Here is a 288,358-nt window from a genome sequence, read left to right on the forward strand (position 1 = left end):
TGTTCTGGCTTACAGCCATGGTGTCAGCTGCAACAGCTGCAACATTCCTCTTCACATCCTTATCTCTTCATTCTTCCCCTAGAAGCATGGATGTTAACCCTCAGCCCCTAGTGACCACTGGATTTAATCTCTATCTCTATCCCTCACACTGGGAGTTTAGGATCTCCCTGAGTATTTTGGTAAAGGGAATATCAGGGAGAGACAGTATCATGCAATGGAGGTTTATTATTTCACTCTTTAAAATAACAGATCTCTTTAACCACAAGGGACAGGTGATCATTCTGTTGATCTAAACTAGTGTAGGAACCCAAATGTTGAATATGAATTTTTTATGTGGGCAGCAAGACATCAAAGCACAAGACAGTTATTCATGAGCTTCTCTAACTTCCTTCCTTTCTCACTTTCAGGCTGAAAGAAGTACAGGCCCGGAAGAGAAGAATTAATAGTCTAAGCATTCAAAATCTAATCTATTTTAGTAGTTCCATAAACTATAAACATACCAAAAGACAACCCTATGCCAGTTTCCTTGGTAGGAATAAAATCTGACTTAGAAAAAACAGGAACAATTAGAAAAAGTATGCATTCCATAGGTGGAGTGATAAACATAGGGGTTTGGTTCATAAGTAGCACTACAGCATTACTGTTGAAGTCATTGGCTCAGGAACAAGATGCCTAGATTTAAATTTTTATCCCACATTTCAAAAATGGTATGACTTTAGGTAATTAACTTCTCTGTGCCTTAGCAACTCATCCATAAAAGGGAGATTATAATATGACCTGCCCAAGAGTAGTTGTGAGAATTAAGTTATTGGATGAGAAGTACTAGGAATACCTGATACAAAGCAGGCATATGTAGTATTAGCTATTATCTTGATGACAATAAGGGGGTTGATGATGTTCTAAAGCAGGAATTGTAAATGTAAAGGCATTCAACTTCAAATGCTTTTAAAACACAGTGGAGGCAAACCAAACACCTCTGTGGACTTGTATTAGTCAATGTTTATGACCTGACTAGTTTATGACTTCCATTAAGCATAGACATACACAATTAATGTAGAGCCATTATAGAGGATGATTGTTCAATTAAAGTAAAATAAGACAAAGCAAACAAATATAGGAGTAATGGCACCCTTAAAATAGCATGTCTATGAATCAATAGATATTTATTGAGTATTTAACATGTACCTATTATTTATTTGAGTTAATTATTCATAGAGCTAATGAAACAAAAATGGTCAATTCAGTTGCTCATGTGAGTTACTTCATTCCTTTTTGGGGTCCCAAACTGGTCACAACCACATGCTACTTGGAGGGTTTGTCCATGGTTCTTACCATAAGTTGGGGAAATAGAAGTAGAAACAAATTCTTTTCCCAACCCAGAATCCTCTCCATAAAGATAGAAGAGAAAGAAGACACTTTCATGATTGAACAAGCACTAAAGCAGAATGTGATGCACATCACAGGCAAAAGATTGCAAAGGCAGAAAAAAAACTTCACTCTTTTATATAGTCAAGTAAATACAACCTGTTACATATGTGTTTTAAAGATAAACAATAACTTATTCTAAAGTAGGAGGACTTGAAAGCATCATTTTTTTATACATAGTTCATCCTCAGTTTACCTGGTAATTGGGGTGACCACCTGTGTTAGCTAATTAATTGACTTTACCCAGGGGAAAAACAAACTTCCCATCTCTTTATGGCAGAAGGTAGTTTTGCAACTGGAGCAAGGAACTAACAATAGTTAAGCTCTTACCCTCCCACAGAAATGGGAAGATAGGGGTGCTATCTTTTGATGTTTACATTTCAAAGAGATATCTCCAAGGTCCTTGAAAAGACATTCCTTGGTTATAGAACTGACAAATGGCCTATCTAGTTTTTATAGGATTTTTATGCATTTCCAAGAGAGGAGAAAGTAATTACAATTACAAATGTGAATTAAATGCTCAGAGAAAAAGGAGGGAAGGAAAATCTCCTTTTTTTGAAATACGAAGACTTAATTTTCTTATTTTTAGTTTGTATTTGTTCTTACACATACACCTGACATGGATCACCTGAACATGGTTAATCTCCATTTCACGGATGAGTTTCTGAGGCACAGATAAGTAAATTACCTAATCAACAGTTGATGGTTCAAATTAAGGTTTTATACATTTTTAAAGTTGGCAATTCATGGTGTATCTCAGAAAAGAAATGAGTATACTCCAGATAACCTTTCATATTAGTTAGCATTCTTTCCTTATTACAAGAACCTTGGGGAGAAACTCTTGACTGCTTTAATTTAAAAAGAATTGCTTATTAATTTTTTCAATATGCAGACCATTTACTATGTTAAATCAGCCTGATGTTAGAAATGTTTAATTGTTAACCACAATGGGATTGGTAGTATGTCATTCTAGTAGGAAGTTTTTCAAATATTCTCACCAAATGTGAATTTTAGATCAACTAAATAATCTGGAGGAAAATAAAAAGGAAAAGAAAAAGGCAGAGGAAGTAGATCTTGTGATAAATTCTCTTTATGTGCTTGATAGGAGCCTGAGGCTGCAGATGAGGAATAAAGGATTTCGATACTGGTAGCAATGATGGTGGTAGGAAGTGAGTGGTGGTGATGAGGAGGATTTCTGGGGGACTTAACACTTGACATTCTTTTTGCCCTTATTTCGTATTTTCAGTTCTGAGAGATTATCTGCTTTTAGTTTCTGCTAAGACGCAATGAGGTTGTTGAGTTCAGTTGACTGATTTATGGAATCAAAGTTCAAATAAAGCTCCCTGATTACTCTCTTTTTTTAGTCTGACATTTTATTACATGGGCAGTAACCTTGCTCTGTGTGCTGTTTTAATTCATGGCCTTATCTCACAGAAACCTTTGCTGTGGACAAAGTGAAAACATTTATTTGGAATAAACAGTTTTCTCTTCTGCTCCAGTTTTTTTTAAAATATATATATAGCTTTTATGACATTTTAAAGGCATTATTCTTTACAGACATCAGGCAGTTCAATTCAAAAGTGGCCTTAGTGACTCACAGACATGCTTTGCATCATTGCTGAGCTTCGGGTAGTGCAGCCTCCTGGCTTAGCAGATGTTCTTGCATCTTGAATAGGTCTGGTCAGAGAATTGGGAACTCCGGATCTATTTTTATAGCTTAAAACATTTGATGACCTTCTGAGGAGTATCCTTCTGCAAAAAATGTAAAGATTAGTGATTCCAAAGTGTAAAACTGAAAACTTGAATTAAACGTTATTTAATTTAGATTAGAAGTGTGTTAGAGAACATAATTATTTATCTTGTGGCCAAGTGAGAGAGAAAGAAGAGCAGCAGCAGCTTTTTTAGTTTTGAAGTTGGAATGGAGCATGCAGCTTGGATCCAAAGACACAATATGATGCCTCCTACTTTTTCCCTTGTTTCTAAGTCTAGGTCTTGTGACCCTCTTCCTTGGAAAGCTAGGTTTATTCCATGTGGAAAAACAAATGAGGAGTTGGAGTTGAAATTGTTTACTTTGACTTTGTTTCTTTTAGGGGGAGTTATGGAGGTGGAGGGGAAGACTCTTGAGAAGCCTAAGGAGTGAGAAGACAAGTGCCTTTCTTACTATAAAAATAATTAAAAGCAGAACACTTGTAGAGGAAACTGAACACACAATCGAAAACGCTTGAGACTTGCAGGGTTTGTATGACATACTACCTTTCTCGTTGAAAGATATTCCATCAAATTTAGGTTGAATAAAAATTGGTTAGGATTTGAGTTAATAAGTTTACCTGTTCTTTGGTCATTTCTTATTTCTGTCACCATTATTAATTGTCCTTCAATAGCCACAATGTCAAAGGCACGCCTCTGTTTCTTGCTGACCTCCGTGCAAAGAATGGCAAATTTACTTATATGTCTTACTCCTTATGTGCAGAATTTATTTGAAGAATTGTATATTTCAAAGAGAAAAGTGGCACTAAATATGTACCTTGGTTTTTATGGTTGACAAATGTAAAAAACAGTATTTGTAATCCTTTGAGAATCAGCAGTGGTCAAGCTATGATGCAAGGCAGTATAAATTAGTTTTTCAGCCCTATGGCAGACATGAAAACAGTGCTCCTTGTTACTGTCTTTTTCTTCTGATTTTTTTAAAATTATACTTTAAGTTCTAGGGTACGTGTGCACAACGTGCAGGTTTGTTACATATGTACACATATGCCATGTTGCTGTGCTGCATCCATTAACTCATCATTTACATTAAGTGTATCTCCTAATGGTATCCCTCCCCACTCCCCCCACCCCATGACAGGCCCCGGTGTGTGACGTTCCCCTTCCTGTGTCCGTGTGTCCTCATTGTTCAATTCCCACCTATGAGTGAGAACATGTGGTGTTTGGTTTTTTGTCCTTGAGATAGTTTGCTGAGAATGATGGTTTCCAGCTTTATCCATGTCCCTACAAAGGACATGAACTCATCCTTTTTTATGGCTGCATAGTATTCCATGGGGGTATATGTGCCATATTTTCTTAATCCAATCTATCATTAATGGACATTTGGGTTGGTTCCAAGTCTTTGCTATTGTGAATAGTGCCACAATAAACATACGTGTGCATGTGTCTTTATAGCAGCAGGATTTATAATCCTTTGGGTATATAACCAGTAATGGGACAGCTGGGTCAAATGGTATTTCTAGTTCTAGATCCTTGAGGAATTGCCACACTGTCCTCCACAATGGTTGGACTAGTTTACAGTCCCACCAACAGTGTAAAAGTGTTCCTATTTCTCCACATACTCTCCAGCACCTGTTGTTTCCTGACTTTTTAATGATTGCCATTCTAACTGGTATGAGATGGTATATCATTATAGTTTTGATTTGCGTTTCTCTGATGGCCAGTGATGATGAGCATTTTTTCATGTGTCTGTTGGCCGCATAAATGTCTTCTTTTGAGAAGTGTCTGTTCATATCCTTTGCCCACTTTTTGATGGGGGTTGTTTGTTTTTTCTTGTAAATTTGTTTGAGTTCTTTGTAGATTCTGGATATTAGCTGTTTGTCAGATAAGTAGATTGCAAACATTTTCTCCCATTCTGTAGGTTGCCTGTTCACTCAGATGGTAGTTTCTTTTGCTATGCAGAAGCTCTTTAGTTTAATTAGATCCCATTTGTCAATTTTGGCTTTTGTTGCCATTGGTGTTTTAGACATGAAGTCCTTGCCCATGCCTATGTCCTGAATGGTATTGCCTAGGTTTTCTTCTAGGGTTTTTATGGTCTTAGGTCTAACACTTAAGTCTTTAATCCATCTTGAATTAATTTTTATATAAGGTGTAAGGAAGGGACCCAGTTTCAGCTTTCTATATATGGCTAGCCAGATTTCCCAGCACCATTTATTAAATAGGGAATCCTTTCCCCATTTCTTGTTTTTGTCAGGTTTGTCAAAGATCAGATGGTTGTAGATGTGTGGTATTATTTCTGAGGGCTCTATTCTGTTCCATTGGTCTATATCTCTGTTTGGGTACTGTTTTTTTTTTAAACAAAAACAAAAACAAAACACACACATCCCAATGTCCAATTCTGGGTCATGTTGATGACTTCAAGATTGGAGACTGGGGATATGGGGAAAAGTAGCCAGATCAAAGAAGATAGGAAGCTGGCTAATCCAAAATGAACACCTAGTTATGTGCAAATTTATTTTTCCATTTCCAGAAAATAATAGTCCATTCACCCGCTTAGTCGTATTTTTATTCCCTAAATATTAAATCACACATAGACAGTTGTAGAAATAATAGATGAATCAGCTAGCCACCTAACTAGTGTAAACTCAAGGATTTGACAACATTTCTCCTGCCTAGAATACTGGAACAACCTAAGGCTAATATTGAGTTTTTTTTCCTAAGAGTTTCCTGTTGCAAAAATGCAAATGCACTTCAGACACGCAATTTCCTTGGAGCATCACAAATTTAGAACTTGTTCTAAATAAATTTATTAGGCAATGCCCTGGAAAACTCATTTTGATGGAATGGAGACAGAAACAATTTGAGGCCACCGTGGGTATCTAGAACAGAGGCTGACGGGTATCTAGAACAGATGGCTAAGTTTGTAGGACTGTAACCATCCAATGGATTCACTTTGCTCACTGCCTAGACAGAGCTGATTTATCAAGACAGGGGAATTGCAATAGAGAAAGAGTAATTCACACAGAACCTGCTGTGTGGGAGATCAGAGTTTTATTATTACTCAAATCAGTCTCTCTGAACATTCAGGGATCAGTGTTTTTAAGGACAACTTGGTGGGTGGGTGGAAGCCAGTGAGCTAGAAGTGCTGATTGGTTAGGTAGAAGATGAAATCATAAAAACTTGAAGCTCTCGTGCTGAATCAGTTCCTGGGTGGGGCAACAAGATCAGATGAGCCATTTTATCGGTCTGGTCAGTGCCAGCTCATCCATCAAGTGCAGAGTCTGCAAAATATCTCAAGCACTGAATTTAGGAGCAGTTTAGGGAGGATCAGAATCTTGTGGCCTCCAGCTGCATGACTCCTAAACCATAGTTTCTAACTTGTGGTTAATTTCTTGTCCTACAAAGGCAGCCTAGTCTCCAAGCAAGAAGGAGGTTTGTTTTGGAAAAGGGCTGTTATGGTCTTTGTTTTAAACTATAAACTATAAACTAAATTCCTCCCAAAGTTAGTTCAGCCTACACCCGGGAATAAACAAGGACAGCTTGGAGGTTAGAAGCAAGATGGAGTCAGTTAGGTTGGATCTCTTTCACTGTCTCAGTCATAATTTTGCAAAGGTGATTTCAGGACAGAAATGACTGGAGATATAACTGACCTTTTCCACTATTTTATAAAGGACTACTTTTGTCCTCACAACTTTAACATATGCCAAATATTTAGCCATGCCAACATGAGTTTTCATGCTGATATTTGTTACTTTGGCACATCAAAGCAATGTGGTAATGTTATATAGATAGGGAAAGAAAAGTTCTTATTAGTTTAGCCTGTTATACAGGTTAGCAAAGAAATGATTGGCAAGGGGGAGCTTTTGTATACTATCTGTCCCATAATCCTGTGGAGTGCTACATTGAAAAAAATTGATTCATATTTCCTTCTACAAAATAATAAATAAAAAGTACTAGGTGAGGAGTGGGATGTACGCCTCATATTTTATTTAGTACTTAGATAGCATTTTTGATGTGTTCTGCAGTGAGCAGGTCTATACAAACCTACTCCTGAAGGCGGAGGAAACTGAGAGGCTGAAGAAAGAAGCTGACCAATTCAGTTTCTCAGAAATAAACATTTAATAGGATTTTATGAGCAGAAGCCACTTCTTGGCAGCCATGGGACAAGATGCTGGATCCGCATGCAGTTACCCCCACCCCCACCAAACCTAGGGCTTATATGCCATAGGAAATTTGCCTAAGGGTGGGATTTATGGTAATTATGTGTTTATGATATCATCAAGGTTGTTTTGACCCAAGGGGCGTATTTACAGTATGTATGTGAAAGTAGAAGTCTTAGAGGCATTCCCAGAACAGGGGTTAATCAGAAGTCAACATGGTGGATTAGAATCCAAGATGAAGTCGCTTTTGCCCCTGCAATATGCAATTCAAACAAATTAATGGATAAATATTTTAAGTGAGCTCATAAAACAAGAAAACATTTTAATGAGTATTTAAATCCAATAAGTCCCAAACTTTTGATGTCATGACACACACAGAAAATTATAATATTTGGGGTAACTGGAGTAAAGGGAATAGACATTTAGGGGTCAAACTGAGTTGATAAACGTCTCAGCCCCTAAAACCCATTTCAGTGTCAGCTGCAGAAACTCTGCCTCAACAGTTGAGTAGAATAATATTGCTATATTTCAATCACACAATTTATAATGGTTTCCAATATTGTATCAAGTGACAATGATGCTTAGAAATTAAATAATAAATCTATTTCCATAAGATCAGAACTGTGAAACTAGAACAAAGCTAATATATTGTTTAGTTTATAAACTTTACCTTTAAAATTGTGCTTAAACAGGTTATCAGAATGAATGATTACCTTCTTTATGTACAAACAAATGTCCTAATCCCTTCTGTATGGCTAGTGAGTAAAACGATCTCTTTCAGACTATTGCATTACTACCTGGAAATAGGTGCCTCAAACTTAATATGTCTAAAATTGAACTCCATCATCTCTGCCAATCCTGCGACTCCTGTGTTTTCAGTTTCTGTAAATAGCTCCACAATCTTTCCATTTAACCTAGTCACTCATCTGGCTACATGCTTTTAGTTTTTGCACCCCTATATAGAATTTGTAATATAACAGGTCCTATTGATATTCTACTTATTAAATTACAAAAACAAATACTTTAAAAAATAATAAATTTAAACTTTTCAGAGTGCGTAAAGTAAAAAAGGGAAAGTTTCTGGCTTGTCCCTTTGTTCCCTGTAAGATTGTGAGGGGCCATATGAAATGTGTCTCAGAACTGCATGCCGCACGGAAGGGAGCTTAGGTGTACCCAGTATGGGCTGAAGTGAGGCATGTTCACCTTGCACCTGGGCAAGGCTGGTCAAAGTCTACGGAACTGGCCAAGGCAGCAGTGTTTGTAAGAAGTGGGGATGAGGCCACTGAAGGTAGCAAAAGAGGTGTCTGATAATATATCCTTATATAATTTTATCTGCATTCTGTACATATACAATCATGCACTTCTTTTAAACAAAATACTGAATTACATCTTTGTTCTACATCTTAAAAAATAACAAAAATATGGCTGGCAACTTTTCATGTCAATATTTATAGAATTATCTCATTCTTTTAAAGTTTTTTTTGGAGGGGATCTATTGCATTGATGTATAACAATGTTGAAACTGCCTTTTCAAAAATCATAACTGAGAAAAGTATTACAATGAAAGAGAGCTGACTTAACCTACTCCATCTTGCTTCTAACCTCCAAGCTGTCCTTGTTCATGTCTGGATGTAGACTGAACTAACTTTGGGAGGAATTTAGTTTATACTTTAACTTTGAAACAAAGATGATAACAATCCTTTTCAAAAACAAACCCCCTTCCTGCCTGGGGACTATACTGCCTTTGTAGAACTAATAAATTAGTCACAAGATTAGAAATTATGGTTTAGGAGTCATGCAGCTGGAGGCTGTAAGATTCTGACCCTCTCCAATAGCTCCTGGGAATAGCATCAGTATTGTAAAACCTAAGATCAGTGCTTGAGACAACCAATCAGCAAACGTGACTCACTGGCACCTACCCACCAAATTATGCTTAAAAACCCCTGATCCCTGAGTTTTCAGGGAGACTGATTTGAGTAATAATAAAACTCCGGTCTCCCATACAGGTGGCTCTGTGTGAATTACTCTTTCTCCACTGCAATCCCCTGTCTTGATAAATTGGCTCTGTCTGGGCAGTGGGCAAGGTGAACCCAATATGGTAAAATAGAATTTTTCTGCTGATGGAAACTGGTTTCCAATTTATTTTATTTTATTTTTTTGTTATTGCAAACATCAATACAATAAACATCCTTAAACATATATTTTTGCTTTTGTGTTATTTATTAGATTTCTAAAATATCTGTCAGTACATTTTTATATTTTTTTATATAGTCTTGTATATCGTCTTACAAATAAACCAACAAAATGAGGACCTGATATGAGAACACTCACTATGGATACTGTAGAAAATCAAATGCCTCCAATGACTGTTTTTGGTAAAAGAGCCCAGCAGTCTCTAGGTCTTCAAATTTGCCCTCTAAAGTCTCTTGTGGGTGTATCTGGTAAAAGCTAGTCATAAGTTTGTATACTAGGAGAAAGGATGCTGGGAAATATAAATTTTGGATTCAACCTGGAAAAAGTGGTAAAACTATCAAAATGGAGAATGTCCAAAAGTCTTTGGATAACCACAAATGACAGATTTCCATCACACCCAGTCTGCCATTTTGTGTAAAGCTTCATTTTTTTCTTTAAAAATTTCAAATATTCTGATATTTGTGTATTCATTCATTCAGTACACATTTATTGAGAGTCTATTATGTGCCAATCACTGTGGTTTTTAGTGGAAATACAATGGTGGTCCTGACTTCCTGGAGTTTTAGTTTAGTAGAGGAGACAGACATTAATTACCACAGAAATAAATTTAGCATCACAAATGTGATCATTGTGAAAAAGGGGAGGAAGTAGTGTGCTGAGAGGATATATCAGGGATAATTGATCCACTAAGAAAGGTCATCTAAGAATTTGCTCATGAAGTGGTGCTTGAATTGAGATTTGGAGGATGATTAAGCATTGATTCAATTCAGGCATTGAGGGAAGAGTGTTACAGGCAGCGCAGATAACATTTTCAAAGTCTGGGAGCAGGAGTGCACCTGCTAAATATAAGGATTTGAAAAAACATTATGGTGATTGAAGTATACAGAGCGAGAGAAAATGTAGTTCTGAATGCTCCTGGAAAGTTAGGTAGAGGCCAGACCATGAAAGGCCTGTGGCTAAGATTAGCATTTTGGTCTTTGGCAAGTCTCAGCCTCAGGATTTAGTGTGGAAAATAGCTTGGAAGATTTGAGTTACCTTGGATGTACAAATTTGGAGGCGATCACAGTTATTCAGAGAGGAAATACCCAGTGCTCAACCCAAAGAAATGTTTGACATATGTTGGCTGAATAAATGAAGGAACTAAATGACAAAGGCAATACTGTACATTTTCTAAGCAATAGTAAAGAAAAGATAAAGGTAGCTGGAGGGAATTCTGTGAAATTTGATGAACAAATCCAATATAGAGTGGAGAATAAAGAAGCTATTTGATACAGATTAGCCAGGCATGAGATTTCTACTAACTGAAAATACCAAGTTATAACACAGAGAACATCTAGGCTGCATATAATTATTGTGTTTAGTTCAGGTTATTCATTTTGAGAATTTAACATTTTCATTGTCTGGCTGATGAGATTTCCTAGTAATAACATGTAAACAGCTCAGTAGAAATCTATTAATTTAGATCTTCAGGTTGTGTAGAAGCTTCCTTAAGAAACACTCAGAGCCTACCAAATGTACTGTTAACTATGCTGGTTAACAAAGTCGTTTGTAGAAAGGAAATAATCTGTCATGCCTTGAGTTTACATGTTAATGGCCACTGAGGAGTCAGAAAGGAATTTAGTAGTGTAACCTGTAAATGTTTTTGTATGTCCCCAAAATCTCAAAATGCTATGAATGTCAGTATAAATAATAACCTTGAATCAAAAGCTACCATAACAGCTACCAGCACGTAAATGCAACATTTATAAACATAGCAAAGAAAATATCTCTCACAAACTCCAAGTTCTCTTCATCAGCCACACAAACAAATTCAACACAAACCAAATGTTGTTACCTAATTTATTTGTAATTCTTCCTTGAAATACTATGCAGGGAGCCTTATGCTAGAGCCTAGAGGCAATTGACAAGATACAGCAAGTCTTATAGCTGAAAAAAATTCTGTTCTATAAATTCTTGTTCATTTTCTCTTTTTTCGTTTTTTAGTAAACTTTAATCCTTTTGCCCTTAAATTTTTCTTGTCAAAAGTAACATCATCCTCCATTTTAACATCCCATTTTGTCCTTGTTTACTTACAAAAAAATGACTCTTAAGTCATAGTTTCTCATTCCCGTTGAGTGGGCTAGATCCTCCTTGACGGAAAGAAAGGGTTAAGTCAGCACTCAAAGCAACAAACTCCCTTGGTTTTCAGCAAGTCATGTCAGAATGAGTTCCTTTAAGTTAGTGATAGAGAGGAGAAGTCACATGGGTTTAGGATTTATCTGCATTTGATCACAGACATATTTGTGAAAGAGCATATATCTTCATTACTCAAAATTCCCCTAACTTACTGGGTTCTGCAACCCAGCCTGTTTCCTAGGCCCTCCACCACAATTTAGCTAAACCTCATATTTTCCCACTTATTTCTATTTACCTCATTTGCATGATAATATAATTAATGGAAGAGAGTAGTCTGTAAGCGGAACAGTAGGGAATAGGCTTGTTTATAAGCTTTACTCATATTCATTAATATGTCTTTCTCCTGTCCTTCCAGTCACCTTGGAAATCTCCCACCTCATCTTCCTTAAAGTTGGGCAAATTAATTACCACAAATAGGTTGTGACTGGAGGTGATTTGAGCTGCTTTTGGGCCAAGGCATTGAATTTTCCAAGCAAGAGACTTCAGCTGTCTTTTTCCCTGCCACGTTAATCATGAAGACACAAGATCAAAGCAGCCTAATTGCTGAGCTGCCAGAGGGATGACACAGCCTTGAAAGTCACAGGGATTGATGGAACACTTTCTGTGGGACATAAACATTTACTATATTATATCACTGAGATTGTGTGGAATTATTCATTCCTGCAGCATAACCTTATCCATCCTCACCATTACACTGAAACATCTAACCTAATTAAACACGACATTCTTGACTCACCTAGTTCTTTTAATTTACTTATTTTTAAAAATTTTGTGGTCACATAGTAAGTGTATATATTTATAGGGTACATGATATGTTTTGATACAGGTGTGTAATTTGAAATAAACACATCACAGAAAATGAAATGTCCATCCCCTCAAGCATTTATCCTTTGAGTTACAAACAATCCGATTACATTGTTATTTTAAAATATACAATTAAATTATTATTGACTATAGTCACCCTATTGTGCTATGAAATAATAAGTCTTATTCATTATTTGTATTTTTTTGGTATCCATTAACCATCCTCACTTTCCCCCATCCATCCCCATACCATTCCCAGCCTCCAACCATTCTTCTACTCTCTATGTCCATGAGTTCAATTGATTTGCATTTTAGATCCCACAAATAAGTGAGAACATTAGATGTTTTTACTTTTGTGTCTGGCTTATTTCACTTAAAATAATGATCTCCAGTTCCATTCATGTTGTTGAAAATGACTGGATCTCATTCTTTTTATGGCTGAATAGTACTCCATTTTATATGTGTACCACATTTTCTTTATCCACTCATCTGTTGATGGACACTTAGGTTGCTTTCAAATCTTAACTATTGTAAACAGTGCTGCAACAAACAGGAGTGCAGAGATCTCTTCAATATACCGATTTCTGTTCTTTTGGGTATATGCCCACCAGTGGGATTGCTAAATCATATTATAGCTCCATTTTTAGCTTTTGGAGGAACCTCCAAACTGTTCTCCATAGTGGTTGTACTAATTTACATTCCCACCAAGTGTTCAAGGGTTCTTTTTTCCCCACATCCTCAACAGCTTTTGTTATTACCTGTCTTTTGGATATAAGCCATTTTAACTAGGGTGAGATGATATTTCATTGTAGTTTTGATTTGCATTTCTCTGATGATCAATGATGTTGAGGTCTGATGAGTTTTGGCGCTGGTCCCCACCAAAATCTCATCTCGAATTGTAATCCCCACGTGTTGGGGGAGGGGCCTGGTGGAAGGTGATTGAATCATGGAAGCTGACTTCTCCCTTGCTGTTCTTGTGAGAGTGAGTGAGTTCTCATGCGAGCTGTTGTTTGAAAGTGTGTGGCACGTCCCCCTTCACTCTCTCTCCTGCTCTGCCATGGTAAAGACAAGGTTACTTCCTCTTCACCTTCCACCGTGATTGTAAGTTTGCTGAAGCCTCCCAGCCATGCTTACTGTATAACCTGCAGAACTGTGAGTCAATTAAAGCGCTTTTCTTCATAAATTACTCAGTCTCACGTAGTTCTTTATAGCAGAGTGAGAACAGACTAATACAAGTTACCTTTCATATGTCTGTTTGCCATTTTTATGTCTACTTTTGAGAAATGTCTACTTGAGTCTTTTGCCCATTTGCTAATTGGATTATGAGACTATTTCCTGTGGAGTTGTTTGAGCTCCTTAAATATTCTGGTTATTAATACGTTGTCAAAGGAATAGTTTGCAAATACTATCTCCCATTCTGTGGGTGTTTTCACTTTGTTTCTTATATCTTTTGCTGTGCAGGAGCTTTTAAACTTGATGTGATCTTATTTGTCCATGTTTGCTTTGGTTGCCTGTGCTTGTGAGGTATTGCCCAAGAAATCTTTGTTCAGATTAATGTCTTGGAGAGTTTCCCCAATGTTTTATTGCAGTCATTTAATAATTTGAAGTCTTAGATGTAAGTCTGTAGTCAATTTTGATTTGATTTTTGTATATATAGAGAGATAGGGGTTGTTTTGATCTGATTTATTTATTTACTTATTTATTATTATTATTATTTTTTAAGATGGAGTCTTGCTCTGTCACCCAGACTGGAGTGCAGTGGCATGTTCTTGGCTCACTGCAACCTCTGCCTCCTGGGTTCAAGTGATTCTCCTGCCTCAGCCTCCCAAGTAGCTGGGATTACAAACGTGTGCCAACACGCCTGGCTAATTTGTGTATTTTTGCTAGAGATGGGTTTCATTATGTTGGCCAGGCTGATCTCGAACTCCCAACCTCAGGTGATCTGCCTGCCTCGGCCTCCCAAAGTGCTGGAATTACAGGCAGGAGCTACTGCACCTGGCCCTAGTTTCATTCTTTTGCATATGGATATCCACTTTCCCCAAGATCATTTATTGATGAAACTGTCTTTCCCCTAGAATATGTTCTTGGCATCTTTGTCAAAAATGAGTTCACTATAGATGTGTGGATTTGTTTCTGCGTTCTCTATTTTGTTCCATTGGTCTATGTGTCTCTTTTTATACCAGTACCATGCTGTTTTCATTACTATATCTCTGGGTTCTGTAACCCAGCCTGTTTCCTAGGCCTTCAAATATAATTTGAAGTGAGGTAATGTGTCCTTTCATTTTGTTCTTTTTGCTTAGGATAGCTTTAGCTATACCAGGTCTTTTGTGGTTCCATATAAATTTTATAATTTCTTCTATTTCTGTGAAACATGTCATTGGTATTTTAATAAGGATTGCATTGAATTTGTAGATTGCTTTGGATAGTATGGACATTGTAACAATATTGATTTTGCCAATCCATGAACATAAATTAATTTTTCAATTTTTTTTGTTGTTCTCTTCAATTTATAGTTTTCATTATGAAAACTTTCACTTCTTTGGTTAGTTCCTAGGTATTTAACTTTATGTGTGGCTATTGTAAATGAGATTTTTAAAAATTTCTTTTTCACATTGTTCACTCTTGGTGTACAGAAATGCTCCTGATTTTTGTATGTTGATCTTGTATCCTGCAACTTTAGTGAATGTTTATCAGTTCTAATAGTTTTCTTGAGCAATCTTTAGGTTTTTCCAAAGATAAGATCATATCATCAGCAAACAAAAATAATTTGACATATTCTTTTCCAATTTGGATGACTTTTTTTTGTTTGTTTTTTGTCTGATTGCTCTAACTAGGACTTCCAGTAATATGTTGAATAATGGTGGTGACAGTAGGCATCCTTATCATGTCCGAGATCTTACAAAAAAGGCTGTCAGTTTTTCCCCATTCCATATGATGCTAGATGTGGGTCTGTCATATATGGCTTTTATTATGATGAGCTATGTTCCTTCTATACAGTTTTTTGAGAGTTTTTATTATGAAGGGGCGTTGAATTTTATCAAATGCTTTTTCAGCATCAATTGAAATGATCATATAATTTTGTCTTTCATTCTATTGATATGATGTGTCATGTTGATTGGTTTGCATATGTTGAACCATTCTTGCATCTCCTTTGTTGAGAATTTTTGCATGAATATTCATCAAAGATATTGGCCTGTAGTTTCCATTTCTTTTTCTTTCTTTCTTTCTTCTTCTTTTTTTTGATGTATCTTTGTCAAGGTTTGGTATCAGGGTAAAACTGGCCTCACAGAATGAGTTTGGAAGTATTCTTTACTCCTTTATTTTTTGGAATAGTTTAAATAGGACTGATATTAGTTATTTAAGTGTTTGGTAGAATTTAGCAGTGAAGTCATCAGGTCCTGGGCTTTTCTTTACTGGGATAGTTTTTATTATGGCTTTGATCTGGTTACTTGTTATTGGTCTGTTCAGGCTTTGGATTTCTTCCTGCTTCAATCTTGGTAGGTGGTGTATATCTAGAAACTTGTCCATTTCTTCTAGATTTTCCAATTTATTGGCATATAGCTGCTTATAGTAGCCATTAACAATTCTTTGAATTGCTGCAGTACCAGTTATCATATTTCCTGTTTCATTTCTAATTTTATTTATTTTGATTCTCTTAGTCTGGCTAAAGATTTGTCAATTTTGTTTTTTTTAAAAAAACTTTTTGCTTCATTAATCTTTTGTATTGTATTTTTATTTCAATTTTATTTATTTCTGCTCTTATTTTTATTATTTATTTTCTTCTACTAATTTTGGGTTTGGTTTGCTTTTATTTGAAATATTTCTTCTTTTTTGATGTAGGCACTTGTAACTGGATACTTCCCTCTGAGCACTGCTTTTGCCGTATCCCACAGGTTTTGGGATGTGTTTGCATTATCACTTGTTTCAATACAATTTTTCAATTTCCTTCTTAATTTGTTCATTGACACACTGGTGATTCAGGAGCATATTGTTTAATGGTCATGTATTTGTATGGTTTCCAAAATTCTTCTTATTATTGAATTCTGGTTTTATTCCATTGTGGTCAGAGAAGATGCTTGATATTATTATTTTTTTGAATGTTGTTAAGACTTGTTTCATGACCTTACATATGGTCTATTCTTGAGAATGATTCATGTGCTGAGGAAAAGAATGTGTATTCTGTAGCCCTTGGATGAAATGTTGTGCAAATATCTATTAGATCCATTTGTTCTGTAGTGTAGATTAAGTCTGATGTTTCTTTGTTGATTTCTGTCTATAAGACCTGTCCAATGCTGAAAGTGAGGTGTTAAAGTCTCCAGTTATTATTGTATTGGGGCCCATCTCTCTCTTTAACTCTAATAATATTTCCTTTATATATCTGGATGCTCCAGTGTTGAGTGATATATGTTGAAAATTGTTATATCGTCTTCCTGAATTGACCCCTTTATCATTATATAGTGACCTTCTTTGTCTCTTCTTATAGCTTTTGTCTTGAAATCTATGTCTAAGTATAGCAACTCCTGCTCTTTTTGGGTTTTCATTCGCATGGATTATCTTTTTCCATCCTTTTCTTTTCAGTCTATGTGCATCTTCATAGGTGAAGTGTGTTTCTTGTAGGCAACAGATGAATGGGTCTTGTTTTTTTTTTTTAAATCTATTCAGCCAGGCTATGTCTTTTGATAGTAGATTTTAGTTCATTTACATTAAATGTTATTATTGATAAGTAAGGACTTAACTCCTGTTATTTTCTTATTTGTTTTCTGCTGTTTTGTGGTCTCTCTTTCTTTCCTGTCTGTCTTCCTCTAGTGAAGATGATTTTCTCTTGCGATATGATTTAACTTCTTGTTTCTTATTTTTTTCTGTATCCATTGTATGTTTTTTGATTTGAGTTTACCATGAGGCTTGCAAATGCTATCTTGCAACCCAGTATTTTTATTATTATTATTTTTTTGAGACGGAGTCTCGCTGTCGCCCAGGCTGGAGTGCAGGGACGCAATCTCTGCTCACTGCAGGCTCCACCCCCCAGAGTTTACACCATTCTCCTGCCTCAGCCTCCCGAGTAGCTGGGACTACAGGCGCCCACCACCTCGCCTGGCTAATTTTTTATACTTTTAGTAGAGACGGGGTTTCACCGTGTTAGTCAGGATGGTCTCGATCTCCTGACCTCGTGATCCGCTGCCTCGGCCTCCCAAAGTGCTGGGATTACAGGCGTGAGCCACCGCACCCAGCCACAACCCAGTATTTTAACCTTATAACAGCTTAACAGTATTTGCATAAACTAATACAAATTCGCTTTAACTTTGTTCTCCAGCTTTTAAAATTTTTGTTTTTTCTATTTATATCTTATTGTACTGGCTATGTCTTGAAAAGCTGTTGTAGTTCTTATATTTGATTGGTTCATCATTTAGTCTTTCTACTTAAGATAAGAGTAGTTTGTACACCACATTCACAGTGTTTTGATATTCTGTGTAGTTACTATTACCAGTGAGTTTTGTACCTTCAAATGATTTCTTCTTGCTCATTAACATCCTTTCTTTTTCACTGAAGTACCCTCTTTAGCATTTCTTGTAGGACAGGTCTGGTGTTGATAAAATCCTTCAGCTTTTGTTTGTCTAGAAAAGTCTTTCTTTATTCTTATGTTTAAAGAATGTTTTCATGGGATATACTATTCTAGCGTAAACTTTTTTTTCCTTCAGCACTTTAAATACGTCATGCCACTCTCTCCTGGCCTGTAAGGTTTCCACTGAAAAGTCTGGTGTCAGATGTATTGGAGCTCCATTGTATGTTATTTGTTTCTTTTCTCCTGCTGCTTTTAGGATCTTCTCTTTATTCTTGACCTTTGGGAGTTTGATTATTAAATGCCTTGAGATAGTCTTCTTCAGATTAAATATGCTTGGTGTCCTATAACCTTTTTGTACTTGGATATTGATATCTTTAGATTTGAGAAGTACTCTGTTACTATTCCTTTGAATAAACTTTCTATCCCTGTCTCTTTTTCTACCTCCTTTTTAAGGCCCATAACTCTCAGTTTTGCCCTTTTGAGGCTATTTTCTATTTCCTCTACGTGTGCTTCATTGTCTTTTTAAATTCCTTTTTTTAATCTCTTCTGGCTGTGTATTTGCAAGTAGCTTGTCTTCAAGCTCACCTATTCTTTCTTCTGCTTGATCTACTCTGCTATTAAAGGACTCTGATGTATTCTTTAGTGTGCCAATGGAATTTTTCAGCTCCAGAATTTCTGCTTGATTCATTGTAATTATTCAATCTCTTTGTTAAATTTATCCAATAGAATTCTAAATTCCTTCTCTGTGTTATTTTGAATTTCTTTGAGTTTACTCAACACAATTATTTTGCGTTCTCTGCCTGAAAAGTTACATATCTCTGTTTCTCCAGGATTGGTCCCTGGTGCCTTATTTAGTTTAGTCGGTGAAGTCATGGTTTCCTGTATGGTGCTGGTACTAGTAGATGTTCTTTGGTGTCTGGGCATTGAAGAATTAGGTATTTATTGTAGTCTTCACTGCCTTGGCTTATTTGTAGCTGTCCTTCTTGGGAAGGCTTTGCAGATATTTGAAAGGACTTGCGTGTTGTGATCTAAACTGTTTCTGCTTTAGGGGGCACCCTAAGCCCAGTAACACTGTTGTTCTTGCAGACTCCTAGATATACAAGGTGTTCTTGCATAACACCTTGATGGTCTTGGGCAAGATCTGGGAGAATTCTCTAGACTACCAGGCAGAGACTCTTGTTCTCTTCCCTCACTTTCTACAAAACATATAGGGTCTCTTTCTCTGTTCTGAGCTACCAAAAGCTGGGGGTGAGATGACACGAACATCCCTGTGTTTACCACCACTACAACTGGGCTGCGTTAGACCTGAAGCCAGCATAGTGCTGGGTCTCACCCAAGGCCTGTTGTACCCACTCCCTAGTTAATGCCTGTGTTCGCTTAAGGCCCTGGGGCTCTGCAATCAGTAGGTGGTAAAGCCATTCAGGTCTCTGTCCTTCCCTTCAGGGAAGTGAGGTCTGCCAGGCCCCAGGTGGGTCCAGAAGTGTCATCCGGGAGTCAGGGACTAGAGTACAAAATCTTAGAAGTATACCTGGTATTCTATTGTATTGCAGCTCAGCTGGCACTTAAACTACATGGTGCAGTTCTTCCCACTGTTTCCTCTCCTTTCCAAAAAAGAGAGGAGTATCACCCTATAGCCCCTGCCAACCCTGGCCACAAGGAGAACTCCCAGACTACCACTGATGTTCCCTTAAGGCCCAAGGTCTCTTAAGTTAGCTTGTAGTGAATGCTGCCTGGCTTGGGACTCACCCTTCAGGGCAATGGGCTCTCCTCTGACTTAGGGCAGGTCCAGAACTGCTGTCCAAGAGTCAAACCCTGGAACCGGGGACCCCAAGAGTCTGCTTAGTGCTCTACTGTGGTGGTGTTGGTACCTAAGGTGCAAGATGTCTCCTTTGCTTTTCCCTCTGCTTTTCTCAAGCAGGAGGAGTTTTGCCCCGTAGCCACCATACCCTATAATGTGCTGGGTCTCACCTGAAGCCAGCAAGTCTCAGAGGCTCACCAACGCCCTCGATCTAGTACTTGGGATGTTGCTGTTGGTTATTCAGGGCCCAAGGGCTCTTCAGTTAGCAGGTGATGCATACTGGCAGGAATGGGTTCTTTCCTTCGAGGTAGCTGGTTCCCTTCTGGCCCAAGATGTGTCTAGAAATGTCATCTGGGAGTTAGGGCCTCAAATGGGAGCCTCCTGACTCTGACTGATGCCCTATACTGCTGTAGCTGAGCTGGTATCCAAGATGCAGGACAAAGTCCTCCCTACTCTTGCCTTTTCTCTCTTTGAGTGGAGGGAAGGGTCTCTTTTGGAGCTGTGAACTGTGCAGCCCGGGGTTAGGGGATGGCACTTTGGCTCTCTGTGGCAATGTTTGCACACAGTGAAGTTCAGACCACTGGGATTGGTGATTCCGCTCTGGGTAGGGGTGGTTTAAAGGCTCCCTTTGTGGGTGGGCATTAACTGAGTTTGGTCCAGTTTTCCTTTCTGCTCTAACAAGAAAGCACTGAGTTCAATGCCTTATAATTGCTGTGTTCTCCCTCTCCTAGTGCCCAGAGATGCTCTCTGCACCTTGCCTCCACTGCTGGGGGTGGGGAGGGATGGCATGAGTGATTCAAGGCTATTTTTGCTATCTCTTCAGTGTCTCTTTCAGCGATATGAAGTTAAAACCAGGTACCATGAGTGCTCACCTAATTTTTGGTTCTTATGAAGGTATTTTGTGTGTGTGTGTAGATAGTTGTTGACTTGGTGTTTTTGCCCCAGGGGATAATTGGTGGAGTTTTCTCTTCTGACATCTTGCTGGAGCAAGATGAAAATGTTGACTCAATTAGTTCTTAAGGTCACAGGAGTATAAACCCTCTGCATGGAACTTGTTTCACTATCTGGTTTGTGTTCCCAATGTCCTGCCAAATGGCACATGTTTTCTAAAAATAGACAACACATTTTATTGCTGCTAAATAGACATAAACCCAAAAGTTAACAGTTACAAAATTTCTTCTACAAAATCTATTATCAAATACATGTTAAAAACTTGTTTCCCAATCTCATGTATTTTTTTCTATGCAATAGATTTTTTCTTTTAATCAAAACTGCCTACCAGTCATTAAAATTCTAAAACCTTTAAGGATACATAGAAATGTTTTGTCAACTATAAAGTTTCTATGCTACAGTGATAAATTAGTTATATTATTCATGTTTGTTTATAATTTTCATAGTACCCTGCAGATATGAGTGGCAAGTTATAGGAAAGATTTACATCTAATACCTCAGAATTTCCTAATAGAAGTTGATTGGTTAATCTGGCAGTATTAAGTAGCTGCCATGATCTCCTTCAGCTTCTTGTCCTCCCCAGCTCCATTTGACTAGGCTCCCAGCAGGGATAGAAGCACAGTGGTCATCGAGTAGGGATAGCAGTCACAGCAGTCTCCCTACCTTTCTCAGGGAGAAGGAATCTGCTCCTGGAGGATAATTATCAGAACTGATATTTGCATGGCTTTTGGCAAGTGTAAAGTATATATCCCACATTATCTTTAGAATAAACATAGCAGGTAAGTTGGGATGGTTGTTATTTTTGTCCTTGCTGATGCTAGTATTATTATTATTCTTTATTACTTCTGATAGAGATAGAAATTGAGATACAGACAAAAAAGAAAACTATTTTAGAAAACTTACATGGGTTGCCCAGTGTCCCATACATAGTAAGTGGCAAAGCATAGACTTGAATCTTGATCCTTGAACTCTAAACCCTTTTTTCTTTTCTATTGGCAAACCTGAATGCCCACTTAAGGCTAGGCATTAGACTAGTCCCCTTACCATAACTAACTGATAATTGTGAATTTGTGACATATTTCCACTTTTTCAGAGTTAAAGCATGTTGAGTATCTTCCTATTCTTGATGCTTGAATAATAGCTTCGGTTGTAGCACAATCCACAGTACAATTTTATACTGCATATCTCCAGGTTTCTTTTTTCTTTCTTGGCTTTTATTCATCCTGATGGGCAAATTCCTATGTTAATCTTTCTCTCTTAGTGTTCTTTGTTGAGAAGTATTTTCACTGTGGGACATCCTCTCTCACTACTTTATAGGCAGCTTCTTTTTTCTCAGTAGTGAACACACTGTGCTAAGCGATGTGTCAAGTTTGTTTTATCTTCTTCAGGCGTTTGAAGTTCTAGTAAAAAGACTGACTACCCAAGGGCATCACCCTTTCTGGTAGGGTTCTGTGTTGCTAGCTTAGATGTATGAGGCCCATTTAAAACCATCTTTACGGGGCTTCTCATGAAACGACTCTTACAATATTAAAGGTTTTAAAATTTTATTTTAAAACTCTCTTTTTGAAATCATTAAAGTTTTATTTTTATCAGAGAAATATATGTCTATATTACAAAGTAAGAAAGACAGAATAGTTTTAAATACATAATGAGTTTTTTTTGTCCTCACTCCATCCTATTCTCACACCTACTTACCACGGGCAACCTATTATTTTAATTGTATCTGTTTCTAGTTATTCTAGTCATTACCTTTATCACTGTAAATACTATGATAATTCCTTTATTTTTTGATTTATGATCACTAGAGAAGAGCTGCTGACATTACCTGCATTCCTAAGGAATGCATTTGTCTCCCTTGCATAATTTCCACCACTTTGCCCCATTTTCCTTCTTTCCATTTCTTCTAATTTGTAAAATTTCCTATTGGTTCCCATTCTAACTTGCAGTAATATCCATATATATTTATTATTTGACATTCACTTTATTTTATTTTATTTTTTGAGACAGGGTCTTGCTCTGTCACCTAGGCTGGAGTATAGTGGTGTGGTCACAGCCTCGACTTCCTTGACTCAGGTGATTCTCTCACCTCAGCCTCTTGAGTAGATGGGACTAAATGTGCACGCCACCATGCCTGGCTATTTTTTTTTTTTTTTGTATTTTTGCAGAGATGGGGTCTCTCCATGTTGTCCAGGCTAGTCTTGAACTCTTAGGCTCAAACGATCCTCCTGCCTTGGCCTCCCAAAGTGCTGGGATTATAGGCGTGAGCCACTGTGCCTGGCCAATTTTACATCCACTTTCAATATTCTCCTTTGAATCCCTGATATGTAAGATGGATGTTTTAGAGTCACTAACTTTTCCACACAACTGTCTTTCCATCACTCAACTTCTAGCAGTTATAACTCTACATTTGTCAAATTGAAAACATTTGCAATTTATTTTGTAATCATAATTAATCTTGTGCATTTCTATAGGCTAATTCTTAAATCTGAAAATTAATAAAAAGTGTTTACATCATTATATCAAAATTGTAATAAGTTACAAACTTATTACATCATAATAAGTTTTTATTTCTGTCTCCTCGGGGAAGAGTGTGGCATCAAGGCCAAATGAAGCATTTTTTCTTACACTTCAACATTTTCTCATAATCTTGCACATTTTAGTTAGCAACATTTTAGAGTCATGACTCTTCTGCATAGTTTTCATTTTCCTGGGTTTTTTTGGTTGCTTTTTCTTTCTTCAAGATTTTCTCCTTGTCTTTGATTTTCTGCATTTGAATATGACATGTTTATTGTCAAATTTTTAGTATTCATTCTGCTTGATGTTCTTTGCACTTTGTAGATTTGTGGTTTGGTGTCTGTCATTAATTCTGGAAAATTCTCAGCCATTATAACTTCAAATATTTCTTCCTTTTCTCTCTCTCTTTTCCTTCTGCAATTCTCATTATGCAATTTACACCTCTTGTAATTGGACCACAGTTCTTGGACATTTGATTTCATCTATTTTTCTTTTTTCTTTTAAGTTTGGACTCTTTTACTGGCGTATCTTTAAGCTCACTGATTCTTTCTTCAGTCATATTCAGTCTACTGATGATCTCATAGAAGGCAGTCTTTATTTCTGTTACAGTGTTTTTATTTCTAGCATTTCCTTTTGATTCTTTCTTAGTTTCCATCTCTTTGCTTATGTTACCCATCTGTTCTTGCATGTTGTCCCCTTTTTCCCATTAGAACTCTTAGCAAGTTAATCATAGTTATTTTAAATCCCTAGTCTGATAATTCTAAAATCTCTGCCATATCTAAATCTGGTTCTAATGTTTGCTCTGTTTCTTCAAGCTGTGATTTTTTTTTTTTTCATTTTAGCATGCTTTGTAATTTTTTTTTGTTGAAAGCCAGACATGATGTATTGGGTAAAAGTAACTGAGGTAAGTTTTATGTTTATCTGGCTAGGAGTTAGGCTGTGAGTAGAAAAAAAAAACTTTAACATTTCTTGCATGTATAAAAATGCCATCTTACCATTCCCTTCCCTGATGGATAATTTGGGTATTCTAAGTTTAAAATAATTTTCAGTGTGGCTGATGAAGTCTGAGGCCAATATGATTATAATGTCTTTAGAGACGTAACTTTTTAAGCTATGATGAATTTTTGGAACTTTCATTTTTACTATGGGTATTCTGAAATTTTACAAATAAGTCTTTAGGTGTGGGCTTTTCATTCATTTGCTCAGGGACCAAGGAGATCTTCCAATCTGAAAATCGTTTATCTCCAACTCTAGTAAGTTTTTATTCTTTCTTTGATAACTTCAAATCCTTTACTTTTCTGAAACTTGATTATTTTTTCATGATTAAGAATAAAGGGCACAGTTTGATTAAGCTAGTAGTCAATGTACATTTTCTTCTACTGTTGTGTCAGCAGAAGTGTTTTTTCTATGTTTCTCATCTAAATGAGAAGTCTGTGTTTGTGGGCAGAACTTGTTGACGGGCAGCTTTCTTTTCAGACTATGTAAGCAGAGGTGAGCAAGGGATTTTTTTTTTTTTTTTTTTTTTTGAGACAGAGTCTTACTCTGTCGCCCAGGCTGGAGTGCAGTGGCAATCTTGGCTCACTGCAATCTTTGCCTTCCGGGTTCAAGCAATTCTCCTGCCTCAGCCTCCCAAGTAGCTGTGACTACAGGCGTGCACCACCATACCTGGCTGATTTTTGTATTTTTAGTAGAGATGGGGTTTCACCAGGTTGGCCAGGATGGTCTCGATCTCTTGATCTTGTGATCCACCCACCTTGGCCTCCCAAACAAAGTGCTGGGATTACAGGCGTGAGCCACCGCACCGAGCCCCAAGGGGATCCTTAAGTGCCTAAATAAGTGCTTTCATCTGGGAGTACCAACCTGTACCCTGGAAGCTTATGTGCAGTTAATTGGATTGCCTTAGAGATGACCTCTGCCCTTGCTCTGCACGAAGTATTTTACCTGTGAATAGACACCCAGAAGAAAGCTGTGTGGTTGAGACAGGAACCGGATACAGTAACCAGCAGAGGTTGCTGCACAGTTAAACCGCTTGTGTTCTGTCCTGTTCCCACTGCTAGCCTCAGTGTGTGCTCACTTTCAGCTTCCGGTCTCTGAAGTTCAGTCACTGGGCTCAACTTTCAGCTTCACTACATCCAGCATTTCCCCTAGTTTTATCCATCGACTTGCTTGAATCCACTGTTTCCTAGAAATTCATTGAAATCCTTTGCGAGCTGATGACTATGCCTCGTTCTTTGCATTGTTATAGTTCTATTCATTTTGTATGTTTATTGTGTTGTTTCAACAGGCTGGTGAAAAAGAGAGATAAATGTGGATGCTTAGTCCATCTCTTTGAACCCAGAGTCTTCTAATTTAAAATTTGTCTTAGTTATCTAAATAATATATGAAAAATTGTTACCGTAAAATTCTAAGAACACAATTATACAGAATAAAAAGTTAAAATCTGCCTTTATCTCTGTCCCACTTTCCCTCCAGCTGCTCATCATCAGTTGACCTTTGCCATATGCAAGCCCCACTTACCCACCTACTTACTTCCTCACATATAACTACTGTTGGTAGTTTGGTATATAACTCAGTAGACTTTTCTCAATGTATTTTGAATCAAATATAATTATAAAGGTTTGTTCCCTGTTATAATAAGTACATTTATACTCCATGTATCATTTATGTAGCTTGCCATTATTATAGAATGACTACATTTCTTCCTCAAATTAGCTGAAATAAACTTGGATTGAATCCTTTCCCTTAAGATAGCTATTTTGGATATCGAAAGTTTGATATTAAGTCATAATTATCTGATAATCATTTTGTAATTTAGATTTTATTTATTTTTAATTAAATTATTCCTGTTAAGCATTTTTCCCTTTTACTATAAATTATGCAAAAAATAGAAGTTCTAGGCTACTTATAATAAAAGCATTTTGGCTTTTATTAACATCGTTTTTTAAAAGAAGAAATTGCAGTTCAGAAATACTGTGATTTTCACAAGGTCACATGGATAATGATCAGAGGACAAGAGTTTCCTGACTCCTATCACAGTGTTCTCCAGCCAGACAATGTTTCCTTCTAACTGAAAACTCTGCTTCTCCCAGGAGAAAAATAAAACTACTAACAAATATGAGTGAACCTTTCAACTAGAATAAAACAAAGACTCTATAAAAAAATATGTAAGGGGGCATTTATGTGAGAAATATATCCAGTAGCTCTTGGCACATGCACAGTTAAAAATTATCATATAATAAGCAAAGATAATCTGGAGAGTGTGTGTAAATCTTTTCTGACAATTTTCCTGACAACCTGCCCCATCCTGCCCAGCCCAGATAGTTAAACAGTTAATCTCTCCCTTTTCTAAACTTTATTATCCTTTTGACTCTGAATTATGACTTGTTTCATGTCCATATCCTCTCTTAGTAGCAAACTCCTTGATTACAGGGACTTTGTCTTATTCATACCTGAACCCTAGCACCTGGGGCAATACATGGAATGTGCAAGGTGCTCACTAAATGTTTCTTGAATGAATAGACACCTTGAATTACTATGCCAAATTCTTTAAATTTGACCCCTAAGGATAACTAACTGTGGGCTGTGACAAATATTAATTCTATGAATAATCTTATAGGAAGGAGATTCTAAGTATTTTTTATGATAGTTATGAGATAAGACAGTGTAATAGCCTCATAATTTAAAGCAAACTAGGAAAGAAGTTTGTATCTATTTTTTTCACTCTGAATTTGTAGACAGAAAACATTACAGTTTTAGAACTTGCACAAAAATAAGCATATCACCCAATAAAAACATTCAACTATGTTTTGGGCTGACTATATTTTAAAATCTCCCTTGCTAATCAGCACCCCTCACCTATTGCTTAAAGTATGGGCTAAAGTATCTAGCTGAAATTTAATAATGTTTTGCTTTCATTGTTTTTTATTTAATTGCAATAACCTGCCATTTATGGTTAATGACAGCTTTTTATTCATAGTATTGGCATTAAATTTCCCTTTAATGATAAACTAATTTATATTTTAAAGTGGGCCAATTCAAAGAATGACAGTAAGGAAAGGATAGTACAGGGAGTGCCACATGATATTAATTGTGGCAGTTGCATATGAATGGCTAAAGCTTGGGCATACTAGGTTATAGTGTAAGGCCAGAGCTGGTGTCTAATTCCAGTAACAGCTCAACCAAAGCCACATTTGTACAGCTAGAGAGTCTGACTCAGTAGCTTTAGTGTGACTCCTAAATGGGTTGTGGATGGAGAACTAGGATTTCTGGCCTAATGTGAATGAATGTGGAGTCTTGCCGAAGTCCTGTGAAGCTTTAGAAGACCAGGGCTGTGAAGGGCAGGCCTAGCTAGAGTCCTGAAGGCCACTTACAGTGGACTTTTTTCTCAATTTCTTCATCTCCCATTCACCTTTTTATGCAGTCCTGTCTGGCATCCACCTATCTCACATTACTCTACCAATACAGCTCTCACATAGTCAGTAATCACCTTCCCAGGGCATTTATCAATCCCCATCTTTCTTAACCTTTCTCTAGCTTTTAATATGTATTTTCTTTCCACCATTCCTTACACATTTCTTTTCCTTGGCTTCACGACACCTCATTCTCCTGGTTGATTTTTAATCATATGGTTTCAGGAAGGCAACCAAAGGGATAGAGGTTAGCTTTGCAAACTCATTCTCACTTGTTAAGCCACTCAGTGTGGGTTTCCTCAAAGCTGGAGCCTAGGCTCTCTTTTTTCCCCTCTGGACTCTTGCTCTGGACATGGAATCCACATTAACATTGAATTCTTACCCGTATGTAAAAGACTCACAAATAAATACGTCCAGCCAGATCTTATCTCTAGGACCTAGACCCATCTACCTAATTGCTATGCTGACAACTTTACGTTGATGAGGTGTGAAAATTCTGTCCAAATCAGCTCTGGGATTGCCCTCCTTCTTTCTGCCTGTCTCCATTATCAAACCTAGTCCTTGTCTCCTGTCTTCTATCTCAGTAAACATTGTCTTATTCCAGACATTACCAAAGCCAGAAACCTAGAGTCACCCTAATACCTCCTGGAACCTTACATTCTATATCCAAGCCATACCCAAGTTTTGGAAGCTTCACAACTTAAATATCTCTCCCTGTTTTCTCTCTCTGCCTCTAGATTATTATTACTGCCATTTCCCGTTCAAGCTGCCATCTTCTCTCCTGCATGACTACAATGGCTTCTATGTCCCCCTCTCTATTTTTTGTTTTTCATTTTCTTGCTACTTCCCTTCCACATTCTCTATGCTGTGCATTCTCTTCCTTCTTCCTGAGATGCTTCATCTGTTCTCCAACCTTCACATCACACAAATTCAAATGTCCACCAAGGATCACTCTGTCAGAGAAACCTCAGCTCTTCTCCCTGACTACAACAAATCCTCCCATGATAAACTAACATGACACTGTATGCCTTCCCTTCATGACACTTAATCATGGTAATGGTTTTACCTCTACTGTGTGTTTTTGTTAGTTTATGTCTATCTTCTCTGCTAAATCATGTTAGCTTTTGTTCACTTGAGTATTTACTTTTTTTTTTTTTTTTTTGAGATAGAGTCTCGCTCTGTCACCCAGGCTGGAGTGCAGCGGCGCGATCTCGGCTCACTGCAAGCTCCGCCTCCCGGGTTCACGCTCTTCTTCTGGCTTAGCTTCCCGGGTAGCTGGGACTACAGGCGCCCGCCATCACGCCCGGCTAATTTTTTTGTGTTTTTAGTAGAGACGGGGTTTCACCTGTGTTAGCCAGGATGGTCTCGATCTCCTGACCTCATGATCCACCCGCCTCGGCCTCCCAAAGTGCTGGGATTACAGGTATGAGACACCGCGCCCGGCAGAGTATTTACTTTTTAGGAAAATTTCTGGTACATACTAGATACTTAATAAATAGGTATAGAATAAATGAAGAACCAAGTAAGGCCATGAAGTTGGTGTTGGAAGAGCGCAAAGGTAATGAGATTTGAGCACGCCAAGGGCAAATGGTCTTTTCACTATTTAGCTATGGTGAGAGTGAGTGGCTTTTCTGGCTACTGAATTGGAACTAGAGATACCAGAGAGAGTGAGATTAAGAGTAACTGGCGATATTGCTTCTTTGAATGTTTCTATTCTCTAATTTGCACTTCTCCTCATGGGCTAGGTTTTTGGTGTGAGAGTACATTTATAGGAAATGGTTAATTGTGGGATTTGGAATATAGCAGCTTTGCTGGATTAAAAGTATTTTCAATGGCTGGGAAGATTTTCCTAGGGTGAAAATACTTACTCAAAGGTCGTTTCTATATTCAAATAAATGGTTTTCTGATGGCATAAACTAGATATTTTGTAAGGTACTTGCAAAAAAAATAAATCTTTGTTCATTTAAAAATCATACATTTGTGTGCAAGTAAAACTGCCTGTCATGATTTGAAAGGATTATTTATGGTTTCTAAACATTCGTCTCTCCCAACTTGGCTCATATATTGCCTTTACAAAGTGGAAACTGAATTCCATTAGAATGTTCTATTTTTCAATATATACACCTTGTTATATTGTATTGTAATATGATTACTTTCAGTTTCCCTACTTGCTATATTAGAAACTGCCAAAACACATTAAATAATGTTTAAGTTTTTACTATAAATGTACTGATGACTGTGACTAATACTCTTGGTGATCATTTCAAAGGTAATCTTTAGTAACAGTAATGTTTTGCATTGACCCAAGAAGAAAATAGTTCATAGTAATGTAGAAAATAATAATTATGAAAAATGGTTATACAATATACTCTCCAAGACCTTACAAGGTGGAAAGCAGAAGTGTAGCATTTACTTTATGTATTTTACTTTTTTGAGACAGGGTTTCACTCTGTCACCCATGCTGGAGTGCGGTGGCGCAATCAGGACTCGCTGCACCTTCAAACTCCTGGGCTCAAGCGAGTCTCCTGGTTCAGTTTCACAAAGTGCTGGGATTACAGGCATGAGACACCATGCCTGGCCAGAAGTGTAGAGTTTAAATGACATTTCTCCGAATTTGAATTTTAGAAATGATTTCTTTGGCTTACATTGAATTGCATTGTTTGATATTAAACAGGTATCATGTAAATAGAACATTGTATTAATATGATTTTTTGTGACTATAAAGTTCTGGAATTCTTGAACTCTTAAATTATGTTTCTCTGTCTATGAGATGGTGTTGCTTAGGGGTGAGGAACAGACTGAGATCTGACAAAAGAGTCTCAATGATGCCACGTCCCTAAGAAATTATGATAAAGAGAGGCAATCAGACTGAAGAGTACCCATCAGACTTTGGAAATTGTCTCTGTTGTTCTGTTTTGGCCAAATGCTTGCTTCATAGGAGGAGACACCATCTGCTTTAGGCATTATTCACACTGAGGGGGGCATGAGCAGTAATTAAGAGGAGATAGTGCATAGGCTGTTAACCACAGAGGAAGACTTCAGAGGAATTTGGTACTGTGCACAAACATATAATTAGGAAGGACACTCATAGTTAAAAATTTGAAGAGAAATGCACACATTTGGTACTGAAAATGAACTTATTTTTAAAGACCAGTTTGCACTTTTTAGACAAGAGCAGTCTGTATGATTTGAAATATCTATGTCTTCCCATCTTTTTGTTCTCTTCCTCTACTGAATTTGAGGATAATTACTTTAGTATGTTGGTATGTTCTTTGACCATACTTTCAAATTAGAATATGTATGGTGGTTCTCCGTAGCTACTTCTCAGTGCATGAGCAGGTGCATTGGATGGGGGCTGTATTGTGTCCTGAGCATACACACTCATAAGGGGCTTATAGAGGTCATCAGCTTTACCTGGAATGAAGTCACTGATTGAAACTGTAAGTTTTGATCCAAGATTTCCATTGAATTGTGACAGCCACACCGTGGAACTAATGTACTGTCATATTCTCTTTGTTTTTGTTGGTAGCTTCAAGAAAAATAATCTCTGCTGTCAGAGAAAAAAGCTTTATTTCCAGGTAAAAGGCACAACCATGGCAAGTGTCGGGATTATTATAAAACTTGTCAAATCATGGCAGGCTTTATTATGATATTATGGTAATTTATCTTAACTCTCAGGAGATTTTGACAATTATTTCCCAATTTTAGTGACAGAGGAGATGTATAGTGATCAAAAACCTCAAAAGCATTGTTTGGCCTCCTGAGAAACTCAGTGTGGTCTGTATATATGCTTAGGAGATTTATTTTTGTAATAAAATGAAAGAGTTTTATAATCTTTCTTACTCCCTTTTTCTCCTAAACCATAGGGACAATTGGTATTAATGCTTGTATAGTTTTATTTTTGAAAACAGCCTGTGTGTTATGGGAAAGCAATTTATAATTTTAGCTGTTTGATGAACTATACTTACTCAAGGAAATCAATCATAAATTTATCTTGGGTCATATTTTTTTTTCTAAGAACTAGTCTGTAACCTCAATGACGGCAGGAACCATGACTGTTTCATTCATCTACATAGCCTGGGACATACTGTGTGCTCAGTAAATATATATTGTTTGGATGGTTAAATGAATAAGAAATAATGGCAGATTGCTGACTAGTATTATTTAGTAGATGGCATATGCAATGAAGACAATTATGGTTTTTCTCTGCATGCTAAGCATCATGTAGTGTGTCATGCAGATTTAAAATACAGGGTCCTGCTGACCATGTTAGACAGGAGAGGGAAGAAAAAAGGTACAATAATGTAACTTATCCATAATGATTGAACTGAAGGAAAATTCATTTCTATTGATGTCAAGTAAAAACTGATGAAAAGATTCTCCAGATGGTTTGCATACAAGTACTTTGCTTTGTGAAATAGATATATTTATGAAAAGTTGTGTTAGTTGATAACATATTTAATGCTGAAGGAGAAATTACTACATAAAACAATTCTTATTGAAGAATTCCTTGTAAATCTTTTGAAATGATGGAATTTATTCTTCATGTGAGTTAAGATTTCATCCTTTGGAAAAGCATAAAATGCAGAACAGTAGTACAAAGGACACACTGTTATTTATAATAAAACTAAAGATTCTTTTTATGCTTCCATACAATGCCTTCCATAAAAGAATTCTTGTAGAGTGCTATCAGAATCACACCTTGCTTTACAAGCAGAATGCAAAGTTTGCAACATGAGGCAAAACAGACAAAAATAAGCCTAATGTCATCAGTTTTCTGTAAAATGACTTCTTTGTTTTTTCCATAAGAATCCTGATCTAAAGTCAAGTTGGGTCTACCCATCTACATATAAATATTTATATCTGAAATCTATATTTTACTCTATACCTACATCTACCTATGTATCTACGTATGTATTTATGTATCTTTCTATCTATCTATTGGCTCATTTATCTATATATCTCTCTATAAAAATCCCTAGAGGTTTTTAAGAGAGTGACTGAGCAATAATGAGAACTCTGCTCAATTTCTTATAGACATATGCAAACACTTATTAAAACCATCAATAATCTACCCTCCAAATACCAGGGGTCCTTTTGTGTATCCTACTCTGGCTTACCCACAGGGTCTACACTATGATGCCCACACTGTGATGTCCATACTGTGATGCTTTGGGCCCTTATTACTTAAGTGAGCTAATATGTATAAAGTTTTAAAAAGAGTACCTAGTACATTTCCTAGGTACTATTAAATAAAACAATAAAGAAAAGAATAACTCACTAAAAAAGATAAAATCCCTATGTCAAAATAGGTTTTGGGAGCAGATAGAAAAAAATCACTGTTGATTCAGCTGAAGGGCACTAGAAAGCAAGATATTAGTAAGTGTACATATACAGGATGGAACATAAATAAAATAAAATAAAATGAAAACCTTTGAAGGCAACTGCAAACCCTCTTACCAGGAAGATTGAGTTCAGAAAGTGATTTGTCAGCATCCATAAAACTGTAGCAGGCTGACTGGTAGCCCAAAGGTAAAGTAAAATCTCAGTCTCTTCACAGTTCTAGGCAGTCATCTCTTTATTTAGTTTATATTCCACAATCTTGATTTTCACTTACTAATATCTTGCTTTCTAGTGCCCTTCAGCTGAATCATCAGTGATTTTTTTCTATCTGCTCCCAAAACCTATTTTGACATAGAGACTTTATCTTTTTTAGTAAGTTGTTCTCTTCTTTATTGTTTTATTTAATAGTACCTAGGAAATGTTTACATAGATAAACATGTGTCATGGTGGTTTGCTGCACCTACCAACCCATCACCTAGGTATTAAGTCTGACATGCATTAGCTATTTATCCTGATGCTCTCCTCCCACCTCTCTACCCTCTCCCGACAGGCCCCAGTGTGTGTTGTTCCCCTATCTGTGTTCATGTGTTCTCATTGTTCAGCTCCTACTTATAATTGAGAGCATGCAGTGTTTGGTTTTCTGTTCTTGTATTAGTTTGCTGAGGATAACAGCTTCCAGCTTCATCCATGTCCCTGCAAAAGACGTGATCTCATTCATTTTTATGGCTGCATAGTATTCCATGGTGTATATGTACCACACTTTCTTTATCCAGTCTATCATTGAAGGGCATTTGGGTTGATTCCATGTCTTTGCTATTGTGAATAGTGCTGCAATGAACATACATGCACATGTATCATTATAATAGAATAATTTATATTCTCGATTCCATTCTGAACCAAATTCTTCAGTTGCCAGCTGAAAAGCCTGTGAGAGATTCAGTTCAGGTGCACTACGGCTGTAGCACAGCAGAACTATGGCTTCTGGTAACATTTGGTAGCCACCCCCCCTCCTATTTTTTCATAGTCCTCTCTCACAACTGGTTGGAGATTAGAGCTAGAGATTCAGCACCTTAGTTTTATGTGAAGGATTTTTAAATTTCCTCTTGCTCTCAGCATCTATTGCTTGCTTCACAATTTCTGGAACAGATAATCTGCTTTGACTCCTGTTTACCATTGGCTTTTGTTCCCTGTCAAGTTGGTAGAGATGTCTATCATGTATTTAAACCCATGCCATTTTTCTTTTTATATTTTATCCATCTCTTTGGAGTAGAAAGGATTAATTACTTGCCAAGTCACTGTACCATCTTGAGCAGTTCACACCCTGAGCTGATTTTAGAGCTGTGATTTTAGGCCACGGTCATCTACTCTTATTCTGTTTTGTAATGCCCATCAACAGTTCCATTTCCTAATTTGAGGTGATGGTCTTGTGATTGTTGGATCAGCTGTAAGTCCTAGTCATAAGACAGTGCATTGAAACAGTCATTTTCTGTTAACATCCAGCTGTAGTGGATTAGGCATGCATGTGCTTTTATAAAAATAATTTAAATAAAAAATACATTCTTACTATACTTCCTCCCACAATTGGAAAGTTTGGTTGTTTTTTATTTTCCATGACTCCAAAATAAAATACCAACCACATATATTAGATTAAATACTAGGTTATCACATGAGAACACTCCTTAGGAAATAATCTAGAAAATGTTTGTCAATCCCACCCTGTGGCAGAAGGGACTAAGTAATTTTTTGATGTGTCTCACAGTCTTGATCTGTTAAATATGAGACAAAGGCAGAATGTTAACTGTATTTACCACACAAAGTAGATGTTATTTTCTCTGTTCACTTATTACTTTTCAAGGAGATGTTTACCAATGAAAGTTCAGCACCTGGTACAGTACACAGCTCAATAATGAATTCTTGCCTCAGTGAATCACAAGTTCAGTTTAAGACAATTATGGAAAAGGTTGAGAACTACATCAATTACACTTAGTGCACCTGTGGCATTAGTACATATGTTTATTCTAGAAACTATTATTTCATCTAGTTTCCAAACGTTCATTTTGGTGAATTTCATTTTCTTAAATAAACAATATTTAATACAGCTTTAATAGTATGTTGATGACCTACACTTGGTTGTATGATTATAATGACATGTTTAACTACACATGGCATGTTCATATTTTCTATTTTTAAAATAGACATCAATCATTTACCACAGCCTCAACGAGACATTCTTAGGAACAATGTTGTCAAGGAAACATACTGAAACTGTTACATAAAAGAATGTCTCTGTGAGGAAAATCTTTCAAAATAGTATTTCTATTTTTTCCCAAATTATGTAAAATTATAATTTACAAGCAATTCAATTTAAGTAAATAATTTATAAGCAGTTTATGTAATGGTGCAGCTGTGGGAATCTGTCAGGTAAAGATATTTTTTAATTTGAAGGTTAAGTGATTAGATGCCACTAACATAATACAAAGACCTAATCGGGAGGAGATTTTTAAAAGTGGTATGATGCTTGATTCCCATGTTAATTTAAGCATATAAAATTTCAGAGACATCTTTAAGATACAAATGACATAGTTCTTAATAGAATTAATAGATTAAAAAATGTTCCTCTATTTCCATGTTGATAGAGTGAGGGAGAGAAAAAAAAGAATGATTACCTTTGAAGGCATAAATGTCAAAGTCCATGGGAACTTACTAGGAAGTATCATTAAACAGCAAGTATATGTTATTTGTGTGTTCAGGCAACTATGTTAGAAAATAGTAGCTGGAGACTAGGCTGGTCTCAGACTTCAATCATTAGCACTTGCTTGTTATCTATTTTACATTTATCATTTAGCATTGAAGGATATAAGCTTGAATGAAAAATTTGTAGGAAGATTTCCTGGAATATATATCACATATGTTTTGTTAAAAAGTATAGATTGTCCTACATGACATCATAGAATATTTGAATTTGAAAGAACTAAAGAGATTTTTCGAGAGATGAGAAAATGTGCAAAGAAAGGCTATGAAAACTACCTAAAGTTACTTAGGAACAAAGCCAGAAATAGAACCTGGTTTCCTGATTCCTAGTTCAGTGCTATTTCCATGATATTGTTAACTTAAAGAACTCGGGGTACCACTCTTTTCCTGTGATTCTTTCCCAATCGTTAACACTACTGATTTTCAACTGAAATGTCAACTACATATAGCATTTTGTATGCTATTTAAATTATTCCTTGTGGGATAGAGGAAAGAATATAAAAAGTAAAAAAAATGTTTCCTTAAACATATAGGAATTCTCAATGGCCTTGATGATATATTAAGAGATAAAAGGCTATCCAGTAAGTGTCAAGGAACTGTAATCATTTAAATACATTTTCATAATCAAAATCTAAAAAAAGAATAAGCTTTTGCTGGAGTCAAAGTAAAAAAAGATGTAAGCAGGAAGTTAAAGATTATGCTTTCTCCTTTCATTTATTTTTCATTCATTCTTCTACATTCATACTATAAAATATTACACAGACAAACTCTGTCTAAGATGATATTCTTACCTGGCTTGTCTCTGAGAGCACCAACATCTTGACTGACATTGTCAAGTAGACTCATCCGGTAGATATCTACAACTGACAGAATGGCATTTATACTGCCGTTTTCAAGGCAGCAAAATGATCATTGAGTGCTAATTATCAGTGATCAATTTTGGTTAATAATCCTATCCATTTGAAAAAGCATGTACTCGTTTTTCCTCCGGCTGTTTTATTATGTGTTAATTAAAAATTTTAAAAATCAAATAAATGTTCTCTTTGCTTTTGGTTTTCAGAGATTTACTAGTATATGTCTACATGCAATTTTCTTTGCAATTATCCCTCTTATTCTGTTCATAGCACTTTTTGAATCTGTGACTTAATATATTTTATCAGTTTTGGACACTTCTCAGCCAGTAGCTCTTCAAATACTGTTTCTGCTTCATTTTTTCTTTCTCCTTCTGGGTCTTCAAATACATGTATGTAATACCTTTAAACCATATGCCATTTGTTATTTCTACACTTGTTTCTGTATCTTCCATCCTTTTTTTTCCAGACTGTAGCTTGAATATTCTGTTTTAGATATTTCTTTTTTCTATGTCACTCATTCTGTCTATAGGCATATTTAGTACTATTGATACCAGCATACTGTTTCTAGAATTCCCATTTGGTTTATTTTTGTAATAATTTTGGTTAATTGCTCAATTCTATTTACTCAGTTCTATTAGGCATATTTATTTTAATGCTCTTGTTTCTGAATCCCTGGTGTGACTGTTTTTTATTACTTGTTTCTCTTGGGAGTTTAGATGAACTATCTTGTCTCCTATGTGGCCTAACTATTTTTGATCAAGTGCTAGATATCACTCATCGAAAATTATGGATATAATTTCAGGATCATGATACTGTTATCTTCTATAAGAGAAAATTTTTATTTGTTTCTGGCACAGTTAGGGACACTAACAATTTCAGGCCAAAATTTTCAGTCCATATGAAAATAGTTTTATTTCTAATTCCTACTTGTCCCCAGGATGTCAGTCTTTGTAATCTCAGCCCTGTCTTAGTGGTTGACCCAAGCACCTTCCCTATCTCTGCCCTTGATTCATCCTTGATTTATCTTTTATTTTCAATCTTGTCCTCTTAGCCTCCTGAGTGTAATGAAGGCTTTCTTCAGCTTCTTTTTGGGCTTTTCTAGTGAAACGGGCAAAGCAGCTCTCAAATTCCAGGTTATAAATCTGTTTTTTTTTTTCTTTTCTTAGATCTTATCACAATAAATCTTCACTGCCTTAGTAGTTCTTCAGTGCCATTACACAGATTTTGTTTTATTTTGTCCAAACTTTCTATTTTCTTTCAGCAGGAAGATAGTTCCAAAATATCTAGTTTTCTATTACTGGAAGCGAACATCTCAAATTTTATCTTTGAAATTTGTCTCATTTTTATATACTTGTGAAGTTTTAATTTTTCTACCAACAAGATTTTTTTGCGAGGGAGGGAGCTGCTGTGCATTTCTTTTTCTTTTTACTAGTGATACAAGGCTATAACATAGCTAAGAAAAAATTTAACTTAGTATTTTTACTATGCTCCTTTTAAGGTTTGCAGGTACAAATACAGTAGAATTGATTGGGAGTGGAGGAAATGTAGCATGCTATATCTTCTTAGTCACTCATTTAATACCAACGTTGTTTCCGCTGATAACATATGTTTATTCCAGAAGTTCAAGAGATATTATTTTTATTTCCTGATTGAATGTTTGTATTGTGGAATATAATTAGCAAGTATAGAGTTTTCTTTTATTGATGTACTATTGAACATTCTATAATGTTAAGGAAAAAGTTATTAAGAATCAATTTTTATGTAATTAAAACATCTCATTTCCAGTTTTCAGAACATTACAAATGAAAGCAAAAGTTGTCTGCTATTGTAAATAATTTTTTTTGCATACGAACATTATGTATACGTATATATATATCTTTTACTGTACTCTAGGTACACAGAATTGAATTGCTCAGAATATATGATGCATTGTCCACTTTTATTATTGATATATCATGGTCCTCTTTTATTTGTTTCATTATTTACTTATTTTTAATGAATTAACCTCCATAAAACCACCACGTGATCAGAAAACTAGACCCGAAAACATTAACAAAAACTTCCATCTGCCTATTTGTTTTCTCCATTCCGTTTTTCTTTCTTCTTTCTGTCCTGATGTAACCACTTTCTGGGACTTGTGCTCAGTGCCTAAACAATATATTGCTTAATTTTAGTTGTTTTAAAATTTTTGTTTAGAGTCTTGACCTTTTGAAAGTATCAAAATCTTCCTAAGTGTTTATTGCTAAGCTAGCCGAATAGAAGGCTAATGCTCTAGGCATCTCAGTTCTATTGCTGATTCCTGTCCAAGAAAAAGAGAACTTTTACTTCTTGTTAAGGCTCACATCAAAATAGAGCTTAAGCATACATGCTTAATAAGCATTCGTGAGTGGGATAATTGTGCTGCTTTTATTGTATTTTTTTAAGCCAGGTTTATAGATGGTTTGTAAAGACAGCTAAGTCCATGTGGGCTACAAAAAACTAGTATGAATTTTATGCCTGGCATACAAATGCAGTGCTTCATCGGTTGCCCCAAATTCCATTCCTATTTATGTTATTCTCAACTACATTCAGCAACAAGGGAGGGAACTGCGGGGGAGCTAACTGCTTAGAATCTCATGAATTGTGCACTCTTCCATCCAACTTCATGGACTCACATGGGTTCTGAAAATAATAATTATGTTAACTCTGACAGTGGTTTTTTTATTTCAGAGACTCAGATTCTGGTTTTACCCATAGAAGTTGGAAGAACAAATAAAAAAGAATAGATGCTCTTAGTACATAGTGGATAGTGCAAAACGTCAACAAAATTATTGTGAATCCAAAGCTTAAAATGGCAATTAAAATAGATTGTGCCTCCTACACTCTGTTTCTGGAATAGTTTTATTTGGAATTTAAGAGGAATGTCTTGATTTAAAAATATGCTTTGGTTTTATTATTAGAATAAGAATTTTGGGAAGAATGAAAGAAAAATAAAGTAACAGACAAATTCCAATGGAGTAAGAAAGACTTTTTCTTAGGAGAAATGTTAAAATCTTAGAGGTTTGACTAGCTAGATATGACAAATTAAAGAAAATAAGCCCCAGTTTATCTACTTTTTAAAGTGGGACTGTAAAAGAGGGGATTGTTTTAGTTCTTCTAAAATTAGGGAGGGTAAATGGAGCATAGAAAAACATGGTTATAGCATAGTAGCAGGGTCAAAGAGAGTGTAGTGTAATTGTTATGTTGAGCAATCCCAGATCTAACAAGTTTTTTTTTTTTTTTTAAAAAGAACTTTTGAGTAACCTTTATTCTAAACCTAATAATGAGAAGTTTTAGGGACAGACTGACAATGTCAGGCTTTGTTTTGTTCTGTTTTCTCTTTCTATTATGTGGATCTAGAAGAAAAATAAAAGCCATTGATATAACTGACTCTACTTGAGGCTAATCCACTTTTCAATTTCATTGTAAAAGAGAAAGATTTTTAGAAACTTTACTTAGTCTATAAATATACTTGTCTATAGACACCATTATTATAGACACAGTTATAGACAGATGTTTCATATTTTGGTAGAATTTGTTTTTTTAGAGTCACCTATGAAATTGTGGGCTTAACAGACTCTTGAAAATGTTCCTCTTAAAGTTGTAGATAAGGAGTCTTTAATGAGAACTAACCACACGGCTATAGAATATCTGGACAGATGTGAAAGAGAATGATTGAAATAGCAACCTACATTAAAAGAAGTACTGATGCAAGGTGATACACCTGTTGTAAGTGGGTGGGAAGATATTGTCTCTCTCTCAAGGAGAAGAAATATAAAATAAGGGCTTTAAGGGAAGTGATAGGAGCTACTATATATTGAAAAAGAAAGAAAATAATACATCTAATTCAGCCTGTCTCTGACGAGACAGTGATTGAGATGATTCAACCCAGGAGGTGAAGGTTGAAAATATTTTTTTAAACAGTGGATGTTTTGGGCAGCACCAGAACTCACTCACTATAATGATCTCAAGATAGGGTACCCTACCAGACAAAACCTGGAGAAAATTATGTCATTGAAAACAGACAACTGAGCTTAAAAACAACGAGAAAGAGAAAGAGAAGCAGCTACTCAGGTCTTACGGATAGTTATTCCTAAGGTAGAGAAGGAAAGTAATCCATTTAAGAAGCAAGGTAAACTATTGTGAACCTACTTTGAATAAGAGAATAGCAGACAGAAATAAAGCATTAGAGACCTTTCCTGTTGCAGAAAACTATTAAGCAAAAAGAGATGTTGCTCAAAGCCTAGAACATTAGAAAGCTGAGGAAAAGAAGGGCCTGCAGAGGGTGATTCTCCAGCAGAGACCAAGACTGGGGAGAGGGGAATCTTCCCTAGCAGGCAAGTCTCATGCTCTAAGACATTCCAGAGCAAGCAGCAATAGTCCCTGTGAAACAGGCCTGCATCCTGGACAGATCTCACCCTCAACTGCTATCCTGGAATGGGGGCAGAAAATTAGGCTCAAAGGGAAAATGAAATTAACAAGTTTTAAGTATGCTGCATAGGAAAGAAAGAAACTTCAATAAGACCCGCTGACTTGGGGCCATGACTACTGCAAATTTCAAAACTTTGTCAGGAGTTTTTCCCACTCTCTGATTGAAGAGAGAGAATGCAAAAATGAACTCCTTTCCCCTTGATATTTGTTAAGCATAATTAATCTTATGGCTGACTTCACAATTCACTGATTTTGGACCCTGAACAAGTGACACTGACCAACTGGGAGTCTAGAGTAGCAGAAATTGTTTCTCTGAATTGACTCTCCTTTCATTAGATAACATTGAGCCTTTTATGGTCTTTGGGGGCAGTACATATTGGTTCCTAGTTTCTGGAGATCCTTTTCTAAAAAAATTGGAGATATTCACTTTGGAGCTGCAATTAAGTTGTTTTAAAACTAGGATTCTAATAATTTTCTGTGTTGTGTTAACTCTTTGGACTTTCTTAGTAGAGGAGCCCATGGGGAAAAGAATTTAATTTCTGATGTCTTGTACTATATATATATATATATATATATATATATATATATATATATATATATATATTTCTGAATTTAAAGCCAGGTGTCTTAACATAGAGGCTTTAATTTCTTCCTGAGAGCTTCATAAGGGAGTATATTTATATTCCCATTTGGTAATTTTTATGTTGTTGATGCTATTATTGGAGAATAATTATGCCTCTATTTGACTTCATCGTGTAACCTCTGGTGAATTATGATGGAGAGTGAGGCTGGGCACAAATTAGAATGAGAAACAGAATAGGGAGTAAAAATAGAACTTCGTATGAGGGTAGAAGTAGAACTTTGGAATAAGTTTACTTAACGTATGATTCTTTGGACACAGTGGAGCATTGGTTGGTATTTGCAGAGAAGCCTTCATAAACAGGGTTGTTCTGAAGCTCATCTCTGTCCCTGGGGATGAACTGAACCCATCATTAGCCATTTGCTTAGCTGTTAAACCAAATATGTGAAGAGAATGGAAACCAGAGGAATATGTGTACATGTGTGGGAATCTTATTTACTACTCCTCATATTTCCACAAGTAGAAAATAATATATATTCAATCTCCAAGAAGGAAAATGGGCTAAAATCCTTCTAGACTTCTCTCTACTGACTTTACTCCTAGATAAAATTCAAATGATGACTTTTGGGATTGATACATTGGGGAAAAGGTACTGAGCATGAATGGTTTTGATCTTTCTGGGTTTCCCTTTCTTTGGAGTCAACTTGACTGAAGCACACACTAGAGGGAAGCTTACCAGGGCAGATTCTGTCTCTGCAGCAGAGCAGTCAGCAGTCTTGGACGGGGTTAAATTCAGATCAAAGTGAAATGTATTAGGAGACCCATTTGGCCACTGATCCAAGCCATATTCTTCAGTTTAATGTTATCACTAATACAGTTGAATTTTTATGTTCATTTCCCTGACTTCCTATTCTGTATTTTTACTCTGGGAGGCTATAGGCACAAGAGTGATTATCACTCCTAAAACCCCAGGAGATTTAGAGAAGTACCAACTAATGAAGGAGGCACAGTGAGTGCAGGAGCAGTCAGTGAGCTGGGAGAGCCCGTCACGGGGCACCATGTATTCAAACTTAAGAGGAAGATTTGGGTCATCAAAAGCGGAATAAAAACGATGACTTGTGACTATGACCACTTTTTATTTTTTTATTTATTTTTATTTTTTGAGACGGAGTCTCACTTTGTTGCCCAGACTGGAGTGCAGTGGCGCGATCTTGGCTGACTGCAAGCTCCGCCTCCCAGGTTCACACCATTCTCCTGCCTCAGCCTCCCGGGTAGCTGGGACTACAGGTGCCCGCCACCACGCCCGGCTAATTTTTTTGTATTTTCAGTAGAGACGGGGTTTCACCATGTTAGCCAGGATGGTCTCGATCTCCTGACCTCATGATCTGCCTGCCTCGGCCTCCGAAAGTGCTGGGATTACAGGCATGAGCCACCACACCCGGTCAACTATGACCACTTTTTTTTCTGAAGCAATGGTTAAGATTTCACATGTCTACAAGGTGAAATGAAAAGTAACAAAGGGCTGGACTTATGTGTTTTTTGTGTGAGCAGAGGTGATGACTGGCGGGCAGATGTCTCCTCCAGAGTAGAAGTTCTTGTGTGTGTTAGCAGCCTGTAGCTATGGGGGAATTGTTGGGTCTTCTTATTTTAAAGAAAATGCCGATATAAGTATTTTTATAAGAAATTCCCTAAGTTTTAAATGTTGGCTTAAATTTATAGGAAAAAATTCTTGGCCAATTAAAACAGGTCTATAGACTTGAAGTGGTTTCGGGACTGTTGTAATAGAAATGATATTTCTTTCAGCATGTTGGGGACCTGCTCCCTAATGCACTTAGATTTGAGTTTCTTTCTTACGAGTTTATTTTATTCCAATTGGCTAAGGCAGTTCAGTTTCCTGTCTGTTTGCTGTATTTAAACTTCTGCTCTACCTTTTTTATTACCACTGATTTAAGAATTTATCATATACTGCCCTAGACCAAATGTAAAGTTTATGAGTCCAGTGTTCATGGGACTTGACTGGATCCAAGAAAGCACATATAGGGAAATGTGCCATCTCAACGTTTTGTCAATTATGCCAGTGTACTTGTGCCAGGGAAAGTGATTTCTCTCTCCTAAAGACATATGAGCCGGAAAGAAGTTCTTTGATTTCTTGTTTTATGTGACGTTCTGTCTGCAATTAGCAGACTTCCAGATGTTCATGCATTTTATATTCAACTTACACAGTCATTTATGTTTCCCACCAGAAAGCAGAGTGGTTTATGTTCCAGAAACTCAATCGAAAAACATTTCTAGTAACTTGAACTTGAAATGACTAAATATTTCATGGTGTAACTTCTAATTATAAATGTTCTGTGAGATTAGAGGACTCTTATTTTTATCTGGCTAAGTTTGAATTTTATCTACATCCATTGAACAAACATTTGAAAATATTTCCTTCAGTTTGGAGCTGTTTACATCTTTCATTTTTTTCATTGATCGGATCTCTTCTGATAAACCACTAAGACTTTGTAACTTTTAATCTTATTTTAAAAAATCATAGTTGTTCTGTGTTATAATTGTATATTCTATTTTTCGTTAGGCTGTGAAGGCCTAGAGAGGCCCTTGCAACACTTCATACAGGACTTTCTTATACTAGGTGCTCAAGAAATTTACTTCATTTGTACTAATTCACTTTCCCTAAGAATTCGGAGAAAAGGTATTTGTAGATCAGTGATTTAACTAAGGGTGGAGCCTTCATCAAGTTGGTCCCCTTTGCCAACCCATGTGGGATATGTGGTATGAACAAGAAATGGACTTTGTTAAGCATTATTTCAGGTCTGTTACTACAACATAAGCTAGTCTATTCTGACTAGTAGACTGAAGAAGAAAGGTTAACAGACACTGGCCAGGCAGCTACCTGGATCTGCCACATTCTTCCACAGAGCCTGTTTCCACTGAATCCTGCAAAACAGTGGTGGTCTTCACTTCCCTTCTAACTTAATTTTATAGTGGGCAAATTTTAAATAGATACAAAACCAGAGAAAGTGATATAATAACCCAGTATACCCATCAACATATGACCAATCTTGTCCATTTGTACTCCTCCCATCTTCTCTCCACTCTGATTATATCAATCAAATCCTAGGCATCACATAATTTTACGTGTAAATATTTATGTATATGTCTCTAAAATAAAGAACATTTATAATTTAATCATAATATTATTTTCACAGCTAAAAATTAACAATGTCCATAATATCATCAAATAGTGTTCACATTTCACCAATTGTCTTATAGAGGATTTTTTTTTACAGTTTATTTGTTCCAATTGAGATCCAAATAAAGTTTGTAATTGTGATTGTCTAACACATCTTTGAATTCTCTGTTAGTCTAAAGATTAGTTTAGTTATTTCCCTAGTTCTAAAAATCCTGTCATTTTTTTCCTGCAGAGTTTTCTGCAGTCTAGATGTTGCTGTGTGTTCCCATGGCGTCTGTTAAACAGATTCCTCCATTTGTTTTATTTTCTGATTGGATCTAGATCCAACTGGTCTTTAGATCTAGACAATTGATCAGATTGCATTTTTTTCATAGAGTGGTATCATGTCCTTTCATCAGGAGACACATGCCTGCTTGTCTCTACCACTCTTCCTCTTGTCCTCTTTTTTAGTGCCTTGAACACCTTAGAGATATCTTCTGTTTCTGTTAATGGTGATGCATGAAGCTTTCAATAGGACCCTTATTGTACTGGCAGGGCCATCTTCTCATTTTCAGCAAAATTGAGTGTTCTCTCACTTTTTGTTTAAAATCAACTTTCTTGGGGTATAATTTACATAAATAAAAAACATCCATTTTAATTAAATAGTTTCATAAGTTTTGACAAATGTACATATTAATGTACCACCCACCCCCCCATTAAGGTATAGGACAATTCTGTTATCCCCAAATCCTTTGTCTCCTTCCTGAACAATTCCCTCTCCCTGTCTCCAAGCAACCAGTGATAAACTTTTTATCACAATAGATTAGAATTTCATATAGACAATCCAAAGTTTCATGAAAATGAAATTACACAGCATGTACTCTGGTGACTGACGTTTTGCTCAGAAAAATATATGTAAGTTTCATCCATATTGTTGTGTGTATAAGCAACTTGTTCCTTTTTATATCTGAATACAACTCTATTGTATGGATATGCCAATATTTGTGTATTCATTCACAAGTCAATTGACATTTAGATTGTTTTTGGGTTTTGGCTAAGATAAAGTTGCTATGAAAATTTCTGTAAAAGTCTTTGAATATTTGTATGTTTTCATCCTCTAGGGTAAAACCTAGAAGTGAAATGACTGGGTTACAGGATAGGCATATATATAGGTTTGTAAGAAAATGCCAATTTTCCAAAGTTACAATTGGAAATGTTATATATTCATCAGAATGTATGATAGTTTTATTACTTTACACTCTTGTCAACATTTGGTATTGTCAGCCTTTTTAATTTAGCCAATCAAATGGGTGTGTAGTGGTATCTTTTTTTTAATATTTATTTCTCTGATTACTAATGATATTGATCATTTTTTCGAGTGCGTATCTGTCAACTTTTTATTTTCTCTCTTATCTATCTATCTATCATCTATCTCTATCATGTGTCTAATCTATCTATCATCTATCCTATTTATCTATCTATCATCTATCTATCATCATCATCTATTTATTTGTATTGAGAAATAGAGACAGTCTGACCCATTTGTGTTTTTCCTTGATGTCCCAGATGATTCCCAAATGCTCTGCCCTCTGGAGGATTGGAATTTGAGTGTTTCTCTTTTGTTTGAGCTCTGGGAATTGTTCATCTTAAGACTCCTTGATTATTATTTTCCCTGCCTCTTTTACATGCACAGATTAGCACTCAGTTCATTTTTAAAGGAACTTGTGCAGTTTTTTTGATAACTTCCTCTTCCTCCTCCTTTTTCTTTTGTAGCTTCCTTCTCTGTTTCATAACTTCTAGCCGCCTGATTGTTCTGAAGCCCTAATCTCTGTCTTCTCACATTCTATAATTTTTTGTGCTCTGCGTGGAGTTCTCTACCCCAGCTTCATGATCCAGAATATTGGATGACATAGAAGCCAAAATGATTGTGAGGCTCACTCATTTGTTTTTTTTTTTATTCTCAGGATCATATGTTTGCACTATTTGTTGTGCAATGTCTGAAAACAATTGTCTGATATATTTTTTTCAATTTCTTATTTTGGTATGGGGCTAAATACGTTTGCTGTTACTCCAAATGGTCAATGGCAAAAATCCTATGACTTCTTTTTTATGTATTCTCGAACCCCTTACACTCAGCTGAACCCTCAAAGGTTGGCTTATCAAAATTCACTGACTTTAAATTTGTTGAATCCTTTAAATTTGTTCAATTTCCCTCTGCCTACAGTGGGTGTTCCTAATCTTTACTGTTCTCCCTATGCTCCATCTAATCTTTTCTAGATTTGTTTTTGCAGATTTCTAGAGTTTTTCTTCTCTGTAGAAATAGAAAGGATCAATCATAACCTCCCTCAATTTCACTCCAGCATCCCTCCAATGTCTGGTGAGGTATCCTGCTCCTTGCTTTAAAGTGCAGTGCCCAATCAATATTAATAAATTTCACTTTCATATAATTATATTTTCTTTACTCTTTCATTCTCCAAATTGACCTGTACATCAACATTTCTCTCCATCTATTGTTTTATCTTTATCTTGCCGCTTAAAATTAATGCATGATCTTCATTCTTAGATTTCTCTCTTGCTATGAGTTGTCAGTTTTCTTCTTTGAGTTAGCACATTTATGAAAAACCCTCAGTGTAACAGTTATTAAGGCTTGATCCAGTTGCCAAGTCTCTTTTCTTATACATTTTTATCACTTAATTTCTTTGAGTACTCCTACAAAAGGGGCTTCTCAGCCTCAGCCTTACTGTCATTTTGATCTAGCTTAGTTGAGGGGGAAGTTTTTCTGTGCATGGCAGGATGTTTAGCAGCATCTGTGACCTCCACCAAGATGCCAATAATGTCCATCCCTCCACCCAAGTTGTGACAAAATGTCTCCAGACATTGCCTGGGCAAAATCATCCCCAGTTAAGAACTCCTGACTTAGAACAATTTTCTCTGACCTAGAGATTTCCCTCAACTGTAAAATGAAGATAATGAAACCTATTTGCCAGGGCTATTTTGGGGACTCAACGATGATGTTCAGGAATTTTTAGCATAGCGCCTGTTCAAAAATTGTTTGCTATTATTACAATTATTATTAACTTTTCTGTGAATATACTGACTCCCCACTTGCCTTACTTCCTAAATCTAATGTATTATGTGTATGTCTATAGTGTGTCTTATTTATTTATTTATTTTTCCAAGATGGAGTCTTGCTCTGTTGCCCCGGCTAGAGTGCAGTGGTGCGATCTTGCCTCACTGCAACCTCTGCCTCCTGGGTTCAAGCAGTTCTCCTGCCTCAGCTTCCTGAGTAGTTGGGATTACAGGTGCCCACCACCATGTCTGGCTAATTTTTGTATTTTTAGTACAGATGGAGTTTCACCATATTGGCCAGACTAGTCTTGAACTCCTGACCTTGTGATCTGCCCACCTTGGCTTCCCAAAGTGCTGGGATTACAGGCGTGAGCCACTGTGCCTGGTCTCACTTATTTATTATAATATTAATTATCATTTTTTCTGTTTCCTCTTTTTTATTTTATGTTATTAGAAATTTTTATTTTTAATTTTTGTGGGTACATATTGGTGTATATATTTATGGGGTACATGAGATATTTTGATACAGGCATACAAGGCATAATAATCACATCAGTGTAAATGGGATGTTCATCATTTCAAGCATTTATTCTTTCTTTGTGTTACAAACAGACCAATTTTACTCTTTTAGTTATTTTAAAATGTACAATAATTATTATTGACTGTAGTCACTCTGTTGTGCTATCACATACTAGATTATATTCATTCTAACTACATTTTTGTTCCCATTAACCATCCTTACTCCCCCCCGATCGCCACCATCCTTCCCAGCTTCTGCTAACCATCATTCTACTCTATCTCCATAAGTTCAATTGTTTTAGTTTTTAGCTTCCACAAATAAGTGAGAACATGTGAAGTTTGTCTTTCTGTGCCTGGTTTATTTCACTTAAAATAGTAACATCGATGTTGTTGGAAAAATGAAAGGATCTTATTCTTTTTTATGGCTGAATAGTACTCCATTGTTTATATGTACCACATTTTCTTCATCTATTCATCTGTTGATGGACAATTAGGTTACATCCAAATATTGGCTACTGTGAATGGTGCTGCAGTGAGCCTCGGAGTGCAGCTATCTCTTTGATATACTGATTTCCTTTCTTTTGGGTATACACCTAGCAGTGGGACTGCTAGATCATATAGTAGTCTATTTTTACTTCTTTACTGTTCAGCCATAAAAAAGAATAAGATAAAATACAAAACATAAGACATTTTGAGAAACCTCCAAATTTTTCTCCATGGTGGTTGTACTAATTTACATTCCCACAAACAGCATACAAGGGTTTCCTTTTCTCCACATCCTCTCCAGCATTTGTTATTGCCTGTCTTTTAGATAAAAGCCATTTTTATTGGGGTGCAATGATTTCTCATTGTAGTTTTGATTTGCATTTCTCTGATGATCAGTGATGTTGAGCGTCTTTTGACATGCCTGTTTGCCATTTGTATGTCTTCTTTTGAGTATTCTTTATTCAGCTCTTTTGCCCATTTTAAAAATTGGATTAATTTTTTTCCTATATTGTTGTTCATTATTTCTTTTTTATTCTCATTTATTATGGCATATGCATCAAATTTTGCATTTCTTACACTGATAACTTCTCTTTTCCTAAAAAGGTATGGAAGGTATGATTTCATACCTTCCTTAGACAGTTGTCTTTTCTTCTTCTTTTTAGATTAACTTTTAAAACAGTGAACCTGCATTCATTGTTATAAATTCTATTTATATCCTAGTATCTGGCCTCTATCCCAGTCACCTTACTGAAATTGCTCACACAAAGATCAACCATATCTTTTTGTTTAACATTTTGTAGATAGAAATTAAGTATGCAGATAGTTTAGGCAGTTTTCTCAAGGCTTGTAAAGAAACAAAAAACGAAAACAAAAGTTGCCATCCCTTCACCCTTCATCTGGCTTCACCTATCTTTGCTGCCCAGAAATCAAGCATTCTGTATTCATTTAGATGATTATTCAAGTATTTATCTTCATATTTTTCAGTAACAGGCTGTGATGGCTAATTTTATGTGTCAAATCAACTAGGTCATGGGGTGCCTGAATATTTGGTTAAACATTAATTCTGGGTGGGCTTGTGAAAGTGTTTTGGGAAGAGATTAGCATTTCAGCCCATAGATGTAAAGCAGATTGCCCTCCCCAATGTGGGTGAGCATCATCCAATGCATTGAGGGTTTAAATAGACCAAAATGTGAAAGAAGGGGGAATTATCTCTCTCTCTCTGCCTAATGCTTGAGCTGGCACATTAGGCTTCTTCTGCCCTCAGACTGAGACTTAGAACGCCAGCTGTCTTGGGTCTCCAGCTCACAGACAGCAGGTTGTGGATCTTTTCAGCTTCCATAATCATGAGAGCCAATGCCTTATAAGAAATCTCTCTCTATATAAAATATAAAACATAGATAAACATACACAAAATTATAAACATATGTATATATACATATGTCTTATTGCTTCTGTTTCTGTGGAGAATCCTGACTACTACACATGCTTATACTGTACTGACAAAATTTCTTTTTTTTGGATTTAGATATTATCTATTGACTTCTTACCCTAGAAAATTGATGTTTACTTTTCTTATTCCCCCATGTGCTGGCATGTGAACACACTCCTTCTTTCTATCCATTCTTGTTACTTACATTATTATTTTTAATGTTTGCATTATGACCACCTAAGCTGAACTGACTAGAGTCTTTTATTGGAAGATTCTGAATTATCAATATTTCAATATTTTTACTTTTATATTGGTCTATTTCCTCCTGGGGGAACCCTCTAATTTCCTGGGAAGATATACACTTTGCTGTATTTCCTTTTTTTTTTGGCTGTATTTCCTCTTGGGGCTAAGTGAAGAAAAAAAGAACAAGTGTTTCATCATTCATTGCACAAGAGTTTCACCTTATCCTCTTATTTTCAGTATGATGCACTCATCATCAGCTGGGCCTGTTTGTTCTTGAGTCTACATCCCCTGTTTCACTTCTCCAAAGGAATAAACCATTCAGCTTCTATTGTATGGAGCAGGAGCAGTTGCCTTTCAGTGTGGAATAAGGGGTAGGAATCTGAGAATTGAAGTGATTCTTGTAATCTCCAGCACAAACTACACCACCAGTTTTTAGGAATAGTAGTTCTTTTGATTCCTGAGGTGTTCTGAGATTCTGTGTCATGAATACATTTGCTTCTTGGGTTTTCCTACTTCTAGCTTAGGCTTTGGCTTTACTTGTTTTGCTGATAGTTACTAATCAACTGTCTGCTTTCTAGGTAGGTTCTTAATTTTGTTGCTGTCACTTCCTTTCATGTTACCTTAATCCTAGCATATTTATCCATTTTATCTATCTATTTCTTTCTTTCTTTTTTTTTTTTTTTTTGAGATGGAGTCTTACTCTGTCACCTAGGCTGGAGTGCAGCGGCATGATCTTGGCTCACTGCAACCGCTGCTGCCTGGGTTCAAGCGATTCTCCTGCCTCAGCCTCCTGAGTAGCTGGGATTACAGGTGGCTGCCACTGCGCCTGGCTAATTTTTGTATTTTTAGTAGAGACAGGGTTTCACCATCTTGGTCAGGCTGGTCTTGAACTCCTGACCTCGTGATCCACGCACCTTGGCCTCCCAAAGTCCTGGGATTACAGGTGTGAGCCACTGCACCCTGCCTTATCTATCTATTTCTTAGTTTTCCCCCTAATCTTATTTTAGTGAAGGTTTGAAGAAGAGCAGTTGCAAACCAAAATGTTCAATCCACCACATTTAACCTGAAGTCCACAGTGATGGCCCCTTTTAATCTTCATTCCTCTTGACGTATTTATAGAATTGATTAGTATTAGCCCTTTTTTGGTAAACTTTCTATTCTCCTGGCTTCTTTGATATTACTTTTATGCAGCAACAAATATTTCTTAGAAAACTACTGTGTGCTAGGCATTCTATTATATGATGGGACGCAAAGATGAATAAAACATAGCCTTTGCAATGTGTGTGACTGATGTGAAAAGAGGTGTTATTGTGTTCAAAGTGTTATAACAGGATGAAAGTGATTTAATCAAGTTTGAGGAGTTGGAGATAAGTACAAATTCATCAGTTGAAATTATTGAGGAAAATAATCAATAATAACACAAATAACAATGGTTACAAGTATTTAAACTTATCATATGCCAGGAATTGGAGGGATCCAAAGCCTGGGTTTTAAACGACTGAACTATCCTGCCCTGTGTAGAGGGATAGTTTATTTAAAACAGTGACTCATGAAGGTGGTTGGCTGTCAGGACGGTGGTGAGCAGACAGTGGAGCCTCCATATTCATTGTTCCATTATCTATTGAGAAGGTAGTGTTTGTTAGGCATTGTTCTAGGTGCTAGGAAAACAACACTTTAATTTCACAGTCACTGGCCTCAAGTGGTTTAATCTGGGAAGGAGTATTGTAAGATTACCTGAAGAAGAAAGTGCTGCAGATGATGTGGACATGAACTAGAGCAGGTAAGGACTAGTGATAGAGGGATCAGGTAGGAGGGTCAATATAAATTTCTGTGGGAGATGCTGAAGGGTTAAATTGAGGCAATAAAAATGAATATGAAGAGAAGACATTAGATTCCAGAGACTCTTCTGAGATGTAAGTACAATAATTGATGGGGACTAAAATAAGTCAAGAAAAACTGAAATTTCCAGTGGGAGAATAGATTGATAGTGATACCATTTACAGCGGCAGAGAGGCAATTTCTGAGCAGCTATTAGAGAATATGTTATGTTTGGAATGCTCATGGATAACAAGGTATACTTGGGAACAGAAATCTGTAGCTCGAGAGGAGACCATCCAGAGAGAAGAAAAAGATCTGGGACTAAGCAGATAAGATGCAGAATTACTTAGAGACTGATGTAGGATTAGTCTAGCATGACAAATGAAAAGAAGACTTAGAATAAAGGAGTAGAGAATTAGGAGAATTAGGAATGTGAGGTACCCAGTGAGCTAAGAGAGAAAAGAATTTAGATAGAGTGGTTACTTTGTCACTTGGTTGAGGGCTGAAGATAACATTTTGATTTTTTTTTTTTTTTTTTTTTTTTTGGAGACGGAGTCTCTCTGTGTCACCCAGGCTGGAGTGCAGTGGCGCTGTCTCAGCTCACTGCCAGCTCCACCTCCTGAGTTCACGCCATTCTCCTGCCTCAGCCTCCCGAGTAGCTGGGACTATAGGCATCTGCCACCATGCCCGGCTAATTTTTTGTATTTTTTATTAGAGACGGGGTTTCACCGTGTTAGCCAGGATGGTCTCGATCTCCTAACCTCGTGATCTGCCTGCCTCGGCCTCCCAAAGTGCTGGGACTACAGGTGTGAGCCACCACACCCAGCCAACATTTTGATTTTTTGGTTAGGAGTCTTTGATGGTCTCAGCAACAGTAGTTTTAGAAATGGGTTTTGCCAGTGTTCAATCTGTAATATTAATTGTATATTCCACTAGTCTTCAAATGTTCTCTAAAACAATTATATGACAATATCTTCACATTCTTGCAACATCTTGGCAGTATAATTGATCTGTGTTAGGGACTTGAACTATATACTCTTTTAATGAAGACAACAAGTGATCATGTTTGTACACAGTTTTCAATTTCACAGCACTGAGTTTCTGGAAGATATAAGTTATGTATATCATGTAGTCACAATGAACTGGGTAAATAAACAAGGCAAAGTGGTAACAATGCAAGCTCTTTATGATACCTTCCAGAAAAGCAAGCACTGACAGTAGGACAGCAAGGTATTTAGACTGGAAAGTTTATTTGCATTAGGTGTGAGCTCTAAAGGAATGGTGGGCAGGTACCATGCCCAAGAAGAACTCAAGCTCAAAGCAATTTACTTTGATCAATAACTCATATCTTCATTTATCTGATCTCAGATCTCAGTCATCCTCTGCACAAACCACTCCCCGTTCATCCGTCCTTCTTGTAGTGATAAGAATGTCAGCACTATATAGTTTTCTTATTATCAGGACTTAGTCTTCAATTATGATTGAGGCATTTTTGTTGATTAATTTATGCTATTCTTATTTGTTTTTATTTTTGTTAGCATAACACACCATATATTTCCAAATATATATTCAAAGTCCCTTTTCCAATGAAAGACATATCCTTCTGAGTTGGTCTAATAACCTCTTCTACTAAATTTAATAGATCTTCTTTTGGTCATTAATGATTCATACTCAACACTTCTTGCATTCACATACTGAATCGCACATCCTGGCCTTTGAGCTTCAATTACTTCAGTGTCTTGTTTGTTCTTCCATTTGCAGTTTTGAAGACTGATTCTTTGATAGAGAGGACAAAAGAAAAATAGGACTTGAGAAGTTCTGTGATTTTTATTGCCATCTGTTAACATTATGCCATCTGCTTTAAATACTGATTTAACCCTCTTTTTCTGTGCTTTTAAAATGAATCTGTTTCTTTTTCTCCCTTGTGTTGTTTGTGATTGTGTTGTCAGAATCTTCCTCCTGCCAGCCTCCCTCCCTCCCTCTCTTCCTCTCTCTTTCTTTTTCTCCTTCCCTCACTCCTTTCCTCCTTTCATTCCTTCCTCCTTCCCTTCCTGAGAAGCTCATTTTCTTGGACTACTGTCTAGTATCTTAGACCAAGTGATTATACCTATTTTTCATATAAAATGCTTGAAGGTATTTATTTAAAGTCTAGGATACCTGATTGTTATGCTCAGGGTTCTTTTCCTAAACTCCATGTATGCATGCATATGTGTGTGCTTGCTGGTATGGTGAGGTGGGACGGAGAAGGACTGGGCTGGCAGGAAGGCAGAAACCTGATCATCTCTGATTTGTGTTCTAAGTTACATAGCCTTGACTCATGACACCACCATCAGCCTAATGTCTCCAAACAAGAAATTCTCATGCCATCCTAGGCTCTTCCTATTTCTTATTTCTTGCATTCAATTAGTTCCATGTGCCTATTGATTCTACCCAGGGATAGCGTTTCAAATAGACTGCTACCTTTTACTTCACTGCCACCTCACTCCCTTAGTTTTAGGCTCTTCTAACCTGATCAGTTTCACAGCTTCAGGCTGTACAGTCCCCATTTCTCCATCTTCCTTCTCATGCTCTCTAGTCACCTGCCTCATCCCATATTCTCATTAACCTCATGATGACTCGTCATCACTGTTGGAAACTTCGACATCCACCTAGAGGATCTAGCCAGCACAAGGTCTCTCATTTCATTAAACTCCTAAATTTTAATTTTTGTTTTCTGCATCTTCTTAAACCAACCACTGCCATAATAATCACCAATAACTATCCTGCCTCTATATTTTTGATTTCAAACATTTCATTCTCTTATTATCCCTTCTTAGCTTTTCATCTTTCTTGGTCTAATATTCTCATTTGAATAATTCCCCAAACTTTATGAAGACTTCCATCTATTGACCTTACCTTTTCTTCACTAGACTTAATTTTTCAACTTTTATTTTTATTTCTGTATTATTATGTTCAGAGATAATTTTTCTAGTTTTATAATTGGAGACAGTAGACAATTTATTTCTTTAGAGTGTGTCTTTACCTACAATCTCAGACTCCCAGATTGCAAAGTTTGGGCAAGTTTTAATATTGCTGTTCCTTTTTGTGAGTCCTGGTGGAGCTGAAAAAAAAATGATTTTAAGTCAAGAAAAGAATCTAAATATTACAATTCACTACACCAGCAGGCAAGACTTGGGCCATACTGACTGAAAGAGGCTGAATGGTTATTCTAAAAACGTTTAGGAAGCAGGTGCAATAACAGCAACATGGACCGAGTGTATATGTTTTAGCCTTAAGCTAGATGGTCATTCATACAGACCTCCCTTTCATGAGGTCAGCTGATTTCTGTGTCTTCCTGTTTCAGACAAGTAAGGGTTGTGACTCCCTTGGCAAAATTAATCCACCAAACCTTTTTCAGATATAGTTAAATTTCAGTTATATGCTTAAACTTCAAATGTATTAGTGGCTTCTAACTTCAAACAACTTTAGTACTATAGATGTTTATCTGCTAGCTTTATTAACCAAAGTCTACAAGCTTTAACTACATTAATAGATAATCTGGTGATCAAAGAAAGTTTCCCTGCATTATAGTATTTGCTTGAGGGGCCACTTACCAAGATGGGTCATCATCTTACTTGACTTGCAAGCATCATTTGACAGAAGTGACCCCTCTCTCCTTCTCAGAACACTTGCTTTTTTGTGCTTCTGTAATATTACACTCACTGCATTCCTTGATACCTCACCAGTCACTTCTTTTAGTCATATTTTCTAACTTACCCTTCTCCACCATATACTGAAGCACCCCTTGACTGTCTTTGTCTTTTTTTCTGCTACCTAATGGGTTCACTAAATGATAACTTCCATAGCCATGACTTTAAATATTATCTATAGGTTGAGGTTCATCCAATTTATATGGTCAATCTTTACCTCTCCCCTGAATCCTAGACTTTTACATCTACTGCCTTATTGGCATCTCTGTTTCAATTTCTGATAGACAATTCAAACCCAGCATGGCCAACTTAGAATGTAGATCTACCTCCCACCCTATTTTTTCCCTTCAAATTTCCCTCATCGCAGAATAGCAGTACTGTTCACCCAGTAGTCTAGGCCAAAATTTTAGGAAACATCCTTGATTTATCTTCTTTCCTCATATCCCCAAACTCGTTCATAAATAAGTCTTGTTGGTTTGAATTATGGAAAACAGCATGGAGATTCCTTAAAGAATGAAAAGTAGAACTACTATTTGATCCAGCAATCTCACTACTGGGTATCTATCCAGGGGAAAAGAAGTCATTATATGAAAATGATACTTGCCCACACATGTTTATAGCAGCACAGTTTTTGCAAAATCATGGAACCAACCCAAATGCCCATCAATCAACGAGTGGGTAAAGAAACTGTGATATATATATATAATCTCCACACACAATGGAATACCACTCAGCCATAAAAAGGAATAAATTAATGGCATTCAAAGCAACCTGGATGGGATTGGAGACTATTATTCTAAGTGAAGTAATTATATGTTCTCACTCATAAGTGGGAGCTAAGCTATGAGGATGCAAAGGCAGAAGAATAATACAATAGACTTTGGGGCCTGTCGGGGGAAAGGGTGGGAAGGGGGTGAGAGAAGGCTACAAATTTGGTTTAGTGTATACTGCTTGGGTGATAGGCGCACCAAACTCTCACAAATCACCGCTAAAGAACTTACTCATGTAACCAAATGCCACCTGTTCCCCAAAACCTATGGAAATAAAATAAATATTATCTTGAAACTGAATACTTCTTATTACCTTCACCCAAAATATCCTAATTGTAAACCTCTATCATTTCTCAGCTATAATATTTTAATACCCATCTAATTAATCTCTTTGCTTTACTTTTGCCTCTCCAAAAATATCATAAGACATATCATGGCACAAATATTCTTTCCATGTATAAGTTGGATTATGGCATTCTTTCTGTTTGAAAATCCTCCAGTGGCTTCCATTGCAACCTGAATAAAATGCAAATAAACTTCTTACCCTGATCTGTATTTTCTGGCCTTCTGACTACCTTTATGACTTAATTAATCTGCATTCTTCTTATTCAGTACACTCTGGCCACAATGCCTAGAAAAGTGCCAAGTTTATCTTTTTTTTTCTTTTTCTTTTTTAACCCTAACCCTAACAAGTATTTTCTTGGCTTGGAAATAGTTTATTTTTTTTTCTTGAGTGTCTCTATTTCACAACTTAGATATTATTTCACAGATCATGTCCTCCAAGAGAACATCCCTGACTACTGTAATTATAGCAGGCCTCATCATTTTCTTATGGTTATAGGACTGAGGTTTCCATTTTCCTACTAGCTATTGGCTAGTAACTGCATTCAACTCCTAGCTGTTGACATATCTCCTATAGTTTACAATATGGATGTTTGCTTTCTTCCAGACTAGTCATATTGTGCCTGCCTCTATGCCTTTCTCTTCTGTGACAAGCTAAAGAAAACTTTTTTTTTATTATACTTTAAGTTTTAGGGTACATATGCACAACGTGCAGGTTAGTTACATATGTATACATGTGCCATGTTGGTGTGCTGCACCCAGTAACTCGTCATTTAACATTAGGTATATCTCCAAATGCTATCCCTCTCCCCTCCCCTCACCCCACAACAGGCCCCGGTGTGTGATGTTCCCCTTCCTGTGTCCATGTGTTCTCATTGTTCAATTCCCACCTATGAGTGAGAACATGTGGTGTTTGGATTTTTGTCCTTGAGATAGTTTGCTGAGAATGATGGTTTCCAGCTTCATCCATGTCTCTACAAAGGACATGAACTCATCATTTTTTATGGCTGCATAGTATTCCATGGTGTATATGTGCCACATTTTCTTAATCCAGTCTATCATTGTTGGACATTTGGCTTGGTTCCAAGTCTTTGCTATCGTGAATAGTGCCGCAATAAACATACATGTGCATGTGTCTTTATAGCAGCATGATTTATAATCCTTTGGGTATATACCCAGTAATGGGATGGCTGGGTCAAATGGTATTTCTAGTTCTAGATCCCTGAGGAATCGCCACACTGTCTTCCACAATGGTTGAACTAGTTTACAGTCCCACCAACAGTGTAAAAGTGTTCCTATTTCTCCACATCCTCTCCAGCACCTGTTGTTTCCTGACATTTTAATGATTGCCATTCTAACTGGTGTGAGATGGTATCTCATTGTGGTTTTGATTTGCATTTCTCTGATGGCCAGTGATGATGAGTATTGAAAACTTTGGTTTTAAATAACTTACCAAATTACTTTTGGTCCATTCAGGATAAACACCATTTTGTCATATCATGTGATATAATCACATGAATGATATTTCATCATATGCACAGGTTCAACTCATGCTCAAGGGCATTATATACAGCATTTACACCAGGGAAAGAAATTTTGGAGATCATATTAGGATTTTGTCTGCCATAGTTCTGTATTAAAGGAAATGAATTCAGTGTTAATAAACTTCCAGCAACGAAAACTTCAGGCCTAGTTTATTTCACTGGAAAATTCAACCAAACATTTAATGAAGAATGAATTCAAATCCTACATAAACTTCACCAGTAGAAGAAGATGAAAGTTGTTTACCAACTTATTTTATGAGTACAGCATTACCTTGATACTAAAACCAAAGATATTACAAGAAAATTACAGACCAGTATCCTCATAACCATATTTTCAAAAATCCTTAAGAAATATTATCAAATTAAACCCAACTATATATTAAAATGATAATACATCATGATCAAATGGGATTTATTGCAGGAATTTGTCTTGTTTAACTTAAATCAAAACATATTTTCAAAAATCCTTAAGAAATATTATCAAATTAAACCCAGCTACATATCAAAATGATAATACATCATGATCAAGTGGGATTTATTGCAGGAATTTAGTCTTGTTTAACTTAAATCAATCTATAAAATTTACCATATCAATAGATGAAAGGTCACATAATCATCTCAATAGATACAGAAAAGTATTTGAAAAAAATCAGCATCCACTCACACTGACAGAGACAAAACAGCACAAAACTCTTAATGTACTAGGAAGTAATGGGAACTTCTTTAAACCAACAAAGGGAGTCTACAAAAAAACCTACTGCCAGTATCATACTTTATGGTAAAGGGCTGATTGCATTCTCTTTGGGATCATGTAGATCTTAGTGCACTAAGGCAAGAAAAAGAAGTAAAAGGCATACATATTAGAAAGAAAAATACAAAAACATCTCATTTGGAGATGACATTATTATCTACTTGGAAAATACCAAAAAATTCACAAAAAACTAATAAAAATTCAATAGTTAATCAAGTTTATATAATACAAGATTAATAAAGATAAATTATATATATATATATATATATATATATATATTTTTTTTTTTTTTTTTTTTTTTTTTTTTTTTTGAGATGGAGTCTCACTCTGTCACCCAGGCTGGAGTGCAGTGGTGAGATCTCGGCTCACTGCAAGCTCCGCCTCCCAGGTTCACGTCATTCTCCTGCCTCAGCCTCCCGAGTAGTTGGGACTACAAGTGCCCGCCACCAGGCCCGGCTAATTTTTTGTATTTTCAGTACAGACGGGGTTTCACGGTGTTAGCCAGGATGGCCTTGATCTCCTGACCTAGTGATCCACCCGCCTTGCCCTCCCAGAGTGCTGGGATTACAGGCGTGAGCCACCATGCCCGGCTGATAAATTATATTTTTATATATTGGGAATGAAAGTTTGGAAATTTAAATGTAACTATAATAGGTTCAGAAGGATTAAAAACATGAAAATCAGGAATAACTCTCACAAAATATTTAAAATATTTGTATTCTGAAATGACAAAATATTGATTCCAATTATAGAAATCAAAGGAGAATTATATAGATACACCATGGTCATGGATTAGAAGACTCTATGTTGGAATAAATGTCAATTTTCCCCAAATCTATAGATTCCATGGTATTCTAATTAAAATTCCAGTAAAATTTTGTTTATTGGTTAGGGAATGACCAGCTCATTGTAAGATTCATATAGAAAGGAAAGAACTTAGAATGGCCAAAGAATTTTGAAAAATAGCAAAGTTGGGGGACTCATCATTACCTATTTCAATTCTTATCTTAAAGGCATAATAATGAAGTCAATGTCATATTGCTTGAAAGACAGACACAACAGATCAATAAATCAGAGTAGAGAATAATAGAAATAGACAAATTCAGGCCGGGCGTGGTGGTTTACGCCTGTAACCTCAGCACTTTGGGAGGCTGAGGTGGACGGATCACAAGGTCAGGAGAAAGAGACCATCCTGACTAACACGGTGAAACCTTGTCTCTACTAAAAAAATACAAAAAATTAGCCAGGCGTGGTGGCGCGCGCCTGTAGTCCCAGCTACTCCGGAGGCTGAGGCGACAGAATTGCTAGAACCCGGGAGGCAGAGGTTGCAGTGAGCCGAGATTGCGCCACTGCACTCCAGCTTGGGTGACAGAGCGAGACTCCGTCTCAAAAAAAAAAAAAAAAAGAAAAAGAAAAGAAATAGACACATTCAGTTATGGTTAATTTTTCATAAAGATGCCAAAGTAATTCAATGGAGGGTAGTGACAGCCTTTTAACATATAATGCTCAACTAATTAGACATCCATATGCAAAGGAATAAACCCTAAAATTACCTCACTCCATATACAATATTATCTCAAAATGTGTAATACACTCGTATGTAAGAGCTAAAGCTATGAAACTTCTCGAAAAAATGTACAATAAAGTCTTAAGGTATTCAATGAGATAAAGTTTTTAAAAGCAGGACTCAAAAAAAAATCGTAAACTATAAAAGGAAATATTGATAAACTTATGTTAATTAAAATAACACCCCTCATTTGCCCTCTGTGTTATCAAATGTTACAAAAATGAAAAGTTAAGACACAGACTTGAATATTTGCACAACATATAACTGACAAAATCAGTAATGTAAAAAACTCTCACAGCTCAAAATAAGAGCAAAAAACTCAATTAAAATGAGTAAATGATTTGAATAGACACTTGACCAAAGAAGAAATATAATTGAGAAACAAGTGCATGAAAATATTTTCAAAATCATCATTCAGTGTAATTTCAACTTATTCAACATTGTTTGGTCATAGGGAAATGCAAACTAAAACAAAGAGAACTCATTGTTACATACTTATTAGAATAACTAAAAGAAAAATACCTGATTAGTATGCAGGACAACTAGAATGGTCATTTCTTAGTGGTGTGAATGTGCAATAGTACAACCACTTTGGAAAATAATTTGGCAGTTTTTATGAAGTTAAAGAAATACTCATACCATATGACCCATCAATCTCATTCCCAGGTATTTTGCGTGATAGAAATGAAGGCCTCCGTAGAGACCTTTTCAAAATCTTCTGTACAAATATTTATTTTGTCTTCATTTACAATTGCCCAACCTGGAAACAACCCAAATATCCTTAAACTGATGCATATGTAAATAAAATTAATGTATAATGGTACAATGGAATATAGTAGCAATAAAAGAAGAAAACTACTGATACATGAAACAATTTTGATGAATCTTGAACGTATTATGCTAAATAAAAAGCTGCACTTGGAAGGCTATGTAGTGTATGATTCCATTTATATAACATTCTGGAAAAGTCAAATCGTAGATAGTAAACAAATCCACAGTTGTCAGAGTGACATTTTCATCTGGTGTATTTATTACCTCAAACATTGTAGTTGTAGTTTTCATCTCTGTTGGTTTCATTTGGGTCTTCTGTGTATCTCATGTTTGTACCTTTTGAATATATAGAATGAAATTATAATAAATGTTTTAATGTTCTTGTCTTTTATTTCCAATGTATGTGTCAGTTCTGGGTCAATTTTGATTGATTTTTTTCCTTTTCATTAAAATCATAACTTCCTTTTTCCTTTTCATGCCTAGTACTTTTAAAATAAAATTTAGCTATTGTGACTTGCATCATTTCAGGTTTATATTTTAAGCTTTGTTAGGTTGGAAGCTTTGTTAGATAGCAGAGTAAAATTTATTCTGGGGCTAATTATTCTCCATTATGGAGGCAAGTATACTCTACCCACTGCCCTGTGAATCTTGGGGCTTTTTATTTTGGCTGATATGGAGGCACACTCTCCATAGTCTTGTGTAAATCCTGAACAGTGAGCTTCTAATCCTTCTAGGTGACACTTTCCTCAGTCTTCATAGTTTCTTAACACATAAACTGATTAGTGGGGACCCTTTGGAGGTGTCTCGTGTTCTCTCACTGTACAGCTACGTTTTCTATCTCATGAACTCTAGCTGCCCCAGCATTCCTGAACCCAACATCTGTCTCCTTGACTTAGGGACTATACTGGCCCTTTTATTGATTTACTGTGCCTGTGTTTTGGCCTGGAAACTCTCAGGTCAGTAAACAGACAATCTCAAAGTTCACCTCACTTGTTTGCTGTATCTCAGGGATTGCCACCCCTTTATGCTTGCTGTCCATTGTCTTAAAAACATTGTTTTATATATGTTTTACATATTTTTTTCCAGTTTCTTTGATTAAGCCAGAAAAAGAAATCTGTTCCCTGTTACTCCATCTTGGCCAGAAATAGAAGTCTACAGGATATGTTTTTCATACTATTACGCTTCCTTCCTCTGTCTCATCATTGAATGAAGTGAGTTTCAATACACAAGCACTTTTCAGGAAACTCCTTGAGAGGAGAAGATGAAGTTCAAGATAGCCTTCCAGTTTTACTGCTATTTTCAATTTAGAAAATCTTTCTTCTCTGCTGCTAAATAGTGGACTGCTGCATCTAATTGTAGCTGTTTCTTTTTTTACAATGTATTTTTTTATATATATATAATTGACAAAAAGTGTACGTACTTTTGTGTATAACATGATGTTTTGAAATATGTATACATTGTGTAATGACTAAATCAAGCTAAAAACACTTAAAATCCACTTTTAGAAATTTTCAAGAATACGATACATTGTTACTAACTATAGTCACTATGCTGTAAATGGAGCTCTTGAACTTATTTCTCCTACTGAACTAAAATTTCATAATATTTGACAATCTCCTCCATCCCATAACCCCTGATAACCAGCATTCCACTTTCTACTTCTATGCATTCAACTTTTTTTAGAGTTCACATAAAAGTGAGATCATGTAGTATTTGTCTTTCTGTGCCTGGCTTATTTTATTTAACATATTGTCCTCCAGGTTTATCCCTACTGTTGCAAATTACAGAATTTCCTTCTTTTTAAAGATTGAATAGTATTACAACCTTTAAAAAGAAGGAATGTGGCCGGGCATGATGGCTCACACCTGTAATCCCAGTGCTTTGGGAGGCTGAGGCGGGCAGATCACGAGGTCAAGAGATCGAGACCATTCTGGTCAACATGGTGAAACCCCGTCTCTGCTAAAAATGCAAAAAAATTAGCTGTGTGTGGTGGTGTGTGCCTGTAGTCCCAGCTACTCAGGAGGCTGAGACAGGAGGATCGCTTGAACCTGGGAGGCAGAGGTTGCAGTGAGCTGAGATGGCACCACTGCACTCCAGCCTGGCGATAGATCAAGACTCCATCTCAAAAAACAAAAGCAACAACAGCAAAAAGAAGGAATGTGTGTATATATGCCACATTTTAAAAATCTATTCATCTATTGATGAACACTTAGGTTGTTTCCACAATTTGGGTATCTATTGTGAATAATGCTGCAATGAACATGCGAGGGAAGACATCTCTTTGACATACTGATTTCATTTCCTTTGTATGTAACTTAGTAATGGGATTATTGGAACATATGATACTTCTATTATAAAGTTTTTGAGGAACTGCCATACTATTTTCCATAAGGGCTGCACCAATTTACATTCCCACCAATAGTGTGCAAAGGTTTCCTTTTCTAAACATCCTGGCTGTCACTTGTTATTTTTTATCTCCTTATTACCAGTCATTCTAACAGATGTGTGGTAATACTTCACCGTGTAGTTTTAATGTGCATTTGTCTGAGGATTACTGGTGTTGAACATTTTTTCATATACTCATTGACCATTTATATGTCTTATCCCTTGCCCATTTTTAATAGGGTTGTTTTCTTACTATTGAGTTGAGTTCCCAATTTATTTTGAATATTAACCCCTTTTTAGATATGTGATTTGAAAATATTTTCTCCAATTTCATAGCTTGTTTCTTCACTCTGTTTCCTGCTTCCTTGGCTGTGCAGAAACTTTCATTTGATGTAATCCTATTTGTCTGTTTTCACTTTTATTGCCTTGAATTTGGGGTCATACCCAAAAAGTCATTGCTCAAACAAATGCTATGTAGTTTTTCTACTGTTTTCTTCTAGTAGTTTTAGAGTTTCAGGTCTGACTTTTAAGTCTTTAATTCATTTTGAGGCTTTTTTTATATATGGTGTGAGATAAGGGCCTAATTTTATACTTCTGTATATGGATATTCAGTTGTCCTAACAGCATTTATTGAAGAAACTATCCTTTCCCCATTGCTTGTTCTTGTCATCTTTGTCATAAAATCAATTGAACATAAATGTGTGGATTTATTTCTGGGTTCTCTATTCTGTTCCGTTGGTCCATGAATCTGTTTAATTAACATAGCTTTGTAGTAGAATTTTTTTTTGAGACAGAATCTTGCTTTGTTGCCCAGGTTGGAGTGCAGTGGTATGATCTCAGCTTACTGCAACCTCCGCCTCCCAGGTTCAAGTGATTCTCCTGCCTCAGCCTCCTGAGTAGCTGAGATTACAGGCATGTGCCAGCCTGCCTGGCTTATTTTTGTATCTTTAGTAGAGGCGGGGTTTCACCATATTGGTCAGGCTGGTCTTGAACTCCTGACTTCATGATCCGCCCACCTCAGCCTCCCAAAGTGATGGGATTACAGGCATCAGCCACCATGCCCAGCCTGTAGTAGAATTTTAAGTCAGGTAGTGTGTTGTCTCTAGCTTTGTTCTTTTTACTTAATATTGTTTTGGACAATTTGGGGTCTTTTATGGTTTCATACAATTTTAGGATTTTTCATCTATTTCTGTGAAAAATTTCACTGGAATTTTGATAAGAATTGTATGGAATGGTGTCTTGCTCTGTTGTCCAGGCTGGAGTGCAGTGGCACCGTCTTGGCTCACTGCAACCTCTGCCTCCCAGGTGCAGGTGATTCTCATGCCTCAGCCTACTGACTAGCAGAGACTACAGGTGAGCGCCATCACACCCAGATAACTTTTGTATTTTTAGGAGGGGCAGGGTTTCACCATGTTGGCCAGGCTGGTCTCGAACTCTTGGTTGCAGGTAATCTGCCCACCTCGGCCTCCCAAAGAGCTGGAATTACAGGCGTGAGCCACCACACCTTGCCAAGTATTGTATGGAATCTGTAGATCACTTTGGGTAGTATGAACAATATTAATATTAATAATATTTATTCTTTTGATCCACAACAATGAAATATGTTTTCATTTATTTCTGCCTTTTTCAATTTTTCATCAATGTTTTATAGTTTTCATGTCTTTCACTTCCTTGGTTAAATTTATCCTTAAATATTTTTATTTTTTGGTAGCTATTGTAAATAAGATTGTTTTCTTCTCATTATTAGTGTATGGAAATGCTACTGACTTTTGTATGTTGATATTGTATCATGCAAATTTACTAAGTCAGTTTATTAGTTCTAATGGTGTTTTAGTAGCATTTTTAGGGTTTTCTATATATGAGATCATGTCATCATTCTGTGAAAAATTTCATTGGAATTTTGATAAGAATTGTATGGAAATTTTACAATTTAACTTTTCCAATTTGGATGTCTTTCATTTCTATCTCTTGCCTAATTGCTCTTGCTAGGACTTCTTGTGCTATATTAAATAGAAGTGGTGAGAGGTGTAGACGAATGGGACAGAATAGAGAACCCGGAAAAAAAGCCAAATACTTAGCCAACTGATATTCAAAAAAGCAAGCAAAAACATGAAGTGGGGAAAGGACACTCTATTCAATGAATGATGCTGGAATAATTGGCTAGCCACATGTGGAAGAATGAAACTGGATTTTCATATCTCACCTTACACAAAAATCAGCTCAAGGTGGATCAAAGACATAAATCTAAGACCTGAAACCATAAAAATTCTACAAGATAACATTGGAAAAACTCTTCTAGACATTGGCCTAGAAAGAGTTCATGACCAAGAACTCCAAAGCAAATGCAACAAAAACAGAGATAAATAGATGGGGCTTAATTAAACTAGAAAGCTTCTGCACAGCAAAGGAAATAATCAGCAGAGTCAATACACAGCCCACAGAGTGGGAGAGCATCTTTGCAAACTCTTCGTCCAACCAAGGACTAATATCCAGAATCTACAAGGAACTCAAACAAACCAGCAAGATAAAAACAAATAATCTCATCAAAAAGTGGGCTAAGAACATGAAAAGACAATTCAAGAGGAGATACACAAATGGCCAACAAACATATGGAAAATATACTCAGCATCACTAATTATCAGGGAAATGCAAATCAGAATCACAATGTTATACTATATTACTCCTGCAAGAATGGCCATAATTAAAAAATAAAATAATAATAGATGTTGGCACGGATGTGGTGAAAGGGAACACTTTTACACTGCTGGTGGGAATGTAAACTAGTACAACTATGGAAAACAGGGTGGCGATTCCTTAAAGAACTAAAAGTAGATCCAGTGTGTGTGTGTGTGTGTGTGTGTGTGTGTGTGTGTGTGTGTGTGTGTGTATACATATCATGGAATACTAATCGGCCATAAAAAGGAACAAAATAATGGCATTTCCAGTAACCTGGATGGAGTTGGAGACCATTATTCTAAATGAAGTAACTCAGGAATGGAAAACCAAACAATGTATGTTCTCATTTATAAGTGAGCACTAAGCTGTGAGGACACAAAGGCATAAGAATGATACAATGAACTCTGGGGACTTGGGGGAAAAGGTGGGAGGGTGGTGATGGGTAAAAGACTACATATTGGGCACAGTGTACACTACTTGGGTGATGGGTGCAACAAAATCTCAGAAGTTGCCACTGAAGAACTTATTCATGTAACCAAACAACACCTGTTCTCCCAAAACTATTGAAATAATAAAAAAAAAAATAAAAAGATTAAAAAAAAGAAGTAGTAGGGGGAGGATTCTTGTCTTGTTCCTGATCTTAGAGGAAAATCTTTCACCTATTCACCAGTATGATGTTAGCTATGTGCTTATCATATATGTTCTTTATTGTATTGAGGTCCATTTCTTCTATGCCTAATATTTTGAGTTTTTTTAAATCATGAAAGGATGTTGAATTTTTTTTCAAATGCTATTTCTCAAACTATTGAGATGATTATATGGTTTTTGTCCTCGATTCTGTTAATGTGGTACACCACATTTATTGATTGAATTCCTGGGATAAATCTCATTTGTCATGATGAATGATTCTTTTAATGTGCTGTTGAATTCAGTTTGTTAGTATTGTGTTGAGGATTTTTGCATCTGTGTTCATCAGGGACATTGCCTGTAATTATCTTTTCTTGTAATAACTTTGTTTGGTTTTGGTATCAGAGTAATGCTGGGCTCATAATATGAGTTTGGAAGTATACATTCCTTTCAATTTTTTGGAAGAGTGTGAGAAAGATTAGTGTTAGTTTTTCTTTTATGTTTGGTAGAATTCAGCAGTGAAGCCATTATGTCCTGGTCTTTCTTTGATGGGAAACTTTTTATTACAAATTTAATCACCTTTCTTGTTTGTGTTCTGTTTGGGTTTTCTATTTTTCCATGATTCAATCTTGGTAGGTTGTATATATCTAGAAATTTATCTGTTTTTCTAGATTATTCAATTTGTTGGTGTACTCATGTTCCTAGTAGCCTCTTATGATCCTTTGTATTTCTGTGGTATCAGTTGTGATGTCTTCTCTTTTGTTTCTGATTTTGTCTTCTCTCTTTTTTCTTTGTCCAGCTAAATAATTTTTAATTTTTTTTGATGTAGGCATTCATTGCTATAAACTTGCCTCTTAGAACTGCTTTCGCTGTATCTCATTAATTTTGGTGTCTATTTTGCTTCTATTTTTCTTTGTCTCAGATTTTTCTAATTTTTTTTTTTCATTTCATTGACCCACTGGTTGTTCGGGAGCATGTTTAGTTTTCATGTATTTGTGATTTTTTGAAATTTGTCCTGTTATTGATTTATGGTTTCATATCATAATGGTTGGAAAAAGATACTTGGTGTGATTTCAGTCTTCTTAAATTAGTTAAGACTCATTTTATGGATCAACATATAATTTATTCTGGAGAATGTTTCATTTGTGCTTGAGAATATGTTTATTCTGTTGCTATTGGCTGGAATGTTCTGCATATATCCATTAGGTCCATTTAGCCTAAAATGTGGTTCAAGTTCAATGGTTTTTTAACTAATTTTTCTCTCTGAATAATCTGTCCATTGCTGAAAGTGAAGTATTAAATTACCCAGCTATTGTATTACAGTGTTTCTGTCCCTTCAGATCTATTAATATTTGCTTTATATATTTAGGTGCTCCAATGTTGGGTGCATATATATTTATAAATGTTCTCTCCTTTTCCTGAATTGAGCACTTTTTCATTATATAATGACCTTGTCTATTTTTACAGTTTTTGAGTTAAAGTCTATTTTATCTGGTATAAATACAGCTACACCTGCTCTCTTTTGGTTTCTATGTGCATAAATATCTTTTTTCATCTCTTCTATGTGTGTCCTTACAGGTGAAGTGAGTCTTTTGGAGGCAGCAGATAGTTGAATTGTGTTTTTTAAATCCATTAAGCCACTTTACGTCTTTCGATTGGACAATTTAATCCATTAAAATTAAGGTAATTATTGATAGACAATGACTTACTGCTGCCATTTTGTTAATTGGTTTCTGGTAGTTTTATGGAGCCATTGTTTCTTTCTTCCTTTCTTACTGTCCTCTTCTGTGATTAGGTGATTTTCTCTAGTGGTATGCTTTGATTTCTTAATTTTTTTCTTTTATGTATCTACTATAGGTTTTTGCTTTGTGGTTACCATAAGGCTTACATAAAACATCGTATCATTTTAAAAGGCTTTTTAAAGCTGATAACAACTTACCTTTGATTGCATATAAAACTCTATATTTTTCCTCCTCTAACTCATCTTATGTTTCTGATGTCACAATTTACTACTTTTATATTGCATATGCCTTAACAAATTATTGAATCTATTATTATTTTTAATAGTTTTGTTTTTCAACCTTCATACTAAAGATATAAGTAATTGACATATCACCATTACAATATTAAAGTGTTCTGAATTTGACTATGCATTTACTTTTGCTTATAAGCTTTATACTCTCTACGTTTATGTGTTAGTAATTAGCATCCTTTTCTTTCAGGTTTTTTGCAGTATAAAGAACTCTATTAGCATTTCTTGTAAGACAGGTATGGTGTTACTGAACTCTCTCAGCTTTTTTTTGGGAAAACCTTTATCTCTTTTTTATTTCTGAAGGACAGCTTTGCCATGTACAGTATTCTTTTTTGGCAAGTTTTCTCCTTCAGCGCTTTGAATATATTATCCTACTGTCTCCTGGCCTATGAGGTTTCTGCTGAGAAATCTGCTGTTTCCCTTATCGAAACTCCCTTATATATAATTTCCTTTATTTTGTTCCTCTTCCCACTTTCAGGATCCTCTCTTTTTCTTTTATTTTTTGACATTTTGATTATAATAGGTCTTGATACAATCTTGTTTGGATTGAATTCTGTTGGAGACTTTTAACATTCCTATATCTAGATATTTACATCTTCCCCAAGATTTGGAAAGATCTCTGCTATTATTTCTTTAAATAAGCTTTCTACCACTTTCTTTCTCTCTCTTTTTAAAATCCTATAACTCAAATATTTTCTCTTTTGTTGCTGTTCTGTAACTTGCATAAACGTTCTTTATTCCTTTCCATTCTTTTTTCTTTTCTAACTGTATATTTTCAAACAACTTGTACGAGTTCACAGTCTTCTACTTGATGAATTCTGCTGTTAATACTCTATTGTGTGTTTCATTTCATACATTGTATTTTTTAGTTCCAAAAACTACTGTTTGATTTTTAAAAAAACATGAATCTTTCTGTTAACATTTTTATTTTGGTTGTTTATTGTTTTCTTTATAACACTGAATTGTTTCTCTGTATTTTATTCAAGTTTTTTTGAGTTTCCTTAAAATAATTATTTTGAATTTGAATTACTTGCCAGGTAGTTATTATATCTCTGGCTCTTTTGGGTCAGCTACAGGGAAATTATTGTGTCTTTTTGGTGGTGTTATGTCTTCTTTGGTTTTCATGTTCCTTGATGACATACACTGACGTGTTTGCACTTGGTGACACAGTCACCTCTGTCAGATTTTATAGGCTAATTTTGGCATGTAAAGACCTCCCTCCATGGAGGAGCAGTATGAAAGCACTTGTTGGGTATGGTACAGCAGTTTTGGCACCAGTGAGGGTGCAGCTGTGTACTCTCTGTGTAGCTCTGTGAGTTGAGGTGGGTGTTGTCACAGATTGTAGGAATTCTCAGCAGTTAATACAGTGGATGTTTGCAGTGATGGTGAGGATTCTTGGGGTCTCTAGTGATTATGATTGCTAATGTCCTCTTGGTCTCTTTCTCCCACTAGGCAAGTTGGGTTCAGAGCATCTCTCTTGAAACTGGGCCTGGCTTATGGCCTGCTCACAGTGGTGGTAGTGACAGTGTCTGATGAGTCATGCCCAAAGGTGTGGTCTTGTGCTGAAGCTTGAAACACAGGCATGTGTGGAGGGACTATAGTTCTGGGATATGAGGTGGTAAAGGTACTGATGTTTTGAGTGCAGGAACTCCTGGTGCTGCATTGGTAAGGCTGTGTAAGGTACAGATGCTCATAAAGTAGCCAGGGAATCAAGAATGGGAACATAGGCATGTGCAGAGTTACAGTGGCTTCAGGGTCATGGCAAGGCCTAGTTCTTTATGGAGGCTGAGCTAGTGCCCAGAGAGCAGGCATGCTCAGAGAGACCTTGTCTTGTGACCCAGATTGCGAACAAGCTCACTATGGCAAAGGCTCCAGTATCTGAGACATGGGTGGTTCGGTGCATCCACGTCGGGAATATGTGCACTTGTGGTGCAGCCATCACTTGGCGGTCAGGGTACACGTGAGGTTGTGAGGTGGTAGCTTCTTTCCTGAAACAACTCTACAGTAGCTGCTTCTTGTTGGATGAGAAGAAGGAAGAGGTGTGCAATATGTCTCCTTCTGGAGTTCCCCAACAAGAATGACTGTCGGTTACCTCAGTGGTAAAATTTGCCAGTGTCCTCTGTGGAGCAGGCCACTGGGAACCATAATGGTTTGTTTTCTGGATAGCTATCTGCATTTATTTGTGTTGTGGGGTAATAAAGGCTATAGTATCTCCTACTCTGCCATCCTGGTGATATCACCCCAAGGGATATGCTTTTTGATCATCAGTTAGAACCTCTCACTTTTATAAAACACATTTTGATGGAAGTTTTGGGTAGGTGCTGCATTAGGCAAATTTCACCCTAAATTTTTATTCCAAATTTTCCTCTCTATCTACTTCCTTTACCTCAGCTGTTTTGGCAACACTTACGCGTATTTTAGAAGTTGGGGATTTTTCTATCTACATTGAAAATGGCATTTGCTTTATAAATTCTCCTTGTTGCTTTTGGATAATTTATACAAGGAGATGTTGAGATACTGATTTGTAAAACTTGTTCATCCTGGAAGTCTTGCATTTTTAAAAAAAAAACTAAAAATTGAAAGTAAGAATTGCTTAATATAAAGGGAACTAATATTTTCAAATAACAGTATAAAAATACTTTGTTGATATGAAAGACATTTATTTAATTGAGTCAAAATTTATGTTACAAAGTGTTATTTATAGCAGATATTATTATGGAAAAAATAGTATAATATGAAAAGGAAAATGTGGAAGGCTATGCACCAAACTATGGACACATTTTGATGTTTAAATTTGGGTATTTTAAATTTTCTTCGTTTTGATAACCAGCTTTTAATGTTTTTTAAACAAAAAGCACTCATTTATAATGTAGAATTGCCATTTCTTCAAATTATAGTAAGCACAGAATTTATGTTAGAAACAGGGCAATTTAATTTATAATGTAAACTAAACATTGTATCATCACTCTGTATTGCTATATCCTTCCAAGAACATAAATTCCAAATATACATACATATGAGCTTATACTACAATGTTGACAGCATGACACAATTAAATTAAAAATTAAAAATAGAAATAATTTTCATTTTTACCTTATAACAGGAATCATTCATTTTTACCAGTATAACCAATGAGACCATCCAAATCAGAGCCAGACTTAGTAGGGATCAAACTTCAATGTAGAACACATTTTGTCCTTTAACCAGCAACGTGAATGGCAAAAAATTCACAATGGAGCTTCAAGGATTGATGTGGATGTAGAATTATGAAATATATTACTCCTATAGATGGCACAGAGACTTATTGTATGATGTATATATGAGTTTCAACTGCTGCAAAAAAGTATATTCTATAGATTAGTTACACTGTTTCACTTTCTCTATTTTGCCATCAGTTGGATTGGCTGTCTGCTTAAGTTATTATTGAGCAAAGAGCATGAATTTTCTCTTCCCTAAGTGCATTTGTAGACTGTAAAAATGGCATTGCACCAAGATTGCAATACTCCATGCCTTGGTTTCCAAGAGTACTGTGAGAACCTGGGAATATCCATTTAGATAGCCCTCTCTATAAAACGCACGCAAGATGATGCTTCTTTGATTTGTAGCAGCATCTGTCTTTGCAGTATCTGTAATATTCACAAGTTTGTCATTTCAGAGTTTTATCTGAAGCCTTTGATTTACTATTATTCATTACGGCTATTGATGGCCAGATGCCCAGAACTCTGATTTTTAGATTATATATCTCAAGTCTGCCTAATGCTGTTACACTATGTTCAGTTGGTATCTGTATGTCCTGAATTATTTTACAGACTGTAAATTTGAAAATAACCAGTGTCAGCCTTTAAATATGGTCAGGATATCTAGAACTAACTTGAATCTGAGTTTAATTTATTCGTTCAAAAAATTCTTGTGAAATGCCATAAGGTACTGGGAGTAAAGGGATGAATAATCTGTGTTGAATCTGTAAGTCCAAAACCATCAGGAATATATCTATAGTCAAATGAAGTTAGATTTTTTGACTTATGGCTATGAGAGAGACCACACACGTGGTGAACCATGAACCTTCATAAGAGGAAAATGTTAAGAGTGATTTACTATAGGATTTGTGTTTGTGTTAGGTATTTTTCAGGAGGGTTGAAGGAAATGGAGTTTTCTCTGGATTGGGTACTGTCAGAAAGTAGGGTGATTATTCAATTGAATATTTTAATGAATCTTACCTAGTGGGTGGGAAGAATAAATATGAAGGTAAGTCCATAACTAGCAAAACAGCACTTATTATTCATAATAATAAGGAGGATGTTGGTGATTTTTGCTGTTTCCACTGTTATCTTGTTTTTGTATGTGCTTTGCCAAGGTCACGAAATAGTCTTTTTCTTTTTTTTTTAAATTTCACTTTATTATAGTCATAGAGCTACCCGATCTGGTGTCAATGCTCTGTGAGGTTAATGTTAACAGAAGAATGCCACACCTTAGCTGAGAGTGCCAGGTCAGCTCCTAATAACACCAATACCTAGCTGTTAGTGTTAGATGAGTTCTTATGTTTCAGTGTCTGGTTTTCTTTTTCTTGTCTGTAATTTTCTTGTAATGTCATTGTCTTGTTTGGGTATTGGGGTAATCATGGCATCACAGAATGATTAGGAAGTGCTCCATCTATTTCTGCTTTCTGGAGGAGATTGGGATGAGTTGGTATCATTCTTTCGATGTTTGGTAGAATTCACCAGTGAAAGAAAGCTGGTGCTTTCTTTTTTGGAAGGTTATTAATTACTGCTTTAATTTCTCTAGTAGATATAGAAGTATTTTGGTTATCTATTTCTTCTTGCATGGGTTTTGACAGCTCATGTCTTTCAAGGAATTGGTCCATTTCATCTGAATCATCAAATTTTTGTGAGCATAGAATTTTTCGTAGTATTCCTTTATTAGCTGTTGAATATTCATGAGATCAGTTGCAATGACTCTTCTTTCATTTATGATGCTGATAATTTGTGTCTTTCTTTTTTTTGGTTAGTTTGGGTAGAGATGTTTATCAATTTTTTTGATATTTTCAAAGTATAACTTTTGGTTTCTTTGATTTTTCTCTATTATTTTACTGTTTTCAATTTTATCATATTTTGCTCTTTTTGTTATTATACATTTTTTTCTTTTGCTTGCTTTAGGCTCAAATTCCTTTTTAAAAAATTTTCTAAGGTGAAAACTTAGTTTATTGATTTTATATCTTTTCTATTTTCTAATATAAGCATTACATTTTAATTTAGTTAAAATATTTAGAATTTTTTGAGATTTTTATTTCATGGATTACTTACAGATGTGCTATTTAGTTTCCAAATGTTTGGGGATTTTTCCAAGTATCCTTCTGTTTGCCTTTGTCCCCTTCTGGTATTTCTGTTATGTGTGACACATTTTGTTATTGTCTCACATTCTTGAATGTTCTGTTTTTTAAAAAACTAGCCTTTTTTTCTCTTGCATTTCAGTTTGGGAAGTTTCTATTGATATATCTTTAATCTCTCCTCAGCCATGTTGGATCTACTAATTCTCTTTCTGATAATTTCAAAAATTATGTCACATCATCTGTGTCCGAGTCTGATGATTGCTTTGTCTCTGCAGACTGCTTTCTCTTGGTTTTGTCTTCATGATCTTTTTTGAAAACCAGATTTGTTGGATAGAGTAACAGAAACTGAGGTAAACAGGCCTGTAGTGAGAGGGCATATATTAATATCGTGAAGATCTCATCTGTATTTAATGTCTTCTGTAGCCATAGGAGCCAGATAATTCAAATTTTTTCTAGTTTGTTATTTTTGTCTCCCCTCTTGACTTTGGGCTTGCCTAAGTTCTCCCAGTCAGAGAAAGTCCATGTCTTATAGCTCTCTCAGTTGTAACCCACTATTGTTATACTGGAGCTTTGTGTGTAGTAAGATGCTGGAGAGGGAGAGTATTTTATAATTTTCTGATTAGATTTCTGACTTTTAGTGGGTCTGTGCATCAGCGCTGTGATCTCCTGACTGTTTCTCCAGTGGTAAGGTTCTCCCCTGCTCCCTACCACCTTCCCTGGCTGCAGCATATCCAGCCTGTTCTTTGACACCCTGACCCTTGTTGACCTTTATTCCTCTTAAGGGTAAGAAGGGTTAGAGGGAGATGGAGGGGGAGGAATCCTCTTCTCCCAGCTGTGATAGACTATGGCAATGGGCTTTTCACCTGACCAATAGACCTTGGTTATGGAGGAACCCCTTGTCATATTTCACAATGACTATTCTTCCCCTCCCTTAACAGAGATCCAAGGGCCAAAGAGATCTTTCTAGGATTATCACTGTGAGAATCTGGTAAAGTTTCTGGAGGTAAGGTCCAAAACATTGTGAGGATCTCACTAAGATTGTGGCCCCAAGGAGTTTCTTACTCTGGAGCTAGTCCACGCACAGCCTCCAGTAAGCCACAAAAATTACTCTAAGTGTTTCTACTAGTTACTGTCTTCAGAGGTGTCTTTTCACAGTAAGAAGTTTTTGGTTGTGTCTCTTTAATGGGATTATCTCTTCAGATTTCCAGGTGGTGATTTTTCCTGTGACTTCAGCTGCTCTGAATCCAAGAAAAGACATTAATTTCAGATTGTCCAGCTTTTTCTTGTTGTAAAGATGAGGGTAATGACTTGCAGGGTCTTTATATGTCAAAATGAAACTGTAAGTCCTCTTTCAAGCTTTAAAATAAACCAAACATGCCACTAAAAACAGAAATCACAAACTGGCTTATTATAAATATTGGCTGGCATAAACTTTTTTGGTACTTAGTAGTTCTGTTTGATAATGGTATAACCATAAAATAATGTCCTTATCAGTATATATTATTTAAAGATGCTGATTTCCTATATTTTAATATTATATCACTATTAGAATGTTTTCCTTGAAGAGTAATGCAACTTTTGTAACTTTTAAAATGAGATAAAATCTGTACTGCGGTTATAAAAATATCCATGTTGGACTCCTTTAATAAATTTTATCTGTTGTTTTCAAAGCATTTATAGACATTCCCTATTTAACCTTCATTTTCATGATGAAAACAGAATGATGTTATGTATCTTTAGCTATTTTAACCTAAAAAATTGAGACACCAAAAGGTCAAGTAATTATTTAAATGTTAATGTAACATCAATTCCATGCACTTGATATCCTCATGATTCTAGAAAAATTTTGAGCCTGGCTATGAAAATTAGTGAAGTAACTAAAAGTCAGTTAGAATGTTCAGACTTTAAGGTTAGAAGTAAGAAAAGTTTTATATATGAGGACAAACAGAAGAAATTCTCTGGAATTAAATATAAAGCTGCAATCAGAACAGAAACTTTTCATAAGTCAGGCTTGTAAGTATTGGCCAATATAATTTGCAGTGATGTATACATGTCAGTCATCTTCAAAGAGATGTTTTTATTAACCTCACAGCATATGTGCTGTAGTCCTTCCAATAAGCAATAAAAGTGGAATATACAAGTAAGACTATTGGCAAAGATAGGTAACCTTTTTAACTATTATAAATATTGGTGGTTTTCTTTTACTCAGTTGTTTCTCTGCAGCATATTGTGTACCTGTTTGTTTTTGCCTGGTTTGTCATCAACTCTTCAACCAAGGTCTGCTTCTTGATTACTTTGCTTAAGTTTCAGATCAATTTAGGATAGATAAACGGGGCACCACCTATCTTGTAGGTAAAATTGTATTTTCAAGGTCACAAAGCCTAGCTCCCTCCCCAGACATTCTGACTTAATTGCCATTAGCTGTTATCTGTGCACTGGGATTTTCAAAAGCTCCCTAGGTGATTCTAATGTGCGGCAAAGTTTTGGAACCACTACTTTACTTTCTGAAATTTTGGTATAAATTTTATTCTGGCTTTGTAGGAATCAAAGATCCCCGTAGAGATTTTGTCACTATATTTCAGTTTGCTAGTGTACGAACTAATACGATGTTTATTTAGTTGTTATCTTTATATGGGCCCAATGTGACTTCTAAATAGTTATTTCCAATTAGCTAAGAGTTTACTACATATTTTTAATAGTGAGAAATTAGAACAAATTATTGGCACCCCCAACTTCTGATATTGCACAAATAATCTAAGAAGGATGGCAATTGTTCACTCTTTAAATTCTTCAGAGAAGTTACTCAAACAATACTGGTAATAAATTCAAAGAATTAAAAATTGTAAAATTGTTATAATTACTATTTCCTGGCTTCTGGGTTGGAGACAGAAGTTAGTTAGCACTTGCTGTATCCCTGGCATTATACTAAAAATCATATTTAAATTAGCTTTAATTTCTACAAAGTTTTCTGTACGTTTATTTCAATTTGCCAGGATGAAAGTGATATGATAGACCGATCTCTCTCATGAATATTTGAACTTAAAAGAAAATGTCAGGGAGAAGAAAATTCTAAAGCTTAGAATGGATATCTAATAATGAAACTTCAGGCATCAGGCAGAACAATATCTTTAGAAGAAGTGACTTTACATTCTATCTCAATGACATTATCTGTTCTTTCATTTTTCCTATCCTTATTTTGTCTGCGGCCAATTCTGATCCATCTTTTCTTAGTTTCAAATTTGAAATTATCCCATGTCTTAGTGTCAACGTGTCAACCTGGAACATATGGAGATAAAAACCTAAACAAAGCAAGACTCCTTGGAACACTACTTAGCCATTGCGAAAGCATTTTAAGTTCTGTATAGATGGCAATCATTTTTTTTCAAATGAGGCAGGAACACAACTAAATGAAATGTCTCCTTGAAAAAGGAAATTTGTGCCTTTATGCACATTTCTGGCTTAGCAGGTAACATGACCTAGAATGGAGAACTGGCATCTCAGATTTTCTCTATCCTGGTTAAACATCACCAGTTACATGGTCACTCAAGTCTGAAGTCTTGAAGTGATTTGACAATTTTACCTTAGCTCATTTTAATTGGTCACTAAATCCTATTAGGGCTGCGTTTGAAAACCCTTGATTTTATCCTATTTTACTCTTCCCATCTCTCTGCCTTAATTCTTGCCCTAATCTCTTATTTGAATTAAAACAATTGCTTCCTAACTGTTTCACCTAGAAAACAGACATTTACCCCGAATATGATATGCACAGTAGCCTAGGTTCATGTGAGCTGTGAGACCTGAAAGTCATATAATATATTCAGGAGCAAAAATTCTGACCAAATAAGAGGAAGAGAAGTTTACGCAAGTTTTTACTTTTTTTTTGAAAAAACTTTTTTATTATGAAGTATAATCCACAAATATAAAAGTGTATACAACAAATTTGCAGCTCAACGAATTACCCTCCCCCCCCGCCCCACCCCCCCACACAAACTCATGTAGCCACCAGCCCAAGGAAAGAATATGGGTGGAGAGTTGCCATACTCCAGAAACTCCCCTTCTGGTTCCTCTCAATCAATCCTGGTAATAAATTCAAAGAATTTATTTTTGCCTCCCCAGACATAGCCTGTTATCCTGACTTCCACAACAGTTTAGTTGTGCCTGTTTATGAACGATATGTAAATGGAATCATACAGTATGCTACATCTAGAGCCTTTTACTCAACATATTGTGCGTGTTTCACCATTCTTCCCTTGTCGTGCCATCATGTTCAATGTGGGTATGAACCGGGCTAAGAGTTGCCTTTTCTCAGGCCTGAGAGCATCTCACTCATATGTAATTCCCTGTTCTTTTATTATTCTCTCTCCCATCAGATTCCATGTTGACAGTGAAATTCACAGAAAAAGAGGCTCTTTTTCCTTCCCCTAGGGTTCCAGCAGGGCAGGAGGCAGCCTGATGGAAGGTGCTGAGGAGGGAAGGGTTCTGTGACCTACTTCCCCATGCAGAGCTTCTACCTTCTGAAAGCTTTCACAGATAGGACTCATTACCTGAGCCCTCATTAACTGACTTCTAGGTGCCCTGAAAAGGCAATCACTTGTTGCATTTACTATCATTTTATGTTCATTTAAAAACAAGGTAAAATACTTTTTCCTCACTATAAGATGGCAATATAAAAATAACTTTCATGTCTTTCTAGATAGAAAGAAATTTTCTAGGCCATTTGGGGCATTGTATAGTAGGTGCTCTTATGCATGGTACATTCATTCCTAAAATCAAATAATATTCTGATGAGATATGTAATAGAGGTGTACAGAGATAATAGAGAAATGCAAAACCTTCTGCTATATTTGATACTTTTTTTTTTTTTTTTTTTTTTTTTTTTTGAGACGGAGTCTCCCTCTCGCCCAGGCTGGAGTGCAGTGGCGCCATCTCGGCTCACTGCAAGCTCCGCCTCTCAGGTTCACGCCATTCTCTTGCCTCGGCCTCCCAAGTAGCTGGGACTACAGGCACCCGCTACCATGCCAGGGTAATTTTTTTGTATTTTTAGTAGAGACGGGGTTTCACCATGTTAGCCAGGATGGTCTCGATCTCCTGACCTCGTGATCCGCCCGCCTCGGCCTCCCAAAGTGCTGTGATTACAGGCGTGAGCCACCGTGCCCGGCCTATATTTGATATTTTAATTACTATTAAGATGATTTAAGAAAATGCACATAGATTCCTTCTAGTTATGTGCATTTTCTTTTTAAAATCTTCTTTTATTATAATTTATAATATAAAATTGTATGTTTGCAACTTCTGTTGCTTACATTTCCTATACCTAGCTACTCCATGTTTCTGTATCTTTTATCCTGCTGTTCCCTTTGCCTTCAGTGCCTTTCCCAGCTTCCCCTTTTCAAGGCCATGTTCAAGTAACGTCTTCCCAGGAAGGCATTCCTAACTCTAGTTTGGGAAGATGACACTCCTTTATGCTCTCATAACACCCTGTCTTGGTCTATCCTATCATTTAATTGTAGTACATTGAAATCCTTTATATTTTCTGTTTCTCTCATGAAACTTAAGCTCTTCAAAATCAGTTACTTTTTGTATTATTTATATATCCCAGCACAATTCCAATCAGAGAGCAGACACTTGATAATTGCTGAAGTAAGTTAGTGAATGTGATCTAGTGCAGAGGTTCTCCCAGTGTGACTCCAGACCAACATTATCACTGTCATCTGGGAACTTGTTTGAAATGCAGATTCTCCAATTCCACTCCAGACTTATTGAATCAGAAACTTTGGGCCCCAGCAATTTGTGGATTAATAAACCTTCCAGGTGATTCTGATGTTCAGTAAAGTTTGGGAACTATTGATCTCAGATGGTTTGCTTGACTTTTGGATGATGGGCAGGGTCTAAATTCCTTTTAATATGCCTTCTAATGATAAAATCCACGATCATATGAGAATTCCTGCAACTGCCACTTCCAAAATAACCTCATTTATTCTTCCTGTATTTAAGTTTACATTAAGTTTAGGAGGAGAATCACGTAAAAATTGTTTCGTTTTCTTGATTTTGATTAGTTCAGTGATCCAACAAAGTTATTAGGAAGCAGAACATTTATTGGGCATCTTTACTGTAAATACAGATTAGATGTTAAATGAGTATTTCAGAGCTAGAGGCAAGGGTCTCCAGTGCCCCTTCTTATCTATACCCCATGTTCCTCTAGATAGTTGCAACTTTCAGACTATTTGAAATAGAAACAGTACAACTTTAAAGTCAAGAGACTTAGGCTGAGACAGCTACTTTCTAATTCCCCCGTAAAAACTTGACACCGCACCAGATTTCCAATAATTTTCTTTACGCTGATTCCTTGAAAAAGCAACTCTCCTGTGAATGTTAATGTGGTTACTTGTCTGTCTTATGATTGTTTTCCCGTGTATTGAAAAAAATCCAATTTAGTGCCAACCATTAATCATATCTTAGGCTATTTGTACCTGAACATGAAAGGTGTACATCTTAAGAAAATCCTTCATGATTACAGTGAAACACAGACAAAAAGCCATGGTGTTAATATGATCAAGGACTTTTTGACTATAAATTTTGAGATCAAAGTTATTGTATACGACCCTTCAGAAAGCTACATGGTCTCTGAGCACTCTAGCTAATGAACAATTCTACGGTGATATTATGCTGTGTGTGTTTAATAGCATCTAACTTCTTGTTACTTTGGCATATTATTAAAGGTTCCTAGAGACATGCCAACAGTGAAAATGCCACTTTATCATTCTGTATTTTTTCCTCCCTCTACCGTTAAAATAAATTATAAATATACATATAGCTTTTATGGTTATGATACTAACTCATCTTTTAAACAATTCTTCTGTTGTAATTTATAATAGCAAATTGTATGTTTGCAAACTCTGTTGCCTACCTTTGCTGCTAAGAGGAATTCAGATAATAAACTTTATAAATACAGCAGTGTCCTATTATCTTTAGGGGAGATGTTCCAAGACTCCCAGTGGATGTCTGAAATTGAAGATAATACCGAACCCAATTGCCCTCAGTCAGAACAGGATTCTGTTCATGTTTTCCGCTCACAAATTTAATGACTTTTTCATCGTAAATAAGCACTTATGCACTGTGGGCATTTTGCAGTTTGAAGTGCAACAGCAAAACTAGCACAGATTTTATTTTTCCTTTTCACAATTTCATGGATAGAAGGTTTGTTCTTATTGTACATCTTAGCAACCTTGGCATACGATTTTTCTTTTCTTTCCTTATTAAGTTGAGAACTTTCAGTTTTCACTTAAAGGAAACACCTTATGGCTTCTCTTTGGCATAGCCAAAATGCCAGCATCATTATTCTTACACTTTGGGGCCATTTTTGAGTGAAATAAGGGTTACTTGAATGGCAGCTTTGCAACATCGTGTCGATCTGATAACCACAATGGCTACTAAAGGGCAAAGAGCATCTACAGCATGGATCCGCTGGACAAAAGGATGCATGAAGCGGGACAGAGTGAAGTTTTATCATGCTACTCAGAACAGTATGCAATTTAAAACTTATGAATTATTTCTGGAATTTTCTGTTTAATATTTTCATACTGTGGTTGGCGGCAAGACCACTGTATAAGCAATTTTAGTATGTATTATTTCTGTGGTTATATATGAAAATAAAGCATGCTGTCTTTTATATTCAAAGGAGTCGTTTGTTTAGTTTAACTTAACTAAATTTGCAAAACGCTTTCTATATGTAGGTACTATGAGGACACCGGAAATACTAAGACAGTAAAACCTAGTTCTTGTAAATGGCCATTTTTCTCCCTGTGTTTTTCCTTGATCCTTCTCTGTGCATATCTACATCCCAATCTCCTCTTAATAGGAAGACAGTTATATTGGATTGGGGCCCACCCTGATGTCTTTATTTTAAGTTACCTTTTTTAAAGACCATATCTCCAAATACAGTTATATTCTTATGTACTGAGAGTCATAACTTCAACATGTGAACTTTTGAGCGGACATAATTCAGTTATAACATTCATAGTTCTATCACGTCTAAAGTCTTCTATTCTGATACACCAAACACTCACTGCCAACTTCTATCTCTTCAGTTCTATCACGAAACGTCATGAAGCTCTCCAATGTTGAACTGCTTGTTCTCCAGAGCCATCAATTCTTCATGGCTTTATATATTCTGTACCCACCTGACCTCCATAATGACTTTAACCACTAAAATGACAAGAGCTGTAACATTAAGTTCCAAAGTCTTTTCCAACTACCTACCCTGTACATTATTCACTGAGTCACAAATTGGCTTGAAGAAATCACCCAAATATAAAAGTTAGTGCTGCTGTCAATTCACAGCCTTAGTTGTAAATATCCAAATTCATTCTATCTCAGTAGGCAACTTTGCCTTTTTACATTATTTTTCCAAGAGATGGGGTCTTGCACTGTTGCCAAGGGTTGGTCTCAAACTCCTGTGCTCAAGTGATCCTCTCACCTCAGCCTCTTGAATTGCTGGGATTCCAGGCATGTGCCAATGTGCCTGTCTATCTATGCCTCTCTTTAAAATAGAAAATGGGTTGTTGAGTTCCTTAACTTCCTTTCTTTATATGCATATTTCCTTATGTTGCAGAACATTTATTTCTGTAAATAAAATTTATTCATTTATATTTACTCTTATCTCTTACCTCTAAATGCAAAAGAAGACTGTACACTTTACTTTAAAATTTTTTTATTCCCTTCCTATTCTTTCTTTAGCCTTTTCTTTATCAATTAATTACTCATTTAGCTTTTGTTTTCCTACTAATTCTTTTTTTATCAGTATAGAAAGATACCTGACTAGTATAGTCATGTATTGCTTAATGAAAGAGATCTGTTCTGGGAAAGGTATTGTTAGGTAATTTTGTCATTGTGTGAACATCATAGAATATACTTTCAAAAATCTAGATACTATAGCCTACTATACACCCAGGCTATATGGTATAACCTCTTGCTTCTAGGCTACAAACCTGTATAGCATGTTACTATATTGAATACTATAGGCAACTGTAACACAATGGTAAGTATTTGTGTATCTCAACATATCTAAACATAGAAAAGGTACAGTGGGAATATGAAATAAAAGATAAAAAATGGTACACCTACATAGAGCACTTACCATTACAGGTAGTTGGAAAGGCAATGAGCAGGTCAGGGGAGGGCTTTCCCCACACCCACTAGAAATGTCAGGTGCTGGTTTGGCAATTATCACATTGCCTCTCTAACAAGAGTAATTCGGCAGCCAAGGAAAGATAATCTCCTGATGGTCTACACTTGTTAACATTAAAAATGCTAATTGAAAGCAGACCTTAGGGAGAAGCAACTTCCTGGGCATGCCTGTTAAGAGACAAAAATGGTGAAGTATGATCTTCCCGGTCACACTCCACCGGAAAAGTGAAGAAAGCCTCAGAGAGGCATGCATATAAAACTCCCTGAACACACTGTGCTGTGCGTGCTCAATTTCCAAAGGTAAGGAGGGCACTGCGCTATGCAGAAAGCCCATCCTCAGGGAAGAATCATGGGAAAGAAGGGAGATACAAAGTGCTAGGATCAAGGTTAAAGGTGCTTTTTCTCTGCCCATTTTTTCTCTTGGACCTTCAGACGCCCACTTGGATCTCCTCGCAGGGTGCTTTCCTTTCTCTCCTGTTTAAAGACTTTTAAATAAACTTCCACTTCTTCTCTGAAACTTGCCTCAGACTCTTTTTCTTCTCTATGCCCCTCAGTCGAATTCTTTCTTTCTTTTTTTTTTTTTTTGAGATGGAGGCTTGCTCTGTTGCCCAGGCTAGAGTGCAGTGGTGTGATCTTGGCTCACTGCAACCTCCACCTCCCGGGTTCAAGTGATTCTCCTGCCTCAGCCTCCCAAGTAGCTGGGATTACAGGTGCCCGCCACTGGGCCTGGCTAATTTTTGTATTGTTAGTAGAGACGGGAGTTCACCATGATGTCCAGGCTGGTCTCGAACTCCTGACCTCGTGATCCACCCACCTCGGCCTCCCAAAGTGCTGGGATTACAGGCGTGAGCCACCGTGCTGGCCGAATTTGTTCTTTTGAGGAGGCAAGGATGGAAGTTGCTGTGGACCCGGAAGAATATACCGCTGGTAACTTGGGGTAACTCCTAACTCTGCCACCACTAACATTTCTCTACCACGATGATGCTTCTGCTCATTATTCTCATCAAATGGGAATTTTGTAAGAGTTTCGGTGAGAAATTAGGCAGCCTTTACAGTCCTGATTTGGCTCCTTCTGACTTCTCTTTGTTTCCTAATTTTATATAGTTTTTAAAAGATGCTAATTTTTCTTCAGTTAATAATGTAAAAAATACTACATTGACTTGGTTAAAATTTTGAGACCCTCAGTTCTTTATGGATGGACCAAATGTCTGGTATCATTACTGAGCAAAATGTTTTGAACTTGATAGAGCTTATGCTGAGAAATAAAATTTGTATTTTTAAATTTTATCTTTTGATATTTTTCCACAACCTTTTTGAAGGGCCTTTGTATAATCTTATGTAATGTATATATGTGTTATACATGTGTATAATGTTTTTTGCCATTTCTGCTGTTGAAGAAATGTTTAGGAGGCATTGTATGTCTAAAATGCTCCCCCAGATAGAATCAACTGGTCATTTTATATTTCTCTGTAATTTGTTTATGCTGTAAATAACTGAATCATATTTTAAAAGTTATATCTATCAACCTCATTTTAGCTTCAAGTGAGAATTTGTATGAAAAATAACACAATACAATATCGTATGGGAAACAATAGCAGTAAAATGTGGCAAAGGTAGCAGAAGATTGGCAATTTGGATAAGCAGCAGTTTTTCTATTCTCCAACAAATAACATTATGAAAATAAGCAAGACTAAGGAAACATATGGGAAGGACTGTGAATATTAAGTTATTTATCATAAAAGTCAATTCGTATGATTGCTTTTCTTTAATAAAATGTTCAGTAACATAATAAAATATGCATAAATACAAAATGAATGCTCCATTTCAAAGCACGTCTATAGGACTTATGGGAATAATGTAACAGATAGACATAATTAATGTGATAGCTGCTGAATAACTTAAACTCGGATATAGCAGATAATGGTAGGGAAAAGGCTTTAGCCCAGTCATGGTTTATGTTTCAAATGGTGTTTGGAGAAATGAATATTTCACAGTGGAGAGTGAAAAACAGACTCTGACCATGATTAAATAGGTAGAAATGTGAATAAATCCAACCAGCTATCTTCTTCATAAAAATATTTCCTTTAATACTATAAAGAAAGAATGAAACATTTTAAGTTTAGTTATTCTTTATTAACTACATTGTTAAGTATGGCATATTTTTTCTGCTTCTTAGAAGTATTCTCTTTAATGTGCTATGACATCTGTAATTTTTCATTTCATTAAAATTCATTTGTCTTACCGCATATAATTAGAAAATACAAACATATTTTATATTTAAAATGTAATTTGTGGTTTTTAAGGAGAAATCCAAGATATAAACTGGACAATTTCATTATTGCCCATAAGATCAATAAGATCCTAGTAAAATGGAAGATCATAGATAAAGCAGGGAGCAGAACAGTTAAAGGATTTTCTTGAAGTCAAATAGGATCAGAGTCACAAGCTGATGGAAAGGCATCATTCAGGAGTTTCAATAACAACTAAGCCTCACAAGCTGAACAGTTTTGCATTGGTGGCATGAGCACATTTTAATCATTTGGATTAAACTTGGTAGCTTCTTTAGTGGTAGATTAATCTTGTGGCATGGTGACAACCTCTGATGTCTCCTCTTATTTACTATCCTAGGAGTTGGAGAATTTTGTGAGGAAATTGTGTTTGGAGCTTGGCTACTCTTTGCTGGGCTACTTTCTGTTTAAACTTGCCTATGGTAAATGTGGTTCTAAAAGTCTGAACTTCTGGATTACTGAGGAATCCTCCTTATTATGAGCAAAGAACTAAACTCTATAAGGAGTGAAAGCTTAACAAAAATCATAAAACCAGTTCGAATAAATTCAGCCCCTGCTCTATCTCTTAGAGATGCATGTGTCTTATTTTTCATTCTGCTTTCCCCAGTCTTTATTTTAACCCTAAAAGAAGTTTTTACTTTGGTTTAAGAAGTCAGAAGGAGGTTATAGGGCAGGAACTGGTAAGAAAGATGGCCTGTGTTCTATAACTTTATAGATCCCAGTCCTTTAAAATCCTCATACTTAACATAAACAATGAATCATTCTTTAGGACAGCAACTTCTCTTGTAAAGTTTTATAAGAAGGAAACTTGGCATAATTTTAAGTAGATGGGCTGGACATTATATTATGTGTATTGTGCTAATGGTTTCCAGTATTTAATACCCTCCATAAAACCCCTGAGAGGTTGGTAATGATAATGACCTTATAGCACAGTTGGAGCAGCTGAATCTAAATGGGATATATAAACTTGCCTAAGATTTCTTAGCTCTGAAGTGGCAGAATTGGGATCAAACCTAAGTTTGTTTGCTTTCAAAAATCACACCTACTTTTAGACTTCCTGAATCTTGATATCTGTGTTCTTTCTCAGATTCTGGAGATTTTTACTCATTGTTATTATTTTTAAATAAGCTGTCTTGTCCTTTTTCTTTCCTTCTCCTTCTGAAATTCCCATAATGTGTACATTGGTCCACATGATAGTGTCCCACATGTCCCTTTAGCTATCATCTTTACCCCCCTTTTTTTCTGTTTTTGAAAATCTGACTGATTAATTTTCAATAGCTTATCTTTGAGGTCATTGATTATTTCTTCTCCTTGATTTAGACTGCTTTTGAACCCCCTCTTTTGGATCTAATTCTTCTATTTGGAACATATTTTCCTGTTTCTTCATTTTTCTTGACTTTCTGTGTTGGTGTCTATGAATTAGACAAGATATCTGCTGTTCCCAGTCTTCACAAACTGGACTTGTACAGTGGAAGACCCTGATCAATCAACCTGGCCAGAGATCCTGGGCCTCTCAAAACTTTATGCTAGTCCAAACCACCATCTTTGTTATTTGCAGCCCCCATGCGTTCGGTATCCCAAGCCCCATTAGTTCTCAAATACAGGCAAGTTAGAAGCCATATCCTTGGGTATCAGCCAGAAAAGTTGGGGCAGTGAATACGTGGTCAAAACCCTTCACTCCTCAGAAAAAAAACTAAGAAATTCCCTCCTGACTGTATGGCCCTGTACCAGGAGTGGGGATTTTGGTGAGAGTATGTCCAAGTTTTTCCTAATGTGGGCAGTTTTGCACTCACTCAAGGTACAGGAGACTCTCAGACAGTTGCTACGTTTCTCATAATGAGAATTAATCTCTGTCGCCATTGAGTCAGTGTGTCCATGGAGGGAAGGAGAGTCCAGAGCCTTCTGTTCTACCATCTTGCTAATATTATTCTCCGACCTGTTTTTATTTGTTATTTTATTTTATTTTACTTCTGAGACAGGGTCTTACTCTGTCAGCCAAACTGTAGTGCAGTGCAGTGATGTGATCATGTAGTCTCAATCTCCTGGGCTCAAGTGATTCTCCCACCTCAGCCTCCTGAGTAGCTGGGACTACAGTCGTGCACCACCTCATCCAGTTAATTTAAAAAACTTTTTTGTAGAGACAGGGTCTCACTATGTTGCCAGGCTGGTCTTGAACTCCTGGCCTCAAGTGATTCTTCTGCCTTAGCCTTCCAAAGTGCTGGGATTATAGTCATGAGCCACTGCACCTGGCTTACTCCTGTTTTTAATTGCTATGCTGTACTGCATATTAACCTTCACTAAGGTGATTTACACTTTAAATCATTTGAACAGCAGCTCAGATTTACCACTGGATTAAGCAAAGCAAGTGACTCCTTGATTTTCAATGTTCTAGTCTGGAAAATGTGCATAATGGAATCTAACACATAGGGTTATTTTTAGGGTTAAAATTGTTAATATATATGAAAAGCTATTAATAGTTAAGTCATATCCTAGCTATTAATAGATATACTATTAACAAAGTTCATGCTTAAGAAATGTTAGTTCTCATCTTTCTTTGTCACTTACCTGTCCAATCTATAATGCATATGGGCTGAAATGTTGTGCAATTCAAAGGAGATAAACCAGTAACTGTCATGACTAGTCTTACCCACCCCATTTAAAAAGATAAAACATATTTTACTGAGGATTTTTTATAAAGAAATTCTCAGCATGTCTGAAGACAATCATGAGCAAAGTGTTGTGGATTCATGGAGAAAAAAATGAGCTTTTATCCTTAGAACCAGGAGGCAGAGAAAGAAATTTGGGAAAGTCTCATGGAGGGGATGGCACTTTCATTTAAGCTTTACAGAAAAAATTCAGGAAAAAAAAAGTGGAGAAGGAAGTAACTGCATTTTTTTTTTGACACAGAAACTACATTAGCAAAGGCAAACAATACACTGCAGGATTGGTGGATCAGAGGGAGGAACAGCTATGCCTGGGAGTGGTTTCAACATAAGAGGCAGGGAGGAATGTAACAGGAGATGGTAATCTCATGGTGGGAGAGAACCTGATCTCCGAGCATCTTGAGTGCTTTGAAAATTAGTGTTCCTTGTTTTATTTAAATAATACTGCATAACCACTACAGGTTTTTTCATCTTTATTGCTTTTGAGTAGCGAAACAACTGTTGTGAATTATTTTGGCATTGATCTCACCAATTATAAAGAAATCATTGTTTCATTAAATGTAGCAATGCCTAAATTTATGATCTAATACCAATGGTCTAAAAGACAATGCATGTTGAATGATAATCAATTGGATTAAAAAAAACCCTGGCTGCATAAGGCCTTGTTGGGGTCACTTGCTTTTTCGTGAAACCAAGAGATTTAATACTGTTATTTGTGTTGATTCCACTGTCTTTTAAAGTTTGGGCATATCAACTTTTTAAGAATAGCATCAAGGAGAACTCTTAGAAGATATTTGGTAAAGTTCCCTATTTCATAACACTTGAAAACTGTTTTGTTAGAGCAATTTATCAAAAACCCCTAAAAATACTTGCTGACATTGAGAAATCATTTGCTTCAAGTGTCGCAATTCATAAAACTATACGTGAATCCACTGCTTTAAAATATTTATTAACTCTATGAAATGCTGGTATACCTTCTAAAGCTTTCTCTTCCTGAGTTAAATGAGAACCATGGGATTCTGTGGTTTATAAGGTCACATATTTGAATTGAAATCTTAGAGGGAGAAAATAAAACATAGATGTTCAGAAAGGATACTTTTGTTTGTCTTTGGCAAATACTGCATTATGTAACTAATTAAAATAGTTCATAGATGTTGCATTTCAATAAAAGCAAATGTACACAGTTTATGTATGTTTATGTGTATGCCTTTAAAATGAGAATTACCTTGACTTTCAGGTGTAACTTTTTTCTTTCATTGCTAAAATAAAGGCAAACTGAAGTCTGTTCTCTGTTCTGCAAGCATTCGTAGCTTGGGATATTTAAAGGGTGTTCTTGGGATCCAGCTTCTTTTGCTGAAGAAATTTGAAATCAGGCAAGAGTGTCAATTCAAGTGCCCAGTTTCCAGCTGGCTTCCTTTTAGCCAGTGAATTTTCTAGGCCATACAATAATCCATTTTATACAGCTTTGCATTTATGCAGAATTTTTTCTTTTAATCAAGTTGATGTTGGTAAATTCATTTTGTGGGAGTGGGTACTCCTTTATGCTTTATTTTCTTCCTGTTTATTGTCCTGGTACTAACAGAACAGTTGAGTGTTTATTAAATGTCTGATGAAGTGCATTGGAGTGATTATAAACTTATGTTCCTTTCATAAGCACATAATTTATTTTTACAAGTTATGGTCTTTATAGTTTGGCTCTCACTTTATAATATGCACCCATTTTTAGTATATATATGTGTGTGTATGTACATATATATATGTATATATGTGTGTGTGTGTATATATATATATATATATATATATAACACTTTTACCCAGCCCTTCTCCATACCTAGTCAAACTCTTCCCATTATAAATTAAACTATTTTATCTTTATTACATTGAAAAGATGAAAAAATGATTAAAGAAGAAAGATGGTCAAGCCATGAACATATAATATTAACACATATTATCTGACATTCCCTTAGTTGGCCCTTCTTTGTAAAACAAATCCTGGCCTAGAAAAGGTACTTAAAATTTATTTAAATAAAGAGTGCAGAAAAATATTTGGAAATATGCACACCAAATTCTTATTATAGTGATTATGTCTGAGGAGTGGAAGTGGAGGCAGACAATGGGAAAATTCTTTCTCTTTTTCCAATATTCATAACCTACTTTTGGAATGAAAAAAGGCATTAAAATGTGTTATGAGCCAATATTTTCATAAATATAAATTCATAAGTATAAAAAAAGAATTATGTATACTGAAAACTTTAAAACATTAATGAAAGAAACTGGAGCAGACACAAATAAATGTAAAGATATCATGTGTTCATGTATTAGAATAATTAATATTATTAAAATGTCCATGCCATCCAAAGTGACCTATAGGTTCAATGCAATCTTTATCAAAATTTCAATGTCTTTTTTTTTATAGAAATAGAAAAAAATACTAAAATTTACATGGAACCATGAAAGAGCTCAAATAGTCAAGGCAATCGTGCAAAAAGAACAAAGCTGGTGGCATCACACTACCCAATTTCAAGCTACAAAGTGATGGTAATTAAAATAGCAGGATACTGGTGTATAAATCAACTCATCAACAAATGGAACAGAATAGAGAGCCTAGGAATGAACCCAGAGAGGTATGATCAGCTGATTTTCAACAAAGGTGTGAAGAATACACAATAGGAAAGGATAGTCTATTCAACAAGTGGTGTTGGGAAAACTGGATGTTCACATGCAGAAGAATGAAATTAAATGTTTATCTCATACCATACACAAAAATCAGGTCAAATATGGATTAAAGATCTAAACATAAGACTTAAAACTGTAAAACTCCTATAAGAAAACATCGGAGAAAAAACTACAAGACATTGGTCTGGGTAATGATTTTTTAGATTTGACTCCAAGAGCTCAGGCAACAAAACTATAAATAGACAAATGGAATTACATCCAACGAAAAAGCTTCTGCAAAACAAAGGAAAGAACAGAGTGAAGAGACAACCTATAGATTGGGAAAAAATACTTGCAAGCAATACATCTGATAAGGGGTTGATATCCAAAATATATAAGTAATTCAACTCTACAGAAAGAAAATAAATAATCTGATTAAAAGTTAAGTTAGGGATCCAAACAATCATTTCTCAAAAGAAGACATACAAATGGCCAATAGGTATATTAAAAAAATGCTCAACATCACTAATCAACAGGGAAATTCATATCAAAGCCATAATGAAATACTACTTTCCATTTATCCAAATGGCTATTTTCAAAAAGATGAAAGATAAGAAGTGCTGGCAAGGGTGTGGAGAAAAGAGAATGCTTGTATACTCTTAGTGGGAATATAAATTAGTACAGCCATTATGGAAAGCTCTATGGAGGTTCCTCAAAAAACTGAAAATAGGATTACCATATTATTCACAATTGTACTTCTAAGTTAAAGATTTGAAGTCAGTATGTGGAGGAGATATCTGAGCTCCCATGTTCATTGCAGCACTATTCACAACAGCTAAGTTCTGGAATCAACCTAGGCAGCCATCACAGATGAATGGATGAAGAAAATGTGGTATATATACACAATAGGATACTATCCAGACTTAATGAAAGAAAGGAGTTTTGTTAGTTGCAACGACATGGATAAACCTGGAGAATATCATGCTAAATGAAATAAGCCAGACACAAAAAGATAAATATTGCATGATCTCACTTATACCTGAAATCTAAATAAATCAATTTTAAAGAAGCAGAGAGTACAACAGTGGTAACTAGAGGCTGGAGAGGAGGGTAACAGGGGAGATGATGGTACAGGGATACAAAGACTCAAATAGGAGAAATAAATTTGATTATTTTAAGATACATTGCACAGTGTGGTAAATACAGTAGATTATAATGTACATTATGAAATTTGTAAGAGAGTGAATTTTGAATGTTCTCACCACAAAAAAGAATAAGTTAATTAACTGGATTAAATCTTTCTAATTATATGCATAAATTGTAACATCACATTATACCCCATAGAGATATAAAACTATAATTTGTCCATTTATAATTTAAAAAATAAAAATTTGAATAAAAGAACTAATGGCTAAATAGAAAATACAGTCTACAGAAATTTTCTTTAAGGCCAGATTTGTTGATCTAATTTTTTGCAATAAGAGAATCTTAACAAAGAAAACATTTAGGAAGCTCCCAATAATCTGTATTCCAGATGCATTAATATTCTATGCATCTCTATAATGTTTTAAGTTTGCTGTTTGACTTTGAGCATGTAACAAACTCTCTGAGCCTTGAAAATGACAAAATTTGAGTGAGATTATTTCTAAGATCTCTTCGAATAATATTATTTCTACATCTTTTTCTAAGATTTCTAAGCTGATTATTTCTTCAGCTCTAATATTTTATGACCACAAAATTAGTGCACTAGAAACTGATTAAAAATTTAAAAGCAATTAAAAGCATGAATTGTGGATAGGCCAGCAAGTACAACCACACTGGGTTGAGGTAGTCAGAATTCACACAGAATGAGCTGTTTGAATAAAAAAATTATAACATTAATTATTAAAATATATTAAAGTATTGCAACTGTGTTGAATATTTACTATATGCCAGGAAATATTATACATTTATTATCCCATTTAATCCTCATATCTATTGTATAAAGTAGGGATAATTATTATCCTCTTTAACAGATGAGAAAATTGTTATAGAGAGAAATTTATCTTCTCAGTAAGTGTACACAGCTAGTAAGTGGTGGGTCAGACTTTGAACTCAGGTGATCAGATTCCAGAACACATACTCTTAATTACTACTTTATTCCCTCATAGTGATTAGTTGGCCAGAAATACCCTTTTTGTCTTCAGTACTGGTGGTTGATAATCTCCCTAAGATGATTTCACTTTTGTGCCTCAATTTTTTGAGTATAACTCAATTTTGCCTCTACTGAATAATTTTTCATGTGTAAAGTTCATGTCTAGACATCTTTTCTTTTCTAGAAGACACATACGTAGAAGATTAAGTTGACTTTTTACTTCCATCAGCAGCTATCTTGGCAATTGGATTTTAAAATAAATTTCCTAATACTTTTCCCCTAAAAGTAGAGTTCTTAGGAAAAAAAAAATTGAGGATGGTCCTATTTAGATAGGTTCTTGCAAATGTGTTTTGAATTCAATATTATGTGCCCTTCCTAAAAAGGAACTCAAATCACCATCAACAATATATATTTCGTAATCTGCTATGGTATGAACATATTGAAATATATATTTGCTTTGGAAGTAGTGGGAAAAATTGGTCAACTGAATGCAACCCAATAATCATTAATTTTTAATTAAATTTCAGAGACTTGTAATCTGGAAATCTCTATAAAAAGAACTGGAGGAATGATATGGAATTTGCAAAATTAGGATAATTACAATTTTGAGGCTACATTAATCTCCCATTGAAATTACTTTTTGGCATATTTCTGAGCTAGATTGCAATGATTTCTTTATTGATTTTAAGTTTACAGTGTAAGACATAAAAATTATGATTGGAAGTTAAGATATAAATTGGAAAATTTTACTTTTAAAAATGGTGAAATATAAAGTTAAGGTTTTTTTCTTTTAAGAAAATAAATAGAAACAGGGGTCTTGCTATGTTGCCCAAGCTGGTCTCAAACTCCTGGCCTCCAATTATCATCCAGCCTTGGCCTACCAAAGTGTTGGAATTAAAGGTGTGAGCCACCATTCCCGGCCACATTTAAGTATTTGTAAATTAAATTTAAATTAAGTCTGAAAAACGGTAGGTAAAATTGGAATCCCCAAATTAGAAAAGTGCATGGATTTCAGTGTAGATTAAAATCTTACTCAGATTTTTTTTTAAATACACTTTAAGTTTTAGGGTACATGTGCACAACGTGCAGGTTAGTTACATATGTATACATGTGCCATGTTGGTGTGCTGCACCCATTAACTCGTCATCCAACATTAGGTATACCTCCCAAATCTTACACATTCTATGTAGTCACATGCAATAAAAATTGAAAAAGAATCTACCGTATAAATGAGTCTACGGAACATTGAAAAACAAAAGAAAAAAAAAGTAATTGCTGTGTTTGTACTTAAAATGGTTCATGGAAGTCTTAAGATTATCTTTTTTCTTATAGTACTTCTCATTTTTGAAAAGACTGCCAGTTACATTTGTCGCTGGTGCTCATTATTGTAGTATGTTTTTGTGATATGTTTATACAGCTGTATAAAAGCAGTATAGAAAAAAATCAAAGACTCATATTGAAGGGAAACACCTTAAGTATCACATTAACTGCTTAATTGGTTAATAAATGCAACAGATGCAAGTAATGATTAAATGGCATCTGAATCAAGAATGCTATTGTTAATAATTTAATTAGCCACATTTGTCATCCTGACCACTAATGATTTAAAAGTGAGTTTATGGTTCTCCAGAGCAGTTGCTGAGACAATGAATCCAGACTGGGTCTTTTTGTTTTTACTAGGCATTTGCTTTTTAAATATCATAGTATTTACAGCAGGGAGTGCTTCCTGGTGTAGTATATGGAGAATATAATAGATGATTGCAGGATTAACGGCTAGAAATAATTAAAATGACACTACTAAGCTCTGCCTTTTCAGGGAGAGAACTCCAATTAAGCCACATTTCCTTTCCATTATCACTCTATTGCCAATTAAAGTCTGATGTATTTTGTCAGTTTTATAAAGATGAAGCTTTTAGTCTTTAATATACTCAAGAATTTATATTTTGGCAGGATTATAGAGGGCTCTGTCATTTAACTTTTATATCCCTATAAAAGACTCCACTCAGACCTTCCTTTTCCAACTTTGCAACTTCTCTCATTGTCACCAAAGATATCAAAAAATGCCTTTTGTTGTCACAGCAATATGATGCTTGTTAACATTTAGCATTTACATTTTCTCAGAATGCAATTATGTAACCAAGGAAAATTCAGAATCATTAAAGAGACAGTACATAGCATACCCATAAGATTCTAATTTATATAACCTTTTAGGCATCATGGTTTTGTATAGGAGAAGAATAAGGCAGAGTTGCCTTTAGGCTACAGTCTTTGAGGCAATGGAAACATAGAAGGATAGCTATATTGTTCGGGGTTGAGATAATTGTTTAATGGTCATCTGCAATAATGGTAGAACAGCTTTTGGGGGAATATAGACAGTAGGAAAAATATGAAGAGTGATCTCTTTTAGAATTATATGTAGATTTAACCTACTTAATTGTAGAAAATTGATAGTAGAGAGGTAGCATGATGTGTTGGAAAGAGGTGAGTTCTGGTACAAAGCAGTCCTGAGTTTGAATCTCAGTTCTATATCTCAGTCAATTGGAGTATTAGTCAATTGTTTATTCTCTGCAAGTATCAGCTTCTTCATCTTTTATATGAAGATGATAATACGTAGTTAGGATTTCTTTTCAAGAGTTAGAGACAATGCTTGGAAAGCACCAATCATTGTGTGGAATAAATATTCAGATATTTGGTCAGTGCAAATTGTTATTGTTGGGGTTATGGTTGTCATTCTGTGGTTTTATTACCTGAGTTATTCCCAGTCTCACATGCCCCTATTGTTCCCACCCTTGTTCCTAGAGAAGCAAGCCATATGGGTTCTCAGAAAGACATTTGTATTGGCTTTCATATAAAATGATAAGCTACTCATTAAGAAGGCTCTTGAAAAAAGATAAGCATTATAAAACCAGATAAATGGTTATTTACATCACGGTTTTCCTTTTTCTTTGATTTCTTCCTCTCCCTTAGTCATTGATGTAGATAATAAAAAACTGTGAAAGACAAAATAGAGCACATCAGTTCCATTATTCATTCAGCTTTAAAGAGATTGATAGTGGAGGTGAAATCTATATGTTGCCTTAATGTTGGAAAATGAATGATTTTATCCTTGTGTTAATAAAATGGATACAAATCTTTGAAACTATATATGTCTGGTCTTTTTTGTTGTTGTTATTTTTGTTTTTCTTATTATTGTTCTGCAACTAAAACCTTAGTACCTAAAAGTCAGTGGCAGAATATTGTATTTAAGCACACCACACATATTGGATATTAGGTCACTGGTAAATCTTGAAAATGGTCCTGTTGCTACAGAATATTCATTCATTTATTCCCATTAGCACATAAACATTTTCATTAACTCCCTTATTTAAAGAGAAACTTTTTCTTGAACCCACAGTTTCCTCCAGCCACTTCTATCTGTATGTCTCTTTAGAACAAGGTTCATCAGAAAAGGTGGTCAATAAATTAACTTCACCTTTCCCTCTTATTGTTCTTTCCTATCTAATTATCTTTTGGCTGTACATCTCCACCAAAATGGCTCTTATAAACATCACCAATGACCTCCATGTTGCCAAATTAAATGTTGTTTCGTAGTTTTCACCTTACTTGACTTATTAAGTTCATTTGACATAGTGATCACTCTCTCCGACTTAAAAATTCTTTCTTCACATAGCCTTCAGGATATCAGTCTCCCTATATTCATTTTACCAGCCATGTCTTTTATGTCCCCTTTATGGGTTTCTCTGCATCTTCCTAAATAAGGGCTCAGTCCCGGGGCTTCATCTCTTTTCTGTTTCTACTCCTTTCCTGGGTAATCTCTTCTAGGATTGCTGCTGACTCTCCAACGAACATCCATCCTGGAAATCTCTTTGTTTACACAACTGCTTAATTGATGTCACTTGAATACTATTAGATATTCAATTCTACATTCTATGCTTCTCCCATGCTTTCTCCTTCTTTTGCAGTGTTCACCCTTTTAGAAATGGGAATTCCATCCTTCTAGTTACTCAGATCAGAAAACTTAGAGACAACCTTGATTTTTGTCTCTCACACCTCACACCCTATCTATCAGTAAATTCTGTTCATCCTACCTTCAAAATATATGCAGAATCTGACCTCTTCTTGCTATTTGGAGTCAGGTGTAAACCACCATCATCTCTTGCCCTGTGTATTGCAGTAAGCTAACTGGTCTCTCTGCTTCCACAGCTGCTGCTATGCTCTACTTTTAAACACAAGTCAGGTTAGGTGCTTTCCTCATACACTCCTTCTTCTGCCCTCATGGAGTGGAGTATCTAAAGGCCTTACAGTGCTTCCAGGACCCCAGATGATCTGCAGCTCCCACTCGCCCCCCATCTCTCTGACCTAATTTCCTCTCCCTTGCTTACTCTGCTCCAGCCTCACTAGCTTCCTTGTTATCCTTCAAATAAGCCAAGCAGCCAAGCACTTCACCACCTGAAGGCCATACCAATATGCTCTTCCCATTGCCTGTAACTTCCTTTCCTCAAAACTCATTTTGCTCACTGCTTCATTCTTTCATGTCTCTATTCAAATGTCGTCTTCTCTTTGAGGCTCTCCCTGACACCCTATAAGATAACATCACACCCCAACTTAACACATTCTATTCCTCTTGTTCTGATTTCTTTCTTGTCCAAGAAACTTATTCCCATTTTATATATATTAATTATTTATTCTTTAGTTTTCTGCCCACTCCATTAATAAGTTCTTGGCGAGCTTAGGCTTTATCTGCATGAACATATCCTGGTGCCTAGAACAGAGTCTGGTAAGTAATAAGCCTTCAAATGTTTCTTGCATGAATAAATGATTAAATAAAGCGTAGATTGCTGTAATCACTTAAAGACAGGACATAATCCAAATTTAGGGGATCTGGAAAGATTTTTTTTTAAGTGACTTCTAAGCTGAGACCTGAAATATGAGTAGGTGTTAACCAGCTGAGAAGAAGGAAAAAAGTGCTTCAGGTGGAGGAAAATGACTATGTTAGAAAGAATGGCATGTTTGAAAAGTTAAAGTAGTTGATTGCAACCGGTGTGTAATTTATATTTGGGACAGGGTGTATGGGTGGGAAGTGGCAATGGATATGACATAAGTACAGCATGACTTGCCAAAAAGGCTTTATATACCATGCTAATAACTTTGGAATTTTATCTGAGGAAAATAGCTGCCCCTCAAGGGTTTCAAAGAGAGAAGTGACATACATTTTAGAAAGATCACACCAGCTGCCACACATAAAATTGATATGAGAGAGGGAAGCGAAGGAGGGACGACTAGTTAAGGAGACAATTATAGAAATCTAGGTGACTGCCTAAACTGGGAAGTAGCTGTGGAGTTGGAGAGTAGTGGGTGAAGTCCGAAATATTTGGGAACTGGTAACTGGTTGGATGGGGGATAAAGAAAATGGAGGGATCCAGAATGTTTTATAATAACTAAATGGCATATTTATATTTAAGCAGATAAAATTGTGGAATTCCCAACGTATCTTTGCATGTCTGAATTTCCTGAGATAAATGTAAAATATGTTCTTGCATTAGTCTTGGCATATTTTCCTAATAGAAATTTATAAAATTATGAAGGACTATTTCATTATAAAGCATTGATGAATTATGATTTATTTAGAATAAAACCCACCAAAATTTACTAAGCCCTTGATTTGTGCTAAGTGTGGTGTTATTAAACTACAAAGATCATAAAACCTTATGTTTTTTCTTATTTTTTTGTTTTTAAGGTATAATTGACAAAAATTATATATACTTACTGTGTAGAATGTGATATTTTGATATATGTATACATTATTAAATGATTAACTCAAGCTAATTAACATATCATCACCTCACATATTTATCTTTTTTTGTGGTAAGAACATTTAAGATCTAATCTCTTAGCAATTCTCAAGCATGCAATATGGTATTATTAACTACAGTTACCATGCTATACAATAGCTCTTAAGAATTTATTCATTCTAACTGAAACGAAGTCGTTGTTAAATTTAAATTACATCTCTTTATTCCCCTACCCTCATCCCCCTCAGCCCTTGGCAATTATAGTTCTACTCTCTGCTTCTATGAGTGGACTTTTTAAGACTGCTCACATAAGTGAGATCCCATGACATTTATCTTTATGTGCTTGGCTTATTTCACTTAGCAAAATGTCCTCCAGGTTGATCCATGTCACAAACGACAGGATGTTCTTCTTTTTTATGAGATGGAGTCTCGTTCTGTAGCCCAGGCTGGAGTACAGTGGCGCGATCTCGGCTCACTGCAACCTCCGCCTCCCGGGTTCACGCCATTGTCCTGCCTCAGCCTGCCGAGTAGCTGGGACTACAGACATCCGTCACCACGCCTGGCTAATTTTTTGTATTTTTAGTAGAGACGGGGTTTCACCGTGTTAGCCAGGATGGTCTCGATCTCCTGACCTCGTGATCCACCCGCCTCAGCCTCCCAAAGTGCTGGGATTACAGGCGTGAGCCACCGCACCCGACCGATGTTCTTTTTTAAGACTGAATAGTGTTCTGTTGTGTGCGTAGACATGTGTGTGTATGTATCCACATTTCTTTATCCATTCATCTGTTGAGGAAATCATTAATGAATTTAAATGATAAAATAGTTGTACATTGGATCACTCCTTTCTTAAAGATTTTAGAATTGCAGAATATAACATGGATCTAGTAAGTGCTATCATATTCCTGATTTGGCTAAGAGTGTGTTTCTGGAATTTGAAAAAAACCCCAACAACCCCGGTGTTACTTTAGTAATGGCAGGTGTCATTTATTGAGCTCTATGTGTTAAGCATTGTGCTGAGCACTTCACATGAATATTATTCATTTAATGTTTATTACAATTCCATGAAGGGAAAAAACTATTACTATCCTATTTTTGTGAGTGAAGAAACCGAGGCCCCGAAAGGCTAGGTAACTTGCCTAATGTTACACAATAACCAAATGGTAGATCACAGCCGAATTTTCAGTTTTCTGTTTCTCCAAAGCCTGTGTTCTTACATTGAGTCTATTGCCTTTCTGTCTGTGTGATTTCCAGGCTTTTTCAGAAAACTTGAAAATATGAATTTGCTGACAGCTCTTAAGAAAAGTTTGGAACTTTGCACACATCCATCAGATTTTATAATAAGTGTCCTCTTAATGTTTCTAATTATAACTCATCTCACAATTGTGCTCAATAATATATTTTCATTGAATTTTGTGCCCTTCACAGATTTATGAGTTCATATCAGCTTCCTCAATTGCTGCATAGCTAAGCAATACTAATTTTATTCCTTTAATTTGACAAATGCGTAATGTGGAAATCAGCAATGGTGTGGGGATCCTTAATTTACCATATTCCCTCTGTTCATTCTTTTAAGTCTCCAACTCTTACATTTTCATTGCATTTAATATGCATCATAAAAGTGTCACTTTGGCTAGTTCATTACATATGCTTTTTGATTGCAGTTAGAGCCTTTGGAGCTGCTATTAGGCACAGTGGAAATAATTAAGAGCTTCGGTCCATGCTGATTTTAGAACAAATAACTGCAGTCAGTTAGGTTCTTAAATAACTTAATTACTGTAAATCAGTGTAGTAATATATACTCTATAGCAATGGAGTGAGTGGATAACAACTGTCCACTCAGCACTCCGTGGGAAGGAATAAATTAATGTCTTTTACAGATCAGAGCTGATAAACATAAACTTTTGATGTGTCTAAAATTTTAAAAAGAAATATAGTAGTGTTATTGGAAAACATTAAAGGAAATTGTTAAAATTCATTTTTGATCATTCAAAGTTGCTAGATAATATTGATAATATTGGTGAACTGTAAGCGACAAATAGCTTCTATAATCATAAAAGTACCTTGAGGTTTTTTATATTCATTTATTTAAAGCATTTCTTTTTCAAAAACCAGGCATATAACAAATTTAGACAAAGGAAACTGCAAGCATTTCTACCGAATAAACAAAATTTTAAGAATAGATTGGGAGATACATTTGCATACATATAAATGGTAAATGAACAATAGCCATAAAATACAAACTGTTCCTACAAAATGATAAAAAAGCATTAATGATACCATGGAAAATGGAAAATAAATATAAAAACACAATTCATACAAAAGAAAATTACCAGTAAATTTATACTCAGTCTCACTGTGTTCAGGGAAATGAAAATTAAAGTAACAGTGAGCTCTTGTTTTCATCTCCTTCAGATTGGCAGATAGTAAAATTAGTGATAATTCTTTCTGCTGGTGTAAATGTTAGGGGAAGTGTACACTCACATAATTGTAGAAACATGAATTGTTATAGACTTTAAACAAGCAATTCAGCAGGATCTGTAAAACTTAAATATATACCTAATCTTCAACCCAGTGATACAACCCTTGGGAATCTATCCTAAATAAGTTATCTCTCTACCATTTAAAGATGTGTCTAGTGCTATGTAGCTGGTGATAGCAACTAATTAAAAATGAAATTAATGCCAATTAAGGAGGAGATGACTAAATAAATTGCAGTACCTCAATTACACAGAATGTTAGGCATCCATTAGAAGGAGTGGGTTAGAGTTTTACTTGTAGACTAGGATAAACTTTTACCATGCTTTGTTATGTAGGAAGTGCAAGTTGCGGAAAAGTAAGCAATGTCAAAAAGCCCTTTGATTTTATTAGATATGCTTGTAAAATATGAAAATAAACACATAGAATTATTAGCATTAGTTATCAATATGTGTTGGTCAGGCAAAGAAAAGAAGGGAGAGGCCAAAAATAAGACTATAAGACATAGAAACTTCAAAAATTAAAAAAAGTACATTATATACAATTCAATGTATGAAAATGCAAAAGTATAACCATATGTGTGTAAATGTGTATATACATGTGAAAAGGGGGAGAGTTTTAAAATTATTGTCACTGTTATGGACTGAATTTTATACTCCCAAAATTCATACAATGAAGCCCTAATCCTTGATGTGACTGTGGCTGAAAATAGAATCTTTAAAAAGGTTACTAAGGTGAAATAAGGTCACAGGGTAAGGCCTGAATCCAATATGACTAGTAAGAAGAGAGACACCAGGAATATGTGTGTACAGGGAAAAGACCACGTGATGATACAGAGAGAAGGTGGCCATGCAAGTCAAGGAGAAAGGCCTCAGGAGAAGCCAAACCTCTGGACCCCTTGATCTTAGACTTCCAGCCTCCAGAACTGTGAGAAATAAGTTGATGTTGGTTAAGCCACCTGATTTGCAGTATTTTGTTATGGCAGTCCTAGCAAACTAATATTGTTATCAAAATAATGTGAGTCACCTCAGCATTTCAGGTGACTTGGTACTTTTTTCCTTAGATGTGTGCACGCTATATGATCTCTTTTTCAACAAGAATAAATTATTTACAGTCATCATTTTAAAAATATTTTAAGTGATATAAAAAGAAAATGAATGGAAGGTAATAGGCACTGGAAATGAAAGGTCATGTAAGTTTAGGACCAGGTTCAGCACAACGGAAAACTAAAGTCATGTATCTTATTGTAGCAGAGAGGAGCAGTGACACCCCAAGGAAATATATAAATAGGTGTACAAGAGTGAGATGACAGGACAACTGGTCAGAGAGAAGCAGAGATGAAGACTCAATAACCCTGGAGGAAATAAAATAACTTGTTGACTCCTTGTGGATTGGCAATGCCTTATTGCTATTTTTAGATTTTCATAAGATTTCTCATATATTTCCAAGACATTCCTTTTCTGATCCTTCTGATAACTTGAGTTGACTCTCGATGCCTTGGATTCCAGTGTCTTTTAGAAAAATATTCAAGACTTATCTATGTTCAGTGGCAGAGAAATCTGATTATCATTGCTCAAAAAGTTTGGTAGACTTGAGAACCTGGATTGTAGAGCATCGAAAGTGTTTCCAAACCAAGGCCTCTCAGTTCTCTGAAATCTTCATATTAAAGATCTGTACCTTCACTACCACATGGCCACTGTAGGAATCTATCATTATCACCTTCTATTTGGCCTTGAGCTTGTGGTACAACCAAGGAGGTAGTGACCATCTTAATTGAAAGATAAAGTCAATTTTTATTTTAAAAAAGATTTACTTGAGAAAAGATTTCAGAGCTGATGTTTTCTGTCAAATTTGCAAAATAACTACATTCAGCATATTCAGGGTTTCTTTGATAGACTACAATGAATCAATCAAAGCCTCAGTGGCTTGCTGTCACTGTTATCTAGTTTGTCTCTTAACATCTCTCCTGGTTCCTGCCTCTTTATCACTAATATATCTTTGCAGTCTCTACTAATCTGAAGCAACTTCCTCAAGGTTTTTCCTGCCAAAGACTCTAAATGGCTCATAGTCTTTGGTGTCACATAATGGGTTTGTCATTTTGTGTTTATCTTATCCATTAGTTCTCCCAACAACTGCTGATGAAATTGTGTCACACTTTGCTATTCCCTTCACATGCCATTAACATTTTGCCTCTACGTATTTTCGTGTGTTGTTTAATCCACAGAAGTCTCTTTCCCTCCTATCCTTTATATACATAAATTATTCCCTGCTTTAGGGTCAGCTTTATGTCTTTTTCTCGCCCTGTAGCATTTTCTGATCACTCAACATCATATTTAAGCCACTCTCCCTTTAATGTTCTCAAGTACTCAGTGTTTATTCACACAGTACAGTCAGATATTTGGTTGTGAAAATAATAGAATCCCATTTATAAGACTGTTGGCGGGGTGGGGGAAACACCTTTAAGTCTTGATAAAGGGTCCCCATGCAGACCTATAGTCGCTATTTATTGGTCTCAAAACCACAGCTTTTGACATATTTGAGTAGTCACACAAATAGGCTACCAAAATCCTCCAATTCTGTGCTAGAAAGAAGGGAAATGATGATATTCTGACTGCAAACATCTCTTATATTAGATCCTTAAGATGGCTTTGTTATCATATTTTCTTTTTAACAAGACTGTGCCCTCAGGGACATATCATGATTGCATATTACATTGGAATCCATAAATACTTAAAATGTCCCTTTTTATTTGACCGTCTTAGGGGTAAGAGTGCATGTAGAGTTAATTACCTCCCTTCCCTGAAACCCAGCTCTTAAATATAAAATCTGAAAAACAGGGAGGGATTTCTATCCTAATAAAACTAGATAACTGAATCTTAGAGTTTGTGACAAAATTTTGCCAGATACAGAAACATGCCTCAAATTGAAAAGGAGACTGAAAACTGATTATAAGGCTTCAGTTTTCTAGTACACACATGTTTCTCTGAATATAACTGATAGTGTCCTGAAGGGAGAAGGAAACTGGGAATATGTTAGACAGCTTTGAAGATATATGTGAAAACAAATGAACAAATATAAATGATCCCGTATGTCTGAACTTGCTAACTGCAGGACTTTCCTGTGAGCTATGGGACCACCTACAGATTAGGCAAAGATACATGTAAGTCATATATGACTGTGTATATGAGTCTATGTGCATAGAGCCTATGCAATAACCAAGAGTACACACCTGAAACAGTTATTGACTATTTAGTACAAACCATGTGCACACATGCATAAATATATTTAACAAAACCCCAGAAAACAATTTTGTCTTCTGTGTATGATAGGGGGTGTGTGTGTATGTGTGTGTGTGCACACACACGTGTGTATAGTGTTGTTGAAGTAGGGAGGGAGGAGGCAACTGGGGAGGCAAGAGTTGAGGAATTGCTGACTACCTCTTTAAAAAACATACAATAGAAGTCCATCACTGCTGAGGTGGTCTGGGAATCAGCATTACGAGTATAGATTCTGGTCTCTTTACAAAAAAGTAGTGAACCCATTTCTGAAATATGTTTTATTTGAGAAACAGTGTCTTTTGTGGTTCTGATATAAAGTGTGACTTAAGCTTACAGCTATGATGTTAAATTCCATGGAATTTTTCCACAGGAGCTTCTTGAGGAAAGCATGTCCCTCAAGAATTTTTTTGCTCAAGAGCCCAAAATGGCCCCTAGTTCCCCTTAATGGCAAATGCCCCTCAATAAGCTTATGCGATAGAAGCAGACAGACATGCACTTGTCAAGGCCCACTTTGAGGTACAAAATTTAGGCTGCTTTGAGGAACAGTTACTGAAGCTAATGGACATCTTATGAGTTTGCTCAAGACCACGTAGAAACTTTTTAGACTTAGCAGAACTCTTGCCTTTCTTTCAATTAAAATGAGGTATAGTTCAGCGGTCTTGTTTGAAGATGTTTGTAGGTAATATATATTTACATTATATTTTGCACATATATAGTGTATATATTTTAATATTGAACATATATAACCTGTGCTAGCCGGCTGGGTGTGGTGGCTCAAGCCTGTAATCCCAGCACTTTGGGAGGCCGAGGCAGGCAGATAACGAAGTCGAGATCAAGACCATCCTGGCCAACATGGTGAAACCCCATCTCTACTAAAAATACAAAAATTGGCAGGGCATGGTGGCGTGTGTCTGTAATCCCAGCTACTTGGGAGGCTGAGGCAGGAGAATAGCTCCGCCTCCGGGAGGCGGAGGTTGCAGTGAGCCCAGATCGCGCCACTGCACTCTAGCCGAACAATTTAAATTGCCTTACCATTTCTTCTTTTTGAATTTCCTGCCTCCTTCCCCAGACTTCTTTTGCCTCTTTTAATATAAATCAGTATATAATCAGGCATAAGAACCACTGGCTTAGATATTCTAAGACAGTGATACCTTTCTGTTGGTTAGGTTGAAGAATAACGGAGATTGTTTTGTGCCAATATGGTGCTTACATATATCACCTTTTAACAAGATCCAGAAGAATGTGTGAAGTGAATGTCCAGCTATTCATTTTTAAGATGGGATCTAAAGTCTGTGATTCCAAACTCTCTCATCACACTCACTCAGACTTTCAAAAAAAAAAAAAGCTCCATTTATTTTTCAAACAACATAAAGCTTTCAGCAGTACATGAAATAAAACACAACAGATTTTTACTCAAAGGTTGCAGATGCTGTGTATATTTTTTTAGGTGTTCTTTTTTATTTCAATTTGTAAAAGCTCAACAGTAACTTAAAATCATTTCTTTTGTAAGTATCTTACCATATGGTGATTGGAAGAAGATAAGTTTGTCATAATTTAAATGTATTTATTTATTCATTCAATGATATGTTTTAAGCGCTATGTATCATCCAGGTTTAGGAACAAGTACTAAGGATAGAGTGATAAACACGACAGGCATATAGTTTATTGGTGTATAGAGCTACTGAACAAGAAATTATGAATGCAATGAGAAATGAGTACTATAAACGTCCCATGGAAACATAGAGGAGTGGATTATGACCTGATCTGGATTTCCAGGGAGAGCTCGTTTGAGTAGTAGTTTGATACTTGTATTAGTTTCCTATTGCTGCTGTGACAAATTCCCACAAACTCAGTGTCTTAAAACAAAATAAATCTGTTAATCTTATAGTTCTGGAGGTCAGAGTGTTCAAAATAGGGCTTAGGGGGCTAAAATCAAAGTATCAGCAGAGCTGCATTCATTTCTGAAGGCTCTAGGGAAGAGAATGCATTTTCTTGCCTTTCCTAGTGTCTAGAGAGTTCTTGTGATTCCTTGGCTCCTTTTCCCCTTCTGTCTTCAAAGACAGCAGTGGCTGCTTGAGTCTGTCTCACACTGCATCACTCTGACTCTGTCTCTTCCGCCTTTCTGTTTTACATTTATAGGATCCTGGTGATTACACTGGGCTCGCCTGTATAATCCAGGATAAACTCCTTATCTTAATGTCAGCTGATTAGCAACCTTCATTCCTTTTGCTGTGTAACATAACATATTCACAGCTTCTAGGGATTAGGAAGGACATGGACATCTTTGAGGTGGGGGTACTGTCATTTTTTTTTTTTTTCCCAAATACTTGAAGAATGAATAGGGATTATTTGGACAAAAGAACATGAAGAGGATTTTAGCTTGAGAGAACAATATGCATGAAGGTCCTGAAGTGAGAGGGACCATGCCACACACAATGAGAACCCCTGTGGCAAAGCCTGACAGAATAAGGAGGTACATTTTCAGTGAGTTCTACACACATCTTGCAATATCAGTAATCTCCATTCAGCTCACAGTTTCTTAGCAGGTGCTCTCTGTCATACCTTGCAAAGTCTTTTCCTAAACATGAGAAGCTAACTTTTTTGGTCAGTGATTCAAGGGGAAACCTAAGCAGTTTCCTGGGGTGCTCCTTCTTTGAATTTCTCCTTCCTTTCTGGTGCCCAGCTCTTCAAATTTTAGCTACTTCAGAAGCTATAGGCATGAGGATACTCCGCAAAAGAGGTACATGCCCTAATGTTTGGAACCTGTGAATATATGACGTTACGTGGCAAAAGATAGTCTGCAAATATAATTAAGGTGGCAGAGTTTACATAGGGAGATGATCTTGCATTGTACAGGTGTATCCAATCTAATCATACAAGCCCTTAAAAACATAGCACTTTCTCCACTTAATCAGAAAGATGTAACAGAAGGGGAAATCAGAGAGATTTGAATGTGAGAAGTACTTGACATGCCCTTGCAAGCTTTGAAGATGGAAAGGCAATATGATAAGGAATGCTTGTGGCCTTGAGATGAAAGAAGCTCCTAGCTGACAGCCAGCAAGGAAACAGAGACCTTAGCTCTTTAATCTCAAGGAACTAAATTTTACCAAAAACCTGAATGGGTTTGGAAGTGGATTCTTCCTAGAGCCTACAGAAAGTAACGTTGCCCTGCCAACACTTTGGTTTTGGTCTTATGAGACCGTAAGTGGAGAATTGGCTGATTCATGCAGTACCCAGATTTCTGATTCATGGAAACTGTGATACAATAAATGTGTATTGTTTTAAGCCACTAAACTTGTGTGAATTTGTTACAGCAGCAATAGAAAATTAATACAACACTCATAAATTCCAATATCTTTTCCCAGAAAGATTACTGCTTTGTTTAGGCTCCACTTCTCTGTGCCATGGTTTGAAAAGTGCCCCCAGGAAGAATGCGGCTTTTGCCTCATGTTTTTCTTTTCTCTCAAGGATTATAGCTTCATATTACCATTGCCTAATGTCTGAATATAGATACTTCATATACTTTGTTCAGTTTTGTAGTTGTTTATAGCAGGATGGTAAGTCTAATTTCACTTACTCCATCATGTCTGAAACTATGAATTCAAATAGATTTCTGATTCATGGTATGGTATTTATTTTTGTTTGTTCTTTGTTTTGTTTCTGAGAGCTTGAGAGCTTTTAGAAACATGTCATTTTGTTTTTTTTTGTTTTGTTTTGTTTTACCAGAGGTTTGAAATTTCATGATAACATGAGTTAGTGTGGGTCTTTTCCCATTTGTTGTGCTGTACAAATGCCCATCAACTTAGAAACAAGTTTTTAAATTCTGGGCAATTTATTTAAACTATTTCTTTGACAGTTTCCTTCTCTCTGTACACTCTTCTATTTTTCTTGAATATATGTTGCAGTTGGTCACTATTGTTCAAATCATATAAATCCTTATTGAGTTTTTGTTCTTCTATCAATTAAAAAGAGATAGGTGTTAAAATATTCAACTTTATGGATTTCCCTATTTCTTCCTTTAGTTCTGGAAGATGTTTCTTTGAGTATTTTGAAGCTCACTCATTAAGTTCATATACATATAGAAATGTTACTATTAAGAATTAATATTGCCTATTAAGAAATTTCCCTCTTTATCTCTAGTAATACTCCTCGTCTTGAAGCCTACTTTATCTAGACTCATGTGCTTTAGATGAGTTTATTTACTATTTTTTGTAGTGCAGGCTGGCTGATGATGAATTATCTTAGCCTTAGTTTATTTAAAAATGTCTTTGTTTTGTACTTCTTGAAAGATAGTGTTATGGGCTGACAGTTTTTTTTCTTTTAGCATATTAAAGGTATTATTCCATTGTATTTGGTCCTTCATTATTTTTTGATGAGATGCCAGTCATCATTTATATCATTGAGTCCCTAGTAGTGGGTGTGTGGGTTTTTTTTTCTTGCTGTTTGTTTTTAAGATTTCTCTTCTTTGGTTTTCAGCATTTGACTATGATATCCCTAGGTATGTGTTTCTCTGTACTTGTCTTATTGCTAAGCTTCTTCCATTCATGTGTTTATATTTTCTTCAAATACCTTTTCTGCCTCATTCTCTCTCTCACCTCCTTTCGGCATTTCCGTCATGCACATACTAGACTTTAATATTGTTCCAGAGTTCACTGAAATTCTGTTTATTTCAATACTTTTTGTCTCTTTCCTTCAAATTGGATAACTTCAGTTGCTTGAACTTCAAATTTATTGATGTTTTCTATTGCCCTACATAATCTTGTGTTAAACTTCTTTAGCAAAATTTACATCCTCAATACAGTACTTGTGATTTCTAGAATTTTTATTTTGCTTATTTTCATAATTTCCATTTCTCTGCTGAGATTTCTGATATGTTAATCTTTATTACTATACTTTTCCTGTAAGCCTTTGAACATATAGAATTTTTGATGTTTTGAAATTTTTCCCTGATAATTTCATTATCTGTGTCATCTCATATTCCCTTCTTATTGATTTTTTTCTTAACGATAGATCACACATTGATTTTCTAGGGAAAGTCTCCAGGAAAGTGGAAGTGTTTACCAAGCCCCTCTAAGTTGGGTAACTCCAAACCCTGTCTCCCTTGTGGTGAGTAACATCTGGAACCGACACTGAATTCTTTTAGCTGATGTTTAGTTGATGTTACCCACGCAATCTTCTTTCAATCTTCCATGTGGAGATGTAATCCTGGGAATTAGTCAAGATTTGAATTGAGTTATATGTAGACTTAGTTCTCTGCTGTGCTTACCTCCTTTTGAATGTTCTTCTCATCAATTTTCAGTCTGGGATTCATCTTCTAGCACCTCAAGCTCAATTCTAACTTCTGCATCATGAGCACTGCTGAATGTATTTCAAATTAAAGCCATGTAATCATTCATTTCACTCAGGATGCTTCACTTTCTTCAAAGGTCAAATCCCTCTAGGATCTCTCAGCTTTTGGCTACTCTCTTTTTTATTTTTATTTATTTTTAAAACAAATTTGGGAAAGGGATAGTAGAGTACTAAATGCTGACTTTCACAATAACATTTTTAATTATGATCTAAATGAGTGTCACTAATGTGTTAAAAGTCTTTTGTATTTTAATTCCTACAACATTGTAGTTGCTTATTCTAAAAGTTTATTCATACATTCTTTGGGTTTCTCCATAGAAAAATATTATATGTGAATAACTATCATTTATTTCATCCTTTTTTGTTTTTTAAATGTCTTTTAACAATCTTAATGATTTTAAATGTTTGATCTTAATGCATTGCTAAGAACAGTCACATAAAAGTAGTGATAGTGCATAAATATTGTTTTTGATGTTAAAAGAAACAATTTAAATAGTTCAACATTGTGTTGCTGTAGGTTTTTATAGATATTCTTTAAGCAAGCTTTCTTTTTTATCATAATGTTAATTATATTTTGTTATCTATAGAATTAATTACTATTTTTCTACTTTTAATCTTGTAAACTGGCAAATTACATTAATTGCTTGCTTAATGTTAAACCAATTTTGCATTCTTGGGAAAATCCCAATTAGTTCACAATATAGTATCTTTTTCATTCATTGCTAAATTAGGTTTGTTATTATATTTTTAGAATTTTTGCATCAGTGTTCCTGAGTGATTGTTCTTTGTAATTTTCTTTTTATGTTCTCTTTATTAAGCTTTGTTCTCAAGGTTATACTTGCTCCTTACAATGAGCTGGAGACTGCTTGCTTTATTTCTATACATTGTCATAGTGTGTATAAAACTGCCATTATTTGGTTTTGGCTTGCATTCACCAGTAAAATTGTCTGGGAAAAAATTAAACCACTAGTTCATTATTTCTTAATGTTTATAGGATTTTTGTGGCTTCTCTTTATCTTTGACAAACTTGTTATTTCATCTAAATTTTTGTGTTTATGGACATAAAGTAATCATATCCTCTTATCTGCTTAATATCTGCTGCACTGATTTTTATGTATAGTTTTCTTTTTTATTTCTAATACTGTTCGTTTGTGCCTTGTCTTTTTTTACTATGGTAAGTTTAGGCATCAGTTAATTAAATTTATTATACAGCTCAAAAGACTAGTTATACATTTCTTATGTTTATCATTTCATTTCTTTTTGGGGGGAGGTCTATTCTTTGTTGTGTGTTAATCTCTTAACTTAAATGCCTAATGTGTAATTTTGAATGTCTCTTATTTCCTATTACAAGCATTTGAAATATACATTTTTTACAAATATCTGTGATAGCTGTATTCCATGAATTTTTTACGTACTATTTTTATTATAACTCACTTCTAAAATATTTAGAATTTTTAATTATCATTTTTCTGTGATTCGTAAATTTTAAAAAGAGTGTTATCTTTGAAATTTTGATTTTTAAATTGATTTTCTTATGAACAGAAAACAACAACAACAAATTGTCTTTATGATACAAATCTTTCCAATTTCTTGAGACTTGCTTCATGACTCAGTGGTCAGTTTTCATAATACTCTATGCATCCTTGAAAATAATGGGTATTTTCCATTTGTTATATGCCATTACTTCACATTTACATCAAGTTGTTTGTCCTCTAATTACTGATTTTGTATTGTTCTAGATCTATAAAAGTTAAAGAAAAATGTATATGAAAATCTAAGCACATTGGGTGATTTTTCAATTCCTTTTTAAAAAGTATTTCTCAGTTTGATTCATATATTTTGGAGCTAATTTGGATGTATCCAAGTTTAGAAATGGTAAATCTTCCTGACCTATATTTTCTTTACAGATGCTTTTTGACTTAAAGTCTATATATTCTTATATTAATAATGGCATACATGGTTGATTTTGAGTAGCAATTTCCCAATATATATCCTGTATTTTTCTTTATTTTTATATTTAAATAGAAGGCAATCATCAGAATTTTTTTTGGTTGCTATTTTTGCATAGGTATATATTTACTTCAGTCAGGTAAACTTGTCTTTACTTACATTTATTATTATCACTCTTATTTTTTATTTGTTTCTATCATCTTATTTCATACTTTCTATTCATTCTACCTTTACTAAATTTGCTTTTCTATTTTTCTTTTTGTCTTTTGTTTGTATGTGTGTGTTTGTTTTAAACTTTCAAACCTCTGTTCTTATAGAAGCTATATTCTCAATGGGCTTTTTATTTATAGTTAACCTAGACATTTTAATATCCATTCTTTGTGAAATTAAATACTTTAAGCCTAAAGCTGTTGGAACTTTAAACTATTGAGCCTTGAGAAAAATGTGACTATGTGGCCTGAGTCACATAGCATAAGCTCCAGCTTCTGCTTCTACAATTATAGATTAATTCCCTTTCTTATTCTTGTACTGTGGATGATTAGGAAAGACTGAACTGTGCCAGGGGTAAGAGCCCCCTTGAGTCCACTACCCCTCCTTATGGAATGTTAAAGCAATCTTCCTTGGAATGTAACAAACTGTAACTGATCAAATTGCTGTAATGTATGTATTGGCCTTGTGTGGAAAATGCTGCAACCCTGTTAAGTTTCTCTCTCTTTGCTTATATAAGCGAAGCCTTAACTTCCCTCCTTAGGAGCACTGACTACATTCGTTTGGAGTCTATGTTATCCAGGTAGCCATGATCACATTTTGTAATCTAATAAACTCTATAATTAATCATATTTTCTAATTTTCATTATTTAAGGCTGACATTTTATTTGAAAATCAAAAGTCAGTTAACAATTTTACATTCTTCTTGAATAATTTGAAGGTCTTAGAATCTGTTAACAGTCATAACACTTCTCCACTCTTACGTGACATTTATTTCTATCCCATTTGTTTTTAACCCCACATAACAGTATTTACATTCAATGTTTGTTTAAATTAATCTTCATATTTCTCTTATTTCCATTTCAGTATTCCTTCATGCATTTCAGATGACCATTTTGGATTATTTTCCTTCGGCTTGAAAATTTTTGAATTTCTTGGTTCTATTCATGCCAAACTTAAGTTTGTGTGTGTTTAAAAAATTCATATATTTTACCCTAATTCTTGGAAGTTATTTTCTCTGTGAATACAATTCTAGAATGACAGTTATTTTCTTTAAGGACATTGGAGAGACCATTTATTTGTTGTCTGGTTTTTATTCCTGTTATTGAGAAACCAGCTTTCAGTCTTATTTTTATTCCTATGTAGGAAATTTGTCTTTTAAATTTTTCTTTAGTGTTCTTAAATTCTTCTTTGTCTTTGGTGCTGTGTGGGTTTTTTTTTTTTTCTAATATATTATCCAGAGCATGGATTTCTTTTTATTTATTGTGCTCTGGATTAACTAGATTTATTATATCAGCAGGATGATATCTATCAACATATTGGAAAATCTTCAGTAATATTGTCTTGAAAATTGCCCTTTTTTTACTTTGTCTTTTCACCCTTTTTGGAACTCTCATGTGAGAGTTCCTTTCTCATGTCTCTTAAATTCTTTTTTATATTTTGATTTCCTTATCTCTCTGTGCATTACATGCACACATGTAGACATGCAATAGTGATATACATCTAGTATTATATATACCTCTAATATATAATCAATTGTTTAATCAAGTGATGAATTTGTAAAATTTTGATCTTTTTTATTATTATTATACTTTAAGTTTTAGGATACATGTGCACAACGTGCAGGTTTGTTACATATGTATACATGTGCCACGTTGGTGTGCTGCACCCATTAACTCTTCATTTAGCATTAGGTATATCTCCTAATGCTATCCCTGCCCTCTCCCCCAACCCCACAGCAGTCCCTGGTGTGTGATGTTCCCCTTCCTGTGTCCATGTGTTCTCATTGTTCAATTCCCACCTATGAGTAAGAACATGTGGTGTTTGGCTTTTTGTCCTTGTGATAGTTTGTTGAGAATGATGGTTTCCAGCTTCATCTATGTCCTTACGAAGGACATGAACTCATCACTTTTTATGGCTGCATAGTATTCCATGGTGTATATGTGCCACATTGTCTTAATCCAGTCTATCATTGTTGGACATTTGGGTTGGTTCCAAGTCCATGCTATTGTGAATAGTGCCACAAGAAACATACGTGTGCATGTGTCTTTATAGCAGCATGATTTATAATCCTTTGGGTATATACCCAGTAATGGGATGGCTGGGTCAAATGGTATTTCTAGTTCTAGATCCCTGAGGAATTGCCACACCAACTTCCACAATGGTTGAACTAGCTTACAGTCCCACCAACAGTGTAAATGTGTTCCTATTTTTCCACATCCTCTCCAGCACCTGTTGTTTCCTGACTTTTTAATGATTGCCATTCTAATTGGTGTGAGATGGTATCTCACTGTGGTTTTGATTTGCATTTCTCTGATGGCCAGTGATGATGAGCATTTTTTCATGTGTTTTTTGGCTGCATAAATGTCTTCTTTTGAGAAGTGTCTGTTCATATCCTTTGTCCACTTTTTGATGGGATTGTTTGTTTTTTTCTTGTAAATTTGTTTGAGTTCATTGTAGATTCTGGATATTAGCCCTTTGTCAGATGAGTATGTTGCAAAAATTTTCTCCCATTCTGTAGGTTGCCTGTTCACTCTGATGGTGGTTTCTTTTGCTGTGCAGAAGCTCTTTAGTTTAATTAGATCCCATTTGTCAATTTTGTCTTTTGTTGCCATTGCTTTTGGTGTTTTAGACATGAAGCCCTTGCCCACGCCTATGTCCTGAATGGTAATGCCTAGGTTTTCTTCTAGGGTTTTTATGGTTTTAGGTCTAACATGTAAGTCTTTAATCCATCTTGAATTGATTTTTGTATAAGGTGTAAGGAAGGGATCCAGTTTCAGCTTTCTACATATGGCTAGCCAGTTTTCCCAGCACCATTTATTAAATAGGCAATCCTTTCCCCATTGCTTGTTTTTGTCAGGTTTGTCAAAGATCAGATAGTTGTAGATATGCGGAATTATTTCTGAGGGCTCTGTTCTGTTCCATTGATCTATATCTCTGTTTTGGTACCAGTACTATGCTGTTTTGGTTACTGTAGCCTTGTAGTATAGTTTGAAGTCAGGTAGCGTGATTCCTCCAGCTTTGTTCTTTTGGCTTAGGATTGACTTGGCGATGCGGGCTTTTTTTTGGTTCCATATGAACTTTAAAGTAGTTTTTTCCAATTCTGTGAAGAAAGTCATTGGTAGCTTGATGGGGATGGCATTGAATCTATAAATTACCTTGGGCAGTATGGCCATTTTCATGATATTGATTCTTCCTACCCATGAGCATGGAATGTTCTTCCACTTGTTTGTATCCTCTTTTATTTCTTTGAGCAGTGGTTTGTAGTTCTCCTTGAAGAGGTCCTTCATGTCCCTTGTAAGTTGGATTCCTAGTTATTTATTCTCTTTGAAGCAATTGTGAATGGGAGTTCACTCATGATTTGGCTCTCTGTCTCTTATTGCTGTATAAGAATGCTTGTGATTTTTGTGCATTGATTTTGTATCCTTAGACTTTGCTGAAGTTGCTTATCAGCTTAAGGAGATTTTGGGCTGAGACGGTGGGGTTTTCTAGATATACAATCATGTCATCTGCAAACAGGGACACTTTGACTTCCTCTTTTCCTAATTAAATGCCCTTTATTTCCTTCTCCTGCCTGATTGCCCTGGCTAGAACTTCCAACACTATGGTTATTGCTGTCTTTTTTTTTGTCTGTGCCCTGCCCCCAGAGGTGGAGCCTACAGAGGCAGGCAGGCCTCCTTGAGCTGTGGTGGGCTCCACCCAGTTCGAGCTTCCCTGCGGCTTTGTTTACCTGCTCAAGCCTGAGCAATGGCGGCCCCCCTCCCCCAGCCTTGCTGCTGCCTTGCAGTTTGATCTCAGACTGCTGTGCTAGCAATAAGTGAGGTTCTGTGGGCGTAGGACCCTCCAAGCCTTGTGCGGGATATAATCTCCTGGTGTGCCGTTTGTTAAGCCCATTGGAAAAGCGCAGTATTAGGGTGGGAGTGACCCGATTTTCCAGGTGCCATCTGTCACCCCTTTCTTTGACTAGGAAAGGGAACTCCCTAACCCCTTGTGCTTCCAGGGTGAGGCGATGCCTTGCCCTGCTTTGGCTCATGCACGGTGCACTGCACCCACTGTTCTGCACCCACTGTCCAGCACTCCCCAGTGACATGAACCCAGTACCTCAGTTGGAAATGAAGAAATCACCCATCTTCTGTGTCACTCACGCTAGGAGCTGTAGACTGGAGCTGTTCCTGTTTGGCCATCTTGGCTCCATCCCCAGAATCTAATTTTCAAAATTTTGATCTTAAAATGTTTTTATAAGTTTCATTTACTCATTTTTATGATTTCTTATTTCTCATTCTGTCAGTTTGGACTTTTATTATTTAATATTAATTTTGTTATTTTTCATGTTTGAATATTTTATACTTCAAATTTTAAAATATGTTTTACACTATTTCACACATATATTTTAAAGTAAAATTTATGACATGCCATTGTTTTGGGCTGAGCTTGTGCAGTAGGCTCCAACAGAGCAGAGCAAAATACAATCACTAGTGTCATATAATCAAACTGAAGCCTTAAAAAAGATAAAAAGAAGAATCCTCAACATACCAGCTTTTCCTTAAAACAGGATATTACAGCAACTAATAAAAAAGGGCCCAGTTAACCTGAGCCAGCATAATATGGAAGTCCTCTCCGTTTGAAATCTATCAGGAAAGTGTCTTTAAAGTGACCAACCTTTTTATTCCTTGTTTCTGCTTTTTCAGCTCTTTTCTGCCTGTGAAGCCCACCTCCTCTGCTCTGCTCATCAGAGCACCTTTTCTAAATCCTTAAAATGGATGCTGCCTGACTCATGAACTTCTAGTAAAAGCAATTAGATTTTATAATTAAATTTGTTGAAAATTTTTAAACACTGTATTTCTACAAACTTTATTATTATTATTACTATCTAATAGTTTTTGAGGAACGAGTGGTGTTTGGTTAAATGGATAAATTATTTAGTGGAGATTTCTGAGATTTTGGTGCACCCATCAACCAAGCAATGTGTACTGTACCCAATGTGTAGTTTTTTATCCCTCATGGCCTCCCCACCTCCCGCTCAAGTCCCCAGAGTCTATCATATCATTCTCATGCCTTTGCATTCTCATAGCTTAGCTCTCTCTTAGTAAGTGAGAACATATGATGTTTGGCTTTCCATTCCTGAGTTACTTAACTTAGAATAATGGTCTCAAACTCCATCCATGTTGCTGTGAATGCTATTATTTCATTTCTTTTTATGGCTGAGTAGTATTCCATAGTATATATACTCACCACATTTTCTTTATCCACTCATTGGTTAATGAGCCTTTTGGCTGCCTCCATATTTTTGCAGTTGCAAACTGTGTTGCTATAAACATGTGTTTGGAAGTGTCTTTTTCATATAATGACCTCTTTTCCTCTGGGTAGATATCCAGTAGTGGGATTGCTGGGTCAAATTGTAGTTCTACTTTTAGTTCTTTAAGGAATCTCCATACTGTTTTCCATAGTGGTTGTACTAGTTTATGTTCTCACCAACAGTGTGAAAGTGTTCCTTTTTCACCACATCCATGCCAACATCTATTTTTTTTTATTTTTTAATTATGCCATTCTTGCAGGAGAAAGGTAGTATTGCATTGTAGTTTTTGACTTGCTTTTCCCTGGTAATTAGTGATGTTGAGCATTTTCTCATGTATTTGTTGGCCATTTGTATATCTTCTTTTGAGAATTGTCTATGTCCTGCACACATTTTTTGATGGGATTGTTTTTCTCTTACTAATTTGTTTCAGTTCCTTGTAGATTTTGGATATTCGTCCTTTGTCGGATGCATAGTTTGCGAAAATTTTCTTCCACTCTCTGGGTTGTCTGCTAACTCTGCTGATTATCTCTTTTGCTGTGCAGAAGCTTTTTAATTTAATTAAGTCTCATCTATTTATCTTTTTTTTTGTTGCATTTGCTTCTGGGTTCTTGGTCATGAACTTTTTGCCTAAGGTAATATCTAGAAGAGAGTTTCCCATGTTATCTTGTACAATTTTTATGGTTTCAGGTCTCAGATTTAAGTCTTTGATCCATCCTGAGTTGAGTTTTGTAGAAGATGAGAGATGAGGATCCAGTTTCATTCTTCTACATGAGGCTTGCCAGTTATCTCATCATCATTTGTTCAATAGGGTGTTCTTTCCCCACTTTATGTTTTTGTTTGCTTTGTCAAAGATCAGTTGGCTGTAAGTTTTTATCTTTATTTCTGGGTTCTCTATTATGTTCCATTGGTCTATGTGCCTATTTTTATACCCATACTATACTGTTTTGGTGACTATAGCCCTGTAGTATAGTTTGAAGTCAGGTAATGTGATGCCTCCAGGTTTGTTCTTTTAGCTTAGTCTTTCTTTGGCTGTGTAGGCTCTTTTTTGGTCCTGTGTGAATTTTAGGATTGTTTTTTCTAGTTCTGTGAAGAATGATGATGATATTTTGATAAGAAATTCAGTGAATTTATAAATGGCTTTTGGCAGTATGGTCATTTTTACAATGTTGATTCTACCCATCCATTAGCATGGGATGTGTTTCTCATTTGTTTATGTCATTTGTGATTTCTTTCAGCAATGTTTTGTTGTATTCACTGTAGAGGTCTTACTCCTCCTTGGTTAGGTATATTCCTAAGTATTTTATTTTAATTTTCAGCTATTGTAAAAGGGGTTCAGTTCTTGATTTGATTCTCAGCTTGCTTGCTGTTGGTGTATAGCAATGCAACTGATTTGTGTATATTAATTTTGTATCCTGAAAGTCTACTGAATTCATTTACCAGATCTAGGAGCTTTTAAAATGAGTCTTTAGGGTTTTCTAGGTATACAATCGTATCATCAGCAAACAGTGACAGTTTGACTTTCTCTTTACCAATCTGGATGTCCTTCATTTCTTTCTCTTGTCTGATTGCTCTGGCTAGGACTTCCAGTACTATGTTGAATAGAAGCGGTAAAAGTGGGCATCCTTGTCTTGTTTTGGTTCTCAGGGAGAATGCTTTCAACTTTTCCCTTTTCAATATACTTACTGTTGGCTGTGGGTTTGTCATCGATGGCTTTTATTACCTTAAGGTATGTCCCTTCTATGCCAATTTTGCTAAGGGTTTTATTCTTAAAGCAATGCTGGATTATGTCAAATGTTTTTTCTGCATCTATTGAGATGATCGTGTGATTTTTGTTTTTACTTCTGTTTATGTGGTGTATCACATTTATTGACTTGCATATGTTAAACCAACCCTGCATCTCTTGTATAAAACTGACTTGATCATGGAGTATTGTCTTTTTGATATGCTGTTGGATTCAGTTAGCTGGTATTTCGTTGAGGATTTTTGCATCTATGATCATCAGGGATCTTGGTCTGTAGTTTTCTTTCTTTTGCTACATTCTTTCCTGGTTTTAGTATTAGGGTAATGCTGGCTTAATAGAATGATTTGGGGAGGGTTTCTTCTTTCTCTATTTTTTTGGAATAGTTTAAGTGAGATTGGTACTAATTCTTCTTTGAATGTCTGATAGAATTCAGCTGTGAATCCATCTGGTCCTGGATTTTTTTTTGGCAATTTTTAAATTACTGTTTCAATCTCACTACTTGTTATTGGTCTGTTTAGAGTTTCTATTTCTTCCTGGTTTAGTTGAAGAGGGTTGTATATTTCTAGAAATTTATCCATCTCCTCTAGATTTTCTAGTTTCTGCACATAAAGATATCCATAGTAACCTTGAATGATCTTTTGTATTTCTGTGGTATCAGTTGTAATATCTCCTATTTAGTTTCTGACTGAGCCTATTTCAATCTTCTCTCTTCTTTTCTTGGTTAACCTCTATAAAGGTTTATTGATTTTGTTTATCTTTTCAAAGAACCAGCTTTTTGTTTCATTTGTCTTTTGTATTTTTTTTGTTTGAATTTTATTATTTCTTTTCTGATCTTTGTTATTTCTTTTCTTCTGCTGGATTTGGTTTGTTCTTGTTTCTATAGTTCCTGGAGGTGTGAGCTTAGATTGTCTATTTGTGCTCCTTCAGACTTTTTGATGAAGGCATTTAATGCTGTGAACTTTCCTCTTAGTACTGCTTTTGCAGTATCTCAGAAATTTTGATAGGTGTTGTCACTATTATTCAGCTCCAAGAATTTTTAATTTCCATCTTGATTTCATTGTTGACCCAGAGATCATTCAGGAGAAGGTTATTTAATTTTCATGTATTTGTGTAATTTTGAGGGTTCCTTTTGGAGTTAATTTCCAATTTTATTTCACTGTGGTTTGTGAGAGTATTTGATATAATTTAATTTTCTTAAATTTATAGAGACTTGTTTTGTAGCCTGTTATATGGTCTATCTTGGAGAATGTTTCCTGTGTTGATGAAAATAATGTATATTCTGCAGTTATTGGGTAGAATTTTCTTGTAAATATCTGTTAAGTCCATTTTTCCTAGGGTATAGTTTAAGTCCATTTTCTCTTTGTTGACTTTCTCTCTTGATGACCTGTCCAGTGCTGTCAGTGGAGTACCGAAGTCTCCCACTATTATTGTGTTGCCATCTATCTCATTTCTTAGTTCTAGTAGTAATTATTTTACAAATCTGGGAACTCCAGTGTTAGGTGCATATATATTTAGGATTATAATATTTTCCTGTTGTACTAATCATTTTATCATTATATAATGTCTGTCTTTGTCTTTTTTAACTGTTGTTGCCTTAAAGTCTGTTTTGTCTGATATGAGAATAGCTACTCCTGCTTCCTTTTGGTTTCTATTTGCATGGAATATCTTTCTTCTACCCCTTTACCTTAAGTTTATGTGAGTCCTTATGTGTTAGGTGAGTCTCTTGAAGACAGCAGATACTTGGTTGGTGGAGTTTTATCTATTCTTCCATTCTGTGTCTTTTAATAAGTGGAGTATTTAGGCCATTTATATTCAATATTGGTTTTGAGATGTGAGGTACTGTTCCATTCTTCATGCTAGTTATTGCCTGAATACTTTTTTTTTCCATTTTGTTATTGTTTTACAGATCCTGTGAAATTTAAATTTTAAGGAGGTTCTATTTTGGGGTATTTCAAGGTTTTGATTTAAGATTTATAACTTCTTTTAGCATTTCTTAAAGTGCTGGCTTGGTAGTTGCACATTTTTCCAGGATTTGTTTTTCTGAAATTTTTCAGCATTTGTTTTTCTGACAAAGACTTCATCTTTCCTTCATTTATAAAGCTTAGTTTGGCTGGATACAAAATTCTTGGCTGATAATTATTTTGCTTAATGAGGCTAAAGATAGGACCCCATTCCCTTCTGGTTTGCACCATTTTTGTGGAGAAATCGACTGTCAATCTGATAGGTTTTTCTTATAAGTTACTTGATACTTTTGCCTCATAGCTCTTAAGATTCTTTCCTTTGTCTTGACTTTAGATAACCTAACTATGGCTATGTGCCTAAGTGATGATCTTTTGGGGATGAATTTCCTGGGTGCCTGGCTTAGTTTACCTAACATAATGACCTCCAGTTCCATCCAGATTGTTGCAAATGACAGGATCTCATTTTTTAAAAGGCTGAATAGTATTCCATTTTGTATAAGCACTACATTTTCTTTATTCATTCATCTGTTGACAGACACTTGAGTTGCTTTTAAATTTTGGCTATTGTGAATAGTGTTGTAATAAACACTGGAGTGCAGTCTATGAGCTTCTTGTATTTGGATGTCTACATCTCTAGCAAGACCAAGGAAGTTTTCCCCAATTATTCCCTCAAATAAGTTTTCCAAACTTTTACATTTTTCTTCTTCTTCAGAAATACCAATTATTCTTGTATTTGGTTATTTAACATAATCTCAAATTTCTTGGAGACTTTGTTCATTTTTAAAAAGTTCTTTTTTCTTTGTCTTTGTTGAATTGGTTTAATTTGAAAGCCTTGTCTTCAAGCTCTGAAGTTCTGTCTTCTACTTTTTTGATTCTGTTGCTGGGACCTTCTAGCGTATTTTACATTTAAGTGTGTCTTTCATTTCCAGAAGTTGTGATTGTCTTTTCTTTATGATACCTATTTCTCTGAAGACTTTTTCGCCTGTATCCTGTATTTTTTAAAAAAATTATTTAATTCAGTTTTTAGTTTTCTCTGGCACTTCCTTGAGTAGCTTACTAATCAACCTTCTGAATTCAGAGATTTCTTCTTGGTATGGATCCATTGCTGGAGAGCTAGTGATCTTTTGAAGGTGTTATAGAACCTCATTTTGTCATATTACCAGAATTACTTTTCTAGTTCCTTCTCATTTGGATAGACTGTTTCAGTGGAAATATCTGGAACTCAAGGACTGCTGTTCAGGTTCTTTTGTCCTGGGGGTAATCCTTTGATGTGGTGCTTTCCCCTTTCTCCTATGGATGGGGCTTCCTGAGAGCTAGACTGCAGTGATTGTTATTGCCGTTCTGGGTCTAGCCACCCAGCAGGGTTACTGGGCTCTGGGCTTACTGGGTCTAGCCACCCAGCTGGGGAATGTCTGCAAAGAGTCCTGTGATGTGATCCATCTTTAGGTCTCCAAGCCATGGATACCAGCACCTGCTTTGGTGGAGGTGGCAGGGGAGTAAAGTGGGCTCTGTGTGAGTCCTTAGTTGTAGTTTTGTTTAGTGCACTGGTTTTCTCAAATGCTGGTTATGCTAGCAGTAGAATTGTCACATGAACAAACTCAGGTCCTCTGGTTAGTCAAGGTGTTGCAGGCAGTGGAGTTAGCTTTTGTTTTATCCTTCTTTGGAGTAGGTTTGTTTGGTTATAAGTTGCTGTAATGGCTTGAGTTGGTTGGCCTCCAGCCAGGAGGTGGCACTTTCAAGAAAGCACCAGCGGCAGTAGTAGAAACGGGATATAATCTTGCCCTGTGTTGGTCAGAATAAGTACTTGAGTTTCTCAGGTGATGGGCAGGGGCATAGAGCTCCCAAGAGTTTATGTCTTTTGTCTTTGGCTACCAGGGCAGGTAGTGAAAAACCAAGTGGGGGCAGGTTTAGGTGGGTCTGAGCTCAGACTCTCCTTGGGTAGGGCTTGCTGTGGCCACTGTGGGGGATGGGAGGGTGGTTCTCAGGGCAACAGAATTATGGTCCCAGGGGAGTGATGGCTGCCTCTGTTATGTCCTACAGGTTGCCAGGGAAGTGGGGTAAAGCCAGCAGTGACAGACCTGACACAGCCCCCATGCAGCCAGCAAGGCCAGTCTCACTCCCACTGAGAACCCCCAACTGCACTGAGTTTATATCCAGGCAGCCATCGAGCAGGGATGAGATCTTTCCCAGGCTACAATCCTCCCCACTGAGAGAGCAAACAAAGCTCTCAGGCCTCACCCCTCCCCACCTGCCTGAACCTTTAGCTTTGGCTTCTGTATTTATATCTGTACTTCCTATTCACCCCCTATCCCCCGGAATCTGCTCAGGAAAATTTGTGCTTAGTCAAACTTACTACAATTTCAACTAGGAGTTTCCGTCACCCTGTGGCCCCTCCTGCCTTCCACTCCCAAGGACCCCTGTGAGAAAAGGCCAGGAATGGCTTCCTTGAGTTTGAGCTTGGATCAGGAGTTCCTACAGGTTCCCACTGCTTTTTCTACTTTTTCGCTCAGCTCCCAAAATCCATTTCAGCTCTAGGTAAGGTTAAATCTTTCTCCCATGACTGGGATTTTCAGGTTCCCCAGTGGGGATGTTTGTTTGGAGGTAGACTTTTGCCTCTCTCACACTTTGGGAACTCACAGTTTTATGGCTCTCTCACAGAGTTTATAGCAGCAATCTGCTCCTTTTAAAGGGTCTGTGAATTCTTTAGGTTTTCCTGGCATGTTCCTGTGGTAGTTCTTGGAGCAAAAGTTCACTGCGTGAGTCTCCACATGCTGTTCTGTCCGTCTGAGTGGGAGCTGCACATTAGTTCTGTCTCCTATCTATCATTTTCCTCAGATGTCTGTTTATACAAACTTCTTGATGACAGAGAGTTTTCTTTGTTTTATTCACTAATGTATTTTAAGAATATAGGACAATATTTGCCAAATAGAAAACACTCTGTGATACTCTGTTGTATAAATAAATGATACACTATTATCTGTCTGATTTTAAAGTATTTGTGTGTCTCATTTCTTGCCTGCTTTTTGGTCTTGTTTCTTGATCGTGGTGCTTTGTTTCCAGGTATGTTTTGTTATTTTTGATTTAAGCTCATCTTCTTTTAACTTTATTTATGAAAATTGTGTTCATCTAGAGAAGACTTATGTTTATTTCTGCCAGTTTCTTGGATGCACTGCAAAGTTGGAGCTACCTGAAACTTAATTACTGGCTTTATGGTTTTTAGACTACCTAGGTAGTATTAATTCAGGCTGCAGCAAATAAAAATCTGGATTTGGGAGGTTTTTGTTTGTTTTTTTCCTCCTCTTCCCATCATTAAAGTTCAAGGCAGACAATTTTCCTTGCTAGTGGTGTTTGGTAAACACATTTTTAGTCTACATGTACATTGGGCATTAATTTGCTAGGCCAGCACTGCTCAACAGATATGTAACATGTGCCATATATACATAATGTAAAATTTTCTAGTAGCAATATTAAAAAATAAAAAGATACAGGTAAAATAATTAGTCATATATTTTCTTTAATATTATTTTAATATGTATATAATCATATAGAAATTATTAATGAGATTTTTACATTTTTTTCACACTAAGTCTTTGAAATGTGGTTCTTCATACAGAGCACAGATCAGTTCCAACATTACAGTTTTATTGAAAAAGTATCGGTGTTTATGTTTTAAAAATGTTACAGTTGAAAAAGTAGTTTTGAATGCCTAGGTTGTCCCAAACATAGCTAAAATTTTCAAATAACTGAATTGAGTATCAGTTTTTAAATTAAAATTAATTAAAATAAAATTAAAATTTAGTTTTTCAATATCATCAGACAGGTGCCAAGTACTCAATATCCCTATGTGGCTGGTGGCTACAGTATTGGACAGTACAGATCTTGGGTCCAAATAAATGGGGGCATCTTATATTAGATACTCACACCTTGGGCAGGCCCTGCTGCTTTTTCATGTGTTTTCTGAACACTAAGAGACCGTTGATAACCACATTCCACAGCCAACCATGAATGGCAAATGTTTTTATCGAGTATTTGTATTCAGTGTTCTTCTTTCCACTCATATTTAGTCTTTCTCTTCTTTTTTGTCTTCAAACTTCTATGTTTGCCATCCTTTTAATATATATTTTATGTAATGTTTTCAATACTTTATCCTACATTTAAAAAATTTAGTCAATGGGACAGTCAGCTATGTTACCCAGTCTTTGTTTCTCCCTGAAAAGGAAGTCCATTTGAATCATTTGATCCTGGGGAGAAAATACAGAAAAGATTATTCTTCCAAAATACTTAACCCCCTCAAATTCCTCTACAGCTTCAGGGAAAAAACAAAGCAGTGATTTAAGTAATAAATGTAAAAAAGGGCTTACAATTTAAATGGGCTAGTTCATACCAAAGTTTATTGTTTGTAAAACAGTATAGTTCTCCTGATATTATTAAGATTAATAATGGGTATCCTATTTCTTGCTCTTGAAATATAAGAAGTAGAAAATTGCAAATGTTTCAAAATAAAAATAGCATCTACCGTGAAGGGTTTATTTACTCTCTTTGAGAAACAGTACAGAAACAGTCTTAAGGGCAAATTTCTTATAATCTCTCTCATAGTTCTCAAACTGATTGCTATTTTTCTTTATGTTTTAATACTAACATTATTTTGCTTCTCATACTCACAACTCTTCTTTATTTGCAACACATAGTGCACAAAGAGACATAGAAGTCTGTGTTTTAAAATGAGGTTAGTTGTCTTTTCATCTGAATGAAACAAAAGTTGAGAGTTTTATTTTAAAGCATGGTGAAACAAAAATGTACAATGCCTGAGTTATTGAACAACTAGTTTTCTTAGTAAACACATGGAGTTCTTATAAGTTAAAGAGGAACTAGGAATATGTATCATAAAGCATTTGACAACTGATTTATTGCCATACAAGTTAATAGCATAAATAAGTGAATATCTACAATAGAAGTATACAGTTTCTTGGTACACTTTGTGCTATTTATTTAAACCATCAAATAAGTGTTCCATGAAGTAGGTTTACATTAGGTAGTTCATCAATTTAGCAATGACTTATTGAGCAACTGCTACAGGCAAGGTGCCTTTTTGTAAGAGATACATAAATGAAAAGACCTTTTTTTTGTCCTAATGGAGCAAACTGAAAATGTGCATTTTAAGTCATGATTTTCTAAGCACAAGAAAGGCCATTAACACTTATTAATAACATAAATGTATCCCATAAACTTTTTGTGTTTTTTTCCAACATTTGGTTAAACTAAATGACCAAATTCTTCTCATCAGCTAAAGCCATATGCAGTTGATTTCTGCTATATATGTACCTTGATTTGCCCTCCATCGAACCATAGCCAGAAACCGTTTTTATTCTTCTCTAAACTTTTAGAGAATGGAGTCATGTCTCTTCTGTGCTATATTTCTTATATTGCTTTATATTTTGTCTCAACCATACTTAATTTTCTTAGCTTTTTTTTTTATCTTAAAGTCAGAATCAATTTCCCGCCTTGGCATAGTGCCCTATCTATATTAGGTTTTCCAACACTGAAAAAATGAAAAAGCAAAAAAAACCCGTATTTTATATATTTTCCTTTACATATAGGCAAGAAACATTGTTCTTTACTTTGAATAGTAAAAGCTTATCTAGCATTTTTATTAGCAGGAAAATTCTAGAAGCTGGAAATTCTGGTGTAACTCAATACCAGCTTTCAATCCAGTATTAGATAAGCTTAAGGAAGTTAATAGTAAATATATGTAACTTATTGTATTCAGAAAACTATTATTTACTATTCCTGCAGTTCTTTAGTAAAATGGTTAAGACAATGCCCTATAGAAATTTTAGAAATAATTACAGTATGTAATTACTACAACACTGCCCTGTTAGTCACTGAATGATTTCTAAGAGGTAGTGAAAGAGAATTGCTTAGAAAAGAAAGCCATTTGAGACAAAAAAATTAAATTTTGGAAACAGTCTAACACCAGTATTTCATTTTGATGAATTGACTTTTAAAAACACCCAACTTTTTTTTCTGATTGATTGGTGCTTAATTAAAAATGTAATTTTTTATTGTAGTTTTAAAAGACACTGAAAACTGAGTTACATAGTAATTTGTAAGATCTCTGGACAGATTACAAAGTAAATAATTTTACGTATTTTGGAATTGGGGCATCATCAAAAAATACATTATTAACTTAATGTAAATAACACACATTTATACTTCAAAATTTAAAATTTTAAAAAGCTTGTACTTAGACTTTGGCTAAATTGTACTTTTCATGGATAAAGTATTGTTATTTTATCTGAAACTTTCTTCTTCTAGCCATAAAATATCATTTAAAATCAGAAGATGTACTTTATATTTGCTTATTCAAATTTCCTAATATTGGTCAGATTTAAGAAATATTGTACAAACACTTTAGTTTTGCTTTAAACAATGTGTCATTGAAAAAGCAGTTTTTCTCTGATTATCAGAATGTATTTTTCTTTTAGTATAATGACTGAGCTTTCCAAAATATTCACTGGGAGGAGAAAATATTTACATGTTGCTGATAATAGACCTATTCTTCAAAATGCCAAAGGAAGTTGTGCTGATGAACATTTTATTAAAAAGTTGAGTGGAATAGTAATATAAGTGAGGTTTTTCTCTCTACCTTGAATTTACATTTTCTCATTTGGCTCACTTAAAATCCCAGGGGGAAGTACTTACCTTGGATAACCCTTTTTTCCCTGTCCTCTTTACCTTGACTTTACACATAGAGGCAAATATGTTTTGTCCAAGAGTTTTGAATTCCCAGGTATTACAAGTTTTTATTAGATTATGGAATAGTCTGAATTTAGCCATTTTGGAGAATATATCATGCATGGTTATGATGATAAAAGAGTCAAGGGCTACATGCTGACTGAGATAACAAGCCAGCTTCCAAGTAATTTTGAAAGTAAATGTGTTTGTAAGAATGGTTTTTGGTTTCAGTAAGATCTCTGCTACATTTTATTTATTCCTACTGAGTGCTGTATTTATCATAATATGTAGTCACTAATTAGAAATGTTTGAAAAGAAAATCAACCTGATATGAAACTAATCTAATATCAGAATATTAAAACTAACATTGCATATCATGAACTTACGTGTATTTTTATCTATGACGTTTAAGGGTATAAATGTTTTACATGAAGATGTGGGAGAGTTACAAAAGGTACACAAATATCAGCCTTCCAAAATTATTTTAAATCAATATAATAAGGATTTTTTAGTGTAATGCTCTTTGTAGCATTTTTGTAATTATTGCATTAAAAACTTAATATAAAATTTATTCATTACTTAAACTATTTTTGAATGTAAATATTGCTTTATTTTGAAATATTCAACAAATCCATGCATTGAAGTTGAAAAAAGTTTTTAAAACTTGAAGGAAAACTCAGTGAATAATAAGATTTAAAAAAATTTATTGTAATTTCTCTCTTTTTAAAAATGCATTGCTTATCAATGTGGAACAAGGGCTTATTTCATTATTAAGCAAGACAGCTTTAATCTTAAAAAATGAATCAAAATTTGTTCTGTGCCTGAAACCATTCAACACTGAAACAATTTTGGATATCTTATTTCCACACTCCCTATTTTCGACTTTGCCTTAACAATAGGTTCCACAGAAAATAGTATAGAAATTGAGCTTATTGCTTAGTCAAATGCATATGTAGGGCTGATTTAAAATAACAGAAAATATCTATTTCACTTTTCTTTGATATTATAATTATTATTTTTCTTATATTTTAGGTTCAGGAGGTACACGTGCAAGTTTGTTACATGGGTAAATTGCATGCTTTAGCAGTTTGGTGTACAAATTATTTTATTACACAGGTAATGAGCATAGTACCCAATAGTATTAGGTTGGTGCAAAAGTAATTGCGGCTTTTGGCATTAAAAGTAATGGCAAAAACCACAATAAGTGTTCCCTTTACTCTGCAATCTTACCATCATCAGTTATATTTGGACTTTTTAATAATAGCCATTCTGTCTGGTGTGACATCATATCTCACTGTGGTTTTGATTTGCATTTCCCTAGTGATTAGTGATATTGAGCATATTTTCATATGCTTGTTGGCCACATGTACATGTATATCTTCTTTTGAGAAGTGTCTGTTCATGTCCTTGGTGCATTTTTTAATGGGGTTGTTTGTTTTTGTGTGTTAATTTGTTTATGTTCCTTATAGATTCTGAATATTAGACCTTTGTCAGATGCAGAGTTTGCAAATATTTTCTCCCATTTTGTAGGTTGTCTGTTTACTCTTTCGGTAATTTCTTTTACTGTGCAGAAGCTCTTTAGCTTAGGTGCCATTTGTCAATTTTTGGTTTGTTGTAATTACTTTTTGGCATTTTTTTCAAGAAACCTCTGCCATGGCCTATGTTCATAATGGTATTTCCTAGGTTTTCTTCTAGGACTTTTATAGTTTTATGTTTTACATTTAAGTATTTACTCCATCTTGAAGTGATTTTTGTATATGGTATAAGGAAAGGGTCCAGCTTTATTTTTCTGCATGTGTCTAGCCAGTTATCCTAGCACTATTTATTAAATAGGGAGTCCTTTCCCTATTGCTTGTTATTGTCAGCTTTGTTAAAGATCAGATGATTGTAGATGTGTGGCTTTATTTCTGGGTTCTCTAACCTGTTTCCTTAGTCTATATATCTGTTTTTGTTATTGTAGTCTCATAGTACAGTTTGAAGTCCAGTAGTGTGATTTCTCAAGCTTTGTTCTTTTTGCTTATGATTGCTGTGGCTATTTGGGCTCCTTTAAGATTCCATATGAATTTTAGAATAATTTTTTCTTATTCTGTGAAAAATGTAATTGTTATTTGATAGGAATAGTATTGAGTCTGTAAATTGCTTTGGACAGAATGGCCATTTAAACAATGTTGATTTTTCCTATCCATGAGCATGGAATTTTTTTATTTGTTTGTGGCATCTCTGATTTCTTTTAGCAGTGTTTTGTAATTCTTACCATAGACATCTTTTACAAATCTGTTTAGCTTGTGTTCCTAGGTATTTTATTCTTTTTGTGGCTGTTGCGAATGAAATTGTGTACTGAACATTGATTTTGTATCCCAAAGCTTTGCTGAAGTTGTTTATCAAATCTAGAGGCCTTTGGGCAGAGACTGTGGGGTTTGCTATGTAGGGAAAAATATCATTCATGAAGAGAGATAGTTTGACTTTCTCTCTTCATATTTGGATGCCTTTTATTTCTTTCTCTTGCCTGATTGCTCTGGCTAGAACTTCCGAAACTAAGTTGAACAGGAGTAATGAAGAGTGGTCATCCTTGTCTGGTTCTGGTTCTCAAGAGGAATGTTTCAGCTTTTGGTTATTCAGTATGATGTTGGCTGTGGGTTTGTCATAGATGGTTCTTTTTATTTTGAGGTATGTTCCTTTGATGCTAGTTTGTTGAGGGTTTTTAAAATGAAGGGATGTTGAATTTTATCAAAAGGCTTTTCTGTGTCTGTTATAATGATCATGCTTTTAGTTTTGTTTATGTGATGAATCACATTCATTGATTTGCTTATACTGAACCAATATTGCATCCCAGAGATAAAGCCTACTTGATCACGGAAGATTAGCTTTTTGATGTGCTGGCGGATTTGGTTTACTAATATTTTGAGCATTTTCACATCTGTGTTCATCAGGAATATTGGCCTGAAGCGTTTTTTTTTTTCATTGTGTCTCTGCCAGATTTTGGTATCTAGATGATGCTGACCTCTTAGAATGAGTTATCGAGGGGTCCCTCCTCCTTGATCTTTTGGAATAGTTTCATTAGGACTGGTACCAGCTCTTCTTAATACATATGGTATAATGTGGCTGTGACTCCATCTGGTCCAGGGCTTTTTCTGGTTGGTAGGGTTTTTTTTTTTTATTACTGATCAAATTTCAGAACTCATTATTGGTCTGTTCAGGAATTCAATTTCTTCCTGGTTCAATCTTGGGAGGTTGTAGTTTTCAGGAAATTATCCATTTCTTCCAGGTTTTTTAGTTCATGTGTGTAGAGATGTTCATAATATTCTTTGAGGGTTTTTTGTATTTCAATGGGACTGGTGGTAAGGTCCCCTTTGTCATTTCTGATTGTGTTGATTTGAATCTTCTCTCATTTTTATTTGCTAGTTTATTTAGTGGTCTTTCAATCTTAGTTCTTCATTGATATTTTGTACAGTGTTTCTTTTCTTCATCTTGTGAGCTCAGTTCTGATTTTGGTTATTTCTTTTCTTCTGTTAGCTTTGGGGTTGGTTTGCTTTTGTTTTTCTTGTACCTATAGGTGTGATGTTAGGTTGTTAATTTGAGATCTTCCTAACTTTTTGATGTGGGCATTTACTGCTGTAACTTTCCTCTTAACACTGCTTCAGCTGTGTCTCAGAGATTCTGGAATGCTGCATCTTTGTTCTCATTAGTTTCAAAGAATTCCTTGATTTCTGTCTTAATTTTATTTTTTACCCAAAAGTCTTTCAGGAGCAGGTTGTTTAATTTGCATGTAATTGTATGGTTTTGAGAGATCTTCTTAGTATTCATTTCTATTTTTACTGTGCTTTGGTCTGAGAGTATGGTTGGTATGATTTCATTTTTTTAAAATTTGTTGAGAATTGCTTTATGGCTGAGGGTGTGGTCGATTTTAAAGTATGTGCCATGTGCACACGAGAAGAAGGTATATTCTGTTGTTTTTGGGTGGGGTTTTTGGTAGATGTTTGTTAGGTTCATTTGGTCAAGTGTCAAATTTAATTCCTGAATACCTTTGTTAGTTTTCTGTCTCAATGATCTAATACTGTCAGTGGGGTGTTAAAGTCTCCCACTATTACTGTGTGATTATGTAAGAATTTGTTTTATGTGCTTCAGTGTTGGATGCATATATATTTAGGATAGTTAAGTCTTGTTGAATTGAACCCTTTATTGTTATGTAATGTCCTTCTTTATCCTTTTTGATTATTGTTGCTTAAAAGTCTCTTTTGTCTGAAATAAAAATAGGAATCCCTGTTCTTTTTTGTTTTCCTTTTGATAGGTTTTTCTCCATCTCTTTACTTTGAAGCTATGGGTGTTATTGCATATGAGATGGGTCTTTTGAAGATAGCATGGAGTTGGGTCTTGCTTCTTTATCCAACTTGCCACTCTATACCTTTTAAGTGGGGTGTTTAGTCCATTTACATGCAAGTTTAATATTGATATGTGTGGAATGATCCTCTGTCATTGTATTATTAGCTGGTTGTTATGTAGACTTCATGGTGTAGTTGCTTTAAAGTGTCAATAGTTTATGTACGTAAGCGTGTTTTTGTGGTGCTGCTAATGTTCTTTCATTTCCATGTTTAGCACTCCCTTAAGGACCCCTTGTAAGGCAGGTCTGGTGGTAACAAATTCCCTTAGCATTTGCTTGTCTGAAAATGATTTTATTTCTGCTTTACTTATGAAGCTAAGTTTGGCTGGATAATTCTTGGTTGGAAGTTCTTTTCTTTAAAGATGCTAAATATAAGCCCCAATCTCTTCTGGCTTCTAGGCTTTCTGCTGAAATGTTCACTGTTAGCCTGATGTGGTTCTCTTTGTAGGTAACCTGCCCCTTCTCGCTAGTTGTCCTTAATATTTTTTCTTTAGCATTGACTTTGGAGAATCTTATGACTGTGTGTCTTGGATTTCGTTTTCTTGGATAGTGTCTCACAGGGTATCTCTGAATTTCCTTAATTTGACTGTCAACCTCTCTAGTGAAGTTGTGGAATGTTTCATGGACAATATTCTCAAATTTGTTTTCAAAGTTACTTGCTCTCTCTCTCCCTCTCATGTATGGATTCCAATGAGTTGTAGATTTGATCTCTACATAATCCCATATTTTTTGGAAGTTTTGTTCATTCTTTTTTCTTGATTTTTCTCTGACTTAGTTCAGATATCCAGTCTTCAAGCTCTGAGGTTCTTTTCTCCATTTGGTTTATTACACTGTTAATACTTCCAATTGTGTTATGAAATTCTTGTAGTGAGTTTTTCAGCTTGATCAGATCAGTTTGGCTCTTTCTTAATATGTCTATTTCATCTTTCAGCTCTTGTATCACTTTAGTTAATTTGTTAGATTTCTTGAAGTGGGTTTCAACTTTCTCCTGAATGTCTATGATCTTCTTTGCCATCCGGATTCTGAATTCTATGCATGTTATTCCAGCCATTTTAGTCTAGTTAAGAACCATTGCTAAGGAGCTAGTGCAGTTTTTGGCAATAAGACATTTTGAGTTGCCAGAGTTCTGATATCGGTTCTTTCTCGTCTGTGGGGGCTGATACTCCTTTAATCTTTGAAGTTGCTTTCCTTTGGATGGGGTTTTATTGCTTTTATATTCTTTAATGCCCTTGAGGATCTGACTGTCGGTTCAGTCAACTAGTTTAGTTTTGATAATTTCAGTGGACCAAGGCTCAGCTTGTTGCTCCTGAGTTGCCTGCTGTAATGCTGGGGGGCTGGGACCAGGCCCAGCGCTTTGTTCTCTGGCCCTCGAGGTTAAGCCGCTGCTTTGCTAGAGGGGCCAAGATGTAACTGGTCCACTGTCAACACTCTGATGGGGGTGCTGGAAAAAGTACTTTATCAGAGTGGTGGCAGTGGGGACCATGCTTGGGCACACATGACAGCAGCAGGAGGAAATGTTGTTTTTTAAATTTTTATTTCATTCATTTAAGAGAATGTTAAGGGGTCATAAATGAATTTATTAGCTATAGAAGCTTAATTTCACATTATTCATTTTAATAATATTCTGTATTTCACAGATTAATATATAATTTAACTTTTGAAAATGTTATCTATGTCTCTAATTGTGTTTTACTGCATACAACTTATGAAATTACTTTCTAGTGTTACAATAATTGGCATTAAATATTGCTAAAAAGTATCAGGAGTTCTATAAACTTGAAGAAGATTTCTTTGATATATCATTTTTATATGCTATTGGAAGTCTCGTGAAATGTTAATACTTGATAAATTATTACTATATATAAAGTATATTTCAGAAGGCTGAAAATATTTATGTGGTAACTAAAGGCACATTTCAATTTGACAAGATTGGAATTTGTTGTCTAGAACACTATATATTGCCCTAACATCTCAATTAGCCTACCTAGTGAACACATTTGCTATTGTAGTGAGCAAGCAGGGATTTTTCTGTGTGGTTTTGTTGTCTTTCAATACTTCATTTTAATCAGAGCTGAATTAGAGAACTGGGAATGTCAGACCTGAAAGGAACCAAAAGTCAACTTTATCATTATGTTTTATGAGACTTTGCCAGGAGATTCTCCATTTGTTCTTTTAGTCCATATAAAAGCAGGTATAGTCATGCACCACATAATAATACTTTGGTCAATGATGGATTGCATACACGATGGTGGCCTCATAAGATTATAATGTATTTCTGCTGTACTTTTCTATGTTCAGATATGTTTAGATACACCAGTACTTACCATTTGTTACAATGCCCTACAATATTTATACAGTAACATGCTGTACAGGTGGGGTGGCTCACACCTGTAGTCCCAACATGCTGGGAGGCTGAGGCAAGAGCATCCTGTGAGGCCAAGAATTCCAGACCAGCCTGGACAACAGAGCAAGACCCTGTCTCTAAAACAAAATCCAAAACAAACAAACTAAAAAACCCGCATTTAAAAAACAGATGAAAATGTTTACTACTTGTATGTGTTAAGCACTTATTATATAAGCCAATGCTGTTCTATGAGCTTTACTTGTGTTAATTATTTTTATAATTCTCAAAACAATCCTATAGTTTAGGTGTATTATTTTTGTTTTATATATAATGCAACTGTAGAAGGGTTGTTACAGCACAGTTTATTTATAATGGCCAAATCCTTCAGTGGCTTATAAAAACAACTTCATTGTATGAAAATAGTAGCCCTATCAGTGGACTAAAAGGCAGTACTTCCACTAATTTGGGCAAGTCACTTAGATTTTTCTGTCTGTATTTACTAAGGTTTCATGCAATTGTAACATCATCTGATTTTATTGCTTAAACTCTAGGAATACTGTCTTTTTAATTATTTAATAACGTAATGATGTGAGTGAATTCTATTATGGTGTCCAGGGTGACAAAAATATTGTCCCTAGGAGATATTAAGAATAGATGTTAAAACTAGGTATTCTTTTGTCTTTGCTTCTTTGTTAATATCTGTGGAAATTCTTTGTATTAGAAAATCTATAAGTGAAGAAAATGTTAAAGTAGCTTATTTAACAACATGTGTTTTTTAAAAAGTTACTTTGGTTCTGGGTAACATAAATCAATGTGAGCAAGTTTATGCAAGACAGGGAATTGATTGGAATAGTCTGGAATGTCACCAAATCTAAGGAAATATTAATGTTCAGATCTTATGGGAGATGGAGTTCAGATCAGCTCTACTCCACGAATCTTAGCGGAGGATTTAATGTTCCTTCATTCTGTGGCTTAGCCATTAATCTCAAAGACTTATCTCTAAATCACCCAATTCAAATTATTGGGTGATGATTTGATTGGCCCATTTCACATTATATGCCCACCCTGTTCTATTATTTCTGGCTGGAGGGCCATGTTCCCTTAATAAAAGAAAAAAGGTCCTTGCTGTTGGTAGATATCTTTATAGATGAGGAAGGCAGTTCTCAAAATAACAGACCAGGATATACATGCCAATATGATCTATGTTAATATTACAGTTGGGAAAACCATCAGAATAAAGTTATTTTCCCTTCCTTCGCCCATGTAATAAATGCATTACAAACATGGCAACAATACTACCTGCTTTACCGAATCCACACTCTCTATAATGTGGCCTTATAGCTCCGCTCATCTAGAGATGGAGTCTTTGAATCTGAGCTGGCCCTGTGACTTGTTTTGGCCAAAAGACATTGTAAGTTATGTAGTGTTAGTTCTGAGGCCTGGTCTATAGCATCTTTTTTTTTTTCTTTTATCTCTATCCATATCTTGTGAAAAAGCCAAAACCATCCTTCTGGCTTCTAAAAGACACCTCCTGACAGTGCTGTTGTGCAGCCTATGGCCACAGTGTGATTGAGGCCTTTCTAGACCAGCCAGTTTTCCAGCCAACTCACCAGCTGCTTGCGGATGCATGATGAACAAGCTCAACCAGGATCAGTTGAGACTGGCTTAGTTCAGTAGAACCACCTCACTGACCCATAGACTTATGAGCAATAATAAATGCTCATTGTTTTAAATCATTGAGTCTTGAAGTTGTTTCTTTTGGAGTAATAGCAAATGTGCACACCCAGTTCAACAAATAACTATTTTTCCCCAATTTTTTAGTTTTCCTGTATAGTGAAAATAGTTTTCCCATTTGGTGTTAGAATGAGTCCTTAGTTAAATGTAAGAATGCGAAGTAACTCAATTTTCCCAAGATTATTTTATATTCTATTTGGTGAAAATAGTTATAAGTATTTTGTAGAAAATTTTGGCTACTCTCAAGTGTTTTGTAAACTTCTATTTTTGAAATTGATTTTGTGGTATAGTTAATTATCATGTGATCACCAGACTGCTTATTTGAACATTTCAAATTATTTTAGCTTTGCCTGTCCAAATGTGTTCTTTTTCAAAATAGCAATAGAAATATAATTATACATAAAGAATATAATGAGAAGAAATCAAACACATTTGTTTTGCTATAATAAATACAAATAAGGATTCACATGAGTGAAATACTTATTTATGAATTTCTAAAAGTGAAAACCAGCTATGAACTCTTTTTTTCCTGTTCCAACTTCTCATAATTTTTAAATTCATTTATTATTATTTTCAGTAAAGCTTGTGCTTCTGATCACAAGTGGATGTATCTAGACTGGAATCAAATTCAACTTATAAACCCAATAGAGAATCATTGACCTCCTCATACTGTTGGATCTTCGTTTCCAAACATCTCTTGTCAGCTTTTTTTATTTGTACAAATCTATTTCTTATATTTTTCATAAATACCTTACATTAATTTCCTAATATTTACATTTTTAAAGATAACTTTTGATAGAATCTTGGTAATGTACTTTTTAAAAACTATGAACATGCACACATGACATTCTCATTGATTCCATTAATGTGATTAATTGTATTACTGGCTTTCCAAATGCTAAATTTCATGTGCATATCTGGCATAAAGGGCACTAGATTATGAGATCATGATATAATGCTTCACTGTGCTGAGACAATGATTTCTAAGATTTAAAATTTTTAAATTTACATTCATATGTCCTATATGTCTATAAAAAATTTTTTAAACTTTTAGGTTCAGGGGTACATGTGCAGGTTTATTTTATAGGTAAATTGTGCATCACATGGTTTCAGTGTACAGATTATTTCATCACCTAGGTAAGAAACATAGTATCTGACAGATAGTTCTTCAGTCCTCTGCCTCTTCCCACCCTCCACTTTCAAGTAGGCCCCCATGTCTCTCGTTTTATACTTTGTGTCCAAAGGTACTCAATGTTTAGCTCCCACTTATAAGTGAGAACATGTGGTAGTTGGTTCTCTGTTCCTGCATTAGTTGGCTAGGGATAATGACCTCCAGCTCCATCCATGTACCTGCAAAGGACATGATCTAGCTCTTTGTTATGGCTGCATAGTATTCCATGGTGTGTATGTACCACATTTTCTTTAATCTGTCATCGATGGGCATTTAGGTTAATTCCATGTCTTTGCTATTGTGAATAGTGCTGCAATAAACGTACACATGCATGTGTCTTTATGATAGAATGATTTATATTCCTTTGGGTATATACCCAGTAATGGGATTGCTGAGTCTCATGGTAGTTCTGTTTCTAGCTCTTTGAGGCATCATCACACTGCTTCCACAATGGTTGAACTAATTTACACTCCCACCAACAGTGTATGAGCAGCCCCGTTTCTCCACAACCTCACCAGCAACTATTTTTTGATTTTTTTAGTAATAGCCATTTTGACTGTTGTTAGGTGGTATCTCATTGAGGTTTTGATTTGCATTTGTCTAATGATTAGTGATGTTGAGCATTTTTTCATATGCTTGTTGGCTACCTGTATGTCTTCTTTTGGAAAGCGTCTGTTCATATTCGTTGCCTACATTGCAATGGGGTTATTCATTTTTTGCTTGTCAATTTGTTTACTTTCCTTATAGATTCTGGATATTTGACTTTTGTCAGATGCATAGTTTGCAGATATTTTCTCCCATTCTGTGGGTTGTATATTTACTTTATTGATAGTTTCTTTGGCTGTGCAGAAGCTCTTTAGTTTAATTAGTTCCCATTAGTCAACTTTTCTTCTTATAATTGCTTTTGGCATCTTCATCTTGAAATCTTTTCCAGGTCCTATGTCCAGCATGTTATCTCCTAGTTTATCTTCCAGTGTTTTTATATTTTTAGGTTTTACATGTAAGTCTTTAATCTGTCTTGAGTTAATGTTTGCATATGGTATAAGGATGGACTCCAGCTTCAATCTTCTGCATGTGGCTAGCCAGTTATCACGGCACATAATCTGCTGTCCAAGTGCTTCCTGGGGGAACATGGGTTGTGCCTGCCTGCAAAGTTCAGGCAGATGTACATCTGCTGGACTGGAAGCTCTAGCAGGTATGGCTTGCCTGGCTATGAGAAAGTGGAGGTAGGTGTAGTTGTTCACCCTGCCATCCATGCATTTCCCTGGACAATAGGAGGCTGCACCCTCTTGCTGGCTTCACACAGAAGTGGGATTTCTGGGCTGGAGCCTTCAGCAGGTATTTCCCACTTGGCTACCAGTGATGGGGGTGGCTGGGGTTGCTTGCCATGCTGTCTGTTTTTTGCCTGGGGCAACAGGATGCTGTGGCTACCAGCTGAGTTCAGAGAAAAGTGGGACTGCTGGGCCAGAAGCTGGCACTGAACTTTGTCTGGTGATTGGGGGTGGAGCAATCTTATTGCTCCCAGGCACCATGACTGTGGACTCTGCTGGGCCTATGGTGCCCATGCTGGTCAGCTCCAAGGCCCAAGGCTTGTAGTGGTTCCCTTGGACTTGAGAGTTGCCCTTGCAAAGCATCCACATGGTGCTGTGCCTGTCTAATATTGCAGTGGGGAGTGTAGGGGGCCAGGCGCATTCTCCCATTCCTAGTCTTTCACAGTTCTCTTTGGAGAATGTGAATCCCCCAGAGGGCTCTCCCTCATTCACATTTCCCATGTTGGAGAGGTTCTCCTGGCGCCACGCTGAGTCTAGATGGGTTGGTACCCAGCTTTGCTCCTCCCTTGCTCTCTGTGTCACCCTGCTGCCTGATGGATCCCAATGTGGTTTCTCAGATGACTGGCCTGTAGGATCTGTGTTCACTAGCCCTTTTGTTTCCTCTCTGTGAGAGCAGCACACATGAGCTGCTTCTAGTCTGCCATCTAGAATTCATCTTAAAATGAATTATATAGTGTGTTTATTAACTTAAGTAGAAATAGATTACTTTCTGTCATTTACATTTTTGATTATTTCCAAATTGCTTATAATATGTTAGTGGAATAGAATAGAATTAAGAACAGAATTACACAGTTTGGTCTGATAGATTGGTAGTTTGATAGATAGATGTAAAAATGGATGGAATGCATGGTAAACTGGTTAGTACAATATCTGGTATGCAGTTTTCCCTCAATAAATATAAGTTGGGTATCATAGAGGTTTGTTGTTAAAATTATTGTATACACCATGGGGAGGTATTAATCTTAAAAATAAAACAATTATTGAGAAGTAGCGTCATTAAACAGAATATTTTGAAAATGTCATATGATGTTCTTCATTATGATTTAATTTATTTGCCTGAACAATCAAAATTGTTCATAAAAGAGGACTCAGCCTTGGACCTTTTAAACAGCTGCAATATAGAGCACTTTACTTAAAATACATATGCTGCAAGATACTTTTCAATTTAGGATTTGGAAAGGTGGTGGCAAAATTATAGTTATCAAAATGGTGATTTTCAATAAGTACTGTAATTAGCATGCATTGCTTCTAGAAATTATACTTTTTAGCAATGGGCCATGACTCACTTGTATTTGCATATAATCAGTGCATGTTAGAAATGAATGTCCATTTATCTTCAGAATACAAAGAATGAAAATGTGGCCTAAAAAGTGATGTTAATTAAAATACCTTATCAGATCCTACCCATATCTTATATGAAATGTTATTTTTGTGTTCCGCAGAGAACTCTGTTAATGTTTAGTTATGTGCTCTTTCAAATTTAGTCTGTGCCAGGCTGTGAAAGCCACTGGAGAGCTCCTTCTTTTCTCTGATTCCTGGACAAATAGACCAAGAATTCTCTTTAAGCATTTGGTAAATATGTGTAACTCCTCTTGAAGCCACCTGCCACACCCACGCCTGTTGTAAAGAAAGCACCATACTTCATCGCAACAGATTTTTCAGAGTGAACTCCATGGAATAAGTCTAACAATTGTTCAGAACTCGCAGCAGACAGCATTTGTTCCTTTGCTCTCAGAAGCTTTGGCTCAGATGCTTATCACTGTGCCTGAGCTTTCATATCTGCCTTTGGGTTCCTCTGATCTGGGGACCCTTCTTGACTCCTTTCCTGTCTTTTTTGAATCTTGTCTCTCTGGCATGATTTTGGATCAGCACCTTGTTTTAACTTCAGTACACCAGATATGCTGCATTCAGAGAATACTTCCATCTCTAGATCCAGAAAACAAGTTACCTCCTAGGAGACCAGCTTCCAATCTTCTCATGACAAGAGATATAAATACTGGGAATTCTTGTAATAAGAAATTTAATTTCAGCTTTTCTAACAAGTGACTCTCACCAACTTACCATTCCCACCAAATATACATATTCTAATCTTTGATAAAAGGTCGATGATATGTTCTTGCTTTTCTCTTTACATATATTTTATCAAAGTTTTCAGGTCATTGATTATTCTTTTATGTGCTCAAATATCCAACTTAATTTTAAATTACCCCAAACAGGAACTCCTTAAAAAAATCTCTCTGTTTCTGGGCAATATGGTGATGGAAAAGCTTGTAAATATCATCAGTCTTATCCAGCTCCTTCATTATCATGTAAGGAAATGAGCAGATTATCTTTATTAAAAGTATACTTGTTAAAACCTGATTGGGTGAGCCCAGTTAGCATTGATTTCATTCAAGATTTCAGAAGTTCTAGCATTTGTGAAACACTCATATTTAGATTAGACATTTAATAGATGTGTCTCATTTGCAAAGAAAACATTTTGCCAGACTTTCAGTAAAAGTGTATATGAAATCATCTAGAGATTATGACATTTAGTATGAATAGCCAAGATAATTCTTATGAATTTCTTTGAAAATGGGGAAAAAATGTCCAGTTGCATCCTTCTAAAGCTGGTTTCTAGAGATAATTTTTTTACTAATATTTTAAATAAACTACTTCTGATTGAATCTGTATACCCAAAAGTATGTGCTACTGCATTAATTTTCAGTTTAATTCAGGATATCACATTGAATAATATTATGTAGTATTGACAACTAGTATTATATTTAAAGCAGCCTACAGGACAAATGGATTCCTGTAGACATTTATTTAAGAACCTATACTTTTTCTCAGAGAGAAGTTAATTCTGACTGCTGGAAACAGAATGAAATCTTGTTCCACTGACTTAGTTTGCCTTCTCTATTTCCCATGTGGTGATTCTAAATTCTCTGCATTCTGCATCACTGTTCTCCAATTGATAAAGGAGTTCTGGTCCTTAGTTACCTTTTGCCCAGAATGTAATGTTTCTCCAAAGTGCTATCATAATGAAGTTAATTTTGCTCTCATAGTCTCAGGCTCTGTTTGTTGGCAACTGATAGGTGTGCTGGATATATCTTAGCTTCTTGAGTATGGCTGAGCAAGTGTGTCCCTGGCTCTATTTAAGTGCTTTTTAATATAAGAAAGTGATGCTTAAAGAATGAAAGTGATTTTTTAAATGATGTTACTTAACTCCTGAATCTATACTCAATTTACAATAATTTATTTTTCAAATTAGCAAAATGGTATAAGTTATTTTAAAAAATCAAACATTGCTGAAACTTATAAGGTGAAATAGTAAAATTTCAATTCCCTAGAGTAATTCCTTTAACAAACATTTTTCTATACAAGTTATATATCTATTAAGCTTGCTAGTAACATCTAAGTGTGAAGCAAACTTTTTTTTCCTCTCATAGCCTTTTAATTTGCTCAATGTGGTTAGTTTATTCACTGTATGGAAATGTAGGAAATTCCATGAATTTTGGTTTTATTTAAAGTAAAAAGATCAGTCTGGATTCAAAATACCCAATTTCATGTAATAGTCAATATATCAATATTCATTCAGAGATTAGATGTCACGATGCCTGGCTCCAGCTAAGGCTGCTGTGGAATAAGCCTAGAAAAACCTGGAGGAATCACGTCAGCTTATTCTCTCTCTTTCTTATGAATGTCCTCAATCAATCTCTCTCTAGCTTCTGCTACTGATTTCTTATGGTTTTGGCATTTTTGGTGGAGGAGTTAGCGGGGTTAAGGAAAATAAAAAAAAAAAAAAACATATTTGACAGGCACAGTTGTAAGCTAGCTTCATTTATAAATAATTTTTTAAAAAATCATCTGTGACTTCTTCAGAATTTCTCCACCCCCATAGCTGGGTGTTGAGAGATAATTCTCCATGGGTCTGTCCATCTTGTAAACAGAGGCACTGTATTAATATGTTCTGGACATCTTTTTTGTTATTGGACATCACATTTGTATAGCAAACAGCCTTGGAAGGGAGAGAGAGCGTCTATCTTCAGAACAAACAAAAGACATGCTTAATTCCTTTTATAAAAATGTTGGATTCCTTAAATTCAGAGACCTGTTCAAGGCTGGGTATGAATGTACTCTATCCGTAATAAAATAGATTGCTTGTTCAACCCCTGACATTATGACTCAATAGAACTGTTTTAATAGGCACCTCAGATAACAGTCACTTCATGCATCATGGTCAGGTGCTAAGTCTCTACTAAGGCCCATATGTGCTCCAGAGTTGTTCTCCAGTAAGGAGAGCATCACCGTGCTTCAGAAACTGGGGTAGAGCTTGCACTTTATGTAGTTATTTAATTACTCCAACACCATATAAAGCTCTCTTTCTCTGATGAATTTCCTTTGTACCCTTGTCAAAAATGAATTGACTATGTATATGCAGGGCTATTTCTAAACTCTGTTCTATTCTATTCTGTTGATCTATTTATCTTTATATCAATATCATATCATGTTGATTATTGTCACTATTACTGTCTATTAAGTTGTTCAAAATCAGATGTTGTAAGAAATCCAATTTTATTACCTCTTTTCAAAGTTGTTTGACAATTTTAGGCCTTTTGCATTTCCATATGAATTTTAGGATTGGCTTGTCAATTTTGACCAAAAAATTTGCTGAGACTTTTATTGGACTTCTGTTGAATTTACATTTGTAAATAACGTGATAGTGACTTTATATTTAGTATTTTGATCCATGAACACACCATACATCTCCATTTACTTATATCTTTTTAAGTTTCTTTCAGCAACAATTTGTAGTTTTCAGGGTGTAGATGTTTTGTCAGATTGAGGCTTAAGTATTACCTACTTTCAATTCTATTATAAATGGTATTGCTTTTGTAATTAAAATTTCTGACTGTTCATTTTTAGAATATATTAATCTTATATATTGATACAATATTGTATCAATTTAGCCAACATTGCTAAATTCCCTTTTTAATTCTACTTTTTGTCAATTTTATAGGTCTTTCTATTTAGATGATTATATCACATGAAAATAAAGACAGTTTTACCTCTTTTACAATCCTAGTGCCATTTATTTCTTTTTCTTGCCTTGTTACACTGACTACAACCTCCTGTCAAATGTTGAACAGAAGTGATTGTTCCTAACCTTAGTGGTATAGGAGCAAATATTTTGCTATTAGAAAGATATCAACTGTGAATTTTTTATAGATGCTCTTTGTCAGTTGAGACAGATCCTTTATATTCATAATTTGCTGAAAAAATTTTAAAATCAGAATTATATGTTGGCTTTTGTCAAATGATTTTCAAACATATTCAAGAAGATTGTATTATATGATCTTTTAACATTCAATATGTAAATATGGTGAATTACATCCATTATTGAATGTTAAACCAACTTTGCATTCCAAGCATAAACTCCACCCTTTAGTGTTGTGGTATGTTTTTACACAATGTTGAAATCAATTTATATAATTTTGTTAAGATTTTTGAATTTATGTTTATGTGAAATATTGGTCTATAGTTTTCTTTTAATATCTTTTCTGGTTTTCATAGCAATGCTGGCCTCAGGGAATGAGATGGAAAGCAGTCATCCTATTCAATTTTCTGGGAGAGTATGTTTAGAATTAGTATTATTTTCTACGAATGTTTTGCTGAATTCACTGATGAAAACATTTTTACCTGAATTTTTTTCAAGATAATTAGCTACAAATTCAATTTCCTTAAGAGATATAAAACAATTCAGGTTATCAATTTCTGTTTTAGTGAGTTTTGGAGATTTGTGTGTTTCATAAAATTTTCCTATTTTATCTAAGTTGTCACATTTATTGGCACAAAGTTGTTTATACTGTTATCTTATTATTCCTTCAATATTTGTATAATCTGTAGAAATATCATGTACCTCATCCTAACACTGGTAATATTTTTCCTCCCTTGTTTTTCTGATAAGTTTGGCTAGAAGTTTATCAATTTTATTTGCCTTCTTAAAGAACCAGCATTTGGTTCATAGATTTTCCTCAATTGTTTTTGTTTTCTATTTCATTGATGTCTTCTCCTGTTTTTAAAGTGTCTTTTCTTCTGCATATTTTGGGCATATTTGCTCTTATTTTCCCAGTTGTTTACCATAGAAGTCAAGCTCATTGATTTAAAAACTTGTTTCTTTTCTAATGTAGATATTTCTGTTATAAATTTTCTTCAAAGTACTGCTTTAGTGCTACTAAAGTATGTTTTCAATTTTCTGGAAGAGTTGTGTAGAATTGGCTTTTAAAAAAACATGGTATGTTGTGCTATTATTTTTAATGGATTCAAAATACTTTATTTTCTTTTACCTGTGTGTAACTTAGAAAAGTGTTATTTAGTTTTTAAATATTTGGGGATTTCTCAGACATATTTCTGTTACTGATTTCTAGTTTAATTCTATTGTGGTCAGAGAAAATACTTTATATGATCTGAATCTTTGAAAATTATTAAGACTTATTTTATGTTTGACAATATGCTTTATGTTGGTAAATGTCCTCTGTGTACTTGAAAAAAATATATTTTCTGTTCTTATTTTGTTTTATTCATGTTAATTAGGTCAAATAGAAAATGTTGCTCAAGCCTTCTATATCTTCACTGATTTTGAACATACGCTCTCTATAAATTATGGTAAGAGAGGTGCTGAAGCCTCCAATTATATTTATAAGTTTATTTCTAAAAGTATTTCTGTTAGGTTTTGCTTCATAAATTGGAGCTATATTATCAGGTGCATAAATGGTTAGGTATATTATGTCTTCTTGATAAATTGACCCTTTTATATTTATGACATGGCCTTCTTGGTCTCTGGTAATATTATTTTCTTTGAAATATATTTTGTCTAATATTAATATAGCATTCAAACTTTCTTTTGATGTTAGCATAGTATTGTTTTTGCAGCCTTTTATCTTTAACTTTTTTATGTCTTTATATTTAAAGTGGATTTGTTGTAGGCAAATAATGAGTATTGCTTTGTGTCACAATCTCATAATTTCTACCTTTTAATTGTGGTGCGTTTGGACTATTTCATTTGGTATGTTATTGATATGATTAGGTTTAAGCCTACATTTTGCTATTTGCTTCATCTCTCCCTTGTTCCCCTTTTTCTTTTTTCTGCTTTTTTAAATTAATTGAGCATTTAAATTATTTTATATTATCTCCTTTGTTGACTTATAATTTAAAACTACATCTTTTAAATATGTGAATTAATTCTTTATCATTGGCACTTAGACAGCATGGGTAGCTACAAAATAAAATTTTGTTAGGGCAAAAATATGACATACTGTTTCTTACAAGGCCATAGGGGTATTGAAAGCCTCTAACCTGCTTATTCAAGATCCACATGATTCCTTTCTCTTCTCTCCAAATTCCATGATTTTAATTGCCGAATTAAGATGAACTTCATTGCCTAATCAGCTTTCCCAGGATGTTTGTGGGTTGATAATAGTTCTTGTTCTTGTCTTAATATTCCAGGTTTGAAAAATGAGCTGGGCAACTAATGTTAACTGCTCTGATACTCATCTCTTTTACCACCTTTCCCCAGCATCACTAGTATCTGAATTGCCAAAATTCAATTAAAACTAAAATTTATTCTTTTTATTCGAGTTGTTGCTTACAGTTTGTAGTGGACATTTTTGCCTTGTTACAGCTTAGATTCTAGTGATGATATACTATTTTACATATAGTGTAAGAGTTTTACAACAATATGCTTTTATTTCTCATCTCCTAAATATTGTTTTAGTTTCCTGTCTTTCCTTCTACATTTTGTAAACTCCAGACATATCACATCTTTATAATTTTTGTTTAAACTCTATATTTTAAACAGTTTTAATAATTCTTAAGGAAAATTATGTTTATTCAGTGAGTTACCATTTCTGGTCTTCCATATTCCTTTCTGTAGAGCATTCTGACAGGATTACTTTCTTTAACATTTCTTATAATACAGTGTAGTTCTGCTGATGCTATTTCCATTTAGGTTTTGTATTTTATTTCCCTTTTGTTATTCAAAGAGATTTTAGCTGTGTTTAGAATTCTTGGCTGACAATTTTCCTTTCCTTTTAGTATTTCCAAATGTTATTCCAGTATCTTTTTATTTGAATTATTACCTGTTAGAAGTCTGATATCATTCTTATCTTTCTTCTTCTGTACATGTTTTTTCTCTTTCTTTAAGATTTTAATTTTTCATTAGTTTTACTCAATTTGATTATTAAGTGCTATTGAGTACTTTTCTTCCTATTTTTATACTTGGAGGTTTCTTGCAGTTTCTAGTATTCATGATTTATGGTTTTTATCAGATTTGTAGTGTTTTGACAATGATTTCTTTAATTTTTGTCTTCTCTCATTCTTCTCTTCTTTGGAGGATTCCAATTTTGAAGGATTCCAATCCTTCTTTGGAGGATTCCATATGTTAGGCTGCTTAATATTTTCCTAAATGATCTGATTATTTTTTAAAGTATTTTTTACACTTTGTGCTTCATTTCAGATCCTATCCTATCTACTGCTATTCTTCAATTTTATTAATTTTCTTCTGCATGATTTCATTTGATGTTGATTCTATCTGCTGTATTTTTCACCTGCATTGTGGTTTTCATCTCTAGAAGTTCAATTTAGGTCTTTTTACATATTTCATGTCTCTACTTAACAGGTTTAATATTTTATGTAGCTTTTAGATACATGTACATATTCCATGTCTCTACTTAACAGGTTTAATATTTTATTTAGCTTTTAGATATATGGAATTCAGTTATTAATGGTGGGTGTAATGTTTTTGTCAAATAATTCAATCATGTATGTCATTTTAGGGTCTGCTTTTATAGACTGATTTTTCTTCTAATAATTGGTCTTATTTTCCCATTTTTTTGATTGCCTGGAAATTATTTATTAGATGCAAAAAATGTAAACTGTACCCTGCTGAGAAATGGATAGTTCTGTATTCTTATACAAAAAACAAATGTTGACCTTTGTTACCTGACCTGGTTAAATATTAAAATAAAATAAAGTTAAAATAGATGGATTATTTTGAATCTTGCTTTTAAGCTGTTAGATGGAACCAGGACAGCATTTATTTTAGGGCAATTTTGCCCCACAATTGAGGCAATTTCCTTTTGTGGCTTTATCTAGTGCTTGATGAATTATGAGGATTTCTACTCTGGCTGTTGAGAATGGGAAATATTGCTGTCTCTGTGTAAGTTTCATAGCTTTCAGCCTCTAATCCTTTTTGTTGGTTGTTTCCTTAAGCAGATTAATCACAAGTGTGTACTGATTAGTACCGAGCTGGAGACTTGCATTTAACCACTAAAGCTCTTCCAAACTCTCTCTCCTTTAAGTTTTCTCTTGTCTTATTCTCTGTTATTTTTGAGCCAGTTTTGCCTCCTTATATTTCATATTTATTCCCGCAACTCAGAGAGATCCAGTGGTCTCTGTGAATCTCTTCTTGGGTTTTCTGGCCCTGCACTGTGGTCTGTAAATTATCTGTAGGTAGTGAACTGGACAATTATAATTTTCTCATAAATTGTCTCACATCTCTTGAGATCACTGACCTTTTACCCTTGTTGCTGTAGTCTGGAAAACCATTGCTTCAATTACTCTGTCTGGTATTTAATTGTTTTCTGGCAACAGAGTAACTCTGGTTCTTGTTACTCCATCTTGACTAGAAGTAGAAGTCGTGGAGTTTGTACGTGGAGTCTCTTATTGGGTCTTGATAAGGAACCAATTCTTATCCATTACAGATATTTCTAGCATCATTGAAACCTCATTGGCCCAAGATATAGGGAAGCTTCCACCATAGCTAGTCTTGTTGCAAAGTCTTTTCTTACTCTCTGCTCTACTCAAAAGAGATAAACTTGTGGGTCATGCAATAAGTGGATCAAAGCAATATTCCCATGTGCAGTGTATTCTACCTCAAAAATGGACTCAAGTCCACCAAATGCTTTGCCACTTTTGCAATGGTAGGAGGCATGGCTTGAATAATTTTCTGCTTTTCTTTATGAGGGGTATTTTGGCATTCTCCAGTCAAGTGGATCAATACACAATTCACTGATAAGTCAGGCTCATGAATCTTCATAGTGTTTAATCTCAGACCCTCTAGCTTGTAAGCACTAGGGCATATAAATTACTTGACATTTGTTGCTCACTACATCCAATTAGCTTGATATCATTAACATAATGGATCAACCTGATGTTTTGAGGAATATCAAGTCAGTCAAGATCCCTATAGACTATGTTATGATAGAAAACATGAGAGTTAATATAGGTTTGTGGCAAAACAGTGAATGTGTACTGCTTTTGCCTTGAAAAAACAAACTGGTATTGATTATCTCTACCAATGGGTAGGAAAGTAAGCATTAGCTCAATTAATAGCTGTATGCTGATCACCAGGTGCTGCATTAAACGTTTTCGTAAAAATTCCACATCCTGCATTGTAGCTTTGCTTGGTTGACTGAGGCTACTAGTTGATTATATTTATGCTAGTTCATTATCTACTCAAAGTACTTTTTTTCAGGGACAAAATACAATAACTATAAGATGATTTGATTGAGACTATCACTCCTACATCCTCTAAGCTTTAATAGTAGCTCTAATCTTTGAAAGTATGCTCAAGATGCAGTTTTGTTTTTGATTTATTCTTTTGGCTCCAGTACAGAAAGTGGTTTTGGGGCCAGATACATAGAGTATTCATTCCAATTAGATATGTGGGGACTAGTATATGATTACAAAGTGAGTCCTTAGACCTGTTGGGCCTATTGTGAGACAAAATTGAACAAAAACTCCATTTATTACCCATCCTCTATAAACCTAATACATGATGTGAAGAAGCATGATGACATTTTGAGTGCTTTGGTACCAGTGCTAGCTCAGTCCTGTGGCATGTAGTTCTGTGTCTACAAGTCTGTCTCTACAGACTCACCATACAGAGGTTACCTGGGAAATTTCAAGAACATAAGCCCGAGATTGAAGTTATTTGAAAAACCTGGAGAATGTCTTACTTTTTCCGGTGTTGGAAAATCTCCCTTTGTCTTCTGGTGCTTCTCTTAGAAGCAAAGCTATTGACTGATAGTATTGCCTGACAGTAGCTCTTTAAGATAGTATTGAGTGAGAGCTATTGCCTGACAGTAGCTCTTTCAGACTGTTTGTCACATAGCCATGTTATTCTCTAATTGTGTAGGCTAGAATTTTTTCTGTCTTGGTGGCACCTTATAGCTACTGTTGGATTACTAAGAATAACATTTTATTTTGACTATTTCTGCATGTCCTGAACTTAGAACTGAGTGCCTTTCTTCTTGCCATGACTTCTTGGTTTGAGCCCACTCATTTTCTTATTCTTTTATTTGCCATTCCAGCAACCTCTTCACTGGTAGCATCAATCAAAGATGGAAACTAATAAAAACTATAGTCCTGAAATGTGCCTTTCACTTTCTCTCCCTACTTCAACTTCTACCATTAGCCTCTTTCTTTTGGGTGTATCTGGAGACTAAGCCACTTTTATAGGCATTCAACACAGCATTGGTTTGGGGTCTTTTAAAGATTTCATTATGCATAAAATTCACATATTGATATAATGTTAACTCAAAAGATTATAATATATTGTGAGTCCGAAAGAAGAATCATTTACGTAAGATGCAGTTTGATATTGTCTTTGACATTCTCCATTTTCAGGAAAGTTATTTTGCCTCCTAGACCTCTTTTTAAAAATCATCTTACTTAATTGATTATTTTCAGAATAAAATTAATATATTTTGAAAAATTAATTTTATTTTAAACAGAACCATGTATTGTGATACTGAGGATGTTTTGATTAGGGTTACTAAGTCTCAAAATAATACAAAACAAAGATAAATACTCAGATTCCGTTAACATTCATATAATGTCTTTCATTAACTTAGCTCATTATTATTATTTCTAATGATTATTTTTACTTAGTGAACTTGAACAGGGTTTTTTTGTCTGTTAAATAAAAGTGATACCTGTCTCCCAGGTGTACTGGGGAATTTAAATGTAAAATCGCTGAGCGCATTAAACAGCATGCCATAAGATTTCAGTATATGTTATCTTCCTGTTTCTCTCCCTCTTCCCCCTTAATATCCAAAATGAGATCATCAATCCTGAGAGCTATTGTCTTAACTACTCAGCTTATGTTACCAGATAGTTGCATAAGGAATTTGATGATGGACTGAAAGGCATGATTGTGAAGCCATTAAAATAAATCCCCAAATGTGCAAAATAGAAAGCAGAAGAGAGAGAAGGGAGAACTAAATTATTTCATCAATGGATCATGTTATCTGTGTGATTGGGAGTCAAGTTTATTTCTTTATAATATTATAGACAGTTCATTAAGCCTCTTTCTTTCTGTTCTGCTAGACTATTCACTATTAGGCTCATAAAGTCACTACCAGAGCTTTCTAATTTTTTTCCAAAAGTGTTTTTGCAGCCAGCCTTTTTATTCTATCTACATTAATAACAAATTTAGTTTCCCTGAAGCAGTTCTTCCATATACAATTCTCGCCCACCCAAACATTTATTGGTCCTCCATTCCCAACAGAATAAAATCTAAATAAGTTAGCCTCAAGACCCTCCTAGAACATCCTAGTGATGTCTACCTTGTATTTGCTTCTCTAGATCCATTCTCCACTCTTTTTCAGTTACTCTTTGGCTCTGGGTGACTGATCTGCATAAACTCCATCAATGAGACCTCCAGTGGGAAATAGAAACAAAGGAAGAGGGTCAGGTCAGGGAATTTATTTACCCAGCTTCCTCTTTTCTACAAAAAGTCATGCATCTTGTCAGGCACCCCACTCCCCAAGGCTCTCTCCTTCTGGGGTCTGGAAATTCCCACACCTCACTCCATCCTTCAGGATGAGGGGTGGAAGTGGTTTTTCCTAGCACTGGAATACTGCCATATTCTTGTGGCTTTCCTACACTCTGCACATACCTTTGTAAATGTTCCCTGTATCAAAACTCAACTCGAATAACCCAATTTCAATGTACCATCTGTTGCCTGGCTGTTATACCTCCCAAATTTATCTCATGCCATACACTCTTTTCTTTAAAGGCAGATGGTTTATTTATTGCAGGCATAGTGGTTCAGAGCACCCAATTTGGAATGATAAAGTATTGGGTTTGAATTCTGATTTTGCTACTTATCAGTTCAAAGGCTTTGGTCAAGTTATTCAGCTTCTCTGAGTCACAGTCTCTTCATCTATAAGACAGGAATAATAATAGTAGTCACCTTAAAGAGTTATTGTGAAAAATAAAAAAGTTTATAGATCTTTAATAAAACAGATGCTGAAGAAATATGGTTTTGGCCATGAATGTTTCTTGAGCATGTATACCTCATGATTTTTGCTGCCACATCTCTTTTGCTATTTTCCCCTCCACTTAAGTTTATCAGTTTTAGGTCTAATTAAGAACCTAGTTATTCTATAATCTCTTGTGTTTCTCAATTTTTATGACTCTTGCTCCCTGGAACTCTCCTTTGTGTTTTGATTTGTATAGGTCTCCTCTCCCTAATTACATTGTTAACAATCTGATGACAAAACTTTTCATTTCCTTGTATCACCTCTAACTAGCTCAGTGTTGGGAACATAGCAGCAGCTTAACAAATATTTGCTTGGTTATTTAATTTTAATCATTTAATTTCAATTAAGGCAGGTCAATTTTATAATGCAATTAATTTCAATTAAGGTAGATAGGCAAACTGCATAATGCAAATCTCCAGAATCGATTTTTTGATTATCACAGTGCCCATTTCAGGGTAGGTACTTATTTAATATTTGATGATTTTTGGTAATTATTATACAGATAAATTATCTGTAATATCATCTAAGTGCCTCACTGATTACTGTGTAGACATAACCTATACCTGTAATGAGATCCTTTTTATTAGCTATCAAAGGTTAATGATCTAAGCAGGTTAAAAAACACAAAAAGGAAATAGTATTAATGTCAATATATTTGTTATTAATTCTTTTGTCATCTTTTAAATATACCAGATTGTAGTCTCATTAGAATACTAGAACTTTGTTATATTTTATATTGTACTCACTGTGGAGTACTTATGGGTCACTCAAATAACATTAAACTACCGAAGGGCTCAAACACAAGAATCAACTTTAGTTTCTTGTGAGCAGTGTAACTTACCACCTCTCTTTAAATATTGCATTTAATCTTGTCTTAATAAAAAAATTAAATAAAGTTATAGCCTGTAGGTGGCATTTGAGTCCACTAATCACTGTCCTGTGCTTATCTTGAATCTTTATATTGGTGATTCCAGTACAGCAGCATGTCTGTAACTAGTGTTGGCTTCTCAGTATGATGATGAAGTTTAGTGATATCTTAGACCATAAGCTACTATAAAAAATCCTCATTGAATCTTGCCAGATTCCTGTTGGAATGCGGCAACTCCCCAAACTTCTGTCCTGTTAGTAGAAATGAAGTATAGTACAAAAAAGCAATGAGGCCTGCCTGACTGATGTACATGTCCCTGACAGTGATCTTGGTGGTGTTTCATGGGAATTAAATGTAAGTTGATTGTGAACAGTGAGTTAGCTGATGATTAGAAAGAGTTGGGGTTGGTTTCTTTAGAGGCTAAGAGCACAATAAGATGAGTCTTGTTTGGTTTTTGATGTAACACATTAAGAGATTTAGGACTTTTAGAATTAGGATATTAATTGTCCTAATCACCCAAGGTAATATTTTTAAGCAATTGTCCTAATCACCCAAGGCAATTGCTTAAAAATATTACCTTCTCCTAATTGTCCTTATCACCCAAGGTAATATTTTTAAGCAAAAGTAAATGAAAAAGTAAAAATTAAAAGATGTATTTATGTGCTGAATGACTTTATGAAGATAGTTTATTTTGTTCTTTTTATTGACATGACTTATTTTCTTCTCATACATAGCCTTTATATGAAAGAGGATGAGAGATGCCCATTTTGGAGTATTTATAGGCCTCCAAAATAAAGTTAAAGTATAGGGGCCCAAGTACAAAAACCAGCTTTAGTATCTGGTAAGCAGTATAACTTACCACCCTTATTTAAATGTTGCCTTTAATTGTTTTGAATCTTGAACCTAAAAATCCTCAGTCAGTCTTTTACCTACTTTTTAGATTCATACAAGATGTAAAAAAGAGTCTTTGGGCAAACTCACTGTTCATTTACTTTCTGTCGTATTCACATGTACACCACTAAAATCCCTTCTTGGAAGTTGGGGAGAAGTGGGTTCATGTATAATACCCTTCCCTCTTCACCTCTCTACCTGTCAGTGTAGAAATATTGCAGGTACTCACAAGTATGGATATTGTCTGCTTTTGTCTAATCCACTGGTACTTGTGCTGTTTTGAATATAATCTTTGGGTTGTATTGAATGCAGAAAATGATTGCTTTTTAAAGATCCTTCATAATTGGAACCTTAGATATTTAGATCAAAATCAGTATAATATTAATCTATCCAGTTTACTCTCAAACTGTCAAACACTTAGTTTGTCTTTGTTTTTTTGGTACCAACAATATGAATTACATTACTATTAGTTGATAAGGTTTTTCAGGTAAACAATTTGAATAAATATATGAGTTTTCAATTTCTGATGATATAGTGGTCCAAAGACCCTTAACAAACCTTTCACTTCAAAATAATTAGAACATTGAAAAAACATTAGCAAATATATTAAATTTTTTTTTTTACTTTGAAGTTCAGGGGTACATGTGCAGGTTTGTTACATAGGTAAACTTGAGTCATGGGAGTTTGTTGTATAGATTATTTCATCACCAAGCTATTAATCCTGGTACTCATTAGTTATTTTTCATTATCCTCTCCCTCTTCCCACCTTCCACTCTCTGAAAGGCCCCAGTGTGTGTTGTTCCCCTGTATGTGTCCATGTGTTCTCATTATTTAGCTCTCACTTATAAGTGAGAACATGTGGTACTTGGTTTTCTGTTTCTTTGTTAGTTTGCGAAGGATAATGGCCTCCAGCTCCATCCATGTCCCTGCAAAGGACATGATTTCATTCTTTTTTATGGCTGCATAGTATTCCATGGTGTATTGAGCTGACAAGAAAATAAGGAAAATATTCAGAGACTAAAAACAGAATGTAAGCAGAAGTTCAGAAAGTTCAGCAAGCACAGAATAGCTGGCCATACTGGGGCAATTATCAATTAATGATAACTCTGAAGATCCATTTTCAGAGGTTGGGGAAAAGAATGTAAACCCGGCCTGCATAAGTTAGGGAAACTGAAAGAAGATTATTCCCCAGAGCCAGGACCCAAAAAGCTATATCCTCAGTAGAAGAAGACATTCACCCACCAATGGAGGTAGGAAGGACACTCCCTTGTTTCAACCATGATGGTGTAGAAAGAAGAAAGTTTGTAACTCAAATCCTGTCCCCACATGAATTTATGGCCCAAATTCACACTCTCAATCTGGAAACATTCAACTTCATCTAAAACTTTATTTGAGGTGATATTTGATTAGGAGTATAGCTGAAGAGCTGACAGAAACAAGAACAGATTCTTTAGTAAAGAATGCAATTTCAATCCAGGCTATAATATTTGCCAAAATGAAAGTCTACCTGAAATTTTGAACAGAAAAAATCTACAGTAACAGTTGGAAACCTCAATACCCCATTCTCAGCATTGGACAGAACATCTAGAGAGAAAATTAACAGAGAAACATTGGATTTAAACTGCAGGTTAGATTAAATGGATGTAACAGACATTTACAGAGCATTTCATTCAACAGCTGCAGAATATGCTTACTTATAAGCACATGGGACATTCTCCAGGATAGACCATATGTTAGACCACAAAACAAGCTTCAACAAATTTTTTAAAATTGAAATCATGTCAAGCATCTTCTCATACCACAATGGAATAAAACTAGAAATCAAAAACAAGAGGAAGTTTAAAAACTGTACAAATACATGGAAATTAAACAATGTGCTCCTGAATGAGCACTGTGTCCATGAAGAAATTAGGAAGATGAAAAAATTTCTTGAAACAAATGAAAATGTAAATACAATGTACCAAAACTTATGGGATACAGCAAAAGCAGTGGTAAGAAGGAAGTTTACTACAATAAATACCTACTTCAAAAAAGTAGAAAGATTTCAAATAAACAACCTAAGGAACCTGAAGGAACTAGGAAAGTAAGAATAAATGAAACTCAGGAATTAGTAGAAATAAAGAAATAATAAAGGTCAAGAAGCAGTAAATGAAATAGACACTAAAAAGAAACACAAATAAATAAAATAAATGAAATTAAAAAGTTATTCATTTGAACAGGTAAACAAAATTGATAAACTCCTAGCTGGACTAAGCAGGAAAAGAGAGTAGACCCAAATAAGTAAAATCAGAAATGAGAAAGGAATTATTACAACTGATACCACAGAAGTACAAAAGATCATCAGAGACCATCATGATAAACTACACACTAACATTAGAAAACCAAGAGGAAATGGATAAATAAAATCCAAGATTGATACAAGAGGACAGAGAAAACTTGAACAAGACTAATAACCAGTAAGGAGTTGGATTCGGAAGTAAAAGATCTCCCAACAAAGACAAACTCAGGACAGGATGGCTTTAGTGCTGAATTCTACCAAACTTGTAAAGAAGAACTAACACCAAATCTTTTCAAGTGATTCCAAAAAATAAAAAATGAGAGAATTCATTCTAACTCATTCTATGAGGCCGGCATTAGCTTGATACCAAAACCAGAGAAGGACACAACAACAAAAAAAGAAAATTACAGGCCACCATCCTTGACAAACATAGATGCCAATATCCTCAACAAAGTAGTATCAAACTGAATCCAATAACGTGTTAAAAAGATAATACACCATGCTCAACTGGGATTTATTCCAGAGATGCAAGGATGGTTCAACATATGCAAATCAATATATTGCGATTCATCGCAAAACAGAAGTAAAAACAAAAACCTTATGATCATCTCAATAGATGCAGAAAAAGCATTTGAAAAAATTCAACACCCCTTCATGATAAAAAAAACCCCTCACAACTAGGCACAGAAGTAATATACATTGAAATAATAAAGACCATATATGACAAAGCCACAGCCAACATCGTACTGAATGGGGAAAAGATGAAAACAATCCCCCTAAGAACTGAAACAAGACAAGGATCCTTAAAAAAAGGCACAATGACTGGGTGTGGCATGATGGCTCATGCTTGTAATCCCAGCATTTTGGGAGGCCAAGGTGAGTGGATTGCTTGAGTCCAGGAGTTTGAGACCAGCCTGGGTGACATAATAAGACCTTGTCTCTAATTTGAAAAAAAAAAAAAAAAAAAAAAACTGGCAAAAGAGAATACATATAGTGTTACTCCATTTTGTTAAGTGTAAAATTAAATAATGTATTATTTGGAATTCCATAATTATGTAGTAAGCCTACAAAGATTAGTAAGGGAATAATAAATAAACAATTCAAGTTGATGGTTACCTTAAGTGGCAAGGAGAAAAGGAGCTGGGGTTGGGAATGGGTACACTCAGGGCTTCAAAGACATTTGTAGTGATTATTTCTTAGGCTGGGTGGAGGGTATGCAATATTGATTTTTATTGTTACTTTAAAAATGTACATATATACATATATTAAACATGTACAAATATTTTCTATATATAGTTAAAAATATTTTTTTCTAACTGAAAATGGGAGCAACGCTGTGTTATTCCTTCCAATACTGATAAAGTTGGGGAATCATTTAACATGGGCTTACAAACAGCCAACATGAGGCATTACTGAGAATTCTTAGTTATTATTGGAGATTAAAAGAAATTTAATGTCCTATTAATGGATATATAGGGGCCAAGAAAATATTTTTAATTTTTTAAAAATAGTAAAGATGATATATAACCTCGAATATTTTATATCAAATTGCTAAATTTTTTAGCTTTGGCTGAAAGTAGACAAGAAGAATGGCTGCAATCATAACAAAATAAGGGTTGAGTTGTTTGTTGGGTTATCCTTCCCACTATTTGGAATGTCACACTAGATCTATAACCTTCTGTGCTTAAACCAAGCCGGAGATGGCTGCTCAGGGCTCTCTCATCAGCAATCAGTGACCTGCTTTCCAATTGCCTTCCCCAAATACCTCCCTAGTGTAACTATTTCTCCAGGGAGAGCTGTGTCTTTATTGAGCCCAGAAAGCACTCATCTGGCCAGATTGGAAGTCTTCAAAATGTCCCCAGTGGGAAGCTACCCAAGGAGAGTAGGTACTCTGAAATAATTGTGTAAGCACCAGGCTACACACGGGTGTTAGCTGTACCAAAGCCAAAGAATGAAAGGACATTTCCAGAAACACATTTTCCAAGCCTTTGAATGGCTTTGCCATAACAACCCAATCAGCCTCATATTGTCTGTCTGAGAGAAACCACTGTCATTAGCAGAAAAAAATGAATAGGGCTTATACTTTCTCTGTATTAGAGTCCATTCCGTTTAAAATTATCAATTTGTTTGGCCATTTGCAAATAGTTTCTCTGATTCAATTTCTTCTCTGGCTCGCGGGAGTGGTGATTGCTGTAATAGATAACTCCCCTCCAAAGAGCCTGAAATAACCTCGCTTGGGATCAATACTCAGTAAAATTAAAATTGAATTTCTTTGGTGAGGTTTAAATTAGATTGATGTTTGTAAGGAAATTCATGTATTCCTGCACAGTATGTCATAGATATTGAATATATTTTTTATTTTAATTTTTCAACATTCTGATATTATTAATAAAATATGTGTTTATCATATATGGCAGCTTATATAAAAATATTTCTCTATGTTTTCTAAAAACATAAATGGAAAAGAATACAAAATAAAATCAGAAAAAAAGAAAAAGAGAAAAAGGCATCAAGAAACAATATTGGAATCTTTTCCATTAACTCATAGAGAAGATAGCCCCTCCCCACAGGGGATTAAAATAGTTTTCAAATAGACCTCAAGACATCCCAAATCCTTATGAGGAAATGTTCTATAATGATGGATTACCACATCCTTTCTGGTTTATTATATGATTGTGGATAAGCCATTTAAGCTATCCTCTGTTCTCTCTGCTGTCCCCTTGAACAAGGTCTAAAATGTATTGACATAGATGTTTGACAGTTGAAAAAGAGGATGAATGATTTTATAGTACTCCTTGGTACTTTTGATTTAAAGGGAAATCTTAAACCTCTGTTAAGCTTTAAAATCTTTGTCTCTCTGTTGGTTTCTATCATTCCTAACTCTATAGATCTAACCATCACAATACCAAGTTGCTGATATCCTCACAGAAATTATACATAATTCTTTCTTAGGAAACACAAATGTTATTATATATCTTTTGCAACATATTTCAAGAAATAAAAGAGATATCTTAAACACTGAGTTGAGGATTCTATAAAAGCACATACATGAACATAGTTTAAAAGCAACTTTGTAATTTATGAAGATTTATATTAATACAAATTGTGCAGTATTGTCAGAGGCATTTGAACCAGAGCAACTCCATCTTAAATAGGGGCTGGGTAAAATAAGACTGAGACCTACTGGGCTGCATTCCCAGAACATTAGGTATTCATAGTCACAGGATGAGATAGGAGCCAGCACAAGATTCAGGTCACAAAGACCCTGCTGATGAAACAGCATGCCATAAAGAAGTTGACCAAAACCCACCAAAACCAAGATGGCAATGAAAGGGACCTTTGGTCTTTCTCACTGCGCATATGCTAATTATAATGCATTAGCATGTTAAAAGACACCCCCACCAGTGCCATCACAGTTTACAAATGCCTGGAAGTTATCCTATAACCTGGAGGTTATATATCCAATGTTACCCTATACAGTCTAAAAAGGGGAGGAACCCTCAGTTCCAAGGAAATTCCCATGTCTTTCCTGGAAAACTCATGAATAATCCACTCCTTGATTAGCATATAATCAAGAAATAACTATACATACACTCAGTCAAGCAGCCCATACCGCTGCTCTGCCTATGAAGTAGCCATTCTTTTATTCCTTTACTTTCTTAATAAACTTGTTTTCACTTTACTGTATGAGTCACCCAAATTCTTTCTTGCACAAGGTCCAAGAACCCTCTCTTGTGGTCTGGATCGGGACCCCTTTTGAATATTGCTTTCCTGTGTTTTCAGAAAAAAATGTGTTTCACTTTAAATTTATTTAATAGTGATTGCTCAAAAATAGGTATTGAGCCCTTACTCTCTACTAGTCAGTCATTGATAGATTCTGAGGGAAAAATAAATACAACATATTAGTTGTACCTTCAAGAAGTTCATAGAGTCTTGAGGAGCTTAAACAATGACAATAAATTAATGATATAATAAGTGTGTTATATTAGAGTTTATTCAAAGCTCATGAGAACACAACTGGGGAAAGCTGTCTTCCTAGAAACCAAAGAATCAAGGAAAATTGTAGAAACTTGAAGTTTGCAGTTGGTCTTCAAAGACACAAGCAAGAAATTGTGGAGGAGTTGAGGGGCAATCACAAAAGACTTTTTTACATTTTTTTTTGCTTTATTTCATTTGCAAATGGACACGCCAGAATAATGATTGACAAAATGAGTGGAAGCTCCTTGAGGCTCTGCAGAACTCTTCATTTATATGTGGTGTTGTTGTCCCCACTCACAAAAGGGTTTAGTGTGGTTTGGTGTTTCTGACTCTACCATATGCAGAATTTACACTCTAATTAGCTTCTTAGGTTTGTGATTTGAACTAGTAAGAGACCTTAAACTATATTTTTTAACTTATCACTATATCTACATGATAGAATACATTGTACTTTATATGACCTAAAAGAAATACTTTTTAACAAGTAAGCCAGGTATCATTAAAATGTAGTCAGTTCAAAAAATATTTATTTTAATAACTGAAAAAGCAGAGTATAATATTTCATATTTAGTATATCAACCATGTAAAATATGTGTAAAACTAGAAAGAAAAATGACAAACTAGTAGTGGTTGCCTCTGGGATGTAGGATTATGGTTTTTTCTTCCATATTTTTCTGAACTTTATAATTTTTCTACTAACAACACTAATTTCTTTTAGAGTAATAAAAACTATATTTTAAACATAGAAACTTTTCAATTCAACATCATCTAATTATTTCTCTCCTGGAAGTGGAGATAATTATTTTACACCTCCATTAGATGGGAGCAGCAGAATTTCGGATAGTCACAGGCAGCATTGTTTTAAATCATTTTGTTTTCTCTCATTTGCAAAGACAAGGCTACCGTCCTTGGCTAGTTTTGTTTTTTCTTCCTTCCTCTGGGCACCTGAAGATTATTTTATGTTTAAAGTGTTTAACTTTCTAGTCTGTTATCACGTATGAGCTAATATTTAGACTCTGAGCTGACCTGCAGTGTGGCTCAAAGAGGCAGCTACATTCTGGAGCCTGCTCTACAAGTCTGTTGGTTACAGTGGTTATGCAGCCAGCCTACAATTATGCTTCGGGCATTGTTTTTGCAGCCTTCCCTTCTGCAATTGCACCTTTCAACTTCATTGTGTATCAACTGCTTTGGTGCTCTTTTACTTTCTACCCTTTGCCAGTAGGCAAGCAAGGCCAAAGTAAGAACTTTCCCCATTTTATGTTTGAAGAATTCTCTGCGGAAGCAGCTAGTTAACATCTCACTAATGTAGTAGTGCTTAGGAAGTAAAACTGAGAGCCCTGCACTTTGGTATGCATCTTGATGTCACAGTCTCTTTTCAGAGGTGCCAGCCTCCTAGTTTTAATTCTCTCCCTCTTTGATGATTAAAACACCATCTGGCCAGTGTATAGCTTTAGTAGCTGAATTCTATAGCAGCTTTCCTCATATACCTTGGATAAAATTCTTCAGTTGCATGTAGGTGTTCTTTAGTGTGGGCTAGCATAGGCTGATTGCTTCAGTACCTGGTAATGAAGCTGTGTTTAAGGGGCAGAGAAGGAACACTACCCACCAGTGGAAAGTCATGTAATTGCTGTGGGGGTCTTACTTCATAATATTGCTGCAAAGAAAATAAGGCAGAAGCAATGTATGTTGCTGAAGAAGGCATACAGAGAAGCGATTTCCTCAATCCTTCTAAGGCTTATCTGACCTCCCAATGTGCTGTTGGATGTTAGGTGAGACAGGAGTCTGGGTGAGCACAGCCCATTCCACAAGAACTCCTGGAGAAAGAAAACAAAGATTCATAACTTGAGTCAGATGTGGTGCTCTCTCTCTTTCTTTTTTTTCTCACTCCATATATATATGTATAAATTAATTTATATATAAGATATATTTATTTATGGATTCAATTCAGAAGATCTATTTTTGACACCAAACGCCATGCCAAGAGAAGAGCTATAAAATGAGAACTGTAATTTAGTTATTTTTTATGAGTTAGCTCTCTAGGCAGACCCTCTTCCTATATTCACACAAGTGATAGGAACTTTCCTAAGTTGACAAATATGCAAAACTGGAGTGAAAACATATTTTCACAGTTTTTGAAAGCTGATGATAAAAGCTGGTCATGGGGTAGAGACTTTCATGTGTGAAACATATGTTAAAACAAGCAATGGGGGATGGGAACAGAATAGTTTATTTGAGAGACCTATATAGTGTAACTGTTGAATGACGTATGTGCTGTTAAACTTGTTTTTTATTGTAATAGAACTGAGAATTTCCTGAGCTGCAGCCTCATTATTTCCCTCAACCATGATGGATTCTGACTATGTTTTCTCGTTAATCTCAAAGTGTTTTCTTTGTTTCTATAGGAAGATTTGCAATTATGAATATATTCCTTAACTAAACCTTTTAATTGTCCACTGATAGAGTTCTTTGGTAGTAAATCTTTCCAATCTGATGAATTTATTAACTTCTTTGTTTACACACAGTTGGAAAGTATGCAGACAGGAGAATTCTGTGTTATTTCAAAATATTTATATTTTTTATCTTCTTTATAATTGATACCATCAAATTATAGGAGTAATTTTTAAAAGTCGCCTGTAAGATACATAAAATGTTAGCCTATGGTCATGAGCACTATTACATTGACCGTGTCTGTCCATTCCCCTGCCTCCTTCATCTTGCCAACCTTGATGGCCATTATATTTTTTGGGAAATGCCAACAGGATGGGCTACTACACTACATGGTATAGTTTTTAGAAGTTAATTGTAGCTTAAATTCCATCACGCTGAAGTAAGCCACAATGCCATGGGCAATTCTCTGTGGTGACTTCTTGTAGCAGTAGTAACATTGGTTGTCTTTTCTCATTGCCCAGACTATGAGGACAAATCCCTCATGCCTCGTGTCCTTGTTTATCTGAGTTTCCACGAGAGAGTAAGCCTTTTCTGCCATCTCTCACCAATTGGAATCTCTTCCCTATGGTGCCCGTGGATGACTGATCTGGTCCTCCTTTTTGTACCCAGACTGTTCCATGATGCCCTCTGAAATGCCTTCCTCCTCATTAGCAGGATTCTTTTAATTTTCACATTGTCACAAAGTATTATCTTGACTTCCCTGCGTAAACCAAAACCTGACTATCTTCAGAGGATATTGGTTTTCTTACAGTACTCACAAGTGGAAGCAGTTTTCTCTTTCACAACCCCAAATCTCAGGGCTTGAAAATAGTTTCATTATCTACTTTGCTGCTCATTGTCACTTCCAAATTGCTATCCAACAGTCTGCTCTTCAATCCTTATCCTGTGACCATATTTCCATGTCAAGTTCTGAGCAGGAGTAGCTGAGGATGTGGTGTGCACTTTGGACAAGGATATTTGATATATATTCATTGTAACTTGAAACAACAGAAAATTAGGCTTTTTATAACTAAATTTGGCTGGGATGAACATAACAGTAGGTGCAAGAGAATGTATTGAAGGAGGCATGAATTAAGGAAGATCAAAACACACCAGTTGACTATTATTCTCAAATATTAATTTTCCTATACAGGCTTTTGATTGGAACCACATGGCTGTCAAGTCAACATTGAAAGCTTTGTAGAGTGCTAAATATAGGTATTTGGTGTTTTGAATATTTAACTTCAGGATCAGAAGTATAGGAGGACAAATTTGGCATTTTTAGAATGCAAATTGACATACCTGACTTACCATGGAGAGCCATGTATCTCTGCATGAAGATAAGCTGAAGGAGCTATTGGCAGGGTTGAGATACCAGCATTGTATAGTATTTGGATTTGTTTTGGCAGGCTTTTGCCACATTGTAAGGCTTAAAGTCCATCCCTAACTACCTTGCCAAGGGTGGAGGTGTAATTACTGAATGCATATTATGTCTTCAAGTGGCCATTTGGTAGAGCTAAACAGAGAACAGTGTGTGTTTGTGTGTGTGTGTGTGTAATTGATCCTAAAGCACAGCATATGAAAAAATGCAGTTTAATTGAACATGAGGACTTCAGAGCACAAATCAGGATTCTGCCTGTTTTAACAAATTTATCTTCTACTGTGCCTTAAAGTGATACATGTGTTATCATACTTTATCATTACAGTGTGGTTGTGATTTTGACATTACTTTCATTTAACAGATGACAAATCCGAAGTACAGAGAAGTTAAGTAAAATTTTCAATGTATGTTGGTAGCTGAAACTTAGCCTTTAGGTCTGCCAGTTCCAACTCCAGTGTTTTTTGTGCTGTCTGAATTGGAGGGCTAGACAGGATAAACAGTTCTACAGAGTACATTTCTACAACAGATGCTGAAAGAATCTGAGACAAATTACAGCGTGGAAAAATTGGTATCCTATCTATCCTGAAGTTGAGTGAGAGATCAGATAATTTGGTACTTTTCTGTTATAGATTTCATAGCTATATTGATGTCTGGAGGTGTTTGCTATAAAGCATCAGTTATTTAAAATTGGATGAACTAAGAGAATGGCATTCAAGTCTGTCAGTATTTAGAGAGGAGGCCCTTTTGGCTAATGATCAGAAATTGTTTAGACTTTGAAATAGACTAAAATAGAATAAGAGAGACTAAGATGCCAATGGTGTAGATTATGTGATTCCATGTACATGATGCCAATGCTCCTGAAGTGGTTCGGTTCTCAGACTCAAGTCCCATTATTTCCTAACACCAGAATAAGCTGGGAGAGCAGATGGCTTTGAGTACTGAAGCTGATCTGTGATTCTGGTGTAGAAGAAACAAGTCATTTATATTTCTTAATACATTATTTGATCATCAGTTACATATTCAGGCCTTGTTTTTGGCCCGCTTGATAATACAATGCATATAATCATCCCATGGTGTATAATAAAGGATTTGGCTGGATATTGTCCCTGATTCTGGGAGGGAGCCTCTAAGCTCTTGAGATTTTCTGAATAACAAGAGTGTCCTTGTTACTTATGAGCCCCTTGGATCATGCCTAAGTTTATGCTAATTAAGTAACACATAGTGGTACCCTGGATAACTTCAGGATGAAGCCTGGCCACAGAAAATCACATGATTAGAGGGAGGGAACTTTGATATAACCCAACCACCAAGGAGGTGGGGAAAGCTGGAGACTGATTTTAATTCTGTGCCCAAAGAATTAATGAACTGCAATAAAAACTCTGGATGCTGAAGCTCAGTGGAGTTTCCTGGTTGATGAGCACATTAATGTGCCAGGAGGAAGACACACCCTGACTTCACGAGTTGAAGGCTGTGGAGTTCTGTGTTTGGAAAGCACTAAGACCTTGTCCCGTGTGCCTCTTCATTTCGCTGCTCTTGAGTTGTATCCTTTATATTAAAAAAAAAAAACAAAAAAACTGTAATTGTAAATAAAGTACTTTCCTGAATTCAGCAAATTAAGTGTGAGTGGGCTCAATATGGGGAAATCCAAATTTGTAGCCAGTTGTTTAGTGGTGTGGATAGCCTGGGAATCACTTGAACTTGTGACTGGTGTCTGAAGTGGGGGCAGTTTTCAGGATTACTGAGCCTGTAAATTGTAGGGTCTATGCTAATTCCAGGACTTTGTGCCAGAACTGAATTTCAGTATACAACTTTGTGTTAAATTAATTTAAGTTGAAACAGAGGATCCCTAAAAGGAAGAAAGATGTATTATTAAATTACCCGTTGGCACTTTTTTTGTTGATAAAGAATGACAACACGCTTACCATACATAGCTATTTTCCAAAGCTTCAAACCAATTAGGAATTATCTTGTAGAACTCCAGTTATTTACTGGTGCATTTTTTGATTACAGGCCTAACCCTCTCTGATATAGCTATGATAATTTTATCTGCACTGTCTGACTCCCTGATAACCATTATGAGTGTACCATCATAGGTTATGTGCGTATATGAACTTGCTGTGATATTTAGTGACCAAGATGGGGTGCCAATGGTAGAAGGTTGGTCCATAATGGGATTGTATGATTGATCCTCTTTACTATCAAGGTGAACAAGAATGCCTAACATGATAGATACAGGCCACACAGTCTACACATACATGTTGGCTGTACTATGGTGACCTCCATGGTTATGTGTTCAAACTCAGTCAAAGTTCAAGAAACCTGAAATAGACTTCTGCTCAAAAGAAACTGCCCCATGTTTAACATCTGAGTCTAAGATGGCTTTTTAACCTATTATCGATTGCTGGAGATCCAGGGAATGACTCATAATCTATGCTCTTCTTTTGTGTTCTCTTTAAGAAAATTCTTTTTTTTTTTATAGGATGGAAACCTCTATAGCGGTTGCTAACTATTATATTTTGAGTGACTTGGCCACTCAAAAATGATAATGTTTTTGCTTAATATTTTATATTTATTATAAAAGATGACGATAGTTTTGGCTTATTTATAGAAGGTTTACAGTTATGTTTCTTTGTTTAATTCAGAGAGGATTCATGAGGATGAAAAGTTTTGAAAGATTTGGAAGAAGAAATTTGAGACATTACTGAGGAATATATAAGAAGCTAGAAGAATAAAAACGGATGTTCTTAATGTTTTACCACTTATCCTTCATGAACTAAATTGGGAATCTGATTTAAAACAAACATCCTCCCATCCCCTTCCCTCGACTCCCCTGAGAAAAGAAACTAAGGGAGGAAATGCAGAGCATTGTATAATCTTAAATGGTTTAAAGACTGCATATTAGTTTGTCCCTTCAGCTGTGTACAAAGCTAACCATAACCTAAAAGTTGTCCCTCCAGGTTGTCACACTGTAACCACTATAATTTTTTTCTGAGACACTGTTTGATGGATATCAGAACTTCTGAGTCATATGACACTTGTTTGTCTTACATTTTTTCAAGAAAACACATTTTTCATCACATTCATGTGAGTCTTGAAATTAGCTGTTTTGTAAGTGTGTTATTGAGAATTCATATCTTACAGGTGCTGACTGGAAAAAAATTTAGTTGAACATTCAGATTCACTATTTGCTCTCTGAGACTACTTAATAGTAAAGTATATTCTAAGTTCTTGTGTACTGCCTCATTGTGTTTTGAGGGCTATGGAATGATCTGGAGCAGGGCTAGAGTTGAGCAAAGGGAATTAAAATACTGAAATCTTACTTGTGTGTCAGATGGTATATAGTCATTATCTCATTTTACCTTAGTAGCTTAGTGCTAGGTGGTCATATCCCCATTTTATACATGAAGGACCTGACTCTGAATAAATAACTTGCCCAGTGTACAGAATTGCAAAACAGAATTCCTGACTCCATATATATGTTGTTTTAATTTATCACATGCTGAAGGCTGCTGCTCCTTCTCATCATCATCCTCCACTTGTTTCTCTCTCTCTTTTTTTTTTTTTTTTTTTTTTGAGATGGAGTCTCGCTCTGTCACCCAGGCTAGAGTGTAGTGGCGTGATCTGGGCTCACTGCAACCTCTGCCTCCCAGGTTCAAGCAATTATCCTGCCTCAGCCTCCTGAGTAGCTGGGACTCCAGGCACGTGCCACCACTCCCAGCTAAATTTTTTTTTTTTTAATTTTAGTAGAGACAGGGTTTCATCATGTTGCCCAGGGTGGTCTCGAACTCCTGAGCTCAGGCAATCCGCCTGCCTCGGCCTCCCAAAGTGCTGGGATTACAGGCGTGAGCCACTGCGCCGAGCCCCTTCACCTGTGTTTTCTTTTACTCCTTCTCTGATTCTTTTTTCTTTTTTTCACTACATATGAAACAATCAAAACCAGCTAATAATGTCTGCTAATCCAAAGAATCAGTAGAGAGAAGAAAAACATACTTGAAATTTCCTAATGTTCCAACTGAAATGAATCACTGGCATGTTTGATTGCTGAGTTTGTACAATATTACTTTGTTTATGCTTCACCAGGCTATTATTAACATTTTTATTACCATACAGAAACTATGTTGAAATGTAATTAGCAATACTGTCACTAATTATCTAATGAGTGGTAATTATTAGTTGGTTGGATTTTCATGCTACATATGATCCAGTGTTCTATTAAAGGCTCTAGCATACAATATTCATGTGATTTTTTTTACATTAATAAAATTTTCATGTATGAGAAAAGTATGCACTTTGAGTTCAACAATTGTGTATTCAGAATAGTAGTAGTTCCGCAGTGGGCTAGTTACTCAACTTTTCTGATCCTCAGTTTCTCCATCTGTAAAACTGGGGAATGATGATAATACCTGTAAAAGATTAAAAAGATAAAATCATGACACACACAAATATAAAATAAACGTGTCAAAGATTTAATTTACTCATTAATTATTGAGGAAACCAGAAAGATATTACAACTTTAAAGGATAATACAAAATACCACACAAATATAGTAATCAGGAGTATTTAAATGAATTTACAATTACAAAGAGTGCTCACCCCTCCCTGCCCTCCAACCCCCAACTCACAAATGGTACGGAAGTCAGTTGTCCCTCTATGGGAAGAATTAATTTGCCTGTCTATGATCAACAATTATTTCTTGAGTTTTTCTTTGTTAAGAGAACGTTTGTTACTGATTTAATCTCGTTACTTGTTATTGGTGTGTTTGGGTTTTCTATTTCATCCTGATTCATTGCTGAATTCTACAAAAATTACAAAGAAGAACTCATGCCAATTATCCTCAATATATTCGAAAATATACAAAAGGAGGAGATTCTTGCTAAGAAGTCATTCTATGAAGCCAGCATTACCCTGATATCAAAACCAGAGAAGGACACCACAAAAAGAAAACTATAAGCCAACATCCATGATAAACATAGATGCAAAGTCCTCAATAAAACAGTAGCAAACTACTCACTTTCAAAGCTTTTTTTTTTTTTTTTTTTTTTTTTGAGACAAAGTGTTGCTCTTGTTGCCCAGGCTGGAGTGCAATGGCGTGATCTCAGCTCACTGCAACCTCCTCCCCACGGGCTCAAGCAATTCTTCTGCCTCAGCCTCCCAGGTGCCCACCACCACACCCGGCTAATTTTTGTATTTTTAGTAGAGTCGCGGTTTCACCATGTTGGCAAGGTTGGTCTCGAACTGCTAACCTCAGGTAATATATCTGCCTCAGCATCCCAAACTGCTGGGATTACAGACGTGAGTCACCGCACCCGGCCTCCACTTTCATCACTCTTATCGAACATAGTACTGAAGTCCTAGCTGAAACAATAAGGCAATAGAAAGAAAAAAAAAAAACAAACCCCAAGCTGGAAATGAAGTAGTCAAATTGTCTATCTTTGCAGGTGATATGATCTTATATTTAGAAAAACCTAAAGACTCCACCATAAAAGCCATAATAAACAATTTCATTAAAGTTTGTAGGATACAAAATCAACATGCAAAAATTAGTAGCCTTTCTATACACCAGCATTAACTAGTGGAAAAATAAATCAAGAAAGTGTTCCCGCCTACAATAGCTACAAAAAAAAAAAATTCTAGAAATAAATTTAACCGAAAAGGTGGAAGACTTTTACAAGAACAACTAGAAAACACTGATGAAAGAAATAAAAGAGGACAAAAAAAAAAAGGAAAACCATCCCATACTATCCAAAGCAATATACAGATTCAATGCAATCCCTATCAAAATACCAATGATATTCTTCAAGAAAGACAAAGTTCTAAAATTTGTTTGGAATCAAAGAGCCTGAATAGCCAAAGCAATCCTAAGCAAAAAGTACAAAACTGGACACATCACACTACCTGACTTTAAAATATACTGTTAAAACAAAGCTATAATAACCAAAATGGCATGATATTGGTATAAAAACAGACACATAGAGCAATGGAGCAGAACAGAGAACATAGAAATAAACCCTTGTATTTACAACCAACCAATTTTGAACAAAGGTGCCAAGAACATATACTGGGGAAAGGATACTTTCTTTAATAAATGGTGCTGGGAAAACTAGAAATCCATGTGCAGGACCTAGGTCACTAGACCTCTATCTCACCATACATAAAAATCAACTCAAATTGGAATAAAGACTTGAACATAAGAGCAAAACTATAAAACTACTAGAAGAAAACATAGGGGAAACCCTCCAGGACATTGGTCTAGGCAAAGATTTTATGGCTGAGACTCACAAAGCATAGGAAACAAAACAAAAAGTAGACAAATGGGGCTACATTAAATAAAGACCTTCTTCACAGCAAAGGAAATAATCAACAGAGTGAATAAACAACCTGCTGAATGAAAGAAAATATTTGCAAAATATCCAGACTATGCAAGGAACTCAACACAAGAGCAAAACACACAAGCAAACAAACAATCTCATTAAAAAGTGGGTAAAGAATCTGAATAGATATTTCTCAAAAGAAACCATGCAAATGGCCAATAGGTATGTAAAAAAATGCTCAACATCATTAATCATCAGTGAAATGAAAATCAAAATAACAACAACATATTACCTTACCCAGTTAGAATGGCTGTTATTAACAAGGCAAAAAATAACAGATACTGGTGAGGAGGAGAAAGGGGAACTGTTACACACTGTTGGTGGAAATGTAAATTAGTACAGCCATTATGGAAAACAGTATGGAGGTTCCTCAAAAAACTAGAAATAGAACTACCATGTTATTCAGGAATCCCACTACTGGGTATTTATTCAAAAGGAAGATTATCAGTATATCAAAGGGATAACTGCACTCATATTGCTGCAGCATATTGCAGCACTAGTCACAAAGCAAAGATATGAAATTAACCCAAGTGGACTTACATGGATGAATAGATAAAGAAAATATCATTAATGGATAAATGGATAAAGAAAATGTAATGTAGTTACACAATGGAATACTATTTAGCCATAAAAAAGAATGAAATCATGTCATTTGCAGCAAAATGGATGAAACTGAAGGTCATTATGTTAAGTGAAACAAGCCAGGCACAGAAAGACAAATATTACATGTTCTCACTCATATATGGAAGCTAAAAAAGATGTTCATATGGGAGTAGGGAGTGGAATGGGGGTTGCCAGAGGCTGGGATAAAGAGAAGTTGGTTAATGGGTACAAATATATAGTTAGATAAAAGCAATAAGTTTTAATGTTCAATAGTACTGTAGGGTGACTATAGTTAAAAACAATGTATTGTTCATTTCAAAATAACAGAAGTGATGACTTGAAATGTTCTCAAACATAGAAATAATAAGTGCTTGTGGTAATGGATACCTTAACATCCTGACTTAATCATTACACATTCTATGCATGTAGTAATATATCATATATACCACATAAATATATGCAAATATTATGTATTGTTAAAAAAACTCAGAAAAATAATTATTTCCATTTTGATCAGTTATTTACAATATACAGAGTAGTAAACAGTTCTGTCAATGAAAGGCATGAATCTGATAGATAATGAGGAAGGGTGTATCCTAGGAAATGCCTAGTTTTTTACTGAGAACTCCCACAAGCCTTTTCTGTTCCATTTCTAAGTCTTTCACAATTTGTCTCTAAATACCTAATTTGAGAGGTTATTGAGAAGATTGTAACAAAATCACAAAATGCTTTTTCATTTTAACTATTATATGTACACACACCCCCCCAAACAGTAGAGTAGATTTGGTCTCTTTTAAAATTCCTCTTGTTATAAATTAATAATTTAAACACCTGAAACAAAAATTTATACCAATTCACCCAGATTACTGATATCAAGATTCAGGCTGATGTATTTAAGTGGTTTGCTGATTGAATGTAAAAGCTTTGGCTAAAGGTAAATGTTGGCATTATGAATCATTCTGTAGAGGAGAGTATAGTAAATAAGCAAAACCAAAATGAGCCATTGCTTTGTTTGCCAAGCAGTCACAAAAATGTTGAAAGGCTCATTAGATTTTTACACTCTATCTTTTGCATGAACAAACTGACAACAGATTTATCAGACTTATCGTACTTTTTAATCATCAAGAATTGTATTCCTTTTGACTATGAATTGGAGCAGTAAAAGAGAAGCAGAAATGCCTCAAAATGAAGGCTTACCCTTCACTGATCAAGAACCCAGAAGATAACAGGTGTGGCACAGCTATCACACTAAGTCTGTCCCCTGCCAAAAAAAGGACTTGGAATAGATGGAGAACTGAGAATGGAGTCCAGTGAGCAAAATAAAGGGTCTGGCCTAAGTGTAACTATGAGGAATACAGGGTTCGATTTAATTATTCAATTATAATTTAGGTTGGATAGACTCTGTTTAACCTTCCAACCCCCCGATTGATTCTCTGCTCTTCTCTGCCCTTGGAGAGCCTGTCCATGGAGGATGATTCCCATGGACTCCAGCACCTTGGCTGTACAGTTCTTTGCCCTCTAGCTTTCTGTTGGCTTTAGTCAGTTGAAAATAGAAATATTTCTCCCCTTCCCTTTGAGTACTGTAGTTCTGCAACCCTTTATGACCACCAGGTTGGCTAGAATTGTCTTCCCCTTGCTTACCTCTACATATCCTGTTGTAATGATGGCTTCTGATTGTTGACAGTCCTGGGTCTTATTGGTCCCTACACCTCTGAAAATAGCCCCAACATTAAATTCTCTTCATATCCTTAGCTGAGTTTTTTCTGTTTGTTCTCAGGACCCGGATGAATCTCGAAAGAATAACAACAAACTGTTGAGAAATAACTACTCTTGACAGTTATATAGCTTATATATTAATCATTTAATCTTTAAATATTGCCATTATTATTTAACAGAAAAGGAAATTGAGGCACAGAGAACTTCGATGACTCACTTGAAGCAAATCTGACTAAAAAAAGCCATGTTGTTACTGAGCATGCTGTATTTTGTAAAAAGTTTCAGACAACCTTTTTAAAGCACAGTTTCTTTTTTTTGCATGATGTGTTTTTCTCTTCTAAACAGGCCTGCACTCCTATTTTAAATTATTTTATATTTTTTGAATGGGGGTCAAGTGTGGGCTGTCCTACCTGTCTTTAATTGCATAAATCATCTCATTTTGTTCTACTTATAATGCTTCAAGTTACAGAACTCATAACATTATCACATTTATTACTAGCTAAGAAAGCATTAATCATAGATGGTCATAAAAGCTAGAGAAATTAACCATAAAGTTTGCTGAAAATTGCATTAATCATATGGAATCTAGAAAATGTCAGATTACAAAAATGCTGCTTTCTTGTTAATACAAGTAGAAAAAATTGTGGGAGAGAAAAAGAGATCAAACAAAATTAATGTTATTCTTTAAAACTAGTCTACCCAATTACATTGCACAGATATATGGACTAGGCTCTGTTGTAGGCAATTTATATATGCTATCTTTTTTTTTTTTTCATTTTTGATTTTTTTTTTTTTTTTTTACTTTTCTTTTTTTTTTTATTATACTTTAAGTTTTTAGGGTACATGTGCACATTGTGCAGGTTAGTTACATATGTATACATGTGCCATGCTGGTGCGCTGCACCCACTAACTCGTCATCTAGCATTAGGTATATCTCCCAATGCTATCCCTCCCCCCTCCCCCCACCCCACCACAGTCCCCAGAGTGTGATATTCCCCTTCCTGTGTCCATGTGATCTCATTGTTCAATTCCCACCTATGAGCTATCTTTTTTAACCTTCCCAATGACCCTGCAAGTTATACACAACCATCCATTTCTCATATATGGAAACCGAGATCTCCTAACATTTTCAAGATCACATAGCTATTAAGAAGCAGAGCTGGAATTTTGACAATGTCTGATACTGAAATCCTATTGCGCCTCATTTAAGAAAAATAAATTATCACAAAACTTTGATTTGTAGGTTGGTTAGGTTACATTTCAATTCTTAGTGCTAATATTTGACTTCACTTGAACTATTTGTCCCTTAGGCATAGGCCAGTCCTAGTCAACATCCTTTTGTGGCCTTTGGAGTTGAGGACTCTGCTTCAGAGAAGGCTTATAAAAACTAGCAGTATTGTGTATCAGTAGGAGGTATGCAGTTTTACAGGCCTAAATTTATGAACTATTTGTAGGTCCTTTCAACATTAATATAAAGAGACCTGTGCTTATGACTAAAAATATAAAACACAATGGCTTTAAATGCAGACCTATATTTGTTATGTAGAACCTCATATGTTCTTTCATTTTGATTGTTTTGAAGTATAAAGCTTGCTGGTGGCAATTTACCCCAGTGTGACTATCGGGAGCAGTGAAATCTGCTGGAGAGAAGCCACATGTACATTTTTCTCAGTAAAATGTAAGTGAATTATAGTGCATTTCATTAGATTTTCTTTTATATTTTCATTTCATAATTAAAAACATACCCTTGTATGTACTATAAAGATTCCGTGCTTCATATTTTGAAAAGAATTTTCTAAAGCTAACCCCACTTTCATGACCACTAACAAATGGCCAAAGAAGTGCCTTTAGGGAGAAAATTTGCTAGAGCAGAGGATAATTCGTGGTCTTTATTTTGAAGTAATGTATGATAAGACTGAAAGGTTCTAGATTATGTGGTGTTTCTCTTCTTAACTTTCTGGCTGCTCCTTATTTATGTTCTTATTTTGATTTCATCATGTTCTGTTGACTTCACATCTGGATGATTTCTAAAATTCTGTTCTTGGCTTTTTGCTCTTCTTTTTCCACTTCTTTCTTCATGTTTTTATCATGTCACCAAGTATACATCAAAACTGAGTTCTAGGTCTCATTTTTAAATTCCTGCTACAAGTAGAGACATCTCTTCCATAAGTACATCCAAAATGCCACACTACCTTCCCCCTCTCCAGCTGTCCTTCTATTCTGACTGTTTTGCCACTCAAACATCCTGTTTTACCTCAGGCACTCAGACCTGAGAACTTGGAATCCAGCTTAATCCTTGCCTTTAATTCTCTCTCCCATATGGTTATTCACAGAGTCCTATAAGTTATTCATTACTCTAGATTGGTTTCTGCCTTTCCCTCTTCTCTGCTTCTATTCTAATTTAGGGATCTGCAACCTTGTAGTTATATAGGAAGACTTTTTTTTCTTATTTTGCATATCATTTAGGACTAGAAACCCTAATTAGGATCATAAATAAATAACCTATTGTAGCTCTTGCATGGTCTTTGTACATCTACTCTCTCTAATCTCAACTCCCTTATTTGTGCTCTCTTAACATTTTATGAATAATCCCTTCTAGCAGTTGCCACATATTTTGTAGTGGTAGAAATAGGGGTGACAAGGTGGGTTGGGGAGCCCTTTAAACTCTCCTACCCATCACAGTGAGCTCTTCAAAGTCAGGGTCATGTCTCACTCATTGTTGCTTCTCCAGTGTCAAGCATGGTGCCTGGCATATAATAGAGGACTAAGAAAAGTTGAATTGAATCTACAAATGTGAAATCAGATTTAATTTATCTAAGAGAAATAGTATCTCCCAGAAAAACTGGTGAGGCTTTTTGGGCTATTTCCTTGTGTTCAACCCACAGGAAACCACCAAGGGCGAAAAGGTGGTAGAGTCTAGGTTGGGGAGAGACTTTGATGCTAGGCTGAATAATTTAGCACTGATATTTTTAGAGATCGCATTTTAGAGGGATTAATTAGGTAGTGCTCTATTATATGTCCTAGAAGAAAAAAGACTTTATGAAGATAGTAGAAGTATTGAAGTGATTCTGGTGTAAGGTTACTAGAGTCTGGAGTTTGGTAATGGAAGAGAAAATAGAGACGTGTTGGGAAAAGGAGGTTGAGTCAAGGGAAGAAAACGTTTAAAATATGAAAAATAAAAGTTGACTGTAAGATTTGAGGCAGAAGAAATCAGACATAGGAAATTAGAATTGTCTTTGGGATTTATTCTGAGCCACGCCACTATGACTGCAGATGGAGCTATTCCCAGTAAAGTGTAAGGATGGACTTTTGGAACTTTTTCAGCTATCTAGGATCTGATGCACATGAGTTGTAATCCTTAAGAGAGGGTTGGGGACTGAATTTACTTTGGAATACTTTTCATCATAATTCCTTTTCTTCAGCTGTTTTCATTCCCTCAGAAGAATAGGATAACTTACATTTCAGCACTTATTTTATTTTTTTTCCCAAATGCCAATGTCGTTTGAGAAAACAAAACAAAGCAAAAAACCCAAAAATCTTCCGTGTAAATTCTGTCCTCAGAGCAGTTAGAAGATAATATGTTGTGATATTTTAGGCATTAAGTAATTTGTTGATTTTGTCCAAGTTCCATTGATGATTTTACTTAAAATTCTTCAAGAAATTTTTTCTAAGAATCTTTGTCCTTACAGAGTCTCCAGGAGCAAAAAGTTCTTAAAAGGATGATTGTATGCAATTCCAGAGAGTGAGTTGGAGGGATTCACTCTTCAAGGTGTTATATAACTTTAAAGGATTTGTTTAAAAAATAGTTTAAGTCCTGTGCCATGAGCAAAATGGGGTCAGAATATATTATTCACTCTGCAGCTTGGATTTCAGAGAAAATGCAATTATGCATTTTTGCAATTTTCTTTTTAACAAATCTAGTATTCCTCTTGGTGCTCATTTGTTGGGGTTGGGGAAGAGAAAGCAGTGAAATAATTAAGTATAAAATTCAGTGTAAAGCACGTATGATGTGGCCATGTAAACTGGTTGGGTAATGCTTTGTACTCAGATTGCTATCCTTATTGCTCACTACTCTCCCTAAGACAGTATTGCTTTTATGGGAGAGGAAAGGGTACAGCATACAATATTTTATCATGCAGAGAAAGATACGCTATTTTTGAAGTAATTTTTACTTGTTCCTGGTCCTTGTCCACCGTGCAGGGCCAGCTTCATGAACATGCAGTTGTCTAGGGCCCCATGATAGAAAGGTTTTATGCTTGATTTCATGCTCTGCTGTTGCTAATTTGAACTTCATAATAATTTTACATTCGGATCTGTGTTTTGTAAGTGAATTCTGATGGGATGATGGTGCATGTGTGTAAGCAAATGTGTGTAAGCATCACACAATATGCATGTCTGCACTGTTCCTTCTTGCCTTATTCACATATAGCAACTGCAGTGCTCCATAAGCACACAATTCCAGTGGACCCAAATATAGTTTTGTACACTGTGTAATAATTTGCCACAAACTGAGTGGTTTAAAACAACACACATTCATTACTAACACTTTCTGTAGGACAGGAATTTGGGTACTGCTTAACTGGATCCTCTGCTTAAGGGTTCATAAGGCTGTATTCAAAGTTGGCTGGGCTGCATTCTCATTGGGAGGCTTAGAGAGGGAACGATCTGCTTTCAACCTCCCTCATGTTGTTGGTAGAATTCATTTCCTTATGTCAGTAGAGTTCATGGCAGCTTGCTTCTTCAAAGTTTTAAAACAATAGTTTGATGGTGGGAGGGAAAAAGGAGGAGTGTAGGGAGATGGAGAGAGAGTGTCTCTGCTGTTGCTTGGAGTTTCTGATCTGTAGTCTCTCTTTTAAAGGGTTCATCTGATTATATAGGGCCCACCTAGGATACTCAATCTGTTTATTAACTTCAACCAACTGAGTTGGGACCTTAATTACATTTGCAAAGTCCCTTCACCTTTGCCATATAACATAATATAATCATGGGAGTAATATCCCATCACATTCACACAGCCCACTGCATTTAAGTGAGGGAATTGGACAAGGTATGCACAACAAGGGGAAGAACACTTGGGGCCATCTAAGCATTCTATCACAGTCATTAATATGTGGAGGTTCAGTAAGACTCAAAGGAGTACACAGTAAGCATGTTACATCTACCAATGAGAAAGTGGGGATGTGAACATCCCTAAAGGCCATGCTTTCTGTTTCAAACATAATTTGCTTTGAATGTAGAAATATGTAAATGACCACTAAGAAACACAAATGACCAGAGGACCCTATCATGTCCTTTTGTACCTCCCTGCATTACCCAACCACTTACACTAAAAAATGATGACAGAGAAGGAAAAGGAAATAGTGCAACCCGTAATTCCTTTTCTTGTTAGTCCTTCTTACTCATCAATAAGGCAAAGTTAAAGACTATCAGTAGATCTTGCATACATCAAGAAGTGAAATAAAAGCAGTTGTGTTAGTTTTCTGCAGACTTTCCACTCTTCTGGTAAGACTATAATATATATTCAAATATGAGCTGCAAAAAGTGAAGCCTGAAATTTTGTTAATTCCATGCATGAGTTAAATGCTCTTATATTTGCATTTAAGACTGGTATTGAACAATATAAAGATGAATGGTAAATTTTTACTAATAATTTAAATGTACTTAGAATGACATTACATAGCAAATGAAAACACCATAACAAATTGAGACAGAGAGACTGTGGAAGGAAGGAATGGCTTTACATTTTAATACTTTTAATGTCACTTCTTTCTGTACTGTGGGACCCACATTTTCATTTTTCACTGAGTCTTTTAGATTATATAGCCTGTTCTGCACTTGGATGTTGCTTGTTGGGAGCTCTGCTAGCCTCCAGAAACATCTGTGACTTGTAGAGTTTTGGTCTATTTTTTTTTTCCTTGAGTCGTATTCTCAGTGGGATTCCCTGGCTGATTTGGCTTTCACTCTGATTATTCTGGTTCTATAGACTCTCCTGAGATTGGGCTGTTATTTTTCTCAGAGCTCAGAGATCCCTCTCCGTATTTAGTGTTATCATTTATCCAACCATTCCAACTTCTGAGTTTCTTTTTCTATCTCATTTATTTATTTATTTATGTGTTCTTGGACCAGTATTACATGGGTTCTCATCTATGGCTTTGTAGTATTTCTTAATGTATGGTAAGTTAAGTATTATTTGCATTTCACGGTTGACATTGCTATTTCTGAACTTCTTTTTCCAGCATATATTTTAGAGAATATGTAAATTTCCTTACCAAACATTCACAGAAGAATTAATACCAATTCTTCTTAAACTTTTCCAAAAATCAAAGTGGATGGCTTACTTTGAAACTTATTTTATGAGGCCAACATCACCCTGATACCAAAGCCAGAAAGATACCACAAGAAAAGATGGTCCAATTTCTCTGATGAAAATACTAGCAAACCAAGTTCAACAACACGTCAGGAAGATTGTATAGCATGATCAAGTGTAGTTTATTTCTGGGATGCAAGATTGGCTTTACCTATGCAAATTAATCACTGTGATATATCATAATAACAGAATGAAAGATAAAAATCACATAAAAAAAGCATTTGATAAAGTTCAATGTTCTTTCATGGTAAAACCTCTCCATAAAATGGGTAGAGAAGAAAATTTCCCCATCAAAATAGAGAGCATTGATGAAAAGCCCACAGCTAACATCATAATCAATGGGAAACTATTGAAAGTTTTTTCTCTAAGATCTGGCACAAGGCAAGAATGTCTGATCTCATCACTTATTCAACATCCCTGGAATTACTAGCAAGAGCAATTAGACAAGAAAAAGAAAAAAAGGCATCCAAATCAAGAATGAAGAAGTAAAATTATCTCTATTAGAAGACGACAGGATTCTACATGCAAAAGCTCTAAAGATTTCACAAAAATACTGTTAGCTATAATAAATAAATTTAGTAAAGTAGAAGAATACAAAATTAACACAGAAAAATCAGTTGCATTTCTTTACATCAATAGCAATCTATCCAAAAAAGAAATAAAGAAGATAAGCCTAGTTACAATAGCATTGAAAATAATAAGTAGAAATCAATTTAACCAGGAAAGTGAAAGATCTGTACAATAAAATTATAAAAGATTGACAAGAATAATTGAAGAAGAGAAATAAATGGAAAGATATCCTGTGTTCACAGATTGGAAAAATTAATATTGTTAAAATGTCCATACTCCCCAAAGTAGTGCACAGATTTAATGTGATTCCTATCAAAGTCCCAATAGTATTTTTTTTACAGAAATTAACTAAATCTTAAAATTTATATGAGACAATAAAAGACCCTGGGTAGCCAAATCAATCTTGAACAAGAACAGTTAGAGGCATTATACTTCCTGATTTCAAAATATATTACAAATGTATAGTACTCAAAAGAGTATGATACTGTCATAAAAATAAACATTTAAACTAATGGAACAGAATAAGGAGCCGAGAAAAAAATCCATTTTTCTACAACTAACTGTTCTTCAAATAGGGTGCCCAAAACACACAATGGTGAAAAGATAGTCTTTTTCATAAATGATACTGAGAAAACTGTATACCCACATGCAGAAGAACGAAATTGAACCCTCATCTAACATGATACACAAAAATATTAATTCAAAATGGATGAAAGACTTAAATGTAAGACATGAAACGTAAAACTTCTAGAAGAAAACAGAAAAGAAAAGCCCCATGACATTTGTCTGGGCAATGATTTTTTTGGATATGACCCGAAATGTACAGGCAGCAAAAACCAAAAGTAAACTAGTGGAATTGTATTGTACTATAAAGCCTCTGCATAGAAAATGAAATAATCTAGAGTGAAAAGACAATCTATAGAAAGGGAGAAAATATTTGGAAACGATGTATCCAATAAGGGGTTAATGTGTTAGTCTGTTCATGCTGCTAATAAAGACATACCCGAGACTTGGTAATTTATAAAGAAAAAGAGGTTTAATGGACTCATGGTTCCACATGGCTGGGGAGGCCTCACTATCATGGCGGAAGGCAAAAGGCGTATCTTACATGGCAGCAGGCAAAACAGAATGAGAACCAAGCAAAAGCAGAAACCCCTTATAAAAACGTCAGATCTTGTGAGTCTCATTCGCTATCACAAGAAATGTATTGGGGAAACTGCTCCCATGATTCAGTTATCTCCTACTGGGTCCCTTTCACCACATGTGGGAATTATGGGAGCTACAATTCAAGATGAGTTTTGGTTGGGAACACAGCCAACCCATATCAGTTAATATACAAAATACATAAGAAACTCAAGCAATTTAACAACAACAACAACAACAACAACAACAACAACAACAAAAACAAATAGGCCAGGCCCAGTGGCTCATGCCTGTAATCCCAGCGCTTTGGGAGGCCAAGGTGGGAGGATCACTTGACAGGAGTTTGAGACCAGCCTGGCCAACATGGCGAAACCCCATCTCTACTAAAAGTACAAAAATTAGCCAGGCATGGTGGTGGGTGCCTGTAATCCCAGCTACTCAGGAGGCTGAGGCAGGAGAATCACTTGAACCTGGGAGGTGGAGGTTGCAGTGAGCCGAGATTGCGCCACTGCACTCCAGTCTGGGTGACAAGAGCGAGACTCCATCTTAAAAAAAGAAAATCCAAATAACTCAATTAAAAAATGGTCAAAAGACTTCAGTAGACATTTTTCCAAAGAAGACATAGAAATGACAAATAGGTATATGAAAAGGTGCTCAACATCACTAATCATCAGGGAAATGCAAATTAAATAAAACCGTAGTGAGATACTGCCTCACACCTGTTAGAATAGCTACTATCAAAAAGACAAGAGATAAAAAGTTTTGGTGAGGGTGTGCAGTAAAGGGTACTCTTGTACACTTTTGGTGGGTGGGAATGTAAACTGGTATAGCCATTATGACAAACAGTGTGAAGGTTCCTTGAACAACTAAAAATAACACTGCCATAAGACCCAGCAATACCTCTGCTGGCTATATACCCTAAGGAAATGAAATTAGCACCTTGTAGAGATAGCTGAGTTCCCATGTTTACTGTAGCATTATTACAACAGCCAAGATATGAAAAGAACCTGTGTTCATAGATGAATGAATGCATAAAGAAATTGTGGTATATATGTACGATGGAACAATATTCAGAGTTAAAAAGGGAGATAGTGCAATTTGTGGCACATGGATGGACATGGAGGATATTATGCTAGGTGGAATAAGCTACACAGAAGAAGGCAAATACTGCATGATTTTAGTGAAATTTTAGGGAAAAAAAGTCAAATACTGTATGTAGAAACAAAGAGTATGACAGTGATTACCAGGGGCATGGAGGGGGAAGAAATGGGGAGATGTAGGTGAAGTTATATAAGATGAATAAGCCTAGAGATCTCATGTACAGCATGGGAACTGTAGTTAATAATATTATATACTAAAAATTTGCTAAAATGGTAGATTTTAGGACTTCTTACCTACCTACCCCCCACAAGTAAGGTAACTATATAAAGTGATAGATATGTTTATTTGCTTGACTGTGGTAATAATTTCACTATGTGCATATGTAGCAAAACATCATGTTGTATAACTTACATATATATAACAAAAAAGTTTCTAAAATACTCATTTAAAACCTTTACTGGAATTTTATAAAATTAACATATTAATTTGGAGTTAATTAAATCTTCAAAAGAGCATGGGATATTTTCCCATTTATTGTAATTATTTTCTCACTTGAATACTTTTCTGTGAATACTTTTCAAAGTATTGCTATTTCTATATATTAGGGTTTGGGTTTTTTGGTGAGGATGGTGAATCTAAAGACCAATGGAAAAATTTTATTCTCTTTAGTTAGTAGCCTTCATGTAAAAATTGCTCTCAATATATGAACTTTTCTAGATTGCAAAAACCTTTTGTTTACTCAAGTCATATAAGTTAAAGAGACTAAATTAGGGTTGTGTGTAAAATTACTGGTTATACCAGAATTACTATATTATTATTTAGTTGAAATGGCAGAGACAGAATAATATTCTTGACGTCTTATAATAGAATTAAGAATATATGTGATTTTATTTTTTAAATATAGATTTTATTGACATGAGTAAAATGACTCAGAATGATTATTTTTTTGAAGATAGGTATACGCATCTATTCGAGACATGATAGAACTTCTAAATATATTTTGTTAATATTTTGGGAATAAACATATTTATTCTCTGGTTTATACTGAATTTCTCAGGCTAAAACTTTATCTTTGATACAGATTTTATTGATGCAATTAACAGTTTCTGTTATATCAAGGCATTTGAAAATTGGTAGCTATTTAAGAGTAGAAACTTAAACATGAACTTTACTCATTATATGACATTTTTCTTTTTAAGAAATTAATAGACAAGGGAAGGATAAAAAACTGTAGTATCATCTTCAGAATTAAATGATTTGAAGAGCTGATTAATGTAGCTATTACACGTTCTTGTATAAGAAATATTTTTAGACTTCATCATATGTCAAAATAGGGAGATGCTGGTCTTTAATCATCTACTACACATTTTGGCTGCCATAGCGGCAAGAAATGAACTGTTATCGGTTAGTGTGATAGACCAGCGTTATCTCAAAATACATTTTTTAAATGTGAATTAGAAGTAGTAGATGGTGTAGTTTCTACTTTTGTACAGTCAAACTTCTAAAAGTGTTTTGTGAATTTTTTTGGTATGAGATCAATGTCTTTAATTTCTGTTGCCTTGAAGAAACCTTTCATTAGTGTCTGCAATTTATTTTTATTCTTCGTCCAAGACCTTGGGATGTAGTCGTCACTGGACAATAACAATGATCAAACATGAATGTCATTGTATTGCGTTAACCTAATTCTCTCTCTTTTTTCCATCTATTCACCTTACCTACGTTCCTTAAATTTTTGATTTGATTTTCAGCCACAAAATTATAGATTTGAGGTTTAAGATAAAGCAAGACATTGGGATTAAATGAAGAATTCTTCAGATTTTTCAGTTTTATAATGTGTGCTGGAGAATTATCAAGCCCACGAAGAACTGTGCACAATATTCTGTTCCAATGATCCCTCTCAAGCTATGGGTTTCTTTACCTTCATTCCATAATTGAAAGTATTTCCTGGAAGACCCTTTAGGATTGAGGCATGCTCAGGAAATTTCTGCATTAGGTCCATATTGTGTTCACAGATTTGCTATGGTGCTCATAAAATCCCACGGAATGAATGGGACTTGTCAATTCTGTATAATGGGGTGTGTCAATTCTGGATAGCTTTGTGGGTTTCAAGATGCTTTTGGAGGGTTTTTGCTTACATGGAGTTGGCCATTTTCTTAAATGGTAAATAATTTGTGGTATATGTGGTCAGATCTGTTTTTTCTCCACCTCACCTCTTTAAGTTCATATTGGGTAATTTGACCTGTAACTTAGTAATAATGCTCTACTTTTCTGTTACCCTTGAGGATTTATAATGGCATTCATGAAATAGTTTTCTGTTTCTACTTTATCATCATTCACTCAGGAAAAAATTAAAACCCTCTTTTGTTAAAATAGTTAAAGAGCAAACAAGCAAACAAACAAACAATAAACCATTCTTCATTCTATATCCAATGCACATGCATTGGATAACATATAGAATAAGAAGCACTGTGCTAGTATGAGAATGATATAAGGCACAGTTCCTGACCATTCGCAGTTTAAAAGAAACGTTAGGAAATTTTTTCTTTGATTTTTATTTAAATTTTATTATAAGTTATTTAACTTTTGTGACATAATAACATAGTCCATCATGAGAATACAACATATTTCCCAAGTATTAGGTTAAATTGGAGAACATTACAGAATTTGAAGATGTTGTTTGGACTTTGGCATGCTCATTAGTTTGAACCTAAGATAGAATGTGAGTTATGTTGTATTTCCTGGCCAGCAGTTTTAAAAATATTTTAAATTGAACATCTTTGGTTGAGGAATGCAGTCTCCGGTTTTGCAGGCTTTACCACTTCCAGCTCTCTTGTGCACTTCCTGGCTTTTAATTCCTGCCTTGTCCTGTAGCATTTGAGGTTGTTACTCCAGTTTACACTAAAAATGTCAATGAAAATTACAGAGTTATAGAATTTTCTGCTTAAAAGTTATCAATGACCTTGTCATTGTAAAGTAAATTAGTAGTGAATGGAGCAATTATATTCTTCAAGGCTAATGCAATCAGATGTATCAGTATAGCTCTACCAGCAGGTTATGCAATGCTCATTCTGATTAGACATTGCATTCATTCTGATGGTTGGTGCCCATGCTGCCTCTACAGTTGTTACATATTTTGAATATCAACACTGATTAACGTAATTCCCAGCATGGAGTTTTGTGTGTGTGTGTGTGTATGTGTGTGGTGTGGTGTGTGTTTTTCATTTTCATCTATTGCAAGCACCTTGCCCATGACGTTTTCTATGACACAGAGCCCTTCAACATCAGTAGGCTCCTTGTTTAACTTTGACTGCTTCCTGCACTAACAAATGACTTTTTGTTCAAGGATGACAAGAGATCAATTAAGGAGAAAGAAGAATGTTAATCCAACATGGAAAAGGCCCACCCTAATTGAAGAATGGTGAACAGGATTCTGGTCAATGAATTATAGCCTCATTTTAAAATTCACTCATCCATTTGATAATTAATTATAATGGCATCTTACATAATCATCAGAGGCTTTCTCTGAAAAATACATGGAGGTAAATGAACCTTTACTTCAAGCTTGACATCTATCTTTGACTCACTGTTGAAGAACACATTATAAGGAAAGCAACAGACAGGATGCCTGATCATTCAAGTTTGGTGAAGAAGCCAGAAAGATTAATAACACTGCTGTGTAATGAAATAATATCAAAACATGAAACACTGAGAAGAGCTCTTTAATCCTGTGGATTTAGAAATATTTCATTTTCATTTTTGTGATTAGACAAATATTCTCATCTGAGTATGATTTCTAACTTTAGTAAAAGTAGAGGGAATGGATTAATAGAATTTTTTGTTACCAGAATAAATTTGTTGTTCGAGTTACTGCTTCACTTGGTTAAAGTTCATGAATAAATTGTGACAATGGAGGATTTCACTCTCAGAATGTAAAGTTGACCCATAAATGGGAGTCAGGAGCTGATCCAAGGGAGTATCCAGACAAGCTTAACCATCTATAGGAATAGTTATTGCGTCCTTTGAAGTCAGTCCCCATTGCTTACAGAGCTTCATGTACTAATAGAAGCTCCCTGGGGCATACAGGACTCTTTGTGGTTACTTATCATTAGTTAGACTCAGGGAACTAAAATACTGCAGACCTCCCTAAGATGTGCTACCAAAAATTAAGTCGTAGTCCTAATAAGGAGTTTAGAGGGTGCTCCAAATATTCTAATCATGGCAGCTTCCTCTTTCAACCTCCCTAAAGAAAACTGTTTAGGCAAACTGAAGCACTCACTTTTCTCAGTATTTGAATAAGACTCTTTCTTATTGGATTATGGATGTTAATATCCAGAATTCAAAATGGGAACATCCAGTTTGCTACTTTTCCTGTAGTAATGAATCTGTTTCAAGCAGAGGCCAATGGTCTTCATCTAGGAGTCATGGGAATAGCTCTGATAGTGAGCAATTTCACTGGACTGGACCTGTCGTAGTGGGTCATGGTCCTAACATTCATTCAAATATGGGAGAGTTGTGTTGGATCTCCAGCAAGCTCCAGACCAGCAGGATGGGCCCTTTGGTGCAGTTCCTCTCCTCTCACAGGTTTTGATCTTCTTGGACTATCTTTTTTCTACTTCAGTCACCAGAAGTGGGAAATTTATTTTTTATCAGCTCATTAACTTCTGACTCCTTAGCAAGATAAAATACAGTCACACTTGAAATAAACACATTTTTATTGTCAGCAATTGTTGACAAATACAAGCTTATGCTTGTTTTCTTAAAACAATATATTCAATGCTAAAATCAACTTGACAACTGAAAACTCCCATCTCTTCTTTCCCTAAGGCAAGATATTTGCAAACAAACATTTGTTACATAAATGTACTTGACAACTAGCAACTCCCATTTCCTCTGTTCTGAAAGCAAAGCACAATAATCACAACAAAAGTTGTCAAGAAAATCCCCATACATTCATTTGAGGTCTAAGCATTGCCTTGCATGCTAGAGGCAGATTGGATCAGCAGAATAAGGGAAGAAGGAAATGGGTGCAAAGGACTGGGGTTTTTCTGTTCTTTGAAATATTAAAAAAATTCTTGACAACCCGGAATTATCCTTTGATCATTTATTTTTCTTTGTAGTTCTTTCCTTGTAACATTAATTATCTTTGCTGCTGCCTGTGTCTCTTACCTTTTTAATGTGATATCTTAATATTTAGTGTTGAGATAGGCTTTTGGAGAGATGGTTCCAAGCTTCAGCTATAAAATTATCATTCAAAGTATAGTGAATCATGTGGTTAAATCCCAAGGCATTAAATAGAAAATGGATTAATGATATAAAAGAAACCAAAAGATGAAAAACCTGACCAATGGCTTTTATTGACAATAAATATGAATGATTTCCTTTATTTTATTCTTTACTTAAAAAGATCATAATTATTTAAAATATAGACATATATATTTAAGATAGATATATTTATGAACCTAGTAATTTAAGAGAGATATACAGACTTATACTGTATAGTGAAGTACAAGTAAAAAACTCATGTAGTCCAAATCTGGGACTTCTAAAATGTGTTAAAATGTTGGTTCCTCTTTTGCAGAGTTTTGTGCTATCATCACCAGAGCCAGCAATTCAACCTAAATTCTGAGTGTAATGGAAGCCGTTAATCACTATCAAGTTCATCATTTTTTTTTCATGGCAAGTAATATTCATATCAGTGATTGCTATTCCACTAAGAAATTCTAAATGTTTCATAAAAATGAAACACCACATAATAAGAGACTAAATCATATGAAACAAAATTTTGACTTTTGAATGTATCACTCAAGGCCAATGGATGATAATTTCTCTTTATGATTCTACAGGTAGCTCATTTATTTCTTTTCTCATATATTTGACTTATTATAGGGCCCTGCAGCCCTTTCTGAGCATCATTAACTATATTTGTCGAATCATTAATCTAAAAATTAAAAGCTATTTAATACTTTTGTTTCATCTGCTTAACTAATTACACAGAAATAAACCAATTTTTCTATTACTTTTCTCGGTGCCTTCTGCATTTATACAGCCTTAATGCATTGTGCATATGTATAGGTCTTTCTCTTAACCCAAACCCCTGCTGTTGTTCTTTCTGCACACATGTTAATGACTCATGATCACTATGACCTCACTAATCTTTTACATCTTCTACTCTAATGACCTTGATCAATTCATTCACTATACAGAGCTTGTTGTCATTTGGCTTTGACTTACCAAACTTCAAAGTTTCATCCCTGACTACTCTTCTATTCTCATTTTCTTCCTCTTCTTCCTTAAGTGCATGATGACATCATTTCCTCCACCTCTCTGAATATTTTCAAGATATTTCTTTCCATCATTGCTTGCTCCTCTCTATATATTCCGAACCCAGTGGGCAGATACTCTACAGTTATGCTCATTAATCATAAAAATCACAAATATATAGTTTCAGCTTAAACATCTCTCCTGGGCCACAAACATATTTTTCCAGCATGTTTTCTCAAATACACTTCCAAATAAAAATCCTTAATACATCTTCCCCATCTTGTGTTCTTTATTCTACTTAAAGCCATTCAGAATACAAATCTTGTCATCTCTATTTCTCTCCTTTCTCATAATTTTATTCAATCATCAAGACTTGCTATCTCACTTTCTATGACTATATCAAGCTTATATCCTTATTAAAAAAACATCCTACAGCATTGCCTAGTTAAGTACCTCACAATCTCTCACCTGAAAAATTGCAACAGCTTTTTAGAATAGTCTCCTTTTTTCCCTTTTCTCCCTACTGTAGTGAATCTCTCCAGTCCGATTTTATCCTTTCTGTGTTTAAAATCCTTTATTAATTCCATACTGCATGCAGAATGTTGTCTAAACTTTGACTCTAACATTAAAGCACATTGACTATAAATCCTACTCCATTTTCCAGAGTTTTTATCTCAATTTTTCTACTCCTAAAGTTTACATTCTAGTCAAACCAAACTACTTTTCCCTTTTTCTGTCTTTCATTAAAATAAATTATCATGATAGTATAACTTTGAAAAGCTTTGGAGTTTTATTTTATCTTATTTTAGATTCAGGGAGTACATGTGCAGTTTTGTCACGTGGGTATATTGTGTGACGCTGAGGTTTGAACTTCTAATGATTCCCTTACACAAGTAGTGAACATAATATCTGATAGGTAGTTTTCCAAGCCTTGGCCCCCACCTTCTTTTCCCCTGAAATGCTTTTCACCTCTTACATAAATTCTGTGATTTTGACTGTGCTTTGTTTGCCAATTTTTTTTTTCTTATGCTGGAATATCCTTCTCCATTCATCATCACTTAACAAAAAATTCTTACCACCTTGTTAAACTCCATTGATATTCTACCTTTTCATAGTGCTTTACTCAGTGCTTCTAGGCAGAAATAAAATCTCCTTCATCTATGTCCCTGAATATTCTACTTACCCTCTGCTCCCCCCGGCCCTTTTCTTAAAAAAAAAGAACAGATGTCACATTTTACTATACTTTTTATGGATCCCAGATTAAACCCAATTGAACTGATATTTATTGTGCATATAATATATGTCAGGCACTGTTTTGGAAAGAAGACTATCAGCGAATAATACAAAAATCCCTGCCCTTCTGGGTAGGGAAGACAGACAATGAGTAATACTTATGATAAATAAGTTAATGATATAGTAAGTTAGAAGATGATAAATGTTATGGAAAAGAGGACACATGAGAGCAGGGCAAAGGGAATCAAGTTCTGGGGTGATATTCAGGTTACAGGTTGAATTTGGAATAGAATGGATGGGGTATGCCTCACTGAGGAGATAATTTGAACAAAATCATGAATAAGGTGAGGGGAATAGCCATGTGCAGATCTGGGGAATGACCTTTTAGAGATGGAGGACAAACTGTGCAAAACCCTAGTCTTGAGTACACTTTGCTTATAAAAAGGGGGATAAAACTAGGAGATGAAGCCAGAGAGTTAGCAGGGGTTATATCAGGCCTTGTAGGTCATCAGGAACTTTGGCTTTTGCTTTGAATGAAATGGAGAGCTATTGGATAGTTTTGAGCAGAGAGATGATAGTTATTATCTCACTTACTTTTTATAAGAAGTATCCTGGCTGTTGGGTTGAGAATAGACAGTAAGGGAGCAAAGAGGAAAACAGAAATCCATGCTAGGACAGATGTTGAATGGAACTAGAGTGGTAGCAGTGGATGAAGTCAGATATAGTCAGTTTCTGGTTATGTTGTGAGGGCAGAGCCAATGGATTTGCTGGTATTTTGAATGTGCGGTGTAAAGGAAAGGAAGAAATTAAAGATCATGCTAAAGATTATGACCTGAGCAACTCTAAGTATGGAATTGCCTTTATCAGAAAAAGGAAAAATAGGGGATAGAGCAAGTTTGGAGGGTAAAATTGGCCGTACAGTTTTGGACATGGTAGCTTTAGACAACCAAGTGAAGATGTTAAGAGGATTGCTGAATATACTAGCCTGGAATTCAAGAGGGAGATCTGAGATATATATACATACATACAAATACATACATACATACATACATACATATGTTTATGTGTATGCACACGCACACATAATTTACAGCCATGAAACTAAGTAAAATCACCAAGAATATGAGTGTTTATAGAGAAGAGACCTTAGGGCTCTTCTACATTAAGAGATCAGTGAGAAGAAAAAGAATTCTTACAGGAAATGGAGAAAAATGATCAGTGATGTTGGGGGAAAACCAAGAGAGAATGGTGTCTTGGATGCAAATGATGTAAGTACATTAAGAAAGAGAAGTTATTCACTCCATCAAGTGTGGCAGAGAGATGATATTTGATGAAGAGTAGCAATGAGCGCTGGATTTACTAACATGGAGGTCATAGGGAAAATGGGGTAGAGTAGCCATGAGAACAAGAATCATCTCCAAGTCCAATACTATAATGACCGTGGGAAGAAAGGAAAATCTAATGCTTGCAAGACTGGGAAGGGAAAAAGTATTTTGAGAGGATAATCAGATGTTTATTAGAGCCAAGAACTGAGGCAAACATTCAGAAATTTTCAGATAGGGAATTTTGATAATGATGGATGATGAATTTCACAGGGCATAGTGAAAGAGTTTTAGAAGTTAAGAAGGGTATTGAGGAAAGAATTAGGGGATCCGATTTGCATTGTTGGAATAAAACAATTGTGACAAGAGTGTGAATTTGGGAGATAGGGAGTGATTGAATTTTGGGATTCCCTGTTGGATGGTCAAGAGGATTTGACATAATCTTGAGATGTGGTCTCTGTCTCATTATACAGTCTTCCTCTTGACCTCGGATATAGGAGGGAGAAGGCCAACAGGAGCATGATCTCAATTCATTTTGTTGAGGAATGGAGCTTACACCACATGTGGAGGCGCCACCTTAACACTTTTGATTAGACTGGCAGCTCTGGGGAAGCTGAGCATCCCACTGTGCTGGCCGCGTTTAACTCCTGGCGACAGCTGTAAAAGGCCTCGGGGTGTGTGGTCAGAATAAACAGTGACCACCTATGCTGCATTCAGCCAAGTGTAGCCCACCGATTAGACGATGGGACAGCATGCACTGTTTGCATGCACCCTGAGGTTCCTCTTTGGAGAACACTCATGCCGAGGAAAGAAGGAGTCAGGTAAAATCAGCTAGGTGCCATAGCAAAGCAGGGTGCTGGAGGAATGGGTTATAAATAAAAATGAAAAGAACCATGTTCGCTGTGTGAGATCACAGTGCTTGTCAGAAGCTAAATAATACCAGTATCACCTGGGAGGAACAGAATAGAGCACCTGGGAGACACCATTGCAGAAATATTTGTGTGGATTCAGGGTGAGGTGGAAGGCTATGCTTCAGCAATCAGGTAAAAGTTAGGAAAATTAGAGTTATTTCTGTTAATATGAACTCTATTTATTATCACTACACTAGTGAGGGCTGGATACATTTGGATTACATAGTAATGAAGGCACATGTTTCATGTGCCTGCTGGACTGTAGACTTGAATGGAAAAGGCTATGCCAATATCCTCCACAGCATACAGTTTAACAAATTTGTTGACTTGTCTATATAAACTGGTTATAATAACTTCTACTTCTAATGCTGAGATGTGATGTTGCAGGTGCTTTGTCAGTGTTCAGACATCTCCCATAACAATTTTGAATCAGAAGGGAAGAAGAAAAGAAAACCAAGTTATGTTTATGGGATAAGCAGCCTTACAGGCTAATTCAATTTCTATAAAAAAGAAAGATCCTGGTTAGACAAGAAATTCAAAATAAATGGTTACAGAATATGCTTGTTTCACATCTTAAACAGCGTTTTCCAGTATAATGTGACAGTTATGAACATGAGGTAAATAATGATTGAAGAGTTTTGACTTAAATTTCCACATACCAGAGAAAAATGGTTGATTTCCTTATGAATTTCATCCGGAGAGGCTCAATACACAGTGACCATGGTCAGATGGGGCAAAGAGATTGGAGTAAATTAATAAGGAAATCAAATAAATATGAATGAGAAAGAAGAAAATGCATAAGGTTATGACACTTAAGTTAGAAATTTGAAGAAATAAAAAAGAGAGAGAATCTAAGGATAGCGAAAAATGGAGCAAGTAGAGACTTTCCCTGCAGGACTTAAATTTTACCTTCTCTAAGGGCCTCCTTTGACCATTTTATCTAAACATGTCCCCATTTTATTTTCTAGTGGCTCAGACTATAGCTTTGCACCTTATGTTTGTTTACTTGTTTGTGGTCTATCTCCTTCACTAAATGGAAAGTTTTATCAGGGCAGAAGCCACAGTGTATTTTATCATTGTGTCCTTTACACAATGCCTAGTACATAGTAGGCACAAATAATGGTTGGAATAAATAAAGAAATAAAGAAACGAAAGAAAGGATAGAAAGAATATATATTTCAATTTCATGATTTTTCATACTGGCGGTGAATCAGTAACAAAGATAATTCTCAAAGGTAATTTGCTCAAATACTGTTGTGACTCTGTGCCAGGAATAAACACCAATAGTCTTGGCATAACCTGAGAATTTCTGGTAGGCTTTTAGGGAGAAATTCACACTTATCTATAGCACCTGGGTATGGGAGATGATCTGAGACCCTGTTGGGTATATCAGACAGAGATATAACCCTGGGTTACATAAATAACCTTAATGATAGAGTCCTGGTGACACAAAAGGCTCTGTAGTGTAGGAAATAAGGTAGAAAATAAATTTTATTTAAAATAGATAATTGGTAAATTATACTAGTCTAAATTCTCCCAAGCACCCCCAAAAGTCACAACTTCTAGATAAGTGAGTTTGCAAAAATCACTCTTGTATAATGTTATTGCTTTAACATGGCATGATTGTTTTAATTATGGGATTGCATGTTTCATGGGTCAATGTCATCCTCACCATGAACTATGAAAGCCTGTATGCTACATATCTGCATCCGAGGGAGGTGAACAGTGTGTGGGAAGTAAGTTGTCAGATCAGGTCTTTTTCCTTCTTCAGTTGGCTCTAGTAGTTTAAACAGGTGAGAATGCACAGGGCTCAGCCACGAGCTCTACACATTGTACGTGTCTCCTCATGTTGTATCACCATCCTCCCCTTCCTTTGGATTTGTGTTTCTGCTCTGCAATTTAAGAGAAGTAAATATCCTAGACTCTGCATTCAGTGACCTTGATTGAAAACTCAGCTAGGGTGACTATAAGCTGCTGCTTGCTGGTTTATAACTCTTCTTTTGGCATACTTAGCAATGATTCCCTTGTTCAGTCTCAAGAGTGTTCTGCACTAGAGTATAAATTAGCACTAATAGGAAGTTGTTCCTCAAGAGACTGTTCTGGTTTCCAAAATCTGGAACAGAATCACCAACTAAATACCACCAGAATTTAATCCTGGTAGGCCCTGACAAAGTATGCAAAAAGGACCCAGGAATATCAAGGCAGGTCACCAGCAATCATTTTTGGTAAAGCTTTTTAAGCAGATTTGTAAATATTCATGACAGAGGATTGCTCTGACTGCTCTTACGTACCAGAGAGGGTGGAAGCCAAGACTTATGGGTAATGCAAGTGGACAATTACTAGGAGGAGTTAGAGGTTTCTTGACACTCTTGGAGATAACTCTTCATAATCTCCACATTTGTAAATATAATCATGCCATATATATCTCTCTAATAAAAAAAAGGGAATGTTCAAGTAGTTTTTGAAGTTTAATATTAGATTTCTGCTAGCAAAACACACCTTACAGTGTCTTAGATTTCTTCATTTTTATAATATTAACCTTTAACCTCCTTAAATATACAAGATGAAAGCAGGGCTGATGAGTGACAGGGCAGTTGCTCTGGAGCACATGGGACACATGTGAGTGTTTGAGAAGACATTTCCCTCCAACAGATATGGGGCACTGGTTCTGGGCCACACCCATCATCTTCAATTAGTTTTCTCAGATTGAAAAAAAACAATTCTGCAGAAATGTGATTATTACATTCTACTTTTCCAGTCAACTTCATATTATATGCAACACAAGTATTTCTTTTTTCTTTCTCATTACCTGTGTTAACGGTTAGTTTGCCTATGTTTGCCTCGTGAAAAGAATTTGTATAGGCACCTGGCTTTCTAAAGATTCACATTTTTTACTAAAGGCACATGTGACCTGTGTATATTTTCACATCATAAATTAGGCAGATTTTACCTTTCATCAAAATTTTCGTTCTTGATGAGTAAGTAGGGCACTGGCAGAATAATTTTATGAATCGTTTTCATTTGTTTGTTTTCAGCTGAAACAAATATAGATAGTAAGCTTCAAAGGAGCAAGAATCATGCCTATTTTGTTCTATATTTAGACTTAGCACCCATTACAATACCTTGCACATGATGGGTGCACAGTTAATATTTATTCAATGAATCAAGTGTCTGGTGGTTCTAAAAATCAGATCTAAGCCATAGTCATTTCCTGGACTGCAGCCTTTGATACTTCACATTTTTTAACTTTTATTTTTTAAATAAGAATGATATTTCCTTAAACCATTTCACAAGAGTTACTTTCTTTTCTCATTTTTAAAAATTATACTTTAAGTTCTGGGTTACACATGCAGAATGTGCAGTTTTGTTACACAGGTATACATGTGCCATGGTGGTTTGCTGCACTCACCAACCCGTCACCTACATTAGATATTTCTCCTAATGTTATCCCTTCCCTAGCCCCCTACCCCCTGCAGGCCCCGGTGTGTGATGTCCCGCTCCCTGTGTCCATGTGTTCTCATTGTTCAACTCCCACGAATGAGTGAGAACATGCAGTATTTGGTTTTCCGATCTTGTGATAGTTTGCTGAGAATGATGGTTTCCAGCTTCATCCATGTCCCTGCAAAGGATGTGAACTCATCCTTCTTTATGGCTGCATAGTATTCCATGGTGTATATGTGACACATTTTCTTAATCCAGTCTATCACTGATGGACGTTTGGGTTGGTTGCAAGTCGCTGCTGTTGTGAATAGTGCCGCAGTAAACATACGTGTGCATGTGTCTTTATCGTAGAATGATTTATAATCCTTTGGGTATTTGTCCAGTAATGGGATTGCTAGGTCAAATGATATTTCTAGTTCTAGATCCTTGAGGAATCGCCACACTGTCTTCCGCAATGGTTGAACTAATTTACACTCCCACCAACAGTGTAAAAGTGTTCCTATTTCTCCACAACCTCTCCCACATCTGTTGTTTCCTGACTTTTTAATGATCGCCATTCTAACTGGCGTGAGATGGTATCTCATTGTGGTTTTGATTTGCATTTCTCTAATGCCCAGTGATGATGAGCATTTTTTCATATGTCTGTTGGCTGCATAACTGTCTTTTGAGAAGTGTCTGTTCATATCCTTTGCTTATTTTTTGATGGGGTTGTTTGCTTTATTCTTGTAAATTTGTTTAAGTTCTTTGTAGATTCTTGATATTAGCCCTTTGTCAGATGGAGAGATTGCAAAAACTTTCCCCCATTCTGTAGGTTGCCTCTTCACTCTGATGATAGTTTCTTTTACTGTGCAAAAGTGCTTTAGTTCAATTAGATCCCATTTGTCAATTTTGGCTTTTGTTGCCATTGCTTTTGGTGTTTTAGACATGAAGCTTTTGCCCAGGCCTATGTCCTGAATGGTATTTCCCAGGTTTTCTTCTAGAATTTTTATGGTCCTAGGTCTTAAGTTTAAGTCTTTGATCCATCTTGAGTTGATTTTTGTATAAAGTGTAAGGAAGGGGTCCAGTTTCAGTTTTCTGCATATGGCTAACCAGTTTTCCCAACACCATTTATTAAATAGGGAATCTTTTCCCCATTGCTTGTGTGTGTCAGGTTTGTCAAAGATCAGATGTTGGTAGATGTGTGGTGTTATTTCTGAGGCCTCTGTTCTGTTCCCTTGGTCTATATACCTGTTTTGGTACCAGTACCATGCTGTTTTGGTTACTGTAGCCTTGTAGTATAGTCTGAAATCAGGTAGTGTGATGCCTCCAACTTTGTTCTTCTTGCCCAGTATTATCTTGGCTATGCAGGTTCTTTTTTGGTTCCATATAAAGTTTAAAGTAGTTTTTTCTAATTCTGTGAAGAAACTGAGTGGTAGCTTGATGGGGATAGCATTGAATCTATAAATTACTTTGGGCAGTAAGGCCATTTTCACGATATTGATTCTTCATATCCATGTAGTGGCGGGACCAGCCCCCAATATTTCAACGTAGGTTCTTTTCTATTTTCCCTAAGTGTTGGCTGGTCTGAGAAATAAAGAGAAAGAGTACAAAGAGAGAAATTTTACAGCTGGGTCTCTGGGGGTGACATCACATGTCGGCAGCTTCCATGATGCCCACCTGAGCCACAAAACCAGCAAGTTTTATTAGGGATTTCAAAAGGTGAGGGGTGTAAGAATAGGGAGTGGGTCACAGAGATCACATGCTTCATAGGGCAATAAAAGATCTCAACGCAAGGGGGCAGAGCAAGATCACAAGGCGAAGGTGAAATTAGAATTACAGATGAAGGTCCATGTCCTGCTGGGCACACATTGTCATTGATAAACATCTTAACAGGAAACAGGGTTCGAGAGCAGACAACCGGTCTGACTAGAATTCGCCAGGCTGGAATTTCCTAATCCTAGAAAGCCTGAGGGCGCTGCAGGAGACCAGGGCGTATTTCATCCCTTATCTTTAACTGCATAAGACAGACACTCCCAGAGCGGCCATTTTAGATACCTCCCCCTGGGAATGCATTCCTTTCCCAGGGCTATTCCTTGCTGAGAAAAGAATTCAGTGATATTTCTTCTATTTGCTTTCTGTAAGAAAAGAAATATGACTCTGTTCTGCCTGGCCCTGCAGGCAGTCAGACCTTGTGGTTATCTCCCTTGTTCCCTGAAAATCACTGTTATCCTGCTCCTTTTTTAGGATGCCCAGATTTCATATTGTTCAAACACACATGTTTTACAAACAATTTGTACAGATAACGCAATCATCACAGGGTCTTGAGGCAACATACATCCTCAGCTTATGAAGATGACAGGATTAAGGGATTAAAGACAGGCATAGGAAATTATAAAAGTATTAATTTGGGGAACTAATAAATGTCCATGAAATCTTTACAATTTATGTTCTTCTGCTGTGGCTTCAGCCAGTCCCTCTGTTTGGGCTCCCTGACTGCCCACAACACCATGAGCATGGAATGTTTTTCCATTTGTTTGTGTCCTCTCTTATTTCCTAGAGTAGTAGTTTGTAGTTCTCCTTGAAGAGGTCCTTCACATCCCTTGCAAGTTGTATTTCTAGGTGTTTTATTCTCTTAGTAGCAGTCGTGAATGGGAGTTCACTCACGATTTGGCTCTCTGTTTGTCTGTTATTAGTGTATAGGAATGCTTGTGATTTTTGCACACTGATTTTGTATCCTGCAACTTTGCTGAAGTTGCTTATCAGCTAAAGGAGATTTGGGTCTGAGACGATGGGGTTTTCTAAATATACAATCATGTCATCAGCAAACAGAGACAATTTGACTACCTTTCTTCCTATTTGAATATCCTGTATTGCTTTCTCTTGCCTGATTGCCCTAGCCAGAACTTCCAATCCTATGTTGAATAGGAGTGGTGAAAGAGGGCATCCTTGTCTTGTGCCAGTTTTCAAAGGGAATGCTTCCTGTTTTTGCCCATTCAGTATGATATTGGCTGTATGTTTGTCATAAATAGCTCTTATTATTTTGAGATACATGATACATTGCATTGATACCTAGTTTATTGAGAGTTTTTAGCATGAAGTGCTGTTGAATTTTGTTGAAGGCCTTTTCTGCATCTATTGAGATAATCATGTGGTTTTTGTCATTGGATCTCCTTATATGATGGATTACATTTATTGATTTGCATATGTTGCACCAGGCTTGCATCCCAGGGATGAAGCCGACTTGATCGTGGTGGATAAGCTTTTTGATGTGCTGCTGGATTCGGTTTGCCAGTATTTTATTGAGGATTTTCACATAGATGTTCATCAGGGATATTGGACTAAAATTCTCTTTTTTTAAATGTCTCTGCCAGGCTTTGGCATCAGGAGGATGCCGGCCTCATAAAATGAGTTAGGCAGGATTCCCTCTTTTTCTATTGATCGAAATAGTTTCAGAAGGAATGGTTCCAGCTCCTCTTTGTATCTCTGGTAGAATTCGGCTGTGAATCTGTCTGGTCCTGGACTTTTTTTGATTGGTAGGCTATTAATTATTGCCTCAATTTCAGAACTTATTATTGGACTATTCAGAGATTCAACTTCTTCCTGGTTTAGTCTTAGGAGGGTGTATGTGTCCAGGTTGTATCCATTTCTTCTAGATTTTCTAGTTTACTTGCTTATAGTATTTTCTGATGGTAGTTTGTATTTCTGTGGGATCAGTGGTGATATCCCCTTTATCATTTTTTATTGCATTAATTTGATTCTTCTCTCTTTCCTTCTTTATTAGTCTTGCTAGCAGTCTATCAATTTTGTGGATCTTTTCAAAAACCAGCTCCTGGATTCATTGATTTTTAGAAGGGTTTTTTGTGTCTCTATTTCCTTCAGTTTTGCTCTGATCTTAGTTATTTCTTGTCTTCTGCTAGCTTTTGAATTTGTTTGCTCTTGTTTCTCTAGTTCTTTTAATTGTGATGTTAGGGTGTTGATTTTAGATCTCTCCTGCTTTCTCTTGTGTGCATTTAGTGTTATAATTTCCGTCTGCACACTGCTTTAAATGAGTCACAGAGATTCTGATATGTTGTGTCTTTGTTCTCATTGGTTTCAAAGAACATCTTTATTTCTGCCTTCATTTTATTATTCACTCAGTAGTCATTTAGGAGCCTGTTGTTCAGTTTCTACGTAGTTATATGGTTTTGAGTGAGTTTCTTAATCCTGAGTTCTAATTTAATTGCACTGTGGTCTGAGAGACAGTTTGCTGTGATTCCTGTTCTTTTGTATTTGCTGAGGAGTGTTTTATTTCCAATTACGTGGTCAATTTTAGAATAAGTGCAATGTGGTGCTGAGAAGAATATATATTCTGTTGATTTGGGGTGGAGAGTTCTGTAGATGTCTATTAGGTCTACTTGGTCCAGAGCTGAGTTCAAGTCCTGGATATCCTTGTTAACCTTCTGTCTTGTTGATCTGTCTAAAATTGAGAGTGGGGTGTTAAAGTCTCCCATTATTACTGTGTGGGAGTCTAAGTCTCTTTGTAGGTCTCTAAGGACTTGCTGTATGAATCTGGGTGCTCCTGTATTGGATGCATATATATTTAGGATAGTTAGCTCTTCTTGTCGAATTGGTCCCTTTACCATTATGTAATGGCCTTCTTTGTCTCTTTTGATCTTTGTTGGTTTAAAGTCTGTTTTACCAGAGACCAGGATTGCTACCCCTGCTTTTTTTTTTTTTTGCTTTCCATTTGCTTGGTAAATCTTCCTCCATCCCTTTATTTTGAGCGTATGTCTGTCTTTGCATGTGAGATGGGTCTCCTGAATATAGCACACTGATGGGTCTTGACTCTTTATCCATTTTACCAGTCTGTGTCTTTTAATTGTGGCATTTAGCCCATTTACATTTAAGGTTAATATTGTTATGTGTGAATTTGATCTTGTTATTATGATGCTAGCTGGTTATTTCACCTGTTAATTGATGCAGTTTCTTCATAGCATTGATAGTCTTTACAATTTGGCATGTTTTTGCAGTGGCTAGTACCAGTTGTTCCTTTCCATGTTTAGTACGTCCTTCAGGAGCCCTTGTATGGCAGGCCTGGTGGTGACAAAATCTCTCCGCATTTTCTTGTCTGTAAAGGATTTTATTACTCCTTCCCTTATGAAGCTAGTTTGGCAGGATATGATATTCTGGGTTGAAAATTGTTTTCTTTAAGAATGTTGAATATTGGCCCCCCTCTCTTCTGGATTTCGGGTTTCTCCTGAGACATCTGCCGTCAGTCTGTTGGGCATCGCTTTGTGGGTAACCCAACCTTTCTCTCTGGCTGCCCTTAACATTTTTTCCTTCATTTCAACCTTGGCGAATCTGACAATTATATGTCTTGGGGTTGCTCTCCTTGAGGAGTATCTTTGTGGTGGTCTCTGTATTTTCTGAAGTCGAATTTTGGCCTGCCTTGCTAAGTTGGAGAAGTTCTCCTGTATAATATCCTGAACAGTGTTTACTAACTTGGTTCCATTCTCCCCATCACTTTCAGGTACACCAATCAAACATAGATTTGGTCTTTTCACATTGGAGGCTTTGTTTGTTTCTTTTCACTCTTTTTTTCTATAATCTTGTCTTCTCACTTTATTTCATTAATTTGATCTTCAATCACTGATATCCTTTCTTCTGCTTGATCGAATTGGCTATTGAAGCTTGTATGTGCTTCACAAAGTTCTTGTACTGTGTTTTTCAGCTTCATCAGGTCATTTAAGCTCTTCTCTACGCTGGTTATTCTAGTTAGCCATTCATCTAAACTTTTATCAAGGTTTTTAGCTTCCTCGCTGTGGATTAGAACATGCTCCTTTAGCTCAGAGAAGTTTGTTATTACCGACCTTCTGTAGCCTACTTCTGTCAACTTGTCAAACTCATTCACCATCCAGTTTTGTTCCCTTGCTGGTGAAGAGTTGTATTCCTTTGGAGGAGAAGAGGCATTCTGGTTTTTGGCATTTTCAGCCTTTCTGCTCTGGTTTCTCCCCGTCTTTATGGTTTTATCTACCTTTGGTCTTTGATGTTGGTGACCTATGGATGGTGTTTTTGTGTGGATGTCCTTTTTGTTGATGTTGATGCTATTCCTTTCTGTTTGTTAGTTTTCTTTCTAACAGGCCTTTCAGCTGCAGGTCTGTTGGAGTTTGCTGGAGGTCCACTCCAGACCCTGTTTGCCTGAGTATCACCAGTGGAGGCTGCAGAACAGCAAATATTGCTGCCTGATCCTTCATCTGGAAGCTCAGTCCCAGAGGGGCACCTGCCTGTATGAGGTGTCTATTGGCCCCTACTGGGAGGTGTCTCCCAGTCAGGCTGCATGGGGGTCAGGGACCCACTTTGAGGAGGCAGTCTATCCGTTATCAGAGCTTGAATGCCATGCTGGGAGAACCACTGCTCTCTTCAGAGCTGTCAGGTGGGGACGTTTAAGTCTGGAGAAGCTGTCTGCTGCCTTTTGTTCAGATATGCCCTGCCCCAAGAGGTGGAAACTAGACAGGCAGTAGGCCTTGCTGAGCTGTGGTGGGCCCCACCCAGTTTGAGCTTCCCTGCCCCTCTGTTTATGCTGTGAGTATAGAACTGCCTACTCAAGCCTGAGCAATGGTGTATGCCCCTCCCCCCACCACACTCCAGCATCCCAGGTCGATCTCAGACTGCTGCTTTAGCAGCAAGCAAGGCTCCATGGGCATGGGACCTGCTTAGCCAGGCACGAGAGGGGTTCTCCTGGTCTGCCAGTTGCTAGGACTGTGGGAAAAGCTCAGTATTTGGGCAGAGTGTACAGTTTCTCCAGGTACAGTCACTCACGGCTTCCCTTGGCTAGGAAAGGGAAATCCCGTGACCTCTTGCACTTCCCAGGTGAGGCAATGCCCTGCCCTTCTTTGGCTCTCCCTCCGTGGGCTGCACCCACTGTCCAACCAGTCCCAATGAGATGAACCAGTTACCTCAGCTGGAAATGCAGAAATCACCAGTCTTCTCCATTGATCTTGCTGGGAGCTGTACACCAGAGCTGTTCCTATTTGGCTATCTTGGAAGTGACCTCTGACTATCTCACAAGAATTACTTTCTATTCCACCTATGGGTAAAGAAAAATCAAGATCACATGTGGATAAGGATATAGAATAATTTGTTCTCTCATTTGTTAGCTAATGTGATTCAAATTCTCGATTCAGCAAATCGTTACATTCCATAAACCTTCACAGTCATTCAGTAGTGAGAATTACTTTCAGGTTCATGAAACTTATGATGTAGCTATTTACTATGAATACTGGCAGAATGCTTCATTAGTGGTTTTTTGGCAGGAGTAGGAGAGTAACAGAAACAAACTGATGCTAATGTTACATGACAAAATTTAACTTTTGACAATTGCACCGAGATGCAATAGATGCTACACATAAAAGGTGCTATATTGAAATTTTTAAAAAAGTAAAATTAGTTTTTAGACACTTGGACCACACTCAGGGACCATGACCCATATCAATTGTATAAAAGGCTTAAGAGAAGAAAAAAGAAAAGAATTTTTAAACTGTTGTCCTGATTCCTGCTTCTCCTTGAGAAAGAGAAGATAAGGGTGGTGCTACCTCGATAGGACAACTCAGAAAACATGAGATGTATCTGCTGGACTAGGTGAGAGGCTGTTGCTATCAGCAGGTGGCAGTGGGGCAGAGAAAAATCACAGGACTGTTCTAGATGTACCCTCATACTTAGGGACAGTTGTGAAAAAAAACATGCTTCTGTGCACCAAGGGTGGGCCTCACAGAGAAAACAGACCTGGCAGGGCCATTTATAATTCTGTCCAAGAGAACCCCTTGGAGAACTTGAGTATTCCAAGGAGGAGTTTTATGAGGCATGGTTTATCATATTATAGAAATTGTAGCCAGAGGGACTTAGCATGAGGTGGAAGGGATTTCTCTGGAAAGTTCACAAAGTTTCTGATGAAGCATCTGAACATCTGTCACTTAGAGGGGCCCATTGAAGATGAAACCTGTATCAACCATGTGAGACTGCCCTTGACCCTAAGCCCTGCTCCTTTCCTGGATTCAACCCTGGGGAGGTCAGAAGCTGCAGTTAGCAGAGGGGGAGACATGCTAAGAAGAGAAAGAAAGTTGACGAAGCCCTTTTGTTTCTCCCCCTTTGCATTTGTGAGCAACAAACCTTCAGTAGTAGCCTGAGAGAGGAAATTTGCATTTGGACTATTATCTTGGGCTGGACAATTTTAATTAGATACAAGATGGCCTTTAGATTTTGGTGACTGGAGGTTATTTTAGACTTTAAATGAGAACAGAAAGCTTACAGGGCTTACTAGAGAAAGAATTTTATCTGAGGGCAAGAGACAAAATTTTCCTTTACTGAATACATTTTAGAAGCATAATAGGAGGCAAAAAAAATATGTTTTGATTATATCCCACAGGCCATGGTAGGTCAATTTTTCTGTTATTATAGTTTAGATTAAAAGGGGAATATACAAATGGTTTCTTATTGGAACTCAATGTCAGGAAACGTAGATGTGTCTTACACAGGAAGATTACCAAAAATTGGAAAGCTATTAATACATCATTTACTTTCTCTCAAATCATTTTTTATCTCTCTGCATCTCTGTTTTACCCTCCTTTCTCTGCAGATCAGCTTTCTCTGCTGTTCCATGTGATCACTACAGATAGATATATAGGTCATTTCAGTTCAGGTACCAAAGAAATTGATGAGTGTCTCCAAGTCCCATTCTAAATTTCTGTTAGGAGAGAATCTTCTGGGTCCATCTGGACTTATATGTCTACACCTTGTGGGTACAAGGGTGTGTGATTCCAACATGACTGTAGGCATCTACTATTGTGAGTGAGCAACAGGTTCTCTGAAAATGGGGCAGTTGCTGGTCAGAAATTCCACCTTTGTTTACTGCAAAAACATAATAATAAAAAGTCCACAGGAAGAATTCTGAGAGTTCAGATGTTGGCACTTTATTGGGATGTGAGTGTATTGGGTTTTGCAGATTAAAATATCTTAAGCAATATCAGTGGTTGATATACATATGATATTTTGCTTATGTATTATATATTATTTTCTGCTAATTAAACATCTTAATAAAATTTCCTGGGAAGTGTGCATATTTCAGATATGTCTTGGATTTCTGGGAAAGGAGAACACACCAACCAGTAATTATCTGAGAAAATTCACACGTATGTGCTTGAATTGATGCATACCCTTTTTTTTGTTGTTGTTTGTTATAATGACATGGTCTTGCTCTGTCACATGGACTGAGTGTAGTACTGTGACCATAGCTCACTATAGCCATAAATTCCTGGGCTTAAGACATCCTCCTGCCTCAGCATATTTTAAACAAATTTTGGTAGAGATAGGGTCTTGGGATGTTGCTGAGGCTGGTCTTGAACTCCTGGGCTTAAGCAATCCTGCTGCCTTGGCTCCCAAAGCTCTGTGATTACAAGTGTGAGCCACCACACTTGCTGTTGAGAATAATCTTGGTCAATTTGACCATCTTACTACATTTTGTGAATGTAATCTTCTGCTCCTAGTTGTAAATATTTTAAGCTGAGGAGAGTTAGATTTGAGATTTCAGGAGGGCCAACATGGCTAGGGTTCTCATGGAAAAGTACTGAAAGGAGAGAGCTACAGAGAGATAGAGAGAGAGCTACCAAGAGAGAAAGAGAGAGACAGAGAGAGAGAGAGAGAAGAGGGGAGAGAGAGAGAGAAAGACAGAGAGAGAGAGATCGATCTAGACATCTGACAGAGTTCCCAGAGTTGGCTGACTACTCAAGGTTGGGAAAAGAATCACCCAAAAAGAGCAATCAGAACAATTTCCTGAGCACACACAGGGAAAGATGTTGTTGATATTCTCACCAGACAGATGGGGGTGGGGTAGGGTGCTCAGAAGGGTATTTGTTGCCTCATTAGTAAGGCAAAATTTGCTCTAGATGAAGACTGCTTTGGTTTCTCCTAACAAAGCTTAGAAAAAAATCCTTACAAAGATCAAACTATTTCAAAGTAACATAATTGTTTCTCAGAATAGAGATTAGGATTATTTTTAAATGCAAGAATAGCCAGTTCCCAATAAATTAAAATCCACAACTCCATTTTGCCACTCATTGTGTTGCATCCCCCTTGCTTCTAAAGTATTGCATTCTAACCTTTATTATTTCAGGATTGCAAAATCTCTACTGCTAGACCAAACTGTACAGCATCTCCAACAATTATCTATGTCTTAGAAAAAACAGCCACCAATACATTTCTCACTGTTTCTGGCACTTCTTTCACAAACACATTCCTCATTGCTTCAGTAAACACAGAGTTGTCTCATAAGCCCATCTCTGAAAAACAGTAGAGTAGTGGTTTTTGTTTGTTTGTTTGTTTTAAATTTTGCCTTATCTTACAATGTTGGCCCTAGCACTTTAACTTTTTTGACCATCTTGCTGTTTCCTTTCCTTTTGTATTGAGATGGAGTCTTGCTCTGTCGCCCAGGTTGGAGTGCAGTGGCGTGGTCTCAGCTCACTGCAACCTCTGCCTACCAGGTTCAAGCAATTCTCCTGCCTCAGACTCCCGAATAGCTAGGACTATAGGAGCATGCCACAACGCCTGGCTAACTTTTGTATTTTTAGTAAAGTCAGGTTCATATTGGTCAGGCTGGTCTGGAACCCCTGACCTCAGGTGATCCACCTGCCTCGGCCTCCCACAGTGGCGTGAGCCACTACGTTCAGCCGTGCCTTTCTACTGTCTCAGCTTTTCTGACATTTCTGGTTTTCTTAGTGTAGATAATTTCTTTTTCCGGGCTTCCAAAAGCCATGCTAGCAGTGTGTTAGCACCCATCTTCCAGGGTTCTTGCCAAATTATTAATTCCTGTGTCACTGGACAGTGCCCCCTTATTGATAAAAGCTCCCTTACCCAAGTTTATGTGCTATACTCCTGATCTAGTGCCCTAGGGATCTTGTCCTGCACACGCTCCTCTGGTTCTTGCTGAATCTTGGTCCCTGGGCCCTGCAGCTCCTCCTGTGTTTCTCTTCTCTTAGCAAGCCCAGTGCATCCTTGGCTGGGTTATGCTGTAATTTGACCCTATTTATTAGTCTTGTGGCCAGAAATGGAGGTGGGGTAGAATCTGAGAAGGGCATGTGTTCTTTTTCAAGGCCTTGCAGCATCTTCAAGTAAGGGCAGAATACCAAGCTTTATGGGAGGAGAGTGAACCACTTGTGCAGAGCTACAGCGTTGAGTAGGATCTGAGGGTTCAAGACTCTTGAGTATCTCAACCCACATGTCCCCATTCTGAGTCTTGGGGTCTCACTTTGGTGGCATAACAGCTGGGGTAGAGAATTCAACTTCTTTTCTCTGGACCTCTGGTTTTCTTATACATTTAGAGTGGAGTCTGATCTTAAGCTACTTCTGCTATCTGGCTGTAGTAGATGAGAATCTCTTTATATGCCTCCAAGGAGGCCCTTGGTCTTTTATACTTTGCCTTAAATTTGAGATTAATACCCCTCAGTGCCATTAAATTCCTGCAATGCATCAGTGGTAGCCAGCAACAGCTATCTGATTCTATAGTTCTTATAACTACTTTTTCCCCTAAGCCTTTCAAATATCTAAGATACTGAACCTCCTAGTGTTTTCTGACACACTGAAGTCTTCTCTCAATTTACCACAGGTAAAAGTTTTATTAATTTCACCACTATCGCATGCCAGGAATGATCAGTCTTACAGTTATCACCAGCAAAGGGATGCTTATTATCAGCTCTCCAAAATTCCATTCTATAATTTGCTGCCTGGGACCATATGTAGTACCAGCTATCTGAAGTTGGATTCCCCGGGAAATTACCTGAGTTGGAGATGGGAGGATATTGGGCAACACTTTTGGATGCAACAGTTAGAATGGAGGCAGGGAAGCAGAATTGGGCTGAGGGAGGAGTTGACCTCTATTACAGTTGCAGCAAACTTCAGTGGAATCCTTAGGATACTTTGCAACTAGGATGGTCTTTCAGCATTGTTCAAAATTGAGGCAAGAGGGCCCAGCCTCTGTATCTCTAAAGTGATCAGCAGATGGAGGCTGTTTCTTGGAAATAAGTTGCCAGTCAGATTTCTGCAGGTAATTCATTGAGAGGGACTCAGCTGTGAGCCATTCAGAACACCAGCTGTGAGAATAAAGACTTCGGTCTTATCTGATCAGGGCAATACAGGAACCCCTATAAAATGATACATACTAATGCAGTTTATGGTCAATTGTACCCCCTATTAGTTTCATTTCCCATAAAGAACAAATCAAATGTGGAATTACTGAGTAATATGCCTTGAAAGAAACTTAACATCACATCAAGTTCAATACTCTTGGTTTTTAGGTAAAAACCCAGAGGTGCCATTAAGTTCTTTGCTCAGGGGCACAGTGTATGCTGATGTTGGGTCTGGAAGTCAGGTTTTCTGCCTGCAGCCTGGTGCTCTTTCACTTTTAGATTCTTTTTTTTATTATTATTATACTTTAAGTTTTAGGGTACATGTGCACATTGTGCAGGTTAGTTACATATGTATACATGTGCCATGCTGGTGGGCTGCACCCACTAACTCGTCATCTAGCATTAGGTATATCTCCCGATGCTATCCCTCCCCCCTCCCCCGCCCACAACAGTCCCCAGAGTGTGATATTCCCCTTCCTGTGTCCATGTGATCTCATTGTTCAATTCCCACCTATGAGTGAGAATATGCGGTGTTTGGTTTTTTGTTCTTGCGATAGTTTACTGAGAATGATGATTTCCAATTTCATCCATGTCCCTACAAAGGACATGAACTCATCATTTTTTATGGCTGCATAGTATTCCATGGTGTATATGTGCCACATTTTCTTAATCCAGTCTCTCATTGTTGGACACAACAGGTGCTGGAGAGGATGTGGAGAAATAGGAACACTTTTACGCTGTTGGTGGGACTGTAAACTAGTTCAACCATTGTGGAAGTCAGTGTGGCGATTCCTCAGGGATCTAGAACTGGAAATACCATTTGACCCAGCCATCCCATTACTGGGTATATACCCAAAGGACTATAAATCATGCTGCTATAAAGACACTTTTGGATTCTTTTAAGTGCTAGAGAACTATAATATAAACTGCTTTACACGTTTGAAACTATTAAAATGTAGTCCCCACTGTAACATGCTATGGTGTCAACCTCTTCTCTATAGTTTACCCCCAAGGACTATTTATTCTTTCTCCCTCATTTTCTAGAGTCATTTTACTTTTTGTAGGACCAAGATATTAAATATTAAATAGATTGAGGTTTTAAGCTCCAGCAGGAGATTGATGTTTATATATATTGTACTTTTTTGCTGAAAATTTTTGGCGCAAAGTTGCTTTTTTATTGCCTGAATTTAAAAACAAAAAGTAACTAGATAAAAGTGAAGGATCAACAGCAAATTGCACAGGTTCTCTTCCTTTGACGGTGATTCTTTCTGGGACTGTCACAAGGTTGGACATTAGGCAAATTCCAGTTAAAGCATGCTCCTCCCAGAGAGTACACTTGTTTCACCTAAGAGGCTGTTTTAAATCTACCTGCTATCAACAGAGGGGATTTTTTTCATGAGCTGGGAAAGGCTTCAGATCCTTGACCTCACTGCCTGTTATTTCTCTTATTAGTTTAGTCTTTCCTGAAAGAAAGAACTCCCTCTGAAATGCAATTTCTGGTTTTTGGCTGAAATGGTTCCAATTTAACAGTTTTCAATTTGACAGTTCAGTTCAGTAATCCTTTACTAAGCATTTATAATGTATGAGGTATTGGACTACATCTAGCCAAAGATTTAAAGAAATAATTACACTATCAAGTAATGTGTGTTACAAAGGTGTGCACAGGAGCTGTAGGTTCACAGAGGAAGTTCAGGAATAACTTTTCTGTAACTGAGGCATTAGACAAAAAGCCGTACTATTGCCCTCAGAAGGCTGCAGTTAACACATGCATGGAGTGGTCATCTAGTTCCCCTAATTAGCATACTAAGCAGGAATGATTTACAAGGCTAGCTAGCAAATACTTTGGACCATGAAGTAGAGGAATAGAGAAGGTGAATTTCTGTGCAATGCTGTGGGAATCAGGGAGCAGAGGGTTGAGTAAAGCAGGTACATGGCAGAGATAAGCTTTTGTTGGTGAGGAGAAACAAATTGAATAAATAAATACGACCATCTGCTTTAGATGGCAATCCATCTGAGCTGCGGGAATAGTCTAAAAGTGAGGAGAGAGTCCTGGAATGAAGGATAAACTTGCCCATGTTGCTTTTTTTTTATCTGAGGCAAGCCCTGCTTAGTTTAATTTGACAATTTCCTGGCACGTATGTTATGTAACATTACCTAAATCACCTTTGGAGTTTGGAGAAAATGTTAATGTCTTGTTAAAATTATAATTATTGTGTGTTTAGCATGCCTTTCTATAGAGACTGCTTTTAATTAGGATGGTGTTCCAGTTTGTCAAACAGACATTTAAAATATCCTGCTATTACAATATTTACATTTCTGTTTGAAATGGTATCAAATGTCAACTTCATTTCCCAGGAAATCAGAAAATTTAAAATTTTTATTTTAAAATGGAATAGTATTTTAGAACACGTTATCCATCGTAAACTGTAGATGGAGTTCTGTTTGCTTTTGTCAGAGTAGGTAATTTCCTTTCTTTGGGGGAATGTAGGGGTGAGGAAAAGGGAGAAAGAGAGAGAGGCAGGAGATAGCTCTGTGTCTCTCACAATGTAATTTCCTTTCTTTGGGGGAATGTGGGGGTGAGAAAAAGGGAGAAGGAGATAGAGGAAGGAAATAGCTCTGAGTCTCTCACCATGTATCTGCTCCTTGCTTTCCACACTCAGCTTCATTATTTTTTACCTTTTCCTCATTTTTTTTAAATTTTGAAAAATTCTAAAGAGCACCTGAATACCTTCTCCTAGACTTTCAAATTCTTGACATTTTGAATGTTTGCTTTATGCACATGCACAGCTTCTGTGCTCTCTCTCTTTCTTGCTCTCTCTCTGTCTTAGTTTTCTTTGAGTATCATTATGGACTCACAGATTTTAAAAAATATTCAGTGTGTTATCCATTACTATCATAGCAAGTTTTTATGCTTCAAAGAATTACAAACAATATGCATGTATACACTTACATAAACACACAGGTACATTTTTCTAGATCATTTGGATATTGAACATATCATGATACTTCACTTACTTCAGGCAACTCCTAAATATCAGGGCATTCTCTTATCTAACTGCGATATAACTGTAATATCATGATTACAAGTATAAAAATTAGTGTGAATTAAATATTTAATACCTAGTCCATATTTAAATTAACCCAATTGCTCCCCCAAATGCTTTTTATTTGTGTGTGTGTGGGGAGGTCGGGGAGACACAAAGGCCCAGGATTAAATTGAAGTTCACAGATGGCATTTGTCTATATTGTCTTTTTAGTTTTATCTTTCATCAATCCCCTTGACTTTTTTTCTCCCATCAGACATTTTTTAAGAACCTAGGGGAGTTTCCTTACAGAAAGTTTCATAGTTTGGATTTGTCTGGTTGTTACCTCATGAATAGGTTTAGATTAAACATTTTTCAAGGGCCAGGCGTGGTGGCTCACACCTATAATCCCAGCACTTTGGGAGGCCAACGTGGGCGGATCACGAGGTCAGGAGATTGAGACCATCCTGGCTAACATGGTGAAACCCTGTCTCTACTAAAAAAAAAACAAAACAAGCAAAAAAAAAAAAATTTAGCCAGACGTGGTGGCACGCATCTGTAGTCCCAGCTACTTGGGAGGCTGAGTCAGGAGAATCGCTTGAACCCAGGAAGTGGAGGTTGCAGTAAGCCAAGATCGTGCCACTGGACTCCAGCCTGAGTGACAGATTGAGGCTCCATCTCAAAAAAAAAAAAAAAAAAACAAATCATTTTTGGCAAATATGCTTCATAGCAGTATAAATGCTATACATATATATACCTATATATAATCTCAAAATATATATAGGTATATATAGCATTATATATATTTTGCTACTTCATACCAGAAGCACCTAATCTCAGGCTGTACTAAATGATAAATAATACTAAATCTATTGCTTAGTTAAGGTGGTGACCAACATATTTGCTAATTTGAAACTAAATTATCTCTGAGCTGATACTCTATCACTGTATGAATTTCCTGCTCCTCCAAACCATTTTACTTAATAATTTTAGCATTCATTAGTCATTCTTCCATGGATCTATTATTAGACTGGGATTTTCAAAATGCTTTCTGTCATTCCTACAGTTGTTTATAGAAGAATTTCAGTTAATAATAGCTTTTCTCCTTTCTTTGTCCTTCTGTTTCTTTCAGTATAATCAAAGACTCAGATTTTTAAAAAAGTAAATGTTTTATCCATTACTGTCATAGTTATTTTTGGTGCTTCAAAAAGTTACAAATTTGGCCATTAGGGTCCTTGTTAAACTGACTCTTATGTCATTTTGTTGTTATCCCACTTGTCTTTGAAAATATTCTTGAGTCTGGTACAAGATGTTTTAGAATATTCTTACACTTTTTCTGCTTAGACCTGGAGTCAGGCATTTCTTTAGGAATTCCTCATTTCTGTTGGGGAATATATATAGAACACGAAGTCTGGGTACTAGGTCTGCTTATTGCTATAAAGCTATTATTATTTCTAGGCCTTTCCAGTGTATAGAGCAAAAAAAAAAAACATATCTATGCTTTCAAGTCAAATCCAACTCCACCAGGTTAGAAAAGATTTATTATGATGCTAATGGGATCTGTTCAAGGTTTTATACCTAATTTTATATTTCTAATGTTCCTTTAAGAGAGCCTCCAAAATTGCATAGGCTTCAAATCCCATAAAAATGTATTTATCCAGTACTCCTGCGTTCCAGCATAGGATCTTCCTCATATTCTACAATTTCATGTTAGTAATCTGCCTTTTTTTTAAAGAGAAAACTCTGATTCCCAAAAAGAACAATATGGTAACTCACTTGCTTTATCCTATATACAGAATAGTTTCAGAACTATAATACTAATAGCAATACCTACAACAAAACAGCTGAGTAAACTTTAAGATTTTATTGCCATTCTACCCTTCAAATGTTTTCCCCAAAGAGTATGTTTAATTACTTGAATTAAATTTTACTTTGTGTGGTTGTGTTATCAATTTGATAACATATTAGATTCATTTGTATGTGTTTATATTTAATTTTATAGTGTTTTTTATTCTCTTAACTTAATTATTCTGATTATGTAAAGTATTGACATGACCCCAAACTCAAAATGTTAAAAATGGGAATATCTCACACATCTCCTTATTCCCTCCAATCTGTTCCCACCCATCTTTAGGCCACTGCTCAATGTCACATTATCCCTGACTACTCCTAAGGGGAAGAGCAACCGTATTGCCTTGTTTCTCTTTGTCATACTCAAATAACTTGCTTTCTTTTCCTTAATACTACTTCTCACTCCATGTTGTAATTATGTATATTTTATTATCTGTCTTCTTCACCTAGAATAGGAATTCCATGACAGTACTTTGTTTCATTCACTGCTCTATCCCAAGCACTTAGAATAGTTCCTTGCCTGCTAGGCACTCAAAACATGTTTGTTGTGTGAATTGCATGGATAACATTTTTATTTATACAGATGGGAACCACCCTATACAGACTGTTGCAAAGCTTACCTTTTTTACACAATACCTCCTGGTGATCATTCCATGTATGTTGCTCCTTAATTTTTAAATGGCTGTATAATATTCCATGGTAGGGCCATACATTATTTAACCTGTCCTCTATTGAATGGTATCTAGGTTATTTTCAGTCTTTTGCTACTACAGACAATGCTATAATCAATGTCCTTTTACATATAGTTATGTTCATTTTTATATTTAATATATTTCAAATATTAATATTCAACAAAAATTGGTGTTTAATGAAGAAGAAAAAATTAGATCTATTTTAAAGAATAAACATGATTTCAAAGGCATTGCCTATGTATGAGAACTTTTTTTAGATTAAGCCATTTAGTTATAAAAGTACATATGGGTTTCATGCATTTTAAATCATAGTGCATATGGGTGCAAATGCTTGTGAAGAATAGAATTAAATGATTTCTATGGTCCTATATTAGTCAAATAATTTTATAGTACTCTATGTTCTTTTGGCTGTTAGAGAATACACTCGGCTTGTTTCAATATTCTTTTCACTTGTCTTTTAAACTATTAATGTAGAAAATGATAGAAGTTGTTTGAAATGGAGCATTTATATCTACATTTAGTATTATGTATTTTTAATTTACCCAGATGTGTATGGCAACATTAAAATATTATTATAAATTTTACTTTTGGAAACAGTGGAATAGAAAATATTCAATTGTCAATTCTCTATTGAAGGCAACATTCTTCACTCAATTAATTTAATTTAGATATGAAAATACCTTTCTGTGAATAATTAAAAAGGACTAAATTATGGTATTAATGGAGTTAAAAGTTTTTGGATTCTGAATATTTTGAAAGACATCTGTGGAAACTTTTGCTCCTGGAATATTTGTATAGTATTGTTGGAAATTTTGCTAAATGATTCCTAAGATTTCACCAAGTCCTATACATTTAGGATTGTCATTTTAGATTTATTTTACAGGTTACCATAATTTGGAGGCTATATTGTTTTTTAAAAACGGCCTTTTTGTGGTATAATTTATGTCATAAAAGCCATCAATTTAAATATACTTTGGAGGTTATGTAGTTTTAAAACCTTATCTTACAGTTTTCAGGTAAAAAAGTATTTGATTACACTATTATACTAATTTCTGGTTTCATTGTTACATACTTGTAAAATATTGTATCAATATATAACTATAGCCAATATGTATTTTCATAAACTACTAATGGACATAACTTTATCAAGAAAAAGAATGCCTATTTTGTAATGCATCTGTTTCCTCTTGTGAAATCTGAATTCTAGTCAGCAATATGGCAATGTCTCCAGAATTAATGTTTTCAGCAGTTTTCCCTCCCTCCCCCTAGAATTTGAGATGATGTTTATTTTTAACACTTATTTTTTCTTGTTTAGTTTAATGAAATTTCCTTTGTTTTTAATATTATTCTACCTCAAACAATTTATAATTGCATATTCCTTTTCTCTTTAATTCATAACAGTTGACACTTCATGTTTGCAATACAAAAAGATTGAATAAATAAATACATTTTTAACGTTTGTTACTATGGAATTTTGTAAATGTACCTACACATGTTGTATTGCTTTAAAACATATTCTCTTTCTGTTGTAAAATTTAGACTGCTTTCTTATATTCTAACTGGAATTTAACCAAATCTACAGCTGCTGTGTTTGTTTCAGAAAACACTTTATATATTGGGAAAGAAACTCTATTCTGTGAGTTTCAATTGACTGTAAATTTTGTCTTTAAGCTTTTTTAAAAACACCATTTTTAAGTATTTGAATACTCAGGATGATTCGTGTCTCCTTTGTATATATTGACTACTCAGAAATTATTTTTTTCTTTCATCTCCAAAGAAGAATTCACCAAGTTAATGAGGTGATGAAAGATCACTGTAGACATTAGATATAACACAGACAATGGCATGAAAATTGGTTGCAGTGTTCAGGAAACCACAGCTACTGTATTTGGGGAGGCTCAAGTGCAGGGGTGTGTGTGGTGGGGTGTAAATAGGCAGAAGAAGAGAATTTTTTGATAATAGATGGGACACTGTTGATAATTTTAATCAGGGAAGACATAATAATGGGTAAGTGATTTGGAAGAGAATGAGGTCAAAGTAAGGATCTCAACAGAACAACTGTTGGTTTTATTTTAAGTAAATATTAATAAGAAATGAAAGGACTGGCCTAAGATAGTGATCATTGATACTGATTGGTACAAGAAACATTGGTTCAAGGGATAATGGGTATAAGAGATAGCAATGAGAAAGTGACAGATAAATGTCTCTAAACTTCCCCAGAAGCATTCTGAAAAATATAAATAACTTAGGACAACATCCAGCAATATAATAAACTAAGAGATATGCATAGGAAACTTTCCTGCTACAAACACGTGAAAACAGTGGATATAATACAGCAATTGAAAATATGTAACTGAGCTTCAAGAAAAGAAGGAAGACATTAAAAAGACATTATGGGAGACCATTGTTTTAGACAGATCTCCTGTACTAGGCCCCAACAGACCAGACCTAACCAAAATGAAGTCACTCATGCTAAATATCACATATCAAACTGAAACTTTAAGGAAGCAGATGGATCCCCAAACAGACCTGTTTTCCTGAAAACAGGAGGTTGCAGTCTACTTGAATCAGCAAAATAAGGATGTATATGCTTTAATTGTTACAAAAAAGTAAGCTGAAGTAACTTGAGGTTAACCAAATGGCTTTTTTCCTATTCTGTTTCCTTGTTCCCACCTTGCAAAACCCACTACTTTGCTATTGCCTAGAAAAAAGTTCTCATTCTATTTTATAGAATGGAGGCTTCTCTGATTTCTCAATCACAAATAAAAGCCAGTTAGATCTATAACCAACTTTGTTGTAATTTTGTCTTCTGACACCTGTGAGTGGTTGCTGTGTTACTCAAAGAAAGGTGGGCCCTTAAACTTTTTGTTCAACTTCACAATATATATTCATATTCTTTAATGCTAGTATGAAGCCATTGTCCCTAGGCAATATTCAACTTATGTCAAGGGGACATCACTTATGTCAAGGGGACATGTGTCAAGGAGAACTGAAGGCCTGATGATCAACGTGGCTTGGTCAAATTGGGGAGAGTTGAAAAATTCTCATGAAAGAAATGCTACAGAGATGGACTAAGACTGAAGTGCATAACAAAGGGTACAGACAGCTGGTTGCCTGTGTTTCACTGCAGAACTTACCTTGGTTTTCAGAGAATTCATAAATTGGTGAAATTGTGTGTGTGTGTGTGTATGTGAATATCCTCTTTGGTGCTCTGCAGGCTACTGTTTACCTAAGCAAAAGAAACAAACTTTACTGTTTACAAATCATCTAGTTTGTCTGTTCACAAACTGTCTTTTTTACTTCTCTCCATTTTTGTCTTTGATGAATGGATTTATTCTATTTAGTGGTTTTACTTCTAAATAGCCTGCTAATAATTAATAATAGGTCTTAAAATTATTCTTTGACATTTTCTAAATTTGTTTTAAATTCATGATACTCTATTATGTCTGAAAGCCAGTTGTGCTAGGGAAAATAGGCTTGAAAGAAAAACCAAAGATGCTGCAATAACAATAATCACCTTCCTTCCTTTAAGGACCTTTTTTGAGAATTAATGACTAGCTGGGTTAATGACCTTAAAATTTTAGGACCATCAGTTTTCCCATTTATGCATTAATCCTTCCAAAATGCCGAAGACTAAAATAATTAGTGTTCAAATAAAAGCAGAAATAGTGGGATCCAATAGGATGTTGGCAAGATGTCAGAGATAGTGTTTAGAGTGAAAATTATGAGAAAATGCTGAATGTATGTGATAAATTGGTTGGCATATAAAAAGAACTGAAAGCAAGTAATTACTGGAGTAAAAAGAGGAGGGGAACAGAAAATAGCAGAGATTATCCAAAGAAATAATGAATGGGTGGTTCAGTGTCATTCAGAGTGGGTAAAAAAAATGCTCACTTAAAATAATATTGGGAAATAGCATAAATTTATTCCTGGTGGAAATTTCAGCAAAGTTTCAATACTGCAAAGCTTTTTAACACCATTTGGAATTCAATGCAGGGCTTCGAAATACAATGTTACCCCTGATTAAATGGACCTATAAATTAGAGAGCAATAAAGGATAAAATTCTGGAGAATTCTGTAACTGTGAATCTTGACTGCTATTAGAGCCTCATTTGCAATTGCATGATGGTAAATTAACATGAACAGTTTTTGTATGTATGATAGACCCAAAGGAAAGTTGATACATATACTGTTGAAAATTCAGACAATTTAGAGGAAATACAGAATAAACTATCCTCTCATTCCCTCAAATCCAATCCATTACAACACATCAAACTGAAAGAAACATGCATGCAACTTCTTCTCAGGAAAACATACTGCATAATGTAGAGTAAAACTGCATTAGCCAGGAGTCAACAATTTGTGAAATTTGAAAAAAAGTCTTTAGTTGATTTACTTATGCTGGACTTGTCATTAGGAATATGAAAATAATCTAGTAATCTGTAGAAATTGTCATATTTTGAAGAAGACTATTGGAAAACTGCCTAGACCTCTATTTGATTTGGTGTATAAGAAAATTGGGCATACAGTATAAAGGGAGCCTGGAGTGCAATTACGTGTATAGATTGAATATTGTCACAGAATTGTACTGAATCACTCCTTAGCACTCAAGCAAATGATTACCAGCAGACAACGATGCATTTGAAATTCACTCCATGTTATTCTGGAACACAGTTCTGAGGGAGGCCATAAATCTTGTGTGTATGTCTAATATAAGAATGGGTCTTTCATTTTTATTTTTTGGCATCACCTTAGTCATTCTTAAGTTACCAAATCATAAAATCAGAGTTGGAAGGACATCTACGGAAGTCAACTAAATCACTTCTCTGCATCAAGTTACCTACGTTTTGTGTAAACATTTCCAGGAACAAAACATTTTATGACTCCCCTAAGGAGATTGTTAAATCATTCCAATGTTTATAAGCCCTAACAGCCAGGAGTTCTGTTTCCATATAGGCATCGTATTTGCCCTCATTGTTCTCTTCCTTGCTTTCTTCTCTCCCACTCCATCCAGATTCTTATTTTTTGCATCTATATTTCTTTATTCAAGTAAATATGTTTTCTTTCTTTCTCCACCCCTATTGAATGTTTTTTCCTAATGTCTCAGTCTTGCATTTGTTTTTCTTGTGTTTCTTCTCAGTGTTCCCAGATCTTTGATATTTAGTCCTGAATCCTCAATAAGTTTATTTTATTTTGGATTGAAAGCAAAGAAACCAAAATGTTATAAATCAAGTGGAGAGAAAAATGAGGTATTGGGAAGTGTGACTATCTAAAGGGCTGTTTTCACCAACTGCAAGATTTTAAGACATTCTAGGAGGCTTAGGAGAACCTCAGTGGGGATGGCTGCCTCTTTTAGGTTTACTAACCTAGGCAAAATTGTTGGAGATACTTGCTGGCCAACATCTTATTAGCATATATAAAGCTCTCTGTTGGAATTTTTACAGAATCAGTTAGAGTTTAGAATACTTTTTTTAAAACATGGTTGAGGGATTCGTTTAATGAATTGAATTTTAGGGTGTTTTTGTTCTTGTAGGGATTGCCTGTAAAATAATAGCAGGTGGCATGTTAAGTCCATGGGAGACTTTGCACTTAAAGAGACATTCATTTAGGTAGATGTTTTCTATATAGAAGGTTACCACATCAGTTTGGAGGTTGTAGCACACCTCAAATCCTAATTTTATAAGTTCCATAGAATTTTCTGAAGAATAATCTTTATTCAAAAAATCTAGAATCACTGTTTAAGTCAATTTAGAAACAAATCCAGTGATTCTTCTTTTGTGCCCTAAATTCTTGATTTTATTTATGTTGATGATACTTCAGAGTCCTGCTGAGATTTCACCATCAAGGCAGTCCCTTGATTTGCTTAGCATAAGTGGATATTTTGGTGCTAAGTGAGGAACACAATTATTCTCAAAGTCTCAGCTCCTGATAGCTATAGGATTATATTCTAAAAAGGGATTATACGTATTCATCAATTTTGTGGATAAAAATAAAAGCAGTATTTTTAATTTAGCATAGTTTTTGTTAATATAACTTACATAGACTATTTGTGCTTATGGAATTATTCATTGCAGGATGCATTCAGGAAAATATCAGTGTCTGTCAGACAAGAATTTTATGATAGAACCACTGCAGAAAGACAGATTACTGTTTTAGATGACCCAAGAGTGAGAGGATTGAAAGTTTGAAATCAGAATTCAATCACACTGGACAAAGGTTTTAGGAAGTATGCAAATAAGAGGCTAATTAAAAAATTCTTTATAGCTAAAGAAATAAATGTACTATTTAATTGGAGTGTGATGAGGTTAGCTATGATGGATATCAGAATAAAAGCCACCCCCTTTTTTTCTAAAAGTGTGCAATGGGTGTGTGTATATGTGCATGCTCTATCCTACAAAATGAGGAGTTATGATGAATATGAAATAAGATAATGAGTGCTATAGTTACACACATGCTTAAAAGAACAATCTTTTTTATGCTGTCAACCCATAAAGTCTAAGTTGAAAATGAAAGCTGTAACCTATTGTTCCCGCCTTGGTCCTTACAAGTCTACCTTCTACATTAGGAGTTGGAATTTTTTTTCTGTAAAGATCCAGACAGTAAATATTTTAGGCCTTGTGGGCCATGTGGTCTCCATTGTAACTACTCCTCTGCTGTTACAGTACAAAAACAGCTACAGACAACACAGAAATGACTGCTACAATGTTCCAACAAGATTTTATTTTCGAAAACAAGTGGCAGGTGGGATTTTGCCCAGGGACAGTAGTTTTCTGACCCCTGTCCTAGGTTTTTGATTTCTGTTCTTTAGATAGCTCTGTCTTTTTTACAGACACCTAGATTATTTCAAATTCTGCTTTAAGGATATTTTTAGAGGAAATTTTCAGTCCTTTTCAATCTATGTCCAGCCCAGAAGAGCCTTATTGCAGTAAGTTTTCCTTCAATGCCAGATAGTATCTCACTGGGAGAATGAGGTACTACTTTTTTTCCTTAAGTGCTAGAATTACTCCCAGAGAAGGCATGCCAAGAGTGGCAGAAAGAGGAGTGGCAAAAGATTCAGGAAACTTGAGAACCACAGGCCTTGGTTTCCTCCATGGTAAAGGAAGATATTGGGACTAGACGTTCTCCAAATTCTCTAACAGCTCTAGGATTTTATAATGTTAAATTAAGATTTGCTGCAAAGCTGATTCTGTACGCAGTCTTGGATCACTGTGTTTCACTTTTGAGCCACTTTCCTCAGACTGAACAAACAGTAGACATTGGTAACTTTTGAAGTGGAACACATTTCTTGTTTCTACCTCAGGAATTGATAAGAATGATCACATTTGTTGGCAGGTTTTAACACAATTTTTGAGTTCATCATATATGTTTTACTTACCTGCATGAGACTGACATCTCCCTTGAGGATACCTGTAGGTGGACTCAGAAGTGTTTTTCTTTTATTTATTTATTTTATTATTATTATTATTATTACTATTATTATTTTTTTTTTGAGACCGCATCTTGCTCTGTCACCTAGGCTGGAGTGCAGTGGCACCATCTCGGCTTACTGCAACCTCTGCCTCCTGGGTTCCAGTGATTCTCCTGCCTCAGCCTCCCAGGTAGCTGGAATTACAGGTGCTGGCCACCATGCCCAGCTAATATTTGTATTTTTCAGTAGAGACGGGGATTTGCCATGTTGGCCAGGCTGGTCTTGAATTCCTGACCTCAGGTGATCTGCCCGTCTTGGCCTCCCAAAGTGCTGGGATTACAGGCATGAGCCACCATGCCCAGTCTGCATTTTTCTTTTTAAAATGTGTAGCTATAATGCATATTTTTAAAAAGTTGGCTTACACTTTATAATGCGATATATTTTATCATTTCTAAGGAGCACATTTATTTTTACATTTTAACATGTGAAAAATCAGAGTGTGTCATACAATTGCTGTGATTTAGGTAGATATTGTGACGTAGTTCTTATTGCCTATACATAGACATAGAAACTGTGTGTGTGTATTTATAAATTTTCTGCAGCTTGTAAGAGAATCCAAGAGACAATAGTGAAGCACAATTCTTACAAATGCCATTTCACTAAGGCTCTTGATAGCTCAGAGAATAATTTTATATAGAGAATTATGGATCTCAGTTACTCCGATTTATCAGTAATTTGGATTCTGAACATGAGAAAATTTTAGAAATACTCAACCAATTTATTTTGTTCTTATTTCTTTTTACATACATGCTTGTGAGTGATGTATGAAAAAATATATGTTTAAATAATTTCAAATGAGCTTTTATAGTAATATAAAGTTAAACTGCAAGTGATACAAAGTATTATGACATAACTTAATTGGCATTATTTTGTCACTCAGTCATACATAAAATAATAGTGTGTTTTTATAATTGTTGGCATGTTAGATTTATAAACACAATGTTATTGAGTATAGTGGGAAATGTTTGACAAGAATTAGCAAAAGAAATACAAATTAAAAAAAGAAATAAGTAAATTACAGCAGAAAACATATTTTATTTTTTACTTCAGCACTGAGAGAGGTAAAAGATGATAAAAATAAATTGAAATCTTTATGTATGTCTGAGTTGCAAAAAATTATAACAACTCTGGAAAAATGAATTTTCCTCTGCTCTCACACCATAGCAATCAACAGAGAAAACTTCTGTGACCATATATATGAGGCTTTTTCTGACCAACAAGAAAGAAATCAATTCTGTAGCAGATACTAGGTGGGTATTCTCTAATTCAATTCAATTCTGAAACTTCTACCTGAAGATAGTGTGTGATCCCCAAAGTTAAGCATTCATCCCCAAGACTGCCCCCTCAGTTCAGATGCCAATTAGAAGGTCCAGGTTGTTTTGCCTGTGCTTCTAACCAGCTGGCTATAAACTCAATTTTCAATGACCGGGTGTGACTAATTTGTTAGAGCAGCTCCCAGAACTCAGGGAAATGCTTTTGTTTACTGGTTTACTATAAAGGATATTACTAAAGATACAAATGAAGAGATGTGTAAAAGTAAGTAAATCAACATTAAAGCTGTTGGAACTTTAAATTATTTTGAGTCTTAAAAGAATGTGATCAGGGGAACTCAGTCACATGACAGGCAGCTATGACCTACACAGCTGTATCTTTTTTTTTTGAGATGGAGTCTCGCTCTGTTGCCCAGGCTGGTGTGCAGAGGTATGATCTCTGCTTACTGCAACCTCTGCCTCCCAGGTTCAAGCCTCCTACCTACCTGCCTCCCTACCTGAGCCTCCTGAGTAGCTGGGATTACAGGCACCCGACACCATGCCTGGTGGCTAATTTTTGTATTTTTTTAGAAGAGATGGGGTTTTGCCATGTTGGCCAGGTTGGTCTTGAACTCCTGACCTCAGGTGATCCACCTGCCTCGGCCTCCCAAAGTGCTGGGATTACAGATGTGAGCCACTGCGGCCAGCAGCAGCTGTAACTTTTGTCCCCCTGAGTATAGATTAGCCTTTTCTTTACCTACATTGTTTTGTAAAATGTGGTAAAAGACTAAAAAACCCCAGACAATATCCTTTTTCTCTTCAGTGTTGATCCTTATTATAGATTAACTTCCCTCTTCCCTTACAAAAAGACCTTATGACTTTCACATTGTTTAAGATGGAATGTTAAATATACTCTTTTAAATTGGAAAAGGAAAACAGCTGTAACTAATCAAATTGCTGTAACTATAAATCACGCTTGTATGAAAAATGTAGTATAGTAATCTGGATAAATTTCTTTGTTTTCTGCCTATATAAGCAAGATCTTAACTTTGCAACTTTGGAGCACTGACCCCATTCCTTTGGAGTATTTGCTACCTGAATGGCTATTCTCAGATTTGCACTTGAATAAATTCTTCTAAGCTGGATTCTGATCCTTTTAATTATTTCAGGTTGACAGATGCATAGGGTGAGGGACAGGAAGTGGCATAGAGCTTCCATGCTCTTCCCAGGGGTGCTACTCTTCAGGAAACTTCATGTGTTTGGCTATCCAGAAGCTCTCCCAACCCTGTCTTCTTTGGGTTTTTATGAAGGATTTATCACAAAGGCATGACTGATCAAACCACTGACCATTGGTGATCAATTTAACCCTCAGTCTCTCGCTTCAACCTAGATTTTGTGGGGTGGGGCTAAAAGTTCCAACCCACTAATTATACCTTGGATTTTTTCAGGGACAAGCCTCTATCCTGAAGCTACCTAGAGGCTGCCGGCCACCATTTACACACATTAACATACATAAAAATATCACTGGAGATTCTAAGAATTTTAGGAATTGTATGTCAGAAAAATGGGGTCAAAGACCAAATATGTATTCTACAATATCACAGAATGCCTCTATCAATGAGAGACAAATAAACTAAGATTGCCAGAATTATGCAATGAAGCCTCCTGAAGAACATGCACCTTGCCTGTGTTTGCATCAATGTCCTGAGTGTACAGACCAATGCCTGGCACAGAGCTGGCTGCCCATTATTTTTTCTTGAATGTGAATGAGGATAAGAGGACCTCTTGAGCAAAATTGGTACACAGGAGATGATAAATCTATGCAGCCCTTCATGATGATATGAAGAGTTGGGGAAAGAGCCCTGGTCACAAATTAAGTCTTCTTTTGGCTCTGAAGGATTAAGAAGGTTTATAAAAAAGTTACTCTTACCCTTGAGCTCTGAATTCACATTTGACAAAGAAACATGAGTCAACAGCACTGATATTCAGAATTGTATGCGTTGGTACTGAAACTGTGGCCTTGATAAAAGAAGTTATCTAACTTGAATTAAATGAGAACCAAATATGAGTTAGCATTGAACTTTTAAAAATAATTCATCAATTCAAATCTGAGCAAAACACTTTCTAATGGTATTCTATGATTAAGCAATCCTTTACACAGTCGCCTTAGAGAAGAATTAAAAAGCTTCGGGATATCAGTTTCGATATCAATTTTGATAGAAGCAGACGCTAACTGACAGCATTCTTATAGAACTTTTTCCATATGGTCTCCAGTATGTTTTGTTCCTGCAATTTTTAGAGTCTGGAGTACTTTGGGAAGCTTAGGTGTCATCACCACCCAAGCAAAACGAAATTCTTACAAAATTCACAAAAGAATATATATATATATATAATATATATAATATAAAGAATATATATAATATAAAGAATATATATATAATATAAAGAAAATATATATATTTTGCTAGAGCAATAAATTTACTTTAAAAAAGATGTTAAGGTGTTGAGATAAAAGTCTTGCTGGGGTATTCAGAAGTTTAGTATGTACATACAGGTCTTAGCTTCCTCCAATATAAAATTATCTAATTCTAAATTTTTATTAAGCTTCTCTTTTGACATTGTACACTCTAGGAATAAATACATAAAAACACAAAAATACGTACTTAGGGTTTAGTTGAGAAGATGATGGTAATATGCATTAAGAAATTAGAATATTGTTCTATATATAAGGATTAACAGTTTGTGGGAGAAATTTTAAGTGAGATAGAAATGCTAAGGCATGAAAGATTAGTGAGGGCAAGCGTTTTCACTGAAGTCTTGGAGGAGGTGAATCTTCATCATAATTTTGGTAGACCAAGATAGAAGGGTTGACTATTTTATCAAGGGGGCTGAGTGAAATATCACAGATGGAGATAGTTTACATTGATGTAAATGGCCTGAACGCAGTGGAGGAGAAGAATCTGGGAGTAGGAACAAATATTTAGGTGAGTAAAATAAAACCGTTGATAGAATAACATTCCACAAATAGCAATGACATGCATACCAGCCTCCCCAGTGCTGGTGAGTCAATGGTGGACAAGATAGATGTGATCCCTTTCCTCATGCAGCTTATATTCTAGTTGGGTTCAGCAAACAAAACAAAACAAAAACCCAGTAAGCAAAGAACCAACGGAAGCAAGTTTGTGGTAAGTCATTGTAACAATATCAACAACAACTAGATGCTGCAGCAGTCAGCATTGGAGGTGAAGGACATTTTAGGTAGGGTGGGGAAAGCACCTCCAAGGAGTTGACTTTGAACCAAGACCTAAAGAAAGAAAAAGAGCCAGATAAGGAAAGCAGTGGGTAGGGACAAGGTATCAAAGAATTTGATGGGTTCTACAAACTAACAGAAGTTGAGAGCCTGGAGTAAAGTAAGAAGGGGACACATGGTTCAAGGTGAACTAAAAAGGCATTCAGGAACTAGATCATGTAGGATATTGAGAAGCAGAGGAGAGAATTTAAAATTTGTTTTAAGTGAAATGAATGGGAATTTTTGGAGACCAAATATGACCACACATAATTTATGTTTTTAAAAGTTTCCTTTGTTTTTATGTGTAGGAAATTAGGAGATAATGTTTTTCATAACCACCACCCCCACCATCATCATCATCAAGCTACCTACCATACCATACATGACAGCACTTACCATGTATCACATAATATTCTATGTACTCAGAAAGTGCTGACCCATTAATCCTTATAACAGTCCCATGAAGTAGGTACCATTATTGTCCTCTCAATTTAGAGAGAAAAATAGAAGGGCACTAGGAGGTTAATTATTTTGTCCAGATTTACACAATTAATAAATGAAAAGTCTAAGCTTTGAACTGAGGCAGTTTGTGCTCCTAATCACTGTGGTGTTCTATAAGCAAAAACCAGGAAATAATATAGGCTTGCTGTAGTCTATGAGAAATACATTAGTTTCTTGAACTTGGCAGTTGAACGGACAGGACTTGGTGATAGATTAGACGTTAAATTTCTAGGCAGGGGTGGCAATAATAAGACAGAAGTCCAGAATGATGCCTAAATTTCACAAGCTGGATTACAGGAAACCCTAAAAGTGAGACAGAGGTTTGTGTTGATGAATAGGAATATGGTGAAACATAATAATTTTGAGAAGTGTAGTGACAGAATACGCTTGTTTAAGAAGGATGCATTTGACATGGGGTATAATGAATCAGAATTTTAAAGGAGTGAAGGATATGCCATCTCAATGCATGATAATTGGTAAATTGATTATTTTGAGTTGAAAACCTTGGAAAAATTGTAGTTACAGAAACAAGTAGATGACCTATCTTTTCTTCCACACAGCAAGCCATAAAGATTCCTCTGGGAGGTGTACCCTCACAGAACCAGGGCAAGAAAATAGCCCTTATCATAAGAGACTGGGAACTGGGGGGCTACAATGGACCTGGATAAATATACTTTCCAAAGTACCCCTTATCTTCCAGGAGTTTTATACCCTTCTGTGTATCTCCTTGTGACTACCCTAGAAATTTACCGCTTCTAGTTAGATACCATTTATCCTGTCATTTCTTCTCAAATTTATCATTCTTTGTCTAAGAAGTATAAAAGCATCTTGCTTTGGCTACTCCAGACTTCACTCTCTTGTGAAGATGCCCATGTACATGTAAAACTAATAAACTTTGTATGTTTTTCTCTTATTAATCTGCCTGGTGTTAATTTGGTTTCTAGATTCAGACAAAGAGCCTAGATAAGAGCTAAAGGAGAGATTGGAGGTGATCTCTCTCTCACTCCCCTACCATTACAAAATCTGAGAGTCAAGACGTTTTGGAAGGAGACTGCTGCAAATAACTCTTCTGTTAGAAGTTGGGGGGCTTGCATCATGTAATTTATATTACATATACAATTTCCACAAATATCCCTTAAACATCAAGCCAACAAAGTAAAATATCCAGGGCCTCCATCTTAAGAGGGGGCCAGGTTTAGGATAATTTTTCTAACAGTCTCTTGAGATTTATTCCTGTTTGCATTTTGAGCAAAATGATTTCAAAACATGACATTAAAAAGCACCAAATAGCAACAAAAATTAAAATGTTTGCTTTCCTTTATTTAACACATATTGAGTGTTAATTTTCTGTGTTCTACAAAGTACAGATAATTATGCTTTGTCACTGCCCTGCAGGAGTTTACTCTCTGCAGCAGATAACATTAACATGCCATTTCAATTTCACACAGGACTAGGTCACATAAAGTCAGAAGCTGAGAAAAGGTGCTTTTTTGAGGGGGACTTTAAATGTTTAAATAAAGCAGAAGCAGAAGAAGCTGGAGGCAGCTTGAGGGGGGTGGGCGTGAAATGAAATGCATATGTTTCCATATCAGATAGCTCATGAAACCTCAGGGTGGGGGCCGGGTAGGACCAGAGAAGGGGAAGACTGTAAATGAGCCAATAATAAACTAAGTAGGAGTGGTCAGACCTGAGTGGGGTGGCACAAGACACATACAATTCAGAATCTTTTTAATGGGACTCTTGGGAAAAAGAGGCTGAACATTTTGGCTATGATCCTAAGAGCTGGGAGCTCTCAGAGAAGAGTGTGACATGGTGAGAGTGCTAAATGGAGAAGAAAGCTATGCTCCCTGAGACTATTGCTGTCAGGTAAAGAGAAATTGTACCTGCCTAGGTGAGAAGTGGTCAAGTTTTAGGCGAAGACAGTGGCAGACAAAGGAAAGGAAAGGAGGGTATGCAGTTATCCAACTACAGCATTTTAGAGCTGGATGATGCCTTAATCGTAATCTTCTGGATGAGAAATTGTGATTATATCATTTACTATTTGAGTGACATTGAGCCAGTTTCCTAATATCACTGACAGCCAGTTTTACTAATTTGTAAAATAGTGTCCTGGGAATGTTGTGAGGCTCCACTGAGATGATGTATGTGTGTTGTAAACCACAATAGATAGTAGATAGGAAAGATATAATTATAGGAGTCATTTTGAAAAAAAAGAAGTGATAGATTTTGGCAATAGATTCCATGTGTGGAGTGAAAGAGATGAGTCAGAGTTTAGTCATTAACACATTCTGTTCTATTTTGGCCATATGTATTTATGAGACTATAAATGAAGATTAGCATTCACTAAGAGGCTTATTGGTAAAACAGTTTTCTATGTTGGCCTTTTGTACTATAACTCTCAAACATTTCATAGCTGGAAAATCAGTCATTTTAATTGTGTTTGATTACTGAGTTCTATCAGTTTATCACAAACTGATATACCTAGGGTTTGAATAAGGTATTTGATTTTGTATGAAGACCTTGGCCTTGCTCTTCAGTGTCATCCTTGGATACTCTTGTCACCTTCAGCAGCTATGGTTTACTAGTGATTGCCTTGCGTAAGGAGTTTATTTATTTATTTATTTATTTAATTTATTTTTGAGACAAAGTCTTCCTCTGTTGCCCAGGCTGGAGTGCAGTGGCTTGATCTTGGCTCATTGCAACCTCCGCCTCCTGGGTTCAAGCAACTCTCCTGCCTCAGCCTTCTGAGTAGCTGGGACTACAGGTGTGCGCCACCATGCCTGGCTAATTTTTGTATTTTTGGTAGAGACGGGGTTTCACCATGCTGGCCAGGCTGGTCTCAAACTCCTGACATCAGGTGATCCTCCTGCTTTGGCCTCCCAAAGTGCTTGGATTACAGTTGTGAGCCACCATGCCTGGCCAGGAATTAATTTATTTTAGCAGAGTATTTTATAGAATCATTATGTAGCTCTTGTTTCAGATCCACCATTACAAAAAGAGTCCAAATACTGCATTACAGTTTGCTCAAAGAAACTGTGAAACCGAATCTCTCCCACAGATAGGAACCAGAAGACAAAATTACCTATTTAGGTACACGCACTGGTGCCAATGTAGCAAAAGGATGTTTTATTTCCAAAAGAATACAAAAAGAAATTCCAGTTTATTGGCTGATACGCCTGTTCACAGTTTACTTTCACTTTTGCTAAATATATATTTAAGTTTCATCAATTCTGAAATCTTCTGTATTCATCCTCACAAACCCCTACTACCTACGTATCATATTCTTACAATCTTATGGCATCATTCCTCTTGAATAGGCAAAAGAGAAATAGAAGAGTCTTGTGACAACTATTGGTACCCAGGTGAATATCCTTTTAAGGACTAACTGGAAAGGACAGATTGTAAGAGGCAGATATACTCAAACAAAGCTGTATGTGCCCACTTCTTAGATTTAGAAGCAAGGTTAACAGGTTCACATGCACCACCCTGCAAATCTCACACAGCATCCTGCCTCTGTGGCATTTTAATGAACCTGAGTATTTGACTCTCCCAGTTGGATATATGTATTTTTTTCTGACTTATTGTAAATTTATGGAGGCAGAAGTATTATTAGGAAAAATAATTTTGTTAAGTAACAGTAGCAGTGGAGCTCCCTGGTGCTCTCTCCAAATCTACAAAGGAAGAGCACACCTAGTTTGGGGACTATTTAACAACACCTCTTAAATATTAAATAAAAGAGCAAATCATTCTGGCTCCTATAGAAACCTCAGATTGATGGAAGACCTTAAAGTTGAGCTCAAAAAAGGGCAAACTTCTTTATCTTAGCTACATCTAAGAAACTGATTTGCCTGCCTGACACAGTACTGTCTATCAGGATCCTGTCACTTAACAAAATTATTTTTCCTGACAACACTTCTGCCTCCATAAATTTAATACATTCATAAAACACTTCTTATACCCTCCCTGCCTGTGATTATTCTACTTAATTTCATCATACAGGTATGCTCGTTTGTTCTGTCAGCAGTCTCTCTATCATCTAAGAGATTTTTTTTAGTTATTCATTCAACAAACATATGCGTGTTCCCTCTGTGAGATTCTCTGTTAGACTCCGTGTTTAAATTATAATTGGCTCATGATGCTAGATAGTAAAATAGGAACCATCTGCCATAGAAGCAGAGAAAAAAATCGAACTGTACAGTTGTGAATTTGTAATTTGGAAAAGATGGGATCCATTCATGAAATGGAAAGGGGTCCAATACAAGTACATTGTAGTTATCAAGTGACCAGGGATGAGTTTTCTGATTTCCGTGCCAGACCATGTGGGTCTTCTGTGCCATGTAAAGCAAATTCTCATCTTCCATCGGCCTCTCTGAGTTCGCCTGCAGGTGCAGAATGAGATAGTTTCTGTAACATTGACATCTTTCCACCTTAGAAATATCTGCTTCTCTCTTCTCTGCCTGAAATCTTTCTCTAGTACCTTGGGAAATGATTATGTTTCAAGTAACACAAATTGGAAGTGGTGTTAATATGACTAAGAGCACTCTCAACAAATGGAGTTGGGAGTCAATGCTCCAGCCACAATGCAATTGTAAGGTGTGTTTCAGACACAAGGGCCTATAGTGTATTTAGCTGCAGTTGCCTGTCGTATTAAGCTACTTACTAAGGCAGGATTTATAGACTTTTCTACCTTCCCTGTCAAACCTTTTTCATGCCATCATTTGTACTTCCGGGATCACCCTCAAAGAACCAACCTGCACCCAGATCATTGTTTCAAACTATGACATTATGATAGAGTATGGGCCTAATCCTTAGGCTATTAGGAGGCAGTTATGAATTTTAAAGCAGAGAAAGATATGAACTGATTTCCATTTAGAAACAGAAAGTTCATGGTCTGAAGTGTGGAGAATCTATTGCAGCTAGACAGGACTGGAGGCAAGAACAGTACAAAGTTGAGTAAATCTGGGCAAGAAATGAATAACTGCGAGAAGAAGACAAAGAAGATAATTCTTTTTTTCTCCCAGCTTCATTAAGGTATACTTGCCAAATAAAAATTGTATATATTTAAGGTATACTATGTCATATTTTGATATCCTTACACATTGTGAAATGATTACCACAATCAAGCCAAAGGACATATATGTTACCTCAAATAGTTATTTTTTTGTGGTAAGAACACTGAAGATCTACTCTTAGCAAATTTCAAATATAGGATTCAGTATTATTAACTGTAGTCATGCTGTACATTAGATCTCTAGAACATATTGATCCTGCATAACTGACTCTTTGTATCCTTTCACCAACATCTTCACATTTCCCCCACCTGGCAGCTTCGGCCAACTAACATTTTCCTCTTTGCTTTTATGAGTTCAAGTTTTTTAGATTCTACATATAAGTGAGGTCATGCAGTATTTGTCTTTCTGTGTCTGGCTTATTTCAATTACCATAATGTCCTTCAGGTTCATCCATATTGCCAAAAATGGCAGGCTTTTGTCCTTTTTTGAGGCTGAATAATATTCCATTTCTTTGTGAATGTGTATACATCACATTTTCTTTATCCATTCATCCATTGACACGTTGTTTCCATATCTTGGCTATTGTGAATAATGCTACAATGAACATGGGAATGCAGATATCTCTTTGACATATGGATTTCATTTCCACTGGATATATACCCACAACAGGGATTGCAGGATCATACAGTAGTTCTGTTTTTGTTTTTTTGAAGAATCTCCATACCATGTGCAATAATGGCTGTACCAATTTACATTCTCACCATCAGTGTGCAAGGGTTCTCTTTTCTCCACATTCTCACCAACACGTGTTACTCTTGTCTTTTTGATAATAGCCATCCTAATAGGTGCAAAATAATATCTCATTGTGATTTTCATTTGCATATCCCGGATGACTAGTGATATTCAACATCTTTTTTTTTTTTTTTTTTTTTTTTTTTTTTTTTTTTTTTTTTGAGGCGGAGTCTCACTCTTTCGCCCAAGCTGGACTGCAGTGGCGCTATCCCGGCTCACTGCAAGCTCCGCCTCTTGGGTTCATGCCATTCTCCTGCCTCAGCCTCCCGAGTAGCTGGGATTACAGGCGCCCACCACCACGCCCGGCTAATTTTTTGTATTTTTAGTAGAGACGGGGTTTCACCGTGTTAGCCAGGATGGTCTCGATCTCCTGACCTCGTGATCCGCCCGCCTCGGCCTCCCAAAGTGCTGGGATTACAGGCGTGAGCCACCGCGCCCGGCCTCAACATCTTTTTATATACCTGTTGGCCATTTTTGTTTCTTCTTTGGAAAAATGTCTCTTCAGGTCCTTTGCCTATTTTTAAATTGGGCTATATTTAAATTGGGTTAAATTTGCTATTGAGTTGCTTGAGTTCCTTATATATTTTGGATATTAACACCTTATTAGATATATGGTTTGCAAATATTTCCTCCCATTCTATAGGCTGTCTTTTTAACTGGATTGTTTCCTTTGAGATGTAGAAGTTTTTAATGTAATACAATCTCTTCTTTTGACACCCGTGCTTCTGATGTCATATCAAAAAACTAGTTGCTCATACCAATGACAGGAAGGTTTACCCTATTTTTTCTTACAAAAGTTTTATGATTTCAGGTCTTATATTTAAGCATTTAATCAATTTTGAGTTTAATTTTGTATATGATGTGAGATAAGGGTCCAATTTTATTCTTCTGCATGTGAATATCCAGTTTTCCCAGTAACACTTCAATATGGTTTGTGTCTCCACCAAAAGCTTATCTTAAATTGTAGCTTCCAAAAACCCCATATGTCATGGGAGGGATCTTGTGGGAGGTAATTGAATTATGGGGGCAGGTTTTTCCCATGCTGTTCTCATGATAGTGAATAAGTCTTATGAGATCTGGTGGTTTTATAAAGGGCAGTTCCCCTGCACATGCTCTCTTGATTGCCGCCATGTAAGATATGCCTTTACTCCTCCTTCACCTTCCACCATGATTGTGAGGCCTCCCCAGCCATGTGGAACTGCGAGTCCATTAAACCTCTTTCCTTTATAAATTACTCAGTTTTGTGTATGTCCTTATAGCAACATGAGAATGGATTAATATAGTAAATTGGTTTCAGTAGAGTAGGGTGCTGCTGTAAAGATATCTGAATATGTGGAGATGACTTTGGAACTGGGTAACAGGGAGAGGTTGGAACAGTTTGGAGGGCTCAGAAGAAGATAGGAAAATGTGGGGAAGTTTGGAACTTCCTAGAGACTTGGAGAGCTCAGAAGACAGAAAGGTGTGGGAAAGTTTGGAACTTAGAGACTTAGAGACTTGTTGAATGGCTTGAATGAACTTGGAGACTCAGAGACTTGTTGAATAGCTTTGACCAAAATGCTGATAGGGATATAACAATAAAGTCCAGGCTGATGTGGTCTCAGATGGAGATGAGGAACTTGTTGGGAACTGGAGTAAAGGTCACTCTTGCTATGCAAAAAGACTGGTGGCATTTTGCCCCTGCCCTAGAGATCTATAAAACTTTGAACTTGAGAGAGATAATTTAGGGTACCTGGTAGAAGAAATTTCTAAGCAGAAAGTGTTCAAGAGGAAGCAGAGCATAAAAGTTTGAAAACTTTGCAGCCTGACAATGCAGTAGAAAAGAAAAGAAAAGAAAAAAAAACAATTTTCAGGGGTGAAATTTAAGCCAGCGTTAGAAACTTGCATAAGTAATGAGCAGCCAAATGCTAATCACCCCAACAATGAGGAAACTGTTTCCAGGGCATGTCAGAGACCTTGGTGGCAGCCCCTCCCATCACAGGCCCACAGGCCCAGGAAGGAAAATTGGCTTCCTGGGCTGGGTCCAGGGCACATCGGCTGTGTGCAGTCTCAGGACTTGGCGCCCTGCATCCCAGTGGTTCCAGCTGTGGCTAAAAGAGGCCAAGGTACAGCTCAGGCCATGGCTTCACAGGGTGCAAGCCCCAAGCCTTGGCAACTTCCATGTGGTGTTGTGTCTGCAGGTGCACAGAAATCAAGAATTGAGGTTTGGGAACCTCCGCCTAGATTTCAGAGGATGTATGGAAATGCCTGAATGTCCAGGCAGAGGTGTGCTGTAGGGGTGGAACCCTCATGGAAAACTTCTTCGAAAGCACTGCAGAAGGGAAATGTGGGGTTGAAGCCCCCCACACAGGGTCCCCACTGGGGGACTGCCTAGTAGAGCTGTGAGAAGAGGGCCACCATCCTCCAGACCCCAGAATAATAGATCCACTGACAGCTTGCACTGTGCGACTGGAAAAGCCGCAGACACTCAATGCCAGCTTGTGAAAGCAGTCGGGAAGGGGCCTGTACCTTGCAAAGACACAGAGGCAGAGCTGCCAAGGACCATGAACCCACCTCTTGCATCAGCGTCACCTGGATGTGAGACATGGAGTAAAAGGAGATCATTTTGGAGCTTTACAATTTGACTGCCCCGCTGGATTTCAGACTTGCATGGGGCCAGCGGCCCCTTCATTTTGGTCAGTTTCTCCCATTTGGAATAGGTGTATTTACCCAATGCCTCTACCTCTATTGTATCTATTAGAATGGAAGAAATTAACTTGCTTTTGATTTTACAGGCTCACAGGCAGAAGGGACTTACCTTGTCTCAGATGAGACTTTGGACTGTGGGCTTTTGAATTAATGCTGAAATGAGTTAAGACTTTGGGGGACTATTGAGAAGGCGTGATTGGTTTTGAAATGGGAGGACATGAGATTTGGGAGGGGCCATGGGCAGAATGATATAATTTGGCTGTGTTCCCACATAAAACTTATCTTGAATTGAAGCTCCCCAAATCCCCACGTGTCATGGGAGGGAGCTGGTGGGATGTAATTGAATCATGGGGGCGGGTTTACCCATGCTGTTCTCATGATAGTGAATAAGTCTCATGAGATCTGATGGTTTTACAAAGGGCAGTTCCCCTGCACACAATCTTTTGCCTGCCACCATGTAAGATATGCCTTTACTCCTCCTTCACCTTCCACCATGATTGTGAGGCCTCCCCAGCCATGTGGAACTGTGAGTTCATTAAACCTCTTTCCTTTATAAATTACCCAGGTTTGGGTATGTCCTTACAGCAGCCTGAGAATGGACTAATAGACACCTATTGAAGAGACGATTCTTTCCTCACTGTGTGTCTTGACACTCTGGTCAAAAGTTAGTTGAGCACAGATTGATTTATTCCTAGGCTCTCTGTAATGTTCCATTGGTCTATATATTTTATATCAATACCATAATCTTTGATTGCAGTAGCTTTGTAATATATTTAGAAATCAGGAAGTGTGATGCCTACTTCTTTGTTCTTCCTCAATATTATTTTGGGTGTTTGGTGTCTTTTGTGGTTCCACGTAAATTTTTGATTTTTAAAATTTCTATTAACAATGCCATTTGTGTTTTAATAGAGATTGTCTGATCAGTTTGGAAAATATGGACATTTTAATAATTGTAATTATTTCAGTCGATGAACATGAAATATATTTTCATATATCTGTGCCTTTAATTTCCTTCATCAATGTTTTATAATTTCCACTGTAGAAGTCTTTCACCACTTTGGTTAAGTTTATTCCTAGGTCTTGTATTTTTTGTGCTATTATGAATGGAGTTGCTTTCTTAATTTCCTTTTGGAGAGATTGTTTTTGTGTATAGGAATGCTACTGAGTGTGTATGTTGATTTTATATCCTGCAACTTTACTTCATTCATTCATTAGTTCTTGTTTTTTTTTTTTTTTTGGTTGAGTCTTTAAGATTTTCTACATATATGATGATATCATCTGTGAACAGAAGTATTTTTACTTTTTTCCAATTTGAATTTTTTCTTTCTTTCTCTTTCTTTCTTTCTTTCTTTCTTTCTTTCTTTCTTTCTTTCTTTCTTTTTCTTTCTTCCTTTCTTCTTTCTTTCTTTTTTTCTTTCACTAATTGCACTGGGTAGGACTTTGAGTACTATGTGGAATAGAATTGGTAAGAATGAGCATCCTTGCGTTTTACCGGATCTTAGAGGAAAAATGTTTAGATTTTTCTTATTGATTATGAAGATTGCTGTTATCTTTTCATATATGGCTTATATTGTGCTAAATTCCTCTTTGCCTATTATTCTTTTTTACCTATTTTGTTGGGAGTTTTAATTATGAATCAATTTAAATTTTGTCAAATGCTTTCTCTGTGTCTCCTGAGATGATCATGTGGTTTAAAATTTTTTTAATCTCATGTATCACATTTGTTTGCATATATAGAATTAATGTTGCATCCCAGGGAAAATCTCACTTGGTCATGATGTACAATTATTTTAAGGTGGTGTTGAATTCTAGCTGTTAGCATTATATTGAGAATTTTTGCATCTATGGTAATCAAGGGTATTGGCCCACGATTTTCTCTTTTTCATGGTGTCTTTGTTTTGCTTTTGTATCAGGGTGATAGCAGCCTCATAAAATGAGTTTGAAAGTACTCCCTCTTTTTCTATTTTTTGGAAGAGGTTAAAAAGGATTGATATTAATTCCTCTTTGAATGTTTGGTAGAATTTACCCATGAAGTCAGCTAATTTTGAATTTTTCCAGAAGGTTTTTGGTGACTAATTCAATCTTCTTGCATTGGTCTATTCAAGCTTACTATTTCTCTTTGATTCAGGTTTGGAAAGTTGTATGTGTCTAAAAACTAATCATTTCCTCTAGATTATCCAAGTTGTTGGCATATAATTGTTCATAAAGGCAGTGTATGGTCCTTTTTATTTCTGAGGCATCTATTGTATTGTAATGCATCCCCTCATTTCTGATTTTATTTCATTTTAATTTGTTAACAGCTTTATTGAGATATAAGTCACATAATATTTTCCTATTTAAAGTGTACATTTCAATGATTTTTAATGTAGTCAAAGTCATACCATCACTACAATATAATTTTGGAACATTTTCATCATCCCTCACCCAAAGAAAACCCATATCCATTAGCTATCATTTTATATTCATCCCACCCCAGTCCCTAGCAAGCACTACCTTACTTTATGTCTGGAGTAGGATTTGCCTACTCTAGACATTTCATATAAATGAAATACTACATGTGGCCTTTTGTATTTGGCTTCTTTCTACTCACCATGTTTTCAAGGTGTATTCATGTTATATTCGTACTTCATCCCTTTTTCTGGCTAAATAATATTTCATTGTATGGTTATACCACTTTTTTTTCGTTAACTTTTGTTTTAGGTTCAGGGGTACATGTTCAGGTTTGCTATATAGGTAAATTGCATGTCGCAAGGGTTTGGCATACAAATTATTTCATCACCCGGGTAATAAGCATAGTACCTAATAGGTAGCTTTCAGCCCTCATCCTCCTCTCACCCTCCACCCTCAAGTCAGCCCTGGTGTCTGTTTTTCCCTTCTTTGTGTCCATATGTACTCAATGTTTAGCTTCTACTTATAAGAGAATATGTGGTATTTGGTTTTCTGTTCCTGCATTAGTTTGCTCAAGATAATGGCCTCTAGCTCTATCTATGTTACTACAAAGGGCCTGATCTCATTATCTTTATGGTTACAGAGTATTTTATGACATATATGTACCAGATTTTTCAATCTAGTCTATCATGGATGGGCATGTAGGTTGATTCCATGTCTTTGCTATTGTGAGTAGTGCTGCAATGAACATATGCATGATTTTATTTATTTTTTTGAGTCCTTTCCTTTTTCCTACTCTAGCTAAAGATTTTACAATTTTGTTTAAATTCTGAAAAAAAAACCTAGCAGAGGCACAATGAAAAAAGAAAACTTGAGGCCAATGTCTTTGATGAAAATAGACACAGAAATTCTCAACAAAATACTAGCAAACCAAATCCAGCAGCACATCAAAAAGCTAATCCACAATTATAAAGTAGGTTTTATTCCTGGGATGCAAGATTAGTTCAACATATACAAATCAATACATGGGATTCATCACGTAGACAGAAGTAAAAACAAAACCATATGATCATCTCAACAGATGCAGAAAAGGCTTTCAATAAAAATCAACATCCCTTCATGTTAAAAGCCCTTGACAAACTATGCATTAAAGGAACATACCTCAAAATAATAAGAGCCACATATGATAAACCCACAGCCAATATCATACTGAATGGGCAAAAGCTGAAAGCATTCCTCTTGAGAACTGGAACAAGACAAGGATGCCCACTTTTACCACATGTATTCAACACAGTACTGGAAGTCTTAGAGAAAGCAACCAGGCAAGAGAAAGAAATAAAAGGCAAGAGAAAGAATAGAAAGAGAGAAAGTCAATCTACTTCTCTTCACAAATAATATTATTTCATGCCTAGAAAATCTCAGAGGCTCATCCCAAAGGTTTCAAGAACTGGAAAAACAAACACAAACAAAACTTCAGTAAAGTTTCAGAATACAAAATCAATGTACAAAAGTTGTGGCTGGGTGTGGTGGCTCATACCTGTAATCCCAGCACTTTGGGAGGCTGAGGCAGGTGGATCTGAGGTCAGGAGTTTGCCACCAGCCTGGCCAACATACTGAAACTCTGTCTTTACCAAAAATACAAAAATTAGCTAGGCTTGGTGGTGTGTGTCTGAGTTAATTTTTGTATAAGGTGTAAGGAAGGGGTCCAGTTTCAGTTTTCTGCATATGGCTAGCATGGTTTTCCCTACACCATTTATTAAATAGGGAATCCTTTCCCCATTGCTTGTTTTTGTCTGGTTTTTAAAAGATCCAATGGTTGTAGATGTGTGGCATTATTTCTGAGGCCTCTGTTCTGTTATATTTGTCTATATATCTGTTTTCGTACCAGTACCATGCTGTTTCAGTTACTGTAGCTTCGTAGTGTAGTTTGAAGTCAGGTAGCATGATACCTCCAAGACTAAAACAGGAAGAAGTCGAATCCCTGAATAGTCCAATAACAAGTTCTGAAACTGAGGCAGTAATTAATAGCCTACCAACCAAAAAAAGTCCAGGACCAGATGGATTCACAGCCGAATTCTACAAAGATACCAAGAGTAGTTGGTACCATTCCTTCTGAAACTATTCCAAACAACAGAAAAAGAGGGAATCCTCGCTAACTCATTGCATGAGGCCAGCATCATCCTGATACCAAAGCCTGGCAGAGACACAACAGAAAAATAAAATTTCAGGCCAATATCCCTGATGAACATTGATGCAAAAATCCTCAACAAAATACTGGCAAATCGAATCCAGCAACACATCAAAAAGCTTATCCACCACAATCAAGTCAGCTTCATCCCTGGGATGCAAGGCTGGTTCAACATACGCAAATCAATAAATGTAATCCATCACATAAACACATCCAATGATGAAAACCACATGATTATGTCAATAGTTGCACAAAAGGCCTTCAATAAAATTCAACATCCCTTCATGCTAAAAAACTCTCAATAAACTAGGCATTGATGGAACATATCTCAAAATAATAAGAGCTATTTATGACAAACCCACAGCCAATATCATACTGAATGGGCAAAAGCTGGAAGCATTGCCTTTGAAAACCGGCACAAAACAAGGATGCCCTCTCTCACCACACCTATTCAACACAATATTGGAAGTTCTGGCCAGGGCAATCAGGCAAGAGAAAGAAATAAAGTGCATTCAAATAGAAAGAGAGGAAGTCAAATTGTCTCTGTATGCAGATGACATGATTGTATATTTAGAAAACCCCATCGTCTAAGTCCAAAATCTCCTTAAGCTGATAAGCAACTTCAGCAAAGTCTCAGGATACAAAATCAATGTGCAAAAATCACAAGCATTCCTATACAACAATAGCAGACAAACAGAGAGCCAAATCATGAGTGAACTCCCATTCACAATTGCTACAAAAAGAATAAAATACCTAGAAATCCAACTTACAAGGGATGTGAAGGACCTCTTCAAGGAGAACTACAAGCCACTGCTCAAGGAAATAAGAGAGGACACAAACAAATGGAAAAACATTCCGTGCTCATGGATAGGAAGAATCAATATCGTGAAAAGGCCATACTGCCCTAAGTAATTTATAGATTCAATGCTATCCCCATCAAGCTACCATTGACTTTCTTCACAGAATTAGAAAAAACTACTTTAAATTTCATATGGAACCAAAAAAGAGCCCATATAGCTGAGATGATCACTTTTTCGTCTTTTTAACTTTTGATAATTTAGTTATAAAGTGTCTATCCTCAATATAATACCAGCAGCCAGAATTTAACCTCACCTTAAAAGGATTATACATCATGAGTAGTTAGGATTGATCTCTGGTAAGACTAAATCTAGGATATGATCAAGTAGAGCTGGAGCTGAGGCACAGGGCTGCTTCAGCATCTGTAGTGAGGTAAAGGTCCCCAGGCTTATTACTGGGGACATGAAGAGGTGTGTTTCCCACCAGTTTCCTGGGTTGGCAGGACTGACTCTGGACTATGGTAGTGAGGACCTGCTTCAGAATCCTGGATTGTGTCTGAGGTTGGAGGGCCTGTTATTAGGGGACATGAATTGCAATGGTGGAAGGAGCTCATTTAGAAACTACAGCCAAGTAGGGTTGAAGCTGAGTCCAGAGGGAGGTGGGACTACTTTTGCTCTGCAGCCAGAACTGTGCTCAGCAAGCCTGCCACTCGTGTATGGGTCTGCCTTCTCCATATGGCTGTCCTCAGTACTGGGCTTCAGGAGGGTTTCACAATCTACCTGGATTCAAAAGCTCCCACACAGGCACTTTTGCCTCTGATGGCTGTAGTTTGTCATTCGTGTGGGGAGAACATGAGCTGGGAATCTTCCATTATCTTGCTAAAGTCACTCTGAGAATATATTCTTTAATCCTTAACACATTAGCACCACTGACCAGTTTTGGGCACAGTCTTTGTCATGGGTGTGAATAATCCAGCTTTGTTCCTTGGTTAAGTCTCAACTCCTTTACTCTCATTTACCATCATTCTATTGCTTACTCATTCTCAAAATTTTTATATGATTTGTATTTGTGTCTAAACAGAATGGTCAGTGCTTCAGCAGAGTCCTAACATGCTTGCAGTCCCACATAGAGCAGAAAGAATGGTTTGGCACACCTTTTCCAAGAGGTTGCAACCTGGTTATTAGAAGATCATGGCTCCCTTACTAGGATTTATTCTCGGGAGGTACTCATTATGCTTGCAAATTATGTAACCCCCCCTAGATTACTAGTGCCATTTGCTGTCATTTTCTGTATTTACATTACAAAATTATGCTCCAGAGGCTGTTTATTTACTTGGAGGACCATGGTCTGCAATTTAGGTAAATTGCCACCCTAAAATTTGGGTAAGTTGGTGGTGTTCAGGCTATGACTACTGGTTTTAAACAGCTGTACTTATTACCAGGTAGGAAGGAGACCACAGCTGTGATGGGAACATGTTGACTCTGTCTCAGGATGGAGTCTATCCAGTGTCCCAAATTACTTGGTAGGTGGGTTCCAGAGGTGTGGAATGTCTGCAGTTAATGTGTTTTCCAACACAGGTATATGTTTTCTCTTTGAAACACGAGCTCTATTTAAATAGCCAAATATAAAAATAGCTAGCATTTAAAAGATACATTTTAAGGGATACTATATGTCCTAGAGTAAACTTTTCAACTGTTTTAAATCACTGCTTAATGTAATCATGACTTTCTCATGGTTTAAGTAAATTCATTTATCTTGAAGTTTTCTTGACACTTTGTTAGAGTTTCTTGGATATTACAAAGATGAAGTATCTAGCATATTCTTTTCTTCTTTGATTTCTCTTTGGAGTTGCCCATAGCGTTTGGATATTAAGCAACTTTGCTTCTGTTGTTTTTTCTTTTATGCTGATGAAGAGAAAATAATATGTGAATCTCATAGTTCACAAAGGCTTTCTCCTGCATCAGAAAATAATAAGTAACTTGCATTTTTCTGGCCTAACTCTTCTGTGACCAAGATCATGCTGAGTTTACATAAGCTTCCTCAATATGCCTGTGAAAAGTCTTGTAGTATATAACAAACAAATAAACCCTGTACTGCCCCCTTTCTACATATTTTGCTCACTTATTTATTGTTTCAGGTGGGAGGATAAATACAGTTTCTGTTACTTCATCTTGTCCATACCTGGAAGTTCACGTTCTCTTTTTATTTAATCTAAATCAGGCTTTTGTCTCTACCAGTCCACTGTAACTATTTCAAAGATTCAATGAGCTTCACTTTGCCAAATCCAGTGATTAGCTCTCAGTCCTCATTTAATTTGATCCATGAGCAAACCTGACCCATGACAAGTTTTTGTCTAGCTTGTCTAACTTGACCCATGACAAGTTTGATTATTCTCTCTGCTTTAAAAATGTTCTCTGCTTGGTTTTTAGGATATCATATTTTCCTGTTTTTCTCCATAGCCCAGTGGCCACTTCTTTTTAAACTTCTTTACTGGTTCCACTTCATCTTCTTGACCTCTAATGTTGAATTGCCTCTGAGCTTTGTCCTCACTTCTTTTCTCATTTCTCTTCTTGCTCTGTAGGTCTATTGTGTTAGGCCCAATGCCCCTTCGTATAGTCAATATTTTGTGACTCTCTCTTTAACATTCTGAAATTAAGGTCATGGATAATTTGATCTATCTATATAGGTACTTTCAAAAGAAGCTCTGATTCTTAAATGAAGTTGAGAAAAAACCAAAATATATAATAAAATTATATGATTCAATTGTAAATTCTCAAGGACAATTATATTAGAGGACATAATAAAATATTCAGATGCTTGTACCCATTCTAATAAATGCAAGCTAATAAAGTCTGTTGTGCTGTTAGCTCAAAACCATGTGTTACCTGCTATTGGTGACATGGTTTTCCAAAATTGGGATCAATGGTAATTTGCTGAATAAAATAAAATTTAATCTTCTGTTGATATTCATAGTAGTTGCATTTATGGAAGAAAATAAATATGCAGTAAACCTGTACAAAAATTTTTCGTGTATATAAGTGTATTAGTCTGTTCTCACACTGCTCATAAAGACATATCTGAGACTGGGTAATTTATAAAAAAAGAGGTTTAATTGACTCATAGTTCCATATGGCTGGGGAGGCCTCACCATCATGGTGGAAGGCAAAAGAGGAGCAAAGTCACATCTTACATGGCAGCAGGCCAGAGAGCATGTGCAGGGGATCTCCGCTTTATAAAACCATCAGGTCTTGTGAGACTTATTTACTATCATGAGAACAGCACAGGAATCACCCACCCCACGATTCAATTACCTCACACTGGGTCCTTCTCATGACGTGGGAATTATGGGAGCTACCATTCAAGATGAGATTTGGATGGGAACACAGCCAAACTATATCAATATCTAATTATGATTTGGATCTAGGAGCAAATAATTACAAACAAGCTTTCTGCTTATATGGCATTTCAAAGTCGAGTAATCCTTGTCATCCACTAAATTTCAGGAGCACTCTTTAAATAGTTTAAGATCCTAAAACTTCTCCACAAATTTCCAACATCCACTAAGGATGCAAATACTCCAATTATAAAACATAGCCCCCTATATGCTGATGACTTCAAAATGTGTATTTCCAGCTCTCAACTGTTTGTTGAATTCCAGATTAGAATATCCACCTGATCACTGAAAATCTCCAATTGATCTTTAATTGACATCTCAAGATTAATAAATTGGAAATCGATCTTTTGATTTCATTCCCTAAATATGCTTTTCCTATAGATTTCCCCAACTCTGAAACAGCATCACCATATATCCAGTTGCTCAAGGCAAAAACCATGGAATCATCTTTAATTCATCTCTTTCTCTCACATCTCACCTCATCAACAGCCTATTTTTTTCCACACTCAAAATATGAATTGGCTCTACCTCAGAGCCATTATGTTTTGTGTGCACTATTGCATTTTTCTCCTACTTGCACTCTGTAATTCCATTATTGCCCTAATGAAGCCTATTTTTTTCATTGTACAGCCAGAGTGATGTTTTTTTAAATGTATAGCATTTTGTTTCTTCCTTTCAGCTCTTCATTTCCTGCTTCCAAATACACTTGGAATAAAATTTCCTACTAGGCCCTATCTGATCTCTCTTTTTTGTCCATTTCTATGAATGCCCTTTACACCACTTTCCCCATTCTTCACTGAGCTTCCACCATATTGGATTCATTGATGTTGTACAAACATGCCAAGTCCACTCCCTTCTTAGGGTCCTTGCCTTTTCTGTTCACACTCACTGAAATAGCATTCTAAGGAAAAGTCACATGGCCTTCTCTAATGGTCACATCCAGAGAGCCTCTCCTAACCATCCCATCTAAAATAATACTTCATTATTCTATATTCCTTTATCCTACTTTTAATTTTTTATAGTTTTCCTATGAGATTACTCATTTATTGATTTGCTTACTTTGTTTTCTAACACTAGCTCCAAGAGAGAAGTCTTTGTTTTGTTTACTGATTTGTCCCAAGACTTAGAGCCATATGTGGTTCATTGTAGGTACTTAATATTTGTTGAATCAATGAATGGATGATGCCTGTGTTAGGGCAACAATAACAACCTCAATAAACAAACATGTGTGTATATATATATATATATATGTAGGCTTAAAGAAAAAATTACTTCTTGCTCATAAATTTGAAAATGTATACAACTATCAGTGGTTCCTCTCTAAGTGGTGATTTGTGGACCCTCTAATTTGTAGCTCTACTGGCTTCCACAAAAGGCATTCACGGCCATCTGCTCATCTATAGACAGAGCATGAAAGAACATACTTTTTATTTGTGAGCCAGGCCTGGAAGTGACAAACAACTTCCTCTCATATTCCACTGGCTAGATACTAGAACTCAGTCACTTGGACACGTTTGACTGCAAGGAAAATTTGAAAACATAGTCCCTTGCTGAGCAGCTGCTCTCCAGTAACAATTCTACATTAAAGAATGGAATGCAACATATACTTTTTGGACAGTGAGTTGCCTCTCTGAAAGTGAATAAATAAAATGACTTAATGAAAATAATTCCAAGAATATTTTATGTTTTATATTTAAAAGACACTATGTTGCTATTTTTGGAAGTTTTGTTTTCCTATGCCTTATTATTTTATTTAATTATTTGATAACATAATTATCCTTTGGGTAATTATACCCATTAATTATATTCATGCATAATTATACTAATAATCTTTTGTCTTCTATAACTTATCTGAGATGTAATTGGAAGCAAACTGATGGGATTTATGTGGTATTCTGAGAGATTATGTGACTGAAAATTGGCAATATAGATTCCTTACCTTGCTTTGTGGTTAACTCTTCCTGTATTAGTTCCCTTCCCTCCCCTCCCCTCCCTTCTCCTTTTCTTTCCTTTCCTTTTTGGAGAGGGTCTCACTCTGTCATGCAGGCTGGGGTGTAGTGGTGCCATCACAGCTCACTGTAGTCTCGACCTCCTGGGCTCAAGCAATCCTCCTGTTTCAGCCACCCAAGTAGCTGGGACTACAGGTGTGCACCACCAAACCTGGCTAATTTTTTTTTTCTTTTTTAGTAGAGACGAGGTCTCACTATGTTGCTTGGGCTGTAGTTTTCTTACATTTTCCAGATTCTGGAGTTATGTTCCTTGGCTCATGGCCTCTCCTTCACTCTTCAAATCCAGCAGCAGAGCATCTTCAGATCTCTCTGTTTTCCTTACATTGCCTTCCTCTCTGTAGTCAAATATCCCTTTGCCTCTCTCTTACAGACTCTCATGATTGCATTTATGCCCATCCAGATAATCCAGGACACTTTCCCCCAAACAAGATCATATCAACATAACAAGATCATATCCCCCATCTCTCTGTTTCCACATAAATGTGCAATTACAGGTTCTAGGAATTAGGATCTAGATATCTTTGGGAGTCATTATTCAACCTACTACAATCCCTTTTCTCATGTAATTCCTCCAGGCTACAGTTTTTCTTAATCTCAAATTTTGATGAATCAACTAAATCTTCTGTCAGTTTTTAAAATTTGCTGAATTATGTGTTATGTGGATGAATAAGATAAATTATTTACAGTTACAATAACTTTTTGCTGTGTTTTCAAATAATGGCACAAACACTGTCTAGTTTCATATGGTGAAAAGAGCTCAAAATTTTGGTTGTAAGTTAGAAATGAATTTAAATCCTCCTTCATCTTTTTTTTTAGCCATGTAAACTTGGACAAGTTACTAGGTTAATCTGAACTTATTTCCCATATCAACAAAATGTTAATAATACCTCACAGGGTTGCAGCAGTAATTAATCAAGCCAATAATACATGTAAAATACTTTAAAATAATGTGTTAGATAAACGTGTTCTGCACTATTTATTGCAGATGTAAAATTAAAGGTATTTTATCTATAATATTTTAGTTCCTTTGTGAAAGTAGGTAGCTAGTCAGGTATAAGCAGGGCAGATGAAGGCCCCCTTCCACACACCGGGAGTGCTGGGTGATCATCAGGTGGTGGTCAGGTGGTTGTTAACTGTTTCTCTAAAGTAATAATTGGCCACAGCCGGTGCTAGGAAAAAACATAGTCTCATAATAGATAGAAAACACCTGAAACCAATCTGCGGCTTCCCAGTAAGATCTCAGGAGTGGGGAGAAGTAATGCAAGATCCCGGAAGTCGGCCAATGTATGAGGCTGCAAGTCAAGAGGTCAAGCTGCGCACTTGGTTTTTCACGTCACCCGCTTAGCCGTCTTCCAAGTTGTACTTTCCTTCTTTTCTTTCCTTTTCTTCCTGTTCTGAAGCTTTTTAATAAGCTTTCACTCCCGCTCTGAAGTTTGCCACGATCTCTCCTCTGCCTTATGCCCCTCAGTTGAATTCTTTCTTCTGAGAAGGCGAGAGTTGAAGTTGCTTGAGACCTGTATGGATTTGCCGCTGAGGTAAATCAGATCTCTGCCACCGCTAACACCTTTATGCACAGAACTTCTGAGGAGAAAGATGATTCGAAGAAGAAATGGCCCTGAAAATCTGATGAGTCCCCAGTAGGTGTGGCTGTTTAAAACTGCTTCATAGGCACTGCTGACAACAAAGGTAAGTTTGAGAGCACACCTCTAGCTTGCTCTTTTTATTTACAATACTTGCGGCTGCTCAGAGAGCAGGGGTTTTTTTTCCCCTGGTTTGTAAGCTTGAGTTCTTAAAGTATTTGAAATTGTGTGCAATGTGGTGGGTCTAAATTGTTTTTGTCTTAAAGTTCTCCTTTTTTACTAACATTTATGCCATTAGACCTTAGTGAATGGGTAGTCAGAATATATACCAATACAGGCATAAAAAAAATGTGGGCATTGTTCCACCATCCTGCTTGCTGGGCCATTCCAGTGTTAGGATTGGTGTATTTGAGATGAGCAGAGGGACCTGTTGAATAAAGACTGTGTATTCTTTCAGGAGAAAAATACTGGGAGTTTGAATTTGGATTTGAGTCACTTCATTGGGCAGGAGGAGCAGAGAATCAGTCATTAAAATGTATTACTTATGTATTTGCTTTAAAGTTTCATAAAAATTCCTCCACTAGATGTAAAATCCATGAGAGCAGGGGCCTTGGCTCTGTGGTTTATAGTTCCTTATAAGCTACCTGGCTCAATACCTAGCTCATAAATATATTGATGAACAAATCATTAAATATTTGTTTAATGAATAAATAGATGGAAGAATTCAGGTCTTAGTGGCCCTCTGTTTCATGGAAATAGAGGTGCAGATGCTGGATCATTATTCCTCTACGAGGAATGTTATATGTAACAGCATCTTCTGCAATCTCTACGGAAGTGTGAACAGTCAGGACTTGTGGCTTCATTATGATTCTCTCAAAATTGTCTGTGGTATAGGATATTGCTCAGTTTTAAATTTCTTTTTTAACTTTAAGCTTACACACTACACTATGCTTTTATATTTCTATTGTTCAGTTACATTGTTTTATAATATAATAGTATATTTTTTGAAAATGACAAGTATAAATCTGTATCGGTAAACATTGATCATAACATAATACACTCATCAGGCCACAGTTGCACTCTCTGTATTGCACAATTGTAGAATATTTATGGAAATATAAAAACATCGTTACATATAGGCTATTTGCTTAGTTTGCTTAAAACAGAAAGGAAATAAGTGACTTCTCCAGGGTTGATCTCTTGTGGTACAGGTACCCGTGATCAGGTGAAAGAAACTCCCTCAGAAAATAGGCTGTGTGTTCGTGATGAATGTGAAGTAAAACAGAATGAAATGAAATAAATTTCCCAACTGCAAAATACAGAACTTCCTCTATTTCAGGTTCCTTTTGCTATTTGGTCAAAGAATGACAGTCATCTGTCATTATTTGCTTTCTCTTCCTCTGAGAAATTTAAATCTATTCATTAATTACTATTTCTTTCCAAAGTGCCATAGATTGAGATTTATTCTTCTCTATAAAAACACACACATACACCCTTAAACATATCATATTCAAACGTTTAAAATAAAAAATAGTGAATATTTTGACGACAGCCATAAAGAAAAGATACTTTACATACTGAGACAAAACATAACAATAATCGCTGACTTTTAATCACAAACTGGAAAAACTAGAAAAAAATGGAGTGATACCTTTAACTGGTTAAAAGTCAATGATACATCTGTAATCCTAGGACTTTGGGAGGCTGAGGCAGGCGGATCACAAGGTCAGGAGTTCGAGACTAGCCTGGCCAATATGGTGAAACCCCGTCTCTACTAAAAATACAAAAATTAGCCAGGCGTGGTGGTGGGCGCCTGTAGTCCTAGCTACTCAGGAAGCTGAGGCAGGAGAACTGCTTGAACCTGAGAAGTGGAGGTTGCAGTGAGCCGAGATCACACCACTGCACTCCAGCCTGGGCGACAGATGAAGACTCCATCTCAAAAAAAAAAGAAAAAAAATTGTATCCAGGAAAAAGACCATTCAAAAACAAAAGAGAAATCCATGAACCTACATAATTTATACAATTGTATAGAAGTTAATATACACACATAGTCATACACACAGATATACAAATGAGTATGGTGATGGTAAGATGATTATTAAATTGAACTAATTTGATGGAATCTGAAGCCTAGAGCCTGAGGTGAACAAGAAAATAAACTTCGAAATGCATGGTTTTAGTTTGGTTTTAAGAAGTATAGTGATATCAGCTGACATCTGGCTTAAATGAGGATAATAATAATAATAGAAAACTATATGAAAAAAGTAGATTCAATTATTTTACATTTTTATATAACCTGCAACATCAACAAAATTAAAAGATAAATGACAGATCTGCTGTATTTGGCAGAATAATTCTCATAGATTATTGTTGACAATAATAAAAACCTGAACATTGCAAGTGAACAAATGGGCATGGAATATGAAGAGGCAATTAATAAAAGGAAAATTACAAATGTATAACGAATATTTTGGAAAATTTTCAGTTTGAATAAAAAAATGCAAATTAAGATGATAATGGATACCATTGTCACTTACTTGACCAAGGTTAAAATAAGGATAATACACAATTTTAGACTGAATAGACAATTTTTACAATGTTGGAGGAGTGTGAATTGATATGCTTAAATTTGTTAATGTGAATATCAGCCTTTAGCTGGAATTTATACTTGAATCACCTGGGGAACTTTTAAATGCAAGGGAAATTGGGTCCTACCTGAGATTGATCAAACTAAAACTTTAATAGTGCACACGCAGGTAACATTTTTTAAAAGCTTCCGAAATAATTATGTGAAGCTAGGATTGAAAAACGTCAATATATATGCCAAGCTTTAAAGTATCTATTTACTCATTATTTCTAATTTTCCAATATTATAAATATAAAATTAGTACACAAAGCTTGATGTGTAATAGTGTTCATTAATGTTATAATTGTGCAAATTAATTAAATTAATTAAAATTAAATCGATTAATTAAATTAATATTTAAATTACAATTTAAATTAAATAAATTTAAAAAATATTGTGCCCAATAATTATTATACTATACACTAATGAAAATCATATTAAGAAACTATCATATGCAAATCTTCATTATTCATTGACAGTGAGTACAAAACTGTATATACAGCATGATTCAAAATCTGTGAACCATTACATACACATTCTATTCTTTACTAGAAAAAGTATTGAATGACTTACTTTACATACTTAATATAATTTATCTCTGGGTAAACTGCAAAAAAACTTTACAGTGTTATAATATTAAAAGTATGTAATTAACAGATGGGTTTAAAATCTTGCATTGGGATTCATTGTACAAGGGGTGTTCAACCTATGATAAAGCCAGACAGGAGAAATGGAAAAACATTTTTTTGTGTGTGCTAAACACTTTCAGTGGATCAGTAGTCCAAATACTCTTATCAGCTCTTTCCTCTTTTCATTTATCCAGCCTAAGTGTTCATTTCAGTCCTGACCTCTAGATTCTGTTCAGATAGATGACTTCTTTAGCCTAAAAAATGAGAGCCAGGTTGCTGAGCAAGAAATTGTAATATGCCCCAGTTTTTGAGTAAATTAGGGAAGTGGAAGAAGCAGGAAGTATTTCTGGTTGTCCAGGATGAAATTTTTAATATACTTCCTAAAGAGAAACATGCTTACACATGATGGATAGTTTGTGGAGTGGTCTTCCTAACAGATTTCTGTACATTGTGATTCAAATAGGCTTGTAGTGACTGGACTGGCAACCCAATCATTACCGTAATGTTTATTTGATGGAAAAATACATTTGCCGATAACACATGTGACATACAGTATGTTTGAAAATTGAGAATTGTTTTTAATGCCTGGGTAAAGAGAAGTGATGCAGGGTTGCATTGTTAGATATCACAGAACCTTGTTCCAGAAATTGCATCTTTAGGAGACTCTTTTCCTGAGGATGCCATTTTTCATTATGAGACCATGGTGATAAGTAAGTTTTACCAGATGTTTTCTTCACTAGAAATTTATCACCAGAAGATGTACTAGGCAGGAGCAGTTTTTCAAAACAAGATTATACATGTGATATCAAAGAATGCTTGCTGACTTTGCTGTTTACATCTCTCCAAAGTGACTAATAGATTGATAGGGGAAATAATATTTTAAAAGCTATTGAATTAGTTCCATACTTCTAAGGGAAATTTGTCAATTTAACACGTGTTCTTTACACATTAGGTGATTCAAGATTGGTTTGATCAGGTCTTAGAATTAAATATGTTCTTGTTTCCATAGTATGCCTAGATGTATTCATCACTGTAACAAAAGTGCCTAGCCCAGCCTTGAGCCTACCCAATTATGTTGCCAGATAACTGTATTTAAAATGGACAGCAAGCTATGAGCATGAGATCATTCATTTTTAATAGTTAACTTGCCAGCCTAGGCAACATGGCAAAACCTTATCTCTACAAAAAATACAAAAATTAGACAGGCATGGTGGCATGAGTCTGTAGTCCCAGCAACTCAGCAGGCTGAGGTGGGAGGATGGCTTGAGCACCGGAGGTTGAGGGTGTAGTAAGCCATGATCGCATCACTACACTCCAGGTTTGGTGACAGAGAGAGACCCTGTTTGAAGAAAAAAGAAAGAAAAAAAATAGTTAATTTGGCTTTCATATACAAATATAAAAAAGCAAGAATAGTTCAATCTTTATAAGACCTAAGGACAGAAATGCCATTCAGCCAAGCAATCCCATTGCTGGGTATATAACCAAAGGAATAAATCGTTCTACTATAAATGCAACTGTATGTACATTGCATACAGATTTTTTTCTATTCATTTGCTATCTATTATCATTTGCTATTCATAATAGTAAAGACATGCAGTCAACCTAAATGCTCTTCAATAATAGACTGGATAAAGTCAATGTGTTACATATACACTATGGAATACTATGCAGCCAAAAAAATGAGATCATGTCATTTGCAGTGACATGGAGAGAGCTGGAGGCCATTATCCTTTAGGAAAATAACACAAGAACAGAAAACAAAGTATCTTATATTCTCACCTGTAAGTGGGAGCTAAATGATGAGACCACATGGACACATAGAGGGGAGCAACACACTGGAGCCTATCAGAGAGTGGAGGGTGGGAGGAGAGAGAAAATTAGGAAAGGTAACTAGTGGGTACTAGGCTTAATACCTGGGTGATGAAATAATCTATACAACAAACCCCCATGACACACATTTAGCTATGTAACAAGCCTGAACATATACCCTGAACTTAAATTTTTTAAAGGCAAGAATGTTAGAAATTAATGACATTTGCATTTGCTTTCCAATCTGACTACTTGAAAATTAGATGTAAAATGCTGTAGAGAATGCCTTCATATAGAGTGGGTACAGCTGTTTCCATGTGAGACTTGGGGTTACATGATTCCCTAATCTCAAATTACTAGCACTATAAGGATAGAATGAGTAGTCCAATTCTCTCTGTGTGTGTGTGTGTTTGCCAAAATATAGAATCGCTTGTCCTAGGGTAATTCATCTGAGGAGAAAAAATTAAAACTAAGTAAACTAGATACAAAAATGTGTTTATATCAGAAGAAAACAAGGTTAGAGACAGACTGATTTAATAGAAAAAAACACTGAAATCTGAGAGCTAAATTATCTTGGCCTGAGATGAGAGCAAAAAGCAACTGGGAAGAAACGTAGGGGAAAACTGACAAGATTGCTGATGGTATCAGTTGGAAAGCAAGTGTTGAGTTAGGTTTCCTCAGGTGAATCAGAGTCTCAATAGGTGCATATTTGGGGCTGAATTGGACAAGGACGGATACAGATGGAAACCTTTAGGAGAAAAGGGTAATGTCAATGTCAATATGTAAGGAGAGACAGTATTACGCATTAGGACTTGTTGATGCATTAATATTTCATTAGATTTTTTTCTGATGGAAGATGTTTCCTTTAGATAACTTCAAAAATGATATTTTAAGAATAACACAAAAATAACTTATTGCACTAGCCTAAACTAGCTGCTATGTGTGTTTTGGTATGTGTCCTTCCAGAAATTTTGTAATTTATAAATAACTAACACATGTATATTATATAGATTGATTTGTATTTCAATGTATACTATCTTATTTTTAGAACAAATTTAAAATATACTATTTGTAAAGTTTTCATCGCCTTTTAATAAACGTTTTAGCAAGTAATTAAATATTACCCGATGAAACATAATTTTAATTACAAAAATTGTTTCAACATAGGGAAATTCATATTTTTATGGATTATTTTAGTTTTTAATTATAAAATAAACTATTTGGAGTTTGTATCTGTCATTTTTAATATGAATTTCTAAAAATAGGCACATATGCACAGTTTTAAGGTCCTTAATATTTTTTACAAATTGTCTTCCAGAGAGTTAGTTCCATGTTATAGTTCTACCATCAGTTTTTTATGAAATATTTCAAATATAGAAAATATATTTTATTATTTAATCTTGGGTATATTTTCGAAGAAGGTCAAGAACTATTCCTCAACTAACTCAATTGATGTTTAAGAAACTGTTTCATAGAAGCTATAATGCATTTTCCAAGTTTACCTTGTTGAGTTCACAAGGTGATTTGGGACTTTATTTAGCCTTGCATGTTAAAGTTGAGTGAAATAGGACAATCAGACTGTAAAAACTTCCATGTCAAACAGTCTGATGGGAATAATCTCAATATGTTACTTTCATAATAACAAACGATAGATTAAGAAACATTGACAGGATCTTTTGAATACTAGGAATATATTAGAGACATCTATTTCAGTGTAGAGTCTGATTTACTATCTATATTTTGATTCTTTTAAAAGACTTATGATACCTATTCAACTTTTTTTTTTTCAAAAAAAAAAAAAAAAACAGACTTTCAGAAGCCTTCATGAGTATGGCTTTAATTAATCTTGGTCAAAATTTAAATGAATTAAAAATGATAAAAATGGATACTGATGTTCATAATTGACCAATGTATTTACAATGTTGTTGGGTAAATGCGTTCTGCTTTATAATTCTGCTCAGCTTTCTTTGAGCTATACTTCCAGTTTTCTTACAATTTAACTTATTATAATTCAACTTTAACATAATTCAGCTTTTTAATAATTGCTTTGTAGAGGATAGAGCAATTTCTAATATTTATATTGCAAAATATGTATGAACTTTGATAGTTTTAGAGTGAGCAAGATATGGAAAGAATATTAACATTACTTAAATACAAGTGTTGCTACTTACATTTTACATATTCCTTAAAGAGAAGTTCATTATTCCTGAAAAGGGGAAATGAAACACACAAATGAAATATCAGTAGGAAAGCAATATGAGCAATGGTAGGTTGCTGTAATTAGCTGGAATACCAGTTTTATTGCTTCCCTCTTCATTCCTACATCTGAGGATCTCTAGATTCCTTTGGCTCTGATCTTAGAGGTATAAACTCAAAAAAGATTTACTGAGAATTGTTCTACAGAGTAATTTGATATTAAAAATCTTGTGTTGAATAGGGAGGAATTTGTTTTAGCTGCACAAAAGGAAACAATAGAATTCTAAGAAAAAACTCAGGACTTTGAATTATAGAGGTTTTAACAATGTCTAATATCTGGTAATTATTTTCTTTCTGTACATAGAGAAAAACAGGATATTCTCCCTGAAGAATACTACTGCATTTTCTACATCATTAAAATAGTAATAGTATGTACATTAGGAAATGGAAGAATGTTATGTAATTGGATAGTCTCACAGATGAAAAGAAATAAAAACTTACAAGAACAAATTAGGGCAGGGATATGCAAATTTTCCCAATTCAGGGAACAAAGGAAAGACAAAGAGGAGAGACTAAAATATATAAATATAATATTTACAGATGGATCAATAAAAATATTCCATACTTTATGAATATTTTAAAAATAGTTATTATATGTTGTAGTTACTTTGGCTGAAGTCATAGCTGAAATAATGGCTTTATCTTGTTTTATTAGCAAGACATAGGAAAATGCTGTACTTTTAAGCAGAACTAGTTATGTAAAGTGGGCTTTTTTGAAATCCCTTTTGAAATCCTTTTGAAACTTTTGCTGCTGCTTTTATTCACACCATTATGAAACACAAACTAGATTATTACATTTTATAATGTTCTGCCATTATTATCTGTGTAGGTTTTTGGCTCTTTAAAATGTTCATTTATCTCATCTGAAAAATAGAATTAAAATTCCTATCTAATAGGGTTTGGGTAAGGATTAATTGAATTAATACATTTCAAAGCACTCATACTAAAATTTTCAATAAATATGAGGTATTGTTATAGGTGTCAGCTTCTAAGATGGCTCCAATGATCCCACCTTCTGGTATTCATACTCTTGTGTGGTCTCCCCCAGCATCATACACCAGGGACGGTTTGTGTGACCAATAACATTCTGCAAAAGTGATAATATTTTACCTCTGAGATTATGTATACAAGATCCTATGGCTCTGATTTGATGATTCTCTGACTCTCTTGGATTACTCACTTGGGGAAAAAGAAACCATCATATTGTGAACATCTTTAAGGAATCTTCTACATGGCAGGGAACTGAAGCCTCAGGTCAGGGTCCAGCCAGAAATGGAGGCATGACAACCATGCGAGTGAGCTTGGAAGCAGATTCTCCAACTCCAGCCAACCTATTTGACTATAGTCCTGGTCCACAGCTTGATTGCAACCTTCTGAGAGATTGTGAGATAATAAATGTTTCTTGTCTTTAAGATGCTAAATATTTGGATAATGTTTTATGACCAATTTGCCTACTGTTTCAGATACAAAGCAGGCATATTTTTCTAAATTATTCCATATAGTCTCCCTTTCCCAAAAAACCCTATCAAGGTTTAAATTATTAAGCCAATATTATGGGCGAAGAAATGGAAATATCTCAAGAATACTCAATTATTTGGGTATATAAGTCATACTTCCTTTCGTCCTCATGTCATAGTATAAAGCCTAAATAACCTCAACATGTTGCTCTTGCCCCCTTAATATAGTAATACTTTGCAGAGCCTTTAGTAGTAGAGCAAAGGTGTGGCTCAACAGCTATTGCTTAGAAGCTTAGAAGAAAATGCAGGGGAAATATACAGTTTTTCTCTGTGTAGAGAAAGGAAATAATTACCAGATGTAAGGTGAAGAGAGTATTTTCCTAGGATGAAGAGAGATGGATTTACATGGAATTCTGCACTTGGGAGAATAATCAAAGTCAAGTGACATCAGTTTTTTGTTTTCTTCAATATCTCCATTCAGAGAGGTTTGTCAGGTAGTAAGGTGTACAGCTGCAGAAAAGCTTCAGGGTTTCAAGCATTGTAAATAATTTTATATAATTATTGTTTAGGCTTGATCTTTGTACACTAAAAAGTATGGAAAGTGAGATCCCTTTGTAAAATGGTATCTTTCTTTATTAATAAAAGGAAAACCTTGGAGATGCCCTTATAGCTCTTAAATGTGACCCAATTCTAATTACCTCCCAGTAAAATCAACAGCCCTTTGTTTTATTTGAAGAGAAACAGGGAAGATAATGTATGTTGCCACTGAAAGAAGTAGGAGGGCATAAATAAGGCAAGATGATTTATTCTAGTTTTTCTATAATGGAAAATCTGTCATGAAGCAGAAAGAACATGAAGGTGAATAATTTTTAGTTTCTCTCTATAAACTTTTGTTATTTCTATCAGAGGAATGACAATTCAATTACATTATTTCAAATAAAAAATTATTGTTCAAATTACATACAGCAGGATTGTATAACCCACTTGCCCTTGACTTTAGAAGTGAACATACTAGAAGTCAAAAACAATTCGCTTGAATATTTAACTATCGTTAATCATGTGAGTTTTATAAACTAATCATTTTTTAAAATTTTATACACCAACATACTCAGATGTGAAAATAAAACAGGAAAAAAAGTAAAACAAAACTTAAGTAGCTAATGCTTTTTTGAGTACTTTCTATCTGCTAGAAACTGTAAAAAGTGGCAGACTGCTCAGTAGTTCAGTAAAATAAATACAGATTTGAGAGTTGCCTCAAATGTGATAGCCTAATTTTGACAAGGAGAAAAGGTATTTGGTTTTCAAATACTACATAAGAACAATTTCCAATATTAGAACAAGTGTTCACTGACTCTAGGGCAAGTGTACTTAAAATTACTTATCTGTCTATTCCCTCACTATAAATTTTGTTGAAGAATTACATAGGTCATGAAAAGTGCATATGTCATTTGTTTAAAAGTTAATGAAATGTATAAAGTGAGCACAGTCATGTAAATGGCACTAAGATTAGGACTATAGAAGTTACCACTATCCCAAATTCTAACTCTATAGTATTGCAAATCTTTTAAATTAATGAAATATACAGTATGCAATGTTCTGTTTCTTTTTTCCTTTCAACATTAAATTTGAGAGATTTATCTTTTTCTTTTGCATATGAGAATAGACATTAGTTTGCTTTATATATACCACTTAGGAGTAGAATATCTGGATGATAGAACATGCATATTGTTATAGTAGAGATTTCTAAGCAGTTTTTCAAATGGATTGTACTTATACTCCAACCAGCTATGTATGAAAATTATAGTTTCCCTAAATGCTAGCCAACACTTGATTGTATCTAGCTTTTGTTTTAGATATTCCAGTAGTTGTGTAGGGTACCTCATTGTGATTTTAGTTTATATTTTCTTGTTATTTACCTGGATTGAGTTGCATTTCTTATGTGTATGTGCCACTTGGATATTTTCTTTTGTGAAGTGCCTATTCAAATATTTTGTACCTTTTATACTAGTTTGATTGTCTTTTTTTCCCTATTGGTTAGTAGGAAATCTTCACATATTTTGAATCTTTATATATTTTTGAGTTCTTTGTCAGGTACATATGCATACACACACATAGTTAAAATCTTCAACTCTATGTGTTGCAATTTCACTCTTTTACTGGTATCTTTTGATAACTTGAACATTTTAATTATAATCTTATCTAATTTACTATATTTTTCTTTATAACTATCACTTTTTGTCTTATATAAATCAAGAAAGCTTTGTTTATCCCAATGACGTAAAGATGTTCTTTTTCTCTAAAAGCCTTATTGTTTTATCTTTCACTTTGAAATCTATAATCTTTTTCTTTTTATTGTATTCTTTATTTTTTCCATAAGTTACAGGGGTACAGGTGGTATTTGGCTACATGAATAAGGTCTTTAGTGGTGATTTGTGAGATTTTGGTGTGCCTATCACCTGAGCAGTATACACCGCACAATATTTATAGTCTTTTATCCCTCGCCCCCCTCCCACTCTTCCCCCCAAGTCCCCAAAGTCCATTGTGTCATTCTTATGCCTTCGCATCCTCAAAGCTTAGCCTCCACATATCAGTGAGAAGATACGATGTTTGATTTTTCCATTCCTGAGTTACCTCACCTAGAATAATAGTCTCCAATCTGATCAGGTCACTGCAAATGCTGTTAATTCATTCCTTTTTATGGCTGTGTAGTATTTCATTTTATATATATATCCTATATATATGTATCCTATATGTATCCTATATATATCCTATATATGTATCCTATATGTATCCTATATATGTCCTATATATATGTATCCTATATATATCCTATATATGTATCCTATATATATCCTATATATGTATCCTATATATATCCTATATATGTATCCTATATATATCCTATATATGTATCCTATATATATCCTATATATGTATCCTATATATATCCTATATATATGTATCCTATATATATCCTATATATGTATCCTATATATATCCTATATATGTATCCTATATGTATCCTATATATGTATCCTATATATGTATCCTATATATGTATCCTATATATGTATCCTATATGTATCCTATATATATGTATCCTATATATATGTATCCTATATGTATCATATATGTATCCTATATGTATCCTATATGTATCCTATATATGTATCCTATATGTATCCTATATATGTATCCTGTATGTATCCTATATATGTATTCTTTATGTATCCTATATATATCCTATATATGTATCCTATATATATCCTGTATATGTATCCTATATATATCCTATATATATGTATCCTATATATATCCTATATATGTATCCTATATATATCCTATATATGTATCCTATATGTATCCTATATATGTATCCTATATGTATCCTATATATGTATCCTACATATATATATCCTGTATATATGTATCCTACATATACGTATCCTACATATGTATCCTACATACATATCCTACATACGTATCCTACATATACGTATCCTACATATACGTATCCTACATATACGTATCCTACATACGTATCCTACATATACGTATCCTACATACGTATCCTACATATACGTATCCTACATATACGTATCCTATATATACGTATCCTATATACGTATCCTATATATGTATCCTATACGTATCCTATATATACGCATCCTATACGTATCCTATATATACGGATCCTATACGTATCCTATATATATGGATCCTATATGTATCCTATATATACGTATCCTATATATGTATCCTATATATACGTATCCTATATATCCTATGTACGTATCCTATATATATCCTATGTACGTATCCTATATATATCCTATGTATGTATCCTATATATATCCTATGTATGTATCCTATATATAGCCTACATATATGTATCCTATATATAGCCTACATATATGTATCCTATATGTATCCTATATATGTATCCTATATATCCTATGTGTGTATCCTATATATACTATATATGTATCCTATATATCCTACACATATGTATCATATACGTATCCTATATATGTATCATATATGTATCCTATATATATGTATCATATATATATCCTATATATATATCTCATCTCTCTCTCTCTCTCTCTGTTTCTTTATCCACTCGTTGGTTGATGGGCATTTGGGTTGGTTCCACGATTTTGCAATTGTGAATTGTGCTGCTATCAACATCCATGTGCAAGTGTCTTTTTCAAATAATGACTTACTTTCCTCTGGGTAGATACCCAGTAGTGGGATTGCTGGATCAAATGGTAGTTCTACTTTTAGTTCTTTAAGGAGTCTCCACACTGTTTTCCATAGTGGCTGTGCTAGTTTACATTCCCACAAACTGTGTAGAAGTGTTCCCTGTTCACTGCATCCACGCCAACATCTACTGTTTTTTTATATGATCTTTGACACACCTGACCAAAACAAGCAATGCAGAAAGAATTCCCTATTCAATAAATGGTTCTGGGATAACTGGCTAGTCATCTACAGAAGATTGAAACTGGACCCATTCCTTCCACAATATACAAAAATTAACTCAAGATGGATTAAATACTTAAATGTAAAGCTAAAAACTACAAAAACCTTAGAAGAAAACCTAGGCTATACCCTTCAAGACATAGGCATGGGCAAAGATTTCATAATGAAGACGCCAAAGGAAATTGCAACAAAAGCAAAAATTGACAAATGGGACCTAATTAAATTAAAGCACTTCTGCACAGCCAAACTATCAACAGAGTAAACAGACCACTTATAGAATGGGAGAAAATTTTTGCTATTTATGCATCCTACAAAGGTTTAATATCCAGCATCTGTAAGCAACTTAAACAAATTTACAAGAAAAAACGAAACAGCCCCAAAAGCAAAGGACATGAACGGAAACTTTTGAAAAGAAGACATACATGTAGCCAACAATCGCATAAAAACAGCACAACATCACTGATCGTTAGATGCAAATCAAAACCACAATGAGACGCCATCTAACACCAGTCAGAATGGCTACTATTAAAAAATCAAAAAAACAACAGATGCTGGAGAGGTTGTGGAGAAAAAGGAATGCTTATATACTGTTGGTGGAAGTGTAAATTTGTTCAGCTATTGTGGAAGACAGTGCAGCAGTTCCTCAAAGATCTAAAGACAAAATACCGTTTGACCCAGCAATCTCATTACTGGGTATATACCCAGAGGAATATAAATCATTCTATTATAAAGACACATGCATGTACATGTTCATTGCAGCACTACTTGCAATAGCAAAGACATGGAATCAACCTAAATGTCTACTAATGATAGACTAGAAAAAGGAAATGTGCTACATATACACTATGGAATACTATGCAGCCATAAAAAGAGATTGTGTCCTTTGCAGGTGCATGAATTGAGCTGGAGGCCATTATCTTTTGCAAACTAAAAGAGGAATAGAAAACCAAATAATGCATGTTCTCAAGTTTTTATATTATTTTTAATCAATTTTTGAGATATTTTCATGTCTTCCATTATGACTGCATATTTGTATATTTATCCTTATAGTTCTGTTAATTTTTGCTTTAACCATTTTAAAACTTTGCTAATTATTCCATACAGACTTAGAATTGTGATACATTCCTCATAGATTAAGCCTTTATCATTATAGAATGTCTTCTTTACCTTACAAAATGCTTTTTGCCCTAAAATCTGTAATATATTGATTTAACTATACCACCATTCTTTTGGTTAGTGTTTTAAAATACATATTTTCTATTCCTTTCAATTTCTCTAGTCTTTAAGGTGTATCTTTTGTATTCAGTATATTATTGAGACTTTTATATAGTATGAAAATCTTAATTTTTTAATTGAAATACCATTTTTTATGATTCATATATTTTAGTCTATATTTATGTAATTGTAAATCATGCTTTCCATTTTACGCACCTGGGTCTTTCCTTTTTTCTCTTTTTTGTCATCTTGGGATAATCTGTGATTAAAAATTTATCAATTTTCTTAATTTTATTTACAGTACTTTTTACTTCTAATGTTTCTACTGAACTTAGTGCACAGCTTTTTACATGGCCAAGTTTTTTTTAAATAGTCTAAAAATAAATCTTTTCTACTGTCCTCAAAATAGTTAACATGATAAAAGTTTCCATACAACAAATGTTATAGTTTTCCAAAGCATTTTGTATAATTATATGTACAAAACTAGAACAGAGAAAATGAGGAAGATTTCAACTCCAAATTCTGCCTGTGATCCATGATACCCTGGATAGAATATGTTTTAGAAATCAGAAATACACATAGGTAGCAATATATAGTAGGAATCAGGACTATATATATGTGTGTCTATATGTGCACATATGTGTTACATATAATCTGTACTCAAAAGGAAAATACTCATATGTGTGCACACAGACAGATTGAGAGAATGGAAGAAAAAAATAAAAAATACCTAATTGGAGAAAAAAGACATTGTGAATAGAGATAATTTAGACTTATAACACGTGTCATGTTAAACTGTGTGCATAGTACAGTACACAAACTTAATACAAAGCTAAATTTATCATCTTTCTTGAGTAAAAGCCGCAGAGACACAACTGGCATAACACTGTTATTCTTTACTATAAAAAAAAAAGATTTTCATTCTTTTATATAACTGCTGCCACAATAAATTTTTATAACTGCTGTCATATAATTTTTATAAATATAGACATCTAAAATTGATTATTTTAATTTCATATTAATATTATATAAATTTAATATGAAATAAATTTCATGTACCTGATGCTTTTTTATAAATTTATTTTCAAACTCTTTGATTTCAATGTCATTTCAGAAGTCTTTTAATTTCATGCTATAATATTAATAAGAATGTCAGTTTCTTTCAGAAGTTGTCACCTAAGCCATATAAAAATCTTGGTTTCTGAAGCAGGAGAGCTTAAATTAATAGTAGTTTTGTTTGTTCAACCAGTCAATGAACATCTTTATAATCTCAGTGAAATATATCATCAGCCCCTCTTTCCTTAAGAGAACAAACCTGTTAGTAAAATACATTTGTAAAGGCATTATTTGTAGCATTACATCTTAATCTGACCCAAGGGTTATGTTAACAGCCTATTACATGTCATTTCCGTTCTTCATCTTTGCCAGTTCATTCTTACTAAATAATTTCTTTAAGTGGAAACTTCCTATGAAAGATTGTCATTTTGAGGTTATGGGAATTTGGAAATTCTCTATAACTGAACATCAAGTAGTCAGTTTGTCAAAACTTCCTATCTCTTATCTATCAATCATATGCTTTTGAATCAGTTTGAGATAAAGCTTTTTCTGGCTGTGATGACTTTCTGATTTATTAGAATCTGCATTGTATATCTTTTGTTAGTAACCATGTGACTTGATACGGGAACAGACTCGTTTTCAAAAACGTTGAAAAGATCTATTCTGGAGAATTGCATCTTATTTTTCACAGTGACAACCCTGAGATTGTGGGATTTGCCTTTGGTATACAAATAAAAATTTAACTTTAGGCACCCAATCCAACATGGCAGAAATACAAACATCTTCAGGGCTATGCTGACTGCTGCTACTCATCTTAAACTCATAGAATGAATTGAAGCCAACCATTATGTGAATGGCACTCAAGAGCTGTGGGGACTTGTGATAGAGCCCAGGTGATATTTTTTGTCTCTCTACGTAAAAATTAATAGAAATATTCCACTTATGATTCCTTTAATCAACAATGAATATTCTTTCCCCCTGTGCTATAAGAAAATGATTAAAATTTGAGGGAGCATGCCATTTAGAATCCTTTGTAGGGCAGAAATGAGACTCTCTTTCTTGGCACCATGAGATTACCTAAGCATCCCATACCCTCTTTAGAAATGACAAGGAAAAGAAAAGACAGTTTAAACCATTGGGGCTTTACATAAAAGAGTCTGGAAGAAACAGTTTTAACTGGAGAGGACTGCAAAATCTTGTTAAGCAAACTTCAATTCCATCCACCCATCCCGGGGGAAGAAGATTAGGTCAGTTACAAAAAATAAAGAGGCTACATTATTCCATCTTTCCTTCACATTTTCATAAATACATGTTCTTTTATCCTGTTAACACATTACAGAACATACAAACCCTTTCATTAGAGATATAGTTAGTTACCCACCAGGTGCAGGAAAACATTTTTGGGGGTTTTCTGCCAATGTCTATGAAGTGTTGGACACAAACAGTGTCCTGATCTCCAAAGTCTTGGAGTACATGGTGTACTTCAAACTGTAGGGTGCTGAATGTTCCGCTGCACATGTCTTTGTCCAAGATTTTATTTGCCATGTTCCTGGAACTTTCACATTTCTGTCAGACACTAGTTATTCATTTGTTTACTTTTTTGGCTGTCTTGAGAAACTAAATTATATTTATATTGACTATCTTCTTTACTTTTTTCTCCCTCCCTTCCTCCATGTCTCTCCCTTCCTTCTTTTTTTTCAACTTAAGTGTTGTCACTGTTTCTATCTTTCCACTGAAGAGAGCTATAAATATGCCTGGCTTTTTCAAAGAGCAAAATGCAGACTTACGTCTTCAGTGTAGTACAAACTTACCAGAGCAAATTTTAATCTAGATAGGGGTGTAAAGACATGAGAATGTTCAATTCTGTAAGAACGTTCAATGTTAGTAAAACAGTAGGTTCCCTAAAATACTTGAGATTTTTCAGATACAAGATGTTTGGCAAAATTTATAAAAGCTGATATTTCAAATTCTACAGAACTGAATTTCATCGTTATTTATTTGAAAGCAATATTATTCAAATTAAGACTATTATACATTTCCTATTCTATTTTATTTATAGATTTCAATCAGTAGGTCTTCGTACTGCCAAAATTAATCTCAGAGTAATATGAGAAAAATGAACATGTTCTTAGTCCAAGAATAATAAGGGTATTTTAAGCAACCGGAAGGCCATTTGGGACAAATGAAATATGAGCTTCTGTTCCTGGGTATTTTGTCAAAGGAATTAGGCTGAATACGGCAATAACCAGTTTCTCTTATCTTTGCTTAAAATCAGTACAAAATAACCTTCTGGTGAAGGATAACAACAAAGCAAGTTTTAGTTTTCCAAAACTTCCTTTATCTGCTTAGAACAAATTCTGTCATAATTTTAGCTTAAGTTCATATGGGCAACTAAACGTGTTAAAAAAATAACATTAAAATATTTATAAAATTTATCCACAGATTGTTAGTAATTAAATATTATAAGTATTAAAATACATTTGCAAGGGTGTTATTAGTTTTATGTATAATTTAGTATATTCCAGAAATACGTGTGACTGTTGAGCATTTGTTAATTTCAGAGACATCTATACGGTGCTAGTAGTTCTAGTTCTAGCAGTTCAGCCATTAGCTGATGTACAGTAGTGTCACTTATTATTTTATTCATCGTAGGACTAAAAGCAAATTTCCTAGCCATAGTTAGACAGATGAGGTTTTAAAATATCCTGATTCGTCTGGGCACAGTGACACATGCCTGTAATCCCAGCACTTTGGGAGGCCGAGGCGGGTGGATCATGTGAGGTCAGGAGAGTGAGACCAGCTTGGCCAACATGGTGAAACCCTGTCTCTACTAAAAATACAAAAATTAGCCAGGTGTCGTGGTGCACAACTGTAATTCCAGCTACTCGGGAGACTAAGGCAGGAGAATCATTTGAACCCGGGAGCAAAGGTTGCAGTGAGCGAAGATCGCACTACGGCACCCTAGCCGGGTGATAGAGTGCGACTTCCGTCTCAAAAAACAAACAAACAAACAAAAAATAGTAATAAAATAAAAGTAAAATAAAATATTCTGATTCCCAGGCTGCGTTCCAGACCAAAGAGATCAAACTGCTGAGTAGTACCCACCAGTAGGATAATGCCGTTTTATCAACTTAATCTAACTTTCAGAATTGTTGATTTGAATCTTCAGTTATAAATAGAACATTCTGATTAATACATAGAATTCCTTAATCACATAGAAATTTCTCATCACTTCTTCCTCTATAACCCACAAAATTAGTAAAATATACCTTATTGCCATTACTGGAAACTGTAAAATTATGTGTAAATTATTTAAAAACTGTATAGAACTGTGTAAGAACTGTGTAGAGAGTGTTAAAGGTTATGTCTTAGGCATAGTTCATTTTCATAAGCTTTCAATGCTGTGATACTACTTTTGGCATTTAGTAATTTCCAAAGATTATGAGAAATATCTGAGCCCAATGTTTGTGATCAAGATAATTTTCTTTAATAAACCAAGAAGTTTGAACCAAGAAAATTCTGTTAGTTTTAATGACTAAGACATTTAATTTTCTCAGACCTCTGTAAAATTTATCACATATAGTAAAAGAAGACTAATATCATCCAATACAATTACATGCATATCCACTATGGTATACTGGAAAATCAAACTGCCTGAAATTGGATAATAATCTGTTAGCAGATTAATACGTTATTTTTTGGTACAGAAAAATTGATAGCATTGATAGAAGAGAGGAGAGTATTTTCATTTTTCATGGTTCTTCAGGGACAACTGGTAACGGCTTAGTAGTTTCTTCAGCCATATTAGCTCAAACAGATAGTAACCACTAAAAGCCTCAGAATTTATATCAGCGTTATTTTTATAAAAACACAAATGTATATATACCCAGATATTTGCATTGTGTCCAGGCCTGGCTACATAATTTATGGGACCAGTACAAAATAAAAATGTGCATTACTTAGTTCAAATATTACTAAGCATTTCTTGATGGCAGAGTCAGAGCTTTAAACTAAGCATAAGGCCCATCTGCGCAGGTTCTTGTGAGACTGTACTGGTTACAAGCCCATGACGTGAACTGAGATCTTGGTTGTACCTTCTACTGTGCAAAGATCTGAGATGGCAAAATAAAAAGTAGAAGGATATGGGCTTCAAGTGCTTGCACATTAGTAAAGCTACCATGGCATCACTAGGGAGCAGTGTGCAGTCATATATACCTCTGAGATAAGCTCTACAGTACTATCTAAAATGACAGTAGAAATTTGGAGTTTGGAGAAATGAGTATGAGAAGTCACACACATCCTGAGAAATGACATTGGTTCTTTGCAAGAGGGTGAACTGTGGGGTCTTGTGCAAGTAACTTATCATGGACTATCCTTATTTATAAATCTTTGTAATTATTTTTGAGGCTGCTTAGGGCCTGCTGGCCATTAATTATATTCTCCAATACTGAGAAGTGAAAGTTCTGCCATGAAGCTCTGTATGATAGATATATACATTCAATTATAGTTGATATATTTATATTTCTGCATATTCTCATCAAATAGTATGGTTTGAATTATATAATATTTTGGTTTTAGGCTAAATTACAATAATACAGTAATATAAGAAACAGAAAATATTTTATCCTGTTAGTGGAGGTGATGGAAAAGTCTTATATCATATTTGAAAATTATACTGTGTTCCAAATTTCTGAATCAAATCCAGGGTATTTTTGAGCTGGCAATGTCAGTTAAATGGCTTGTTGAAAAATGATGACAGCTTAAGGTGTAGTTTGAGTTCTTTGTTGGCACCAGATACAGAAATTGCAGTTACTTTTTTGACAATTGTTAGTGCCACTTATTCTATTATTCTGTGTCCTGGTACCGTTGGTAGAAGGGAATGAAAACAATAAACAATTACCTTTAGAAACTGTGTGCACTGATTTTGCAGGGGTAGAGAATGTAGTTGTCGTATTTTCTGGAGGACAAAATCTCAAGGGCCTCTTCTGATGTTTTCCACAATTTTATAGGATAGTTTTAGTACTTTGCAGTCACTATCACAGTTTCATACTTAACTAGGAGGAAAAAAAATCTGCCATTAAGTAGTCTTGGATACAGAAATGATTTTCCAAATGTTGAATTTCTCTGGATGTAAGTGTCCAAAAACATTCTTCATAACAGAGTAAGAAGTAGTTCGGTGAAATTCTAATTTCCTTTATTTTTTAAAAAAGAGTTTTAAATAGAAAAATTAACATCTGCTTATCATTAAAGAATTAAGCAGAATAAAAGTGTTTATGATTAAATATAAGTATCATTCACCCCACTCTCCACTCCCCAAAGCATTTTATTTTCTATACACATATGCATGCATGGGCACACATACACACATTTTGATGTTGAATTGTTTTTCCTACGTTTTTTGAATTTTTAATAAAGATTTTAAACTGAAAATGAAGTATTTAGCTTCTAAAGACATATGCCACAATATTATCTCTGCTGGTTTATGAAAATTAGCACAACTAGTCCATCAAATATCAAACGCAGACTCTTACCTTCAGGGTATGTAAGAGGAGACTTGACTTTGACAGATGATGGGAGATAGTCTATATGATACAGAGTAGAGAGATTTAGGCCTAGTAAAGAATGATGCATCTTTTCTTTGTCCTCCTCCTGTGAGGAGGGAAAAAGCCTCTCTACCCAAGCCTACTCGTGTTATTTTGAGAAGACCTCTCACACTTACTGGGGGGAGTCTGCAAGAAGGGGAGATCAGTATCTCACTCCCCTGCTGGATGTTTCCTAGATAGGACCTGGTTCTGCCATGGGACCAGGCTTAAGTTTGATAAGAAAGTTTATATGGCAAATCACCATTTATCCCCTGAAGACAGGAAGGACACACACACGGACCCAAAAGCTTGATTCCTGCCTGGAGCATCCCAAAGGCAGATTAAGGAGAGAGAGAAGCTGTAAAACAAGGCCACACTACTGCCACTTGGTGTGGGAAGATATGTGACACTACAGGGGACCCTATAGAAGGTAACTTGGCTTGAAGTGTATCAGTGAACTTTTCCCCCAAAATCAGCTGGGCATGGTGATAAGAGGATTCTAGTAATGGGATGTTTGGGGACACATCAGTGGGGCAGCAAGTGAGAGTGTTTCACAAGAGGCAACTGGAGGAAGCAAGGCTCACGTCAGGGGTGATGTAATGGGAAGGTTTACTTAGAAGAACCGCAATTCATCCCAGTTTACTTCTAGCACTTGGCTACCTGCTATACTGACAGTTGGTATGGATAGATTGCATCAACTACATGAGATTTTAGCCTCTTTTCTTCCAATCCCACCTCTGACAGTGGAGGAGACCCTAAAGCAGCAGGGTGAGAGTGGAAGAGGAGGAGATCTGATAGAGCAAAGTAGAAGCAGAAAAGAGACTTACTCTTCTAAGCCCCATTGTATGTCTCTAAGCCATCACCCACACCTGGGGTGGGGGATGGGGAAATGTTGCAGTAGATGTGATTTGGAGGAGTTAGAATGGGATTGATTTTTTTTTAGTATCTGAAAATGAAAAGAGACTCACCCTTCCATCACCATTGCATGTCTCCCAAGCCATCACCCACGCCTGGGCTGGGGGATGGGGAAATGTTGCCGTAGACATAACTTGGAGGATTTAGAATGGGATTGATTTTTTTTAGTATCTGAAAATGAATCATAATTATTAAAAGAAAAGACTGTTCTCATGAGTTGAAAGTGACCCAAAAGCCATGGGCTCGTTCCTGTGATGGGAAAGTGCAGTGTAAAGTCAGGAACATAGAGCCAAAGCCAATTTTATCCAATGTTAAACTCTCAATAAGTAATTTATACGTAAGAAAATTGTGTATACTTTGTGAGCAAATGTGAACAAACTACTTGTGATGCTCTATAATTTTACCCCTTAATATATGGAATATATTGAATATAATTGGATATATAATATATATCATATATATAATTCCATATATATTGAATATATGGAATATAATATATGGAAGGAATGTGTTGGATATTCCTTAAAGGAGTATACTATATTAGTTAGGGTAATGCTAGCTGCTGCAACAGATAAACCTCAAAATCACAGGGGCTTAGCTGATTAAACGCTTATTCTTTGCTCATATGATCAGCAGCAGGCTTTTCTGCAAGTGGATATTCAAGGCTCTGGGCCTGGGCTTTTTCTTTTAGAAGCTTTACATCTTGAACATAACAGCATCCAAGCTAGCTATGTTTCTTTTCATTAAACAGGGGGAAAGAACACAGAAGTGGAATTTGAGAAGTTTTTGTGGGGTAGGCTCAGATGGCCACACACTATTTCTGTCCACATTCCACTGGCCTCTATACATCACCATACCTGCCTGCCAGGGCAACTTGGAAAATAGTCTACTTCTGTCACTACTATGAAAAATACAGTGCTTTTTTTTAACTACCTAAAACCTAATAAGCTAGTATATCTACATTGATCTTCATAATAGCTACAGAATATTCTCTTTTATGGCTACTCCATAATTTATGTGAGCTGATCTCTATTGATAGGCATATACATGTTTCTAGCATTTGTTTCTGACTTCAAACAATGATGCCAATAAAATCCTAATTTGGGCACATATATGTCATTCTTATGTAAGATTCATTCTTAGAAGTGAAATTGCTAGTTAAAAGGTTTATTAGTTCATTTTTACACTGCTGATAAAGACATTCCCAAGACTGGGCAGTTTACAAAAGAAAGAGGTTTATTGGACTTGTAGTTCCAGTGGCTGGGGAGGCCTCACAATATGGTAGAAGGCAAGGAGAGGAACAAGTCACATCTTTCATGGATGGCGACAGGCAAAGAGAGCTTGTGAAGGGAAACTCTCATTTTTAACACCATTAGATCTTGTGAGACTCATTCACTATCATGAGAACAGTGCAGGAAAGACCCGCCCCCATAATTCAATCACCCTCAACTGGTTTTCTCCCACAACACATGGGAATTGTGGGAGCTACAATTCAAGATGAGATTTGGGTAGGGATGCAGCCAAACCATATCAAAAGGATATAAGCAATTTTAATTATTTTTTAATAAATAAATTATTAATTTTTTTGCCTTCCAAAAAGATATCAGACATCTAACAATAATAGCTAATGTTGTTGTTTGCTTCCCCTACAACCTTGCCAACACTGTATGCATATTATTGATGATACTTGTCAGCCTTATTGAGGAACTAGTGTTTCACTAGTGATTTGCATTTCTTCCTTTTAATAAATGAATCTTTTATTTATTTGTTTTTGTTAGTTGCAATTATCTGTCAATGTATCCATTATGGCTAATTTTCTCATATTAAAGCAGTGGGTAGCAGATTCATAATCTGCCACTTAAGCATAATCTGCCATTCTGTGGCTTTGGATGAGTTGTAACTTGACATTACTTATCCAAAGTGCTTACATTTCTCATTTCGAAAGTTAGAATGCTAGATTTGTTTTTTAAAATAAGGATCTCTACAATATCTACAAAAAAAGTTTCATAAGCAGTGAGGCTTTATGACAGGAACATGCCACTTGCAACGGATGTCTTAATGAAGTGAAAGACATACCACTGGAGGCATTCAATGCATTTAAGAGTTGAAATGTTTCCCAGAACATTGGTGTAACACTGTATGGTGTGATACCTAGTAATCCAACCAAATCCAATGATTCTATAATGTTATACAGTGAAAATTTTTAAATTACAAAAAAAGAAAAAAGTAATTGAAGTTTCCAGTTTGTTATTATCTTCTTTTATATGCTTTATATTCTTTTATGTTCTTATAGATCTTTCTATTGGACAAAAACATTGAAAAGTAAAATATTTAAACAAATTTTTGACAAAAATAAGCAAGTATAAAACCTAAAATAATTTGTATTGATGTTCATTTCTGAAGATGTTTATTGCTTAATTTGCTTAAACTAAAATTTAATTTGCATATTTCTATAGCCAGGTTCTTAGGACTCAATTTGCATATATAGGCTTAATTTACATGTACACACATATATGTATATTGTGTTTGTGTATATCTATTGCTTTGGATACATGAGAAATAATTTGGGTTGTTACCAAAACTCCTTGGTATCAGTTCAACGTAGAGCTTGGTTTGTTAGAAGGCAAGTATGATCCAATGGTCAAACTTGAAGATCAGTGGTTAAGGTTGAGTATCCCAGTAAGAGAACTTCTAAGCCAGTGACTCCAGAGTGTGTGTGTGTGTGTGTGTGTGTGTTTGTGTTTGTGTGTGTATGAGAGAGAGTGAGAGAGAATGAGAACTAGGGGTGAGAGGATCCTCTGTCTTAGAGGCTCCTGCTTCTGAAGTCCACTGGGAGCCAAGATTCACCTCACAGGTGAGGAAGGAGAATCCAGACAGGAGTCTGATCAATCAAGACAATGAAGGTTTCAGGCAAGTTTCCAAGGGAAAATGTAACCATCTTTGCTTTATGTGGTCTCTACTGGGTTCAGAGGTAAAGCTGTGAGGCACACAGGGTTCATGTTTGTGATTTCTGTTCCCTAACTCTTACTTCACTTCCACCTCTTCATCCACTTATGAGGCTAAGAAAGCTGAAGTAACTTCAGGGCTTAAATTGGAGAGCAGTGTTGGTAACATAAGGGAGATCTGATTTCAGTGTTCTTTTGTAACGTTTTTGAATTAAATTATTGTCTTTATATTCACCTCTCATTTCCCTGACTTAATTCTGTGCAGATGGTGGGTATTTAGCACTTAAAAAAAATGAGCCAAGTGCAGTGGCTCATGCCTGTGATCCTAGCACTTTGGGAAGCCAAGACAGGAGGATCACCTGAAGCTAGGAGTTCGAGACCAGCCCGGGCAACAAAGTGAGACCGCCCTGTCTCTACAAAAAATAAAAAAAATTTTAGCTGGGTGCTGTGGAATATACCTGTAGTACCAAATACTAGGGAGGCTGAAGTGGAGGATCATTTGAGCCAAGGAGTTCGAAGTTGCAATGAGCTATGGTCACACCACTGTACTCCAGGCCAGGTGACTGAGCAAGACTCTTGTCTCTTAAAAACAATATGAATAAACAAATAACTGAGGCCAGGCACAGTGGCTCACACTTGTAATCCCAGCACTTAGGGAGGCTGAGGCAGGTGAATCACCTGCGGTCAGGAGCTACCAAAATTGCCAACATGGCAAAACCCCATCTCTACTAAAAATACAAAAAAAAAAAAAAATTAGCCAGGTGTGGTGTTGGGAGCCTGTAATCCCAGCTACTCAGGAGGCTGAGGCAGGAGAATCGCTTGAACCTGGGAGGCAGTTGTTGCAGTGAGCTGAGATCGCACCAGAGCACTCTAGCCTGGGCAACAGAGCAAGACTGTCTCAAAAAAACAAGATAAAACTGGATCAAGAAAGTATAAACCTCACTCTTTAACCAGTAGGCATGAATTGGTATCAATCTCTTTAATACATTATAAAATGCATTAATGCATTATGTAACATTTTTATGTGAAACTGAAATGCAAATATTGAGCCTAAAATAGTCCTGAAATTATGTTCAATAAGCAACATATCTAAACAAAACCAACATATAGAATAGTACTTCATGTCTTAGAGGTTTTAATAATCAAATCTGTATTTTGCATAGTGGCTTTTATACATGTTTAAGTGTTTCCCTGTGGATTGTCTTAAAAGCTAATGAATTCAGGGGCCATTGGGAATGCCAGACAGTAGCTTTTCATTAGATTGCACTAATGCCACAGGCATTTAAAGTGAGCATCACCGACGTCAACATTCAGAATTCCTCTTGCCACAAAACAGTCGTAAGCATTGTGTAGAAAGAAGAAACACAGTTTCTATAAAAGAGACCAGTTAGAAAACAACATTCTTATCTCAAGAGAACAACATTCCCAGATGGTTTCTCAATGGTTAGAAATTGGTTGTTCGTTAAATGAACCAAAACTGTCACCTTGTCACTGAAAAATTGCCAATGAGGTGTACAGGCAAGTCTTCATTAAGTGACTCACAGAAGGGAGGGAGGTGACACTGCATGATAGCTATTTACTTAGTAAAGGTGAAGAAAAATTCAGGAAGGTTTAGAAAGAGGGAGATTAAATCTCACATTATTTCTTGTACAGAAAACAGCAATGACTCCTGAGGCTGGTGTCATCTCCGAGTCTATCTTCCTTGCAATATACTCTCCATGGCTGGTGAGGAAAGAATGGCGAAGCTAATCATGAGCATATACTCCTAGCTCTAAACACAATATATATCTTGAGTGTAACCACTTATGACCACTGCAAACACCCTAAGCTAAGTCAATATTATCCCTCCTCTGGATCACTGTGATTGGCTTCCTATTTATCTTGTATCTATTTTTGTCCCTTTGCAATCTTTTTGCCCTACTGCAGACAGAATGGTCCATTTAAACAAAATCAGGTGCTGCTAGTCCCCTTTCTTTTCAGGCCTTATATGATCTGACCTTGTTTCTTAACCTCTTACCAAACTTCAATTCCAATTTCTCACAATTTCAGAAAAAGTGTTCTCATTTGGTCATCTCTGTGCTTTGCTTATTTTCTTTTTTTTAACCTCAAATCCTCTTTCTTGTTTTTGGCTTCCTTCAAAAGATGAATCTGAGCACAGCTTATTCCTATATTGAAACTGGTGACTCTGCATGCCAAGCTATTGTAACTTCATGATTTCTAATGCAAAACAAAATTCAGCCACAAACACTACTACTGCTGCTGCTGCTGCTAGTCTCTACCTACTTTAACCTTCTATTTTCCATACAGCAAATAGAGAAAAGTGGTCAATTTTAGACGAGAGTCTTGGGCTCCCAAACTCTAAATCACATGTATTTGGCTTAAAAAAGGAAAGGCCCTATTGGCTGAATTTCAGAGACTGAGAACTAAAATTAAACGGTATATGAAAAACTTTGCCCTATTTTACTGAGGTTAAAACAACTACTTTCATGGGGATAACACCTTTACTGATTATCACTAAGGGACAGAGTATGCACCCTTGCCACCTCACCCTCCCAATATAGGAGGGACCCATTACTTTTACTTATTCAAATACTCACATAACCATTCCAAATACTGAAAGTATATTAAATTAATTGTGTTTAATCCTTACTTTTCATAGGCTTTTAAAGATGCTATGTTTATTAGTTTTCTATTGCTGCATTAAAAATTACCACAAATTTGGTGACTTAAAACAACAGTTGTTATTATCTCCATTTCGGTAGGTGGGAAGCCTGGGCGGGGTTGATTAGGTTCTCTGCTCAGAGTCTCAAGGCCAAAATCGAGATGTTGGGCTGGCTGTGCTTCCATCTGCAGGCTTGGGGAAGAGTGTTCCTCCAAGCTCATTCAGTTTGTCGGCAGAGCCTAGTTCCGTGTGGCGGCAGGTCTCAGGTTCCTGTTTCCTTGCCGGCTGTTGTCTGGTAGCTTCTCTTTGTTCTTAAAGGCTACCCACTTTCCTCTTCATCTGGCATTGAATCTATCTCATGTTTCAGATCTCTTAGGCTTTCTCTTCCATCACCAGCTGAAGAAAGTTTTCTGCTTCTAAGGCTAATGTGATTACATTGAATCCACTCAGAAACTCTATCCTAAAGCAAACTTGTGCCCAGTTTCCAGGGATTAGAGTGGGACACTTCTGAGGGATTATTTCAGAAATTCTGCCTTCACCACTAATCTAACACAGGCATTCATTACCATAATTCAAGAGATAATTCAAGAGATATTCTCTCATTATCACTTAGGGTTTTTTTTTTTTTTTTTGAGACAGAGTCTTAGTGGCACGATCTCAGCTCACTGCAACCTCTGCCTCCTGGGTTCAAGTGATTCTCCTGGCTCAGAGCCTCCCAAGTAGCTGGGACTACAGGCGTGTGCCACTACACCCAGCTAATTTTTAGTAGAGACGGAGTTTCACCTTGTTGGCCAGGATGGTCTCGATCTCTTGACCTTGTGATCTGCCCGCATCGGCCTCCCAAAGTGCTGGGATTACAGGCACCACTGTGCCCGGCCTCATTATCACTTCTTATACTAAATTTCTGTCAATACACAAAATACATGGATTCCAGTTTTCAGACCTTTCCAAAAATAATTGCCTTTCTTAACTAATCACCAGGGAAAGTATCACTGAGTTCCTTGTCAGAGTTAAAATGGCACTTTAAAAGGGATTTCCCAGTTTTAACTGAGAAATGTCCTTTTCTTATTTATGTGGCAAATAATCTTTCAATGATGGTACACATGTGGGAGATTTCTGCATTTTCTTTAGGCAAAGATAAAACCTTTGCTGTGTTCCCACAAAGCCTACCTCATGTCTCTTAACATTTTGGGCTGTAATTTATAATTCTATTTTTGCTTCTATTAGTGGGTTTGAATTCTCCGAAGGTAGGCCTATAGCACTGAGGCAATTCCTTAGAATATAGTAGGTGGTTAAAATCTTTGCTGAATGAACAAGCTGAGATGGAATGGTATACAAGGGATGGTGTCACAGTATAAAACAGAAGATCAGGGGACTTTATGGGGTTTGAGAAATTGGCAACTTTATTTTTATGGTAATGATATTAAGTTAATATCATTATTCTACAGGCCTAACTTGTTCTTTCAGGTACTATACTTCATTTTATTCTTATATCACCTCACTGGAGTAAGCAAGTATTATAGACCTTTTAAAGTTAAGAAAAACTCATCATAAATAAGTTCAAGTTCAAGCACAGCCAGTACTTGATCTCCAGCTGGGAGGTAACATGACAGAGCAGAAAAAAAAAATGAGTTTTACAATCAGACAGGCATGGACTTTTAGCAGCTGTTTGAACAGAAAATTACATTTTCTGAGATTTAAATTTTTCTTTTAAATCTCTAAGATGCAGATATTTTGTACCTTAGATGATTATGAAAAAATTCATTTATATATTTTAATATGAAAATTCCCTAGAAACATACCTGTCTTATATTAGAAACTTACTAAATGTTTTATTTCTACTTTTGATTTTAAGACCATTGTAGCAGACTTTGTAGTCTTTGGCACATCTCTATGTATACTTTTTCTCCCACTTTCTTCATTTTCATCTTTCATTTTGTTCCCACCACTGTATGCCAAGAGATCTCATGTTGCCCTAAATTCATCCAGGAAGCAAGAATAGAAAACTAATTCTCACTAAGGTGTTAGAATGCAATAACAGTAATAATAATAGCTTCAATTGACTGAGTAGTGTATATTCGCTACAGTTTATATACATTGCCTATCTTTACACCACATTTACAAATTAGAGATGATAACCTCCAGTTTTTGAAAAAAGAAACTGGTTTAAAAATGTAGTAATTTGTCCAAAGTTACATAGCTAGGAAGAAAAGCAGCTGAAATTCATAGCCAGCCAGAACTGACTTTAGTGTTACACTTTCTTCATTATACAGTTTTCTCTTCCTCTCAAGAAGTATAACTGGTTGGCTGGCCTCTGGGATTGGATGAGAATATTCTTGGCTGAGGAAGTCCTCTAAACCTTTTCAAGTCTATCATTCAGGTAATTCTTGGAGCCCCTGCTCTTCCATGGTCCCTAGACCCTATTATATTAAGATAAGAAACCCATTTTTTCCCAAGCTTTCCCAGAATTGCACAAGAGATTTTTAGCTGCTATGAAAATTTGTCAGGTAGCACTGAGGAGGATTAGTTGGGGTTTTCCTGGAATTGGTAGGGGTAATCTTGGGCTTGGACAGGAGGAGAAAAAAGAAGATCCTAGAAAAGAAACTGAACTCTGGACACAGGGAAGATAGAACAAATTCAAGTCAAGTACACAAATATCGTGATGTTTCATTTGAGATGTTATATAGTGAGGACTCTGGACTCTGGAGAGGGAGTGTTGGTTTGGGAGTAGATGCTCCTGAGGATAGAGTGGTGAATTAGAAGAGTGGAGACTATTTCAGTATAAATGTCTGTGTGCATCTGTGTTCTGGGCTTTGCTAGTAGGGACATAATGAATATGGGACAAGACAATAATAAATATAAAAATTGTAATGAACTTTCTTAATGAGTAAGATGCAAGCCAATATTGAAAATAAAAATTCTGAGTCGGGTGCAGTGGCTCACACCTGTAATCCCAGCACTTTGGGAAGTTGAGGTGGGAGGATTGCTTGAGGCTAGCTTGGCCAACATGGTGAAACCCCATCTCTACTTAAAAAAAAAAAAATTCTGAGTAGCTTGGTTCTAGACATGTTACATGTTTCAGTAGTTCTGATTCAGGGGCTTATAAGAGGGCCTTATGAATGGAGAGGGGCCACCAGAGGAAATCTGATAGCAAGGAAATTTCCTGTTTGAAAAAGTAGTTCTATATCCAGCATTTTCCTTCTAGCTGAGTCAGGCAAACTCCTACACATTTAGAAAATATATGTTTGCTAAAAAAATATATACTTTGTATTTATAGAACTGTGCAGAATGTAGCAAGAGTGAACAACTGAATACAATCAGTCATAACATATTTTTCCCACGATGAATAAAAATGCTACCCATAAGGACTATTACGAAGGGGTGTGTGTGTGTGTGTGTGTGTGTGTGTGTGTGTGTTTGTGTGTGTGTTTCATTTAAGGCAGTTCTATTAGGATAAATAAGATGTCATTTATTGTTAAATAAACTTTATTTCTTTTTTCTTTTTTAAGTGACGTAATCTCACTATGTTGCCCAGGCTGGCCTCAAACTCCTGGGCTCAAGTGATCCTCCCACCTCAGCCTCCTGAGTAGCTGGGATTAGAGGTGCACTGTTTTTTTAACTAAAGAATGTCTAGAATACCCACCCAGTAGCCTCATTTTAGTAAATATGTCTTTGCTGTATTATGCCAATTATGTTTCTGGCTTATTCGTGATCTTTTTTTCTTATAGGAAAGAGGACATTTTATTCCTTTTCATTTCAACATTATGTGATGCCATTCCTTAGGTTGCAGTTACCCCTTTCTCTTAGATCTTTGATCAAATTAAGCCAAAAATAAGTAGGAGACAAAATGATAGGACCATTTTTCTAGGGAAAAAGACTTTTTGAGTTTAGTCTCTTTAGAGCACATGTATGCTTCAATCAACTTTATGCTTGTCTTTTCAATTTCCATACCCTACTGGGCATCCATTGAAGGCCCTTGGCAGGACAGAATGGGGTCAGAGAAACATATGCTGGAAGGATGCACGATAGTGTTCAGGTCCAGCAAATGTTGCTGTACTTTCTATAGAAAAAGGGAGCTGACAAATGGTTATTGAAATAATTGCCTTAAATTCAGGAGATAGTGCTTTCAGAAATTGATAAAAACAAGTTTGAAATATGTGTTTTGACAATTATTCTGTTTTCTTTTGGAAGTGCGACACATGTCAGGAGAATTGATAACTTAACTTGCTTTTATATTAATTTTCTACCCTGCAGTCAAAATAAAGCCAACATCTATTTTGTGCTAGATAATAGGGAATGATTTAATATTTGAACAAAGAAATGCAAGTCAAATAATGTATGATGACCCTAAATGTGTCACTTGCTGTAGGTTGATGAAAGAACTTGGTTCTGTTTGCTCATTGAGAAAATGAACTGGAATTATCTGCTATAAGAAATATTTTAGGTCCTACTTAAATCATACTAATGCAATGAGAAAAAATATCATTAATTTAATTTATGTTCTAGTTTGAGGCCTAGATTGGATATTGAACTTGGATAACGTTTTTAAAGTTCATTGATAGTGATGCAATTGAACTCAATTGCTATTGGAAATTGTATTCAGTAAATTAAATTGAAATGACTAAATTTAGACAATTTTCTTGCCCCAGTTTTATTTCTTTAAGTTATTGATCAACTCAGACGAACTGTAAATTGGACTAGAAGATACAAAGTAATAACTTAGAAATTCAGCTATAAAATAAAAAAGAATCTACCTTTTGTGTTATGGAGAAATTTCATTGGGTTAAAAATATGTTTAGTCTCATGCAGAAAACTCTATCTTCCCCTTGTGCTAGTGCCTATGCACATAATCTGTTTTGATTGATTGCTGACCCTGCAACACTACCAGGAGTACTCCTTAGCCATTTTAGAGAATAATTTAAACCTTCAATAAGGCAAAATACTTCGAAACGAGAGAAGCAATTAACATCCAATATCCAGAAATGAATTTGTGAATTCAGAAATATGAAATTTGTTTTTGTTGTGAGAGACTTTCAATTTCAAAATTTCACTTGTATATTTTGGTCTAGAACTTAACTTCCATTCCTCAAAGAAAATTGTCAGTATATCCAAATAAAACATATACTTGGAAACCCTGAAATGTTTTATCTCCTGGTTTCTTAACTTGGATCCTGGTTATTTTCCAACCAGTAACTTGTTTCCTGATAATTCATATGATGTAAATATAAAGTACTTAATTCTCTTGTATTTTTAGCTAGGTAACATTAGCTTGAAATTTTATGTCTGATTTTGGGTGAAAGAACCACTTAGAAAAAGAAAGACATGCATGTGAAAGCCAGCATCTAAAAATAGTTTCTAAATATGAAGCAAAGAAGGTACTGTAGTCTTCCTTATAATTAGACATGTGCCAGAATGTTGATGTGGAGGCATGAAACTCAGTTATGAAAAGAGGAGGAAAATATGGACAAAAAATACTGAGAAAAAAGGGTTTTATAATTTAATTTTGAGGATTTTAAGACAATTAAATACTCCTAAGTAGTCTTTATTTCTACTTTATTTAAAAGATTCCAATTTGAACACACACACCCTGAGAAATTAAAACAGTATGATATTTCTAAATGTCAAATGTATGTTTCCCAACAGAAAAATTAAACATGCAGTTGGTTTGATATAAAATAAGAATCATCATGAAATTATGTGACTGATATTTGCAATTTTATTCAGTAAAACATGTCTGTGTTTCAGATATAGTGTATACAATTAACACAGTAATTCTCATATGGTATAGAATGAGTAGTTGTATATTTATATACTTGTTCTCCTTCTGTGAGTGTTGTAAAGATTATTAGTTCTTGACTTTCAGCATTCTGAGAAATGCATGTTTTACAAAATGTAAAAATTCACTACAAAATCCATAAAATCTACTCATTTAAAAATGTATTTAAGTCCTTTAAAGTTAAAAAAACAAAACCAAACCTTTTTACTGGCAAAGTTTTTCAACTGAGGGGCATAAAAATGTAGGAGCTATACTAAGACTTGTTTTTATTTTTTAATGCAAATGAAATTAATAAATTTAGTATTAAAATATATTTTGTATTTCTGTGAAAATATAAACAATTATGAACAGTTATGTCTGTCTATACACGGGTGGTGCTGAATTTAAAATAGGGATAGCAAAATGGTGAATTTGGGGAAGAATCTAGTCAGCATATGTGTTCTCTGAGTAGAAATTTCAAGAAAAATAGCATCAATTTGTACTAGCTGTTTCTTGGAATCTTATTCCTTTAGAAGTTGTCTATTCTCTCCCTCTGTACAACGCTTTCTTTTAAAACACTAAATGCTTTTCTTTCCCATGAAACTCTTAACTTCAGTGATGTTGGCTAATCTTTGGACACTGAAGCCTGTTAGCCTCTTTTAGAAGTTTTCAGGATAATCCAGTGGCAAAGGAGTGTCACTATGAAATGTTGTCAATGGCCTATGAATATAGAATATAGATAATTGGATGCCATCTACATCCAATCGTTTGATTTCCAAATCAAGAATGCATACTGATTCCCCTATACCATTCCTTATTTAAAAAAAAGACTTTCATGGCACTGAAATCTCAAAGAAATTTATTATATTCATATTTGACTAAACTTATGGGTATAGTGTATATTAAAAGGAAGAATGTCTTACAAAAATAAAGTATATTTCACATAGGTACTTATCGTAATTATCTTTGAAAACCAAGAACCTGCCATTAAAGTACATCATAATAAGGGTGACTCCGTCAGAGGATAAAATAAAAGTAGACTTCTAATCATCTAAGTTATTCAATTCAATAGTAGACAGTAGAACAACTACCTAGAGCCAGAACTTATTCTGCATTTGATAAGCATAATCCCTTATCCCTCCATTTCTCTTTGTTTTTGCTGAGAATCATAGAGATAAATATAATTTATTAGATAGATGATTAATAAATGGTTTGGCCCAGGTGATTTAATTGTTCTTTCTGTCCTTGGTCCTTATTTTAAAATTTTACTTTATTAGACTTACTATATCTGTGCTCTTTGTTGTCTATTATCTAAAAGCCAACTTGGAATTAGGCAGGGCATAAATAAATATAATTTGATGATATGGAGTATATTGGAATAAAATGGAAACTTATTCCATTACCTTAAAAATTCAAAAGCTAGGCTGGGCATGGTGGTTCATGCCTGTAATCCCGGGACTTCGGGAGGCTGAGGCCTCAGGCCAATCACCTGAGGTCAGGAGTTTGAGACCAGCCTGGTCCAACACAGTGAAATGCTGTCTCTACTAAAAATACAACTATTAGGCGGGTGTTGTGGTGTGTGCCTGTAATCCCAGCTACTCAAGTCTGAGGCAGGAGAAACACTTGAACCTGAGAGGTGGAGGTTGCAGTGAGCTGAGATCATGCCACTGCACTCCAGCCTGGGTGACACAGTGAGACATCATCTCAAAAAAAAAAAAAAATTCAAAAATTAGTTGTAAAAAGAAAGCCCAAAAAGTGATGTCCAGAGAAAGGAGTTCTCAGGGTTCAAGGAGCTGAAACGTCCATGGGAGAAGAGTAGAAACACTATAGCTCCAGATGCTGGACTTTTTGTTAGTGTAACAGTTGCTGCACATCTGTGATTATTGTAATTTACAGATGTCTGGAGCCAGGGTTATAGAAATTGTTCACACTGTGTATCAAGTCTTTTTGCCTAAATTCATAAAAATGCTGTAAAGGGGAGATCAGGTGAATTTGAAAATAATGGTTTTTTTAAGTAAAAAATTCAGAAAATCTGATAGAAGCTTTATTTACAGCTGCCCTGATTGAGGATTAAACATTGCCTTGCCATATGGGAAACCTCTAATCCAAATCAGGAGTTTGACCTTTGAGCTCCTTGGGCCATAGGAAATTGAGAGACAGGCAAACAGTTATCTCTTGTTTAATAAACCTTGAATATGACTGATTTTTCTTTCCAAAAAGTAAAACTCTATGTTTCATTAAAATATGTCAAATTCCAGGAAGATCTGACTGACATGGGAGTGAGATGGGCATCTATCTGTCTTTAATTTTTCTGAGCTAAAATATTTGACCATAAGCAGTGCCAAAGAGAACATCCTAAATCTTACTTTGTGGAAAACTTGTGTCAATCACTATCACACAGGGCTGCCCAAGATTATGGCAGTTTGGATAAAAACACACTGCTTCTGTCTCTGTTGCTTGTGAATTTCTTGGCCACTCTGTATGTTTTCTTTTTTCCTTTTATTAAATGTTCTCATGAAAAAGGCAGAGATCTGACTATATTTGTAGACTAGTGCAGTCATCCCTCAATTTCCCTGGGGGAGTGTTTCCAGGAACCCCATGAATACCTAAATTTATGAATACTCTCAATCCTTGTTATAAAATGGCATACTATTTGCCAATAATCTTTGCACATCCTCCTGTAAACTTTAAATACTCTCCAGAATACTTATAATACCTAATACAATGTAAATGCTGTATTGTTGAGGGAATAATTCAACAAAAAAGTATGTACATATTCAGTACAGATGCAATTTTTTTCCAAATATTTTCAATCTGTACTTGGTTGAAACTATGAATGTAGAACCCACAGATTCAGACAGCCAACTGCACTCGGTCCATGACACATTATTACAAAATTGCATTTCTGGTGTAATTTTTCTCTTCTCAAAATTTGGCCAGTGAAATTTTATTTCTGAAATTTGGCTTTAGGAAATCCTTTTTACTGTAACACCTAAGTCGCTTTCTCCAACCTGGTCTTTATTAGCAACAATTCTGATATTTTGACATCTTTTGTATGCCTTTTTCTATTGGTTCCGAATTACTTTGAATTGGTTCAATTCTGTAAACACTTATTCCTTAACTTTTCAGAAAGATAAGGCAACTTTTTCTTAATAATTGTTTCAAGAGAAATGTTTCCAACTCGTTAAGAGTCATTGCCACTCCCTAATCTCAAGTACCCAGGGACACAAACACTGTGGAAGGCCGCAGGGTCCTCTGCCTAGGAAAACCAGAGACCTTTGTTCACTTGTTTATCTGCTGACCTTCCCTCCACTATTGTCCTATGACCCTGCCAAATCCCCCTCTGCGAGAAACACCCAAGAATGATCAATAAAAAAAAAAAAAAAAAAAAAAAAAAAATCAAATTAACATTGACATAGTATTTGAAATGGTGCTTATGGGCTTATCGATGCATATTTTTTATTTGTAATCCGATGCTGTCCCAGAATAAGTGTATTGTAATATGAATGTTAAAATTGAACAAGAGAAAGCAGGAAAATAAGTGGTATTTGGGAAATTAAAGGAAAATTGAACCAGAGTCTTTATATTCCTGAATTTAATTGGATTAATGGGAAATTTATCATTGTTCTTTCTATATTGGACTGGTTTTTAAGTGAATCAGCTATTTTATAATTTTATGACAGATCAAAGCTGAGTTCATTTAGCCTGTTGCACTTTATACTTTAAAAATTTACATAAATTTTAAATAACTTGACCAAAAAAGTTATAATTTCATTCAGTTTGGTCAACAAACTCTCCCTTAATTAAATGCAAAATGTGCCGTGTTCAGTTAGTAGAGCAATTAAAAGTGGAAATTCATTTAGAATACTTTGTTTCAAAGGAATATGAGAGAGATAAATTACTTGTGTTGATTAGGGAGATTTGTCACTTAAACCTCTTCAATTATTTCAACCTCTTGTACAGCAATAAATCCATGTAAATTTAGAGCTATAGAATAAAATAACAGATTGCACCTTTGCATTCCTCAAAAGGAAAAAAAAAACAAGTTAAAGGAAGGGTAAAATCTGAGAAAATTATTCAAGTAGAAGGCCCTATCAGTTGATCACAAGCTCTGTTAAATTCACAGCACTTTGCACATGTTCTCACACTGAAGATCTGCCTGATATGTAGCACCAGCTGTGTACACTTTTCTCCTAATTGCTGATTTTATCAGACCTCATTCTCATGTTCTTCACATAGCTGGTCTGTGTTGTGCTGTGTTATGAGCCATGTCAAGTTCCCTTTTGCTACTGATGCCTGTGACAGATGTTATAGGCACTTGGGGACTTTTTATAATCCCTAAAATCATACCTATCCAGGACCCTAGTATTATCAATTCATGAAAAATATCCAGTGTCAGAATTTACATTTCTAATGTATGGCTCTATTTGAAATTTTACTTTGCCATTTTGTAAAGTAGCTGAATACCTTGCGAGAATTAGCTTCCCATTTCATAGCTAGGTGATGCATACCATAGCAACAAGACATGTTTATATGAATGAGTAGTTTATATGAATGAGTAGTTTTTATTCTGTTGCATATCTACAAATCATTAATTAAGTTACCAATAGCTTTACTGGGCTTGTAAAGGTCAATGTGTTATAGTTACCTATTAATATGGTTTGGCTGTGTCCTCACCCAAATCTCACCTTGAATTGTTCCTATAATCCCCACATGTCATGGGAGGGACCTGGTGAGAGGTAATTGATTCACGGGGGCAGTTTCCCCCATACTGTTCTCGTGATAGTAAGTTCTCATGAGATCTGATGGTTTTACAATGGGCTTCCCCATTCCCTTGGCTCTCATTCTTCTCCTTCGTGCTGCTCTGTGAAGAAGGATGTGCTTGCTTCCCCTTCTGCCATGACTGTAAGTTTTCTGAGACCTCCCCAGTCCTGCAGAACTGTGAGTCAATTATACCTCTTTCCTTTGTAAATTACCCAGCCTTGGGTATTTCTTAGAGCAGCGTGAGAATGGACTAATATAACTATGAAAAGAGCTTTTAAAAATCTTATTTATTTATGTGGCTATTTATTTATTTATTCAGTCAAAACTAGTGGTCAGTCTTTTAGTTAACATATGATTAGAGTAGGAGAAAATAGGATTCTGCCGATTGCTGAGTAGAAGTATACTAAAGTTCCAACAAATTAAAAAACATGCTGTATGATTTATAAACCAGAGCTGAGTTGGACTCAAACATCAAAAGTGTTTGAATCTCAACTATTCTTACATTTTATAATCTTGGGAAGGTGATTTAAACCTTCTAAGGCTCACTTATGTATAAAAATAGTAGTAAAAATGTTTTTATTTCTCCATGGTATTTTTACATGGCAACGTGCCATGTAGTTTTGTTATTTTGTGTTTTGATTGAGAAGACCTCTTCCTTCTCCCCTTCCAAAGACAGAGAGTGGGAGTCAAGTAGAAGAGTGTGTGTCAAAGACTTTTAAGAGGTCAAGTGAGGTGAGGACCGAACAGGTCTTATTGGCTTTAGTAGCATGGAAGCCAGTGGTGACCTCAGTAACATGGAGGGCAATGGTAATTTCAGCAGTAGGGCTAAAAGATGGAGTGAATGAGAATTGAGAAATTTGAGACAATTGGTACAGATAACTCTTTTGAGGAGCTGGCAGTGTAGGGAAGGGATAATTAGAAAGGTAAGTGGACAGGAACATAATTCCAAGGTCAGTGGTTTTCATTATTATTGTAATTATTGTAGTGGTGTGGTTTTGTTTAACGACAGAATATTTTTAAATGTCAATAGGAATGACCAACACAGAAAGGATCAGTATGCAGGAGAGACAGGAAATAATCAATAGCATGTGACTTCTGAGAAGGCATACACTGTAATAGAACATTTGTGGAGAAACAGGCCTCTATTCAGAAGGATGGAAGAGAAGTTGAGTGTAGACTCAGGTAGGCTTGTAGATCTGGTAGCCTAACTTTAAAGTAATTTTATAGAATGGCCTATTTTCTTTGTGAAGTAGGAGGCAGGTCATCTGCTAAGAGCCTGATGTCGAGGAAGCAGGAGAGGTGAGGTTGGAGGTCTTAAGGCTGTGGCTATTTGTGATTCAGGAAATTAGAATAATCAGTTTAGTTGATTTTCATGCTAATAACCCCTAATATGTGTAACACCTTATTTTTAAATAAATGTTTTCACATGCATTGTCTAATGTACAAAAAATTACTATTTTCGTCTTTTTAGACATTCAAAATATCTCTAAAATTATCACATGCTACACAAATACGTGACCTATTCTCTTTGCTAGGGGATATGATTTTTGTTTTAAAGTGTTCCTTGTTCATTTATAGTTTAATATTAATGCCAATAAAACTAATATTAAGTTTAATACTTTGACAAAATTCTAAGCCCTTTACATTTATGTTCTCTTTTAATGTTCACATCACCCCAATCAAGTTTAGACAATTATCATATCCTCTTAGCAGATGAGAAACAGAATCAATGAAAGAGGTTACCTTATGTGTGAAGCCCAATAAGCACAGTGAACAAAAGCTATGAATTTCCTGACGTTTTCAATTATTTGAATTGAAAAACATTTCAATTATTTGATCCAACAGTAGATCAAATAAGTCTGTGTTGAATTTGGGACATAGTGAGACAAGAAGAATATTGAATTTTTTTTTTTTTTTTTTTTTTTTTTTTTTTTAAGACACAGTCTTGCTGTGTTGCCAAGGCTGGAGTTCAGTGGCACAATCTTGGCTTACTGCAACCTCTGCCTCCCAGGTTCAAGTGATTTTCATACCTCAGCCACCCAGGTATCTAGGAGTACAGGTGTGCACCACCACACTAGGCTAATATTTTGTATTTTTTGGTAGAGGGGGTTTCATCATGTTGACCAGGCTGGTCTTGAACTCCTGACTTCAAATGATCTGCCTGTCTCAGCCTCTCAAAGTGCTGGGATTAGAAGCATGAGCCACCCCGCCTGGCCTGAATATGAACTTTTTAAAACAACTATTTGTGCTAATAAGGACATGTTTCAAAATACCACTTGATATGTCTATAATATTCAAATAATCAGCTCCATAACTTTGGGGGTACCGATATTGTTCAGTCTTTTTCGGTGTACCAATATAGTTCAGTCTTTTTTACTATTTCCAATTAGTTACCCAAATGTACCTAGATAGTCTATTGACAGAAAATACAATCTCCAACCCCCCACCAAACCTTGCATCTGCCCTTCAGATCTTTTCATCTTCCCTTGTATGCCCATGAATCCTGGGAACTCACCCATTTTGCAGTATAGGAAGGGACCACTACTACTTCAGACACCAAGGGGAGGGACAGCTAGCACATGCCCAGAGCACTGTTGTCACTGATTTCACTGCCTCATGGTAAATCAAGTGAGCTTTTTTTGTCCTGGTGGTGGACCATCCACTTTTGACTTCTCTTGCCTCAGGGAGGTTCCTGTTTGTCTGAATTGCCAACCAGGTCACCACACAGTAACACAGTGGGGACCAAGTTGACTATTCATTTTTGTATACTTAGTTTTTCTTTTATTTCCTTTAAACACTGATTTTAATGATTCTTTCTCTGGCTCTCCTCTAACCCTATAACACTCCAGCTCTCCAGTTCTCTAAATCAAGGTGATTAATTAGTCATTCCCTAAATACTTAGTGGGCATTTATTATGTGCCAGGCACTGTGATAAGCCCTGGGAATAAAATAATAAATATAAAAAACCCCCCAAATTCCCAGATATATGCCTGATCTTAATGCCCACTCAAAGGCAGGAGATGACACATGGGTGTGAATGCCTGGAAGCAGGGATTATTGAGGCCCTTCTCAAAGCTGCCTGCCATAGTCACCTCATATAGCTCTAGCTAAATAGGCCTTATTATGATTTGGCCTCTGCATTCACGTCCTAAGTTTGCACTAGCAAATTACCACAAATTGAGTGGCTCAAAACAACAGAAATTTCTTCTCTCATGGTTCTGAAAGCCCAAACTCTGATATCTAGGTGTCTACAAGTTTAGATCCTTCTGGGGACTCTGAGGGATGATATATCTTACACTTCTCTCTTCGCTTCTGTTGGCTGCAAGAAAACTTTGGCATTCCTTGGCTTGAAGGTTACAGCACTCCAGTCTCTGCCTCCATCTTCACATCACCTTCTCTTCTGTAGAGTCTCTGTCTTCGCC

The 288,358-nt window shown here is 35.7% G+C and overlaps 2 long non-coding RNA genes across 3 annotated transcripts; both read left to right on the forward strand.

Moving 5' to 3' along the window:
* Positions 1-45,701: 45,701 nt before the first annotated feature.
* LOC105379144 (uncharacterized) lies at positions 45,702-188,396 on the forward strand. Of its 2 annotated transcripts, none has more exons than XR_948706.2 (3): positions 45,702-45,760; positions 174,963-175,058; positions 188,140-188,396. It is a non-coding gene; the product is annotated as an uncharacterized LOC105379144 (long non-coding RNA). The 2 variants fall into 2 exon arrangements; XR_948707.2 differs by lacking the exon at positions 45,702-45,760 and adding an exon at positions 110,389-110,466.
* A 33,673-nt stretch (positions 188,397-222,069) lies between these two features.
* Positions 222,070-223,289, forward strand: LOC124901053 (uncharacterized). Its single transcript, XR_007058913.1, has 2 exons — positions 222,070-222,144; positions 223,181-223,289. It is a non-coding gene; the product is annotated as an uncharacterized LOC124901053 (long non-coding RNA).
* Positions 223,290-288,358: the final 65,069 nt, after the last annotated feature.

The sequence above is a fragment of the Homo sapiens genome, chromosome 5 (genome assembly GCF_000001405.40).
Source record: "Homo sapiens chromosome 5, GRCh38.p14 Primary Assembly".
Taxonomy (NCBI): Eukaryota; Metazoa; Chordata; class Mammalia; order Primates; family Hominidae; genus Homo; species Homo sapiens.